General features: G+C 42.8%; 3 protein-coding genes across 4 annotated transcripts; 2 read left to right on the top strand and 1 right to left on the bottom strand.

The window, feature by feature from the left end:
* The first annotated feature begins 101,676 nt into the window (after positions 1-101,676).
* On the top strand, positions 101,677-204,155 carry epha3 (eph receptor A3). 2 transcript variants are annotated; one of them, XM_053439559.1, is made up of 17 exons: positions 101,677-101,890; positions 110,106-110,170; positions 119,464-120,124; positions 156,775-156,930; positions 160,402-160,761; positions 167,841-167,965; positions 173,997-174,159; positions 174,774-174,876; positions 175,436-175,500; positions 176,755-176,880; positions 179,737-179,922; positions 182,792-182,853; positions 185,708-185,917; positions 187,922-188,071; positions 188,741-188,934; positions 194,670-194,825; positions 200,867-204,155. In XM_053439559.1, exons 1-17 carry the CDS (start codon positions 101,797-101,799, stop codon positions 200,970-200,972), a joined length of 2,982 nt encoding a protein of 993 aa, XP_053295534.1. In that variant the 5' UTR covers positions 101,677-101,796; the 3' UTR covers positions 200,973-204,155. The 2 variants fall into 2 exon arrangements, with proteins under 2 accessions (XP_053295534.1, XP_053295535.1); XM_053439560.1 differs by having other exon boundaries at positions 174,771-174,876.
* A 6,798-nt stretch (positions 204,156-210,953) lies between these two features.
* LOC128455482 (SUN domain-containing protein 2) lies at positions 210,954-213,992 on the top strand. Its single transcript, XM_053439153.1, has 11 exons — positions 210,954-211,171; positions 211,260-211,319; positions 211,565-211,624; positions 211,742-211,833; positions 212,315-212,410; positions 212,555-212,647; positions 212,757-212,841; positions 213,034-213,149; positions 213,285-213,458; positions 213,595-213,684; positions 213,876-213,992. The coding sequence occupies exons 1-11, from the start codon at positions 210,988-210,990 to the stop codon at positions 213,990-213,992; spliced, it is 1,167 nt and encodes a 388-aa protein (XP_053295128.1). The 5' UTR covers positions 210,954-210,987.
* A 61,949-nt stretch (positions 213,993-275,941) lies between these two features.
* stx19 (syntaxin 19) lies at positions 275,942-283,216 on the bottom strand. Its single transcript, XM_053440559.1, has 5 exons — positions 282,913-283,216; positions 279,547-279,791; positions 278,591-278,827; positions 277,999-278,211; positions 275,942-277,558 (listed from the first exon to the last, which is right to left on the bottom strand). Exons 2-5 carry the CDS (start codon positions 279,766-279,768, stop codon positions 277,322-277,324), a joined length of 909 nt encoding a protein of 302 aa, XP_053296534.1. The 5' UTR covers positions 279,769-279,791; positions 282,913-283,216; the 3' UTR covers positions 275,942-277,321.
* Positions 283,217-285,868: the final 2,652 nt, after the last annotated feature.

Here is a 285,868-nt window from a genome sequence, read left to right as displayed (position 1 = left end):
CTTTGGAATAGCTTATGGGTGGTGAACCATGGAGGCTTCTCCTCTAATTATCAATCCATGTTTCCCCCCCTCTGCTTACTTTGAGTGTGACTGATTGGAAGTTAGCTTTGCTCTCAGAAGAAGCCTCGTTGCTTATCAAAGATTCTTTTATTAAGCGCCTCATGCCACTGCCATTTTTTCACTCCCTGACAATCTGATGGCTTTACAGAGCCGTTAATGCCAAACTCTGTAAATGTCTACAGCAGTCATTCTATAAGTGGGTCTCTGGGACACCCAAGGGTTTTGTCTGGATTTTCAAGGAGTCCTTGAAGTGGTTGAGTGGCATTTCATTCAAAAGGAGCAATCGTTTCATGTTGGGACTTTCTCTTATTTCACTTTCACCCTAAACCTCCTCCTATAGGATTGAAAGGTCCTTCTTTGATTTACAAGTAATATTCTTATTTACTCACTTTTACTTATATTTATACAAAGTAACGTTAATTTAGACATAAACATATCTATATAAAAATATAGATGTGTATAGGTATATGTATATTGTCAGTGATGGGCACACATGACTTGACCTCATGACAACATGAGGCCAGAAGAGGGCAGACAAGCTACACCACACAGAAAGAAAGACTTTGATCCCTGGCCAAGAAAAAAAAGAGTGGGAAAAAATCCCTTTAATACTATTACGTGAGGAAACTCGTTAATTCCTAAGAGCAATATGAGTGAGCTGATGTTACCGGGCAATTTCTATCTGGCCACGGCCACAAGGAAAAACTGTAAATTTTTCCAAGTTTGAATTGTCCTCCATTAAAGTAATGGGCTTCTAAAAGAGAGACGCGTTAAACTGTTGCCTTTCATAGGCACAAGAGCGCAGGCACAAGTTATTGAAGTGTCAGTAATTTATCGGCTCCCTGACGGTGTCAGAGACGCCTTTAACACAATGCTCTCTACAGTCGGCACTTTTCTGAACAATAAAGGAGAGGATTTATGCACAGGACGAGAATCAATCAATAGGCAATGATATTTCTCCTGCTGACAAAACACGTAAGGAGGAGAATTCAATCAAAGATTGACAGAGTTGTTTTGTCACTTTGCTGGTCTTGCCCTCCAACCCAGCAGTGGTTCATAAACCAGAACACAATAAAAGTGCACTGAAACAACCACGTATAACTCGTAGAGGAGGGAATGAGGTCAACAGAGTTTTTCCGCTGGTGTTAAAGCCACAATTCTTCCACTTTATCTTTTTGCTGAGGAGGGGGATTTCTGCTATGGATTACTGCAGGGTCATTTAATGGGGTTTAAATACTGATGCCCTGAGTGTCCAAACATCATTTCTAATACCCCGAAGAAAGAGACGTTACATCACAGCCTCTCGTCCAGTCGCTTCTTGCCACAAAGCAGTTGTCATTTCCTGAAAAGGTTTAGTTCTACTTTGGACTCCACGATGCTTGTAAAGTAATAACATTTGCATTTTAAGGACATTACACAAAGAGGGAATGAGTTCAACATCATTGTGTTTGATTGTGGAATCAGGTTTGGCCTCATGGCTGCTTGACCTTACCTGACCTTTAAGCCCTGGTTGGGAGTGGGCCTGAGCTCTCATTTTCTGCGTCCATCCCAGATTACCTCTCTATGGCACAGTCTCCTCGTTACACCCCCCCACCCTAATGTCGGAGCTGACATCATTGTTCCGTTTCAACACAAATTGGTTTGGACCGACGAGGCGGCCGTCACAGTTCATATCAGCCCCTCTCTTGGCCTGGCGGTGTATCCTTACACATGCATCATTATCTAGCGTAAACAGTGGAAATGCGAGACCGCCGGGGGAACGGACGCCATTCACGGCAACAAAGCGCGGGCTCAGTGAAAGGATCCTGGGCGGTGACACTCTCGTTTAGCATCAATTAAAGAAAACAACAAGCAGAGCACTTTTATGAAGGCAGCTGGGCTCAATGTGTTTATTTATACCCGAGCAAATATGTATGTTTGACGGAATGCATGCACGCAAGGACGTTTCAATCAGACAAACATGGAGGGAACACAGAGGTAACGAAAAAAAAAAAAAGAAGGTCCCTCACATTGAAATGTACTTGAGTTGAGCTTGCACACAATACCCTCCCCCCCTCGTCTCTCTCTGTTTATCTCTTCACGTCCCCCTGTTTCTCTCTCTCGCACATAGTAGCTCCTCTGTGTCCCTTCTCCAATGCAGTGCGGGGGCCCCCAGTGAGGGCCTTCCCTTGGCTCTTGAACTGAACAGAGAGGATGGTGTTATCTGAGCGCTGCCAGGAGGTTGTCAGCTCGTTTTGGGCCGCGTTGACCGAGTGGCCGCTTTGGCGGATGCGTGTCCGTGCCAGGCTCCCAGTGCCTTCCCTCCGCGGACATCTGCTGAGTTGTGGTAAAGCCGTGGAGCTCGCCTGCGGTTGCATCTTAATCCTTCATCTCTTCGGCTCGAACCATGCCCGGCCGAGCAGACCAGCGGCTCTGCTCCGCCTCGCTTCTATTAATTGCCCTTGCCTGGCTCGCTGTTTGCTTCTGATTACACTCATTAATTTCAATTCCCCAGGAAGCCACCACCGCCGGAGCTGCCTTTAGACCGGCACACACACGTGCAACCACACACAGAAACATGCATGGACAGGAGTACATGCATTTGGACACACACATCCTTGCATTTTATGTATAGTGTGAAATAGCCAATATTTTTTCAATTGATTTGTTTGAGCTGATTCTATCCATTCCGCTGACAAACATAACACCGTCATTATGCTTTAATAGAATACCTACATGTGGGTGTTTCAGCATTTTTCTTTTAATTATCAACCCTCACATTCGTCAGTGTGAATATTTTTTAATACACAGATGCAAACCTCCTTGGTGTTGTCAATAGCCGGCCCTGTGAATGTCATTAGCAGCTGTGGTCTGTGTCTGACTCCACCCGGGCGGGTCGCTCTTTGTAAGGCAGGGGACAAGAAGAAAGATGCTCTGACCCGCTGGTCATAAGTCAGTGTCCTCATCACAGCAGGTGGAGCACATCTGCTAAAGTCCCAACATCTGGGTCGGCAGGGTGGCCTCATAATTATAGCAGTCCCACAGACTTTGTTCAGAATTGATTTGGAAAAAACAAAATCAACGCCAAGCCTAGTTATTATCCTTGACTCAAATTTTCAACCTCATACGCAAACATTTCCACCACCAAGCAAATGGAGCCTAATTAGGTAAAGTTAGGCAGCTTACTGGCAACAATCTGAGATTTAAGAAACCTGTTCTCATAAGCAAACATATAAATCACTGAGTATGTGCAGTGTATTTATCTGCTCTATAAAAGGGAATTTAAAATATTTCAAACAGGAACTTGATCCATGATAACAGATCACGTGGCTCAGAATGTGTGGCTGTCTGCAGGTAATGTTCACAGAATCCTCAGTGCTACCATTAACGTGTAGCTTTTGATCCTTCAAAGTCCAGAGTGACAAACCGAGTGCGGCTCCTCTGCCGCCAGTAAGCCGACCAGAGGAGCGGTAGAACCCTCCCACAATAAGCTGTGTGGCCTCTTGGCTTCTGTCACCCTATCACCTCAGAACCTGGGATTTTCTGGGAAAGCAGGGGCTTGCAGACTGACTCATCAGACAGCTGTACCTTAAATGCCCTCATGGGGGCGTCACAGAGAGAGGTCAGCGCCCGGGTCTGCGATTTGACAGCCAGGCAGCAAATGAAAAGCCCTGAAGCCTGACAACTTCCTTGCCGAGCCCACGTAACCCAATTAGCGAACCAGTCCTCAGTCGGAGAAAATGAAAACATTCCGGACGCGAATTCCCAGGTCGGCTGTATCTGTTATTAAATCCACTCCTTGCTTCACCCTCTGCCGGAGATTTTCGAAGGGGCTGAGTTTAATGGTTCACCGAGGAGTGACTCAGCAACTCAATGTCATGCCAGTGGTTTGCAAAATGCTCTGTACGCTGACAAGCCGGAGTACTTCACATTATTATGTTAACTTTAGGTTATCTTTTTAAAAGGACGTCCAGGTAATGAACACAGATTGCATCATCTCTGGGGGTGTGAAGTGTCTACATCACCCAGCGGGCGGTGCAGGCTGTGGGCTGACGGTGCTGGAGGGTGGAGGCGCAGAGGAGAGTCTGAGAAGGTCATATTGATTGATAACGCACCCTGAGGACTATAGGCTGTGGACCGCAGCCCCCCCAGTGTGTTTGTTCTGGGCTACACATACATACAGAGCAAGACTAGAGACTGTGAAGTCTCCATTTCATACAGGACTCTTTTTGGGGATCTTCCCTCTCTTGATGTTCCTTCTTGCACCTTCTGGGATCGGTTGGTGTCATCACTGCCTTCACCGGTGATCGTAGCAGTTGCCAAAAAAAAGAAAAGTCCGTTATTTCAGGCGCTTTCCCGCACCTGCCTCAAGCAACTTCCTGTACCATGTTTTTTTGTCCATGCTTCTCATGATGAAGCTCTGATTGGATGTTTGATGGATTGACGCTAGTGACGGGAACAAGGGGTAGGAAAGACCCCCCCCTGGTACTCCTGATTGCCAGTCCCCCCCCTGCCTGCCTCCACTGAAACAAATAGCCTGATTTGTTGAAGATACTAGAGTTCATGATGGGTTACAAAGCAGCTTCTGTCCTAAAGCAGAAGTCGATGACTGAAGACAGACTAATTTCTCTCAAAATATTGACACCCTGGCATCAGAAATGCACTCGCAGACACAAAAAGACCACAATTTCCAGCCTTTGAAAGATGAGGATGATGAGGAAAGCATGTAAGGAAGGCTACATTTGCCTATTGAGACCAGGCCCCTTGTGTCTTCTCATCCCCTTGTGGCCTTGTGACAGAGCCAGATAGGCCTCCTCACCACTGACAGCCAAATGTCCTCATCCATCCTCGTCCAAGAGGCCCGCAGGCGTCATCAACCCTGTCTCGATTTCCCTCGACGAAACCCCAAAGCAGAAATCCCTTGCCCCGAGCCCGGCAAAAGCGATGGAGCTAGGAGTATCCCGTGGAGCCTTTGTCAATATGTCATCATCGTCATAGCTGCCAGTTGGCAGCATACACTGTCGAAACCCGCCGCAGATGTGTCAGCAAAATAGCTGCCATTTTATTATCATTTCTTTCCACTGAATATCCACTGCAGTAAACAAACTTCACCAGCGATAGGGGCATAACTCAAGCAGCCCGGCTTTCCGTGCCCGCGACGGGGACGTGTTTGTGATGATGAAGAGACACGTGGGGGAGCGTTTGTTTTGTGCAAGAGGCGACTGTAACAGCAGACGGATGCACTTCCTTCACGCCTGTGCTGACAACACAATTCTATCCTGGTTTGGAAAACAAACCGACCATTGCATAAAGGACGATACACCTTCGATACAAGGTGTATCTGATTTGTAGAATATGATTTGTTATCATTGTGTGGAGGAGCTGCAAGGGGAAGATGTGAGGCTTTGGAAAAGTCTCCTTTGTTTAAATAAAATCTTGAAAGCATTTATGGAAGCCTCTAGTCCGCAGGCTTCTAATGTCACCATCCATCCCTCCACAGAGACCTTTTACGGTCTGTAACAATAGTCCACAACAGGAACATTATGCAGAATTTAACTATATTTATTCATTTCAACTAGAAGGTGCACTGTAAATATGAAGCACTACGCTAAAAGCCAGGAAATTACAGCAATATCAGAGTCATTTGGAGAGCAGAACCATGCACAGTGGGACATTTTTGGGATTCATATCATCAGGCATCAGATGGTAATTGTCTCTAGTGCTTTTACTGAGGGTCGTTGAGAAAGAAACACAAACAAAAAAAGGAGGAGAGGCAATGAACACTGTCTTCTCCCCAAAGAGCAGTGTGTCCTCTCCTGGCAGATTTCAGGAAATTGCAACTTTGCAGATATTGTGATGAAGCTGATGACGAGTCAAAGATGAGAGCAGGACAAGTCCACACATGTTGCCCGTGACCTTCCCTCGGCTGCAATGTAATGCACAGCTAACAGGGCACAAGATGACTCGGAGATTTAATTTCAGGAGCAGCAGCGGTAATGACAAGGATGATGATCTTAAAGGTATTAAATTGGATTTGAACCATTTTAGATATTTTGTTTACATCCCATGAGATGACAATAGATAAAGTTCTCTAACGGCTTTAACTTTCCAACGCTGATTTATACATAGGATTGTGTGTACGTTGATTCTAGCACTTGGGATTATTGGCTGAGAGAGTCAGAGGCATGCGATGTGATGTGTGTGACCTTTGACTGAGGAATGTTTTTCATAGCCAGGTCATCCATCTTCATTTTCTCCCGGTGGTTAGTGCGCGTCCAGCATTAATTCAAACAGCTCGAGGTGTTTGGATAACTCGCCCCGTCGGAGGAGGCACACCCAAGACGTCCGAAATGACGTCCATCAGTCAGATTTGTTTCAATAAGGGATCGGGTTAGCTTCATGTTATCACTTACTGTATATGAACTCTCAGGGGTCACATTCTTCAGCTGCCTAAAGTGTGGAAACAGGCTTTTCAGAAACGATTCGAAGGGATGTGGAGGCACCACAGAAAACACTCACTTACCAGGCAAAATGGAGATGAAGTAGTTACAATTATTTTTGTTCCTTTTAAATGTTTGGCTCATTAGTCAGTAACATTTGCATTTGACAGAAGTGCACTAAGATCGTGAAAACCAGTTGAAAAGATGTCCACTCTAAATAATACAAATTAAAACATCAGTAGCAACTTTGGTGTGTGTTGTTTGAGATTGAAATAAAGTTAAAAAGCAGCTTAGATAAATCGATTACAACCTAATGAGCGGTTTAAGATTCTGCATTATCGAGGCCAATTACAAATAACAAACACTTCAAACTTTGTAGTTGTGATGGATATTACATGCTCTGAGATGCCTCTGTGTTGGTGGAAGAGAGGAACCATTGTCCTCTTTTGGTTTATCTGACACACAACTGTCCTCCTTGCCTTCACCGATCCTGCGACCCGGTCCACCGAAGGCCCAATCCGATCATCATGCTCGAGCAGCAGTCCATTGCTTCCCTCTCAAGGACGCTGATTGACATTTTATACAGCGGCTGCAGTTTAGTGATATTGATGGCAGTCAGTTTAACTGTATGTTCTTTTAATAAGGCGGCTGGCTGATGCCCGGTGCTTTCAAAGTGCTCTTAGAAGAGATTCAGAGGAAAGGAGAGAGTCGCAAAGAGAGGTCAGAGCAGTGGCACCATTTCTCCAGAGCAACAATTACCTCCGCGCAGGAAGTTGTGTTTTCCTTTTGTTTGTCTGTCTGTTTGCTGAATTAGGAAAACGTCTCCTAAAGGACTTACCACAGAACTTGGTGGAAGGATGCATTATGGGTGAAGGAAGATAAGTCCAACACTGTTTACCCATCATGGATGTGAACACCTCACTGAAAGTCAGCATTGAAATCACATCCAATGTGACTGAGCAGGAGGAATATACATTGAAAAACATTGAGCTGATAATTTTTCTGATTAGTTTATGTAGACAGTAAACAATTGAAGCTCCAGCTGCCAGAAAATACTTGAAGAAGCCACTTGTACAAGCCATTTGAGATCGAACAGTTTCTGTCTCCACTGGACAGTATATTACACGTGCATCCCCCAAAACTAGGCCTGTCACATAGAGCCGCAGGTGGATAACCCACCATCCACTGGCCCTGTGTACAGTCTTTTTAATCTATGGAGTCAGGTCAAATGCACAGAACAATACTCATTTCATTGTTAAGGAGCATCAAGGAACAAGCTAATGTGCCATAACACACGCTGTCAATACGACTGTGTTTTGAGTTTTTGGACAAAGTAATGACCTAAAAGAATTTGCAGTGGGTGTGATGAGCTCTCGCGTCCCCAAAAAACAGTGGAGGGCTGTTTCAATTCATAAGACTCGTCATGGCCATCTCCCCAGTCATCCCATTTATAAATGCCATTGAGCATGCACTTAGTCTAGACACTCGACCACACAAGGCGACACTGGTTGCCCCACGGTCCAGACACTGCCATCTGTGTGTGTGTGTGTGTGTGAGAGAGAGAGTGTCTGTTTGTGTGCTGCCGAGTTTGTGTATACCAAGCCACATACACGCAGGGGAAAAGAGATTCATGTGCCACACATGGGCACCACGTGGCGCTGACAGAAAGAGAGAGAGAGACCGTGAGACGAGACCCCCCCCCCCCCCCCCCCCCCCCAAACCTCCCCACCCATGGGTAAAAGGAGTCCATGGCAGACAGTGTCACCCGCCCTGGCTAGCGCTTCAATTAAGACTCTAATGATAGGCTTTCAACCGAGAAGCAACTTATCGTCGCTCCATAATCGCTCAGCGCTAGTTAGTGCTGGCAGAATTGCAGCCATCTGCTGCGCTAAGAACACATTCTGATCATTCTTAATATAGCAGTAATAGTTCATGTACAGTATTTATATTAGGAGACCCCCATTATGTGAAAGTCTGTTTAAACATTTTATATTAATTGGGCACATCTGTGTTACAGGAGCTTGGATCAGCAACACATTTTAATAACCCCCCAAATCCTCTTTTTACTATGTTATTAATATAATCGCAATGTGCTGTGGGTGATAGATGATGCTGGTTATGCATTTCTTTGTCATGTCATACCTTCATAGTTTTTTTAATTTGTGTACTACGCTGTAACTCACTGGATTTAAAAGTCCTAAAAAGTTATTATTATATTATTATAGTTATTTAAGTAACACCTGTGTGGGCACAATCAAATTAGCTAAGTACACATTTCAAAATAAAGTAGTTGCCGCTTGATTCGAAGGACTTGTTTTGAGTGGTGTGCCAAAGCTGGAGCAGAAAGCTCAAAGGAACACATTTAACATACATACTGAAAACAAAACATTGAGAAGGAGTAGGATTCAACAACTTCGTTTTCCGATCCTCTTGCAAATGTGCCCTTACATTGTTGTAAATGTTGTTATATGTTCTATAACGGCTTATCCCATGCGGGTCACGGGGGTTACACCCTGGACAGGTCGTCAGTGTGTTGCAGGTCCAACATACAGAGACAAACAATCACAGTAAGAGGAAGTGAAAGGATCAACTACACTGCAAAGAAATTCATGTGACACAACATGTTGGTGCAACACAACGAGCCGTCAGTCTGCAGTGTCCGTCCACACGTACAGCTGTGTGTGTTTCTTTGTGTGTTTCATCGTAAAGCTGCTTCCCTGGGTTTCCAGTCTAATGTCAGCCAGCTGCTGCTGGTAGCTTCTGCTGGAACCACAGTAAGGTGGTAAATTATCTTCTCATTAAGCAACTGTATTAATGCTGAACGTTTCCTTTAAATTAAACAAGCCATGATCCATTTGTATTATACTCATGTTAAGTTAGTTTGATTGGGCCTTAACTGTGTCCACACACACAAAGAAAAGTGCTTAAAGGGCTGCTAAGTTGTTCTTGAAACTCTTTTTGTCTCAATTGATCAAATCTTCTTCAGGTCCAGATGATGTGATTGGCTGGCACACCTGTCTGTCACTGACCAACCTGCCTGCCTATGCACACACTGTCTGTGCTCTCACTGTGCACGACCTTCAGCCAGGGAGACGTACTCCGCCGAAGCACAGACGACAGCGAGCCGTCAGTGAACGTGTCACTGAAAAGTCGGTTTCTCGCAGTTGTCGGTCAGTGCATGTTCATGTGTTTGGGGGACGTAGCTCTGAGGAGACGGCTGAGGGGAGGGGATGTATTGGTTTCCTGTTTTCACAGTGGAGCCTCCTCCTGCTGCCTGTTCCAGGATCACCAACCCTAGCTTTAATTTAGAATGAAAGGATAATGGATTTGAATGAAGGGACTGTTGTTTGGACTAACGATAAAACACTTAAAGCAAAAATGAAACTGTCCAGATTACAAGACAGATCCTTGGCTTGTTATTCATATTGGCAGGCTCCATATCTGATGGTGACTAAGATCCTATGAGGAAATTAAACATGGCTGTCAATTACACCTACAAATCAAGATATAAATTTAATTTAAGATTTAATTTAATCGAGAGCGGGAAGACGTGCTGCTGTTATGTATCTGAGTCACATGGCGGCTGCATTCATTTCTGCAAACACCATTTACAAAGCTGTGTGTAGTGATGTATTGTTTTCTTAATGTTTTGACTTGTTGACATCAACTAAATGACTAATTTACAACAGCCTGTTTTGGCACTTCCACTGCAGCGTCCTACTTTACTGTGCAGCGAGATTTACTTTCACCGAAATCAATCTGAGGTCAAATGAGGAGCACTTAGGGATTACTTATAGCTCTGGGGCGCAGTCATAGTCTATCTGACGGAAAAGCTGCACCCCGAGAGCTGATGTAATTCTCCTCCACGTTGGGTGCCTCAGATGCCCCGCTGACAGGGGAAGGCTTTGGCACAGCAAAGTGATGAGAGCAGCTTGCCGCCACTGATGTAAATCCTGCCTGTGTTTATTGAGAGTTCCTGATCAAAGGGAGGAGGCTGAGGCTGAGGCAGAGACGCGGAATAAAAAGAAAGTTGCAGAGTTGCACAGCTGAGTCACTGTAGGTGAGGGTCTGGTATGTAATGTGAGGTTAACACTGTTAGTGTGTGTGGGGGGGGGGAGTTGGCTGTAGGGGTCTGATGGCCTGCGTTAAGCTGAGAACAGTATATTTATATGAGGGGGCTTTCACATCTGCGCTGGGAAGCAAAGGGGGGAGAGCGAGTCGGCCACTGAGCAGAAGTTTGGCAGTGCGATCCCAGACTCCCCCCCCCCCCCCCCACCCCCCACCCCCCTCCCGCATGCCCAAATGTCCTTGGTCCTGATAACCCCAAATTGATGATGATACAGAAAGTGCTATACATAGATGCACGTAGTAGAATAGAAAAGCACTGTATAAATACAAACCATTTACCTTGTTTGGTTCAGTTTAATCCCGAAACAAAATAACTGGCCTCGGATGAAGGACCGACAGGCTATATTTAAGTGAGACTAAAAGAGCTGGTCTTGAATCAGATCGGCCTGAGGTAATTCGGACCTGTAGACAAATCGCAGGAAGTTGAGACAGCGTTAAACAATAGGAAGAATAAATAGCAGAGGCCTTACTGGTCGCTCCCGACTCACAGATCTTCACCTCAGAACCACGGGGATGTTCATGTTGGCATTGTTGTTGAGATTAACACTTTTCTTTATTTATCTTATTATTGAAAATGTACCTGGTGACCTACCTTCAAGTTCATCGTGTGGAACAACATCTCAGTGTATTCTCTGCCCCCAGCTGGAGGTAAACAGAGGATGACAAAAAAAAGAAAATGTCTGACAACCTCTACCTGCGGGGCTCTTTAATCATTCATGCTTCATTAACTGGCTATCTGTTATCATTTTGCATCTCTCCTTTGAAGGGGATGAGAAAGGTGGAGGGCTGTGGCAATGATCAATATTTCTGTAGCACAACGGCGGCATTTTGATCAAGCTGAGCTGAGCTGAATGAGATTCAGTACAAAGTGAACTTCTGGACCTGAAAGAGGACAGAATAATTCACAGCTCTCTCTGGTGCTGTAAAATCTCTTTTCATGTGTTTCCCTCTCAAGTATAGATTTTTTCATTTGGTGATGCATCTCCAATCAGCCCCTGCACTCTGTTGTGTAGTTGTTGTGTGTCCAATGCACAGAGCTGAGCATAAACAGGCCCCTGTGTTGCAAACTGTCACAAAAGCCCTGTGCTGCATACATGTCAAATTAAATGCTCCTAAAACCCTGCTAATACACAAATAGACCCACGTGTCTTTATTGGAAATAGCTAATTGCTGAATTTGGAATGCCTAAATGGAACATGGTATTTACAACACCCTTTTCAAATTCTCAATATCGCTATATTTGGAATAATATGATGCATCATGAGTGTGCTGTCTGAATTATACCAGCAGTGACGGCTTTGCCACCCGTAATGCCACTTAGAAACACTAGGGGCAATACAGTTTATTCAGTCTATCACTGAATAAACTGTATTTAACATTTTATTGGGGAAAGCAAACGTCTTTTTATTCAAGCACGTGTCTCAAATAAATGATGTTAAACGAACTGTGTGTTTATGCCTTCTCTCGATCACCGTTCAAATCTCCTCCGACCGCTTTACCACGGATTCAAATTTGCGCTGCTCATGAGCCATGACACACATTAACAATCATCGGTTTCCATGGCTGGCTCTTAACCAATGAATCATGACAGCCAATTGACTCTGTGATCTATCCTGTTCCTCCCGCTAAACCGTGGAGATATGATCAGAGCTGGGGTGCAGATGTGAGGCCGGGAAATGGTGGCAGTTCACTGGAGTTGAATTGTGCCCCGGAGAGGAGGAAGTGTAGTTTCCTTTCTATCAGATGGAAAGATCAGAGGAGACAGATAAATTCACTTATCACATCAGCGGTGATTAGGGGGACAGGACGCGGTTTGCCGATAAGGATCTGCGGGCTCCTTGGAGACTCCGTTCTGTTGTCAAGAAGCTGAAAAGACGCCGTCTCAACACCGTGTCTTCTGTTTGATGTCCTCCGTCTGTTTTTATGACACCTAGGTTAATCCTGATTTTGATCTCGTTTCTCCTGGTTTGTCTGGTCTCACCTCGTTTGTGAAAGGGATCTGTGAACAATCAACATTGTGATGTTTCATCGGGTCTCATTTCATGTCACTGTGAGTCATCTTGTGTTTCACTGAGAGGAGTTCAGAAAAGAAAAGACCAGAACAGCATCCTTCATGTTGGAAATGTGGTCTCATCTCATCTCATATAACTGGATCGACTATGATTTGTAAAAGAATAATTAATTCTGTGGCACATCTCATCTTATTGTCCCTTATTCTCGGTTGCTTTAGTCTTATTCTGTCGTGTTCAGGAGTCTCAGTGTCATCACACATGCTGCATTTTGTTACAATTCTCATTGCCATTTTAATTCATTTACATTCATTTTGCATTCTCTCATATGTTTTCAATCCTTGTTTCATCTTGGTTCATGTTCCCTCCTATGATCTGATCTCATTTCATCTCACCTCTTACCTCACCTTATCTCAATCTCATTCCATTATCTCAACTCATCTCACCGACCTCATCTCATTTCATCACTTTATATCACCGACCTTATCTTATTTCAACACCTCAACTCGTCTCATCATCATATTTCATCATCTGACCTCATTTTATCATTCTCTTCATCTAATCTCACCTCACCCCCATTTCATCTCATCGTATATATCACCCCACCTCACCTCTAACCTCATCTCTCTCTGATAGGATTTGTGTTGTATTTCTTGTGATCATGCTTCCTCTTTCCTTAAACTGCTTGTTCATGATCGGTCACTAGTTCCACGGGTCCAGAAAAACTCAAAGAAACTGAGAGAAAGGAACTATTTTTAAAGATTTTTGCAAACCAATGATTTATTCAGGGTTTATCAACATTTTATTTTCATATGGAGACATTCTGTTAGACTTCAAAAACTTCCATCAAATTGTATCTGAAATACTCGTCTCATTAAAATTCTTCAAAACTTGGACTGGCTCTTTCAGTATACTTATATTCAGTTTTAATGGGTTTGCTCTGTAACATCTAAAATTAAATTATAATGCAAGTAGTTTGAGTCCATGCTTTTCACAATGTAGAACAAGTGACACTGTAACAAAGACAGGTTAACATCACGTCTAGAAAGGGACATGAACAGAGAACGTGTGCGATGCCCAGACGGAGGCTCCCTCTCCCTCTGTCAGACTCACTCATTACTTCTGAAGTCATAATTACCTCCTTCTACCTGATAAGCCCTCGATTTCCCTCCATCATATCCTTCATGTAAATCACCTCCTATTGTCATCGCTACCTGGGGACTAACGTGACAAGCCTCCTCGTTGTCTCTACCACAGTAATTAACATTCTCCTCTGTCCTTCCTTGGACGCACACAGGCACACACTTACACAGACACACACAGACACACACACACACACTAAGAGAGAGAGACTTTATAGAGGTAAAAAAGCTGTTTCTTTTCTTTGAAACTCCATTTCTGTTTTTTGTACAGCTCCTACTTTGCCCCAGCATATTAGCCCAGTTAGATCCCATCACACGCTGCCACAGTACTGCTGACAGCTGATGACACAATGTGAGTTTGTGTTAACATTTCCCTGGATCGGTGGCCTTTTGTGTGTGTTTGAATCTGTGGGTTTTAGATTAATATGTTAGTGTATGTTGTTGCTGTCTGCTGCCAGGGAATTATAATGAAGATAAATTGGTGCTGATTTTCCCAAGTTTAAATTTGTAACCTTATTTCTTTGATTTGCTTTTGGTAGTTCATTGCAAACAGCGTTTTCATGTGCAGGGAGTGAATGTGTTGTATTTGCATTAATCAATCAACCAAACAAAAACAATGACACCAACCAACCAACCAACAATACAGTACAATATTTTGTACATAATGAATCAAAATTAACCAACATTAAACCAAACAACCAACCAACCAACCAACCACCTCACGTATGTTAGACATCTTTAATTGGTGTGCAATGAAATTACCATAATAAAATCAGAGGTGTGTGAAGAATATCTGTATTAAGCTGAAAAAAATATATATCATTATCATTATTATCCATAAGTACTCGTAAAAGAAGTAATAGTAATACACACAGTTATTCACTGAATACTCTTTCTATTCTCGCTGTAACAAACGTGTCAAACACATCATAACCGCATGCATGTGTAAACTGCCCTAAATGAATCCCACAAAACTCTGGGAGTGAACAAGGGTAAATTATAACCTCTGGTTTGCATATTGCTGTGAAGTGTGGCCAGTGGCAAACAGCCTGTGAGTGAGGAGAGCAGAGTGTTGGCCAGGCTCTGCAGAGGGAACAGAAAGAAGGACCTGGTGAAAGTGAGGAGGAGCAGGCAAGGGAAATGTTGCTTTGACAGATTTTCCATTATATTTTGAGACAAGCTACTTCAAACTGAACTACACTGAACTAGGGAAACCTTATCTGCTTGTAATGCTGTGCTGTCTCACAGTGAGCAAGATGCTTTGAAACTGCCCTAAATACATGAGGTGTTAAGTTATTTTTGAAAAGTTTCGCAGGCATCAGACATACACCAGCAGACAAGCAGTCACATTTGTGGGACAGTGATGCTGTGAGTGCAAAACCGACGATGAGCCATATGGTGCTGGGCTGACTGAGTGCTGCAGATGGGGCAACAGGCACAGATGGCACACCTACTGGCAGGTAGGCAAAGACTGACGGTCAAATACAGGGTGTGTGAACACGAGGGAGGCTGGCACTGTTGTGTGAAAAAGACTCATTAGTGCACACTATGAACAGGTATCACAAGCCCAACACTATCAACACAACACACACGTAGCTTTAAATATACAGATTATGGTTAAGAGGCCACCACTATGTTTATCTGGCACGGCCACAATTATTGTGTGATATGCACCAATGCTGTTGCAACAGAAAACTAGAACTGCACCACTGCTGCTGTACAGCTTCTGTCTGGTTTGGATCTGATATGTCTATATGCATCGGTTCAAGTGTAACTGGATTGTAATCACTGTTGTAGAGGTGCATGATGTGGATTTTCTTCACCTTTAAGGGCGCCTCACAAGCCAATTGGGAAGCTAGGGCAACCAATTCTATTATGTGAGGGTGAAACTGGCAACACTTAAACTGCACATTCAATTTAGGTTCAATAAATTGCCCTTGAACAGTGGATTTCAACTGTTTCATTGTTATTAAGCTGAGTCAGCAAGATTGTTTTGGCTCAGACTTGGCCCCGCGCTGTCTCACTACCACAGAGTCATCCACCCGACATATGGCCTGGAAGGATGGCACTTGTTGCCAGATCTGGGCCACTAGTCAACCTTTGGAATACCACATGTCAACCAACGATGTCAAAGGTTCCCCCGAAATGGTTTTGGGCTATTTGGGCCAAATTCAGCATTCACCACACGGCCACTTTAGAGTCACATCTAGAGCAACACATGTTTGCCCATGTTTGTCTTGGGATATTTTGGGCCACATTTGCAATTTTCCATGTTGCCCATTTTTCCCGAGCCTCAGGAAAGGCCAGTACTACATTATTACCTGATGTGGCCCACATCTGTTGGCTTTCTGGCCGATATACAGTATGTCACAGTTTCCCAAAAGCGACATTCATGTTAAGGTAAATGCTTTTGTCCTAGTTCACCAAGTCATATACAAAAATACAGTACATTGAAAACTGGTACATTTCCCATAAATGTAGCTATTGTCTTTTGGGATGATGTTGGGTTTCTTCCCTTGTCTCCCATCTTTGTCTTGATTAGTTAAGATGACTGGTGGTCTTCATCATAGTAGGGCGTGGGATAATCCACCATTGTTCTTATCATTATGAGTTTAACCACATTGAAAGCTGGTGCGTCGTTGCAGACAGTCAGCTTTAACAGTTAGTTCATGGATTTTTCAGGGGGCTTCCATCTGTGTTTGCTTTTCATCCGACTTTTCATCCGACCGAGAGAGGTAAAAAAAACTATGTTTATTTTAAAAGCTGCAAAAGGCTCAGACAGCTTGATCTGATATACACCGTGTTGTTTTTAATGCGTCGTTGTTTCCCTGAAACTTTATAAATGAGGTGGTGACAAACCATAGAGTCACATTAGCAACAATTCTGAGAACCATGCCAGGTTGAAAAATACAGGAATTTCCCTCAATACACTACTGTGTATCTTGTAAGTCATTTCTAATGTGACTCGACAACATTGTAAATGAGGGCCAGGAGTTTAAACAGAGGCTGTGTGAACAACTATAATTTAGCCTTAAACATATCTCTCTCTCTCTTTGCTTATGTTAGCCCAAGCAATTTTGTAGGAAAACACAAATCTGTAGTGAAGATTTGGGAGATAAAATATATCTATTCTGATATATGGAAGACAAATGTTATTGCAGTCAGAAAAGCAGATTTATCTAAAATATATGTTGCCAATGCGCTTCAGCTTCCTATGAGCATAAAATGTAAAAGTGAAAGTTTGGCCTGCAGCTCTCTCAGCCTCTCTCTCAAGATTCATTTTTATTAAATCTTGAATCCTGCAGGTTTGAATGTTTCTGGGTTTTTGTTTGCGAGCAGCTACAACATGAATTTGTCATTCTGCTCTCTCGAAAAACTGATGGAATGAAATGAGCTTTGCCTACTCGAGGGGGTGATTGTGACTGGGTGAGTTGTCGGGGCGTGGGACCTGCAGGAGGCCAACCAGCAGGGGGCGAATGGTCGACGCCGGGCTGTGTCGTAATTAGCCGGAGCCTCGGTGCCACTCGCCTGCGTGTCGGCTGCGTGGATTCGGGCGGCGCTGCCTCGCTAAGTAAGCATTTGCACGCAAACCGGTGTAATTTGATCCACCTCAGTGTCAAGTGCTTCCACCATTTTAAAAATGAAAGAGGAGGAAGTTCTCTCGCGGGCTCTCGGCTGGCTGTTTGATTCAGATTTTATTATCCGTGCTTGGTTCTATAATAAGCGGGAACTGTCCTGTCCGATTAGGCATGCTCAGCGGCGCCCTCCGTCCCCCCCGCCCCGCCCACCTCGCTCCACCCCCGCCGCCCCCCCTCTGACTCCTCACTTGGAGGAGCTCCCAACTATTGTTAGACTCTCTCTCTCTCTCTCTCGCTGTGGCAGCTTGGGTCGGGATCCGGAGGGTTGTTGCCCCCTTGACTTAACCCATTAAATGCCATAGTCTTCCTCAAAATATATTATTTTTAAAAGATATATCTTATCTTTAGTAAAAGTGTATTGTTTTCCACCCTGTTTTGTTTTGTTGTTTACCTTCTAACTTCCTCTGATGGGGTAAAAATAATGACCGGCCCTGGGTTTTTTAAAAGTATTGAAAGTCAAACTCATTTTTAAGGCTTCAGCTGTTACACACTAAAATAATAATAGATCTTCTAAAATATGGATCCCAGCCGTGTCTCCGTGATGGTGAGACACCGGGAAACTTCCTGTTAGTTTGTCCAATAAACATGATGAGTCGGAATGAGGAGGCAGAGATGAAGTCGTGGAATATCCACAGTGATGGAAGGTGTGTTTGTTTTCCAGGCGAGCTGGATTGCCGCTGTGTTGACTCTCGGTCCAGTCAGCAGCTGATCAAACTCCTGTGGACACACTGTCTCCAAATCAGCACTGTGTGTGTGTTTGTGTGTCTGTGTGTGTCTGTGTGTAAAAGTTGAATATTTGCATGCATTTTTTGGGGCTGTAAACAAAGAGAAGCATGAAAATACTGCAGAAGAAAGACTTAGTTCCATCTGTACAATACAACACAATACAACACAAACACAATAGCACGTCACAATGGTTCGCTTGTCAGTGCTGAGCAGTTTTCAACAGACTCGTTAAGTTGATTTTAAAAGCACTGATCGAGCTGCAGCTGCTCACATTGAGCTGCAGCACGTTCACATATCAAATATGCTCTTTTAATGTTTATTATTAATGTTCAGAAATCAGATTTTTTTGTGTTAATTAATTACGTTTTTCTCACCAGGAGACAGAAGTCTGTATCGCCTGAGGCTGCTGGACACATCCTCATACGATCAAACTTATTGCAACCAAAGGCCAAAACGTGTTTTCAAAATAAGACGCCACAGGAAACAGGAAGTTACTTTGTGTTCTGTTTGTTCACGTAGTTTCTGATCACGGCACCAGGAAACTGACCCGGGACCTGTGTTCAGTAAATAAGGACAAACATTCGCATATGCTGTCTGCACATTTCATCGTCTTTTTTTTCCGGGGGGGCGGGTGGGTTATGCAAGGCCCCCTTTCACTGCTAATTCCATCAAAGCTTCGGGAGCAGTTCTAATTGGGCGTCTCTATTTTTGGTTTTCTTCCAGCCCTGTTTTGCTGCCTTTGAGAAAAAGGCAGCGCAGCGAATGTAAAGCTGTGTGATAACAGGGCCATTCGCCACAGCACTGCGTTTGACCCTGCAACCAGCCTCCATGACGGATGTGAGATGATTCCTCGCCCTCCAGCTCAGTGAGACACACTCAGCACAACTCAAATACACTCCTGCAAAAATATCACCCTCACTCACTCACTCACTCACTCACTTCCCTGTGTTCCCCTGTCTTACTCTCTCTCTCTCTCTCTCTCTCTCTCTCTCTCCCCCCCCCCCCTCTCTCTCTCTCTCTCTCTCTCTGTTACTCTACATATTCTCTCCTTTATGCTGTCTATTTAAAGCTGGTGCCATAACCACCCACTACGGCTTTAAGAAGTGGTGACTCACCTAAACAGATCAGACTAGGCATGTGTGTTAGTGTGTGAGTATGAGTGTGCATGTGTGTGTGTATGTGTGTGTGTGTGTGTGTGTGTGTGTTATATAATCTCGGCTTTGGTTCTACTTTCCTCGCGCCGTCACTGTTGGGTGACAAGTGCAGCTGTTTTCAAATGATACCACTTGTCTGTGCGTCAAACCTCTATCTGCTGGATGCACAGATTAAGGCACACACACACACACACACACACATAAAATCTGTGCACTTAGTGTTACTGAGTTATGTGCTATTCTGGGTGCGTCCAGGGGACCTGCAGCTTCTGGGAAAAGCAAATGAACACATTAGCATTTTCTCCACTTTGCTCCGTAATGGGATATATATACGTATACGAGGAGGAGAATGAAGCGTGGCTGGCGGCTGTGTGTCAGAGAGGACTATAGAAACAGTATGGCCACCGCAGATAGAAAACAAACAGGGCAGTACATATGGCGTGTTCTGTATCTGTGACAGCGAGAGCTTCCAGGCAGCCCGGCCGAGCGCTTTTCCACTGCCACGGTTTTGAGTTTCTCCCCCATTTCCCCGTTTCTCTGCATTATTAAATAATCCCTGAATAATTCACCGACTTTCGTATCAAACAAATATTTTTACAACTTGCACCTACAAATAGGTGAAGGAAGAAGTTGCAGTGAAGTGCTGGCGTGTGTTTTATAATCCCGTGTCCTGCTTCATGCGTCCGTGTGGACGAGCGGAGCTGCTGAATGTCCTGAGTCATGTCCTGGTGGACAACTTTCCCTCTCTCCTCGAGCATCACAGAACAACACCAGCTGGTAGCACTGTGTTGTTGAATGTTTCATAGTAGCACACATGCCGATGCATTTCTACAATGTGTATTGTCTCCAGGTGCTTGTGTCTGTTTGTAATACATTTTATAGTCTCCGTCTGGAAGGTTTTCATTCAGAGCTTTTTCCTTTAAATCATGTTTATTTGTTGGACCCCTGCTGTGTGTTGACCAGCTGACGTGATGCATCATCTCCTCTGAACTAGTCTCAGTGACAAAGTGCATGGCTGCTTCTGTGTTACTATGCAAACTCTGCGTGGTGACGGTGTTCAGACGCCGCCCGGGCGATGATAGGCGACGTCTTGATCCGAGTGACGGCGTGATGTCATGGTGGGCGAGGACTGACTCGTGAGCTGACCTGTTAGTCATGCCCTGGTGCACAGTTTAAAGAGGACTCCAGGAAGCCGGGCACATGCGCATGCGCTTCGCACGCACACAAACACACACAGAAACACACACACGCACATAGTTTTGTGGTTTTGCACAAAAAAAGAACACACACACACACACACACACACACACACACACACACACACACACACACACAGCCGCTGAGTGCTTAAGAGGAACGCGGCTGCATCATTTGGTAGTCTGACATGAAACCCTGGTCTCGTGTTTCTATGAGTTGACTTCAGAACAGCAGAATGAGAAATAAAGATTTGATATTCATGGCTCCAATTTAAAGTTTGATTTTTTTTTTATCATATAATCTTTTTTTTTATTCATGACTCTGCTTTTAAAGTGTCTAACCCCCTGTAAAATAAAACATGAAGTTTGCCACAATTACTGGTGTGCACTTAAAATCTTAGGGAAATTGCCTACGATAAAACCCTGAAAACCAATTTTACATAAATTTTACCAACAAATCAAAAAAAAAAAAAATTAGACCTTTAGTCTCTTAGGACATCAACATAGTCATAATCTCTGTGTGGATCCTTTTACATAGTTATACACAGTAACTGCTCTTGGTCAATTATTGGAGAAATTCAGTTATAGTAGAATGGTTTGGGAAAAAGTGACCAATAAAAAAATTATATATAGTAAAAATATTGTTTAATTTAAAATACTTCCTCATGCCTAATAAAAATGTGAACTTATATTAAACTAGGGGATAAGGACTTGCTCATTACTTCTGTTGGGAAAAATACAATTTACTGCAATACTTACATAGTTTCAAAAATTCCTCATGGTCTCACTTCTCTGTAATGCTGTACCTTTGTTTAATGTTGATTATATTTCTTTTTACAATAATTTAAATATAACAGGACAGTATAAGACCAACAGAACATCAGAGGCACTGGTGCAGTTCATTGGACATTTTGAAAACATGAAACAAAAATAAAATTAGGACTTTATTCCCTCAATATCCCTTAGATATGTTTTGTTGCTACATTTGTTTTAAAAATTCTTAGTGACATGTGAAAATTAACTGTTTATTTTTTTACATGGGATACCCCCCCTCTCTTTTTAAGATTTTGCAACTTCTGTAAATGTGCAGCTCGGATGCAAAAACAATGCATGAGAGATCATTAATCACATCCTCTAAATATGCCTGACATAATGCTTAAAGAAATAAACACTAAGTGAAAATAGCTTCACTCATAACAGCGGCTTTTTTTTTCAAACCATGCTGGCCCGATGCCAAATATTTCCAAGCGGAGCTCTGCACGGTCCATTTATTAGAAAGATGCTGGCTCATTATTTAGCAGGACCCCAGCAAAATGCTGGGCAGCTGCAACCGCTCTCTCCTCACATGCAGTAAAGTTTGCTGCCTCATGTGGGGGATCTCTCCCTCTTTTTGAAGCGAGACTTTTTCGTGTCCATAATTTATACATTTACCTTACTTGCTTCTGCGTGCGTCGGCCTCCTGCATTTTTTAAAGGCCGGGTAGTGAGGGATTTTCTGTCATGCTCTCTCGCTCGGTTCTGATCACGCAAGCTGCTGCCATCCCACATACGGGAGCTCTGGCAAGGAAGGAGGCCCAACTCATGCCACTGAGCTGGAACAGAAAACACACACACACGTGCTTCGACACACAGGCGCAGTGTCATGCTAACAAACTAGTCAACACACACACACACACACGAGAGAGGAAGGCCCACTCCCTTCTGCTGAGACTCCAGTCGTGCCATTGCGTGAGTGTTTTTCACACAGGCACACGCCGAACTGAGGCATCCGTGTGTGCCTCAGCAAGCGGAGGGGTGTGGAGTCGTCCTCTCACACCCGTGCATGCGGAAGCAGTCCAGCTCCTCTGCTCCCTGAGGAGGACACATGGCAGACCAAAATAGAGAAGGAGGGAGAGCCCGAGATGAACAGATTAAGGAAACAGAGAGAGAGAGAGAGTTCCTGGATAAAGTTCTCCTGATGATTTATTCTTATTTTTTCTCTCACAACACCAAGTCACATGAAATGAAAAATATACACATACATATGTACAAATTCTGTATAATTTTAGACTTTATAGTTCATGCATTCCAGTATTGGAGCACATGTTTTTATCATTTATATTTCACATGCAGGTTATTTATTCTGAATATAAATTGATAAAGACTGGAAATTATTTAATGTAGAGTTTTTGCTCTCTGAGTTATTTTTAACATCTTGTGTTAAAGTCACAGTTAGGGTTAGGGTTACCCCAACCCTAACCCTAACCCTAACCCTAACCCTAACCCTTTAAACAGATTTATTTAAACAGATTTCTGATGAACAGAAAGATAATAAGCAGCTACTAAACTATTGCAACAGGCTTAAAATACAACATTAAAAACAATAACTTTTTAGTTAAATCAATGTATTTATTTTCTTCAGCAGCCACACCATTTATATTATATTATATTGTCTCTCATGCGCAATATAACATTGTTTAATCATATAATTTATGAATCTAGACCAAATTACATTCAATTATTTTTTAAATAAATTTTACATTTATTTTTACTTCGGTACAAAACTTTTTTTTATTGTTCGTGGGATTCAAACAGAATTTTTCTAAATAACTTAGCTGATCTAAGATGTAGCTTTTCATCACTTCATCACACACATATACTGTTTAGAAAAATAAATAATAAATAATGTACTTTCCAGGAAGTAAAAAGAAATTATATATATATTTTTTGTAGACTCTTAGTATTAAAACCCTGGTTGTTGTCCTTTTGCTAAACTTTAATTCTTATGTATTATCATCCTTATATATATGTTGACTATTGTTCTGTTTCTACTTTATTTTGCACGATAAATAATTTAATAAATACAAAGTATTTAAACTAATTAGAATCAATAAAACCATCTCGATCTCGACTACTCTCAGTAATTAATACATTTTAGAAATAAAATACAGATTGCACGTTTTAGAATACAATTATAAATCGTATTACCCACATTGAACAGCATAGTTTTAAATTTTTTATTTCCGATGAGAAGGTTACATTGTTCATTTGTTTATTTTTACAGTAAAATGCACCAAAACAATTTCCACCAAACTTATATGGGAGATGTGGCCGGAACCGTGGAAAGAAACTAGAGAAATTCAGTGTGGATCCGGTTAAAGAAGAAGACCCAGAATTGTTTAAGTTACTTTCCTAAACATACACATTTTCCCACATTTGTCAGAAATTTATTTTTAAAGTGAAGTTTCAATCTTAGTGTAAAATATCAGACATTATTTATGGCATCAGGATCTATGAGTGTTTACAATTTGGAGCAGATCCACATGATAGTCTGGACCCGGTGGACACACATGTGTGGCCTTGGTGGAGCCGTACTCTCCACTGGGAGTGAGTCTAGTTTCTTACTTTATTTACAATCAGTAAAATGTGATCCTTGTTTCTCTTACACCTATTTTGAAACTTTATATATTTCTGCACCATTCTTCCAAATTATATGGACCATGTATTTAATTAAATTATTATAAAGATTTAACATCGCTGTTGCTACTTATTATTTAATAATTTATTTAGGAAAAAAACGAGCTATATTACGATTTTTTTCTCGATTCATATGTTTTATAAATCATGTTTGATGACACATTTTACCCAGCGTCATTGTTATACCCACATGTAGCATCAGCAGTGCTTCAGATGTATTATCTTAAATGAAAAACAAAGAGATTTAATCACTAATATAACTTGGAATCATATTTTTTCACATTTTAAGTTTTTAAACTGAACAGAAACAGCTTAATTTTTGCTTACTGTCCAAAGAGAGTCCCTGACGCCCCCTCCTCAGCTCTCGGTCTCAGGCTCCCTCTCTCTCCCTCCTCCATGTGCTGTCATCTAGATTCCCTCCCTTACATGTAAATTTAGGTCAGGCCACAGTCTCCTCTCAGGGCTTCGCAGGAAAATGTGGAAATGGATTGTTTCACACCAGTTAATCTTACTGGGAGCGAGGGAGGGAGAAGTGAAAACAACGGGGACTAATGCAGAGGACAAGGACAGGAGGAGTGGGGGGGGGGGGGGGGGGTGGGGGGGGGGGGGCTGAGGAGTTGATGTGAGCACAAAAAGGAGAGAGGAAAAGAAGTGGAGGAGGAAGCACGAGGAGAAAGACGATGGAGGAAAATGGAAGAAGGAGAAGAGGGGTAGAGAAAAACAAGAGGTCAGATGGGCAGAGGAGAAAAGAAAGTAGGAGATGAGAGGAAAGGGGAGGAGAGGAAAGGCTGGCAAGGAGAGAGGGATGCGCAGGAGACGACAGCAGGAAGGAGGAGGAGGGAGGAAGAGAAACTAAAGGAGGAAGAGTTGTGAAAACAGAAGAAGAAAGTATGCCACTCACGTCTCATCTGAGAGCCCTGCCAGCGTCACAACTCTCAGTGCTGGCAGCTCGCATACTAACAGACAGGCCATATGGCTTCATTATGAGACACACACACACAGCACGCAGGAGGACACACATGCCTCAACAAACTCATAACCACACACACACACACATTCGAGGATGATGCATACGTGCACACACGCACACACACTCAGGTGCAGGGGGAAGAGGACGAGTGCGAGGAATGGAGTGAAGGGAGAGAGGAGGAGGAGGAGATGTAATGGCACGTTTGAGTTTTTCCACCTCAGGGGACTCCGAGGGAGAGAGGAGCTGGCCCAGTTACTACAGCTTACATGGACACACACACATATGCACAGTACACACCCAGTCACGCACACCTATTCTGGGAAAACTGGGAGAATATAATCATCATCATCAGATACAGGCAGAGCAAATATTTGGAACCCAGACGTGCAAATCACACAGTCTTTATGTAGATGTAGTAATCCGTCCAGTGGGTGCACGCTCACAAACACACACACACACACACACACACACACACACACACACACACACACACATACACACACACTTGAAGTGGACACCAGGGAGGCCGAGCCTTACAGCTGCGGAGGCGTTGGGGACGGAGGCTCTGGATAGTTTGCAGCCACAGACATATAAAACACTTGACACACATTACAGTCATTAGTGTCAGGATCCAGTGGACGATCCTGGTCATGAGTCCCCAAGGACGGAGCCCGGCGCTCAGCGGGGCCCCTCCCCCCCCCCAGGGGCCACTGGAGGTGTCCTGCAAGTGCTCTCTGTGGACCGTCCGTGTTGGAACAGGGACAATTGGCATGTGTCTCTGCTGACAGGTACAGTCAGATAATGCTTGAGACGTATTATTGCTGAGTTGGCCTTTAATTTAAATCACATAACAGACCCTCGGGACAAATATCAACGGACATAAAAGCAAATAAAATAGGCTAAAACGCAGTAGGCCCATCGATGCTTGTTGCATTCAACACTACCACCATGACCACAGCAGCATCATATATCAGTTAATGACACATTTATGTAACTTTAACCCAATGCCGGCGTCATTGTGTTGGATATTGATTGAAAATATAATTCATGCTGCTGTTGTCGTCTCGTCAGGAAGCTGCTCACTTCCTCTTCAGCAAACACTCCACTGGTTTAATTATTGTCTCTTTCCTGTGTGATAATGAAGCTGGAGGCTGCCGTGAGGAGTTAGACTCAAGTGAAGTAAAACAATAAGTGAAGCTCCACTTGAAGTCCTGTACTTCTCTCCCTCCGACTCCAGCAAACCTTCACTGTGTTAATATTATCTACACAAATTCGTTTGTTCCTCTGTCTGTTTTTTCAGATTTTTCATCCCTACAGACACACGACGTTAATGATCCGTGGTTCTGTGGTGTTTTTTTTTAATAACTCCTTGATTGGTACAAGATGATTTACCACTGCTGTCTGTTATTGCTCTTTTGTAATCAGCACATTATTGTGGAATTAGCAGGAGGACAAAGTGTTTTTAATAGATGTAACAGGGTCCTGCAGAGCAGCGAGCAGACATTTTTTATCGGCTAATGTGGTAAGTATGGATTTTTCTGTGGTTTCCTATTACGGCTCGCAGCAGCTTATTGAATTCAACTCAGCATGTAATCCAGGAATCGCTGACTCCTCTTCATTTCAAATCACTTTGAAACGCACATGACATTCGTAGATACAGAGTCGTGCGTTATTCTAATATAGTGACTTATTTGAATAGCTTGGGAACAGATTGTTATGTTGCTGCTCCCGTGTGAGTTGGACTCGCCCCTGATGCATTAAGTTCAGTGACATTTAAGTCAAAGGTTCCAGAGCAAGTGCACACTAACAAACACACAAACCCTGCCTGAGGTGGAAAGGGATATTCTAGGGACTGTAGATATTTACTTTGCTGGGAGAAAAGTGTAATATAAATATATTCATACAGTCTATCTATGTGAAGCACTCTCTCAATCCCACACTGTCGGGACACTCGTTAGGCAATTTGGGGTTCAGGACACTTTGGCACACGGAATAGGGGAGACTGGGATCGAACCTTCTGGTAAGGGGACGACCGGCTGTACCTCCTCAGCCTGGGCCGCTCTACCTCCTTAGCCACCATCGCCACATGTACATATACCATAGTCCTGGACACAAATATAATGAATTAAGTGACCTTTCTCAAATACGCCCACAACAGTATAAACTTAACAGGCTACATATATAAAAGTATACTATTTATGAATACCTCGTATCCTTTAAGTGCCCCCCCCGTGTCACTTAAATGACTGCTCATGTATAGAAAAGCATGTCACAGCTCGGGTTAGGGTGGAGGTTGGGGTTAGCCAAACACTTGAGTTAAAGTGTAGGCAGAAAGTGTTCCCTGCAATTGTTTAATTTCATTCCCTTGATCCACGCGGCAACAAAAGGTTAACCATTAAAATTGTTTTCACCCAAAAACAGTCGACACTGAACATTTTCTCTAATTGCTCTCCATGTTGACAATGGTGAACGCTTTACGGACCCCCCCGCTCCCATTGTTCGGGTTAATTCATCTGGGCCGAGTTATAGGAGCAGATGAATGGACGCTGATGAAAAGAGAATGGAGCCCTGCAGTCTCAATCACCGGCGGACGGGTGCACGCTCTCATGGTTCGGTTGGAGGGGTGGGGTGGGGTGGGGTGGGGGGGCTGTTTGCCTGTTGCTTGGAGACTGGCCGGATCCAGTCTGGAGGGTCCCGCTGTTTTATTGGACAACACGCTTGACCCAGCGTCGACCTCGAATTGACCCCCGACCCGAGTAGTCACACCTAATCAATGCAGCCAAGCACACGGGAGCCTCGGCAAAGGGCCGGTGCTGCCTACCTGCTGGCAGAGACTCAGGGCGACGGGCGGCACCGCGGATCAATATCATGCAAAGTGACATCTGCAACCATTTAAAAGCACATTCGGTGTAATTACTCTTTGATATGTTGTCATCAACCTGACATTCGGCATCTGAAAAATGTGTTTTATGTGGTTTCGTACTCAGGGAAAGGATTTGGGGGACGGCAAGCTGAACCAAGGAAACCCGTATCTGGAGGGTAGGTAGATATTCCATCACAGAGTGTGCGTGTAAGTATAAAGCCCTATTTATTCTTAACATGTACTTCTAAATGTTACTTATGCTGGAGTGGCACAGAGATTAAAAAAAAATCTGTAAATCAAGAGTCATAGCTTAAAGGTGGATCAGTCTTCCTGTTACTGGACAGCAGAAACTGATCTTTTGAGGTTGTTCTTATGTTGAATAATAAGATGGACATCACGGTGTCCTAACAGCTTCAGCTTGGTCCCCATCTCCCCGTTTTTTTGTGCAAGAAAAACAACAAGTCTCCTCCTTGAGAATGCGGTTGTTAACGCTTTTTAAAAGGCCAAATATAATGCACATGTCTGCTGGGCGCGGTGCAGTGAATCTGAAACCTGCCCCCCCGATCGGGCCTGTCACCAGTCTGTCAGCAGATACAAACCAGTCACTAATCCCACAGATTTCTCCGTCCTGCGTCCCGAACGTGAAGAGAAATAGGACGACACGCCCAGTGATCTCTCAGATTGCTTCAGAGTGGCCAGCTGTCTCTGTCTTCACACCGGCGGGACAGACGGGCTCGCACACACAAGTACACAAACACAAACACACTTCTACACAAAACAATGGAAAACAAACATACTCCTATGCACAAAGCTTTAGAACAGGAATAAATAAGTGTGAATATTAGTTGATTGTCAGTCGTCACAGTTTAAATGAAAATCCCAGGACAACCTAAAGTAAATGTGATAATAGTGAATGGCCCCTGACACTAAAGGCATATTTGAAATATTTCTGCCGGTGAAATATTTAATTAGTCATCAGTCTAAATGGTTTACCCTCTTCTCCTCTGGGGATGTGTTTTGTAAAATCTGTTTTTTAGGGATGAACACATTTTTAAAAGACTGGAGAAAAGAGAGAGGTTTGGTGCCGACATCAGTGAGCTGCTGGTTTGTGTCGTGCTCAGTCCACTGGGACACTGGACACACTCCTGAAATATCAGGGCTTCCTGCAAACTTCTACTTATCTTAATGATTAATGGGGGTTGTTGAGTAATTATGGTTCCATATTTTTCCATCATGTTTTCATGCAAACCAGATATGGCGTGTTTGTTAATTGATATTTAGAATGAAAAAAACAGTTGGAAATGTAAATGAGGTTTTAGTTCTTGCTACGTTTTATTACCACAGCCAAGGAGGTTATGTTTTCACCCCTTTATTTGTTGGTTTGTGTGTTTGTGAGCAAGATTACACAACAACAACTGAATGGATTTCCATGAAACTTTTTGAAATGAATGTAGGATGAGTCTGGAAAGAACCTGTTCAATTTTGGTGCGAATTACAGATCAGGGGGCGGATTCAGGAATTTATTTCACTTTCTTTAATATTGAAATATTAGACTCTTTTTTTCCCGAGAGAATAATTCATGGATCTTCATGAAAAAAAAAATCCAGTGTGAGTGAAATTTGGTGCAGTTTGACTCTGAAGGGCCTTTGTGGAGATATATACGCTCTACTGAGCTCGACTACTTCAATTATTTATCCTTCACCAAAATACGTAAAAGCATTTTCCTACGGTGCCTCACAGAACCATTCACGGGTTCGCTGTCACTAATCACCACAGCTTTCCTCGTGCAGCCGGACGGGACAGCTTAGGTTTCCGGTTATCGTGGCTGGGAAAGCAGAGCGGAGCGCGGAGAGAAGAGAAGAATAGCTGGCGAGGAATCCTCTGGCAGAATCTGTTTTGATAAACACTACATGCATCCATTGTGGAGACGCCAAGTGCTCCTCCATTTTAGACTCCATATGCAATTACAACAGATTTCTGACGGCCTGGTCGACAACCAGCTTGTTTGTGCCTCATCTGTAACAGCTGAGGACAAGATGGAGGTCACTTCCCCTGCAACAAAGGATGCAGCACAGAAACGAGTCATTCAAAAAACAGAAAAAGACATGAAATCTATTTCTCCATAGTTATATAACTGTAAAAAACTCCATGTGATGTGATGAATATGTGATGTAAAGTTTGTTGAAACGTCTTTGCTTCACACTCTGATTAGAGGAAACTGGCGCTTGTTACTTCTCTCCAACATAAAAACGACTGTTTGTGTGGCCCGCCTATTCTTCCCTTTGTTTTCTGTGAGTTGAAACCTTACTGTTGATATCTGTGGGTTGAGCAGGGCTGAGATTGTGGGATTGTTATTTTTCTCCCAGATTTAATTTATCAGCACAAATCATTCCGGCCTATTGGAATAATGAGACGGTTTGTCTTGGCCGAGGCTGTGCAGCCCGACCACCTTGCCAGCGAACCAATCTATTCACCTGACCACAGCACCTCAGCTCGCATAAATCTGCCCGGGCTCTTCTTTTTTATTGCACGCACGTCCATGTATATTTGTATGAATGCATTTCCGCACACTTCCGCGTGGAGAGTGGGTTTGTGACCCAGCCGGGCCGCCGCTGTATTGAGACGTTTCTCCTCCGAGACGGATTGGAGGTTTCCTGATCCGGGGCGTGCCGCGCACATCCATCACAGCGGCAGGGCCAGTTTCCCGGTGATTTAGGATTTACCGAAGCGGCCCCGCTGGCCACTGTACTCTGACCACAGCCATTCCATCAACCCGCCCACCTCCCGGCCTTAATATCATTGCACTGACAGGCAGGAGCTCAGCCCATTGCTCTGGATTGCTCTCTATGGGTGTGTGTGTTTTATCCGAAGAACGGATTATTCTAAAAGTCTGAACTAAGTGGATGTGGGAACCGATATCGGCCAAAATTATATCTGTTCCTGTCTGACTTGGTGAATATGAAGCACTTTAAAAAATATATAAATATTCATTGAAGATTTTCTATATTAAATGTAGTTTCTATATAAAAACAACAATTAAACATGATTAACTGTAACTGTAAGTTTGAACTCTAACTAAACACAATGACATTACTTGAAACTTTAAATTCCTGCTAACTTTGAGAAACTTGAGTGCGGGGAGGAAACCATTTGATGTAACTCCTGTCAAAGTTGGTTCATTTGAAGTAGGAGTGCCGTCACTCCCACATCCTCTCACAAAGTGTTTAAGTTGAGTCTGTTTCAAGTCATATAGGAGTATTGAGAGTAGAGTACAGTCAGAATGTTCTCGGCTCTGGAGTTCTTTTTTTTTTGGAGTGCCGGCTGTCCGTTTACACAAAGCGGATTTTGCATCAGCCAGCTTAGAAGTGAGCATTGCTTTGAAGTGCTCTAATCCTTCCTCTACCTTCAGACAACCTCTCCAGATCCTCGGCAGAGTCACAGTGGCAGCTCAGTGCAGAGGCAGGACCGTCCACACCAACCTCAAGTATATACGGCAGTGCATATGATCCAGAGCACATACACATGAACCTGCTGTATAGTGGCTGAATGTACATGTAATGAAATCTAACCTTGAAGACTTGCAACACACTTAAGACAAGAAGAGTTTCCCTGTGCACAGCATGAGTAAATTATTATTTTGGAAAAATAAGGCAGTAAATAATCATTGGTTCATCTGAAAAAGAAAAAAAAAGATTCCTCCAGACAAACCCAAGTGTCAATATTTTTAAAATAAAAAATATCATTCAGCAAATGTATTGAAAATAATGACATTTTTCGAAATGTGTGTGCATATTTTCCGACTCTAATGATTGAGTATATTCTATCAGCAACTCCTGTAAACCCTAATCAAAATAATTTCTTAGTCGGAATAAGGTCAACAGTCAGAATAGTGGTAACCATGTAAATAGAGTCAGTGTTGTGGTCATTTCAGGGTTCTGTGCTGTAATTGTTCTAAAAATACTTTTATGAGCTGTGGAAAACATTTAACGATGTATGAAATATTTGACACAAGCCGTAATAACCTTTCCAACATGACTCTGGCTCATTTGTGTGGATTTAGTAGTTTATTCTCACTACCTTTCTAGAACCACCAACCTAAGCAGACAAACAGATAATTTCTGTTAGCACACACTGACATATGCATACGAGCGTGTACATTAGGGAATTACCTCACAAACACACACGTGCGACTCGACAGCGGAGCAGCCAGAAACCTCCAGCCCAAGGCCCCGGATTCAGCCTCAGTGAAAGTCCACTGGAGAGGCGGAGACGTCAGAGTGGGTGGCATAACCGAGCTGACAGCCGGCTGTGGGCTGCAGCTCTTCATTCACCACACAGAGATCAGCAATTTTCAATTTCCTCCTTGCCGCACACTGAAGCCCGCACACTACACCCAGAAACCCTTCACCAACAAAGCCTCCTCTTCTTTGACTGAGGAAGATGACTCACAATTGGACCCAGCGATGGATTATCCAATCCGGACCGTTGTTGCTGGTGGGTGGTCTGCCTCTTTTCTGTGCTCCATTCTCGTCGGCCCTGAGTTTTAACCAATCCCCCGCCAGATGGGGTCACCAAACTCTCACCGACAGCACCCCTATTGGCCGGGGTGGATCATGGAGTGGTGAGAGGAGAACAATGAATAACATCAATTATGAAGCTCGTCTGGCCTGTGCTGCGTGTGTGCGTGCGTTCTGGTTGATAGATTTCAATCCAGCTGTTCAGTAATATTGTAGACTCATGAATAACCCACATTCCTCTTTTGTTGTCCTTGCCTGACCACGTATGTGTGTGTGTGTACGCTGGTGCGTGCTCAGTGTCTGCCCGGTGCTGGAAGCAGACGGTGTGTGTTGGCTGCCTCTCTCTCTCTCTCTCCCTGCCTCTCTCCCTCCCTCCCTCCTCCGTGCGCCAGTTCTCCGTCTGAAAGGAATCTCAAGCTTCCAAGGCTCATTTTGTGAACTGCTCATCAAAGCCTCCACTAACGATGCACTGACGATTTGGAAGTCAGTGTCTTTTTTTTTTACTTTGGGAGCGATCTTCTGGTCGGGGCTCTGTGGCTCTCGCTTTTCATTTCATAAAATTATATGTCTGAGCTCCAATGGAAATGAGGCCAATGTTTTTCTGGACAACTCAGCAGGAGGATTTAAATTGACCAGTTTGATTGATTTCCGTTACTGGCCTCCTCTCTCAAACTTTATTTTTTCCACATTTAAACTTATTTCTGTTGCTTTTAATGTCGAATGATATCGTCAGGTATAAAAGAAAAATCGGGCTCACATTCATGGAATGCCTTAAAATATTTGACTCTGTTTGCAGATTTTCAAAGCTTGGACCGACTAAATCCTGAAAGTTGTGGCAACTCATTTTTTTGCATTGACGACACTCAAACTAGCATTTTGCCTTGAGAGAATTAATTGCTTAAAGCGACACAATGCAAGATTCGCTCTCGGCTAAACTCAGGCTCCTAAAAGTGGGATGTATAACTCTTTGTCATGAATGTGAGTTTCTGTCGGAGCCTCCACAGCTGATGGAGAAGAAACTTGAAACCTCAGGAGGCAAAGAACCGACTGACAAGATCTTAACACAAATATGACTTAGGTAACTTTTAGTTGTAGTGACATTGATCTGCAAGTTCTCTGCACTCAGTAAGTAGCCGGTGTGGGTATCAATGTCCAGGCTTAACGTCCCCAGAGGGATATTACATTTTCACCGCTGCAGGTAGAAATACACAAAAAGTTAAAGAAAATACACAAGGTGCCCTTGAAGTGGAGCATACTCGTGATGGTATACTGATGAAATTATGATAATGTTAATAATAATAATAATTATGATAATAGAGTACATGCTGGATAATAATAATAATCTACAGTGATAGCATAGCAATGATAATAACTATAATACTACCAATAACAACAGCATAATAGTAGTAATAATACAGTAGCAGTAATGTAGTGATACAATATGTAATTATGACTCGCATCAAATACACACTACGTAATATAAATACAGACATACACACACCCGTATCATATTGAAATGACATAATATCTATATTGTGTATCCTTCCAGATTAGTGTGTACTATTACTATACTAAACAAGATATATTCAAGTATTCTGGAGAGTTTGGTGCAGAGGAAAAGAGACTGAGAGAGCAGATGAGCAGATTGTCTGTTGCTGAAGTTGCTCTTGAGTCTTTGCCCTGTTTCGTGAAGCGGGTGAGCAGCATTCTCCATGAGTGCCCGGAGTTTTACCAGAATCCTGTCCTCGGTCTACCTCCTCCAGGGTGACTCAGCCTTTCTGATGAGTGTATCGAGTCTGTTGATGTCCTTCATAAGTTTGCGTCCCATTAAAAATGATTTTGAAGCCGTTATTCGAAGGTATAAAAACCTCAACTAAAGTATTCTCTTCAAATCCATGCCCACTCCCAGTTTTTTTTCCATTTTCTCCTTCCTCTGGATGACAAATCCAACAATCCTCTCCAACAGCCGTTATGGTTGTGTTTTCTCTCCCGCGGTGGACTCTGATGATTGGCCAGACAGCCTGTGGAAATCTGGCACATATTCTGTCTTCTTGTTGGTGGTGGTGGTGGTGCGTGGTTCTGGGACAGACACAGCGTAGCATGACACTTTCTGTCCCGGCGAAACGCTGACAACTTCTTAGTCACATTCCCTTAATTGGATGTGATGACATTGTTACTGGGGGGGTAAGGATCCCTGCTGCTGGCAGGGGCACATCGGGGTGATTGCTCTGCCACCAATGACCTCTCATTGAATTAATTTTCTTTCAATAGGAGTTGGCAGAGCCTGCGTGCAGCATCACGTAGCATCCCTGCTTAATTTGGACACAACTGTGACAGTGGGTGGGATAATTTGCTGCTTGCAAACAAAGACAACAACACAAAATGAGCCTGATGCTTACCTTAAATTAATTCAGCTCTGGTGCGACAACATCCCTGGGTACTCATTAATTGGGCTTCTGAGTCGAGGCAGGCCGCTGTGTTGGCAAGTGCACAGTCTCTTCGTCCTGTCGGGTCCAGAACGGCACACGCTGGACAAAATGACTCCTCCGCTTGTTGGTGCCACGATAGCCACTGTCCAAAATGTGGAAGTTTCCTAAATGACTTTAAACTTGAGCAGCAAACGCTACAACTATCAGAAAGTAGGACGAAGTATTTGGGAATAATAATTTTAGGCTGGGGGTCATTTTAGAAGTGAAATATCAGAAGATCAATGTGTGGCCTGAGTTAAAATGAGGAATGTGAAGCCTCCTGTTAAGTTAGACTTTAGTTCAGGTTTCATAAATGAAATAGCGGCTCTTCAGCATCGCACCACATCATAAGTATCAGAACTTGAAAAAGATTACGTAAGGAATCGTTTCTATTCCGAAGAGAGAAGAACTCCAATTTGGAGGAAATTGCCTCTTTTGTGTAGGAGGACATGTTTTTGTTGTGGTTGACTGTGAGTTTATACATCTGTGTGGTCTGTGAGGGGTTTCAAAGTTTCTGAAGAACCAAGGTCCTTGGATCCAGAAGGAGTCAAACTTTGGTGAGCACGGGTTCTCCTTGCTTCTTATTTCCTTACTTTTACTCAATTATTGTGACTTTTCTAAATAAATCACAACTTTATTCTTGTAAAACTCAACTCTTTTCCTCCACGGCCCTGATGCGTAGTCACGATTTTACTTCCTTTCACCTTTGTTTTTCCTCTTCTCAGTAATTTCGGTGAGCCTGACATTAACAACCTTTATAACTGTCTGATATTCATTTGTCGGGGACCTCTGCAACAACTCTGGTCAATAATGTATCAAAAGTAATAACCAATGAGATTTAACATCATACCCAAGTTGGTATTGCTAGATATGCACACATGTGTTTTTCAAATTGTATTTTAACCATAAAATATGATTTATAGTTGAAGTTACATGTTTTGTATATACAGTAGTCTAATATGTGTAGGTAAGACTCTCTGGGCTCCTGTTAAACAAGAAAATTGCCCCAGTAGAAGCTGTGCCATGATTCTTGACGGCCTAATGACTTTAGACAGGAAAAGTATTTCCAGTAAAGGGAGTTCACGCAGGATCACATGGAAAATCAAAACATTGTTGTCTCCCTGGTATAAAGCCCATGTGATCAAATCTTTGTTGGCAGAAAAGGCAGCCCCCTTAAAAAAGGACTTTGTACAGATAATAGCTCCAATAGAGGCCAGGACCCTGTTGCCTGTAACTTTAAGGACCCCCTCGCACCTCGACCCCTCCCTTTAGGTTGCAAATCTCTCTGTGTAGGGCGGGTCTCAGTGAGGATCTTGTGTTTTCCTACAAATAAACTACACTGAAAGAGATATAAGTGTTGTTAACACATAAATGACAATTTGAAGATCCCACAATTTCTTTTCCTTTTCAAATTTGATGCAAACATTCAGTTGGTTTCAAGGGTGACCAACCGTTTCAAAAATCAAAGTTTAAAGATGCTGTGAGCTGACGAGGCACATGTTTGTCTTAATAGTGATCACGACATCTCAAGAACACCCTGAGGGGATTTCTTTAAATCTGGTAGCAGTGTTCAGTTGGACTCATGGAAGAACTGATTTAGAATTTGCAAGGTTGCTGTGAACTAACAAAAAAAAAAATGTGGTTACCTCAAACCAGTTTATTTGAAGAACCCCCCCTCAGGAAAATCCTTTCAAATTTGGCGCAAATGTTCACTTGGACTCAAGGAGTGACTGATTACATGTGGCTGGTCAGAGGTCAAGGTCACGCTGGTCTCACAAATCGACCATGTTTTCGGTAACAAGTTTGCTGTCAGGGAAATTTAGTAGTGTCTTGGACTTCTTTTAGATTTCAGTGATCAAAGGTCATAGTGACCTCATGGTCTGGAAAAAGAAAATGTAGAGTGAAACTGATGAGGCATAAAACCACAGTGAGTTATTTGTTCTATTTTATTTGATTGCTGTAACCCTGATGTTCACATGTATCTCTATTGTGTCTTATTTTATTTTATTTCCTGGCTTTCTCTGCAGACATTGTGTTTGAATAGTAGTCCACAATATCCAGACCCACAATACCCTCGGGTTCTACAGCCACACAAGCTCTACTGATTGACACAATTGTTCTGCATCAAGGTTAATGAAGTGATGTTCTCTCGGCCCCTTTTTACTGCTGCGTTCACTTTAATAAGGTCTCTGAGGGACAGGTTGCAAATTAAAAATGATATTTTCGCACAGATTTGAGTGTGTGGATGCTCTTTTCATTGTACTGGTACAAACGTACAGCAATAAAAACACAACTGTTAGACAAGACAAAGAGCCTGGATGTCTAAATTGTGAAAGAGGCCTCTGTCAGTTACAATCACAGTTAAACTGTCGGTGATAAACCTTCAAACTCTTTCCAGGCGAGTTGAAGAAAAAGCCTTTCACCATTGGATGTGTCTGTCAGACGCAATTTTCTCATTTGCTGTAATAGATGAGGGGAGGATAATAAGGAGGAAGTGAAAGTATCAGGTAAGCAATTAAACCGAAGCGCCCTCTTGTCATCCTCCTCTCATCTCCTTTAGTTCTTCGTCGTCCTCCTCCTCCTCCTCGGCGCTGCTCAGCATTCATTAGGCCCGGCTTCCCCAAACACTGTTTTATCTAGAAGAAACTTTGCTGCGTTGAACTCTTGATCACCCTGATAAACCAGCGGGCTAATTAAACAGAGGCTCATACATTGTGTTCCTGCATGTGTGTCTGCATATATTTATGTGTGTTCGTGGGTGTGTAATCTACGGAGTGTGTCTCTTTATCTCCTCTCCAGTTTCTCCCCTCCAACTCTCTCTCTCTCTCTCTCTCTCTCTCTCTCTCTCTCTCTCTCTCTCTCTCTCTCTCTCTCTCTCTCTCTCTCTCTCCTTGTCAGTCGGGCTCAGGGAAATGATGCTGAATGCTGAATGCTGAAAATATGGCACACGCTGAAAGCAGCATTTAAATCTTGACAGTAGCTGGGATTAGCTAGGTAACGAGGAGGACAGCTTGGGAAAAACAAGCCGGCGAGGTGAACCCGAGGACAGGGAGGCGGAGGAGGAGCCAAACAAGCGCAACGAGAAAAATGGGACAAATTTCAGTTTCATAATTATCCCTAAAACTATCATTATTCTTTCTCAAAAGTTTGACTTTGATATTTTTCCCACTTTTAATGATTGTCCATGCATTTTTTTTCAATGTCCTCCCACCGCAGACCTCAGCTCGAGTGGCTTGAAGTCTTTAAGTCTTGTGGCCTTTTTCTCCTGTGCACCATCATTATCTGTGCAAAAGACACCACAGTGACTTACAAGTAACACTTGAAGGAAACTCTGGCTGTTATGTTCCACTTTCACCCCCCCGTCTTTTTTAATCAGCTCAAATGTGCTGCAGTAAAAGCAAACATGATCCTGGTTGCGTCTTCGCACCCCCCCCCCCCCCCCCCCTCCTCTCGCTATTGCCTTCGGACTGCAGCCAACTAAATCCTAATCCTTTCTCCTGCGAGTCCTCCGCAGACCTTGACTTGATGAACATGTGCTGAACCGACTCGGCGGACTTCATTCTCCCGGTCCGGAGAGAGGATGAGGTGGAGCGCTGAACGTGAGCTGGAGGATGACTGAGAAAGAGAGCTCGGGGAGAGAAACTTTCCAATTAAGCCGCTCTCCAAGAAGGGCACATGGTCCGACATGAACATGTGCACATACAGGGGGAGGAATGCACGTACAGTGTGTGCATTCAGCTCCATGATGGACTTGTGGGTTCTTTGGCTGGGGCGAAAAAAAAAGAATAGAGGAAATAGGAGTTTGCACCATATGCCTGCCTGTCTGTGTTCGCATCGCATATACATAGCTTCATGTTTAATGCATGAGCTATTATGCAATCTCTGTGTCAGGGCCTTACTGTGCGGCTGCATTGCTATGCAGACGGCACAGACGTTTTTTATTTTTCCACTTCGTATTCCAGCCTGTGCATTGACACACGCTGATGTATATATTCCATCATGTCACTCACAGCGGAGACGTAAGCCTCCGCGGTGAGAAAGAAGGACGATCCAACCTCCACTCAGCTGACGTAGGCTTTACTTGCAGGACTGTTTACAAGCCTCTCTGGCTGAAATGGATCCATGTAGGGTAAACAAATTCATTGCATACAACTGTGCGTAGCCATTTGTGTTTCAGACAGATGTTGAATATCCTTAATGTTTTTCAGAAAGAGCTTCATGGCTTTAAAGTCACACACTGGAAACCATAGAGCAGGAAACCCAACTTTGATTCCACATGAGTGGCAGTATGTGATCTCAGTCATCTTCTAGTGTGGCCAAATTTCCAGTTTTGGAAGATTAAACATTTTGACAAAGCTGGTTGTTGAGATATATTTTGAAGCTCCACTGTGAACCCAATGTGAATCACCCTGCACGAAGCCTGCCTGACTTTTTCCTGCTATATAAACCACAACTGTTTCTCCTTGCTAGTGCACGTCTCCACTCAGTCCATTTCATTCACCACTTAGTCTTTGAGTTCGGTTTCACAACAGAATAGTCCTGCCCTCTTGTAGCAGGTTGTCTTCACTTATGGAAAGAATTTGGGGCCTTATCTGCTTGTTATGTTATTCCTCCCACTCCACAGTTTTAATATCTTAACTTTCTATCTCAAGGCAGCGCACTGTTGTTCAGTCTTGAGTGTTTTTGACTCTTATCTCGTTGAGAGTCGGCCAAGTGCAAGAAATGTTCACATCTCTCTCTCTCGCTCTCATTGTCACACGACCTTGAGACTTAGTTCGTGTCCCGTTATAAAACCAAATAATCTTCACTCACTCTCTTCCACATACAACTTATTGCTATACACACATTCCTTGTAAATTGAACAATTGTGTGTGGCACTCCAAGGAGGTTACGTTTCCCCCCCTGTCCACTTATTTGTTGGTTTGTTTGTTTGTTAGTAAGATTTCTCAAAAACTACAGGACCTATTATCATGAAACTTGAAGGAAAGATGCGATATATGTCAGAAAAGAATTTGGAGCAAATGGACCAGGGGACGAATCCAGGAATGTTATTCTCTAGCTTTCTTTAACATTGTGGGATAGTGTGTTTTCTGACATCTTCAGTGGTTTCCCAGGGAGAAGCTAATCTAGTTTAAAAATTTATTCCGTTTTTATTGTACACAAACACCTTTGGGAACATCCATTTTAATGTGTGTGTGAATGACACCTGAGATCTATTCATGTCTGTTTACATCAGCTTATAGTCCTCTGCTATTACATTTTACAGGGCTCTTGCGGCATGTATAGCTGCCGCCAGCTGCCCTCTGGAGTTTTCTTCCTCATTCATATTGAGGTAGCACAACAGCTAATCAGTACATTTCTCAACGTGACCTCAGAGTCCGTGCAGACTGGGATGCGGTGATGGTGGAGGTGGTGGTGGTGGAGGTGGTGGAGGTGGTGCTTGCAGCGATCCTTGATCTCTGTGCTTTAACACCCAGGTTAGGATGGAAGTCACGATGGACTGAGCGCTCTCTGATTCCCGGGGTTGTGAATCCTGGGGTTTTAAATCCAAGATTCTGTGACTGAAGCTGTCGATAGCTGACATTTTGAAATAGAAATATCGTATTTATTTCATCTGACCATTTTCAGGTCAGAATATAAGGCATCTGGCGCTTACACTTTGTAGTACAAATACAAAGACAAGTTGGTATCTGTGTTATATGGAGTAAGTGTAATCGATCACACTTCAGTCCAGACTCAATTGGCAAAGAAAGCTTTCAAATTTTGTATTTTCAGCCTCAGAAACCTTGAAACATTTAATGAGTGGTAAAATCTCTTGAGTGGAAGTTTTCTGTGTGCAACTGTTTTATATGTTAAATACTTTTACTTCTGAAACTGTGTTGCTGCTCCTGGAGAGGGCTTCCCAGTAGAAGGGATATTCTAACTCAATGGGACTCAACTAGGGAAGTAAATGCTAATGTAAATTGGTATTAATTGTCTGTTAGTGAAGGGGTGATATTGACTGGTATCCAGTTTCCCAGTAAAAAGCTGCTCGTGGTTCCATTTATCAGTCTAACCTTACTTGTCAGTGGTGTGTCAGTGCTTTGCTGCTGTCACTTCACTGCCTGTCAGAGCCCAGCCCGCAGAGAGAGCACAGACAAGCCCTCTGAACTCTACCGCTCGCTGGTTCAAACCCTGACACATCAAACACACACCCACACAGACACACACACACACACACATAGACCTTGACAGACTGACAGAGATAGCTGATAGTATACTGACCAGACCATGGAACTGATACACAAGGTCACTTAGTTTTTTATTAGATTCAGTTCACTGAATGATGTAAGCTTTGTTGCTTTTCATGCATTTCTTTTACTTTTCACATGTTGATATGTCGCCGGCTTTACAAATTGTCATTATGGAAAAACACAAGTCAGCTCTTCTGGCCATACTACCACTGTAAAGTCCACAGATCTCCAACTGCAAGCTCAATTTGCTAATTTCCTTCATGCAGGAGCAATTTTAAAGATATAAATCAACGTATTTCACACTGAAGCTAATATCAAAATTGAATTTGATTGCTGAGCTAAGCGCAAAACCCAACGCTGGTTTTTCAGTAGTTTAATTCAACATTTACAAATGGACTCACAACACATAATGTAGATGCGATGTGATGATAAGGAAGAAGTGAAATACATAAAGTTTTAGACTGAGAATTTCCAGTATTATTTCCCTTTAATGCAATTATAGAACATTTTCTCTAGACTCATGCAGAATATGACATTGACCATGGTGGTCCTGTACAGGGACACAGCAAATGCACCGATGCCAAGGCAGTTGAGAGAATAAGGATAACACGGCTGCGTGTGAGGTACATTAGAGGACATTACAGATGTTGGGAGGCGCAGCTGTGAGGCAACAACAACATAATCGACTCAGGAACACCGAGCGCCCCCGTGTTAGCGTGTCCTCTTATCCTTGTGGCTCAGCAGCCGCCTTTGTTGTTGCCACAATGGCGACGAGGTGCTGGCATGTCATTCTTTCACGGTCATTGTTTCTTCACCTTTAGCTCGGCGGCGAGGGAGGAGGTCCCTGAGGAGAAGACGCAGTCGCAGTCGACATCCGCTTCCACTCCCTCGGTTTGTTCCCCCCCCCCCTCTCTCTCGCTCCAAATTTTAAATGACTAATTAATCCTTATTATCACTCACAATTTTTATCAGTTACAGCGTTGTTTACATAACTGTGAGCTCAATATAGAAGCAATTACATTTCATTACATCACATGTCATTTATCCAAAGGGACTTCCAATTAGTGCGCTTAACATCTATGACCACTATAAACCACAGATAAGTCCACACACACACACACACACACTTAATAAATAAATAATTCTTGAGCCGCTCGTCCATTGGAAGAAAGTTTGCCATCTTTAATTTACCTTTTCACACGTGATGGTACCCCCCCCCCCCCTCTCACTCTGTCCTTCAATATATAATTCTCGCTCCTCTCACCCACTTCACCCATGTGGTACTCGTGATATGTCTGAGTCAGGGGACTAGACACGTTCACTCATACCCGCACATGCACACACACACACATACACACACTCTCACTCATTACACTGCAGCAGCTGGAGTCTGAGGCAGTATTAATCTTATTTCTGCTTGTTAATGGGATTATGTCTTTTAATTAAAGGCAAGTGGAGAGCAATTATGAGCAGTCAGAGGATGTGGCACAGTTCACTGTCATGTCATCGATGCTGTATTCAAGGTGCTCTCGCGCAGGTGGACTCGGGTTTGAGGGGATTTGAATGTTTTAGGCATTGAAAATACACCTTAAATCCTTTATATAGATAGAGTACACAACAATTATTCATTAAAATGTCTAAAATTATTAAAAACTACATTATATAGTTGTGTACTTGCTGAATGCAGTATCCGAAATGTTTCCCTATAATATTCAAAGCCAGTCTTGTAATTTAATTATATTCCTGTTACTTTGCTTTACCTGTCTCTGCTTCAACTTCTGTGGCAAACAACTTATGATGAATAAAAAACCCTGCTCGCCGGTCGGCAGTTTCTTCCTTCCATAGTTTGTATTGGTCACTCATAATGGTTTATGATTATTCATTGCCTAAAGCTGCATAACATGAATAAAACTTAATTACGTTACCTCATCTCTGAACATGATTTTCGAGTCAAGTCAGGTAGATTTTCATCTTCGATGGTGGAGCAGACTCCTTATTTGTGTATTTTCTTTCCAGACCGGCGTTGCAAAATGTCAGTTCACAGCTTGACATGTAGCTGGAGCATTATTTAGATGCATTCACATACATTTCCATGCCCCACAGGAGGAATGCCAGTTTCTTACACTGTGTAGGTGTGAAAGAAAATTCAGATACCTCACAGGGGAAGCTCTGTCACATTTCCCCCCCCTCTCCCCTGTTGGTTTTGTATTTGCAAAGTGTAGTCGGGAGCTCCTCAAACAGAGGCCGAGTGGGGATTGTGGAGCAGCTGGATAGACAGGTGTGTGGTTCAACCTGAGGTGAGGGCTATAATAGCGAGCAGGTGAGAGTAGGTGGGCCGGTCTGGAGGAGCAGGAAGTGGATACACAAGGACAAAGTAAACACTGGAGTAAGATACAGCGGAGGAATGAGAGAGCAGGGCTGCTTTGCATAACGTCATCTTTTGAGTCAGACAGAGAAGCAGCAGTTTTATTACTATGTAGTAACATGTAATTCTCCCATCTGGCACATATGATGTGTGCTATGGCCGCCATTTAACGACTAATGCAATGTTGCATCACACCATCAAACACACTTCACGAATAATGACTTGCCCAATGCAGCGAGGAGCTTACCAACTTTAAAACCACACATACAATTTAATTGTTTTCAGAGAATGGCTGAGGCTGTACAGACCAGAGTTGCCACTGTTTTTGTGAATAAAACATTTGTTTGAATGTTTTTTAACGTAATTTTATGAAGAAATATAAAAATACACATACACTTTGTTTACAAATACTAATTAAATCCCTTCCATCCATCCCCAGGTCCAGGCATCTCATCCCCAGAGCGTATCATTGGGAAAGATCCTTGAGTTTCACTTAAGGTAAACAACAAGCCTCTATTGATAATTAATTTCTGCTTAGACTCTTAGATGTCCACTCTATATGAACATCAGCCCATCTTTAGTACTTGTTCCATGTGGTCCTTCAGAAAGTATTCTTAAAATTCATACCATCTTGACCTGTTGACCTCTCAGTAAAGAAAGTGAATCGATAAAATGGAGGAAATGGAAGAGACAATCCTTTCTGGGCATTAGAGAAGAAGTTATCTTTGCCATTGTTGACTAAATCTTACCTTATTCTACAACAAGAACACATCTGAGTATCTTAACACTGAAGGTATAGAGAGCAGAGACATCAGAATGGGTAGAGCGTTTGTAAAGATGCATTAAGAACCCACATGTGTCCTTGCACATGCACAATCACATATAGTATGTAATGTAGGGCATTTTTAATATAAGCATGAGAAGAGGTAGACAAAGAGCAGCGGAGAAAAGAGCCGCCCACCAGTTTTGATGAATATATTACTGCACGACTACAGCTGCTTAGATGCACTTCATGTTTGAATTAAACAGAAAGTCTCAGCAGGATGCCATATGGAGTGGAGACCATTTGCCCTTTTTGCTGTGTTCCACAAAACACAGATTCTATAAGCAAGGTGAGAACCGGCTTCTACGTTCTGTCTCACTGCGTCCAAATCCACTTAGAGCAACCTCAGAACGTGACACCTGAGTGGCATTACAAGCTGCCCTTGTTACAGTGCCACTGATAAGAGGAGAGTTACACCTCTACTTTAATCCCAGCTACCGGCTGAAAGCTCGCTAATGTGTCACTGTAGGACAAGCACCGCTGCACACACAGGTACAGTACGTGGGATCAGGACACACACACACACACAGACACACACACCGAGGCTTCCTCTAGGTTTCAAAGGGCTGAGATCTGACATTATTGGAAAGAAGTGACTTTTCACATTGGTTTTGACAACTATCTGGAGTGTATTTTGGGGGGAAATGCATCACTCAAACGTCAATTCATTTCACTAGCCTGCTCCCTAATGTTAACTCTAGGTTTGAGTAAGTATTGTATTCTTTTAAGTGACTAACCTTGTCAATGGGTTGCAATTTTATCTGGGTCAGAAGGGAAATGATGACGTTTTGTACCAGAGGCTCAAAATGTTTGTGTTTTTAGAAGAATATCGCACACGAGTCGTATCAAAGGAAACATAGCTACACATTTCATAAACATTGTTTATAAATATAACTTATAAAACACCACCACAGTTTGGATGAGCAGGTATTTGACACCACCTACAAATCTAACCATATGAAAAAAACAAATCCTGACATAAATGAGAGATCATCATAATGCGTATGAAACCAGCGCATGGTCCATACTCATGTAGATCATCACAAACATCATGTGTAAGCACAGGCATAGGAGCCATATTTTACTTTATTGAACAATTTATTTCTTATACTGTTTTTCATTCATGAAATTCTCAGGCTATTGGAAATGTGGCATTATTGATAAATTGTGAAAATGGGGCAAAATTTTATAATTGCTAAAGCGTCTAGTAACTGATTTCTGTTTTTTTGTATCTTTCATCCAAAGTTATGCAATCAGCTGTTGAATTAGTTGGACTATTAGCATGTAATGCACCACTCGTGGAAATATTCATCCAAACACTAATTGCAGGTCAATTCTGTTTCCAGTTTACCATTCGAGTGTTTGCATCCCATTATGATTTATCTATTTAGTTGATGAATTCAATTTTGAATGATATAATGAATGAAATCATGTGTTTTTATTTTCAGTTTAAATTCAAACAAATACACACACACACACACACACACACACACACACACACACACACACACACTTATCCATCTCCTCTTACCTCGCTCCTTTAATTACACGTGATTCTGTCTTTATCCTTCTCTGTCTTGCTTCTTCTTTTTTTTCCTTTTTTCCCGGAGAACAAGGAAGCGTTTTGTTCCAATTAGTCCCGGCAGACGAGCTTCCAGCAGCCACCCAGCCAGCCCTCAGGATGATTAAACCCAACACACCTTGTACTCCTCCTTCAACAGATTAACATACAGCGGTGCTCCAGGCAGAAAGAGAGAGAGAGATGGATAAGAGAAAGGTAGACGCAGGAAGGATGCCCAAATGAGGGTAAGAATAATGAAATGAAATGAAATAGCGACAGAGGGGGGGTGCAGAGGTGAGACAGTGATACAAAGGTAGAGAGAACAAAGAAAGGAAAACAGATGTGATTTCAAGGTTGTCTGCTTCATTCCTTTGTTTCTTCACCAAACAGAAAGAATCAATCTGAAACCACAGTTTTCACACAGACCCAATAACACTTATTATCATCATGTGCAATTTGACAAGATGTTGATTCATGTGACACACAATTCATTTAGACTTGGCATAACACTCGAGAAGTGTTTGGGATGATCACACCTTGTTGTAAATGTTTCAGTATTATTCTCGATAAAAGCTTTTATTAGCACTTCAGGACGAGATGAATAGAATTACATTGATGGAAGGTCTGCCTCAGTTTCACAACCTCAACACCAAATACAGCCACAAGAGACAGATGTCAGTAGAGAGAACACCTCCACCAGGGCCCAGGTCTCCTTCAATTCAATCAGGTCTTATAGGGAAGCCAACAAAACAATGCTGATCACAAAAATTCTATCTCCATTGCAGAATAAGGTTTTTATTTTATTTTTTAAGATCCATGCATTATTCGCAGGTAAAATGGTAAACATGTAAAAATAAAAATGGCCCATTTCACAATGTTAAAGAAAGAGATTCCTGGAACCACCCCTTTGTGTGGATCTATGTCAAAAGTTAAAGAGTTCCTTCTGGTCCCATGGCCCATTGTTCCAACATGTTTTGTGTTAATTTACCAAGGTCCAACAGTCCCCTCATAACACCACATTTAAATCTAATAAATCCAGATCTCCACCAAATTGCACACACAATACAAGTCCCTTAAATGTCCTAGATTATGTTTGCCCATCAAGATCCGTGTATTTATTATTCCCTGTAAAAAATGGGTGAAAATATCCACAAAATCTTGCAAATTTAAAGAAAGCTAAAGAAATACCCTGACTGTTCCTGTTTGTCCAGATCTGTAGCTGATCTGAAATTTGTATTGGTTCTTACTTGTCCCTTCAAGTTTATGGAAATCGGTTTAGTAGTTTTTGCATTATCCTAAACAACAAAACAAACCAATAGTCAGGTCCAAAACTTATTTGGCGTAGGTAATTACAAACCCTTATCCCCGGACATTCATCTGTTTCACTTCATTTATTGTATTTTCTCTTAGAGCTGTTAGAACTGTGAGACTTCACATCCTAAAATCATCACTGATTGTGCATATATATATTTTTTTTTTTGATTGATCTCAATTTTTGACTGACGAGCAGAGAGGAGCATTATATATATTTATTCAAAGTTAGATGCTGTTATTTCAGATGATATGCAAATCTACACTGAGGAAGCACGGATAGTTTGCATCATTGATTTTTGTATCACTTCGACTAAACTCAGTCAAATATGAAAAACAAAGTATTCAGTTTAATCCTCTTTCATGCAGATGTTCTGACAATCAACCGGATTAAAAATAGCAGCATTCTGTTAATGTGTGCCGGTTCCGGGAATCTACTTTGGTGCATTCTGGCTCTCTGGAACATTTCAGTGTAACACAGTAGTTATGAATGTTCAACCTGTGCCTTTCCTCTTCTTTGACAAGCCGCGATGCCATCAGAGCAATCGAGTCATTAAAGAGTAATACAGAGCTACGGTTACTATTTTACACAAGAAACGTATTTTCCCCCTTTTTCTTTTGGATTCATTCCCTTTTTTTTCTGTCTACATTTGAAGATTAACCTCCGAGTGGAAGCAAAGTCCTCCCCTTCCTCCGGCTCGCTTTATCTTTTCCACCAGTTCCTCCCGATCTGTCTTAATCTCATTACAGACAACCTGGTTGGTCTCCCCAGATAAACAGCACTATTACCCCACAGTGACCCCCCAGCACTGTTTACCTTGTTAACGGCATGCTCGACCCCAAACACACTCTAATTTCCTATGCTATAGGGCCCATTAATACACAATTTATGTGTCTGTATGTGTGTGTGTGTGCGTGTGTGTATTTCCACGAAGAGGCACTGACGCCACCAATGACGGTGTTTGCTCAGTTGTGCTACATTACCTCCAGAGACGTCTGTGTTTGAAGTAGCAAAGGAGAAAGAAAGTGGTTCTTCCAGGGTTTGATTGGCTGGATGAGCAGGTTGGGAAAGGGAACAAAAGGTATCTCCTTCGTCAGCGCTTCCTCCTGGAGAAGGCTGACATGAATAATTAACTCCTTGTCCTGCTGATGTGGTGCTTATTGGTACAATATACATATGGCGACGCCTGCGAGCTAGTTCTGGCAGGCAACTCGAGCTGCGCTGCGCCAATCACGTGACATACATCATGTGACATACATCATGTGATATACCTCAATCTCCACAACCATCTATAATACACACCCACCTTATCAGGTGGTCTATTTAACCAGAGAGACATTTCCCATCAACCCCTCTTGCTCGCACTGCTGCTGCAGTATGGCTACCTGTTGCTTCAAACCTTCCACCACCCCAGCATCCACCTGTAGGCCCAGCATCCACCTGTAGGCTCCAACGGGGGGTTACAAGTATTTGCTCATCACTCCCATCATTCCTGTGTAATCATATGGGGGAGTGATTAAGTTGGAGCCTAGACGCCAAACACTAAATCTGTTGTAATAAATATATTACATGATCAAACGTGAGTTGTCTGACAGAAATGCATTTGGCTTCAAAACAATAACAGGCAGTCGGAAAAGGGAAACCAAAACCAAAATGGCAAGACAGACAGTGGTTCACGACAACGCAGGCAGATAAACAGGCAGAGACGGGCTGATCCTCAAAGTCGGAGTTCTGGGGGGGGGGTAGCTTTATGTTGACCTCCAACAATCCAAAGACAACCATCTAAGGTTAATTGAAGCCATGATGCGTTACACTGGTGACTGGTTTAGGGTGTTCCCCCGCCTCTCAGGTGAGACTGGTGCCAGCTGCCCTATGACCCTCAAATTACAGCCACTGAATGGATGATGCATATCCTTCACCTCTCCTTCACACAAAAGCACATGAACTACCTTAGTGTGTTTAAAACAGATATTGTATCTGCATTTAAAACCCTTGGTATTGGATTGGAAATAAATGATGTGCATAGCCCATCCCCAATGGCCACACTATCCATACAGGGAAAAATTTCTATTGAAAATTATTCAGTTTGTGAACGTGCTCAAAGTTCATAATCAGTTGTGAATACGAGCTGTGAAGTAACTGGTGGAGCCACCATCTGTGGAGTATTATGGCCACACAAGTAGGAACGGTTAGGGTTAGGGGGTTATGGAATAAACAGACATAAAGTCATCACTAGTATCATAAAGCAAATTGTGTGTGTGTGTGTGTGTGTGTGTCCACGTGTATGAGTGATGACTCACTTCTCAGCTGTGAGGATTGCATGTGTTACCCAGAGCTCTGTGGGGATCTACAGGGATGAGAGCAGCACAGGCCATTATACAAGTATGTGTTAATTAATTCACTGCTCCCCTCCCAAAACATTCATTCACTCTACGGCCATGTTCCCGTCCTGCTGACCTGCACCGTACTGCTCTGGTCCTGGAAGTACACAAACCTCCCGACCTGTATTCATGTCTCTTGACTTGGACAGGATGTACCTGGAGGCGTAGCTGAAGGCTGAAGCCTCTCGGAACCCCACTACAGTCACGTGGATCATGACGAGTCCCTGCACCGTGTCCCTCTGGACTTGTTTCCCCCGTCGCTGCCTTTGTTTCTCTGCTTTCACTTTACATCTACAGCTCTGTTGAAACCTTAACCTACCTTTTTTAACATTTTGAAACATGGCCTTAGCAACACTATTTGTCTTTTTCGAAGCAATATGAATTTTTAATAGGGGTCTCTTGTTAGGCTCATTTGAATAAAACATGACACCAGCAGGATTGTCTCGCTGCGTGAAACTCCCCTCCAGTGCTTGGATGTGGACGTTTTTTCAGCTGTTGATATAAACGGTTTCTCGTCCTGTTGAGAGAGAGAGAGTTGAGAGCAGTCAGGACAAACTTTGAATCATAGTTTGTTCGTGGTTTGTTTCTGTTTGCGAGGAAATTTCAGAAAACAGCCAAATACAGTTTAATACATCAAATGTGAAGTGATAAGGTTTGGATAACCTGACCTTATTACCACCCAAGTGAGCATCGTGTTGCAACACGTGTATGTACATGATGGCCACACCCGTCTCAATTCATAAGGATTGGTGTGTGATGTCATTGAGGAGTCATGCAAAGGTTTTATTAAACAGATGTGCAATCATGACTTGGGACCATGTGGGTGTTCCTTCTCCATACAAGCACCAAAAGTGAGTATTCTCCTATAGTGGAAACTGTAGTTGGATCAGCTAGTTTTATATGAAGACTAATGGCAGAACCTACACAGGGTTTTCTGACTTGAAAGTGCACGATGGTCTGTACCAAGGCTCATGCCCTTGTAGCGGTGTTTACATTTAATGTTAGTTTCCATATCACGTTACATGTTAGAGATAAAGATTTTGTATGGCATAAATACTGCCTGTCATCATAACCTATTTAGGCTGCGTCAACCAATACTCGACAATGATTGGTTTGTAGACAGCATATGTCTGACATCAGCATTTTGTCTGTACCGCTATTGTTTTCGCCAACATTTTTGAATAAAGTGCATGGAAATATCGATAAACTCATTCAAGCACATAGTGTGGTTAAATTTAAATATATATTGCCCGTTTTGGCCCCAAACCCCACATTGGAAACTATGGAGTTGTGGTTATCAGAATCAATATGCATGTGTGTTTATGTGTTTATGTTTCACAGTTAGTACCTTAATCAAATATTTGTTTGCAGGGTGACATTGTGGGTTTTTGTGTGTGTGTGTGTGTGTGTGTGTGTTATTTCCGTCCTCACTATTTTGCCAAATATAAAACACTCCATCAACATTGAATCCCAACACTGTGCCTTTCAATTTTGTCAACAAGCATCAGAGGCTGCATAACTAACGCCCATTAGCACAGTGCTGCTCCTCTGTTTATCTCTGGCCCGTTACTACAGACTCCAGAGATGCACAAGCAGCTTCCGCTCTGCATCCTCGTTTGGGAGAGATCTTCTTCCACGCAGCCCCGTGGATAAGCTGTCATGTCTTTCCGCCATTTACGTCTCAATCCTCTGTGGTCGTCTGTTTCCTGCTTGGTTAAAAAACAGACAACGGTAAAAAACAATCATACACAGACACACATTCAACATAGTTCAAGCTCACTGATGGAGTTGTAAGGTTTTATTAAAAAAATATGCTATAATACAAATTGAATCCGGATCTTTGTTCAGGTCTCCGTCAAATATCATCCTCTGCTGCACCCAACAGTGTCATCAACTGTTGTCGTCCTCTTTTGCCATTATCTCTGTGAAAGTTTTGCATTATTTTAAATTTTGACGTTGAATCATAACTCCTGTCACTGCTCAGTGCTGTACTGATGACATGCGAGTGAGAGCTGTGCTAGTCACAGTGACAGCTTACATAGTCATTTGTAATCAGATTCTTGACATTTAAGAATTGTAGTAGCATAATTATGGATAGAACCTCCCATTACTGCCAATAGATCCCAATGATTTCATAAAAAAAAACACATTGAGGTCCTCCAACAAATTAAGCAAACTTAGAATTCCTGAAGAGCCAAATTCATCTTTTTACTATTTGGTTAAAGATTTTGTTGATCAAACGTACCCACAAGACGAACAACAAGTAAAATGTATGAAGCTGAAATTTATGTTTTGTCTGCAATTTAACAATTTGTCAGAATTGAGCAATCCGACCTGAAACCTCAAATCCAAATTGAGACAGATTTTGGATAAGAACAGAGCCATTTAGCCCATTAGACCCACTGTCAGCTGTTTTAATAAATGGCCAGTCGTATTTTGGACAGATAGGAATGTCTTTGAGTCTTCTCACAAATTTATGCATTTATGCAAGCAGTCCAACCCAAACATAAATGCTCTCCTTGACGACTGCAGTACATGCATATACGCACAATGTGCAGCACATGGTGCGGTGCCTGGGAGGACCACTCTATCAGCATCCATGAGAAGACTGGGCTCTCATCCTGCTCACAACCCAATCTGGCAGCCCTCTCACCATCAGCCCTGCCATCTGCTGGGCTCTCAGCAGCTTGTTTGGAGGTTAATAGCTTCATGATCCCTCTATCAGTCCAGCCCGTCTTCAAATGGCTAATTCTTCCTCTCTGGCAGCGATTAGCCGGGCCTGTGGCACCGCCGCCTCCGTCCCTTTGCGGCATTGACCAGCCCATCAACAAGACAACAATCCCCGGTTGTTACCGGACACGCGGTATCTGTGTGGTATACATTTTCACAAAGTGTGCGGACACAAGTAAATGACACATCTGGAGCTGTTGGAGATCCACCGATACGCCGATTCTCAGAGGTAATGGGGTTTGTAAGAGGCGGATTCTTTTTAAGAGCCAACACATCACACGTGGACAGCTGCTAAATAATGATATTTTTCCACTTGACAGGTAGGTAGAGAGTGATGAAGTTTCAAAGCAAACCTACAGTGCATGCATGATTTTTGTTTTGCTGCATAGATTTGTTTTTCAATACCTAACATTAGTGTGTTTGCCTGTAGAAGCTCAAGGAGAGATAAAGAATCCCCCCATGAAACCACGTGTGAATACCGTAATCTGTCTAGTGCGAGTAAATACAAATTGTCCTTGTGCAAAAGCGCATGTGTTCTCTTTCCACGGGCCTCACAGGCTCCACTATCTCATTTGTTGGACAAGCTCTACACGGCTGCACCAGATTCCTGTGGGGGAACTGGAGGAGATGCTCGGTGTTAATGTGGTAGCTGTGGGGTTTAAAGAGTGCAGACACAGTCAATCTGAAGAGATCAACTTGTGTCAGGGCTGCAGGGACCCCCCCCCCCCCACCCCGCTCCCTGCCACAGTCTGCCAGTTTGACTTCGACTGAACCTTATCCATAACTTGACTGATTTTCTTAGAGAAACCTCCAAACCGCCTGCTAAATTAAGTTTAAGGATCTCTTATTTTTCTCCATGTGACTTCTGCGTGACCCCTATACATTTGCATATTACATCGCTGAGAACTGAATATTAAGCGCTCGAGCGAATTACTGTCTCCCAGTTGATATTCCCTGTGCAGCTTGAGGTAGCGAGCAAACGGGCGGGCGGGCATTTAAAACCGCTTTTGAAGATAATGTGGTTTTTTTCATTTGGCTGATAAGGACGTGTCACGGAATGTTTCATTATTTTGGACACTAAGCATTTTTTTCTTCTCCCCCCTTCTCACTAGCTTACAGAGATGAACAAAAATTAATCCAGCGTCATATTATGGCTGGTTCAGATGAGGAAGGCGGGCGGGGGGGGGGGGGGGGGGGGGGTTCGCTGTGATTGCTGTCGGATCGTCTTTGGGGATCTGCTCCGATTCTGACGACGCTGGCAGACGTCGGAGCTCTCAGGCTCGGGGCCGTGAGATGACATCCTTTCACACCAGTGCTACAGCACTCGCTCGTCTTTTTAGAGGAAGCGCAGCTCTGTGATTTAGCCTCATCCCATAATGCATTGTGCCATGACTTGCTGATTTCCTGTGATCATGCTGTTTTTCTGCGGCGGGGGGGGGGGGTTTGATCCATAAAACGCATTGTTCATATTGCCTGCGTGTCTCCAAGCTCAGATGTCCACCACATGTTTGTTTCAGACCTCAACATTTACCTTTCAGCTCAGAGTCTCAGGTCCAAAAACTGCACTGCACAGTGAAACCTTTTGGAGCTGCACCATGTGAAATTGGGTATCTGGTTTCGGATGATTGCTCCAGTCCATGCATATGCATTATATAAACATGAAAAGGCCCGATAGCTCTAAGGGAAACTATGATCTCTCAACACATTCTAATTAAAGATTCCTCTCTCCACTCATGGCCAAACGGGGCTGCATTCCACTTCCTGACAATCTTATTCTCAATTTACTCTTCAGCCGTCTCTGCTCTTCGGTTCTTGGTGTTTTTCCATCCTGCCACATAAACAGTGATGTCACTGTGTCTGTTGCAAGGGAGGGTATTTCTTTCTCTTCATCTCCTTTCTTTGTGTGGGGGGGTTTTCTCCTCGGTGATAATCAGTGTGTGCGGTGCAGGTTATTTCAGGGCCAAGGATAGTGGGCGCCTCGGGGCACAGTTGAATGGCCGGGTAAGGACACTCCAAGGGTTCCCGCTCCCACCTCATTGTCAGCGGATGCAACGCTGAAATGAATTTGTGAGCTTCCCCCTCCGACAGCCTGGCCAACACTCTGCCAGCGCCTGGCACCAGTCTAGGACTTCCATTGGCTGGGAGCAGACAGACGCACCAACACACACATCAATGCCAGAGATGAGCAATTTGAGGAAGAGAACAGAAGGAGTGTGATAGTAAACAGTGGAGATAGAGTTGGTTCCACGCTCGTTTTAATGTCTCACTAACCCCAACACCAAGTTAACAAGTTCATGACCTCTGACCTACTTTATATTATTCTCATAAAGTTTAAATAATGAAGCCCTTTGATTCCATAGACAATATATATATGATACATGTCATATTTTGCATATGGAGCCAGAGTCTTCGCATTAGTGATCGGGGGACGGACTAGATACATGTACTCGACCTATAGTGAGTTAGTCTCAGCTGTCAATCATTACATTTCACCCCGGAACGAAATTGAAACCAAACTAACTTACTTTAACATCGGTTTGATATCAAACGACAGAAACCTTTTCAGCCACTAGGCGGCAATCAAGATGCTTTGGCTTCCCTTTTTGGGAGCTGTCATGTCGTCCATCTTTATAAACAGTCTATGGTTAAAGGTAGTTAAATGTTTGAGTTCCAAAAGCTCAAATTCTTTTTTAAGAATCTCCCTTAGCAAAGACAGAAATTGAATAAACTGTTCTATTTCCAAATTTTTACTAATAAAAAACGTCCTAAATCCTACCACATTTATGAAAATGCCAGAAATTGGGAGCCCCGTGGTTTAACCCACTGGTCAAACATTTCCTTCTGGTGAAACGAACTTGGTTCCACCCGAGGCCTTTGGCTTTAATCATGTTTTCCAGCCTAAACAAGCCTGGATACACGTTTAAAACCCGAGGCCTCTCCTGCTAATTTCCCTCCAGGAATTAGTCAGTGGTCAACTAATAACGTCTGTCCATCAGAGCATTTTGTCGGTGTTAGCCTTTCCATGATCTCCACTCTCTCTAAACAAAATACACACCCTGAAACTCATCCAGCATGTTCTTTGAGATCACCAGTTATCTTAAAGCCCTCCTAAATATTTAGACAGCATGGGGTTGGGAATGGTTGCATGGCATGTTAATACCTAACAAATGCTGGTCGCAGCTTTGTCATGCAGGGCCCTCGTTTTAAATGAGCCGAGATCAATGTGATTGTTGGAGTCCTGTCCAAACAGGAGGATAAGAGGCAAACAGTGACCCCTCCCAGGCTCATCATTCCTACCACATGGAGCATGTTTGCACAGACCTGCCGTGGCTTCCACCCAGGAATGCATGTCCGATTTCCCTGCATGTCTTTTTACTGCATGTGTCCCGAGCCCACGTACGTTCACCCGGTGATGTGAACCAGAGTCCGGGGGGGGAGAGGGGTCTTCTGTAGATAGCATCTGCTTCGTTAGGGGACCAAAGGAAAGCCATTATGACATGCTGATAAATAACAGGGTATCACATCCAGTAAATGATGATGAAGGGGCCTCATTACCATCCCATGATAACCTTGCTGGTTTGTTTTTGTCTGGTGGCTGCTGAAGTACGATACCAGGTCAGGATTTGCCCTTAAATGGTTTAAATAGACGTCTTCAGGCTAAAACAAATCACAGGGACCCACTCGTGCTGACTCTGTCTCAACTGTACTGAATGAATCTGACAGTTTAAAAAAAAGCAAGACTTAAGTACAGTGGTACAATATATAAATTGACAAATGAGTGTGTGTCCAACCCTGCAGCCGTGTCTCACTTCAGGGGACGTGTCCTTCAGGGGACCCGGTCTGGTCCTCCCATTCCGTTTCCAGCTTGTCCCGTCCTTACAGCTGTCGACAAGCAACAGAGCTACAGACGAAAAAGATCTTCATTTTAATAATAAACTATGAAAAGTTGTTATTTGTTAACATGAGTTGTTTGGTAGAGTTCTGAAAAATTCACAAATATTTCTTCAGATGTTTTGGTCTCGCTTTCTGACGCAATCAGTCTTCAAATGCAGCCTCTGAAAGACTCGGCCCCTGAAATTGAGACACAACGTGCAACAATTGTGTGTACTTACAGCCATCACTGTAAAACAGATGGAGCACTGACCCACATAGCTTTACTCAGCCCCCTCACCCTGCATGTCTCCAGCAAGCACTCGATCAGTGTTTTGAAGTTCACACTTCACCAGCGCTGGTTTCAAGTTAAATTCACACAGATTAAAATGAACTGGTTCACACTGATAGTGGATGAAGTTTAATTTAAACTTTGAGCTTAGACCCGGTGCTTCAAAGCGTCACCTCATCCTTTTTACTGGTGTGGAGGTTCTGAAAGAAACTGTAAAACTGAAGTTGCTAATACTCGACTGCACTTTTCAACTTCTCCAGTTCATCTGTACATGTTCAGTCCTGAATACCATCCAGAATATGAGGGATGACAAATATCCACATCAGCAAAGATACAATTAAACGTCCGTCTCTGCTGAAAATGATGCCCATTACCTGCTTATTGTGTGAGATAATACTGGATTTAGTCTTTCAACAAAATGTATCTGGTATGTAGATGTTTAACTCTGCCATCTTTGTTGGTTTGATTGTTTAGCAGCATTATGCAGAAACTTTTCCATAAAATATTTGGAGGGATATAATTGAATATTGCAGGATATGTGGTGTTTTTAATCATTTTCTGTGATTTCTAAGATAATAATTCATTGACTCATGGTCAGACATGTTTAGAGGACTGATATATATGAGTGAGTACAATTCTGGTGCAGATCCAAATCCAGAATTAATTCATTTAAATGTGATTTCACTAGGGGACTGTTGGGCTTAGACTGAAGTATGCGTTCTATTGAGCAGGGCTGTGATTCAAATCAATATCACAATTATTTCAAACTTGTATCTTGATGATGATCAATGAACGATTATTTGCATGCCCCCAGTTCCCATCACCACCACGGGATCGTTATCTCCCGCCACCGCCACCGCAGCTGCAAAATAAATGTAGCGGAAACCTGACAGTTTGTGAATGCACCCATTGGGGGAAGAAGTAACCAGATTAACTGCCATCGCAAGACTAAGTCGGTCGGACGTTATAAATGTCGGTTTCTGAAACATTTTGGGTTAATTGCCCAGCCCTGAGTTGTTTTACTGTGGTTTTCCAGGCAGGATATTGGCTAAAACACGAACTGAAGTGGAAAACATCTCACTGTGAAGCTCTATGAAAGCTGGTGTTAGGAAAAGTCTGATGTTGCAGCTATCTGTGTGCTGGAGTAAAACAATAAATGTGTTACGTTATGTGTTATGGGATATAACTCGTGTTTTTAGTGTGTAAATGCACAACACTAGCTTTAATAACATTATATCATTTATCTGTAGATAATGCAATTAGCATGATATCACAAATTCAGCCTAAAATACACTTAGTAGCCTTTTTCAAGCAAGTCTCTTAAATAAATTTAAATCTTTGTTTTCACTGATATCACTGAATATATTTTTTCACAAATTGGATTTGCCGACTGCTTCAGACAAATCCAACATCTTTATCAAAATGAACAACATTACATTTATTATACCGTTTATTTCTCTGAGTTCACACTTCATCTGTTCTACCGTAATGCTGGGTGCTGGACTAGAGGTCCTAGCTTCCGAGTGGACAGAGGAGCCATTAAGCTCTGTTCATGGGAAAGCAGCCGAGGTCACAGGCTCTAACTCACCTTGAAATGTCCAAATGGAGACCTCCTGTTTCCAGGGTATCAGTGTCTCACAGCCTTATCCTCATGGAATGTCTCTGTTTGTTATGAGTGAGATGCACTCTAATGTGAGTGTTAATATTGGGAATTAAAAGATCCAAAGCATTTAGTTCTACTTTGTTTCTGTTTATGACTCTGATCTGCGCAACCCTTCACACACACATGCATGTTAACCCTGATGGTTTTGTTCTCTCATAGCACACGAGCACCTTAGAGTGAAACCGATGTTAAGACCAACTTCTCCCTCTGGGATGCTTAAGGTTTCTTCTTATCTTTCTCAGAACTCGCTTCACTTAATCTGTCTCAATTGGTTGTGGATCACCGGGGGTTAGTCTCCAGGTCTCTGAGGTGGAGAGTGTCTGTCTGCTTCTGCTCTGCATGTTTGTGTACATGTGTGTTACATGATATGGGTGAACACTCCTCATAACCTGATGACCTACGGCATGTGGGAGGCAGGGCTTCTTTACGGTCACTGTTTTTTTTATGTGCATCCTTACAATCTAAATCTAAACAATTTAAAAAGGCTTTGTGGTTATTTACAATGAATTGAAGTGGATTCGACTATAAAATAGCAATTATGTTTTTTTCGCTTCTTAAAAACAGCTTTATCTTCTGTATTCTTTCTTTTTGTATTCTTTTTTAAATAAACCATCTTGCATCCTAAAGTTTAAGTCAACGTTATTATTGTTATCCATATTGTATGCGTAGTGGATTCATTACAGGATTAAGAATAGATTGTCCTAAAATGATTTAGCTTTAAGATTTGTCACATTTAACTAGCACATGAAACTTATTGTCACTCACAAACACTTCATTACAAGTAAATATCCTAGATTTGAAATGCTACGATAGACGGACAGAATAATGTACTACTTTAACATTTGTTCCCGTTTATAACAATCCAATTTTTCCTAATATTTTATAAACTGATAGTACATCGTGTATTCTAACTTCTGTAAAAAATCTTAAATATGTGAAGTAACTTGGAAACTAAAGGTTTTTGAGAAAAGTAGCTTTCAGAGTCTGGAGTCCTTTTGCTGAAGCCGCATGTTCAGTTCAGAGTAAAAAACTTTATTACTTCACCTTGAAATTAAGTAGAGTAAAAGTATAACAGAGCAGAAAATGAAAATCCTCAGGTACAAGTACAATTTTCCTGAACTCTGGAATTACATGTTTGTGTTGTTCTCAACAAGATTTGAGAAAATGTAGTTTCTGCTTTTCATCACTGGTCAAGGACCAATGCTATAAAATGAAGTACAAAAGTGTGTGTTCGGAACCTTTTTGTTGAATGAAAGTCACCAAGGTGAGTGCTGATTAGATCATTTGTGAGTTAAGGTCACCTATTGTTTTCCTGTTAGCAGTGACTACCACCACACAAGTCCCTCTATAAAGAGACCTGTTCTGTCCTTTGAGATCCGCCTGTCTCAGAGCGATCAATAATCCAATCTCAGTCTCCTTGTGGGGGGATGAGTGCACATGAGCGTGTGCACGAGTGTGTGTCTGTGTGTGTGTGAGTGTGTGTGTAACCATACACCGCTGATACAAACCACCAATAGGGGGAAATGCTCCTGTCTGACCTCCAGCATGCATCATCTTCTTCCTCCTCTCTTTGTCGCTCCATCATACATGTCGCCATTGGGCTCCTTTGATCTTTCTCTCACCCCCCCCCCCCCACCCCTGCCATCCTTTCATCTTTTCACCTGTCCTCGTGCATCAGAGTGTCTATCTGTCCATCACTCAGTCACAATCAGTCATAATCTGGTTCTCACTCTGGAAAGTCTTTCTCCCACATTCAGTGCTGATTACTGTCAGTGTATCTGTCATCTTCATTGTATGTCACACTGATCGATGGGGCGGGGGGGTCGTGTGTCTGTGTGAGTGTGTTTGTGTGTGTGTGTGTGTGTGTGTGTGTGTGTGTGTGTGTGTGTCACCAGTCATCAGTGGAGCCAACTTGCTGATTTTTGGTCGCTGCATCTAAGAGGGTCAGGTCTGCTCGGTCCCAATCAATGGGTATGGAGCCTAACTGTCTATTCCTTTATTACTTCAAGACACAGCCTCACACACACATACACACATACACACACACACACACACACACACACACACGCACACATACACACACTCATAGCAGCAGATAAATCGAAGCTCACTGATCAGACACTGAACAAGGAGCGAAGAAATGGAAATGACAGGTCACCTCTGCCAAATCCATACACCTTAGGGACTCTGTGTGTGTGTGTGTGTGTGTGTGTGTGTGTGTGTGTGTGGTGTGTGTGTGTGAGTGAGAGCAGTTGAATGGACACCGCTGGCCTCCACACTGGGAGCAGGGGTCTAAAGAGGCTCATCTGCAGACCACCGAATTATTATTACGGCTGCTGGTGCTGTTCAATTCCCTCCTTGAGTGGGCGGCCGTGGACCAGATTAGATACACCACCTGCCTCTGTGTGCCTGTGCGCTTCATTCATCTGCTCACGGACGAGGCCACTTCAAGCACCTCATTTAAATCGGCAGTCACCAATCTGCTGCTTAACAGGGAGACGCGGATTGAGCGGTCACCTGTGCTGCAGCTGCAAACCGGAGGGACGGTGTTTTCTCTTTGTGTGTGCGTGTGTGTTTGTGTGTGTCTGTGCACGGCGGCCAGGTTTTGAGAATCCTTTTAATTAATGGACTCATTACCTTGCAATCTTGCCGTGCCCTTTCGTCTGGGTTGTCTCAGCCTCCTGAGGGAAGCTTAGTGATTCTCCTCTGTAGTGAAGTATCACATCCCTGGAAAACGGGACCCTGGGCTGACCCTGTGTTTGCCAGCTGGGCCGGCGACACACAGTGTAAATGGGGGGAGGGGGGGGGGGGGTGGCGTGTACTACGAATGAGAACAATTGCAGGGATTTGTCGACCTTTATGGAGAGGAGACGGGTTTTAAATTGAAAAAGGAGGGTAAACTGATATTTGTTTAGGGCAAACAGCCTCATATTGAAAAAAAAAGCCTTAGAGAAAACAATTTGATTACAACTTTGACTTACTTTCAGTTTATCAGCTGCGTAAAGATTAAGTATAATGTAGGCTACAGATGAACTCAAATATATATACCTCATATGCTGTGAAATACCGTCAGATTAAAAATGAAAGTTCAATACAGAATTTTGAATGAGGAGATGAAAAAGTATTAAAAATTAGAGTTGGGTGAGGTCGACACAGTTTAAGATGAGCCTAACCTGCATATTTAAATTCCCTCTCTGGTTCGTTGCTAAACCTTCATTCTCTCCAGCATCGACCTGAGTGAGATTCAAATTTTCACTCGCCTCAGGGGGAACATCCAGATGATGACCAGATACTGAATTCTCTGTCGGGGGTGAGAAATTAAGAAGACACACTTCAGCTACTCGTGCCTGCACTATGATCCTTTTGTTTATTCCTAAGTATGTATGACCGCCAGTGAAGTTGCCATCCCAGTCTACTCTTCATCACGATGGTTCTATCCAAACTGTATTACAGCAGATGCTGCACAAATCCTCCCCCCCCCCCCCCCCCCCCCCCCCCCATTCATCTCGTTCTCCGTTTTACGGTCCTCATTAACGACTGGGAACATAACACAACAGTCTCCTTTCCTTGGCTGCACCTTGAGAATAGATATCGCTAATCGAATCAGTGACCAAGCACAGCCTCTGCAGTCGAACACCCACTTAGAACTAGACTCAGGTTTCAGTTGTACAGCGACCGGATGCTCAGGGCAAAGACCTCAAACTCACATGACTGCTCCGGTGCTGAAGCAGGTCGTCGGCTGTTCTCCAACAAGGAGCTCACGTTGTTTCCTCTGAATCCGGACCATCATTTATCTTTATCTAAAATGAATCTGACATATGAATGACAGAGCATTGGATGCATTTGTGAATGCAGGGACGACAACATGGCAATCCCACATGTAGCTTAGTTTCCCCACCTTCAGAACAGCTAACCTCACTAACATGAGAACATCCAGAGCCTTCAGCATTTTAGGATAGATCTTATTGACCTATACGGCATCTTGATACTGAAGAAGTGAAGCCAAAAGAGTCTTGATCGCCAACTGGTGGCTGGCCATCATATATACGCCCATAAGTCCTGTGTCCACCGTATAAACAGATGGGACATGGACCAATCTAAAGAGTTACGTACACACCAAGTTCATTTTCCATCAAGCTAGTTTCTGTCATTTAAGGTAGGTCACATCCCACTGATGTATGTTCACCTGATCATTTCTTAAGATACATTTTGGTTTTAATTACTTATTGGATGCTACCCCGCGGCTCCATCCCCTGATTGCTCCTACGCAGATTAGAAAAGTGTAAGATGACGGCTGTAAATAATTCTATGATGGTTCATATGTGATACATTATGCATATGGAGATGTTTTACAGGCTTTGACACCTAATGACCGGGACCACAGGATGATTCATTAGCGCTCAAGTTAGTTGACCACCTCTCTCAGTTTGTTTTGCTCACTCCATCACCCGGGGACATTTAGCTTTCATCACTCTGCTCCCTCTCATCACCTGGTTTCAATCAGAGTATTGTGGCCTCAAGTACCAATCCTTCTTTCTTCAGTCATGAGAGGACGGGAGCTGCAGCAATTACGTTGGAGTGATGGATCAGGGTAATACCGCACTGGGTGTCTTTATTGTAAAATATCTGTAGTAAGCAGAACAGCTTCTGGAATCAAAACGCATAATAATGTTCAAATACATATGCTCTATGTGCAGATCTCTTACTTCCTGATGCTATCAGGCACACACAGGTGTACCAGTCAATTAGGAGTTCCACACGCACCCTTACTTTTTCCCAAAAAAAGTGTCAGACACTATGGCTAAACTGCTGTTCTATTCATCACCTGTCTAATGGTTGAATATTCAAGGTCCTGCCTTGAGTCCTATGAAACAAATCCAGACCTGCAAAAGTTAAGATCCAAGCCCTCATAAACTAGAATTGCAGGTTGTTCATGAGCAATGGTGGTGAAGAGAACAACTCTTCTGATCCAAGGCTTCTTCACGACATCATCAAGCTAGGTCTATTGTTATTGTTTTGATCGAGAGACCCCTAGTGGCTTAAATTACGCATTGTACATTTTAATTACAAATAAAATCCTACTTGGGCTTTGAGTAGAATATATTGATTTTACAGTTTGTCCTCTGCTTCATTCAAAACTGGCGTTGATTTTCTGAACCATGCTAATATTTACCCCCAAATAAGGCAGCCTATAGATCAGACATTTGTCATATACGTAAGTTGAATTTAAGCTATAGCACTCAAATACTTCTCCGCCTGCATTTTGTTTCCCTCCCAACCAATGAGTTGGTCTGATTGTGCTTCTGCTTGTTTAGCCCACCCACCCTTCAGCAGCACTGTGAACTGGGTGGCTACAAATCCCACAAACCCGAGCTCTAATAGGTTGATGGATAGCTCCCACCTGTCAGCGTGACATTTGTAATGGTCACATCCTTTGTGAGAAAGTGGGAAGGAAGGAATAAATGGAGGCTGAGAAACGGAGAAAGAGAAATGTTGTCTTCGGTTCCCTGTGTCTTCATCTCCACATAGGCTGTTGGGAGCAGCAAGGCAAGGACACAGCATACATGATTCACTTTGAAGAGTGAACAATAGATGCAAATTGCCACCAGTTGTTTGCTTCCTGCGTAAATCTTCCCCTTCTCTTTTTTGTCTCTGTCTGGTTTGGATACAGCTGCATTCCGCTCACATTCCCAAACACAAACCAACTCTCGGCTCAGCTCTACCCTTTATCCCGAAGAGTTTATCATTGCAGTGGAAAAAAAACATTTCGGCAAATTTTTCCACTGCAATTGTTTTTTACAAGTTGCTTACATGGTTTGTTAAAGCTAGGCGAGCTGTTCTTAAGGTGGACCCCTCTGTCATTCACAGGGCTGGGCAGGGCTGTACTGTAATCTTAGCATTAGAGTGTAAAAAAAAGGAGAGTGCACACATCAGAAGAAATGAGGCATCGATAGTGTTTTTTTACTTTAGCACCACCCACTAAACTAAACTACCATACTCCCCTAAACGCACATAAAAAGGCAAAATACCACTTCACTGGCTAAAACATATATGCCATGTGCTGTTCTAATAACATATCCCCAAAAGCCTGTGTGCTTTTCCATAAGTTCACCAACTCTGGCTTTGTTGTGGCACTAGTTTTAACTTTGATTGCTGCATTTTTAGTATTTGCTTGAATTTCAATATCATTTTAATTGGAGGTTATAGTTACGTGGGCAACTTTGTTTGCTTTGTTGCTCCCTGCAGCTGCCAGGGCTCATATGGAGATAAACATTTCAACACCTACGAGAGGCACTACATTTTGGATCTGTGCTGATGGATTCTACAGACTTTGGTGAACCTGTGACTGCTAAGCCCTGAACAACCCTCGTCATCGGCACCCCGCTGCCTCAATGATGTTAAAAAACATTCGTAATGCAACAAACATCTGTTGAGTTAATATTTATAGATTTGATTTTATTCCTCGTATAATTCTTCTGTCTTAATTGTTCTATTTTTAGTAAACTGGAAGTAACAGTAGTGGAGCGCATACCTCCATCAAGGCCCAACAGATCTGCACTAAATTACACATAATCACCAGTCTTCAAAACAGGCATTATTTTATCCATAAATGAATCTATTGAAAATATTGAAAAAGATGACAATGTTAAATATAGGGGCCGCCATGTTTTTCACAAACTGGACAAACTAAACACCTTTTGGGAGGTGAGTTGAGGGGTGTTCATCTGCAAAGTGCAACATCACCACTAGATGTCATAAAATTCTACACACTGAACCTTTAAGGATCCAGCTTCAAGTTCATACAAACATCCACTTCCCATAATGCTCTGGGAAACATAAACAGGAAGTGTGTGTTTCTGTGAGTTAAAGTGAGAACTCCAACTTGAGCCTGTTGTCAGCCGGTGTTTGTTCACATTTTGGCAAAGTGGTACCATGAAGTGTGATAAGTAAACAGTTAGCAGCTCCTGTTAGCATTCCACCATGGATGAAAACACAACTCTCTCTAGATTTCACTGACACTGAAGAAAACTTGGATTTATGATCATTCTCAAGCGAGTTCTCGAGTCACAAGGAGCACCTCGGGGATGTTGTATCCTCGGAAAGAGTTAGACAGGCTGAATCTAAAGATGTTTGTCTCCTGGCTGAATCTTCATATTTTCCTCATTATTAATCTGATTATGCTGTTTTTACATTAATCGTGCCAAATGGACTAAGTGTCTTAATTGCCTCCATTTCCAGCCAGTTAACATATTGAAGTTGGCGTTAAACTCAAATTACCACTTTGCCTGAGTACGGAGCCCTCAGCTCTTTAGCAAAAGTTTGTCATTTCCACTGTGCATTAGTGTCATCAGTTTTAGTGTGACGGTCAGGAGTGCACAATTGTCTTCCCCATTAAATTGTAATATGCAAGAGGAGGCAAAGGCCTTCTGGTTCCCAATTCAATCCACTGGTGCAAATTGTGTTAACATTGTAATAGGTAGATAGATAGATAGATAGATAGATAGATAGATAGATAGATATATTGAAACTCGACCTGTAGGGTTATAGGAAGAAGCTGAAAGAAAAGGTTGCATGTCAAACCAGTCTCTATTAATACACCCCTCTCCTTTCACGTGCTCCTCGAGTACAGCTTGACGAGAGAGAATATTAATTTTCCTTTCGCTGCTGACTGGAGCAGCAGTGGGATGGAAAACAGCTACTTTGTCCTTGTGTAGAGGTGTATTTCTGCTTGCGTTGGCCAAAACCTTTGAAAGTGTGTGCGTCTCTCTCTGTGTGTGTGTGTGTGTGTGTGTGTGTGTGTGTGTGTGTGTGTGTGTGTGTGTGTTTGTGAGAGAGAGAATGCTGACTGAATGACGAGATAGCGAGCGAGGAGGAGAGGGAAGACTGAAGTGGTAATTGATGACTGTTGGTTTGAACAGCTCTTATAAACACAGCATATATTTAGTAAGAGCAATAGAGACGTGAGCAGGGGCGCCGAAAAGGGGGGGTAAAGGAGACGGATTCTAGGGGCCCATGATGGAGGGGGGCCCAGAGAGGCCCCTAATGATGATGAAATTATAATACAGAAAAAATAATGACACTAAGTTATTAACTAACATATAATCACACATGTTTTATTTTCCATGTCCTGGTAACAATTCCTTTATTTGTTTTGGAAGCATCAACCCCTGCAGGGCCCCCCCTTCCCCCCCTCTATTTACGTAAAATGGTTCAGTCCGACTGGATCAGCTGCAGCCGGTAGTGCACCGGCGATTTGTCACAGACAGCGTGCCACAGCGGGCAAAGCGGAGGAGACAGCAGTATGCCTCAAAAATCAGGCAGCCAAAAAAGAAAGGAAAATAAATTAAGAGAGGAGAAGGAGTTGAAGGGTCGACAATATGTCACCCAGTATTTCCAAAAAAAAGGTGGGTTTGTTGTGGTGGAAAGTTATGGATATTAACTTTGTCCCTGTCTGTGGTCTATAAGCTAGCTCACTTTTCTCACCATGTTAGCTCAAGAAAACTCTGGATTTTTACATTTTACTGCTATATTAGTTAAATAATCAATCCAGTCAAACATTTATCAAGCTGTTCTTATTCAATAATAGTTGATCTCCCCTCTGTCAAAATGATGCCTCATTCTGAACAGAGTCAAGTGCACCAGAAGCTGCAGCAGCTGTCTGTCAGCCCCCAACTCCCCCTGCCCCTGAATCAGCCCCAGTGCCCCCACATGAGGAAGGAGGTGAGCAGCTGTGTGTGTTGAAATAATAATAATAATAATAATAATAATAATAATAATAATACATAATATAATACAAAATATAATACATTTTACTACAGTCTCAAAACAATACAAAGATGAAGGTAATTCATTAATTAAAATGAATTAAATAAAAGGCATTTTGAACAATTTTAATGGTTTAAAAAGCATAAACCCTTTTAAAAAATGAAACAGAAGACGTGCAGTAAGAACAGAGGAGAACATCTGTGGTATGTGCAGCAGACTGGGGTGACTGCTCTCAGTCCAATCAGAGAAGTTTACATGTTGGTGACTATGCTATTACAAATAGTTATATTATAGGAAATCCTATATAATTAATGTATGTCATGTACACTCTACAGAGCCAGGTCCAGGACCCTCTTCTGGTTTGTCAGGGAGGGATGTGGAGGAAGTGGAGGAAGAGATGGAAGAGGGTACAGATGACAGTGAGAGTTCAGTAAACTAAAAATGATAAAAAACTATTTGAGGTCCACAATGTCTCAGGAAAGACTTTGCAGTCTTGCCATGCTGTCAATTGAGAGTCAGTTGGCTAGAAAGCTGGACTTCAAAGACCTGATAAGTGATTTTGCACATGAGAAGGCTCGGCGTTGGGCTTTTGGTGAGAAGAGTTGAGCAAGGACCAGTGATTGAAAGGTTGCAAAAGGAAGCTTGACTCAGTCGGCAACGTTATATTATATATATATTTGCCATTCTTTCATATATTAAGTTCTACTTAAATGATGAGAAATCATATATGGCCATTTTGTATTCTGATGGCGTTTTTGTTTTTGCTGAGATTTTTTTCTCTCCACTGATTATAATTGCTATTTTTTCATGGAAGAGTTTATTTCCAATTTAAGAATCAGTGGTGCAACAAATAAATGACTCAAAATTAATTCCATTGTATTCAGAGTGCTCAGTTCTTCCCCTACTGTACATGTCAACTGTCATGCTGTTCTTCTTTCACAAATATGGTAATGATAGTCAAAAATACCATTAAAATGCATAATTGTATGTAAAATAGCATCAAAAAATTTTGCCGCTGTGTTGTGGGCCCTGTAAAGATTCTTTTCATGGGGCCCAAAATCCCTAGCGGCGCCCCTGGACGTGAGGGTGCACAGAGAGCCAGTGTGGGAGCTGGGAGTGGATTCTGGAAATGTTGTGGGAAGTAATGAATACGGGGAGCTTATAAATGCTAAGTGGACGCTATGAAAAAACAAGAAGGAGAAGAAGAAAAAAAGACAGTCCAGTGAAATACAGACACTATGAAATGCACCAGTATGTTGGAAACAGGAAACTGGCTTTCAGACATTCTACGGAGTAAAAAAACATCTGAATGAGCTGATGGAGAATCTCCTGTTGTGTTGTTCATATGTAAAAGGGAAAACTTCAGAGAAAGTCTAGACCCAATTGTGCAGACAATCCTCCAGAAGTGTATCTATGAAAATGGCTTGGATGGGGGGGAAACAGGTATGATATCATTTGATGATCCCTCCATCGATCCATTATCAGTATCGATTCTGAGCATCACAGGGAATCTGGAGCTGATACTTGGCGAAAGGTGGGGAACACCCCGGACCCGTTGCCAGAGCATTAACATACAGAGACAAACAACCATTCACACTCCGACAATAGAGATTCTCCAAATAGCCTGAAGCTGGAGTACCCGGAGAAAACCCACGTAGACATGGGGAGAGCAAACCCCACACAGAAACCCGAGATTCAAACTGGCAACCTTCTCGCTGGGAGGTGACCCCACTCCACCAACCCCAATGTTTACATGCACGGAAATGCAAATGTTGATAAAGCACTTCTCACATTTACTCATCACAATCTGCCTCGTTATCAGAGGTGCTAACCATATAACCACAGTGTTGTAGAGCTGTTGAGCATGACCCAGCACACAGTGTGTGTGTTTGTGTGTTTTTACGACAGGAGGAGAAAGCCTTGGCTTAGCGTTTTTAGCAGTGTTTGTGTGGATGTAGGATACCATGTCCGGGCACAAAGCAAATAGGATTTTCTAGCATCTTCCTTTTGCTGTTTTTTCCCCCGTGTGTCTATTTGTTGTTGTGTGTGTGTGTGTGTGTGTGTTTGTGTGAGAATAAGTGTGTGTGCGCGTGCGTGCATGTTCAGAGAGAGAGAGAGAGAGGTAGAGAGTGAGAGAGGGAGAGAGAGAGGGAGAGAGAGTCCATTCTACATTGTGAGGCTTACTTTCCCACTGTGGTCATCCGGATTGCCAGTTACCACAACCTTGTGAACGACATGCTAGATAAATCCTGTTTGCACGCCCTCACGCACGCAGGCACGCACAAACACACACACACACACACACACACACACACACACACACACACACACATACACGGGAGCACCCTGCGAGCCAAGAGATGTGGGCTAGTGGGTTCAGCCCAACCACAGTGAACTCTAGTTTGTCCAAAACAAATGAACAAGGCCATGCAGGCTCGATCAGACTTACATATTCCTCAAGTGTATCCTCTGTTATCTTTAACCCTTCGGCTAACATCTTTTCTTATTCTGGGCTGCAGAAGTCAGAATAATATCAGACATGACACTGGTGAGAACTTCTTACAGGAACCGAACAGGGCTCCTCTCTACCCCCCCCCAAGACAAGACAACATTAACAATGAATTTACTCTTCTACGTGGCTGTAAGTTCACATGCTGCGCTGGAAATCGGCGCCTCTCGCCTCCCGTGGCTTATTTAAAAAGTAGGATTGATTTATTTTGAGATCGAGAGCTTCTCATATCAGAAAAGACAATTAGCAGGCTCTTGTGTTGTTGCAGCAAACAAAGATCCTCGTCGTTTTAATTTAATGAGCTGGGTCTGCCTCAGGATGAGAATCTCTGCTGGAATTTAATAATGGTTTCCACTCCGTCTCGCTCCGAGGAAAAAAAAAAGAAAAAAGATAGGTCTCCAGACTGGTGTTGTCACAGTGTTAGGTAGCATTCAATGATATTATGGGAAAACAGGCCCAGACAGAGTCATTAGGACGATGTCCACACATGGCTGGGATATTAGATTCATGACAGTGCTAATACTCAGGCTGCATGGGTACGATTTCACTTGAATAATGGATGTTTTGTGTTGAAGGGAGCAGATTGTTGAGGGTTGTGTTTTTTTAAAAACAGATTTCTAGGACACTGAAGTGTTTTGACTGATTCAGTTATTTCCGCAAAGAGCGAGACGCTGACCGTCCTCCCTCGAACAACAACAAAGAATTTAGATAGAAAGGCACGATGCCTCTAACGCTGAGCAGACAGCTCCATTCTCACCGATCTCACAGACCGACACACACACACACACACACATACGCGGAGACACAGAAACAATAGGCGTCTCTACACTCCATTCCGATATCCCTGTTCAGTATGTCCTCATTTGCACAGAACCAAAACGTTAATGGTAATCATACCATTGTTCGCTCTGCTCTCATGGAAAGCCATTCACCCAAACACATGTTGAGACTTAAAGACTGGATTACAAACAGACTTCTGTGTGCGCTCCTGGCCGGGCTGCACAAGAAAAGCAGCCAGTTAGCATTTAAACTGAGAGCTATATAGTAGTGTGGCTCAAATGAAGCATTAGATTAGGGTTAAGCGCTTGAATGGGGGGGACCGGTCCACTCGCTCTGGCCCGGGGCTGCACATACGGGGGCCGCTGCTGAGGCATTAGCATAATTGCTGGACACCGGGGCACAGCAGAAGGTACTGAGAAACCTCCCCCCCATTCCCATTCCAGCTCACCTAATTCACTCTGATTGAGCTGGGAGGACTGGTGCTGAACTCCATGAATGACCCTGGGATGGAGGAGAATAGAATGGATGGGTCTCTTGGTAAGGCAGTTAGAGGGGATACAGAAGTGCAAGGATGAAGAGCAGCAGCGCTGGTTAGACTGGGGGCAGGGAGAGAACACTTGTTTTATTAAGCGCTCGAGAATAATACAAATTATGATTAATTCTTATTTATAAAAATAGTCAATAAAAGGCAGATAGATGGGCAAGTTTGGCAAGAACCAGCATGGCTGCTACTCATAATCATCTTAATAAAGAAGCTTTACAACAAGTCTGACCCCTCTTCAACTATCACAATGCCAGATGGAACCAGAGAAAAAGAGAGAGCTATTTCAACTTACTTATGTGGCTGAGCACAATAGTTCCAAGCATCCTTTCTCTCTCGCCCCCACCCTCCCTCCCTCTATCCTCCTCCTCTCCTCCAGGGACGGGTCCTATTTTGAATTTAATGAAAAAAGTAGATAACGCTACATTGCATTGGACACAAATGGGACCCCAGAGAGTCACAAACCAATTTTGGGTTGGACAATGGTTTAAAACAAAACCAGGGATGTGCACAGTTTTGACGAAATGTGGGCAGGTGGAAGAATAAAAGTGAGAGAGAGAGAGAGAGAGAGAGAGAGAGAGAGAGAGAGAGAGAGAGAGAGAGAGAGAGAGAGAGAGAGAGAGAGAGAGAGAGAGAGAGAGAGAGAGAGCTAATGCCAGACATAAAAGGAGCATTAAAGTATGAAAGACAGAACATAAATGCTTGACAGTGATAATGTTTTTCGATTGGGTTATACTTGGTTAGCAAGGAAAAAATCATCTGTAGAATGGATTTAAAATATTGAAACAAGGGGATCAACCCTGATGTGGAGGGTTTTTCTGTCTCCTCCTGTCTTGTGTAATAAATATGATTCACAACAAGTTGGCTCCAATTGGCTCCTCTGACCAGGTCTTCTCCTGCTTTGTGGTGAATAAGCGGGAGGTTAGCTGTGAAGTGGGATTGGTTTAACACCAGTCCATGGAGCCCTGTTTTGCACAGCGGCAGCCTCAATGGGCACCAGACCCGGGGCCAGTGCCCTCTACACAGCGCCTGTGAGGGTTCCCTGAACCCGGACAAGCGTTTCCCCTCCCATCCGGCACTATTGGTCCCCTCCCCTCGCCTTGGATTCCTATTAAGCCTGTTTACCATGCCACCAGGCCCATTCAAAGCCCAGTCGGCAGGTCTTCCAGGGCCTTACAGAGCCACTGAACTCTCCCTAACCTACTAATCAGACCTCTCCTCCCTTTCAGCCCTCCAACATAAAGCCCCATCTTGACCACCATTTTGTAGGTCAGCCAGTGTGGGCTTTGTGCAGCCCTATAGCACCGCCAGAGAAAGATCCTCCTCCTATTGATGCATCTTGAGCAGCTCCCCGAGCCACCCAGACACCTCCTCCTGCAGATGGAGGCATCCAAAGACATCCAGTTTATTAAGCTGTCACCGCGCATCTAAATCTGTTCCCTGTTGCACTGGTGCAGGCCTTTCCAGAGAGAGAGCGAGAGAGAGAGAGAGCGAGAGAGAGGGAGACAGAGGGGGAGAGAGAGAGAGAGAGAGAGAGAGAGAGAGAGAGAGAGAGAGAGTCTTTGTGTGCCACCAAGGTATAAAGAACTATAAAAAAAATCACACACACTAAAACTAATGCACACACGGGTGAAATGAGATGCAAATCCAGCGATTCACTTGGCAGGATGGGTGTACTTTTTTTGTGAGTGTTTATATGTGTGCATCTTGTGTGCGTGCAGGTACCACTTGTTGTTATTGTGTATTTGTGTGTGTGTGTGTGTGTGTGTGATGGTGTGTGTGTGTGATGTTGTGTGTGTTGGTGCCTAATTCCTGTAGTATGGTCTCAATCTTCCCTGGCATAGCAGGGCCCGTACAGTTGAGCAGCCGTAACACAGTTGTTGGTAGGGGGGCATTGTGCAACAGTGGCAGGGAGAGAAATTACTTAAGGAGCCAGGACAAAGCCTTTGGTTAAACCGGGCCACAGCGAGGGGAGAGGAGCACAAAAACACCCGCAATGTGGGAGATGAGCAACACAGGGCTGCCGAAAAAAGGGGAGAGAGATAGAGAAAGAGAGGCAAAGCAAGGGTAAAGGCTGAACTGCATCCTGGTTAAAGACTTCCAGCTCGCCTCCCCCCCTCTCCTTTAGACAATCAACACCCACAGATTGGATTTGCATGGCTAATGGGAGTTTAGGCCAGTTGTTTGTTGTGAGGGGGCTGACCCATGGATTCCAGAACCTCAGGCCCAGCTGCCCAGCCTATGTCACAGCATTGTAATCCCTGCTCGACTAAATATATTAACATTATTGGCAGAGGAGGATCTTTTCTGCTGGTTGTCAACCGTTGTGCACATGCATTGCTTCCAGTGCATCTCTTGTGCATGTTGATACATTAAATGGCTATTACACTCGTAATTATTGTCAAAATCCTCATTTGATATGATGAAAACCTTCAGGGTTATAACTATAAAATACGTTTTTGGGTGGTTGAATAGATAATTGGGGAGTTATTGCATGGCAGGTTGGATTGATGGAGTGTAATCACTCATTTGGTCAAGTCCATGCCTACTTTCCTTGAGAGAACAGCCTCTCACTAGTGGGAAAAAATTATTTTTTTCTTTCGAGAAACTCTATAACGTGTGAAATTATGAGCTTTTCTCATTCTGTGTAAATGGTAGTGGGATACTCTTTTTTCCCACTTTGCTCTCCCTCACTCCCTGTATTTGGCTAAGGGGTGGAAATTGAAGGCTCAAGTGGTAAATGCTGGTCTTAGGAAGGGAAATGACCACTGAGGCGTTCAACAACCCGCCCTGTTGTTAATGACCACTACCCAGGCTCAGACATCAGCGGTGTCTGACACACATACGCACAAACCCGCACCTGAGGAAAAGAAACAGGAAATGAGGAAATGAGCAAGTGATCCACTCCGACTTCTACTGTAAATTCCCACAAAGATGTAAAGGCTTTTCCAAACTTCACTGTGGACTGGATTTAGGCTTGTGTAATGCGTGAGCAGGTTGTTTAGGACAAACCTTTTCTGTTTGTGTGTGTGTGTGTGAGTGAGAGTGTGTGTGTGTTTGTGTGTAGAGGGGAAGCCCCCTACCTTGGTGAGCAATGAGAAAAACATTTAACTGTTGTGTGTTTTAATATCATTAATGGACATGTTTGTGCAAGTGTTGAAATATGACCCAATTAACAAGTGCTGCAGTTTTGTTTTCATTTCTCCTTGAATTAATCTTATGGAAATCGGAGCCGAGAGTAAGCTGGATATTTCCCATGGCGGGGTTCTATGAAATGGTTTACACATGTCCGCCCTCAGCCCAACGCTGCCCTCTCACGTCGGCGATCCCTCTCCTCCGTCGGCTCCCACTCCTTTCTCATGTGGCCACGTGCTCGGTGCATGGGGTGTCCACCATCGCTGGTCACGGGCTAAACCAACAGTATTGCCTTTCTCCCCCTTGAATGCGTCTATTTGGTCTGGTAATAATTTTAGGGAAGAGGACTGAGGGGAGCCTGTATGAGTGTTACAGGTGGTATTATAACACGAAAACAGGTATAATTGCACTGTGCTTATAGTGCTGGTTAAGTAAACCTACAGTGGGGATCGGGTTGCGCTGCGCGGCCCTCCCCTGTGCATCGCTTAGTGTGTACATGCTGTTTCAGCTGAGATATAGGAGACTGTATGAATGGCTCATAATTATCCGAAAAGGAATTTGTCATACTTCTGTTTGATACAATTGGTTTGTGGTGGTGGACAGTGATTAGCTGCAGGAATTTGCAGCTATATGTTTTTAACAGAAATAAGGTAAGATAATAAGTGCAACACTGCTACAGTACTTAATATTAAAGCTGTAAATCTGCCCCTTTAAGAGCATATAGAGGAGTAAATCTGAGTTTCCCCGTTGTTTCAGTCAGTAAATGGATATGGAAAGCACACAGCATTCAGAGAAACAATAACTGTAATGGCCAATTGTTTGCCATTTTGAAAGATCTATTGCTTCAATGAATCACAGCAGTAGATGGTTAATGTATGAGAAGTGCAAAAGAAGTAGGCAAACAGCCCTGAGCTGCAAATACCAGACACATTAAAGCCTGGAGCCCTTCCAGGGAAATCTTTCAATTACACAGAGTGAATACCACTCCGGTTCGACGACAAGACGGATAACTTGGAGAATGGGCTGTCAAAGAAGTGAACTGTGCTATGGATTTAATTAGAATAACACATCTTGGAGCTCATGGTGGCTCGAAAGGAGGCAGCATCGAAACAGACAGGTGGACAGCAAGTCGATGCTTTGACCACAGGGATGAGCTGGTTCTTCTCAAAAGCCGTGAGATGGAGAGACAAGGAGAAAGGTGGATTTAGTCAAAGTGGTCAAACAGTCAGAGTCTGGGTTACCATTTGAATTGAAGGCCCTCAATACGAAACCAGTGCATCACATCCAAAGTTTCAAATGCAGGTCTGGAGCGAACAGTGATCAGCAGCATTGGTTTTGCTCTTTTCTTTGTTACTTGAACATAGACATTTGGCTTCTTTTTCAATTTGCTGACATACTCGTTTTTCATTGAGTGGCCTCAGAGTCCTGGACCAGCTGCCACTGACCAGACCAAGGCTACATTTCACCAGTTTGGGATGTAATGCTCATTTACCCCTCTACTACAGACTTGGTTGGACAATAAGGGCCGATTTGTCATTGTTTGGTCCTCATCTTCGGGCTGTCAAGTTTAGTCGGAACAAAATTAAAAGGTTTCTTGGATCAGGGTCCTGACCAATGGACCAAAATTCAGTCCGATGAAAATGAACCCTGGTACTGCACCTGAAAACAGTTAAACTGGTGGCAACACAATTCACATAATGAACCTGTTCATTCAATGTCTTAATTCAAACAGAAAAACTTAAACACGTCAAATTGAAAACACACAAACGTCAGACACGTGCACATCTACAAACCAATCTATGTTAAGTACAGGTAAATGCTGCCCACGTAGGTGATGACAACAGGATGAATGGGATACAAATGTCCTTTATGCAAATTGCAGTGTGAAACATAAACTAACCAGATCAAATGTAAACAATGTGACAAAGACATGAACCATGGTTGGAACCGGACAGTGGCACCCTGGGAATTCTCCTAAACCTCTGCACCTCTGATGACGTCATTTTTGTTTGGTTTAAGTCGAGACCTGTCAGCTGTTACTTAATCTTAATATTTTAACCCCTTTTCATTTTCATGTGTGTAATACTTGAATAATAGACCCACTGTCTAGGTAAAGGGTGTGTGTGTGTGTGTGTGTGTGTGTGTGTGTGTGTGTGTGTGTGTGTGTGTGTGTGTGAGTGTGTGTGTGTGAGCCGACAGAACCTGTGAGCACTAAGCTCGGTCAGCTTTGTCCGCGTCCATGATTCGTGTCAAACCTTCCCGTTGTGCGTGCACATTGCCCTAAAGAACGACATTATGCAAATCCATTCACATAGTTGACAGTCAACCCAAAGCGCATGTAGGTGGGTTCCATATGCTTCAGTAAAACCAGACAAAGAGAGGGGCTGGGTGTGTAGGTGAGCGAGAGTGATGAGGGAACAGCGTGAGACAAGCAGCACTACATGGGTTCTCGTGCGTTTCGCTCAGATCTCTGCGAGGCTGGCATTCTTCTGAAACAACACTGCCAAATGTCAAGTGTATTAAATAACCACATCCTTCAATTCCTTGGTAGATCTTTCCAACTGTGATTGTCTGCGCTGGCCTCTCAGTCAGTCTGCTGGTGTCCCTGCCAGGGCCTACAGCATCCACTCCATGAAAGACTTGTCTGTCAGTGCACTCTGAAGCACTCTCTGCCAGACATGTGGTTCTTATTTTGCAGCCAGAGGAGCAGATTAACATAAAAGAGGGTGTGTAACCATTCAAAACCCGGCCCGGGGGCGAGAGGAGGAGAGGCCGCCGCTGGATTACCTCATTGAGGATCCTTTAGAATGCTGTTTACCTTGCAACGTGTGCATCTCAAGCAGGTAGTGCAGTGACAGCCAGCGTAAGAGGGGCAGTGGTATTACCGAACAATCCTCTTTGGCTGATAACTTCACTCAGCATGAGGAGGCATTCCACAACACAGAAACTTTGTATGTCTAGGAATCAAAGAATAACTCATCATACCTTCTGGCAATTCTAAAACTCTCAGTATATTTCATGGTAATCAAGTTATATGTGTGTGTGTGTGTGTGTGTGTGTGTGTGTGTGTGTGTGTGTGTGTGTGTGTGTGTGTGTGTATCGCTGTATCTTAACAGAAAGAGAGATCTTAGAGGCAGTAGTTGACAAAACAATGTAATCCCCAAGGTCTGTTTAGTACTAGTTTGGATTTGCATCTGTTTAACTGACTTTGGGTTCTCTTATGAAGTGCATTTAGGTTGTGTTCAAATCCACTTGTTGCTTGTGTATTGATGGGAAAAAAAACGTGTGCATAGTCCAGATGTGTCTGCACTTTGGTGGATTGCTCTTACAACGGTGCATTTACCTATGAGTAAGAGTGAAGGCTTCTTTGTAGAGGAAACAGTTTTACTTTGTGCACAAGCACAACAATCTGGGTGTGTAACAAGTGTGTGTAGCGCTGTGCTCGACCTATATCTTGGGAATGTGCCTGTTTTAATAACTGTGAAATAATGGACTTCTAAACATCAAGAATGGGGATGTTATCATCCTGTAGCCAGCTAGTTACCCTGATACATTCATAAAAAATATGTAATATAAGTGTGGTAGAAATTGATAGAGCTGTAAAAATTAATCTGTCCTATAAGTGATTTCAATACATTGCAAAATGTTTGTGCTCAAGTGCCTAAGCCCTGCAGCAGCTAGAGACCAGACTTGTGCGATTCTTGTAATTCAGGGGCACAGGAGGAAGTTGTGTGATGTTGTAGTCGAGCCTCTGTCCAGACCAAACACGGGACCTTTAACCTCTTGGTCTGACATACTTCTCTTTTCATTTCAACAGGTTTGAAATGTCACTCTTCACTGACTGGTTGGTGAACCAAAGCAAAGCAAAAGACCCCCCCCTCATAAGAAATTAGCTAACATGAACATAATGTTTCAGACTGAATGAGTGAACTGAAACAAAATGTCAAATTCAATTGTGGACATCCACAAGATCTCAGGCTAAATGGAAGTAGAACTGGGACAAACGTGAAACCATTAAGCACATTCACAGGTGAGAGCCATTTTCCAGCTATTTCCCTCTGTTTGCCCCGCTGACCTGTGCGAGGAGCTACTGGCCACCGAGGTCCAGGTTCGTGTCTACACATATCTAATGTATGTCTGTGGAGGGGATTTAAAACAAAGCAGACATAGTTTACTCAGTGTAGGCTGAGAACCCCCCCCCCCCCCACACACACAGATTTCTGACCATTACAGGGTGTTGAAACATGGATTGGGTCTTTCCTTCCCTCATGCTTCTGTGGAAAATGCAGGTTTACGACTTCCTTTCCTCCACATTCTTTATTACGTTCAATAATTAAACACTTTAGATTCAATTATATAAAAGCCTCAAGTTGATGGTAAAAGGGCTGATGTCTGACATCCCAGTGATTAGGCTGACTAAAGCCATTATCGGACATGGGCTACAGAAAATATCTGGAAAATTGGGTCTGGATATTTTCCGCAGTTTGCGTTTCACACTCGAAGAACCCAGCAGATCACAGAATACAGACGATTAAAGTCAGTTTCTGTGATTCCTCTGTGTGCACACAGCACTGCAGTCTCTATGCAAATGAGGAACTTACAAAGACACAGCATTACTTTTATAGGAACACAGATGCGAACAGCTCTGCAGTCCAAGAGCAAATTAATGGAATGAGGTCCATTTTCTTTACATATTTAGTATCTCTGTTGTTGTAGTTTACATTTTATATAAAAACACCATCATCATGCTCATTTAAGAGTGGTGAATTTTCTGGACATTTTATATAACTGGACTTTTATAGGTGGCTGGCAGGAAAAATTCCTGAAAATGTCGAAGCAATTGACTTGTTCTCCCAGACAGCCCCTCTGGGAAATTTCAGAAAAATGTCTGTAGTTCAGTGCATGTCTAAAAGCAGCTGAATATTGGCTTAATAATAATATATAACACTAAAATTAATTTCATTTAATTAGCCCCTCTCTCTGCTGCACACCTTCAAGGAGTTTCTCCATAACACCACTGACCTCCTGCAGGCTCAAGGGGGAAAAGGCCAGATACAGAGGAGCCCTTTGTCGGAGCAAAATGAACATAGCTTTGTGCAGTTTGATTAAATCATAATCCGGCAGGTAATAAATCTGCACCTTCCCCGTTTCATTACCTCGTGCAGTCATGTTATAAAGCCCTAAATATAGCCTCATTATATATTCCATTTCTACCAGCCATATTCAAAAAAGAAAAAAGAAATGGTTCCTCCTAACGTCAGGTGTATATTTTTCATATCACTGATCACACAAGGGCCGGGGACCCTCTCCTCTCCTCTTCTCCCCTCTCACTTCATCTCCTTGAGTTATAGCCTCCACTCACATCTACCAACTCCAGATAAAAGGGCTCTTTGCCACTGGAATTGGAAATAGATGACAGGACCAAGATGAAGCACTCGGATGAAAGGTTCAATTATTTTGATGATTGGTCTCAGGAAATGTCTGACAATGACTCTCATTTAGTCCCAGTGGCGCTCCGTGGACACTTACTTATTGGGAGCCGAGATGTCATCCTCGTACTCCCGGGCACAAAATAAGCAAAGCCCCCCGGACCCATGTGGCCGGTTTTTCATGAATTCCTTCTGAATTGTCAAGATTTGATTTGCTCATTTGAATTTGTTTCACTGTTAATCCGTCGTTAGCTCAACCAAACACATCCAATTACACAAGGTAAATCTGTAATTAGGACTGTGCATAATGAACTTGACCCCCAGAGGTGGGACAGATGATGTCCTCATCAGAGTCAATGAGCTAATCTATCTCGACAGGGGGGTCAAAGGTCACAGATGAAGCTTAGATAAGAGACGGGCCTAATGCATAACAATGGGGGGATTAAGTGGAAGCCAGTTCCTGACAGGGAGGCGACGCAGCCAATGATGTGTCCAACTGATCGGCCTTTGTTCGGCAAATTGGACCAAACTCTTATTTTGGAGTTTATGTCACAATATTTTCTCATAGCTTAAAGGCTCACTTTTACTTGTTTAGAGCTTCCAACTCTGAACTGACTTATTTGAGAAACAGCTTTTATGTGTTAAACATAGTATAAAGGGAGTGATGCTGTCTAATGATGTCCATGTTTTACAAGTGATTCAGTTAAATAAAATGTAGGTAAAGAGGAATAAAGGTTCTACGCATGACTTTAGGCCCTTGAATGTAAATCTTTTTGTGTATTAGTCCAGACATTACTTTTAATAACGATAACATGAATTGGAATAATATACAAGTCACTCTGTGTTTTGGGTGTTGGGCCCCGGACATCCTCAAAAACAGTTCAATCCAGACTAAAGACGGCAGCAGGTTTATTTATTTTTCTCTCAATTTCATGGTCACATATTTCATTTACAACTACATTAATTTGTTTAATTGTGTTGGGCGGGGGGGGTATTTAACTGAGGCAGAGGTAATTAAATAGAAGTATTATCTGTTTCCCAGTTACAGCCCACATTCATCATTAGACTAAATTAAAATTAAAACTCCACAATGAATTCAGAAACGATTGGGTATATTAAACCGACTCAGTGTCTGTGCTTGTACATGAGTGTGCATGCATGTGTATGAATTGTACAAGACTGTGTGGGTTTTCACATATCGGTGTTAAGTTGCCAGGTATGCACAGTATATATATAATGTCAACTATGGTTAACCTGATCATTCCCATATGTATAAAATATCCCTTCTTATTTAAGAGTTAGTCATAGTGTGCATTTGTGTGTGTGGCTCTATCGCTCCTGGAGATCCTCCCTGGGGGTTTCCCCTGCTAACCTTAACAAAGGTCATCGTGGGGGAGGACAGACACACACCCTGTGTTGACCCCTGGGGGTCAGAGGAGGTCTGTATGATGGAGATAGCCAGAAAGGGTCAGATAATAGATTGACAATAAATGTTCTGTGTGTTATGTGTCCCTCCTGCATACATGCATGAGTCTCCCCATTCAACGTGTTTGCACACTCAGAGCATACATGCAAGCATTTTGTGCATGCATGCGTGTGCTGGTGTGTTTGTGCGGTCTGCTGGCCTGTGTGTGCAGCGCGGGTAATGGTCAGTCCAGCATTAGAAGCCGAGCAGTTTGCCTGCGGCCCGGTGCGTCTGCAGCAGATAGCTGTGTTTGCATCTCCTGTCTCCACACGTCCAATAGTAAATCCTTGTGTCCACAGCCCAAATATGACTTTCTATTTACTCTGTGGATTATATACTACAGATAATTAGAGATAACAGTGTTGCTTAGAGCGCCTGTCAGTGTAGCTTCCACCTGGCCGTCATTCCATTATCTATTCCATTTCAAATGTCAACATTTGCTTTTGGGCGTTAAACAAAAACACCTCGTGAAAAAGCCTTTGCAGATTTGAAAAAGAACAACAGAATTGTCAAGAGATTATTTTTAAGTATTTATTTTCAATTTGAGGGGGGAGTGTTTGTGCTTGAGTCCGTTAATGTGATGCAAATTCAGAAAAAGGAAACTGTTTTACTTGTGCAATACAGATTTGTCTTTGGTTTGACCTGATACATATCGGATATGATGCATAATTTATGATAAATGTATGTGCAGAGTGTCTATAGTGGCAGACAGTGAAGACAGACACACACACACACAGACACACAAACGCACACATGAGGCAAAGTAGAAGACTTGAAATAACAGGGAAAGAAGAAAGTGAAAAAAAGCAGTTTGAAAGGAAGGACTGTGAATTCGAACTGAAAGGGGGTAATTATGGTAAGTGGAGAGAAGAGAGGGGAGGAAATGAAAAGCAGTTGTAGTAAAATAAAGCTAATTTAATTTGATTAAGTTGCTGTTTTCTAAAAACAACAAAAAGACAAACCACTGACATCGCGTTTGAAGGACTGTATGTATTTTTGCGGATACAGAACATAATCCCTTTTTATTTTTTAAGCTTTGTTCAGCTTCTCGATGTCATTCTCAGTCAGTGCTATTATCCAATTAAATTATTTTGGATATTCTAACAAAAATGTTTTCTTCTATATCGAGCGTATGTTTGATTTTGTATCAAATTTCCCATTATGCCCGTCGAAAGACAGAAATCTCCCTCGTCACAAATTATATTTTTTTCTTCCTCTTTTGTTCACATTTTGAAAAGATCCCAACCCTGTGCGCGGGTTTGAATCCTGCATATTTTAGCATCATTTTCTTTTAAGGGATGGAAGTGGAGACGTGTCGTCCATCTTTAGAAATATGACGATATAATATGAGAGTCATCTTTTCCCCCCCGTCCCAATATATTTTTCCTTTCCTAGTACAGAGTCTTTTTTTGATTAAATATCCTCTGTTATGTTCTGTGTTTTTTTTTCATTTTCTCTTTTTCTCCCTCTCCTTCTCAAATACTGTATAATTTCAGAGCAGCGTTGAGTGATGCTCAAGTGACCATTGAGTGGCACGTACCATGTTGATGAAACTTTTCATCATTATTGCAAACATCAATTTTGCCTCTCCTCGGGGGCCTGGTTCCTCTCCGTGTACACCGGGTTTGATGTCCAGCCAGAGCGTCCAAAATTACCCCTTTTGTCTGTGAAACGGATGATGTATCACTTTTAGGGACCATTATTCAAAACAAGAACGATTTAGTCATGCTCTGCGAGTTCCTTGTCGCTCCAGTTGCACTGAATAATGTTTGGTTTTGCCTTTTTGAGCAAGATAAAAAGTGCCCCTCTGATATGGGCATGGATCTGTTGACTTTACGACTAAATCCAATAGACTTCAACAGTATCTATCTGTCGTAAAACATCTTTAAGTAGCTAAACTTTAATAAAGATTTTGTGTCTCAGTGACTTCAACGACAGATACACAAGTCGGACCAGAGGCTGGACTAATGTTGTCCTAATTGCAGCACCGGAGCCCTGAATCATCTCTTCGGCTGTTTTTCAGAACATTTAATCGTGTAGACAGGCAGAGTGAACTAATTATCTGCACGCTGTTTTCCCAGCCAAAGCTGGTAATTTAGCAGCAATTGACCTCCTGCCGTTAGCCGGCAAATGAAAACATGTCGGAAGGGCTGCTAACGAGGGGCCGGAGGACCCCAGGGTTCACCCGGGCCCCGCTCCGCACAGTGGACACAGAACCTCTCACTTCAGCTCCAATTTACCTCTTCACCACCTCCAGGGGAGACATCATCGTCCTCGCACTGTGTAATGACTTAAGCTGCCTGCACAGCAGAGGAGAGGTCTGTTCGGGGAGCAACTCAATACCGTGATTGTCTGGAAAACAGGATGTGCTCCTTTTTAAGTTGGTTCTCCGATGGCACCGGGCGCTGACGCCTCAAGCTGAACCGTGCCTTTAAGACTCCAGACTACTCTTCATTATACAGTAATCCATGTTTTTCCTGGTTGGGATTTAAAATTTATATAAATGTTGATTCATTTAAATTCTTTTTTTACACTTGGCAGCCTGAGAAAGCCGGTGACATCGTCAACAGCTTCATGGGACACACCCCTCCACTGGAACCCAGACTGACTGGATTATTCTTATAGGTCAGCAAGTAGAACATGGCATTGTTCAGTACTTTGTTTCAAAAGGTTTGACTTTTGCGGCTTGTGACCACAAACACCACACCTCATCGTATAGTTTGATAATTAGCCCGTTCAAAATTAAACACCTCAATCAGAGCTTTTTCTGTGACATTATATTTTTACAACATATCACATTTACTGCGTGTTTGCCCACAGGACACTTTAATGGTTTATTATCCTAGGGGCTGTCATTTTTGGCTTCCCTTCTGTTGTAACAACTGCAGATGTAATAAAGCAGAAAATGCAGCAACTTGCAGCGATTAATACTTGACGATAATTTATCCATCGTGTTTTTTTTTTTCCACTACAGGTTCTTAATTGGGTCCGGGAAAAGGGCGACTGTGGCTCAGGAGGTGGAGCAGGTTCTCCTTCAAACTCTGTACCCACCCCACATACTTCCATGCATCCCTTGTGTTTGCATGGCTGTTAAGCAATAAATCGACCAGAGGGCAGCACAGAGTCTGACTAGAACAAAGATGGCGAACGAGGGGGAAGTTGTGACGATGCACCTCTTTAGAAATAGGTTGTGTTACAAACATCGTGTAGTTGCCTGTCGTTTTTTTACCACCTCACGGTCTCTCCTCAAAAGTTCAGCTATTTTATGAACTTTCTTCTTCGTGTGTCGTCCCACTTGAACTATTAGCTAGGCTGCCCCCCCCCCCCCCCCCCCCCCCCCAATTTTCAGTGGTACAATTCCATTTAGTCTGTTTCTTCTTTAACCATAAGCCTTATGTAGTATGGAAAGAAGCCTTATCCATTCCCTTATACTTAACATTGAGTATTTATGAGCCTTAAAGCACTATAAGTGGTCGATAAGACTAGAAAAGAATTTCTATATGCGATATAGCATTTACTATATGTCAAGCTGGTTTAGTTTATTTTGCATGTGAATAGCACACACACCAAGGCAGCACCTGTATTATATAGAGACAGTAAACACGTGAGGTGATTAGTACCATCTTTATAGCAGAGGAGCATTGACACCTTGTTTTCTCAATCTTGTCAACACATTGTCCCTTTTCAATGATGAAAGGTCAATTAACATGTTGTAACACACAAACTCAACACATTGAGGTTGTTATTTTCCAGTTTCTGATCTCTCAGGCAAGTCCCTGTGCTCCCAGTTATCATGACGCAAAGCCCAACAGGAGGGAAGCTGCAGGATCCGGCTTCTACAGTAGCTGCAGACGTGATACAGTAGCAACAGCCAAAGGGAGCTTGCTCATTTTCTAGTGTGACCTGATCGTTTATATTCATAATAAACGTTGTTTAAGTGAGCTTTGAGTGTGCATACTGTATAAGGCCTAATCATTGTATGTTATTACACAATGTAATAGGCAAATCATTAATCAGTCCACTGAAGTTAATTCGATACCCTGACAGGGGCTCAGCCAGGTGAGTCGGTCCGTGGTCCACCGCTGACAAGAGAGAGACGTGGTTGTCTTCCTGAATCCTGCTTTTTTTCATGTGTTCTCCTGGGACGTTTTGAAATGAACTGATTTCGAATGGAGAGAGAGAGAGAGAGAGAGAGAGAGAGAGAGAGAGAGAGAGAGAGAGAGAGAGAGAGAGAGACGCATACACACAGGAATTTAATTTAATTTCCTTTGTGCGGTTGCTTAAGTAAACATTGTTGCTTTATGAAGAGTGAGTAGCTGCACCACCATGATGTGCTAATGTATGTGTGTGTGTGTGTGCGTGTGTGAGGCAGTTCACCGCAGTTAATGGTACAGTTACTGTGACTATATTTTATTAGCTGCAGTTTGTGTTGCCAGTAACTGGCTGAGACCGAGGGCATCTGTCGTCAACATGCTTGGAGCCCGCGAACAATTAAAAAGGCTTCATCGTGAATAACCTTCAGAAATTTCAGAAAGTCTATCATAATGCTTTAATCGTGTTTTACAACAAACCCAAACCTGCTGATACAGTTTAAAATAAATTACCACCAGGTAATAATGATGTTTTGCCAGAATAATAGTGCATATGGGTTTATCCTATTTTCCTGGAAGTCCTAGTTAAACTGCGGTCGAGCTGGAGGCGTTAGTTCTGACTTCAAAACTTGACACCTTACTTTATAGGAGCAGTGTTCAGACAGTAGTTAAATAAAATCCTGATAAAGTGAAAAACTTGATCAAAAACACTTTTGAGTAATAAAGAGATGTCTGTTCTTCATCTTTCAGCCAACAGAGTAATTGTCCTTTTCTAAATCCTACAGCTATTGCAACCTAAAGTCCATCAGCTGCACAGTTCTCACAGTTACTGCAGGTAAATTAAGATTCTTAGCATTCTTACTGTTTCATATTTTCTCCTCATGAACAGTATCATACATTATTCATATGTGGTTCATTCAGTTTGCTACGCAGTATCTTCAGTTACAATGAATGTGCAGGTATAACTTTTTTGGCCACTTGGGGGCAACTGAAAAAAAGCTGTCAACACTATATTTACATATTACCACCATTAAAATGATATAGATATTGAACCCGTGCTTACAGGGAAGCTAACATGCGCCTCATGTACCGAGGCTTGAGTCCCACCTGCAGCGGTGGCAGGTTTGGTTTCTGACCCGGCCCTTTGCTGCAGGTCTCCCCTGCTCTCTCTCCCCCTTTCATACCTAAAACAAATCTTTCCTATCGATAAAAGTCCAAAAGTCCCCAAAAATATATAAAAAAAAACAAACAGCTTATATTACACATCCAGCAGCAACATTAGCTTTCGTTCATTTATGTTTCCACGCAGTTGAACCGGCTCCTTAGCTGCTAAATAGTTGCCACCACATAGTCTCTAACTCGTGTGCTGGGTGGTGCTGAGCAGGGACTGTGCACTGGGATTATAGAGGGGTTTTTTTTCTTAGTGAAAGTCGACACTGAGGAAACTGAGAATGAACTCAAACAATTGTTTAGTGAGTCGTGAGCCGGACAGGTAAAAAGTTTGAGAGAGCTCCAAGTCACCAATAAGCTCCACAAAGCCGAGGGGAGCTGCAGTTCTGAGTGTTAATTCTCTCCAGGCTAATCCCTGCATTTGAGGTTTCATTTGATACTCTGCTATTACAAGTATTGATTACAACCACTTTAAAGAAGACTTTTGAGATAGACCTTACAATGAATTACACTTTGCCGTTTGACAGAAAACCCTCTCAAAGAGGCTTTAACTCCCCCGACAGAGCTTCGACTCCACCACTCCGCCATAATCCTTTAATTACTTCCTCTGTATTGCAACGGTATGGTACAGCATTTTGATGTTACGGCCATTTATTCAATTTATTTTTGGCCCGGCGAGAGGATTGCACACACATGATACTCTAAAGATGATATTATCTCTAAAAACATGCACATTATTTCAGTTTGGACATGGTCGCTGAGCTTGGCGCTGGGTGAACACGAGGAAGCTCTCAGTCCGGATGCTTCTGTACGAGCTCCGGCCAAAACGCCGGCTGAATGTTTCCATGTTCCAGTGAAAACATTGTTTCGTCTGCTTCCCACGAAAAGTCATTGTTCGTCAGAGGCTGTTCGGGGTAAACATTTGCCGAGGAGCAGCTTGTGTACAGTATGGCAGCCCGCTGTAGTAATCAGAGGATGTAGCCGCGTCCCTGTCAACCTGCGGACATGTTCCTTATGCTTGCCCAGCCTCCGTCGCGTTGAGCTGCTGTTCCTGATTAGTTTTGATTGGTTTCATTTGTTCCCCTTGTGTTTAGACATCAATCATTTCCTTCCTTTTTTACTGCGTCTCGGCTGTCTCCCAGCTGCCTGTGTTTCCTCTGCCTGTGTGTGTCTGCGGGTGTATGTGTGTATGTGTGTGTTTGTGTGTGTAAGCCTCGCAGGTGGTACTCTTTAAATCTATAGGTGACGAGAGGGAAACAAACATAATGTAAATGGCCATGAGGTGTGAAGGGGGGGGGGGGGGGGTCTTCGTGATTCCTCTATTCTGGCAGTCTGCCTGTATGTGTTTGTGTAATTGGTTACAGTCAGCGTTTAGTTTAACAGGCTGAACTTTCTAATTAGAATATTGCCAGTAGCCGTACTATCCTGTGCACAGCCAGTTTACAAGTGATGGATGTAACAGTGGTTGTCTGATAGAATGTGGAGACCTCTTGTTAACTTTCTTTAATGATATAACCATTGGGCAGTAATACAATGTCAGTGGGAGAAGATGAGTGGCTCATCCAATGGTAGCATGAGCAATTAAAGTTCAAACTAAATAGATTTTGCCCATATCTCCCTGTAAGGCTCCGGGAGACATGACATTTTGACCCTGCAGGTTTCTCATAGGACCATTACAGCAAATGAATTAAGACCTGTGATGGTGCAACCCGTAAGTGTGACACTGAACCACCCAGTGCTAAAGACATAATGTTATTATTAAAGCAGGTAGTAATGTATAAGAGTATCTTGAGTTTCTGCTCCAACATGATAATAATGACATCTTGGAAAAAAAGACCCCTGTTGGTCAAACTTGCAAGTGCAGGCCTGTTTGTGTTACAGATTTGCGCTGTGATGGTGTGTTTATTCAGACTGATTGGCTGAGTGTTTGTGTGGGGCCGGTGGAGGAGAGCACAGTAACTCAGTATCTTCAGGATCCTTGAGGAACCTCCCGAGCTGTCACTGCCCTGATTCCTGTTGCTCGCTGACATGAAAAAGAACTGCGCTGCCCCGCCTGGACGCTCCGAAGACCGGAGATTTATCGCTTTAGCAAGAAGTGAGATAATCCATCTCAAAGACTTCTGCTATCTCTGCCGGGTATGATTGAGAGGGACGGAGGAGTGTCGGGATTGCAGCTTCTGGCACAACAACAAAACAAAAAAAAAGTTTCCCCGAAAGCCTATGCGAGGATGAGGTGGGGGGTTTGGCCCGGGGAAGCAGAAAGGGAGGGATAGTGTGTCAGAGTGAGATGTCTGACATGCGGTTGAGTTCTCCGACCTGGCAGGGCCCGGGACGGCCTTGGCACTGGAGTGCAGCGAGGGAGGGCCGGAGAGGAAGACAGGAGAGATCATGTGTGGAAAAAGGAGGACAGTGTTGCCCTTCTTCTTCGTCTTAACCAGACAGGTCAATTGAGAGCTTGTATTTTTTGGTAAGTGCAATTACAGTGCTGTTCTTTCTGGAATGGCCCATGTGGTTTTGCCGCTGGCAGACACTCCGCTGTGGATGGACAGACGGATGAGGAGGAGGAGGAGAGGAGAGACAGGAGGACAGTCGAAGTGTAAGCCCGGGTGTGTTGGCAAAGTGAGCAGAATCTAAGTGGTGGAGGAGCGCCCTGGCAGACAGCATGGCACCTCTAATCACATTCAATCAGTCCTGTGTGGAGGCCTCAAGCCAACCTGACTTCCAAACACTCCAGCAGCCTCTCACTTTCCCTCGTGTAGTTCTCCAGGTCAGTCGATTTACCTCCCTGCCTGCCAACCACCCGGTATCCCAAACACCACCAGCTGCACCAGCTGTTCTTTCATTAAAATGTCGCCTAATTGGCTTCGTGACTAATTGTATATTTATGCATCACAAAAGTAGAAAAAACTGTTTTTTGCCGACACAAACTGTTTCTTACACAGGCTACCGATTATTCAGCAGGGAACCTTCACACTAACTGAGAGCCAGGTGGAGCTGTGATGAACAAGTGAATCATCAGAACTCAAGAGTAAGAGAAGAGTGAAGACATAGCAGACCTGAAACTTGGTCAATATTGTGTTTTACAATCATCTAAAATAGAAAAAAATCAAACAATACTCAACTTATTGTAACAAACTGTTGCTTCATTCGGACTTTGATCTGCCTATGTTAGATGTCATACATATATTCATAATATTTAATTTAATATTCCCCACTCATTCACCCTGTAAAGTGCTGCTTCACTTGACTATGTTATATGTTACGATGTTATGTTATATGTTATGTTACATAGCTTGTTATTTTTCTACCCTCTGAACAGTCACCATGTACATTCTGCTCCCCCACTCATACAAATACACTTACTTCACATATATTCATTTATTTAATATTCCCCACTTCTTCACGCTGTAAACTGCTGCTTCATTTGACTTTGATTTGACTATGTTATATGTTTTACATATATTCATATTATTTGAGTTAATATTCCCCCATCCTTCACCCTGTAAACTGCTGCATCTCTTGACTATGTTATATGTTACGATGTGATGTTATATGTTATGTTACATAGTATGTTATTTTTCTATTTTGTAAAGTCGTCTACTGAGTAGATGTTGCCGGCCATGTCACAAGAATTTAACTGCTCCGATGACGCTGTCATTGGTGCATGTGACAATAAACTTTGATTTGATTTGATTTGTAAGTCCACCTGAACTGGAATTCAGGACCTGAAGCTGATACCAATATTAGGGAACATAAGATGTTTTTCAGTTTAACTATAAACCTTATGATACATACTTATAAATAAAATGAAAAGCACAAATATAACCAAATATATAGAGCTTAGCTGTAATAAAGATGATAATCGATTTCTTTGATCAAAAATGTAAACATGCATAAAATATATATTTTATGTAAAATGTAAATCTTTTCCTCATTGTTTACCATTCAAAATACAAGTTTACTTATCAATACACACCATTCGTAGCAGCTGATTTTCATTGGCTAACCAATAAATCGATTGGGCTTTGCTCACGATCAAATCCCATTGGTTAGTTTAACTTGATCCGAAACCTCAATCTTAATACTCACAGTGTTCATGCAGTGTTATTTCCTCCTTAGGATGAATAACTAGCTAGAACTATTGTGGTGTTTTGCAGTCATATCTAAAACCTCTTTTGGTTTGTTTTCCTCAAGATGAAGATATTTGCATCGTAGACGCATCAGATGTAAACAAGCTTTGAGGAGCTCGCCTCAGAAATGACAGGACCATGAAAGACGCTATCTGATGCACTGTGCTCGTCTGTGTGGGTCCGTGGGAAATGGATTAGAGGTCCATCCCGAGCCAACTAACTGTTTTTCACACGGGCAACTTCGGGTAGCGCAGCAGCTCATTCTGCTGTGACAGACGAGCCGAGATGAGAAAAGCGAGTGAGCTTCTTTATTTGTGAACGTCAGCCTCGGTTAGACACTCCACTGACCTGAGATGATCACACAAGAGAGAGAGAGAGAGGGGGACCGCAGTTATGTGCATTGTTGGGCAGATAGTGAAGAGAACGAGCACGTTTGGCTGGAGGCCAGACTCACATGGTGACAGCGACGCTTAAAAATAAATTTGGCTTTTTATTCTACGTTGTGAATCATACTCGTGTCTCTGAAAGCATTTTCACTCGACTGGGCAACGCAAGGTTTTGCCGACCGCACAGAGCGCTGCTGTCTACTGTAAATCAGGGAGGAGGGGGGGGGGTGGTCATGTGGAGGTAAGGGATGGCGTGATGCTGAGCGTGTGCGTGTCAGTGAAATTGTGCCACTGGGCCTGTGTCACAGCGCTTTAGACTGCAGCATGCGTGTGTATGTTGGTTGGATTTGCACACGCAAGCCATGCAACCCTGCCTCAGGCTAATTTGGCATATTGTTTGCTTATGTATACATGATAATTAAAAGCAACGTGTGATGGGATTTGTGTTTCTGCTTGACATTCGCTGCTGCATTTATATATTCATGAAGATAGATAGATAGATAGATAGATAGATAGATAGATGGATAGATGGATAGATGGATAGATAGATAGATAGATTGATGGATAGATAGATAGATAGATAGATAGATAGATAGATGGATAGATGGATAGATAGATAGATAGATAGATAGATAGATAGATAGATAGATAGATAGATGGATAGATAGATAGATAGATGGATAGATAGATAGATAGATAGATTGATGGATAGATGGATAGATGGATAGATAGATAGATAGATAGATAGATAGATAGATAGATAGATAGATAGATAGATGGATAGATGGATAGATGGATAGATAGATAGATAGATAGATGGATAGATAGATGGATAGATAGATAGATAGATTGATTGATGGATAGATGGATAGATGGATAGATAGATAGATAGATAGATAGATAGATAGATAGATAGATGGATACATGGATAGATGGATATATAGATAGATAGATAGATAGATAGATGGATAGATGGATAGATAGATAGATAGATTGATGGATAGATGGATAGATAGATAGATAGATAGATGGATAGATGGATAGATAGATAGATTGATGGATAGATGGATAGATAGATAGATAGATAGATAGATAGATAGATAGATAGACAATACATGTATCGTTCTTAGTCATTTCCCACTGTGGGTGATCTCATTCTTCTTGAGATAGATAGATAGATAGATAGATAGATAGATAGATAGATAGATAGATAAATAGATAGATAGATAGATAGATATACAATACATGCAATGTTCTTAGTCATTTCCCACTGTGGGTGATCTCATTCTTCATGAAACAATAATGAGACAACAGGACAAGAGAAAAGATCCTATTCTCAGTCAGCTATTGAATTCTTATGATCCACACCCACAGTCCGAGTGTTAATATTGATTTCTTCTCTTATAAACTCACGGCAGACTTGAACTCTCTGAACCTCACGTGTACTCGATGCTGACTGCTCACCTGAACAGGCGGCTAATCAACCGCAGATCCACAGAAAAGCAACGCAAAAAATAAAATATCCCCCTAATTGGGCTCAGTTGCTGTAATTTTCGTGTTTGTTTGTGCCTTTTGCAATTAGGAGCGTTTCAGCTGCCGGTTGGACTGTGCAGGGTGTTTTTGAGAATGAGTGCACGCTTCATAATTTGAATCACAGAGTATTTCGCAATCATCCATATATTAGAATGGATCAAACAAAGCCTCTCCTCCGTGGCAGTTCGGATACGAGAGGATAATTCATTCCGGCATTCATCTGTACGAACGGAAAAACCTGATAAGTAGTTAGCTCTCACAAGTGAGGACGGGGAAACTCGTACGATGATTCTTTATGTGGAAATGCTCCTAGCGCCATAGGAGGCTGGTGCCAGGGCTTCTGCTTGTTGATGAATCCCTGTGATGAGATTCAGAAACAGCTGGCTGCTCGGACTAATTTTCTGGGCTGTTGTTTCCTCGATGCTTTCTTCACTCTCACACACACACACACACACACACACACACACACACACACACGGAGAGACGAGGAAGAAGAAGAAAGGAGCATGAGACACGAGAGTCAAGGTGTCAAGGTGAAGTTCATCTCCGATATCTTTCCCCATTACCGAGACACACTGCGCTCCAGATTCCTTCAGTCTATCATAGCAATTACAGCAGTTTCCCACAGTCTCCGGCAAAGGGTCCGTTAGCGGATATGCTAATGATCCCAGGTGCTCCCTCTGTTCTCAGCATGGATCTTTGGTTGCCAGAGAAAGAAAGTTGGAGAGACACACGGAGGTATTGTGACAGCTAAAGACAGACAGAGGACAAGGCACACCTGAAATATCTCTGCATTTTTGCGGTTGACGGGGTGATAGAGCACGAGAGGCTCACACACTGCTCGGGCCCGTGTGCCTGCATGTCGGTGAAAGCATGTTAAGCCCTCTACAGAAAGCGTTTTTAAAGTGCGTGAAAGAGGGCAGGAAGAGCATCAGACGCTCCGCCACATGAAAGACAGGCCCTCTGAGGACCGATGAGGGTTTCACCGCTCAGCGTCTCTGTGTTTAGGGGGGGGGGGGGGATGTCGTGCAAACACACACTCGTCACCGTTGCCGTTTCTCAGCGCTGTGTGTGTGTGTCATAAAGCAAAGCAACATAATGACACGGGCCCATTACACCCAGTATTTAGAGATTAGACTAACACTGTGGTTTCGGGGTCGGAGATGGCTGATGGTAACCATGTGGGCCAGAGGATACACGTACCTCCACTGCGCTGACAAATAATGGGATCATGGAGGCCAACATACCTGATACATGATGAACGGCTGTTGGGTTATTACGGGAACAGGGTTGGTTCCGATGAGCAATGATAGAGTCACTGCATTGGTTTGACCTATTTGTCTCTTGTAACTTAGAATACGGTTTATCTTCTTTTATTGGTATTCAGTACTTTATCAAATTGGTTTAAAGTCCTTAACTGGAAAAGTAAAGCTGATGAGTTTTGCTCCAGGCAGGATGACACTGGACCTTAGACTGTAAATTTAGATGGACAACATGGACGACATGACTGATGCCAGACAAGTGAAGCCAAAGAGTCTTGATTACCCCCTAGTGGCCGGCTGCTGTATAGGTCATAACATGAAAAACACGGTAAAACATCACGACTGACAGCTGAGACTTAGGACTTTGATACTGTGGCTCCATCCCTAAATCTTTACTGCTCAGACTTTGACTCCCAATAACGCAAACGGTGCAAGATTGAAACTTTTCTACCCGGGGTGTTTTGGCTCAACTACTGGATAGTGGGAGGAAGTGAAGACGCGTTAGATGCAGTCTATGCACTGGACAGCTGTGGGGTGTTGTCGTAGCTGTGTAAGTGGACAGAAAAGTGTGAATGCATCCGGACTCGTTGTCGGTTCGAATTCTCATACATGGACGCTTTTTATCCTCGTGTGCAAGTTTATTTGAGGAGCATGCAATGTGAGCATTGTCAGCAATATGTAATCAGTAATGTGACAACCTCCTATTATGAGTAGATGTGATTATCTTCCTCTGAGCAAACATAATCATCCCAAGCTCACGTAATTGTTCACTTGTTCACGTCGGCAGCTCGACATCCTGTTCTTGTAACACTTCACTTGTGAGTCTCTTTTGAGAGTTCGGTTTTCTTACAAGGTCAAGTGAACATGATAAAAGTTTCAATAAAGCTTTTTAATGCTCCATAAGCTCCTTGTAAATACTTGTTTATTACCGCTCGCAAGGCAGCACGCAATATGTTCACAAAGTATGGGGTTTCATACTCTTTGGGCCAGTGGTATCGTTCTGAAGTCTGCAGTTGTTATGAGAGAGACTTCTCTCCACTTGTAACGGACATCTTTTAAACACATTACACATGAAGGAAAGCATTTGGTGACTCGGCAGTTCTCAGTAGTTTAGTCGCCTTGTGGTTGAAAGGTTTGACTAATAAATAGCTGTATTGTAACACTTGTTTCGCTCTGTTTTCCAGTGGGTTTGCAATCTGCATAAAAGGCATCATGGCATACTAGAGAAGGTAGCCACAAAAAACAAACAAAAAAGGCATTCCAATGGGGATCAGCGCACTGACGTTTCAGAGGAAGGTTCGCAGTTGGGATTAAGTCTGTAGATGTGCGACCACGCCCAAAGCTTTGGTTTTCACCAAGCTTGCCAAACATTCGGGCTCCACAGGCGAGACCAGAAGCAGATGACAGAAACACACAAAATCCACTGAAGAGTGGTTTACAATCGCAGACAAAGACGTTACTATTAAGATGTTTGCATTACATCCTGCTCTGTTTCGGCTTCAGCTGAAAACTTGTCAATCTCACAGCAACACACATGTTTTATGTCATCCATCTGCGGAGCACATTAATCCTCATGCTGCTCGGTAGCTTCATACTTTCCTGTCAAAGCCTCGTGTATTTTTCCTTCACAACTAAATCCGCCATATATATAAAAATATATATATACACCTTAATGAAAATGCAATGTGTAGGCAGAGTAGCTGTAATTTAATGAGGAGGTGCTGAAATAATCATATTAATGTAATGTAATTAGTGCATTAGGGAAAAGGCTTCTCAGCGTCACTCAGGGCTCCAGCTGCTCAACTGTCGCTCAGGTAACCTTAACAACAGCCATGATTAATGAAAGAGGAACAGCTCATTTAGCAGCTTTGGCAGAGAGCAGGCAACAAGTGTGTGTGTGTGTGTGTATGTGTGTGTGTGTGTATGTTTGTGCTTTCCGATTCCACAGTGTCTCCCAGTTTGTCGTGTCTTCCTCTCCCCGCAGCACCAGAGGTAAACACACAAGTCTGTCACAGTACACCACACTGTGCGTGGATGGGAATGGTGGGTGAATGTTTGTGCTCACTTGTCTGTGTGTGTTTGTGAAGATGCACGCACTATGTGTGTGTTGCATATGTATGTCGGGCAAAAAAATACATACATATGTGCTTGTGTATCCCTACATATAAATATGTATCTTCAGTCAAAAAAAAAGTGTGGCAACAGTCTAGACAACCCAGATGCACCCAATAGGAATAACAGATCTGCAGAGCCATCGGCCAATTAGATGCTATTATGAAAGCTGTGTGATACTTGCACACTCATGCACACAAACACACACAACTACAGGGCCTGTACTCCATCATCTGTATAATTAAGGTGCTTTTCTCCTGAATATTTTAGTAAAATGTCTCTGCAACAGCGCAGCAACAGACCAAGACTGCTGCTCTGAGTGAAACCATTAGAAAGTGAAGAGACACGCACACACACACAGATCATTCCACTGCCTGATGCCTTTGTGCCATAGAACAAGTAGAACTTTACATTTTGAGCTATAATAAATATATATAAATGCACGTTTCAGACCAAATAATCGATTTAAATGAACAAACCTATCTATATGTTTTGAAACTGACAGATTATGTTTATGCCTGTGCAATGGCAACAGTAGCATTGTGTTCTTAGGTTATCTGTCAATCCCATTCTTTTAAACAGAATATCTCAAGAACTCCTGTCTTCAAATGTGGTGCAAAGGATTAACTGATTGTATCTTGGTGGTCAAAGGACAAGGTGACCTCACAAATCACAGTTTTGGCTTCAGTGACACGGTGTCTTCAGAGGACCTTGAGGAAATGTCTTCAAATTGGGTCCAAATATTCTTTCGAACTCAAAGATGAGCTGATTACATTTTGGTGGTCGAAGATCAAAGGTCAAGGTCACTGTGACCTCACGAACCCTTTTTTTGGCCTCATGAACACGTTATCTGGAGAACGCCACAAGAGGATTCTTTCAAACTCAGAACAAATGTTTAATTAGACTCACGGATAAACTGATTCGATTTGTGTGGTCAGAGCTCCAGGTCAAGGTGGTGTCAATAAACATATTCTCATCTTTCAGAACATGATGTCTCAAATCTGCCTTGTGGGAACTTCTTCAAATTCTGACCATTTGTCACTTGTAATAACTAGACTTTCAGAAGTCAGGTTAATTTCTGCCAAGGTCTTATTTGGCAGACGTTTTAATACCGGAGTCCGTGTGTGTGTGTGTGTGTGTGTGTGTGTGTGTGTGTGTGTGTGCATGAATCTAATCCTTTAGCAGATGGAGGAGGAATAGTATCCAAGACAATACTGGCAGAAGGAACAGCAGATCCTGAGACCGGGTTAGGACACTGTCCCTCAAAGATTGATGATGAGAGTGGATTCTGTGGCTGACGTCTTCCTGTATTAGGACAGCATTCCTTCCCAGAAAACACAATACGTTCATTCACTCTATCTAATTTCCTCCGGCAGCTCTTGGCTGCGGCTCTCGTGTCGCAACACTATGAAATGAGTTGATTATTACAGACAAATTAGTGATCGCGTATTCTGCCTCCAACGATTGTTTACTTCCACTATTAAAACGATGAATCTTTCCAATTCGCACATTCAGAATCATTGCCGATTTCAATTCTGCAGCGAGAGGTGGAAGAGTGAGGGAGTTTCCATCTGCTTGTTTGCATATTTGTGTGTCTCCTTGTGACAAAAACCTCAGTGCCAGCCATCAAGGAGACCAAAAGTTGTTTCCACCCTCTCTAATTACCAGCTCTTATGGTTTAGCCTTGTTTAGTTGTCCTCCGGTAAATAAACCCTCATGTCAGACTGCTTTGTTTCAGGACTTTCCATGGTTTGGGGCCCTGGTGGATGATTGTGTTCCCAGGTAGGACGCTGTGAGACACTGTTTTTAGAGGGATAATCCACAACAGTCGTGTATATATAGTAAAATGTTTATTATACTGGGTTGTTTTTTTTATCACGAACTATAGATGTAACTTTCGTGGTGTAAACACCAGGAAGGTCATGAAGGCTGAGTTCCTCCTGGTCAGTATTTCCCAGGAAAGGATTGTCAGTGATGTGGGAATTTGTTGTGTCTCTCATTTGACTGGTTATCTAGTTTCAATTGGTTGGTATGCATGAACAACAATGGACACCCAGGCAGAATCTGGAAAGAGGAGAACACCGGCAGACATTTCCACCAGTTACCAAACAATCCCTGTATCCCAGTAAAAAATGCCACCTTCCCAAAACAGGACTACTTTGCATATCGTAGAGAAAACAAAAAATCCAACTTTTCAAACGATCATTGTCAGATGAGTTAAAGTATAAATTCTGTAAACCAAAATGTTACACAAACACACAACAGCAATAAAGACAAATGGAAGATTTCCGTTTACTTTTATTTTGTGACTTTAGGTTCTACTGAAACTGATGTATTTTTACTTGAGTAACATTGTCAAGACAGTATTGAAGTATTTTTTGTGTTACTACTTTTATGTAGGGGATTAAAGTATTAAAGTTTCTTGTGCTGGCTTTTGTTCTGCCATGTTGCTTTATTCAGGGGAAACACAACCATCTTGACATTTGACATTATTTTTTAATCAAATTCTATTTATATCCATTGATTTATTCTCATTGTTGTTTCCCCGACAAGCACTTTGTAAAATCGTTAAGAAAAGTGCTGTACAAATATAGTTTATTATTATTATTTCTCATAATGATCATTATTATTATTACAGTGTGCAATAATCCATTTCTTTTGTATTAAAATAAGCCCAACAGGAGTAAACCCAAAACATTTACTCCCATCATGCTTTGCTCTCTCCTCCCGGCCAGCCTCTGCAGCAGCCATGTGATGGAACATGGCCGAGGCTGTGGTGGAAGGAGAGAGAGAGAGAGTGGCAGTGGGAAGGAGGCCCGGCTCGGTCTCACAGGACCCGGTCATGGCAGGACGGTCGGTGGCTCGGTCCTATCAGAGCAGCCTCCCGCTGCCTGGCCTCTCTCTCTGGGTGAGAGGCTCACTTTGCCACATGAACCATAACCCAATTAATCATTGGTGCAAATACAGGATAGAGGGGGGGGCACGTGATTTCTTTGTTTAAACAGACACACTCAACTGGACAGGGACAAGCATAAACATGAGGTAATGTCCAGCTCAGTTTCTCTGCCTGATGCTAAATTATAAACTTTTAGCTGAAATTGGTTTGCAAAAAAACAACTTTCACTGCTTTAAATCTATTTTATTTTCTCACTAAATTCCTGAAAGGAGGGTGATGGTGCAGTTTCTACTAAACGGTACAGAATACAATCTGTTCAATGGTGCAGCTCTTTCAATCGACCCAAATAAATACTGTGACGGGTCAATTTCTGTGAACAAACGGAACAAATGGTGCCGTCTTACAAATACTAGTATTATATGATTCCTCCTGAATGAAAAGAGGACATATTGTGTTGTAGTTTTATTATAAATCATGTGGGTGTAATGTAAATTTGAAATAAATAGTTCAATGACTGTGCCTTGATGAGAACAGAGACCAGGTCTGGGCAGTTTTATCCAGTTTGAGAATCGTCTGCAGCTCAGTAAGAAATAGACGAGGGAAGAGGCTGTGGGAGCAGTGGTGCTGGCACTGGTAAGAAAGCGTCCCTGGTATGATGTTTGGTGTGGGGGGGGATACTGTTACATGCCAGCAGCCTGCTGGCTTCTCCTCCTTCTGTACGCTGTGAGTACGGAGGAATGTGCCGTCTCAGAACCACAGGGAGGAAGAGTGTTCTGACAGTGTGCGGTAAACACACTCAGCCTATGTGCCTGTTTGTTTGTTTGTTGGTGTGTTACTGTGCAAGGGGGGCCAGGCCTTGGCAGCTTCAAAGCGGCTCCCAAGCAACATCTGTGCCGCCGGTTCAGAGCGCTGCGCACAGCCATGTCGGGGACACATCACAGACTCACAATTGCAGCTCTAAATCAATATTTTCCTCCCATCTCACACTGGATTGTTCCACTGGCCGGAGTTCAAGAATGGACAAGCGCTCATTGAGGAGCGGGGGGGAAAACGTTGGAGAGGATAGACGGGAGGGACCCATCGCGTGTTTTTTCCAATTCACCACAATCAGAAACACATTTTTCGGCAATTAGTCTGAAGCAACTTGCAGGTTTATTGACTAAAAACACAGTGACAGTGCCTCTCAGACCAGCATATGAAAACAATTACTACTGATTATGTTTGACTGTCAGAATTAGGTTCCTCAGATGCCACATTATAATCACATTCACTGTGGACGCTTGTAATCACTCACTTCTTTGTTCGACTGTCACTCTCCCCTATTGTACTGGGGGGAAATATTTTAATTTGTGGACACTCTCGTGCAACTTCCAGCTGTTTAGTTTCCCTGTAAAAGTGCATGTGAAGTGTACCATAATTCAAATCAAGATTAAATGATGCGAGTAATCCCGTAATGCCTGTAAATCCATTATATACAAAAATCCTGTCAGTTTCCCGGTTGTTTGCTGAGAGAGCTCCTCGCTGAAACTGAAACCCTCGTGTGTGCAAGCCGGGTGCGTCCAGAGCCAGCAGTCTGTGAATTGATTGTCAGCAGTGGGGCCCTCGGTATTAATCTATTTCAGTGTGTAATAAGTGAATTAGTGGGATGTAGGAGATGATGTATGATGGAGGCTGGCACGTCTAAAACCTGCTGTAAATCCACATGCCACAGCCACTTAATAATGTGGCCAGAGACCTCCTGGCATCATTCTTCACTGTATCCACTGACGACCCGGATCTCATAAATCTCCCCCTGAGTAGGACGCCGGGCTGCGAGTTCGCAGTTAAGTCATTTGTTCTAAAATATGTGCATTAAACGCACTGTAAAAAAACACACACACGTATACAAACCAGTTAATTTTAAAAGGACACTTCCCTCGATGTAATATACTGAGTGTGACAAACGATGAAATAAACTTACTCCTGAAAATGTGGTAGCTTGTGAAACCAGTGGTGTATCCGTGCTTGAGTTTTTTTTTAATGCAGGATTTAATTTGCAGTCTCGACACACTTCCACAAATTTAGGCTTAAGTGTTTCATTCTGTTTTCCTAAAATTGTTCTTCTTAAACAAACAAACAAAAATACACATATATATAGTGAGGCCTATACGTGCTGACAAATTGCATTCAGGAAATTCTAAATTCATTTTTTTTTTTTTTTGGAACCATCCCTTCCAATATGAATAAAGCTGTGTTGTTGGCCTCCGTGTGCGCTGCTGCTGCGTTGTTTAACTTTTCCCATACGTCAGATGCCTTCCCAGCCTCCAGCCTCCAACCCCCCACCACAACAGCTGGCCTCTCAGCGAGGGCCCTGACATTACACTGCCACCCTTTCAGTGTGGATCAAGTATTGTGGTGTCAGGACAGACCCAAATAGACCCAAATATGAGCACATCGCATGTCCATTCACACAGCGGTATATATAACTTTGGCCTTGGGTTTGCAATCATTACAACATGGAAAACAGTATTTCAAAAAAGTTTTCCCCCCCCTCTTTATTTTGTCTGAAGGCCCTGAAGGCTATTCATTGTATCTTGTATGATAATTTAAATGATATTTGACTTAGTTATTCAAATAAAAAAAAAAATAGGCATAAAAATAAGTTTAAAATGACCTCACTCTGGCTTTGATAAAAAAAAAAAAAGGCTTAATATAAAAAAATACTTTTTGTCCTGTGCCTTTTAAAAACTCACCATGAAATAAAACAAACAACTGGCTTCTTTTTGTTCCAAAATAAGGTTATAAACATGTTGTGTTTATAACGTCCCAGCCACAGTCCAAACTCTGCCTTCAAACTGACAGGATCCTGTTGGCTGCTCCAGTTTTTTAGATTTAAAGCAAATGGGCTGCGCTGGTCGTTCCCCAGTCCAAATAAAAACCGAGTCCTTCCTCATGTTTGAACCAAAATCACAGACCAACTTTTTGCCTGTTTTATTAAAAACATCAGGTTCTTGTTGGCCCTTCCACTGCACTGTTTAAAAAAGGGAAATGGGGGAAAAAAGTACATTTGATTTACACTCGCTATGTTGGAATAAAAGGCCTCCAGGTCCTGCCTCCATGTGCTGCACTTCAAATAAAGCCTATAAGTTGACACGCTGTTGTACCAGCAGGTCACATATTTCCTTTTAATAACCAAAACCTATAACTTTATTATTTCACCAACTTCCTGGGAGAGCAAAGCAGAGGGAGACAGTGAGTGGAAAGAGGGGAGGTCAACCTGAGTGAATTATTAGAGTTGTGGGGACACATGGCGTTTCCCATGTTTGTTCCCAGATAGATCTCTGATATTTTTCCTACCCTCCATTACAGTGATTATATATCACAGCTCTTGGATTGACTTCTGGTGTAAAAAAAAAAAATGTGGCTGAGTTGTGTCGTTCACGTCAAGGAGACAGGACTGGAGCTGACCTGTGGTGAACTTGCGCGCCGTGTTTTCCAGACTCTGTAGGACCCAGCGGAAAACTGCTCCAGCCGGAGGGAGACGCGAGCGAGAGAGAGGGAGAAGGGCTGAGTGGGGAGAAGACGCTCTCAGATCAGTCAGTGGCTTCATGGAGTTATGTACCTCTGATCCGCCGCCATGGATTGCAATCCGCGATCACTCCTCTTCTTTTTACCTCTTTTGTTGTCCCGCGTTGCCCCCGCGTTCCCCGTCATCTACCCCCCCAATGAAGGTAAGGGCAACTCTCCGGCTGCGGACATGTGCGTGCTTATGTGACCGTGTGCGTCTGTGTGTGTGTGTGTGTGTGTTTGTGTGCGGGTTTGTGTGAGTGTGTGCGTGCGCTCCCGTGCGCTAAGGCACACGTTGGGTCCAGCGGTGCGCAGACTGTCCAAATTTGAAGTGATAACAATAACAAGATGATCCGGAGCGCACGGAGCAGCGCCGGAGAAGCACCGGGAGCCGGAGTGTGATCCGTGCCAGACAATAACAAGACGGGAAACTTGACAGCAGCTCCAGACGCGCTAGCCTCATTTCGGGATTATGTCTCGAACGCGGGGTTAATAGTTGTTTAAATGGGAAGTGCGCGTTGGCGAAGGAGCCCCCCCCATCCCCGACGCGCACTATGCATTGTTGGAGAGGATGTGAAGATGGACAGAAAGTCCGCTGTCTTCTGTTTCCACGAGAGGTTCGCGCTGATGCGTTTCATCCAACAACCCGTTTGGGGTAGACGCCCCAGTTCCGCTCCCAGTCGCGCCGATTTAAAGGCAATAAATAGAAGATGAGCGCACTCGCATTGTGCGTAAAGACGCGGATGGTTCTTCTTCTTTCTTTTTCTTTTTTTTTATGGTTTTGACCTGAATAAACCCAAAGCGGAAGACTATGCCACATGGGGATCCTGCAATCACACGGTCCTATATTGGAGCTGTGATGATTGTATTTAATATATAAAACAGATTTAAATCCGATGTCTTGTGTAAAAGAATATCTGTCGTGGGGTTGATTTCCATTCCCGTTTTTTTTTCCAGAGCAAGTTTCGCTCACTTGTTTATGTGGAGACCCGGCCGAATGAAGTCCACTCTCAGGACAGGCTCTGCTTCAAACACGTGAAACTGTGCTGGAAACAAGTGAAACATCATCATCCTATAAATTAGGATTGGCTTAACTTTATTCAAAAATACAAAAATAAATAAATAAACAAGTTCCACTTTCTCTCACCCAGTAAACACGTTTCGAGGTGTTTTGTTGCGGGGTCAAAGTGGAGAAAAAATAAAATATGGTAAAATACATTCAAGTGGAAATTTGGCCCCAAGAGACCCACACTGTTGGGTCCATGGGAAATAGACAATATTAACACACCAAGTAATTACAAGTATGTGGGTGTGATCTTCTCTCAAGTAATTAAATGAGTGGAAACAGACAAGAAGAAGACAAACAGACGAGAACACTATGAAGTCATCCTGAGGGGTTGGGGATGAGTTTGAAAAGTTTTGGCCTCGTCACAATAGTTCGGTCCTCATCTGATAGAAACACGTGAACACAAACAAACAATCGATTGTGTTGTTCCCGTGGAGATATATATTTTTCCAATGACCCCTGTTGAGCAAATAAACAAATTGCTTGAACAAGTTTTATTTTTTCATTTGTGAACCTAGGCTGCACTTTCGCCTAAACTTTTAAATGACCTTGGGGAGTCAAAATGAAAATGTTGGTCTTGTCCTGTGAACGAAAAGTTAGGTGGGATGTTGAATTAATCCAAAAAATAAAAATAAAAAAACTTAAAGGCTGTGAGTTTGTGCCATGGAGGGAGCGCGGTCCTGCTGCTCTCTGCTCGTCATGGAGCCAAACATCACTGATTCCCATCTATCGTGTACAAGAGGCATGGATAAACACGTACAAATAATACAAAATAATAAATAAATACCGAATAAGTCAAGGTCAACCAGGTCTGTGCTGCGGGATTCTGTTTCCTTTGCTCCGAGAAACTTTATTTACTTAGTAATAGCCGAGATGTAAGTAGCTTATTGAAATATAAGGCTGACGGACGCAGAGCGGCTTATCAACGCGCTCAGCACTGGGAAATAAACGAGAACACATAAAAAAAATACACAACACTCTCACAAAATATACAACAATCCACTGGTAGAGTGTGTGTGTGTGTGTGTGTGTGTGTGTGTGTGTGTGTAGGCCTGAGTGTGTGTTGGAGAGGCACTCAGTGTGTGACAGAGGGAGAAAGAGGGAGAGAGAAATAGATCCTCGAACCAGTTTGTAAGAATACAAAATAAAAGTGTCAATATTTAATTGTAAAAAAAAACACACACACGATCGCAACAATTCCCATTTATTCCAGCACAAGCATCTGCCAGAGAGTGTCAGTATCGAGCTGCTCCGTCTCGATACACACAAATGTATACACGATCTACAATAAGCACAATCAGCTCCACTTCTCCTTCACAGCTCGAGTTTCACAGTGGTGATGGCGGATGCGTCCTCTTGCTTTGTTATTGGACAGAGAAGCAGTTTTCAATCACAGGACGTGGTCCTAATATTAATTATTGTTCACGAGCAGCAAAGAAAACTTACGTAAAGTTACTATAAGAGTGAAGTAATTACACAGACTAACATTTCTCCCTCTTTGAACAAAGTAAATAAACAGACACTGTAACTTCAAGGTAATTATTGAGTGGAGTAAAATGACAGTGAACGAACTCTGAAAATGGGAAAGTGGCCGATTTTTGATTATCTCCCTTATTGGTTTTATTAAAGTCACCACACACGTGATCTTTTAAGAAAGAATATACATTCACATATATAATTAGATACAGTGATAAAGCTGACAAATCACGGAACCCTTTCTCTCTTCGTCTCTCTCTCTCTTTCCCTCCCTTTACCATATCCACGTCGTTTTTGAAAAGAGGGAGAGAGAGAGAGAGAGAGAATGAGCAGATCAGTCTTCACATAAATTTAGTTTTTGTTGATGAAATGATGAAATGACTCAGAGCTGAGCACAAAGAACGCTTTTGCAAATATTAAACCCTGTGGTTCCAAAAAGTATTCGATAACACACCCGTTGTGTCGTAGTTTATATGAAAGACATACTTATAAATGCACCAAATAGCTGTTTGGTAAATAAAGAAAAAAATAGATTAAAGGAAAACCAACTTCAGCTGTACGACGGGATGATGTCAAATTATTATTATATTATTTTCCTTTCTATTCATAAGGAGACCAGAAGTCTTTATTTCTTAGCCAAACTAGGCTCTGAGCCTCGACCATTAAAAAAAAAATATATATATAGCATTTAGAGTTTGGTTTTCATTAGGTCGCAATAAAACTGTGTAAAACTTCTGGGAAAGTTTGGGACAATATAGAAAATAAATCGCTGCGGAAACCTTCCGGTGATTTATACCAACTCTGGTGATATCATCATCATTTTTTCCGCATACAATCGAAGAAAAAACTAACAAACAGAACTTAGTTGTGAGTCACTTTTTATGTCCTGTGCTGCAGTGTGTCTGTTTGCGTGGTGTGACGCCGGCCCGCTGCGGGGCGTCCGGGAGGCCTCTGGTATTTTTAGCCGGCGGTGGGGAGGCTTGGCCCGGGGAGCCCGGCGCAGCGGTCCCGCTGGGACGAGCGGGCGCTTGTGAGCGATGGCACCTTTCAGAGGTGCTGGAAATGTGCTTACACACGCCCATCTTTAAAATACACCACGTCCCCTGCTCCGTTTCTACATATACTGTGTAGTCACGTGTGTGTCTTCAACCAACACTGAGCTGGGGATGGAGGGATGCCATCCTCAGTTTAACAGCAGGTGGTTTGAGATTCAGAGTCTGATAAAGAGAGGGTTTTGTGTGTGTGTGTGTATACGTGTGTGTTTTGTGTGTGTGTGTGTGTGTGTGTATTTGTCAGTGTTTGGATGTACTGCATGTGTGTAGAGATATAGAATTATAGAGTATCTGTGCAGGAGTGCTGTGTGCTTTTATGTGAGTGTTAAAGTGTTGGTATAGGCTAAGATAAAGAAAGAAGGAAAGAAAGAGAGAGAGAGAGAAAGAAAGAAAGAAAGAAAGAAAGAAAGAAAGAAAGAAAGAGGAATGGGGGCAGAGGGGCTGGGCAGGCAGCAGCAGCAGCAACATCAGACAGAGCGACTCTGCACTTGAATTATTCATAATGGGAGGTGAACACTTCACCCTTTAACACAGACACAAGTCGCCTTCCCTTGCCTGCACTGCGGCCTGCCAACCTTCACATGCACAGAGGCTGCACTGACACAGCCCATCCACCCATCATCACACTCCACATCTCAGAGACGTCCATTCTGTCCCAGCGTCTCTGACATGGACGGCTCCTCCACTAATCCAACATTTTTAATTGTGTCTATAAGGCTGAGGATTACATTTCCGTGCGCATCTGTTGGGAACCCACTTTCTTTTCATCGTGTTTCACTGGGGGTGGGTTGGTAAGTGGCACGGAGTCAGGGGGGTGAAGTAATTAACGTTCCATCAGTTTTAAGTTTGGGCCGAACAGGGACAGTCATTGGACGCCAGCCGTCGCATTACGAGAACGCAGACAGGCAAACAGCCGCCCTGTGGATCCCTGCTCCGATGGTTCATGTTAATATTTCAACACGTGCTTTGCCAAATGATACTGGGTCAGTGTAGCAAGTGACGAGAGGAGAATTAATGCCACACATGGCCGTGGACTCTAACTGCGTTTGGAAGGTGCCCATTGGGCCGGGTGGCCAGTTGGTATACAGTCAAACCAGTTTATTATACAAAATAAAACACACAGGCCTCTCTGGTTGACCATTTATTTTTTCCACCCCCCCCTTTTGTGGGATTGTTTTGTGTATGTGTGTGTGTGTATGTTTGTGCGATAGCGGCCTATAGGTATGTGTTATGTATTGATTCACCTGTTTCTACCTCTATGATGTTTTGCTCCCTCCCAGACAGGCTGACTCAGTTTGCTATTAATACTCCGAGTTCCCGTTTAGAGGCACTCCCTGATGGGGCAGGGACTATATGCTTGGCTGACGCTAGCTTGCTAACTGACTGTGTGTGTGTGTGTGTGTGTGTGTGTGTGTGTGTGTGTGTGTGTGTGTGTGTGTGTGTGAGGGGGAGAGAGAGAGAGCCCGTGAAAAAGAAAACAGCGAATGTGTCTTATTCTGTTCCTGATTCAATGCGCATGTGTGGGAATATGTGCGTGTTTTGATGAGCATCTCAAGAGTGCATGCAGTACAAGTGGGTGTGTGCATAGCATATATGTGTGTGTGTGTTTGTTTGCGTGTGTGTGTGTGTGTAAATGCTTTTCTTTTGAGTGTGGATGTGTGTGCATCATTTCAGAAGATATACGTGTCTCAGTTTTTATTCACACGTCTTGTTTCCTGGTTGGATTGTGTCGTTTTGCAACTGTGCTCAGTCTGAGTATCCATGCATGTCTTTGTGAGCATGCATGTGTGTGTGGGTGCCGACTTCCCCCAGCCAAGTGCAGCTGGAGGGGGCTTTTTTTTTTCCTCCTGCGATATGAGAGCCATCTAATTTTCTGCTCTCAAATTCCCCCGCTCAGCTCAATTTGAGTGGTGGGCTCGGCTCGTTGAGAAATGTAAATTGGAAGCAATGGCCCTGGATGCTGAGCTGCTATTATCTGACATGAACAGATAGCTTCATTAGACTCTAATAGGAATGTGTCTACTGCCACTCAACTGGCTGAGTGGCTTTAGCACGGCTACAGCTCAGGTGAGCCACGATTTAGTCAGCTTTTGGAGCCCGGAATTTGATAATAAGTCTGCGTGTGTGTGTGTGTGTGTGTGTGTGTGTATGTGTGCCTTACTTTCCCAGCTTCCATCCCAGGCAGTTTTTTATTTTTGCCACGCAGGCTGATAGTTATCAGACCCGCCTGAAGAGAGGGATGATTTCCATCTCAACCTTTGTTCTAGTGGGGAACAACAATTAGCTCATGCAGAGAGCAGTGAGATCCCAGCTCTCTGCCAGTGGACTCCATGCTGCTCGTGGGGAGTAACAACTATCTTGACTTAAGCATTTTCCACGGTGCCACACTGGTCTTTCACGACTCCTCTCTTTGACCCTCTTCAGACATGTGTACGCTCCTGCTTACTGAAGCTTTGGATGGGGGAATACAGGGTGAATGGAGATACAGCTGCAGGGCCTTACCGCACCGCTGCTTCCTTTTGCTGTGTGTATGCTTTCCTGGGTGTATGTGTGGGTCTTTTCTTCAATGTGTGTGTGTGTGGGTGTGTGTGTCATGAGCTATGGACTGACTCTCAGCAGTATGAGGACAAAGAGGCTGAGTCAGTCTCAGGTTCTAACGTGAAGAGAGAGACCAGAAAAGTGAAACAACATTGCTCCTCATCAAGTTTATATTAGCTGATTATTTATCCTTGACCTTTTAGTAAGTAATTTATCGTGCGTGCTCATGACAACAACATGTTAATTCATATGCATGTTTTTTTTTGTCATTTGGATGATTTAGATGAGTCACTGAAACACATTTTTACCTCCTTGATGGAGAGGTCATGTTGTTACCCCTGGCCATTAGTTTTTTGGGTTTGTTTGTTTGTTAGAAAGCAAGATTACACAAAAACAATGGAAGTGATTTTCACAAAACTTTTTGGAAGGATGCTCGAGGGAGAAGCTATTAAATTTTGGTACGGATCAAGATAAAGAGACGGATCCAGGAATTTTTTGTATTTCTTTCTTTTAATATTGCAAAAAGGGGCATTTTCCGCATTTTTCACCATTTTCCGTAGGGAATAATTCATGGATCTTGATGAAAACAAAAAACAATCTGGCACATTCAGGGAACTGATATCCACCATAGTGTGAAATCTGGTGCAGCTTGATTGAATTTAAGGGGACTTCTGGGCCTGAGCGGAGGAACACGCTCTGCTGAGTGCCATGCTGGTTAAGGCATGAATCCAGAAAGAGGCTTTGGAAAAAAGCTGTTTCAGAAAGTTTAGTCAGATTTCTTTACTCAATAATAAAAAGTAGACGTATCAAAACAAACATGAATATAACAAAACTTGCAACACATATTTACGGTGGTTGTATTACAAGTTCTCTCTAGGTTAGTTAGTTTCATCCTCCAGTCACTTCTTAATCACACAACAATGCAGTATAAACATTTTCTCACTTTTCTGTTTGTGAAATCTCGCGAGAAAGGATTAAACATAAATAATAAATATTTCGAAATTATTCCCATTACTTAAGTATTCTATTGTGTAACTGGAAGTAAAAGTGTTGTCTGGTATTTGTACTAACCGCTGCAGGAGAAGTGGGGCAATCTATGAGGCATATGGCTGCGTCCATGCACATTCCCCACTCGCGGCCCATCTGTCAGTGTGGCGTGGTCCACACTGACAGGTGTCCTCGATGAAAATCATTCACACCACAGCCGTGTGTATATACTCAGAATAGATGTTGTAGGTTATGTGTTTTTTCCCGTTGCTCGAGGAAGACACTTCATGTCAGAGTCGATTTCCCTGACGTATCACGGGCTGGCAAGAAGGATCTCCTCACGTGTGCACGGAAGTCTCCTGCACTCTCCGTCGTGCACGTGAGACCCCTCGCCTGAGGACGTGGGCAGCGACGGGGCAATTACCAGTGTGGACACTTGAAAGTATAGCACTGATATGACGTTCGCCATATGAAACCCCCTTTTTGTGTGAACCCCCGAAGCCTCGACTCACACGATGCGTCACGCCAGTCCTTGTCTTATTCGGTTCTGTTTCAGATTCCTTGTGTTAGACATGGATTTCCTTCTCCACGGCCTGGTTCCTGCCTAAGAACGAGTGTTCCTGGCAGGACACTCATGTAAAATTGTATTTCCATTCATTATAAACGGATTTAGTTTTTATTTTCACAGTGCCCAATTGAATTTCTGACCACCTCTGAAGCTGGTAGCGTGCGTCCGAGTTTAGATCTGCTGCTGCTTTGCTTCACCTGGTTGCAGTCCAGCTGCATGGGTGTGTGTGTGTGTTTGTGTGTGTGTGTGTTTGGCTACATGTAGCGGGGGTTAAGATTGGTCATAAGTATGAAAAATAAACAGTGAAATAAACACTCCTCCTTGTGGTTTTTGAAATGTTGGCTCCACTTTAGATCAATACCTCCTCAGGATATCTGTGTTGTGGCCAATGTCCGGCTTTGATGCTTCACACAGCAAAACGAGCCCGCAAGCCTTCGCTGTGGGTTAGCATGGGATGTATGGTGTGTGTGTGTGTGTGTGTGTGTGTGTGTGTGTGTGTGTGTGTGTGTGTGTGGGTGGCAGCTGAGTAAACAGAGTCATGATCATCTCTCAAAGTTGGTGCTCCCTCCTGCGGGATTAGATAAGGGCTAATTGGGGGTAACAAGGACTAGACACTTATATGTTCTCTTTGTTTCCCCCCCACCTCTCTCTCTATCTCTCTCTCTCTTCTCTGTCTCTCTCCCTCGCCACAGTCAACCTGTTAGACTCCAAAGCAAGCCAGGGGGAGTTAGGATGGATTTCCTACCCATCGCATGGGGTGAGTATATTTTCCACCCTCTGTGTTTTCCCACTTCATGTTTTAATATGCTCATACATTCGGGAGACAGCTCCACCCTCGCGGAGTGGAGGTGGGCTTCCTCATCCCCACACCACTCCAGGATTTTTTTTTTTTAAACTCTCACCGTGTCAGGACGACCCAACAAGCCAAGTGCAGATTAACCCACTTTTGCTTTAGACATTTCTTTTGTGCATTCTCCATCTCGCAGGTTAAAGGTTAAGCATTTGGAGCTCGCCATATGGTCGACATGCTTAAGGGAAAATGTACTTGTGCGCCTGTTTATTTAAGTGTGTGTGTGTGTGTGTTTAAAGGAAGATTAAGGCATTAACGGATTTTGGGGTCCCAGGCACTAAAGCATCCACATATGAATGTCAATAAGCTTAGCCCCCTTTTTGTTTTTTCAAGTAAACATCACATCAACAACAGAGATGACGTTTTACTGCTGTTGCATCCAAACTTTGTAATTCCATTCGGGTTTCACTTGTTAATCCATTTGTTCTCAACGTGCATCACCTCATTCTGTCTGTCACACGTGTTTGGAACACAGCACTCATCAACTTTTAACATGACCCATTCTCTCATTTAAAAAACGTACAATTACATTCAAAGATTAGTTTTTGTTCGGTGAAATTTCATAAATCTTTTATGAAAAACAGCTTCCATTAAAAACTAAAGCAGGAGCAACATCGTCCCATGCAATTGTGAAAAAAACAAAACAAACTATGCAGCCTCATCTATCAGCGTCTCTCTGCTGGTCCCTCCAGTGGGCTCTCACTCAGTGTTTATTTGTTTAAGTATTTGGACTACTGTGCCTCGGGGCTGGCCCACTGACACACACACACACACACACACACACACACACACACACATACGTTCACACACAGCGCACTTCCTTGTTTTTCCTTTATTAAGTGTTAGAATTACTCCTTGGCAGTGGCTTAAGGTAATCCAGTCATTTGTTCCGTGGAGCTGCCAAACCTCGTTTCCCTCGGCCATGTACAGGACTGGCACCGTCAGGACGCTCAGAGTTTCTTCAATGAGGTTTGAACCACAAATGAAAAAAAAAGAAAATGCTCCATTGGAAAAACTGTGGGGCAAAAACGCGTTTAGTCGAAATAACAATTGCAGGCTACAGGACAACTGCGTGAGGGATTGAAGGGAGAGATTGATGTCGTGCTGATAGATGCGAGGAGGAAAATAAACATCGATATCGGGGACATGATCCAGCACCGGACGGCGGAATGTGTGCCGGAGGTTATGCAGCGAGCTCTGCTTTACTTCAAGTAGTTTGCTTTGAACAAGTTCAGGAGACAAAAGAAGCGTGTGATTGTTCAGTTCATGAAAATGCTGCAGGAATAGAAGCCAATGTCACTGTTGGATGAAAAGAGAGAGAGAGGAAAGGAGAGGACAGGACAGGATCAAAAGGAAGGGGAGACGGAGAGAGCGAGGTAAGAGGGATGGAAAGTGAGTGAGAATAGAGGAGAGAGGGGAGGACAAGAAAGGATGATTGAGAGACACACACACTGAGAGAGAGAGAGATATTGCTGATGATCAAGTCCTCAAGGTGAATCATCTGTAATTACTCACGTCATCCACCGACTGCGCTCCGATAAGCAGCCTGCCCTGGGAGACTGCTGCTCACAAATGATTTCTCATAATGTGGCAGCCCTCTCTCTCACACTCTCACACTCACACACACACACACACACACACACACACACGGTCATTCCCGTTGATGGTGAGGCCGCCGCTATTGGCCTACCGAGACCCGACGTGCTCCGGTCAGAACAAATTAAGAGCTTAGCCTCCCCAGGACGTTCACTCCGGAGCCACCGACCGGCCTGTTGGTGTGTGTGTGTGATCCAGATATACTTTTATCTGTCTGGGAGGCCGGCTGATTGCTGAGCAGTGTCCAGGGGGCTTAGTCCTTCACTAAAGACTAAAGAGTGTTAAAGATTACATTCTTGCTGCTTTGAAAGCATTCTTCAGCAACAAGCCAACACCCCAGACACTGGCTCTGCATACAAAATAGAATTAATGGGCACACGCAAAGTGAAGTCCATTTTTCATATAGGACCCAAGAGGGGATACAACCACATTGCTGTTTTTGCCAGGACTGTTGTGTATTGACGTGTTCCTTCATCAATCATTATTATGTAACATGTGTCAAGATTAAATAGGCTATTGCTAATGTGAGAAGTTTTAAATAGTGATTGGAAAACATTTCCGTTCAATTCTAAACCCCATATTTTCCAACATTTTCAACAGTTTTTTATGCTAAATTAATTAATGCCAATACTTTATAAAGCAAAGGGTTATTCTATTTTTATTTACATTTATTTATTTGAGTCTGACAATGCAGAGAACCATTGTAAAAGGCTGCTGGTACTTTATACACATGGACCGCATGTATAGGATTTCTAGCTGAGGCTAATTTGCGTCCCGTGTAAATCCATGTCCATGTCCCCGTCCCTGTCCCTTGTAAAAAAGGGCCTAATACATTGTTATAATAACATTATAAGTTAAACCAATTGGTAGTGTATGGAATCAATGGGACTGCTCAATTAACATCCCAAGGAAAACTATATACAGAATTTGCTAATTGTAATATTTTACATGTTTAGGTTTTTACTCTCCACAGGATGGTTAAAAGTATTTTCCAAGCTGTGGAACAATGGCACCCACTGAACTTTTGTGTCATGGTAAAGAAGCTTGACATCCATAGAAAAACCCACCAGCGGTCACAGTGTGTGAACTCTGCAGATACAGTCAGGAATAATGAGAAATATTTAATTCACACACACACACACACACACATTCACATCTCGCATTCCAATCCTCAGGTCTGGAAGAGGAGGAGGGGGGCACATGTGTATGTCTCTTTTATTTTTTGGGCTGAGTTCATCTCTTCAGTCGGCCAGCTTTCCTTCTTTCTTCTTTGCTGCTCTAACAGACGGCAACTTCTTTAGTCACCCAAGAGCTCTTAAAGCCTTCGGTGCTGTGCTGCCACCCTGTCTGTGAAATCAGCCTGACCAGCATATTCCCCCCTAACACACACACACATACACACACACACACACACACACACACACACACACACACACACACACATAGAGCGAGAGAAAAGAAAGGTCCATCCACAAGGTTTAGCTGGCCAAGTCGAGGGGCTATAGAGAGGAGGAAGAGGAAGAAGAGGGGGAGGAAATTCAAAGTGTGTTATAGAGGCTTTCTTTCTCGGTAAGACTACTTCTGACTGACGGCAAACACATACACCAGGAAAACATGTCCAACATTAAATAAAATATACCCGTTAGTACAAGAATTATATCCCGATTCATCCATCCATTATCTGTGCCGCTTTTCCTTTGAGTGCTGCGGGGGGAGCTTGAGCTGATCCCTGGTCAGCTCGCCAGCGTATCACAGTAATCCACACTCACTTTCACGTTTCACATCCCAATTGTTCACGATTACGATGAAAATGTAAGATCGCAATATTAATAAAAAAGAACCTAAGCAAATAAACAGATATACTATGGATGTGCTATATGTGTCACATATGGAGCTAATTTGGAGCTCATGGAAAATATATAAAAGATAATGAATTAATGAACAAGCTGGCCAATGGCCTTAAAGACGCATTAAAAAAACATGTGAATTACAGTGCACAGATCCTCCTTCTTCAGAATTGTTTGCATATACTCATCAGGAGGCTCTCACGCTTCCATCGTCCTTCAACGAGTGCTGCTGACGTGTCCTTGAGCAAAGCGTAAACAATGATTAGCGATGGTGGGCGTCTGGGAGGAGTGAGGAAGATGGGGAGGAATGGAGTGTGTGTTCAGGTTTCCCTTTGGTAAGACCGGCTGGTGAAATGTCCTCTGACTGATATGCTGCAGTTGTCGTGTCTGTGACCACCGTGACCTCCGTGGAACCCGAAGCGTATAAGCTGCCGGGCCGCATACTTGTTGTGGACACTCCAGTTTTTTAGCTCCGCCCCTCCTCTCCAGCTGTAAAGCTCTAATGGATACTTGTACACAATATGTTAATTCATATTTTTCATTATGAAGCCCTATTTAGTTATTCCTGTTCCAAAAGGAAACACCAATATTTTTTCACAGATTAATGAGGAGTTTGGTTTAATAGCAAAAAGATATGCCAGATTTTTCATTATAACGTATGAGACGCTTATTATGTCCCTTATTTATTCCAACCTGGAACTTAGTTCCCTATAATTATTGTTATAATGTAGATTTGGCAGTCATTCCTATACATAGCGAATTACTGAAGGAGTGACATCACCAAAATAGACTGCAGTCTGGAAAACAACAATATTAGGCTGTAACAAAAATCCCATCATTGAAATACAGCCATTATTGTCAAACCTTGGAATCGAATGTTCTTCTTAATCTTATTCCCTAAAACACAACCAGTCAAATGCATTGTTAACCTAAACTGGTCCAAGAACTTAACACTCATTGACCTTCATGTCTTTGAAGTGGGCGGACTGGCATGCTGACTCCGTGATTCTGAGACGTGCCTGTTGCAGTTGGTTTTAACGTCCCGGGCGGGTCGAGTTACCACCGTCCATTTTACTGTCCCTTTAGCCGACGCACCTACCTACCGCACAGATCAGAGAAACAAGCTCACACCAAACTGTGCCCCAGCTGTGACCGTCAGGCGGAGGGTTTGGGTGGGGGTGGGGTCAGAGGTTACAAGGTCTGGTGTAGGGTCCCAATGTTGTTATATATCAATTAGAGGGCAAGGAGAGGTGAGTTGCGCCCCCCTGGAGAGAGACAAGGGGGTGGCTGCTCACTTTTGGACCTTCATTTATCCTGGTTGACACACAAACACTTACGGACATTCCCAGTGGGAGTTGACTCTGCTGGTCTCAGATATTTTGCAGAAAGCGGGAAGCAGAGGTCGTAAAAGGTGGCTGTGGATTGTTGTTTTGCTTTTTTGAAGCGTTGTCGTTGAATATAATTGTGTTTTTTCTAGAATCTATCAACATTTTCGCTTTTGTCTGGCAATCTGGATTGCACTCAAGATCTCGTGTCTGTGGTCTGTCATCAAATTCCTTGAAGTGTAGACTCATGGGTACCAGAGACTTTCCAGTTTTCTTCTGGATCTTCAGATAGCAATGGCGGATATAGGATTCTTCTAAATCAGGGGCAATAAAGGGGCCACAACTTAAACAGAGGATTTAGTAAGGGTCACATTTAAGTCTTGTTATAGTGATTATAAGTGTTATAAGAGATAAGTTTGTTTGGCGAAAAATAGACTACTGAAAGGGGCCAATCAGATTTCAGCTGGGGCCAGTGCCCCCCTGACCCTGCCCCTGGATCCGCCCCTGGGAGTTAGGTATTGGTGTAAAGACATTATCCCTTTTTTTCCCCTCATTCTCTTTTCCTCCTTTGCAAGCGAAGGACAGTTAGAAAAAACTATTCTTGCCGAACTAAACCCAGGAAAGTGATTCAAGGCTGGAGGACTTCGTTCTCATGATGTAATGTTCGGGGGATTTGGGTGAGGAGGGTAACTCCATGTAATAGATGCTATCCTCCAGAGTGAGATCCTCACATCCTAGCGGAGGTCTCATTTACTTTGGCTCTGACTTGCTCAAGTCGAGTCATCTTCTCTCCGAAAGAATGGAGCATACTTTAGACACACACCCACACACATACATTCATACACCCGATCACACACACACATGCAGACAAACACACACCTGGGTTTGATTTTGAACCCTGTGTGCGTTTGCACTTGGTCAAATGCAGACCCCTCCCAGAGACAGCTTAAAAGCAGAGACCCATCACTTCTAGTCACTTTAGATTTAGCCCAGTCGGCATCATTATGCTCGACATGAAAGTCCATAAAGGAAAGAGACATTACATCGGCTCACACAGACATCTGCATATAATAGAATACACACAGACATTCGCGCATAAACACACACATACATTGAAAAACAGCAAAGCAAACATACAACATTCTCATAGGGATCGAGAGAGGAAGTGAAACATCTGCTTTATTCACAAACACACACATTCGCTTGCTCAGTGTGAGGCTGTACACCACACATACTTCACACACACTCACACATGAAGGCCTTGCACTTTGAGGCCACTTTTTCAGGGAATAGGCTCGTTTATGCTGTCTTTGCTGAGATACGTCCGTTTCAAACAACTTAACCCTCACTGCCTGCACACGTCTATGAGTTGTTCACGTTAACCACTAGAGGGCAGCGCAGTTTCAAGAGTTTCTGTCAAAAATAAACATCCCGATAGTGGAAAAGGTTGTGAGAATTTGCCTTTGTGTCGCCATTGTTGATAATTCTTCCTTACGCCTTATCTATTGGTTACACTGCCCCCTATGATTTTCCTTTGGTACTGCTCCAGTTCATCTGTTTTGTATTGGTGAGCTTTAAAAGGACGAGCACCAGTACGTTCAGAGGGCTTGGTTTGCGTATACGTATCTAATGATGAGCATGACTGAGTCTTAAGAGGAAACAACTCGGCAAAGTGAAATATCACAATACTTCCCTCAATAAGTGGAGAAGCTCTTGATGTAATGAGACACAGTCGAGACACAACCCAGAGCGACACACGTAAGCCTGCTCCACTTCTACTGATTGATGTTTTAGACGAGGAGGCGGTTCATTTTTGTACAAAGTGCCAGACAACCAAATTTGGGGCACACGGTACTCTATGAATGTTTGGCTTGGGTCAGGGTGAGTGTGGTTCTGCTTAGAAATAGAAAAAAGTTTAATACCTAACTGAGACCAAGATCTTTCCATAACCTTCTTCTACAACTAAAATATGTCAAAATACCACAAATTAAACTGAAACTTTTCGTCACTTTACCGAGAAATTCGTTTCTCATAAATAAAATCCAATCAACATTATATTACAACACATTAATACACGTAGCTGCAAAAACTTAAATGTAAGAGTTGCTATAAAAGCTATCCTTAACGCTGTGACGTCCCAACACAATTTTACACACATTTCAACTTTCTGTGTTGAACATCTTCATCAACATTGAAGTGTCCTATTTTTTAATGTATTTTACACCAAATGTGAACCTTTCTATTACTGTATTTAGTCTTTAACTTTTTTAGCAGGGTGATATGTCCGTGGGTCACATCTGAACAAAAAGGTCACCTCTCTGTTTGTGCTGCTTCCTATCCTGGCAGAACAAATGTTTAATTTTAAGGAAGAATAATAGACTGTTTATGAAGCTGCGGCAGAGTCTAGGATACGTTGTTTTCATTATGCTCAAGTAAGTACATTATCTTATCAGACGTAATGTCAGCAGCACCACTGGAGTCGGTGGGAGATCTTGTCTTGCCTCTCTGTTGTGTCAGATTCTGTCCGCGTACCCTTCTGCATGTCATCACATCATTTTGATATTTACATGTAACGCCGAGCGGTTCTCCACGTCTTAGCCGGAGCGAGGTGAAAATGTCAAGTTCGGCTCCGCCTCTCTATATTTAGCCCCACTCAGCTCTGTCCACTCACCCCTGTTATTGTTAGCCCCACAGAGAGCTTGGACTACACTCCTGATGAATGAGGTGACGCTAAGCAAAGCATGACGGGGGAGACTAAACACCAACGGAATCACTCACCCCTCAAGTTTTCTCTCACTTTGTCTCTCCCTCCTTTCGACTGTTTTCCCCGACTCGCTCTCTTTCGCGCTCTCTATTTCCCCCTCTCGCCCTCCCCCCAGGGGTGTTTCATTAACTTGGCCGTGAGATGAAAAGCAAGTGGCCATCCTTCAGCCTGAGAGCTCCTTGAAACACCGGACGCTCATAGAGGCGCTTTACTCCCACACACACACACACACACACACCCCCCACACACACAGACACACAGACACACACACACACACTGAAACGTGTAATAGAGAACCAAACCTTTCTCAGCTCTTCATTAATTTCTGTGTTCAGGCTGAAAGCACCTGCTGCGTCCGCCCGCTTCGAGCCTCCGAACGCTTCACATGAGCCCCATGTGAATGTATATGTGTACTTGGGTTTATGTTTCCATTAACTCCTGTGTGAAAGCGTTAATTCAGTCTCCACCTCTCCCAAGAAGGTTCTCTTTCTCCCTCTCTCAAGGCCTATACATCCATTCTGACTTCCACCGAGAGAAAATAGAAAGAAAGCGTCCATTTCCACATTTGCGCCCATTTCTTTGTCCTAATGTCATTTTTTAACCACAATGAGCCCAGTGTTTCAGGTGTTTGCCCATTCATCATCGCTCCCGATTCACTGTTGATTTGCCTGGACACAGAAAGCCAAAGCGTATGATCAATGAGTCTTCCCGCTGTGTTGAATTCAAAAGGAATGACCCCAGCTCTCTCTTTTTTTTTTTTCTCCTCTCCTCTCCCATTGCTTTCTCCCAGTGGAGGGAAAATGTAAGATAGACACGAACGCTCCTGGTATACACTCACATCTGTCTATACGTCGTAGTTCCTTTTTTTTTATTTTGTTCCATAGTGGATTGAGCACGTTTCCTTCAGTAGCAGTAGAACTGTGATGCAAATAACCAAGACTGCAGCTTGAGAGTCCTCACTCCTAGAGAAAAACATGTTAGTTGAAAGGGTGAAAAAAAAAAAAGAGACGCTACGAGACTTTGTTAATATTAACAGTAATTAAGCAGCTTCACACAGATTCAGTAGGAGACTTTCACAGAGCCCTAAACTAGAAAATTTGGCTAAGGCAGCAAGTTTGCTTTGAATTAATTGGAGTAATTTATAAGAGATCTCGTAGTGTGCTTTTTCTTTTTCACCCTTAAATGTTTATTAGATGCTTAGTATTCAGCAAGAATGTGAATCTAAATAATTCATATGTAAATGCTTACAGGGTGGATATAACTTTATTTTTCTCTCTGTTATCTTCCCCTCTTTTCCTCATATTCCTCCTTCTCTGACTCCTCATTCCCTCTTTCCTACTCACTCTTCTACTTTTCTGGACTTTCCTTGCTCACCTTTCTATCCGCCCCAAAAACAACTCTTAACCCTATCTACACATTTTTAATTCGCTTCCCCCCCCCCCTCTTCTATTCTTCTTTTGCCTTCACCCTCCTATCATTTCTTCAAATTTTGCTCTAACAACTCTGCCTGCTTCCTTGACAATCCTTTGCTGTGCTACTCCCCGATTTCCCTTTTGATCTCCCCTCTTTATTTCTCTTGTATTTGGTTTTCTCTCTCTCTTTCTCTGTTTCTGTTGCTCCGACTCTCTGTCTCTCTCCTACACCTCTCCCTCTCTCCGACCCTTTCAGTGGGAAGAGATCAGTGGGGTGGACGAGCACTACACTCCGATCAGGACCTTCCAGGTCTGCAACGTGATGGAGTACAGCCAGAACAACTGGCTCCGCACCAACTGGATCCCTCGCCAGTCTGCCCAGAAGATCTACGTGGAGCTGAAGTTCACCCTGAGGGACTGCAACTCCATCCCGCTGGTCCTGGGCACCTGCAAGGAGACCTTCAACCTCCTCTACCTGGAGGCGGACGACGACGAGGGCAGCCACTTCAGGGAGCACCAGTTCACCAAGATCGACACCATCGCCGCTGACGAGAGCTTCACCCAGATGGACCTCGGTGACCGCATCCTCAAGCTCAACACCGAGGTGCGCGAGGTGGGCCCCATGACCAGGAAGGGCTTCTACCTGGCGTTCCAGGACGTGGGCGCCTGCGTAGCTTTGGTTTCGGTGAGGGTTTACTTCAAGATGTGCCCGCGCACCGTGAGGAATCTGGCTTCCTTCCCCGACACTGTGCCCATGGACTCGCAGTCCCTGGTGGAGGTCAAAGGCCTCTGTGTCAATCACTCCAAAGAGGAGGAGCCTCCGCGAATGTACTGCAGCACAGAGGGGGAGTGGCTCGTGCCTATTGGGAAGTGCCTGTGCAACCCGGGTTACGAGGAGCGGAGCAGCACCTGTCAAAGTAAGACTTGTCTTCTTCTAGCCGGTCGTTTCATTACTAGCAGCTCTCCTTGTCTTCTGTTGTCTACCTCTCTGTATGTGTAATACCTCATTTCTGTTTTGCATCTAGATCCACAGACTGCATTTCTGTCCTTATTTATTATACTGTGTGTGATACAATGCAAGGTTCACCAAGGCTGCGCAAGTGTTTGATGTGAAAAGTCTCACACTTCATATCTGTCAGCCGAGGACCTTTGATCTCAAATGTCCAACCTTTTATGCGGCATAAATGTATGTATGAGTATGATTGTGAGTTTATGGGCATATTGTGTGTGTGTGTGTGTTGACTTCAAACGAAGCCAGAAATCCCCAGAGTGATTGCGGATAAGTCCACAGTTGTACGTTTATATTTATCGGTGTTATCTGGGTCTTTGAGTTATAGGTCCCAGTCTTCAGTAGTTCAGCTGTAATCTTCTCAAGTGACACATCATTAGCTCTGGGAAGATCTTAACCAGAGGAGCGAGGATGGGGCAGATAATACAGAAGAAAGGAGCAGGGGCCGGAGTGGATGGTGAATAATGGAATAGTTGTGGCGATGGCTGCGGGTGTTAGCGGAGGCATGAGTGGGTTCGGCGCTGGAGTCTGCAGATACTCAAGTCTCACCCCCAAAGTCTGTTGTTGCCTCGGAGGTATTTGTCTGGAGGTCTTAAGTTTTAAGCCCATCCTGAGTCTTAACTCTCTTTCCATCTGCTGCACGAGCATCACAAAGGCTTTGCGGAGGATTCAAGGTTTCGACAGCTGATTGCTGGAGAGAAATCCAAATGTTGCAAATGATTGAAATCACTGAGGAATGCCCTCTGGTGCTAATTCTTTGGACTCACACACTGCTCTACAAAACACCTCAAACCTTTGCAATTGTCCTTTGACTTTTCTCGTTCCTCTCCAGCAACCTTCATTTCCCCTTTGGGATCAGGCAACCGTTGGGTTCAGAGGTTAAACGTCGTGCCATGTCAGGTTTAAAAACACAGTATAATGGGTTATAAACTTCCTAAAAGTGTATAGACACCTCATGAGGGCTTCACAAGAGCATTTGTTTAACACATTTTCTGTACAGTGGAAGCACACACTTCAGAGCAAAATCAAAATATACCACTAACGTAGTGCATTTGGTATGTTGCATAAAATGACAATAGAGGCATGCGTATTTATATGTTTGCTTACTTCATGCTCTTCTGGTTTGTGTTTGTGTGTGCTCTGTTTGATCGTGTCCGAGCTGCTCCCCGCAGCTTTGGCCGAGGACACGGAAGCCCCAGCTGCATGCGCCATGAAACCCTCACTTTCTCTTTGTTGTGGCAGGATGCTGCGGTGCACTCCGTTCTATATGCGCTCCTCTTTTCTCAGTCTCAGCGAGCTCCACGCTAGAAGGCAAGAAATGAAAGAAGCCAAGACACAGAGTCACAGAGTCCAAAACTACGAGGCATGTCGTTCTGTCTCTCGGTCTAAAGTTACGAGCTGCTCCCAAACGCTTCCGTGTCCATCTACTGTCTCCTCTGCAGAGCCGGGGCCCGGTGTTAATTAAAGATCAAAGTGTGTCCCCCAGGTCAAGCCCCTGCTGTCGGGGCCGAGGGAAGCTCTTTTTCTGGGGCCGTGAACTCCAGACGAGCCTGACTCACTGTCCAGATGTCAGGAGAAACTTAGGGGCAGCTGTGTGTCGAAAACCTGTTATGAGCAAAATGTAAACGGGTTAGGTGAAATATTATATTATAGACAAACCATTGCAACAAGGATTAGGCTACACTACTGCCTTCTAGTTTTAGGCAAAACATCATAAACACCTTCCGTAATCGCCGATCCAGAAAAAGGAATTCTTTCTTTTGACCAGTTTCTCGTTCATGGTATTTGCTGCATGTAAGCAACCAACTACAGAGAAGACAGTCTGCTTCCTGTTTACATTCCCAGTGTGAAGGGTCACATGATTTTAAGGTGCGTTAGTATAGAAAGGGATTTTTATTGATGCAGAGCTAAAAGGCTCAAGTGGACAGACTTCCTTTTAAAATGAAAACTTATTAGTAAAGATGTAACTTAAGATATAACAGTCTCTATTAAAAACTGACACCTCTATAGGGGAGCATAACATCTTTAATCATTAGAATTGTAGTGTCATATGTCCACATTCCATTTCACTATGTTAATCCAAAATACAGTATACAGTACAGGCTTTATCAAATCTGTGATTTCATTGGCCCAATTTTCAAGAAGATCGGTTCTATACTTTTTGTGTAATCCTGCTAAACAAAGGACAAATGCACTATTTTGTTTAATCACATGAATAAAAAATATTACAGCTTCACAGCCCAAATTTTGCCATTACCCCCAAGAATGGGACATTATGTGGACAAATGGCGGACCCCTGTCCCCCGTCCCACCGCCCTCCTCTCGCTTCCTGCCTCTCTGTGAATTGTGTGAATGTTTGGATGTATTTGACAATCTCTTATTAGTTTCAGAGAGGTCTAATGGACTCTAATAAGGTCTTATGTTACCCCGGAATGGGACAGCTGCACCAACAGGCCCCCACAGTCCCCGCGTGCAGCCGCCGGGGGCCCCAGCGCGCAGCTTGCTCTGCAGGCCCTCTGTGTTAACAGATAGATGACTGCATGGGGTTAGGTCACCGTACAGGCAGGCGGCGAGGGAGATGAAAACATATTTACGGCGCTGTACAGGCGGCTGAAACAGATAGAGGCAGGTGTCTAAACCAGGGTTTCTCAAGTGGTTACATGGAGCAGAACCCACACACAGTGAGGCCCAAACCCATCTGGAGAGATATTAACCAGATTCATACGAAAAGACAAGATTTATAATAAGATAAAGCTGTTGTTCTCAGAGCGGCTTCCTTGACTCCCCGGTGTCTTAAATTGTTATTTCACGAAAAATAATCAAATTTGTTTTTAAATTAATCTTAAACGACAAGTTTATTGAAGTGATTAAATGTAGATGCTGTCAGGAAGCAGCAGTAGAGAGTTTGGTGAGAGAGGTGTTTGAATGAGTGTCGTTCGCCCTCAGTCAGAAGTGGATGGAGCACCTTCGAGCACCTATTTTTCATGTTTTGTTTTCTTTGCCGAGAAGTCTTGATGCAACATCTTCCACTTATCTAAGTCTCCGATCTGTGTGTGTGTGTGTGTGTGTGTGTGTGTGTGTGTGTGTGTGTGTGTGTGTGTGTGTGTGTGTGAGAGAGGATATGAGAGAGCATAGGAGCAGTTTCCTATGTTTATACAGACTCCAAAGTGTGTTTAAGGGCTTTAATAGAGTACACTCTAGTATTAGACTGTCATTATCTCGCTGGGTTGTGTATGCGTGTGCCTGTTTGTGTGGTTGTGTGTACAGCAGGAATGTTGTTTTTTCGGTGGCGCCTTCAAACAAGCCCACGAATTCTGTCTGGCTCTGGCAGTGGGTCACCATGTGTGAGCTGCCGTCATAGGAGTGTGTGAGTGAGTGTGTGTGTGGCTGCCATGTATATATGTCATTAAATAGTTCACTCCACCAGAAGTATATTGCTGTGAACACATTTTGATATTCCATCATCCATATCCGAGCAGAGCTTGTCATCGGATCTTTTTTTTTTTCCAGGGACTGGACTCTGGCCTTTTTCAGTTTTTCACACTGCTCGATGTGAATTCGCGTGTCAGTCATCGTCTGGATTACAGTGTGTCTTGTGAGCGGGCTTCGGCCTTTCCACAGAGAATGTGGGGCCAGATCTAATCTCACTAAGCCCGTCTTTCATCTGTCATTAGAACGGACTGCAGCAGGTGAACTAGCTCCTATCTACCATCAGTGTGAAATTCCTGCAACCATAATTTGATCCTAAAACAGCAAACGGATGTCTGTCTGTCGAGCTTCTCTCGCTCTCTCTCTCTCCCTCTCCCTCTCCTTCTCCCTCTCCCTCTCTCGCTCCCTCTCCCTCTCTCGATGTGTGTGTTTTGAGTGTGTGTGTGCGTTTTGCAAATGCAAGCAGCTGTTCTGGTGTACGTTCGGCGAGAGAACCCAGGTTTACATTCCTGCTTGATTTATCAAGACACACAATCCTGGAAGTTGCCAATGCCATAATGTTTATTGAAATTACACACATGTAGTAAATGTGTACACCAATGCTAAGTGTGCTAACAGTGCTAAAAGTATATGAAAACAGAAAATCCCTTTTGAGAATGAAATAAACCTTTTCAATGGTTTGAAGAAAACTCTGATTTTTAATCATTTCTACTCCGATGATGCATGTTTGAAAGAAATGTACTTTTGACGACCACACCGACCTCAGCGCTTCCAAAGAGCTGTCTCCTCTTTCTCCTCCTTGTTTACTTCCTGCACGTCTTCCCTCCTTCTCCGCTCTCTCTCTCCCCGGTGGCTGACGCTCTTGGACGCCGGTTCAAAGCGGGCCGCCCATCTCTTGTCGAATGTTTTATATCACTCTCCACTCTCTCCCTTAAGTGATTTAGCTGCTGCCCTCATGCACAGACATGCTTGGCTCTCGACGCGCTGGACTCACATTATACGTCTTTTTCGTTGAGTTTGTCACGCAAGCCTCCGTCAGGCCGGACCAATCACATCCCGGAGCGCAGCAGGCCGAAGACTAAAAGATCCAGCGTCTAGTTTATAATTAGATTTTATGAAAGGCTCTATTCAGCTTCAACAGTATTCTTATGTCCCCGTAATGTCATTAGGATCGCTCGTTTTGCCAATACCGCTGAATCTCTATCTCTATGTCATCTCATTGTTCTGGTCGGCTCGTCTCCCGCGCTGACGCAAAGTCCGACGGACATCCAACGTGGCTGGTGAAGGAACTGGTCTCAGCATGGAGCTCGCCAGGAGGGTCACACATACTTGTGTGATCAAGCCAAACCAGAGATGAAATGCCAGAGAATATTGAGTTGGATTCACCCCAGAGGACCAGTGTTGCTCTGTTTCCGTCAGATGGGTTACGTAGTCTCTTAGAACCGTTTCAATAAATCCACGATGGCAGCTTAATGTTCACCACAGGGGACTGAAGTGGAAACCGAAGATTTATTAATCCGTTTTTTGTACGTACAATGTTTTCAATGGATCCAAATCATTTTTGTGCATCATAATATGCAACATAAGCCGTTTTCAGCAAAGGATCATACAATGGGGTCTGGAATTGGTCTGAAGCTTTCAGGTGGGGGGGGTGGCACATCATCCAGGAGCTAGGGGATAACTGGACATTGACACCGGCTTCGGGCCATATCACCAAAAGCTCTTGAATCTCCTAGTTTTTCTAAGTTGCCGTGTTTGTTCTTCTTGTCTACGTGTATGGCTCCTCTTTTCATCCTGAGAGAGTTGTATTCTTTAGGTTCATTTCATCAACACTCGCGAGCTGTGAATCCTGAGAAGCTCCAGAATGTCCCCAGTAGCAGACTCGGACATCTGTGTTCTCATGTGTAGCCCCTAGGAATCATTTCAGTAGCTCAACCGGTGTTCACTGGATGTTTGAAAGCAGCTCTACAGTCCAGATAATAACAGAGCCAACAACATTTTGGATTTGTTTCCTTTTTTCAATATGTATTGATCAAAAACCCATACGCGTTTCATCAGCCCTGTGTAGATCCCACAGTTGTGTTGAGGCATTTTCTTTCTTATTTGTTTTCATCCCCTCGTTGTTTTCTGTGTTGGTTGTGTATTGTTTCTGCCAGACTGTTGCGGCTGAGTGCTGTGAAGTCATGGGGCTATTGGCTCCCCTCTGGTCCCTTGGAAGGATTCTGTTTGTTTGTGTTGGCCATTATATAACTGTCCGGCTCTCCACAAGAACATGTCAGTTCTACACAGACGCACAGTGAGATACACACACACACAGAGAAAAAAAACACACACACACAGACAGTACTTCTAATCTAGCAACAAGCAGATAGACACTACATCACTGATTCTGCTCTTGTCCTCTGTTTGTTGCTAAATGTGTTTGCAAGTATTGTTTGTGTTGCTGTGTCTGTGTTTGTGTGTGTGTGTGTGTGTGTGTGTGTGTGTGTGTGTGTGTGTGTGTGTGTGTGTGTGTGTGAATCCTCCGAGGCCATTGTTCCGTGTTCCAGCTGCACCCTGCTACACATCTAGTCGCACACATTCGCGATGCAAAGCCGCACACTACAGAGGAGTGCAACAATGGCCCTGTGACTGGTGAGCACCTTTATGGATTGTTGTCGAGAGCAGGTGTTTCTAATATACGTCCAACACACATTTTCAAAACCAGTCCGAGTGAATCAATCCATGCTGACCTGTGTGAAAGTACGTGTTTGTTTGGGTGAATGAAAGTGCGATACTGTACATGGCTGTGCTCTAGCTCTGGCGTTTCATTGCACCAGTCTCCTCCTCTCTTGTCAGTTCAGCTTAGCGTGGAGGCTTTCTCTGCAGCAGCCCTTTGGCTGTGTGCTGCCTCCTATTTAGTCTTTTTGGATCTGGAAGAGGGGGGCGGGGAGAGGTCGGGAGGAAGGACAGGGCCTGGATTGAATGCTTCACCGAGAAAGGTCTTGATTCATGGTGTCAACACGACAGTATATAAATTCCCCAAATCCAAATGAGTAAAAAACATCTCTCCTAAATGGAATATGGGCAGAAGAACAAAGCTTTTAGGCTGACATTATGACAGAATATTACAATAAAGTTCCAATTGAATAAAACACTCACGTAAAAATAGTATTGCAAGAAAAACACTGTAATTTGATGAGAACATTATATTAGTGCAAGAAGGAGAAAAGAGATTTAACAAGCAGTCAGGACAACCTGTGCACGCCAGAGTTCCTCTCCTTCTGGATCCAAAATCTCGATTACCCATCTCATTGTTTATTGAGAAACTCAAAACCCTTTTGAATATTACACAGATGTAACCAATGACCAACGTTTCCAACATTTCCTTCAAGTTTGTGTGGTTCTTCCTTCAGAGTGGACAGTTTCTTGCACAATCGTTTCAGGGTCATGATACTGGTGAAGCAAAAGACAAAGTTTTCTATTGATTGTGAAACTAATACTGGAATATAATTTAACAAAATGCCCGAACTTCTTCATTCTAACACAGGAGACCATGTGATCTTCTGACTTCCCCCTTCTAAAATCACACTGAGACTAAAATGACAATGTTATTCTCATAATATGACTTAAAGTTACCCTTACCCTTATGCTCTGTTGAGAAGGGATAACTTTTTGGGGAATTTCATCTGACAAGAGACATAACCTCCTCTGTGTCAACTTGCATAAAAAACAACCCTTGTGCATGCAGTAATGTGCAGCATGACTCACACTGTTAAGAGAGCCATCCCCAGTTCATGTATGTGTGTGTGTTGTGGGTGTGTGTTTCCACTGCTGTCTACATTTTTAGCACCTCCAGTGCTGTTTGACTTTTCGAGGATCCTCCGTAACCTTGATGTGCAAAATAAAACGGAGCTAATTAAAACATGCTGAGAAAGCCCACAGCGACTCAAACTGACTGGGAACTCACAACACTGCTGCCGGGAGGGAAGTAAGACGTATGACTGGAGGGAGGGAGGGAGGGAGGGAGAGAGAGAGGGAGGGAGTGAGAGAGAGAGAAATGTTGAGCATAGCAATAATTAAAGACACCAGTCAGCTGTAGTCTGAAGGCAGAAATGAAGTAAGGAAAGTCAGAAATCATCCTGCATATGCCCATATACGGTGTATGTTGTACACACATCTGTTTGTGTGTGTGTGTGTGTGTGTGTGTGTGTGTGTGTGTGTGTGTGTGTGTGTGTGTGTGTGTGTGTGTGTGTTTTATTATGGCTTGCAAGGCCAAAGAGGAGGCCGTAGCCAAGGATGCGGGGAGGGTTTCTTCATTCAGGGTAATATTGCCTGTTTGCTTTTCTCTTTCTGGGCCGTCCACAGCGGGCTGGGGGAGCCGGGTAAGCCTGTCACCCCTTGGCCCGGGTGCTGTTGGGACTTCAAAGCTGTTGGTAACCACAGGCTCAGGAATTCTCCTCAACTTCTCAACACACAAACACACACATACACACACACACACACACACCAACACACACACACACACACACACATTCATGTCTCCATTACTAGTGACTGACTAACATTCAGTTGACAATAAGTTGTCTTAACTCGTGTTACTTTTGTTGAACACGAGTAATTATTAGATCACAAACACAACGACACACACACACATGCACACAGAAAGAAAGATGGATCTTTATTTGTTTAAGAGGCTCTTGACAACTTCACAGTAGTGAGTCTTGTGTGTCTGCCTGTGTGTGTGTGTATGTGTGTGTGTGTGTGTGTGTGTGTGTGTGTGTGTGTATGTACAGATGTGCGTCCATCTGTGCATATCCGCATTCAGCCTACAGGTGTGGCTCATACGGATGAATGATCACTGTGGAACTACTGACGTTACTTGTGTGTGTTTGTGTGTGTTTGTGTGTGTGTGGGTGTGTGTGTGTCTTTGTGTGTGTGTGTGTGTGTGTCTTTGTGTGTGTGTCTGTGTGTGTGTGTGTCAGTGGACAGACAAGGACAGAGGAGGATGGGCTCAGCTGGAAACGTCCTGTTTGACAGACACACTGGATGTTTGGATACACATGTAATGCAACAGGGGAGGGAAACAGAGGAGTGGAACTGGGGAGTCACTCCATCATGCCTGATGGATGAGAGGGAGCAAGCTGGAGAGGGAGCGGAGAGGGACGTGGGCGGGGTGGTGGGGGGGGGGGGGGATGGGGGGACAGGAAGAAAGCAAGCTGTCACAGGGATATGGACCCCTGATGAGTGCTTCTTTGCGCAGAATTCCCGTTTTTTGATTTGTGTTACTTTCAACATCCATGGGTTCCCTCCTCTTTGTTTAAAGCACTGCTCATCTAATTGTTTCCTTCATGCATTACTTCCAAATGCTCCACTGGGTTGACACTTATCTCCATGAACAGATTCTTCATGTGAAAATGCAAAAGCAGTCGGCGAGGGACAGGACGAAAGAGAACGAAAGAGACGGAACACACTGACTGAAATGCATTTCACCGGTTTAATTTGTCGACATTCATATACAGATAGCTTTTGATTGAGATAAGCCAAAACACCAACAAATAGTGTCACTGTTTGTGTTTTGTTTGTGTCACAAACTGGCTCAACATATGTGACAAGGAGGGGAGACGAGTCAGGATTGAAAGTGCTAAATGAAAAGGTTTTATTATAACTTGAACCAGCAAAGCCTGTGAAGGATCCTGGATGAAACTCTCCACAAGGGAAGCCATCCTCAAAAACAATCAGCCTAACAAGTTACAAACCTTGACTGAGACACGCAGAAAACCCAAACCTGAGGTAACAGGTGAACAGGAGCCTCCCCCCTTTACTGATATTAACTACAACCATTAAAACTAGCTAACTAACTTATCCTAGTCTTCGTGCAGTTAATGGTGGGGGGTACTTATGCACGCGAAACCAGTGGTGAGAAGAAGGCCACCAGAGGACTGGCAACCCTCTCCCAACCCTAGAGGTGCTCCCGAGCTAATAGCTCTACCCACCTTCGCCGCCACCTAAAGTGATCACCACGAGTCCCCTAGAGGAACCCGCTACCAAACCTAACAGGGGGTAGAAACTCCTGCTCCAACAGATACCAACATACCCCAGATAGGGCTAAACGCAAAGCCCCAGTCAAATCCAATCACCTTCACCACAAACAGAAATGGACCAAATACCTCTCCTTAATTTCCTACAAGAAATAACCAGCACTGACAACAACCTGACATTTCCCCTCCCAGAACAGTTGATGACTAACCAACGCACAGTCAGCTATGTCCAACAACAAGTAGTGTACACTCCAACAAAGCAAACCAAAAACCATTGTCTGCAAGAGGAGGAAGCACACACCAACCTAAACCGGGCCAATTTACCAGTACAGACCAAATTTAAGCTATTTTAATCCTAATACTGGATCCCGGACGAGCCCCCACTTGTCACAAACTGGCTCAACATATGTGACAAGGAGGGGAGACGAGTCAGGATTGAAAGTGCTAAATGAAAAGGTTTTATTATAACTTGAACAATTATATGTACAAAAAGCATGAGGTGTGGAGAGTAGTGGCATCAGTGGTGAATGTAGTGTATGGATGAGTGAGATGTGTGTGCTCCTGTTGAGTGTACAAGGAAGACGCCAAAAAGAACCAAGAACCTGTAGCGGCGTGGAGCCTAGGAGAGAGAGAGAGACAATGAGACCAGGCTGGCTTATATCACCTTGGGTAGAGGCCTAGCCAGGTGTGAGCACCTTGCCCTAACGACCCTCCCTTTCTGCCAACTCCTGCAGGAAGTAATCAGCTGCATGATGCTAGCAGAAAGGGAGGGGTCGTCACATTTGGAAAAAAGAAACTGTTTTATTGGTGTTTCACATCATAAATCTCCAACTTCTCAGGCGCTTGCATTGTTCTAATGTCCACGGTTGACGCTCACCAGTCACATCCTTCCAAAGATCCCGACCCTTTTAAGAATACCACTATTCATGATATGTCAACCGCTTCCCCGAGATATATGAATGTATTCAGTGTCGGCTTGTTTCACATTTTGAATCCAACACATGAGTGGACATGTTACTGTAAACCCATTGTGTGTGATGTCAGCTCCCCCTTGGTGCTGAAGATGTGGCGGCGGTGCCCTCAGCCGCAACCTCGCTCGCATCTCGCTGCTGCGGCGGCGGCTGTCAAGTGTCTCACTTATCTGAGCGCGTCCTGTAGGCGTGCATGTTGAACCCGTGAGCGGTTGTCAGACGCATCATCTGATTGTACGGCTGCGATGCGCTCGGTGAAGAGAGGCCTCTCGGTGTCTCTTCAGTTTTTTGAAACACCCGAGCGTCACCGCATAAATGTCTGTCTTCCAGCAGCTGTCTGATCTGGGCCGTGTTGCCACATCACAGATGTCAGCGTAAGCACCTCACCGTCCCGACAAACACGGCGCTCTCTTAATGACAGCCGAAGCAAAGGCGGCAGAGTCTCTCTTAACACTTTGGAGAGCGAGGCGCAGCATGCGAATCGGGCGGCAATCCTGCAGTCGAGTCTTAGCCGTGTAGACACTGATGTAATGACAGGTTAGAAGTGCTGCACTCAACCGTCCAAGTGTTTTGTCACCACAGAAGCTCCCAGTCACTCAGACGTCTTCACTTCCTCAGCAGCAGCGGCGGCAGCCTGTCACTGGGACTCGTCTTTCATGTTAAAGGGGACATGTTATGCCCATTTCACCACAGTTGATATGGCTCCTTGGGGTCTTAATGAAATGTCTGTAACATATTTTGGTCAAAATACCACAAGGATCATTTAAAACAGCCCCCTTTTTACCCTGTCTAAAACAGCCCTCCTCAGATTGACCTGTTTTGAGTGCCCCGCCCCCCCTCAGCCCCGGTGAGCCTGGCTGCGAGAGCCCCAGCTCCCCAGCGCAGCCCCGCAGTGGGAGCAGTGGGAGCAGTGGGAGCAGTGGGAGCAGCGGGAGCTTGAGCTGGCGCAGCAGCAGCATCCTTCCACACTGTTGAGTCAATGTTAGAGGTGTCCCGGGGGTCCCTTGTTTATGCGGCCACTTAAATCTCTGACGGGTAGCAGCAGCGAGCTAACGCTAGCCAGGCTCCACTGGCCCGGTTAGCTCGCGAGCTAGCATTAGCTCGCTCATCCAAGGCCATGTAGCGAGACTCCCTACATGGGCATGGTGTAACTATGACGTTTATTTCGGTCATTATCCCATTCAACGCACTCTAGCGTTTCGTTTCTGACATAGAGGAACCACAACAAATCGCGGGAGCTGTTTTTTTCCAGAGTTTTGGGGACGGTAGACATGCCAGATACCCAAATTAACGTGTAGAAGCACCACAAAAGTGGAATTTTCATAATATGTCCCCTTTAAATTATGTGACACTCATCAATACAACAGAACCGAGCCCAAACTGTCAGCCAGCAACTCGACATGCTGAGAGACGGACTTACTGGGAGGAGTGTAGGGTGAAAGTGTTGAGGGTCGCACAGGTTTTTGCTGGAGCCAATCCCAGCTGAGGTTGGGTGAGAGGTGGGGTTCACCCTGGGTTTTAAACCACACATTTACACCGACCAAAGATTTAAAGACCTAATCACGTGTGGAGTGTGGGAGGAAGCCCGGGTACCTGGAAAGATCCCATGCAAACACAAGGAGGACGTGCAAACCAACAGCCACACTGGGATTCCAGCAGGGACCCTCTCTTGCTGTGCGGCACTTTACCACCATGTCCCTGTGTATCTGAAGTCTTTTGATCGTTTGTCTTTGCACTGATTTACATAAAGTTGGTGATTATATGGCACCAGTCTTCATATTGACCCAATAGCCGTCTCCTAACGCAGCCCTGATTGTAAATGAACTCAGTGATAAAGGTTCTATTCCATACCAGCGAACAGACATCAGCAGTTTATCGTCACACTCATCTATTAATTTGTAAATGAATAGACGATGTATTAATCATTTATAATAACCCATATTCATTTCAGCTGCCTGCGAGGAGCCGTGATCAAAACAAATGGCTGTGAACTAACCTGTGCACAGTCGATCAATATAACCCTCAGCTGCTCTGTGTGTGGCTGAATGTGTTTATATTCTGCGGGTTCCTTGTTGACCTTGCAACAGGAGCCGTGGTGTTTTTTATTGTTTGTGTCTTCCATCTTTATCAGGTGTGCAGGAAGTGAGGCATCACATCTCCTCTGGGAGCTGTGTGTGTGTGTGTGTGTGTGTCTGTGTGCATGTGTGTGTGTGTGACAGAGAGAATGAGTGCACCACATAAGTCTGGGAGACATGTCTGTCAATATATACAGGTCATTAGTAAAACCAAAAGAGTTAGCAGAGGGAGGAGAGGAAGACAAAGAGCTTACCACAGCAGAAAGTGCTTCTCACTGACTGACACACACACACACACACACACATTTTGAAATTGATTTTAAATATGCGTTAACTTGCTGAGTGCATTCATTGTGTATGTACTTCATAGTCTTAAAATTTTTTCCAAGACGTCATACATTGAAACATCCGACTTTGTATTTTTATACAATAAGACCATTTCCATAGTCTTTCCATTTCTCCATGACACAGCCGGATGGACTCATCTGCCTGTGAAGAGTGTTTCTCTGCTCTTGACTCAGGATGGAGTGAAATGGATCAAAGGGACCTGAAGACCAAAAGTCTTGCATTTCTCACATTTGACTGAAAGGCTTTGAAAAGGCACCACCTGAGTTTTCAGATCCAGTTTCTATTGAACTATTTAATGCACACCATGAGCAAGCTTACCCAGGTATCCTGTGCCTTCTGACAGTAAAGGGCACTATGTGGCCTTTATACAGTGAGAGTGTAGTGCTGACTTTAAATGTTTTTTGTTTTGGTTGAGAGTCACACAGTCGCCCCGTGCCCTTCTCGTGCACCGTGCTCAGTTAGAAGATGTCACAAAGATCTTCATCTTCAAAACTGAAGAAAAGAAACTGCTCCACTCTGGAGAAGCACTTGCTTCTCCAGGGGGGGTGGGGGGGGGGGGGGGGGGGGGAGGTTAACCTTTGCTCTGAGGTGTTGGTGTTAAATTGATGAAGGGTTTGTTGCAGCAGCTGTACTGGGAAAACCGTGGTGAAAATGAGAGTTCTTTGCGTTACAGGTCAATTTTTGTTGTGACCTTAAAACATGGCCTCAGCTAACAGCATAAGCTTGAGCATGGAGCCTGGAAAAATGATGCTGCCGAGAGAAACATCTGGAAAAAGCTCGGTTGTTAATGGATGCTTGCCTCATTCTTTTCGGTTTTTACTGAGAAGAAGCTTTTGAGGATGAAGCAGAAGTGGTGAAGACGTCTCGTCTGCTGGCAGAACAGAATGGTCGGGTCTCCAGGGCAGATGGCAACGAAGAATGTGCATCTTCCATGAATGCTGCAGAACTGTACACTCTTCAACCGCGAGTAGAAGTTAACAATGGAGTTTAAGTGGAGTTCATTCTTGAGTGAATGCACAGGAAATACAGTAACTGGGGTCAAGTGATTTCTCAGCTGTTAAAGAGTCACGGATGTTATAGACAGCCCTGTCTCTTTCAAACTGATCAATAGACTCAGTCTCCAGGCGTCCCCGACTCCCACCACATCCAAATTCAATAGAGATAAAGGAAACAGTCTTGTTTATTGCTCACTCGATCCATCCCTACCCACGCCCAGGAAGCTGGACGAGTGATGGCGTTTTACCATCAGCAATGGCGGCTGACCAAGGAATGGTGTCAGATGGAATGACGTGCCCTCTGCGGTGTGTATGTGTGGGAATGTGTGCGTCTGCGAGGGAGGAGGGGGTCGGGCTCTAACGTTGTTTATGCATATGAGTGTGTGTCAGTTTGGGTGTGCTGATTAAAGGCGGTCAGGCCTCAGTGCTCAGGCCTTTAGCTGTCCCTGCACGCTGAATGCCAAACACAACAGAGCATGCCCAGAGCAACCAAGCATGGAGGCTGCAACGCTGAAGCACACGGGACAACCTTAAAGGCCTGCAGCTGTGTGTGCGTTTGTGTGCACTTGCGTGTGTGCGAGTGTTTCTTCTCATCTTTGTGTTTGACTTTATGTTTTCCATCGACCGTGTCAGGCAATCTAGATGAAAGCAGTTAATATTTAATGCACTGGCTTTGACTTCGCTGGCTTTAGGTGTGAAGTTGATTTTGTTGCATAAAAACTTTTCACAATAATTGTCAGTGTCAATCTACACCCTTTAAATCATTGGTTTTTTGCTCAGCTACAGTTTCTGCAACTAAAAGGAACCAATCAATCACGTGTAGATGATTATAACTGACGGGCCCCGTCTAAGTCCTGGAACGAAGCAGCAGTGCAGTTGTCATTTCTCAGTACAGTGCCAACGTTGTTTTAGAAGCAAAGAAACTTGTGCCCATCTGAGCCCCCACAAAATGAGGTGTGGTCATTCACATTACCTCATTGTTATTTTAAAGTACAATATTGAGATTCACACTACCGGGCAAATCTGACGTTAGATCAGCAATCAGCCAAGGTGTGAGCACAACATGGTTTTAAAAAAGGATAATGGGAGATGGCTCTCTGACTGGTTTACTGCCCTTTATACACCCACAACACAGACATGATTAATTAAAAGAAGTCTTAGTTCTTGTTAAACGGTTAGTTGATTTGGACACTCAAAATTCAATTACACAATGGGATTAAGACTATGCACTTGGAAAGATACGATAGAGCCCTATATGTTCAGAACATTTAGAAAAGTTGGTATATAAATATGTACTTTTAATGATTGTGAAGAGCTCATATTAATGAATCATTCAAGTATTTTAAATGCATTGCCTTTTGTTTTCGAAGACTACTGTTAAGTTTAAGGCTGGGACAGTGGTTCCTGTAATTAGTGACTTACAGTTGATGAAGTCATGACGAACGCAGGGGAGGATGTTAGATAAGCTGAACCGCCCAGTCCCTTAGCGCTGACTTTAACAACCACTGTTTGTCAACAAGTTGTGTCAAAATGTTTAATGCTGCCCTCATAGGAGCCTCTGTCTGTCTCTGTCTGAGGGTCTCCTCTGGAATTAAGTGTCACTTATACCAGGACAAAGGATCCAACCTTTAAAGGTTGTGGGATATTGCAGAGATGAGCACTGACCTTTCTTACAAATTACACACACTCACATGCCCCCCCAAAAACACCCAGACACACACACACACACACACACACACACACACACACACACACACACACACACAGACACACACACCCACACTCACAAATATGCATGGGGCTCTCCAAGCAGCATGAAGATGAGCCGAGAAAAATGTCAGACAGCAGTGTCCAACAAGATTATTGTACTCATCATCCACGGGTTCCCACCTCCTCTGATTCATTTCCCTTCATCTCTCCCTGTTCAAATGGATGGCACCGAGCATTTGTCAAGGTGAAGACAGCACGGCCCACGCTTGTGATACAACCGACCAATTTTTCCATTTCTTCCGCTCCGCTAGTCTTTTGCGATTAAATGTTCAATTTCAGCACCTGGAGGCGATGCCAAAGTGCAAAGCCTCGAGGAATGTTGGAGAAATCTAACTGATTAATGCAAGACCTCCACACCGACTCCTGCATAATGCCTTGCTGCCCCGGCCGACTTTGTATTGCTGTCGATGCAAACCGCTGATATCTAGATATGTGGGGGCTCATTCAGACCTTTCACTAAAACCTGAATATCAGTTTTTGACCTCTACTTCTGATGGTAATATTTTGTATTCATGATATGATAAGGTCTTTATTTTTATTTAATTGATTGCAGTATAACAGTTTGAGCAGATCATTTTGTTTTTTCGTGTCCTCCGATCTCAACACCAAACCTGCAAGTCTCGTCTATTCCGCTATAAATAATTAATAATTCATCATCAGTATTCAGCACAAATTAGGCCTTTCGTCTGTTGCATAGACTCGATATGAAAAGGGATGACATAACAGGTCCCTAGAAGTGAGGCCAGAAGGACTTTTCAGGGATATTTGGACTTTATTTCTGGATCATGAGGAAGTGGAGGGATGTCATCCATCTTTAAACACACTCTATTGTCCCGTGTGGTTGTGGAAAATACATTAAGTAAATTGACAAAATAATAAAGCAATTTAAATGAATGAAAGTACATTTGTTATTGGTTATTACTAAAAATGACCAATCTCTACTTGATGAAATTACATAAATTAATTAATTGGTGGATCGCAAGTTCCCTGATCGAGAGGCTTCATTCACACCACTCACTCTTGCGTGTGTGTGTGTGGGGGGGGTTGGCGTGTTGGGGGATGACAGCTCTGTGCCAGTGGGGAGTAGAGGTGTGTGGTATTGATGAGATACCACTCTAATGAGCTTTAGCCAATTAATCCATTGATTTACATGTAAATGGCTCCTGAAAGGTGACTGGCTGTGACTGCCATCTGCGTGCACTCAACCATGCTAATGTCCTGCTGAGTGACACATACGCACCCAAGACACATGTGCCTGAGATGTAAGGGTTTAAAGACAGGACGTGTCAGAGAGAGAGAGAGAGAGAGAGAGAGAGAGAGAGAGAGAGAGAGAGAGAGAGAGCGAGAGAGCGAGAGAGAGAGATGATTGCACCGCTTTGCTTTGAGATTAAAATAAGGTGTTAATTACAATGACTACAAGTGGACACACACCTTTTAATAATCGAGCAAACACCAAATCTCCGCATATAAGTGTGTGTTAATTATTTTCTCTGTGCATTTTGTTATATAGTCATTTTGAAGATATTTGTTCCGTTCTATATTGACAGATCTCACTTTATATAGAGCAATGCTATAACTATATGGTATAGATGTACCAATACAGCTACCTGAGCCAGGTCATACAACACTGATATCAGTCATCACTTCCATACAAGGTTAGCAGGATAGAGCTGTTTTAATACATTGTATAAGTTGTTATTTCTCTAAATGCACTGGTGTTGGATTGATAAATACATTCCAGGTGTCGGAGTCAGTATCTTCAAGGGAAGAATTGTATCAGAAAATCTTTATATATTATTATTATTATTAAACCAACAAAATGAGTGCCTTGATTCCAAATCTTAGGGAGTTTGGGTTTTGTCAGTTTGTATTAGTTAAGCATCCAATAGGAGTTGAGTGTCCGGGTCCAAGGGGGGGCTGACGAGCGGCTCAGCGTAGCCCTCTTGAAGTGTGTTCTAGTTTTACAGTAATTAGTCTTTCACTCCATATGAATTCTAAGTTCTCCTCCTGGTGTGGAGATGCCACAGTGAAGAATGCCTCTCTCTGGCTCGTTGGAAAATGGGCTCTGTAAAGTCTTCTCACTTAAAAGAACGCAGCGATGCAGAGTTGTGTGCTTTCAGCCAGCTAACTGAGTGTTAATTACCAGTGTGCTCGGCTTAACTGAGATACCCAGTAAATTGTCCCCAGGTGGGGAAAGAATAGGCTCTATCTTCATTTCTCATAGCTGCAGTTGAGCTAATTATTATGATGGTCTGTGTGTGTGTGTCTGTGTGTGTTTGTGTATGTGTGTGTGGAAGCGAAATGTGCTTGAATAGGGATTTTGTGTGTGTGCGTGTGTGTTTATCGGCCACTTAAGTGTTAGCTTCTGTGCGCGTTTGTGTGCGTGACTCAGTGTTTATATAAAATTTGGATCATATGTCTCCGTGCATGTTCATGCATATCTATCGAAAGCATGTGCACGTGCGAGTGTGCGGCTTCAAAGTGCTTTGTTGGCCTCCCCACTTCGGTTTGTGTGTGTACATGTGTCTTTGTGTGTTTGTACATTCGAGGAGAGCGAGCCTGGAATTGGCGCATGCTAAAACACGCAACATCCAAAGCCAACAGTTCTGTTAAGTGAGATGTGCTGCGTTATAATGATGCCATCTATCACTCCCTTCATCTTTCCATTCCTCGATCCCCCCTCACTCCTTCATCACCGTCTCTGTGGCCTCATTAATTTAGCCTGGACTATTTATGGGCCTGTAAAAACAATAGGGGAAGAGAAGAAGGGTTTTACTGGCACGACAGACCTCATCTTCTCAGTGCATGGGAAAAAAAGATGAGGATGCCTGTTGAGTCAGAGGCAGCACACCACATCACTTTCAGTTAATTGCACTAGATTCTTAACATCTGGTTAACATTGGACAGTGTTTTCATAGATGAAGTATGTTTTTCTTGACATATTAGAGCTCGTCTGTTTGATATTGTAGAACATAAGTGAAAACCAAGTATCTATACATACTGCACTCTCGGAAAGACCAATTTGAAATGGTATACCCATATAAATTGCAATAATTGGAAATTCTAATGTATTGATATAGAAAGAGGTGGCACAGTGGTACAGCGGTTAGCACTCTTGCCTCAAAGCAAGAAGGTTCCCACTTTGGCCTCTGTGTGGAGTTTGCTTGGGTTCTCTCCTGGTACTCCGGCTTCCTCCCACAGTTCAAAGACATCAGATGGAGGTCAAGTTAATTGGAGGCTCTTAATAGACCTTAGTTGTGACTGGTTGTTTGACTCTATATGTTGGCCCCTGTGATTCAAAAGTGTAAGCTGTAAAGAAAACGGATGGATGGTGTAGAACCAGGATGATATCAGGGACTCAAAGTGGAATCTGCAAAACAACCTTGGATAATTTTATGATTGATTTGTCATTTTTGTGTTTTTTATAACCTGAGACTATACCTGTTGATAGTTACATGACAAGTCTGTTGCCAAGCATCAACTGGGACTGTGGCTTTTAGAGTCAAGCTCTCAAGGATTTAAGAAATTCTTAATTCTACTTACTTCACTGTTTTTGTGGGGGTTTCATTGTCATGTTGCTTTATTCAATAAAATATAGTAGCAAGTTCATACGGCTGCTGTGCGTGACCATGCAGGTATTGGTGTCCTTGACCTGTTGCCTGTTGGATTATCCTTCCTGCTACCAAACGTTTGAGGTTCAAGGATTTTTTGACCCCCAAGACTATTGTCAGCCGGTCAACTATTGTAACCTATGGCCGCTGTCAATGAAGAGTATGTAACACACACTATAGGCCGGTCTATATGGGCTTGTAACAGCCTTTGAGGCTTAAATCATGGGGCCGCATGAGGTTGCATGGAGCTCAGGGTCCCCCTCAATGGGAGGCCACGCATACACACATACTGTCCAATGAAAGGCCCGGCTGGTCAGTCTGTATGGGAAGTGGAGTTATAGAATATGAGATACAGTAGTTGGCTTTTTTTGTTTGTGTTTATTAATAATCTGTTGCGATTAATGTGTCATTTCCGGGGAGCTAGATTCATGCTCGAGGAACGCAAACAGGAATCAGGAAAGATCAAGTCCAACATTCATGTGTTTGCTCCCATGCAGTCATCCTATGTCCTGATGCAATGAGAATCCTTGAGCAGGTTTCTTTTTAATGACGGACTGTTCTGGGTGGCTGTTGTTGGTGCGAGTGGGGGGGGGGGGGATCACCCTGCCGCAGAGCGAAATACCATGTGTGCGCCCAGCGGGAGAACATTCCTGCCTGCCCCATGATTTCCTCAGGTCATTCATGCAGTCCTTATCCCCACTGTAATGGCATTGTCCTGGGGCTCAGCCGCGCTGCCAGGCCCCCCACGCTCCAGCCTTTGGCCTCCCTGACAGCACTGCCCCTCAGCTGCCTGTCAGCCACACCGAGCCCAGGGTGGTTGACTGGAGGGAGGGAGGGGTCAGGAGGATGAGGCCACCACTGGGGCGTACGCTGCTCTCAGGTTATGTGGAGACGATGGTAAAAAAAATGATAAAAAATGCTGTTTAAACACCACCTACAGGATTGACTGATCAAAACCAGGCTTCTTACGGGTTCTTGGGTTTATGCTTTATTTTAATGCTCAAGATGAAAAACTGACCCTAAAAACCTGGTGGTGTCGGACAGATGTACCGTAGCTGAACTGAGTTGTTCAAATTGCATATATTTGACAGGAACTATGCTTATGACTACCAGCATGCTTTTTACGCTCCGACTGTTTTTAGCACTGACAGCGCCTTGGCACCGGGAGCTGCCGCGCGTATTTTCGTGGAATTCCTATAATAAAGTGGCAGTCACATAACAAAGCAACACCCCATTCTAGAGTTTTGCACAGCTAAATTGGGACACTGCCACTGTCACTTTACTTTGTTGGTAAGCACACACAGATTATGATGTGTGAGCCGAGCGGGGGGGGGGGGGGGGGGGGGGGGGGGCACAGCGGAGGAAAGGAATTCTGCTGCATTGGCAAAGTGGGACGTATAGAGAGCGAGGGCAGAGGAGGAGGGAGGGCATCTGCCACGACTTATGAATTCAACAAAGACTTCGTGATGGACATCTTTTCTCAGAGCTTCTCCCTCTCGTCTGCAAAAAAAAGAAGGGGTGTTCATCATTATTCAAGGACGGAGCTGATTAAAGGTGATTAGGCCCTGCCCATCCATCACTCTCGCCTTTCAGCCTGTCACTGGCCCCAGTATTAAGGGGCCACGCCAGTGTATAAGTGTCTGTGTGTGTGTGTGTGCGCGTGGGAGAGAAAGACTGTCCTGCCAGCTTTGTGTAGTTTCCAAATATTCTCCATTACCCTAATTGCAAATAATTTCTCAAATAGAAAGAAACAACATACTCAGGCTCCTTAATAACGCTGCTTAATACTGAAATAATACACAAAAGCTTTAAAACCCTGGTCTAAGCTTAAGTGAGCCGTGGCAGCCCATTCTTTACTGGATTCTTTAGTGGCCCTATGATGAATGTCCACGCTCTGCCCTGATGAATGGCGGCAGCGAGAGCCTTTCATCCTCTCGCCATTCCTCATAACATTAAGCCACAATAACGTAAAGCAACGGAAAACAATGGTGTTTTGTTAAGCGGGAGTAAATGAATTGGTTTTGCTGGTGTCCTGTGTGGGGAGTCAGACAGTGAGTCTTTCATCGATCGGTAGACTGTGGGAAAAGAAGAGTTTGAGTAAACCCGAATATTTGATATTTTTTGTGACCCTTGATATTGTTTTTGTTGAATTCAAATTGAACATAGAAAATCTAGTATTTCCACCGAATGTGTTTTTTTCTCAGGCGGAGTAAAACTTGTGAAACAGCATTTAGATCTTAATGGGACACTATAACTCTCGGGTTGTTCAAAATGGGGTGAGGCAGGGGTTTCACTGCAGGTTTTACAGAGTGTTGAGTTCACTTTCACAAGCTGCGGTCAGGGAAGAGGATGGGAAAGACACACACACACACACACTGGTCACAATCTGATTTCAGTGAAAAAACTTCTATTGTGCTTGTGTGTACTATTGTTGACAGACTTATAGCTCAAAGCTCTGGCAAATACACTGCATTCACTGTTGGCACAGCCTTCATGGGTAATGTGGGTTTTCAGTATCTTGCCAAAGACACTGTTGATGGGAATTGAACCACCAACCCTCTGTTGAGTGGATGAAGCAGCCGCCTAAAGCTTTGTATTAGTTTTTGTTAACATGTTTTTCTTTGCTGTCGAAAAAAGATAACTCCATCAGTGAGAGAAACTCTGATGGTCCACACACAGACACACACACACTGCTTTACAAGAGGCAAGAATGATAAGAATAGACAAGGCAATTTGTGAGGTACTTGACAAAACCAGTTTGGGCAAAGTTTGTGTGAGCGGGAGAGCAAGACAGAGCAGAGAGAATCTGCACAGAACATTTGAGCATAAGAACTCCTTCAGGGGAAGACGACGACTGGAATCTAATTTTTTTTAATTTTTTTTATTGTGTTCCCCACTGCGAGGAGCCGGGGCTCCACTGACTCCCACTATAATGGTAGCCTTGCAGGGTGCCACGCTGGAAATACACTTGTGCTGATCCTGCACTTCTTCTCGCAAGTGTCACAACCCCACCACCACAAAATACCTGCTCAGAGAACTGAGAGTTTAGAAAGTCATGACTCCTGAGCACAGGTATCAGATGAAGGCGATGATTGTTACATTTGTGTTATTTTGTATGGATCTGTATGTAACACTGATGTTAAAACCAAGGAAATCTATTTCATTTAATGTCTTTGCATCTTTTTTTATATTATGGTCTGAGGTAGTACTTTTATTTTACAGATTTTGATCCTCACCCTTCTTCTACTGTGAAGTAATATCACTTGAATGATACGTATCTGTGCCACTACAATGCTGACTTCCTCCACGCCCTCCTATAGAGCCTGAATGCTGCTAATTGTTCCACTTATACCACAGAGACATTTACACTGCAGCTCTTCTCTCTACACTAGCTGCTTCAGAGTGTCTTTCATCATAAACAGAGGACATGTATTTCACATTCCGTGCTCTAGTCATTTCTCTTATTCTAAATTGGTCCCTTGTTGTTTCACAGAGCACTAATGGATATCCTCAGCATGGCGGTTTTAATGTGTGTGTGTTCTAAGATTAGTACAGTAGGTTTTGGCTTGAATGGACCCATGTGAATATTATTGATGCTGTGGGGGGGTCATCAGTGATGACTCGTCCCTCCACACGCACACAAACACAGTATGCACATAGCATGTTGTTTACCCACTCAGCGTGACACTGTGTCATGTCTGTAGGCGACACAGTATGCATGTACAACACACATTTAATATGGACACATGCCTGTACTTGTAAAATAAGTGACCTCTTAAATTTAAAAACGTTTCCATGTGAGGAAAATGATTGATGCTAATTAACAATTTGCATAAATAGTTGTTTGACCCCTAGTGTGTGTATATGTGTGTGTGTGTGTGTGTGTGTGTGTGTGTGTGTGTATGACATACACTGCGGCAGCTGAGGATGAGCAGGGAACAGAGGAGCCAGAGGAGAGTTGGGGAGGAGGGGGGTAAGACGAGAGTCTTGATGTGTACTTGGATCGTGCCAGGATGTCTGGCCCTGTCTGTAGTTCACCTGCGCTGGTCTGTCACACACACACACACACACACACACAAACTAACACACACTAACACACAGGTTTACACTTTCAATGTCTTCGCTGGAAGGGTTACATGCAGGACACGCACACAAAACATACACTTCCAAGGGCACAGCATGTACACGTGCATTCTCTCTCTCTCTCTCTCTCTCTCTCTCTCTCTCTCTCTCTCTCTCTCTCTCTCTCTCTCTCTCATGCATAGAAGCTAAACCTCACGGCTTTATTGTGAGGTTTATCTCTCTCCCTCTCTCTTTTGCTCTCTTTCTATCTGGCACACACACATACTCTCTCACTCTCTCACTATCTCACTCGCTCACCCTCTCACTCTCTCTATCTCGCACACACACTCTCTCTCTCTCTTTCCCTCTCTCTCTCTCCCTCTCTCGCGCTCTCTCTCTGACCCAGTAACCGCTCACCCCGGGTTTCTCTCGCTCCCTCTCTTTCTGTGGCTCAGCAGTAACACATGGCGGGACACCCCATGGTGAGGTGTGTCAGTTGAGGAGTGATTTAGTGTTGCTCTGCTCCAACCACTGCTAAGACACCTGCCCTAGGAATCCTGCTGCACACACACAATCATGCATGTACGCACACACACTGATTTGCATGGGAGCACATAGATGCACGCACATGATGGACACACACACGCACACACCCACACACTCACACACAGTAGTTTAGCATTACACTAATTGCGAATAATTTCTCATGCAGAAAGGAAATCTTTCAGGAATCTTGGACACTATCCCAGCATGCATTGAGTTGACAGGAGGAAACCAACCGTAATAGATCTGATGATATTTAGATCCAACCAGCAAGAGAAGAACTGATATTATCAGCCAATAAAGACACAATCAGCCTCACACAAAGCCCAGAACTTTGGGCAAGAGATAACAACACACTGTGAAGGACATGTCAGGTGTGTAGGCAGCCGTACGCACTCCTGTGGGTTAACTAATGGAAACAGGACAATACTTGCCTGGGACCCCATGCTGCGGTGACGTGCTATTTCAGGTGCTCCTATGGGTCAGGGACAAAAGTCTTACGCGGTCGATCAGGTTGGAGGACTTCCAAAGGCAGGGAACTAATATTTCTTCCATGTGTGGACAGAGCAGAGGTGGACTTAAGTTCAAATATGCAGCCAAATAATGTCTCTTCCGTGGACACATACTTCCTTCCCTTTCCATTACAAACTTTAAAATATATTTGATGGATATTGTCTCAAAAACCACAATTTATTATTCACGAAGAGTTATTTTGGGGATAAAAAATATTATTCAGGCCAAGGGATGTCCTCTGATGGAGCTTCCACTCCGGATTTATTTATTTTGTCGTGCTATTTTGTTTACTTGCCGTCACAAAGGAAGTAACAACGGAAGGGGAAGTTGGGAACGTCACTTGGGAACGTAAGCAAGCATCAAATGAGATGGGGATAATTTGAATGCACAACGCTGCAAATGGAAGGGGCTGCAGCGTCGGCATGGAGCCGTGAATGTGATTATTATTTGTTATACGAAACCTTGATCAAATTGCCCCTCCATTTTATCCTCCGCGGCGTACGGGGGGGGGGGGGGCTATTAGCCACCTCGGGCTTCGACGGCACAGAGGAATTCTCCGACCTCAACAAATAGATTGTGACCTTCCCGTCTCTGTCAGAGATTCATGGAGCGATGTTGACTTTCAAGGTGAAAAGTAATGAGATACATGTGAAATATTTGGGTTGCTGGGATTTAATGAGGTGAGGTGACGTCTTGTGTTTTTGCGGAGAGTGGCGAGACACGGTCGGGGAAATGGATAATTTGATGTGCGTTGTAACTTTAGCTGGAGAACGAGTTTTATTTTCAATGACCTGTGTGATTGCACCTTCAACTTTGTGATTACTGCTGTCAACAGCTCTGTTTCCATTGAAACTCATATGTATCATGTACAATTATTTTAATGTAAGAAAAGGCAAATATACCCTCAGTGGATTTGAACTTATCTTCATACAACGGAAAGCAAAACTGGATAATGTTATTTATGGATTATATTTGTGACAGGAATGGAACCATCTATACTGCACCCAGTATTCACTGTGGAAATTAAAGATAGCATGTTTTGATGGGAAATAACAGACATGAAGAATAAATTCAATTTCCGACCATTATCGCAAAGTACTCCCCTAATGCTGAGGCCGAATCAAGACTAGAAATCCTGGATCTTTCTCTTTCTAGATATAAATTTAATCCAAACGTCCCTGTTTCCTCTCAGTATTAAATTCGCCCCTGCATCCATTTTACAGTCTGTTGTGCACGTCCATGTGGGACTAGCCCTGTTGGCAATAAGAAAGCCAGAGTGTCATGTTGTCTGAGGTGAGTGGAGCCCAGGGACTCTTCAGCATATGGCAGCAGCTCCGTTCTAAGGCCTGTGTGCAGGTGTCTGTCAGCATATGCATATGTGTGTGTCCTTCAGACGTCCTCAGGTGCTTCAGCAGTGGAAGTGTTCTTCCCTGGTGGGCTTCACCACAGATCTCTACACAGGCCTCAGCAGCCCGGGGTAGCTGCTCCAACCATATGGACGTCTATTGTTTTCCAGTTAGGGACTGTCGTGTCATTCTGGTTTGTTTTATGGTAAATTTCTTATGTTCGAACACAAATGTATTAACCAGTAATGTTGTAGGTTAATGAAAGTGCAGTGGTTTGCATTTGTGTGCATCAGTGGGATTAAAAAGTGCCTGGCATCATTTTCTTTGTCTAAGTCTTGCTGATTGAGGACATTGAAATGGGTCACCGTCATTGGAGTGTGTGTGTGTGTGTGTGTGTGTGTGTGTGTGTGTGTGTGTGTGTATCTGTGTGTGTGTGTGTCCAGCAGCATTGTAGATGACCTATTTTCTCTTAAAGTAGAGAGTGTGTCCTGTCTGGCACTGGTCAATAAAACTGCTCTGGTGTTGCTTGTCTCTGCAGAGGGACAAGGACTGGGAACACACACACAGACACACAAACACACACACACACACAAACACACACACAAACACACACAAACGCACGCAAACACACACACACACACACACATTATGTTTAAAGATGTTAATAGGATTGGAATAACCAACTAGAGCTTTCATACTGTTTTGCTGTCTCCTCCGTCACCCATCAATCCATCCATCCATCCATCCATCCATCCATCCATCCATTCATTTTAAATAAATCTGCTGATGTGCCATTTTCAACACTGGTAATGTCGTTTATATGAATATGTTGTGGCATCTTAATTGAATGGATTAAAGACATATCATAGGTCTTTCCAGGTTTCGTTTTTGTGAGAGAATGAAGCAAAACAGAGCTCACAATCTTTCTCTGTAGCAACAGGAGGTGACGGCCCTTGAAAATGAAAAAAAGCCGTAACAGACAGTTGTTGTGAATTTCCTTTTAGCACTTGTCTAAATCCCCCACTTGCCAGCTGCAGTGCGGTCAAAGAGATGGAATCCGTTTGGGTTCCACATCCCCTGTTTTTCACCGATCAGCTCAAACATGTCAACACGGTTGCCACTGGCTACTATTGTCACACGGGGGACTGTGGCACAATGGCGCGGCCGGCTAAATCACCGAGAGGACGACAGTTTTTGTGTGACTGTGTGTTTGGTGTACATGGCTGGTTATCAGTGGTTTTCAGTGCGGCACAACAGTCCTGTAAAGAAGGAGGAGAAGCAAATTGGTTTAGAAGACGGTTAGGATGAGCAGCGTGTGTTTCCTGGGAGCGCAGCTGGGGAATGTGCATCTGTGTGTGTGTGTGTGTGTGTGTGTGTGTGTCTGTCTGTGTTTGGGCAACTGAGAGGGCATCAAGAGGTCAGCGTCATCTTCAAATACAACACAATGCCTGCATTTACACACAGATACGCACACAAATGCTTGCGTGATGGGGTTTGTGAAAATGTAAACAGTGGTAGCGGCACTATGTGTGACTGGTCAAAGCAAATAGATTTATTGTTGGTGTGTGCGCGTGCTTGTGTGTGTGTGGGGGGGGGGGAATGTGTGCATCACAGACACACACAAAGACTGTGAGAGAAATAGACAACTCAACACACTAAATGTTCTCATCCTTTTGACTGCAATTCCTTGTTATCTCTCTTTCTGTCGGTCTCTCTCTGTTATCGCCCCCTTACAACACACACATACACACACACACACACACACACACACAAAAACACACACACATGCACACTCCCACAGTTTAGAGTAACAAAGTGATCAATAGGAAACTCGGACTGATACGTAATTGGGACAAATGAACTTGGAATTTTTCACAGGGGTTTGTGTGTGTGTGTGTGTGTGTGTGTGTGTTTGTGTGTGTGTGTGTGTGTGTGTGTGTGTGTGCTGGTGTCTAAGGAGAGCGTGCACCCTGCTTGTCCTGGATTTTCTTACTGACCTGGCTAATCTCTGGAGTGTGGAGGGCGTAGGAAAATGTTATTGCATCCTTGATGGATTCAGCAGGGAGTTGATCCATGCCTCTGTGTGTGTGTGTCGGGGGGGGGGGGGGGGGGCTCGTACTCGGTACTTGCCCTGTGTTTTGCCCCAGTTTATTGTCCTTCACGTTGCAGCAGCTTTGCAGACGCACTATTGTAACTGCCATTTTCCTCTCCCATAGGCACTAACCCTCATCCTGTAAAAATCATTCAAATCCTTCTGGACAGATCTCAGATTTTCATTAGAGACACGCATATAGAAGGTAGATGCTTTATATGCAGTAGTATATGTTGAGAAATGTAATTTAATATCGGCACACATTCGATGTATTCTATAGACTTGTAATCATTTACCCTCGAACTGAAGAGGCCTTTTCTGATCATAAAAGAGAGCAGCATTAAACAAGCAGAGGAAATTAAGTCTTCCGTTGTTTCAATCATCAAGGTTAGACCCATGCATGAAGGCAGATATTTGCAAGTGTAAACATGGGATTCGGGGCAGTCAGCACACTGCGGCTCTGCTGCTTGATGACATAACTTTACATAACTCGACATAATGTGGTTGGATTCTAAACCGACATTTTAGGCAAATCAGTTTTATCATTTCACAGTCCACAAACCAAATAGGTTGCTTTAGGAAAAATGACATGCAGCAAACACACAAACGAGTGTTTCTACTTGTTTTAGGCTACTATTAGTGTACACCTTCCTCCCCTTCCTCCTCCTCTACCTCCCTGTCCTTCCTCCTCTCTTTCACTTGACCTCCTCCTCCTCCTTCAGCTCCCTTCATCTTCCTCAGCTTCCTTTTCATCCTGCCCTTATCCTGCTCATCAGGCTGCTTTATTATGCAAATCAGTGTTGGATCAAATCACTTAATTAAGCTTTACTGGGCCAATTTGTACACGCACGCACACGCACACGCACACACACACACACACACACATACACACACACAAACACACACTCACCCGCACATGCCAACTTTCTTCACATAGAAAGAAGCTGCTGGTGGTTATGCGGTTTAGTGATCAGTATTCAGGCCCAACACACACACACACACACACACACACACACACACAGACACACAAACAGTGCATCTCGGCAGCAGAAGAGTCTCTTTGAGTGCATATAGATAAACAGACTTGAATAGCAGGGTCTCTCCAGGCCGTCAGTCTGCAGTTAGCCTCACAGGATCCACTCTGGCCCTCCGTTGCTCAGCTTGTGAAGCCGAGAGCTCCATTTCTATGGCTGCGGAAAATGCAGCTTATGAGGTCACGGTGGAGATAAAACTGAACACTGGGGTCAGACATTGATCTAGTGGCCCATTTTGAGCTGCTCAGTGGAAGCTCAATGAGCACAGCTGTTATTTCCCCTCGCACAAAGTTTATTCATCCGTTCATTTTAGCGATAAATCTGAACTCGGGTCAAGTTAAAATAAAACAGTGAGCTTGAAATAAAACTTTGATTATCATAGGATCATTATTTTCACATAGAAAAGAGAGAAATAAGTAAAGACATCATATAGATTTGTAAATACAAAGAAATTCCATTTGCACGTGTGTCAGTGAGGAGCTCATTCTGTAAACACTGCAGTCATTCTGCTGAGACTGGAGCCTTTTCTCCTTTATCTTATAACCTTGATCTAGAGAGGGAGTGCGTCCGACCATGTTGCAGCCAGAAGTGATGCTTTTGAGTTGAGTTGAAACTATACAGAAACAGAGATCTCCATCAAATTAACAAAGAAAGCATTGTACTGCTGAATAGCCGGTGTATCCCACCTGGCTCCTTCTTCCAACGCGTGCCGTTCCAGCACACAACTGAAACAACCACAATTTAAACTCATCGGTAATTATTACCCGAGGAGCACCGGGCCTGTTACAGCCCTTTGTTATGTTCTGATTAGCTTTGGCAGCTCTCATCCGAATCGCCTGAGCTGGATTATTTCTAAAGGTTCAGGTTGGACAGTTAATGTGTCACCCAGTTGATGGATACTGGCTCCGGAGGCTCAGGAGACTCGCAGAGGTACGGACCGACGGGCAGGAAAAGAAAAGAAAAGCACATCGTTTGCTGAGTCATGAATAAATTCCCATATGGTCCCGATGTGATTATCATGGCAAATGACGGAATAATTGAACATAAGAGAGATGGAATGCGTAGCAATTTGCCCCAAGACACAGCCTATCAATTTTGATGATTGCTTGCATTTACATTTCTGGCAACAAAAAAAAAATGAGTTCATTTTATCGGGTTAAGACGTATTAGCCTCAACAAATTGATTGTAATTCTGCATAATGAATGTCTGTGTCACTCTGTGTGTAATACGGTCATGATTTAGAGCCGTCACTGTCTCAGCGGCTCTCTCCAGGACACGTGAGCCTGTTATTGTGGATGTTATTTCTTGCAGGATGTTGGAAGGTATTGCAGACACCATTAGGTCTGTTGCTGCTGCAGGGGCGGGTCCACAGGCTGGACCAGGGGGGCACTTGGCCCCGCTGATACCTGATGGGCCCCTGTCCTTTCAGTAGTCGTTAAAGATCAACTTTCAAAATATATTAAATAACAGTAAACAAGGACTGACTTAAATGTGCACCTTACAGAATGAATTGTGCATAGATGGACATATAATTGGCCCCTCAACCCTTGTGGCCCCCTTTATGGCCCCTGATTACAAAAATCCAGAAAATGTTGTATCCAAATTAAATATACATTTTAATTTGAAATAACAAATTTACCACATGAACTGTTGATGTTCATTGTAATAGCAATGTTGGAAATGCAGACATGCTGTGATTCTGAAATATTTCATCATTAGTCAACAAAGTGCCCGCAATATATTTGTAAACAAACATTTTTTATTGGACTGTGTAAATTTCCCACCAAACTGCCGCATGGTTCTGTAAAAGACTTTGACCTTTTTTCAGCTTTCTGTAACTGGTTACTGGTTGGCCTCAGGGGGATTTCATGGCGGGGGGGCGAGATGTTTACTGTTGCCATGTTTCCAGCAACATTACAAGTGGCTCCGGATAAGACCGCTAGCCAAATGCCTGAGCTGTCAAAGTAAATAACTTTTCCATTTCAAAGAGCGCTATACCAATTAAAGGAAAAGAAGGACGGAGCAGCAGAAGGGGAAGGGAAAAAGCCACAGAAAAGAAGTGGAGGAGGGAGGGCAGGATGGAGGGGGAGGCGGAGACGGAGGGGGAGGAGAGAGGGAGTGAAAGTCATTGCAATCTTGTCCGATTTCAAAAGAAAGGAGGCAGAGGTGGTATGGAAACAGGAAATCAATTGTTAGGTCCTTTTGATCCGGCTCTGTTTGTAACACGACTAAACCTTGAAAACATGTGTGCGTGTGTGTGTGTGTGTGTGTGTGTGTGTGTGTGTGTGTGTGTGTGTGTATGTGTGTTTATGTAATGGAGAGAGAACAAGACTGGAGACAGGAGCCTTGAATTAGGCTGACACACAGACAGAGGTCAAGGGCAGAGGTACTTTCCCACTTCCACAATGTGACACCGATCAACTTGCAGGTTAGGGGTGAGGTCAGGGGTCAAGAGGATGCAGGTCGCTTGAGACGTTTTGATGCTGAGTTGAATCTTTTTTTTTTCTGATGATTATAGTATATTCTAATAAAAGCTTGTCTGTGCTTCTGATGAGATTCAGAGTATTTTAGTTTGTAATGGATTTTCGAGTGTAAGGTTCCTTCAAAGTAAAGTTTCCACACACTGTGAGCATGGTTATGTACTTAAAGTATTTGAAATCCTGTGTGTGTGTAACCCGCTACCAAAGCTTTCTAGGCTCCGTTTAAACAACCCTTGTCAACTTGTGAAATATGTTTGCTTTATAATCACACATTTGGACAATACGTCAATTTGCCTTGTTGTCTTAAAGTGCCTTGAAATTGGCTCCCTTATTAAGAACCATATCAAACTCTTATATCACAAAGGTCAGGTCCGCTTTTCCACACATACATTCTGAAACGAGGGGCTGCCTGCCACCAGGAGACCGTCCAGCAGTCATGTTAATTATGGATGAGGGTCTCCTATGACCTAGACTATCGATTGAGCAAATTGCAGCCCCAGTTATTTTGCAACCAACATATCATGTGGCGACTGGAGTTGCATGTGTGCGTATACGTGTGTCTCTGTAATTGTGTAGCGCTGTTTAAAAGTGAATGGAGATATCGTGTGTCAGGCGTCATTGTGTAGAGAGTAGCTAGATATTGTGTTGTGCAACACAAAGGGGTGGAACCATTTCTCAATTCAACGGTTTGGTTCAGAGCTCGATTTATGACAGTTTGTAACACTGATATTTTTTTAATTTTTCTCGTGGGGTTTTTATGCATCTTGAGATAATTACGCGAGCCTAACATTTACCAACGCTGTGATCTTTTGATCATGACCAAAACTGTCATGTGCCACATGCAATTGAACAACAGCAAAATATGATTAGTGTTTAATACTTACCCAATATACAGTTTGATGGAATAATAACTCATGATTAAACTAGAGTTATTGTGTTGTTGTGCATGGTTCCATCGTCCCATAATCACAGTTCGAGATTGTGGACGTTTTGAATGTATTGTTGTGTTTGAGTGTGTCTAAGTTGGCAATTGGCTGTCCGAACCCGACCAAGCATAAGAGAAAATTAACCGAGCCCGACAGGCATTCTTCTTCATTGTATCCAAACCCAACCCGAGTCTGATGTTTTCCGTGATTACAGACAAATACAGTGTAAATAATCCAGTAGACAGCCCGGCCATTGTGACCGAACCCGACCCAAACCAAATCAGTTGAAATACTTTTCCGAACTTGGTCCCTCCGGCTTGACTTTGGAGTTGGGTTTTATGTGTGATTGCCCCCTGGTGGCTGACTCAAGTATGATTATTTTTGTCATTTTAGCTTGATCTTATTACACCGATGAATGTTCACGTGTTCATTCCTTTGAGAAGTTTGGTTTTACTTACTTTTTGATGCTATGAATATATAATATAGGTATAATATTTAAAGCTCTGATCACAAAGGAGTAGTTACAGTGATTTTTCCTCTGGGGAACCTTCATTTGAGTCTCTTCAGCAAATATTAAATTTTCTCCGCCTTTTTCAAAGGCAGTGATGCTCTTGTGAAAACACACGCGTTATTTAATTAATCACACATACACTGTCATCTCAAGAGGTGATATGTTTCCTCTCATGCAGGACACACACAAACACACACACACACACATACTGCTGCTGAATGTCAGTGTTACACATCCCGGTTCTGCTCTAGATGAGGAGTTAACCTCCTGCGAGCCAAATCAGATTTTGCCATCAGCCTCTGTCAGAGCTGCGTTTTATCCTGGCAGACACACAAGCACGAAAAAGGACCTTTATTATCCATTTCCATCTGCTCTTATAAAAATATTTTTAAAGGCTGTGGTCATGGAAATACAACTTATCACCACTTTGTCGTGTGCAAAGCTCGTGCCGTAAGTGCAGCTTTGGTTATTAATTTTCATATTGAATGTTTACGAGATCCACTCGGAGCCTGATAAGTTTCACAGATGTGTTAGGCCCTGAGAAGTACATGTACTTCAGACTTTCAAGGAGAAATATGGCTGTTTGTGTAGTGTTGACTTGTGAGAATCATTCATGCAAGTGTATAAAATGTCCAGTTCGTCCAGCAGGTGCAAATAGGTCCTGCTTAAAGGATAACCCTGGTGAGGTTCTCTCTTTTTTCTTAATACCAACAAATTGATCCAACTAACTAAGTATCCTTGACGGAGCCCAGATAGCAAATGGATGTGGGCCACTTCAGGGGATGACTTCTGGCCGTCTCGTGGCCTGACTAAAATGGATATGAACCTAAAGTGGCCAAGTCGTAAAACTGCTAAATGTGGCCCCAATATCCCCCAAAACAAATGAACACCTTTTTTTTGGCAAAGATGTGATGCTCTATGCAAAGTGTAATCTGGATGTGGACCTAGTGCCCTTTGTGGTAAATGGTGAATAAGGTCCTAAAAGCACAAAACCAATTCGGGGACACCTTTGAGATTGGGGTATTGCTCTGGCTAACTTGTTGCCCCAATCTGGCAAACAGTAGCAGACCCCCAAGTGCCACCATTCCACGCAGTATGTAGGAGGATGATAGTGTGGCAGTGTGACAATCTGGGTCAAATCCGGGCCAAAAGAATGCTGCTATATGGGAACCAAACACTGATTCAGCTCATTCCTCATTATGAACACATCAGTTAGCTTTACAGTTGCATGACAAGTCCCCCTCATTACAATGAAAGGGCGCAATGTAGTCTAATAGTCGTGCATTCTCCATTTCCTCCCCTTCCTGTGAAGAACGTTTGCTAAAAGCTGCAATGCCCAGCTTTTGAAGGAAATTATTTAGCTTTCTTTCAAAATGAAAATACAACCGTAGGCTATTTGTGACCCATTTGCAGTTTGTCTTCGATAGGAAACTAATGGGCTTAGAGCTGAGTGCTTCAGGCAGATACAGGAGGTCCACGCTTTATTATTCACTTTACTATCATTATTAGATAAATCACTTACCTCAATGTTATCCGTTGGTATTGAAAATTCTTGGCAACAAATATACTGTGCCTATACCGTGTATATCTCCATAATTGATTAGTTTCTAGTCCTGAATGAGAGCGATGCCTGGAGTTCCTACAAACTCCTGCTAAAGGGAAACAGATCCAGCTGGAACTGAGCCCAGTGGTTTAACAAATGGCCAATGCATACACTGACAGCATCTTTGCTTGGGGTTATAGAGGTGACCTGTTCTCTGTCAGAGTTATATATGAATGGAGGGATCAGATGAAGACCCACTCAGTCACTGGTATGAGATCAATATAATAAACGCTCCTCTGTTAATCCACATTTCTGTTCTATGCTTTTTCTGCTGACCCAGCGGTTATCTCGCCGCCTCTTTCACCCCATTGGCTGGGGGCGCTGGCTGTCACCTCTAATTTCCTGGTGTGTCCTCCAATCAGGGTGGTCTGTTCTGTGCGTGTCAGCACAGTGTTGTGGTCGTCGTTCCATCAGTGAGATCATACAGGGCTGTTTGAAGCCCGCTTCACATTCTATTACTCTCACACGCACGCTCACGTGCACAATGCGGACCGGAGGAGCTATAGTGGAGTGTTTAGTGCAGCGTGGGGACCTTGGTGTGCCAGTGTCAGTGATGGATAGGGCAGTGGTATCGGCAGTGTTGGCTCGTGCAGGAGTGTGTTGCCCACCACTGGGATCTGTCAGAGCTGTTCTGCTGAGCCCACACATTCTGCTGGGCTGCCGCGTAGCTGCAAGACATCTTTTTTAAATCGTGTGTGAATGAGAGAGAGAGAGAGAGAGAGAGAGAGAGAGAGAGAGAGAGAGAGAGAGAGAGAGAGAGAGAGAGAGAGAGAGAGAGACAGAGAGAGGTTTGATGCAACAGTTTCAGAGTCCTGTACATTTTTATACTGCATTAGGATTAGTGGTCCAGATACTTATAAATATTGACCAATCCACTGAAGTCTGCTTTTGTCAGTTGGAAGCATGTGATTTGAAGTGAAAAATGCCATATTGACTGAATACTGACATTCTGTCACATTTGTAAAATACTGTCTTTGATCCTCAGATCATAGGTATTACCTCATTACCTGATAATTCACGGGATTATACAAAACTGCTGAAGTGATTTCTGAAATATGTATATAAAGATGGACACTGTCTCCACTTTTTCCATTATCCAGAAATGAAGCCAACATATGCAAACGCCACCATCTTGTGTTTTTGTAGACAAACTCTGTGCAGTATTGATCAGGTCCCATCGATACACATGTTTGACCAATTCTCTATCAGTTTAAACTATCAGTTGTGACATTGCACCGTTTTGATAGCATCAAATAACCAAATAAAACCAATCTTACTGGAAATAATACGCAATAAGAACTACTTAAAATGACACCAGTATATCCAACATGTACTTTGACTTTTTAAGTCCCATCAATCAATATGGAGGCAGCAGAGATTATGACCTAGCCTGCAGCCGGCCACCAGGGGGCAAGCGAGACACTTTGGCTTCACTTTTGGGAGCCGTCATGTCGTACATCTTTATACACAGTCAATGGCTGCTCCATTTTGCCTGCATTATAAATAGTGCATCTAGTGCTCGAAACTACAGTTAAAATGACTTCAGCATTATTATAATAGAAAAGGCGGTTATGGATTGAAGTGTTTATTAGAGGAGATTAGATTAGAAGGGATTGAACCTGTGATACAGCAGAAGAAAAAGAGCAGTTGGAACTAAATGGAAAGAGAAATTAATTCAGGAGTGAAAACCATGAAGAAAGTATTTTTTTCTCCTCATCCCCTGCTCCTTGATCTTCCCCCTCGCAGAGACACACAAACACAGACACTTGTGCGATGTATAGGTGGAGTGTCGCCCTGCTCGCACACATTGCAACAGATTTGTGGTGAGTAGGAGTTAAAAGAGCTGCTGAGTGCAGATTTAATACCACAGATATTTAAAGAGAGCAGCCCTTTTATCTGAGGGGACAATTTGCATTATTCATGCTGTGCCTTCTGAGGGATGGAGAGAGAGAGAAATAGAGACAAAGAGATCCCAGAGAATTATTGTTTTTTACCGGCAGTCGATGGATTCTTGTTACACGGACAGCAGATTTACACTCAGGCCTCTTCCTGCGGTCTCTGTGTGTGTGTGTGTGTGTGTGAGAGCGAGTGATTGAAAACCACCCATGTTTCTTCCCTTCCTCGCGCTCGTTGGAGGTGCTGTGAAGAGAGATGCAGCTATTAGGTGGCTGTCGATGTGCTGCTTCAGCGCGATGCTCATGTTTCCGTCTGTGTCCCTTTGTCTCCAGTGTGCAGGGCGGGTTTCTACAAGTCCACGCTCGGGAACATGGAGTGCTCCAAGTGTCCCCCGCACAGCGTCTCCCACCACGAGGGGGCGCTGCACTGCGGCTGCGAGAAGAACTACTTCCGCGCGGAGGGCGACCCCCCCGCCATGGCCTGCACCCGTAAGTATGAGCGTGCATGAGCCTTTGTGTGATCGCATTGTGATTATCGGTGGATGAAACTTTATTGATATATCATCTTTCAAACTTATACAAAGCGTTTCAATTTTTTTTTACAGGTGATTAAACAAAAGAAAAGGAACTTGAGTAAATAGACATTCAGATTTGAACTAACGAATACCAAAGCAATCAATGATAGAAAAAACATTAACAAAAGAAAGTTAAGATGACAAAATATACATAATCTACACAAACATTTTAGTTAAACTAAATAGAATAAGATACATAACCATTATCAAATTCATAAATATAGATAATAAAACCATACAAATATAAGCCACTACACAAAAGCCAGACTAAATAGCTGGGTTTCTAATATATGTTGTAAAATATAAACATTTTCATCCTTTTGAAGGCTGTGCGTTATAAACTAACTAAGTTAAGAAGTGTTAACATTTTAAAATAGCTGTGGGGTGTGCTCTCTTCTTAGTCTCAGTCCCAGTAGCAAGCATTAATGGTACAGTTGTCTAACCTGCTACAAAAGCTTGTGTTATTCTCTCCAGGCTGTGATTGGCTCAACACCTTACAACATGCTGCTGTCAACCTGTCCGATCCCCTCATTAAAGAGCTGCTTAGCTGCTTTCAAATGCTTTTTAAACTCTGTTCTCATAGACACATATGTTTTGTCCTTGTAATTCCTATAACACATCACCTTATTGTGTTGCACAAGAAGCTGCATGACCGTAAAGATACTAGCTTCAGTTTTATTCTGAGGCTTTTGCATCCAGAAGAAAAACATCTTACACTGTATAATCCTGTTGTGCAGGATCTCATTCACAGTTGGTTTCGACACACGTAATACAATTGAAGCCTGTTTTCATGTGAAATAGCTTAATAACAGACAAAGAGGGTTAACATTCCTTATTTATTTGAAGGTCACTGAAGCGATGGCTGCCCGGGAACTCTTTATCACTTTTCCTACTCCCTACACGATTCCCCTTTGTCTCCATCTGATCCAAATGGTTTGCAGATGCAGATGCCTCCTGCAATCCGTCCAAGATGCATCCCCCCCCCCCCCCCCCGTAAAACTATAAATCACTGCAGTCCCTGATGTCAGATTATGGATACATCCGTTACTAAAGGGGCTGGGGAGGAAAAAAGAAGAAGAAAATGTCTCTGACTGTGCGGAGAACAGTCGGAAAAATACAAATCGACGCCCTGAGCCATCGACAGAATGCTAATTAGAAAGACAGTCATGGCAGGTCCCTGTCGTGATAATCTCCGAAGCATCTTGTCGACGAGGCACATTTCCCCTCATTGGGACAGATTGAGCGACGCGCGGGCTGCAAATGAATAGATAAGTTGTTAGAAGATAATGATCATGATTATCTCAGAGGAGGGATTTTCACTGTTCGCGGTGTGACAGAGGTTGTTTAGAGTTGCCTGGAGATTTTGGCAGGAAAAAAAACTATGAGGCCGGGAAAAAGAGAACAGTAAAGTGAGAGAAAAAGAAAAACGCTTTCATCCACGATGTGTTTTCCTGCTGCATGTGTCGCGAGGCGTTCCTTTCACCAGCTGTCTTAACACTGGATAAAGTTCGTCTGCTCCCCGAGAATTCACTTCCAGCAATTAAAACTGCATTAATGCGTCCCCCTCCTTCCCACGGCACCGCCTCCAAATGATCACAAACATTTTCCAAACGTGCCGGCCCGCCCCGCTGATCACCACCATCACCGCGCCTCCCTGGAGACAATCAGTGCTTCTTTCAAAACATAACGTTTCGGTATCTGCAGAGATCTCCGGTGATAAGCAGGAGGCTGGAAATTGTCAATTACCTAAAGTCCCCTTTGTGTGCAAATGGAGATTACGGCTGCGCCCACGTCACACGTTGCTCTCAGCGTCCATTGCGTTATTTTGACAGTTGGAATGAGTTAGTGATCGGCTGCATGGGGACGTGTGCATGCATTTGCAGGGCAGGTAATATCTGATGTGGATTACACAGGTCCTGAAACTTTGATGGGATCGGCGGTGGTGGATGTGTAGTCGAGCCAGACGACTGTCAGGGGGAGATTACCATGAAGGGAAATGCACTCGCTGCTAACAGTTCACAGATTGTGGTTGACATGTGTATTTTCTTAATATTAGATACATAAATAAAATCCATAATTTAATACACGGTTTCTTCTGAAGGGGCTTTCCCCGATGTGTGCCTATCAAAGGAAGGACAAGGAGTCATCCTGTGTGAGGAATAAGCGACAACACGGATCTTGATCTTAACATTATTTTGACTGGAATTCAGATTTTGAGTTAATGGTTGAGAAAGATGTAATGATTACCAGGAGGTGGTTTTTTATCCTGAGTGAGCTTCAGATCAGATGCTTGTTCTGAATCAATCTTATCTTGACAGCAACAGGACGTCAGCTCCTTCTCCTTGATTTGGGAATTTCTGATGTGGCTGAGAGAAAAAAAAGAAATGCCTGTTTTCTTGCGGTTGTTTTGTGATTATACTGTTTTCCTTTTCGCTGTGCCAAACCTTTTTGGGTTCTCACGCAATGAAATATGTCATGTGTGCTTGATTTCAACATTGACCATCAGCAGCACTGAGAGAAATCCGACCTGCATCAGTAGCTGTTTAACATATCCATAAAGATTTTAACGTCCTTTAGAGGCAAGATTGGTGACCGCCACCCTGGTAAAAATTATAAATTGCCTTCTGCATTTATTCTAAAGTAGTCTAAAATTAATATTTGTTCAAATTGAGACTTGTGTGTTATTCCTTTTGATTTCTCTCCGACACAAACACAGTCAATGAATGGGGATGCTGATTTCAAAGGATAGGAGCTGGGCCCGGTTTGGGAGTGAGAGTAAATTCTTGTCAAGTCAAACAAACTAGACAAAGCACTTTATCTCAGCGCACAATTCAGTGAGGGCGTCTCGCTCTCTCTCCCTCCGACTCCTGCTCAACTTCTCAGCCGAGCTATTTGGCAGTTTTGTTTCGTCCTCTATGTAATTACAGTCATAGCTTTGATATAAAAATCTGGAAATATTCAGAGGGATCTGTTAGTAATTTTTACTTTTATATGTCGGTCTGACTTTGACAGAGCCTCTTTTCTTTTCTGGACGAGGATGTCATTTTTCTTACCGATCCAAGAAGAGAGGGAGAACGAGTCATATTTTCTGTTACTGTCCATATACAGACTCATTATCTCAACCCTGATATTACCATAATCAAACCAGGATGACAGGGTTGGGTGTACATTGTGCAGCATTCAGTAGGATACATTTTTCAATGCAAATCTCCAAGTAGGTATACTACTTTTTTATTTTCAAGCGACTGTTATTTCCTCTCTATGGTTCTACTATTCACCCTTCTACCCTCCCATCCAGTACCACTCTCTCCTCCTATGCATCCAATCACCATCCCATTTTCTCGGCCGCCTCTCACCACATGTTTCCCTCTGCTCTCTCCACCAGGTCCTCCTTCAGCTCCTCGCAACGTGATCTCCTCCATCAACGAGACGTCGGTCATCCTGGACTGGAGCTGGCCAGAGGACACCGGTGGCCGCCGGGACGTCACCTTCACTGTTCTCTGCAAACGCTGCCGTGCCGTCGCGGCCAACGGCAGCAACGGCGGCACCATGCGCTGTGAGCCGTGTCGGAGCAACGTTCGATTTCTGCCGAGAGCCGCGGGCCTCCACAACACCACGGTGACGGTGGGCGACCTGCTCGCTCACACCAACTACACATTTGAGATTGAAGCGCAGAACGGGGTTTCACCTTCGGCACCCAAGATGAGGCAGTACGCCGCCGTCACCATCACCACCAACCAAGCTGGTAAGATGGCTAATACTATATGCAATAGAAAGATAAGATAAAATGTATTGATCCCAAACACAAGCAGAGTAGGGAAATTTGTCTTCTGCTTTTGTCCCATCTGGTGAACATCACAGGACACAGAGCAGTGGGCAGCCATGCACAGCGCCCGGGGAGCAGATGTTGGGGGAGTAAGGTGCCTTGTTCAGGGGCACTTAGACAGTGGGGGTAGGGAGAGTGGTCTTTGGAACAGATCCGGGTGTTGTCCTGGCAAGTATGTTGTATTGTCACCGGGAGGAATCGAACCAGCGACCTTCCAGTCCAATGTCCGTAACTTTCTGCCCATAGTCCAATTATTCTGCCACTAGTCTAATCAATACACAAAGAGATTTTAGTAAGTAAACTATTTAAACGGCTCATTTAAGTAAAAAAATTACTCTTATCATACAAACTTTTTCAAAAAACAAGAGTAAAAGGTTTTTATCAAATCTCTTTCATAAGTGGAGCCCCTCATGGCTCATGGTTGGCATCTCACCCCTGAGTCCAGTTGATGACCTCTGATCCATCGCTCTCCCTCCTCCTGTGCCTGGACAATCTCCTGCTTCCTCCCTCACATGTGAAAAGATTATAAAAGACTACTCATGCATGAAAAAAAGATTTTTCTTTCTCCCTCGCTCTCTAATATCTTTTTCATATCGTACGCTGACCTATAGTTTACATGCTCCAAACATGTGCACCCCAAACCATCAGGCCTGGACATTTACAAGCCGATCCCAGGCCACTAATCTCTGGTTTAACAACCGGGGTTGAATGTCTTCCTCCTTCATGCAAAGTAAAAAAATCAAATCTTTTTTTACGGCCACGTTTCATACGAGGATGGGCTTCTGAAACACCCGTCCAACTTTTATACAAATATCTGTCCACACATTCAGTCCTCGAAAGAATCCGAAAGGCGAGAGGGAAGTGGCCATGTGAAATTCCAAGAGTGAAATAAATCTCGCTGCAAAAAGAGAAAGAGCCAAACCTCAGAAATACCTGACTCCAGCAAGGAATTCACCAAAAAGTCCCTCTGTAGCTCATCAGTTCATTCCCTCTCCCTTCATCTGCTCCTACACAGTTTATCTCTGTGTTTGTTATTGTGTGTCGGCAGCTCACCGTTTTCTTCGCTTTACTTCTCAATCATTATCTCTACCTTTGGACTTCTTTTTCCATTTCTCTCTTTGCTTGGACACAGGCCACATTATTTCCACCGGATACTGTCCAAACCCAGACAGCAGCCATTCTCTCTTCATTCGTCTGCACATTTTCTCTGTAGGACTCGATGTTCGAAGGGGGTTTATTGAGCAAAGTGAACAGATGTAGGGTTCACTCCCATGAGTTGTCAACAGCACGGTCAGACTTACACAATCCATCACATCAATGATGATAGGCACATGGCAGGAACGTGTTTCTGGCTCCATATTTGTTCTGATTTGAATGCGATCGTGTGACCCTGACACGTACTTCATTTCCATCCTGCCTCTCTGATTCTAATCAGAGAGAAATCAGTAAAGCATATTCAGAAATCAAGAAAAGCCAAACAGAATTAATCACTCAAACAAAATCCCAGAACCAAACCTAATAAACTGACTATTACAATTTTAAAGAGGTTCAAACTCCATTTTTTATACTTCAAGTTTAGCCTTTTCCTTCTCCATGCACCGTGGAAGGAAGCAAAGTATTGCCAGAATCCTCTACACTACATAACCTCTATATTAAAAGAGAAGTGTTCAGTCCTCAGAATAACTTTACACTCTAAAGGGTGAGCTTAACAAAACTAGTGCAGCTACAAGTGGGAGGAAGAAGTTAAAGTCTCAGCTTTCTCACTTTAACTTTTCTCACTTTTTGCCGTTTTGTCATCAGAACCATTCTCAGACATGAACTCTGGAAAAATGTCCAGAAAAGTGGGTCCTGCCATTTTACGGAGTTTGCCTTTCACACATGAAGACGTGAGATTGTCCGGGTCAGACGAGTTCACAACAACAAGAGAATGTCAGGAACATTCAGGGGAGGGGTTGGGTCTCTAAAGAGCACAGGAGGAAGGAAGTGATGCTTAGATTCAGCTGCTGAACTCATGTGCTTCAGTTTACAGCACATCGACATTAGCCCTTTATTAACAAAAGCTCTCAAATCTCCTCGTCTTTCCATATTGACATCTTCGTCTGTGTCTTCTTCACATCGACACGCCCACTTGCTCACAACACTTTCCTCCCATATGCTCACATGGACTCACTTGGACATTATCTAAAGTTTTTACTCGAGGGGCTTGTCAGAAAAGTTCCAGAAGACGTCGGGAGCAACAGACTTGAAACATTTGCGTCCTCGCACACGGCCTCATGTTGCTCTGATTAAGTGGAGGACGATGAAGGATGCACGCACTTCATCGTACATTTGTCAACCCCGCTAAAGACCAAAGCTGTCATGTGAAGACTATGCAAATTGGGAGAGGTTGCGTGTACACACAAACAGATGTCTGCTGTGTTTACACTGGTGTCACCGATGGGCTGTATCGCAAGTGACAGGGACCAGACATGACCTCTTTAAAGTGACAGGACGAGAACGAGTCGTAAATATAGATGATGTGTGTGTGTGTGTGTGTGGTCATATATATATATATATAAAATGTCACGTGTGAGGCCTCATTTTGTCTTGTGAGTAGAAACGTCAATGTGGATTAAAAGCTAAGTGTTCCACTAAGTTTTCCCAACGTCTGCTGTGAGTTAGAATCATGATCTGTGTGCGATCAGGCACCGTGACTGAATATATGTATTAGACCTGAAGACAGCTTATCAACACCAAGAGGCCTGCGTGTGCTCGGAATATTGCAAACCATCTGTATTGCTTGGATCTCGGCCCTTTCCATATCATAGATCAATCCCACACACGCAATCACACACACGCACACACATTGAAGCACAAGAAAACATTCGAACCCACCTCTGTAACCACACACATTCACAGTCGTCTCTCTGACAAATATCTGGAGCCTGCAGCTGCACACTCTCCATCAGCCCGGAGAGTTTACAAGGTTTAGGTATGTCAGTGTGCGAGCCCCACCCAACGCTGCACATTCTCTCTCTCTCTCTCTCCCTCTCTCTCTCTCGCCCTCACACACTCGCTCACACACACAGGTACCGATGGCAAAGCTTGTAAAAGCTGGATTAAGTATTTCCCCTGGAAGGAGCGCTGTGTCCTGGCACCGCTGTCAAGGTGCTGTCAGATAGCGCTCCTCCACTCTCCTCCTCCAGTCTCCTCCTCCAGTCTCCTCCTCCACCCTCCTCCTCCAGTCTCCTCCTCCACCCTCCTTCACTAGTCTCCTCCTCCACCCTCCTTCTCTAGTCTCCTTCTCCACCCTCCTCCTCCAGTCTCCTCCTCCAGTCTCCTCCTCCACCCTCCTTCTCCAGTCTCCTTCTCCACCCTCCTCCTCCACCCTCCTTCTCCAGTCTCCTCCTCCACCCTCCTTCACTAGTCTCCTTCTCCACCCTCCTCCTCCAGTCTCCTCCTCCAGTCTCCTCCTCCACCCTCCTTCTCCAGTCTCCTTCTCCACCCTCCTCCTCCACCCTCCTTCTCCAGTCTCCTCCTCCACCCTCCTTCACTAGTCTCCTTCTCCACCCTCCTCCTCCAGTCTCCTCCTCCAGTCTCCTCCTCCACCCTCCTTCTCCAGTCTCCTTCTCCACCCTCCTCCTCCACCCTCCTTCTCCAGTCTCCTCCTCCACCCTCCTTCTCCAGTCTCCTTCTCCACCCTCCTCCTCCAGTCTCCTCCTCCAGTCTCCTCCTCCACCCTCCTTCTCCAGTCTCCTTCTCCACCCTCCTCCTCCACCCTCCTTCACTAGTCTCCTCCTCCACCCTCCTTCTCCAGTCTCTTCCTCCACCCTCCTTCTCCAGTCTCCTTCTCCAACCTCCTCCTCTGCCCTCCGCTCTTTGTCATATATATAAACTTCATTACAGGCTCAAGGCCCACATGATAAAAAAAACAATACATACAAACAATACAGTACATACAAATATACAAGGGAAAAGGGCTAAAAAAAAAGGCACTCATGCCAGTGTTCCCAGATCTTGGAAGTGTACTTCACAGAGCTGAGACCAGGGTCTGTCATCAGATCAATTATAAGATTTGTAGAGCGGTCCAGCCGACTCATAAACTTAAAAGTAAGGTTCCTCAGCAAGGCCATGAAGGTGGTTAGACCCATTTTGCAGAACAGCTCGCTTGCTCTAGTACTCCTGGGTTTCTTCAGGAGTATCCTAAGACAGTCATTATAGGCTACTTTCAATTTACGCAAGCTCTCCTTCTTGTAATTCACCCAGAGTGCAGCTGTATAGAGACGGGTGCAGTAGGCTCTAAACAAATTAATCTCTACATCAACTGTACAGTGGTCAGCTGGACACCCCCAGAGTTTGCCCAGAAAGATGAAAGGCAGGAAACTTAATATCCATGTCATCCTTAGTCCTACAGACCATTACCACACTCTTCTTGGCATTATATTCAACATCAAAATCAACCCCATAGTTAGTGTTAACTACGCTGACAAGCAGATAACAGTGTTCTACATGTAAGAGTGTGGTCTAATATCAACAGGCTGAGCTGGAGCCGAACTTGGCAGAGGAGAGTTTGTCGGGAGAAAGCGCAGCCACCATGAATCCCTTCTCTCACCTGCTTTCAGCTGCTTATTGATGTGACTGTCGGGTTTACAGTGACCATGAAGAGACAGAGAGGAGCGTTCGTCTAGTTTCTGCCACCTCGTCAATATTTTATCCCCTGAATCAATAATGTCTTCCCACAATGTCTGGAGGAGGTGATGGTCAATAGCTGTGAAGTCCAAGAATGTGTGCAAAGAAATGTGTAAGATTGGGCGATGGGGGAAAGATGAGTTTTGGCACGTTTTCCATTAGCTAGTCTATATTTCAATCATCATCATAAATGGATCATGTATTAATATAAGATAAAAATTAGTTCCATCCTCAACCTCACTTCCAGTAGTCCACCAGTGTTGTATTGGAGAAATAGATGCGTTCCAACAGCTGCATCAGGCCCCTCACGTCACAGGTGAATGACGCTGAAGGCCAGTTTTTAAAGGGCGTTATGGGCCTGGTTTACTGCATCAGGTTTACAGTCAAACTATGGACAGAGGGAGAGAGAGAGAGAGAGTGACAGCAAGTGAAGCGCCCGCCAATAGACATGCACAGAGAGAGAGAGAGGGGGTGGGGGGTGGGGGCGGAGGCAAGAAGAAGGAACGGGAGGAGGAGAGGGAACTTGAAGCTGCCTCCGAGCGGCCCAGACACAGTAAATCATTACCACCATAAACCACAGAGCCAATAAAAAGCACAGCCTCACCCGGCTATCAGAACCAGAGGGAGAGGAGGAGAAGAGGAGGAGAGGATGAGAGGAGGAGCAGGGGGTATAGAAACAGATTCTCCCCATCTGGATTCATTACAGCAGAAAAAATAACTTCCCGCGGAAACACGCACACGGGTGCATGCACGGAAAAAGTCGCAAAAAAAAAACAAACACGCGCACACGCACAGGCGCACCATGCAGCCATATAATCACAATCAAGAAAGGCTCGAACATTTCAAAGACAAACATGTTTTTTCCTGTGGTCTAATAAAATTAAAAGTCGATGCCTCAGATGCCGGGCTGGCCCCGGAGCTGCCTGGCAATTAGAGAGCAGTAAAAAAGGGAAATGAGAAAGGGAGTGAAGAGCGAGAGACAGAACGGAGGGAGGGGTACCGGGCTTAATGGAGGGAGGGATGTGCTGAATTACCAGATTGGGACCATGTGAACTCCCCGAGGCTAGGCAACGCATGGATGAAGGATTGGCGAGGGAGAGCGCACCAAACCGAAAGGGATGGGGACAGCGGAGAGAGAGAGAGAGGGAGAGAGAGAGAGAGAGAGAGAGAGAGAGAGAGAGAAAGAGAGAAGGAATGGGAGACGCCGTGAAGGGTTTCAAATTGAAAAGAAAGCACTTTTTCAAAATGCAGTGGAACAATGGTCACTACAGTAGCAGACAAACCACTGATCTCTGTGGAGAAATTGCTTCTCAAGGAATAAAATCGTGAACTGTGTGAAAATGACTGAATGTAAATGAATGAATGGGAGCTTCACATTCTCACCAGCTCTACACAGAGCTGAGGTGGTAACCAAGCACAGCCTTGTTTTTCTTTTATTTTGATGAAATTGGCCAGTGCTTCCTGCCAGAGATTACCGCTCAAATTTGACCTGGCAGACTTTAATGTGCTGGTTATTACTGCTTATACTGTATGAGCTTCAGAGAATTTATCTTCGTAAAATGATAGGAAGACAGAATTAATTTATAAATGCTTTATGCTGGAGTTAAAATATGAGTAATCTGGTGCAGGAGGTCATGTCAGGTAAAAATATGATTACTTTCATGTGTTTTTTGAAGAACTCTCAGGAGACAAGTGGATAAATATCAGTATAGAAAAGGAAAAGAGGGAGTGTGGAGGTGACAGTTAAAGGGATAGTCAATTTTACATTTTTCCCTTTAAGACTTTTCTGTTCTATCCTCTGACATTGGTCCAAACCAACTGACCAAAATGTATCTGGGTCAAAAGAGGTGGTCTAAGTCCGGATTAAACTCAACTATTTTTTGTTTAGGACAAGTTAGGACACATGTATATGTCTCACAAAAGTCTTTAGTTTGCTCCCTGGACCTTGGTTTGAACATTCAGGTGTTCAAGCTGGATTCACACATTTCTTTACTCCTGATGAATTGAAGCTGAAGCCTCTGGACCGAGCCCTGGTCTCTGTGCTGCTCAAACAGTGGTGAAGAGCAGATATCTCTGACTCTGTGTGAGTGGATGTAGACTCCAGCCAGTGTTTGCATTAGTGCACATTGTCTCGTCCCGAGCAGCAAACCCCGGCCCACAGACTTTAATATGGCCCCACTGGGCTTCGGCTAAATAAATTAGGCTTACAGGAACCATAGACAATTGCCAGGATGCAACACCGGGGCCTGAACTTCCACTGAACCTCGGTATAAAGGAGCTCACACTCTCCCCCCCCCTCCCCTCTCTCTCTCTCTGTGTCTCTCGTCCAGCTCCATCTCCGGTAACAGTGATCAGAAAGGAAAAGACGTCTCGGAACAGTGTGTCTCTGTCCTGGCAGGAACCAGAACGACCCAACGGCATCATCCTGGACTATGAGATCAAATACTACGAAAAGGTTGGTGCAGAGCATATCGCTGATAAAATGTATATGTGCCTTTGAGCAAAGCAGCATCATAACCTGCACATATAAACGGAATAGTTCAACATGTTTGGATGAGAAGGCTGCACTATGTATCTTGTATATATGAGGCCACTCCCAGCATTTCTTCCACATATAACATTTTAATTAGTGTACTTCAAACTTGTTATGTTTGGACAGAGCAACACTAGCTGTTCTCACCCGTGGATATTTATTAAGTAGAACCAGATACTTTGCTTCAAAGGCCGTGATGCATTTGTTCCTATGAAAATTGCTCAACGGCTGAAAGAGTCTTGGCAGGCTCCGTAAGGTTTCTGGGTCTCGAGCCCATAGCAGGTGCTCGCTGGGGTCCCCTCCCCAGCTGAGCCAGGTGAGAGCGCACACGTCCAAGGTTTCCTCTGGTCGAGCCGTCCCACTTCCTGTCGACCTCCCCACACGTGAATGCGATAAAGTAGTGGAAATCTTTTCATCAAACTCCAGCCAGATTTAAAAGAAAGGGAATATTCTTTATAACTTTAAGATCAGAGGTGCTTTTTTTGTTTTCCATGTGTTTCATGTTCGAAGCCAAAAGTCACACTACAATAACACAAGTTGATACTTTGGATTAGAAAAAATGTTCAACTCTGCTCGAATGTGACCAGTTTGGGCTTTAGTTAAAACGCATTCGGTTGGAAATGGGGTTTCTCACTTTCAGATGCCAGGACATAGTGGTCTGATGCCTCTTTTATGGGTTCACTCTTAAAAAAGGCCACGTTACTTAGTTATTGGGGATCGCTTGACTACGGATAAGTATGTCAGTCTGAGAATGGAATTAATTTAACTAGGGTAATAAAAAATCGTATTTACTCTTTCTTACAAAAGCCCCACATCATAATTTTTTCTATCTGTCCGTTTTTATTTGTGTCCTCCTTTTTCTTATTTCCTTTCCTAATATCCTCCTCTCTCTCCTTGCCTCTCTTATTCCCCCCCCCCTTATAAATCTTTCTGCATCCTTCCCCCTGCCCCTGCCCCTGCCCTCCGTCCCTTTGTTTTTTTTTACCTCGCATCTCCCCTCTGCACCTCTCCCTCTATCTTTCATCCTGTCCTCCTCTCCCCTCGCCTCCTTAATGGAGACAAGTTTTATGGCAGACAGTAAATGCGTCTGTGGGGTCTCTCATTCCTCTGTGAGGGAAATTAGTGCAGAACGAATTACACTGGCTTTCAGCACCAACGCTGTGCTATGGCTGACATTTGATGGTGAAATTAGCCGTGGATGCAAGTTTAATCACACTGGCAGATTCAGTGTGTGTGTCTGTGCGTGTTCGTGTGCGTGTGCGTGTGCGTGCGTGTGCGTGTGTGTGTGTGTGTGGGTGTGTGTGTGTGTGTGTGTGGGTGTGTGTGTGTCCAGGATCACAGTTTGCCTGAATGCCAACAGTGGCCCCTAATCTCTTGATTAGTAGGCCGACAGAAGCTGTTTCCTCTCTAAACTCTGTTCCCTGCTCAGCCATCCTTACCTAAGATGTTAAAACAAGGCCGGGAAACATCGACAGTAGAAGTTAATGGCTGATACCAGGTCAGAACTCACCGCAGGTCTAATTCTCCAGTGTGGTTTACCAGTCGCACGCACACATGCTCACCCATCACGATTGTGTATCAATTCATAGAGTCTCTGTGACAAAACGTCGGGCATTTGTACTGATCTCTGTTAATCACATCACATCTCTCGGGAATTAATGGAGACACACAGAGACAGACACACAAACACACACACACACACACACACACACACACACACACACACACACACACACACACACACACACAAACCAGGTTCCCAGACGATTCTCCACAGCGGCCATACATACCCAGGGATTTTAAAACCCCGGACAAAGGGCTCTTCCATGCAGAAGAATAAACTGGGACAACCAGGGGAGACCCCCGTCCCAACCCAGGGCAGAGGCCTCTTCGTGTGGCAGGCAGAGGGACGCTGTCGGCCTCTGGCATGCCAACGATCAAGGCCATAGGAGGACAAGAGTTTGAGACCACACCATTACTCACTTATGAGACAGAGAGAGCCGTCCATATACACACGCAGGCATAATTGCAAGCACACACGAGCAGGAGGGTGAAACTGTGCACAGAGCGACCAAGATTAAAAGACAGAGCTTTTAGTAAGATGTTCAGATTTGCAGCATCAGCAAGGCTTAGCTTTTCTGTGTTTGCGGTTTTCTCCGTCTGTATTTACACAAGTTTAACACACACATACACAGTGTGTATTATCACGTAATCCAATCGCAATTTACCAATAACTCTAGGTCCTCTTACAGGGGAAGAAGGAATATTTTGCCAACAACCGCACAACATCACTCAATTAAAAGTACTTTCATCGTAGATGGAAAACTCAGTGGACTACTTTTTTTTCCTGCAGATGCATTTCAGTATTCAATAGGAAGCAGGAGTAAGCAGGAGACATTTTAAAAACTGAGAACAATAATATTCTTTAGTTATTTTCAATGCAAATCTGAGTTTTCAGCTAGCCATGCAAACCCAGATGTCTGTGCACATAGTATGTTGCGCTTTGGGAGGCCATGTTATTATGCCTGAAGTATTAAAAAGTTAGCATCATGAATAACATGTCATGGCAGCCATTGTTTGTAAGTTCTTTAAACACAGAAACATTTTCAAAGTTTCCATTGGAAGCAGGAAGTTGGTTTATTATACCACAGAACTCTGAGTGAATGCACATGGAACTAGAATGTCACTCAGCAAAGTGCATACCTCCCCTTATGAAACCACTTTTAAATTTCTATTTAGATTTGCACCAAAGTGCATTCACTCATAATTATCAGGACCTTAAACATGCCTGATTAATTGTCTTCAACAATATCCATGAATTATTCTCTGAGAAATCAACCAAAATGTTAAAAAATCTAAATTTGAAAACGAAAAAAACCTTTATCTGCATCTGAATTGAATTTAGTTCTTTCTTAGGTCATGCCCCAAAATCAGTATTACTATATTTTTGCTATAATTAAGTCCTGTTAATACCACCTCTACATATTATATTTTCCATTCAGCCTTGTAAGTAATGCGTCTCAGCAGTTTTCAATACACAGTTCTGATAATCATGGTATGTTAGTTATAGCACATTTACCCTTTAAGCTGGAGCTGTTAAGAAATACTGATTTGGCTTTTTTAGTTTTTTTCTGGAGGTTGATGGATGTATGTGTCGGGCTGACATTATGCAGATGTCTACTGAAGTTGTGCCTCTGTTAACGATGAGGAGGTTCATGATATCAGTAGCCGGGATGGGACGTGCCAGGAAAACCCACTGCAGCTCTTTTTCTTTTCTAAATGAAAACCCACCTAACCATGTGTTTTGGCTCCGACTCTGCCCACACAGCTCTTTTCCGCCAGCGCATTCCGCCGTGCCACACGGTCATGAAACCAAAGGCCCGAGTGTCTAAACTGTTCGGGCTGTGCACTTCCTACGTGTCCTATATATGGGAATTCTTATTGGGCACGTTTGCTTATATTCCTGGGAATTCCCAACCCCGAAAAGGTTCCTAGAAGAGGAAGAAGAGTAAGAAGAAGAAGAAGAAGAAGAAGAAGAAGAAGAAGAAGAAGAAGAAGAAGAAGAAGAAGAAGAAGAAGAAGAGGAAGAAGAAGAAGAAGAGAGGGGCTTTATCTCTGAAAATCCCAGGGCCAACTGTATGATCTTCTAAAGGTTAAAGGTTGCTATGCAGCCGATAAGGCATTTGAGAGCACTCTGTGGGAATAAACCTGTAGATTGTTTTTGCATGTTTTATCACCTTAATCTAAAAAGCAGAGAGAGAGAGAGAGAGAGAGAGAGAGAGAGAGAGAGAGAGAGAGAGAGGGAGCGCTTTAATTCGGGCTGTTTATTTAGTCTCACATGGAAGGAATGCTGGCTGGAACACTGTATTTACAAGACTTCTGCTGCACATCTCCTGTTTGTGGGTCCGTGTGCGTTTTCATCTGTGACTGTGTGTGAATGTGTGTGTAATACAAGCTATAATTTTCTACAGCCTTGTTTACGTTATCAAAGCAGAACGCAGCGCAGAGGCCATATTAAATTCTAGCCGTGTGCTGGCAAGACACACACGCACACACACACACACAGACACACAATGGGATATTCCACAATCACACGGCTTGTCGGGCTGCAGCGTTCGTAGAGGAGAGGTGTCTGACCCTTGTGTCGCTCTCAGTGTCTGTGTGTCCCCCTCGCACACAAATGCTTGTGCAGTAACACCTGTGTGAGATTTCCAGGGGGCTCGCCCACCGCCCTGTGCGCCGGACTGCAACAAGTCCCCAGCAGATTTATAGTTGCGCTGAAGACTTGTCTCAGGGCAGGTCTGGTGTATCGGTTACCTCCTCACACACATACCAGTTTTAAAAAAGCTTTGTGCGCCATAAAACTCTGATCCACTCCATTAGTGGGCGTGAAGTTGCTCTTGGACGCAGCCTGTGCATGTGTGCATGTCCGTGAGTGTTTATGCCGTAGCCTTTAACAATGAGCGCCTGTTAATAACCGGGGGTCTATAAAACGAGGATTCCACTCTGCCCGGACATGGCACACATCGGCCTTGAATGGTTTTTATGAGCCTTGGCTGTGTTGCAAAACATGTAGCTCATTTTTAGGATTGTTGGAGTCATCCCTAGTAGGTTGCCTGAAAGATTTAGGATCAGCCTTGCCCTATTTTTCCTCCTGTCTGACAGTTGGTTTCATAGCACTGAGCGTAGCATTAATAGGACTGAAGGCCTGGAGGGCACGGCCGGGCCCGGCACATTTAGCAGTGGACAGTTCAAATGGGCTGTGAGGCTCAGACAGGGGAACGTGACATTTGTTGACATTTGTGTTCGAGACATAAATTAGCCTCTAAATGGTTTCATCCCCCTGCAGATTCATCTCACACAGCTCGGCAGTAACAGTGTCACCTCTTTATTTTATTTCATTTCATGCTATTTGATGTGCCAGTGGTGCATTCTGCTACCCAATCCATCACAATGTGAATCTTCTTGGCAGAGATCGGTTGCCTTGATGTATTTTTACCATGTTTTAACTGAATTCAAATATTTTTTTTAATTACGAGTAACATTCCTTTAAGCACATTTCAAAGTTGATTGAAATTGTTCTCCTACAGAAAATGTAAAAACGAAATATTCAAGTATATCATAATATTTTTTTTTTGCAGTATTATGCATAATAATATGTTCATTAGATAAATTGTGTTTAATTCACCAACTAGTGTTTAATTTGCAGTAAATATGCAGGAGCTGATCCAGGGGTGGGGCAGGGGGGCACTTACCCCTGCTGAAATCTGATTGGCCCCTGAAGTGCTTAAACGTTATTTTTTTCATAAATTCATCACTCACTAGTAATACTAATACATATTAGAGATTAAACAATGTGCTTGATAAAGGAACAAACTTCAAAATAAATTCAATGATGCTATAGAGCTAACAGTACATTTTGCTAAGTGGCCTCTTTATGGCCCCTAATTAAAAAAAATCCAAGAACCGCCACTGTAAAAATGTACTTCTCAAGCAGATGATAATGTACAACTATATATATTTAAAATCCCAACAACATGACCTGATTAGATCCTCCTATTTTTCTAACTGAAAGCTCGTTGGGCTACTCGCTCTCCTCTGCATCGACCTGCTGCCCTCTCGTCTGTTCTGCTGCTTTTTCCTCCTTCCACATCTGGAAGCAATGTGCCAAACGCAGACCTGGTGTGTAAATCCTGCTGTTGCTTTATCAGTGGAGATCAGTAGAGAGAGAAGTCATAAAATAAAAAGGGCATAACTCATCAGATTGGGAGAGAGAGCGGCCAAACGGGCTGGTGGTGTTGATGTGTGTAAGTGTGTGCGTGAGTGTGTGTGGGTGTGTTATATTCAATGATTGTCCGAAAATGTGTATTCTAAGAAAACACAAAACAGCTTTTTCACAAATATATGATTCCTCTCTTTGTCCGTCTTGGTCTTTGTCCTTCTTGTCTGACAGGAGGAGCATGAGACCAGCTACACCATCCTCCGTGCACGCGGCTGCAATGTGTCTCTAAACGGGCTGAAGCCCAACACCGCCTACCTGCTGCAGATCCGAGCTCGCACCGCCGCCGGGTACGGAGCCAGCAGCCCCAGCTTCCAGTTCGAGACCAGCCCCGACTGTAAGCTCAGAACACACATACACCGCGGCATGTTGGAAATATGTTGGGTTTGCAGATTAGACGTGAGGCCAGTGCTTGTCCTTTTATATAAAATACCTAATAAAGAATAGTGAGATGCTGTTGCCGTTGTGAAACCACGTGGAGTTTTTGCCCTGCAGTGCGTCACAGGAGAGTCTTTGTGTCCGGTGGTCTAATAACTGTTTCCAAAGATTTTGTTCTCCGATGTAGCAACAACATCGGTGTGATCATTTTTCCATGAAGCTGGCCAAATTGAAATATGTTTGCATTTACTGGCACAAAATATCGGACGTTGTGTCAACATAGTCTAACTTTGACAGCAGTATTGGATCCATAGTGTTTAAACTTCTGAGTTTAATAAACTTCTCATGTGGTCTTTATTGATCGAATGCTGTTACGGGCTTTTACAAAAACCTTCTTAGGATTAGTGTGTCTAAATAAGTGTGTCCAGATCAACTTTAATGTGTTCTTATACTGAAATAAAAAATGATGTCGATGTTTTACCACATATGGTGAGGGTAGATTGTGAGGCAGCTAATATTTGTTAATGGATTAAAGGATTTATTTGCTTTTTTTGCTCTCTGTCTTTCCAGCAGCCTTCTCTATCTCCAGTGAGAACAGTCAGGTGGTTCTGATCGCCATCTCCTCTGCCGTGGCCATCATCCTGCTCACCGTGCTGCTCTACGTCCTCATCGGCAGGTCGGTCCACCACTCGCCTGACTCCAGTCCAAATGTCCTCTCTTCCAATCACAGCATTCGTTCTGCTCTCATCAGCGTTTCATTAAAACTGAGTGTTTATTTGGCTAAAAATACAATTTACATGTTAACACCACATAGAACTGGAGAAATGTAATTTATCCAGTATGTCTAGTGCAGTTCTTGTAAAAACACATTGTGAGAGATGTATTAGGGAGTGTGTTCAGAGGAGAAAACGAAGAATTGTGTGTGTGTGTGTGTGTGTGTGTGTGTGTGTGTGTGTGTGTGTGTGTGTGTGCTTCTGCCTGGGCCTTGCCGTTGTGTGTGGCTGAAGTTGGCAGTCAGTACTGTTCAGAGAGAGTATAAATCCATGGCTCATTATAAGACTTACTGATCCTCTCTTGGCTTATAAGAGCCGGGATTACACACACACACACACACACACACACACACACACACACACACACACACACACGCAGAGTTCTCGCTCCCCTCCAGGCAGGGCCACGTCTTATTGGGATACATGGCACTATTTCTGACCTCTCTCTGTTTGGATTGGCAGGTTTTGTTGCCACAGCAGATCCAAACATCCTGATGAGAAAAGACTGCACTTTGGCAACGGTCACTGTAAGTATTAGTTCTCCCCAGGCCTGCTTCCACCCGTCCCCTCTGCACTCCACCGTTCACCAGGTCAGGGAGCGGAGGTACAGTGTGTGAGTGACGTTCAGGGGAGATGTCTCTCTCTCCGAGCACTTCTCACACCACTACGCCAGCCGCCGGTTGTTTTAGAGCTGATCCTTCCACGCTTGAAGTGGTTCCCCCTCTACCTCGGTTGGTTTGGTCATATGAGAGGACTGCAGTCGGACCGAGACCATATTGAGAAGGAGGTTTCTCGGTCCATTTGCAAACCAATCCGCGAGGCTTCACTCGGAAAGGCAACAAGTTCAGACGGCTCCCGTAGCCAGCTGCAGCCAGTGCTGAGAATTAAGGTTTACATGACCCCTAATTATGAGGTTTACCCCGGAGGAAAGTCATCTCAGCTGATGCACATCTGACCAGGGATGAAAAAGCTTTCACTCATATGATGATGTAAAGTTAGTTTTCAATGTAAAATTTGACCAGAGAGTAAAAGGGCCAAGGAAACAGCTTGATAGTCCGATGTCGGCCAACACAGGTTTTAAAAAATGCTCCACACACTTTTTTACTTGTTCTGCTTTATTTATATGTGAAGTGTTATTTACTGTCTCCCACCTTTAACCTTGACCCAGGCCCACAACTCCCCAGGCACCGCGCAGCATCTGTCCACTCCTTCATGAATAGTTAGGATGGGTCAGAGGCAGGACATAAAAAACTCCACGGGGGGATCATAAAGCACAACTTTATTACTTAAAGAATAGATTCACATGTTTCAAGTCTGTCTATAAACAATACTCACATAGCCACGTTGAGTTCTTTGGTCTGATATGGCCATCTGAGGAGCAGCCAAAGCCGTAGTCTTCTTTGTGAGCATGATCTAATTCTTAAGTTTAGCCAAAGCTAATATAATATAATGTTGGACACGTCACTTGGGTCTTTTTTTATTAGTTACTGTTTGTGTTTGTATCACAGATCGGCTGCGTAGAAACATGTGTGCATTATTAAAAACTGAGATTTACTTAAAGACGTTAAAACTGTTTGACTTGAGAGCTGCTGTTGATCTAACACGTGATTTACTGCATCAACTGCTTCCTGTTAAAATCCCATCGTGATCCAGTCTAAACCAAAACTCACAAATTCAGACTGAGGGAGGATTTTCAAAGTTTCTTTCAAGTGGACGCTTGTTACCAAGAGTTTTTAAATGGTCATTAACCTTCTGCTCTTCTTCTTCTGCTGCTGCTGCAGTGCGTCTGCCGGGTATCAGGACCTACGTGGACCCCCACACGTACGAGGACCCGAGCCAGGCCGTGCACGAGTTCGCCAAAGAGCTGGACGCCTCCTGCATCGCCATAGATAAAGTTGTGGGAGCAGGTGAGGCCTCACTTCATCCTCACCAAAATGCCAAATAGAGTTTATTTAGTTATAACATTGTTATTATAAACATAGTTAAAGATGATTGTCTCAGTGAGTAAAATGAGGACATACATTATTCAGCTCAGGTAAAAAGTAGATCACCAGTTTTCGTGATTCATCATCCAAAGGTTTTTCAGTTCAGGAAACAGTAGCAAAAACTTTTTTTTAAACTGGATTAAAAGAAAATACTTTGCTTCTTCTTTTTCCCTCTCTTACATCAGAACCCTTTTTACCTCCTCACTCTTTCATGCTCTATTTCAATGACACAGACAAACCAAGTGCATGAACACTCAGAAAGAAATGTGTGCATGTAGTATTTCTATATATACTGTGTATATAGACATATATACTGTGTGTATATGTATATATATATATATATATGTTCATGGCAGCAGGCTAGTTTAACTGTAAGACTTACACAACACAGCTGGGAATGAGAAAGATTTTCATGCCCCAGCTTGAAGTCTCTTCTTTCCAGTCCCATACAGTGGAGAGGGAGAGATGGTGATTTGTGAATCTCAATTTCCCTCTTTCCTTCTTTCCTCCCTCATTTTCCTGCCTCTCTCTCGTCTCTTCTTTGCCTGATGCTGTAATCCTAAACTAAATCTAATTATCAGAACAGTAAAGCAAACCTCTCCGCTCCTCTCCTCCCTGATAAGTTGAGCGGGAGTGCAGGGTAATGCATTGTGATTCATGTCGAGCGCTGAGGCAGAATGGATGAGACCAAAGCGCACAGCGCATAACAGCAGGCCAGTCTCCAGAGTCCCTGCAGCTCTCCACTCTGTAAAGCTGTCAGGACGGCTGAGAGTCTAATACCTGAGTCCACACCGGACCCTGCTCCACTCCTCTCTGCATATTTCATCGTCCATATCGGAGACCAATCTATGCTGATCTCTATAGCGTCGGATTGACACAATATGGATATTGGTTTTATTTTAATTAGAAATCCGATATGGAAAGTTCAATGTGGTTCTTTGTGTTGTGCTGTAGATTATATTAATCCCACACTGCTTTTCTGTGGGAATGTTCTATAATTAACATGCATGTCATTGAATCGTTATATTATGTGTACTGTTGCAGGCTAGAAAAGTATTCACAGTACAGATTTAACATTATGGAAAAACTTTAAAGCTTTCAATCATTTCAAATGAATAACTAATGTAATTAAAATATAATTAGTGATCATTTAAAATCTGTTCTTTTCAACGTTCTATTTAAAAAAAGGAATTAAGCCTGAGCCTTTACACACAAGTCCAGAGTGAAGAAGGTTACAATATGATATCAATGCACACAACTCCAAAGCTTTCTTTGCAATTTCACTTCAAACTTTACTAGAGTATTGAAAAAAAACTTTCCATCTCACAAAGTTAAAGAAAGTGAAAAGGAAAAATCCTGCATCAAACTGTGTTAAGTTGTTCCCTGACCCATACCTCATCCTTCCATGAAGTTTGGTGGTCATCTGCACTGTAGTTTGTGTGTAATGCTGCTGACTAACAAGCGCAGGAGAAAACACAACCTCTTTGGTGGAAGTAATAAGTTTACTTTCATCTGTTCTATAACATATCTGTGAAATCAGAGGAACTATAAAGATCAGAATTTGCCTTAATTTGACTCTAAAAACCAACTTAAGATGTTAGATTCCAGCAAAGTGTGTGTGTGGTTAAAATAACAAAATAATGAAATCTTAGACACCAGCAGATATTGAGGAATCTTATCTCATCTAAATGAACAGAAAAGCCTGGGAACATTTTGATGCGGTCACAAGGACAAATTAAAGTTTGTAAGTGAACATTAAAGCTAAAGCCATGATGGAAAGTCTTCAGTGCAAGTAGAGGCCTTCTGTCTGTACATGTGATTTTAACAAAGCTATACAAGCTCATGAACAGTATACACCTCAATATACACTTCTTTTTTCTCCACCCCTGCCCCGGCCTCCATCTGTCTTCTTTAAACATGTTAACCAGACTTTGATCTGCTTGCCAATCGGTGATTTGTGTTAAAAGAGAGAACACATGCGCCACGCTCTCTACACGGGTCAGACTCTCAGATCAAAGTGGGATATCCACCTCCACCAGAAATCAGGAAAGGAGAGAGTGTCCCTAATCAAGCCTCGTTAGACCCAGATCTTCTTTCTCGGAGTGACCACGTATATGGAAAAAAATGAAAGGTGCGTCGGTCCGGCCTTATCCGCCCGTCCAGCGCCGAGGGTCAGGAGAACAGAGCAGGAAGGGACGGGCCTGCTCTCGGTGTTTGGACAGGCTGTAATTATTCTGGATAAGTTCTTCCAGACGCCGTCCCTTCAAGTCCAAGATTTGACCCGTGCTCTCTGATCCAGAGCCGCTGTGGGAAATGATTGTACGTGACGGAGGGAGATCTGCACATGTCTCAGCGCTGACATCACCACGCATGAGCGCGCTCGATGTGCATTTACACTATGGAGTAACACACACAAACGCATACACGCACTCAAACACAAACACACTCGGCTCATCTCCCGCAGTCCGGCCTAATCCCTGTCACCAGCTGCAGAAGGGCTGGCTGGCTTTGAAGTGGCCGGTCTGCCAACAGCGCTGACAGGGCACACACACACACACACACACACACACACACAAGTAGGAGTTGACATAAACACACACATGCTCACACGCTGGTAACAAATCCAGATTGATCAGAGTGAATGTGAGGTCACACTGCTTTTTTTTAAATTGGACATACAAGGAAAGTTGAAAGGTCACTGTGTACCATCAGAACACTGTGGAATTGTGTGGAATCGTTGTATTAACCAGTCCATCCTGTTTGACTCATGGTCTGTAGGGGAGTTCGGCGAGGTGTGCAGTGGTCGCCTGAAGATGCCCAACAAGAAGGAGATCTGTGTGGCCATCAAGACTCTAAAGGGAGGATACACGGACAAGCAGCGGCGGGACTTCCTCGCCGAGGCATCGATCATGGGGCAGTTTGACCACCCCAACATCATCAGGCTGGAGGGGGTGGTGACGCGCAGTAAGTGCACCACACACGACGGGCAGGGGGGAGTGACTTTGCCAAATTGAAGTTATGTAAGTCGCTTACGTTTAAAAAATACATCATCACAAGATAAACTCAAAAATAGGAATAGCATAGAATCGAGTAGAATAGAATAGAGATATGATTTGTATTCCCATTGCATCACAGATCCAACATCTCCAGAGAGACTTTTTTTTTTTTGACCGATTCCGGATTTACAATTGTCTTTGACAAATGGCTGTGAAGCGGCCGACACTCCTGTGAATGAGCGCAGGAGCTTTATTGAGTTGCCACGGTGTAAATCTCCGCAGATCAATGTGCTTTGATCAAAGCCGGTGTCCAAAGCGGGGCGTAAATCCATAAATCCATATCTGCGCCCGGCTCCCCTCTGGGCCTCTTTATAAGACTATCATTAGCACACGGAAGGCCTCTTTAAAAAGAAGTGACTGCAGAAAAAGGGAACTAATGAGTCTGAACTTTGTCGCTGAGGAACGGGCCAGGCCTCCGTCTCTCCCCGCGGCACCGGGCTTGTTAAGTAGCTCTGCCATGTTTTTCTAAAGAGTAGAATTAAATACCTGGAGAACTTCCCTCTCACTTTATTGTCTTTGATTTTTCCTCTTATTTTGTCTCTTATTCATTTGATTCTTTTTTTTGTTCTCCTCCCAAGTGTTTTTCTCGGTTCCTTAATTGCCGCCTGGCTCTGAAATTTGCATTCAGTGACTTATTGCCGTGACTTCTTTGAATCAAAAGCAGCTTCACTAACATAGGATCTCAAAGAGTGCGGTGAAAACAGACACAGACGCATTTTTCAACCTTATATATTTTTTTAAAACTAAGGATTTCTTTCTGTTTCACTTGCTGAAAGCTGAGTGGGGCAAAGCAGACTGATACTTAGGATTCATCAGAGTGAGTCATCACCGACAGACCTGAAAGCTATCGCTGATTCTCAAGGGGCAAAGCTAATCAACGAATTATTGAATTCTTTTGGCAAGAGTTCTTTTTTCTTGAGGGTATTAGATACTTTCTCTTTAATGAATGGTGAAATTGAATCCAGTGAAATAGGCAGCCAGTAGTCGTCAGCTGAGTCATCTCTATCTCTTTGCATTTTGCTTTGTGAAGAAAGTCCATTCAGCCGGAGCCTTGAACACAGTACATCCAGAATGTGAAGTGGTTGTATGTCTGTAAGCCCTCATCCTAGAAACTAATGTCTAATTCATCGAATACCACTCTACCATGTCCAGTCTGTGGGAAATGCTGCAATAACACAACTGTGGCTTTATTTGCTGCTTTTAGACTAATGGGAGAAGCTCGGTGTTCAGTGTTAGTCTACGTGTGTGTGTGTGTGTGTGTGTGTGTGTGTGTGTGTTACATTTAGAGGGATATATGTGCCCGAGTTGCAGCGGTATGAGTGCAGGGCAGAGTTTTAGGGGGACTATTTGGTTCACACACACACACACACACATGCACATACACACACACACACACACACACACACACACACACACACACACACACACACACACACACACTGTGGTGGGGTGATTTATTAAGCTGCTCCTGTTAATTCTTAATAATCCTGAGACTTTCACACCCCATTTACCTTGCTGCTGCTTTTGGCTTTTCCACTGGCTGCATATTTGTAGTTACACCCACACACACACACCAACGCACACACACAAACGCACACACACATGCACACTCTTTCTCTCACGGCCATGCATGCACACAGAACAAATGGGGCTTGGGGGCCTGTATCTTTTCTGCCAGTGTTGGGAACAGAGAAGGGAAGAGGACAGGAGGGAGGGGCCGAGTGTGTGTGTGTTCCCATCTTCAACTATAAAAGCCATTAGAGCCAAACTGTATCTATTACTGTGGTCAAATACTGCAGTTGGGAGAGTGACATATTTTTTACAGCAGTAATACATATATATATATAACATTAACTTTCAGCTATGTGCTGGCACAAATAGGACTTTTTGTCAAACTCAGATTGACTCATAGGGACTTTTTCCACTGTGAGTCTAGTCAGTCACTAGATCTGCATGGACTGCATTACAGATACTGAGTCTAACTTCCATCATTGTTCATAGATATTATTTTCCAGAGAGAGTATTATATTTGTTTCTCTTAACAATCGATTCCAACGCGCTTTCCACTCAGCCCATGTTACTCCTCCAAAATGTCTGTTTCACCAGATGTGTGAAAAAGGGGGTGATGGGGAAAGAAAGGTATAGGGATGATAGAGAAAGGATCTGTTGAGAAGGAAAGAAGGGGGGGGGAGGAGGAGGAGGGCACATTAATCAGAATCAAGTGGAGATGCAGCATATGGCGCTACAGTAACAGTGCAGCAGGGAGAACAAAGCCATCTGGGACACAAACACGTTCTGACACCGATGCTGCTCTTTTAACCACGGCTGATTTAAAGGTTTCTTAAAGAGAGTTTTTCTTCTCTTTCTTTCCTCGGTAGTAAACCGTGAGTCCGCCGCAGTCTGATCAGGTACAGATGATCGCAGGCGGCGTGGATTTACAGCCGGGTCCTCCACAGGAATAAAGATGTCACACTTTGACAGCTGACCTGCCGAGGCCCTAAAACTATGACTAGGATCAGTTCATTTTGCTCTGTGTATGTGTGTGTGTGTGTATGATGGACAGAAAAGAGTTCAACCAGGCCCCTATCAGAGCCTGTGTACATGCACAGCTCTGTATATCTGCTTTAAGTCAAGTTACAGCCCTCCCTGGTTACTCCCCGTGTCGGTGGATAAATCTCAGTGTGGTATGATATTTGAGCACGAGAGTCGTTGCCCTCATTCTGTGAGAAGTACCTCTGATCTGATGTGACCATTAATGGAAATCCTCTTGGTTACAGGTAAACCCGTGATGATTGTCACAGAATACATGGAGAACGGATCCCTGGACAGCTTCCTGAGGGTAAGTACTGACACGGACGAACACTCACGACTGCACCCGAGGAAGAAGTGTGTGTTTTTCATGCATCGTAGAGACACGCAACCAGAGGCAGCTTGATGGGGAACACACACACACTCGGCGGCCGGCTGAGGATTAGGGCCCTCACACCAGGGAGCCGCCTTAAATGCAGGAGGGGGGGGGGGAATGTCATGCACCTGTCAAATGCACAATCTAAAGGCAGCGGTCACACATACGCAAATGCGGGCGAATATCGCGGATCAAGGTTCACCAAAGTTGAACTCCACGTGAAGCCAAGCCGCGGATTTTCTTCGCCACAGGAAGCAAATACTATATAAGCCCCCCCCCGCACACAGATTGGAAGTGAACAGGAGTTGTGCCACTGGTACTCACGTACCCTAATGTTGCGTTGAAATGTCACCGCAGAGCAGGGCAGTCAATCTTTGCTCTTTGTTTTTTTATAAATGACCGATCTGTCTATGAATGAAACCTTGAAAATACATTGTGTCCAGAAAAAGACATTGTGTAAGAGTCTCACCAGGGAAAGATATGAAATAGCTCTTAGTTTAAATGCTGTGTCTGAACATCACCAGATAAATCTTTCCGGGTTCTATTAACTAACAGCTGTGACCCGGTCAGTGAAATAAAAGAAATCCTGCTTCGTGAAAGTTTAGTTTATTGTTTTATTTTACAGGGGCCATGCACAACAGTTGAGCCAGTGTAAGATATACAGGCTACACTGGCCGAGATGGTTATGTTTTCACCCCCGTTTGTTTGTTTGTTTGTAACAAGATTAAAGATTACAGGATTTATTATCACAAAACGTGGTGGAAGGATGCAAACCCATTAGTTCTGTTGGGTCTCTGCATCAGGGGAGAGGTTAAGGATTTTCTTTCTGCTTTCTTTGACATTGCTAGAGGCAATTTTATACATTTTCACTAATTTCTCAGAGAATAACTATTGGATTTAAAAAAAAATCTTTAGAGGACTGATAGTTATGATCCAAAGATAGTTGTGAGATGTGTGATCTAGTGAATGTAATTGTGGTTTCATAAGAGGACAGCTTTGCATTGGCGGAAGTATAGTTTGCAACTGCAGCAGGATAATATGAAAGACAAAACAGTTCAATATAACATTTACCAGCGATCAACTGACGAAATTACATAGAGAACACATGTACAATATACATGACATACTCTCCATGTTAGAAAATAGTTCCATAGGACATGACTGATTTGGCTTGAAATGTGTTAAGTGTAGTTGTTAAATCCAAAATGATTCTCCTAAAACTTCAAACTTTCTTTTTTAATAAATAATGTTCTTGAGATCGGGCTGATTCTGACTGTTTCAGCTTGACTCTCCGTTCAGGGCTTATAATTTTCTAAGGTTTTATGATCTGTCTCCCTGCTTCTCTCTCGGCCATGAGTGAATTGGATTCTAGCCTTGCCTCTGTCTCTTAAACAGGAATAGACCTGGTTCACAGCACTGGCATGAAAGCTCCTGTACCGAGGCCTGTTTTAGCCCTTTTCTTTCCACATGTGTCTTCACGGCATCCACTCACATCCAGGAGGAGTAGCCGTTGATTCTTGACATGCTCCCAGAGGCCTGTACTTTATCACTGAAAATGTGTGCAAACACACTCACGCAAATGCATAGCATATGCACCGCAGCTTACGTCCATGTTCCGAATCTGCAGAGCTTTGTAGTGACTAAGCCAGGTGGTCTGGCCACTAATTGCCCTGGTCGGACTGGGATGGGAGGTGGACCCGGCTGGTTTTCAAAGGAAAACACACTCAACTCACGCTCCTCTCACAAATGACGTGGTACGGCAGCTAATGCAAATGTGAATAGCCTTCCAGACAAAACACTCATCCACATGCTATTTGTCGGATGTGAACCTAGAGAGGAAACTGCCGGAGACATCCAGACATCAGCAGTGCATCACAGAACAAACAGGCTTCCTCGTAAACACTTGGCAGTTTAATCCAGTGTAAACACTCCTGCTCGCCAATGCACACAGGGAGAAAAGTGTTTCAGGTTTATATCCGGTCCAATTTTGTTAATGAATGTTGAATCTTTCCACTTTGAACAATCTAGAATCGGATTTCTCACTACTTTGATTTAGTATCCTATAGAAAGATGAAACATCACTTTATACCTTTGAAATGTAGCTGTTAGTAGCAGTGAAAAACTATATTTAAACTCTGGAGTTTCATGCAACTTATTTCATTAGATTAGAATTCAGGGATACTTTTGCTGAATTCATCATCATCAATAGCTGTTAAACAAAAGTCTATTTCAATATTTTTTTTACATTATGCGAGGACAGTGAGGAGCTGAATGTAATTGACCTCAGACAGTTATAAAATGTTTATTATTCTCTGTCCATAAAGAAGAGTTAAAACCCTAACCTTCACTCCGGAGCAAAAAATCTGTCTTTCATGTGATAATTATCAATATCCAGTCATATGAAGATTTTATCTTGATATAATTTCCGACCATATGGCCTAGCCCTCATACAATAAATATGAAATAACAGAGTGTCATATGAGTAGTGGATGGCAGAAACTGTGGCGATAAAAAAGAAAGAAAAAGATTTGTATTGGTCTGATCCTAATATCCATTCATTACTGTGTCCCTGGCTTTGGGATTTCACAGTTGAGCTGCAGATGAGGTACAGAATGTCAAAGGTTGTTTCTAAAGGTTAATGAAAATGCTCCGGATGGTAATGAAATGCTTAACGTTATGCAAATCCTCAGTAAGGTCACACTCCCTTTGTGTTCTTTACCATGTACACAATCAAAGTCTGGCATTAACAGTGCATGCCTTTCTTCCTTCCTTCCTCTCTCTCCTGAAGAAGCACGATGCCCAGTTTACAGGGATCCAGTTGGTCGGCATGCTGCGCGGCATCGCCTCGGGTATGAAGTACCTGTCGGACATGGGCTACGTTCACCGAGACCTGGCAGCTCGAAACATCCTGGTCAACAGCAACCTGGTGTGTAAAGTGTCCGACTTCGGCCTGTCCCGAGTTCTGGAGGACGACCCGGAGGCTGCGTACACCACCAGGGTGAGCTGGAGCACCAACACAAAGGAAGGACTTAAATAGCAGCATGCTGGGAAACAGGCTTTTCAGGAATAAGTTACTTGAAATGTGTTTATTATATGAAAGGGTTACAAAACAGAAACATCACTTCAAAACTGACTAAATTGTTTTCTCACCATCAAACTTAACTGGAAATCCAAGCAGCACTGTCATTATGTGACTTTGATAATGTGACCACAAACAAACTGCACATTCTCATTTTGAGATTTTGATTATCAGCCATAATGTCGCCTTAGCACAACCTACTAGACTGTGACATGTGTTATGGTCCTGTAGAAGCAAAAGTTACGTTTACCACTGAAGTTTCATAAAGAGTAGGAAAAGATTCCGAAGGTCAAAATAAATTCAAGAGAAAGTGCGCTGGAAGTAACTGGAAAAGGATGTAGTTCTTTCACCCCAAATGTTTTGAGGTCACGGTTTACCTCGTAGCTAGTCGGCCTTGTTCCAGCCTTTAAACTCTTTCAATAGGGATTTCCTGAAATGTGAAAGGAGAAAAATTAATGGGAAATCTACTTCAGGAACCAGAGCCTCTCTGAACGTGGGCGGTCACTGTTACGCTCTATTGTAGACCGGATAAATCCAAGCACACTCACCAGGTCCCTCTGCCATGGGAAAGAGAAATAAAAGTTTATTGCGATAAAACCAACATAAATCCACAAAGTTCGCCCCTCTCTGGACCACTGCACAGAAATGACAACACGCACCAACAGGGAGGCCGTGGAGAGCAGCACTCCAAGCACCGTGTGCCACGAAGGAATGCAGCACATTGATAAGACGTTTTGTGTTTGTGCGGTCAAATGCTTTCTTGACCTGTCCGCCCACGCAACATTAGCATCAGTGCTTCTATTCCAAACTGTTTATTATTGCTCTGCAGAAACAGCCAGAAACATCTTAACACAAACGCCCCAACGACGATCAGCTAGTAATGTGGGATCATTTTTTGGGGAAAAAGGGATAATATCTTGGAAAAGCACAGCAATAAGGTATTGTAATGGGAATATGTAAAAAAAACTATTGTTTTTAAATTTGTTTCACAAAATGAAACACAGCTTGTTTGTGTGCGTGTGTGTGTGTGTGTGTGTATGTGTGTGTGTGTGTGTGTGTGTGTGTGTGTGTGGTCATTTCCATCCCTGGACCCTGTGGTCTAGCCCATGCGTGCAGCCCCTTTAAACAGTGTAATTCACTGGCTGGGAATTGCTTGTCAAATAAACAGTCAGGCCACCATTTGCCTCTCTCCCAGAAATAAATGATCTAGAATCATAAGACAGGATAATAAACCCTGACATGTTACAGTAACTGACACACATGTTACAGTCCTCACATGCTGACAGATTCACTTCCAGCCCTCGGTGAAAACCTTTTCATTATTTTTTACCTAGTTTTGAGGCAGAATTTATAGTTTAGGTTCATTTGTGTGCATTTATGTGCCTGTATGTCCAATGTTAGGTGTGTTCATTCATGTACAATTTAAAAATTCCACATATATATATATATATATATTCAAATTTCACCTCATATCCTCAACACCATACAGGGAATAATAATGTGAGGTTGAGATTCCCATGCTCAGTCCAAACCACAGAGCCCATATGGGTTAACAGATGTGCATGAGACAGAAACATGTGTCTTTATATTTCATTTCACTGGAATGCAGCTATATCCAATATGAGGAACATATCGTCTTAACTTGCAATAAATATGCAATATTCAAACTATCCCATGAATACCACATTTTACCATATGTCTGTTCAGGTCATCTGTTTTCAAGATATTCCTCTGTGATCAGTCGGTCAGGTAGCTGTAGTCTTTCATGGATTTCATGTATTAATGTAAACCTGAACACCCGCTAATATACATGATAATATCAGGTAGCACGACTGAAAGGCTCAGGTTTATTTATTTATTCCATATCTGATAAACTGAAGGACTGTATGACTGATTATTGTTTTCCTTCTCTCCCTCTGTCAGGGAGGTAAGATCCCGATTCGGTGGACGGCCCCAGAGGCCATCGCCTACAGGAAGTTTACGTCGGCCAGTGATGCTTGGAGTTATGGCATCGTGCTCTGGGAGGTGATGTCATACGGAGAGCGGCCGTACTGGGAGATGTCCAATCAGGATGTAAGTACTTCTGAGCTATAATGTTTAGATTAGATGTTTAGTTCATGTACAGAGTTGTGTAAATGGACTTAAAGCTGCAGTTATGCTTCACGATCTGGTCATTCCCTTTACTCACACAAACAGGGAGTTACTGCAGTCCTCTAAATGATACTTATCGCTGCTGAGATAATTTAAGGCTGTCATTGCATGTTAACACATCAGTAGGAATAAAGATATGCATCTCTATCCAGGAGGCACTTGTAAATCTTTCTGCTCCCTCAATAAGGACATACAGTTATCGGTGTCTTGCCCCAAGCTCAATCCATTTTGCCTTTGATGCACCCCCGCCAAGTTATAGAACTGTTTCAAGGTTTGCGAGTAGCCGAAATGATGCAGCACAATGGGGCGCAAAACAGGAAATGAGGTGATATCTGGCAAGTAGTCAGGAGAGCTGAACCAGTAAGGCAGAGGAGGATGAAGTGTAAACTATGTCTCTTTATCTAAACAACACACCAAGCACCACTAAGAGCAAAATGATATGTAGAAAGTTTTGCAGTAAATCTGTCTTTATCTGTAAAAACCTGATGATAAAAGTAGTGATCACAGTAAAAGAGCCATAGATGCCTTTTTTGATCTTAATAAATCTCATCCGTCATTTCTCCCATCTTGTGTTTCCCTCGATACATCAAGGTAATAAAAGCTGTGGATGAGGGTTACCGCCTCCCCCCGCCCATGGACTGTCCCGCCACTCTCTACCAGCTGATGTTGGACTGCTGGCAGAAGGAGAGGAACAACCGGCCGAAGTTTGAACAGATAGTCAGCATCCTGGATAAACTCATCCGCAACCCTGGTAGCCTGAAGATCACGGCCAACACCACGTCCAGGTAAACCTTGAGTTCATTGAGGGGCATTTGTGTCTTGGGCCTTCCGGTGATCGCACAAATGATACAACACATGATTAAACACTAGAGATGCTATGGGTTACTGCAGGTCATAGCACTTCCTGCCCTGTCCTCATAATGCATGGGGATACTAATGACTGTCACAGTTTTAATTTTCAGCAATGGAGCTCAATTCCCCATTATTAATGTAATAGCCAATGAGAAGACAAAAGCTTACGGAGAGAGGATATTAGATTTACGTGTCTTCCTCGCTTGGTGAACTCCTGTTTGCTTTGGGAACGAGGCGGTGCAGGAAATCGACATTAAACATTACCTCCTCGCTTCCTCTCGTTGGAAGGTGAAAATTAGCTCCACTCATCACCCCCCCCCCCCCCTCCTCCCCATCACCTTAAACCATTCCCATAAATATTTCTTCTGCAGTCCGATAACATATTCCTCCCTACCTCTCCCCTCCTTCATTACCCCCACTCGCTGCCTTGGCACTCCTGTCCTTTGTTGGGACAACTATTCTCTCCCAGGGGGCCGCGGGGGAACCAGGGCAGCCCATGTACGGTTGTCACTTCTGAGCAGGGAGGGGGGACAAGGGTTGGGTCTGAGCAGACGACCGTGGTATTATGGAGACGTCAAAGCTCATAACATTGACTAACGATTTCTTAAGAAAGTGAAAATAGGTCCCTTGGAGTTTGCATGTAATTTTCCTGATTGCCTTTTAACACCGAGCGAGCACAGGCTGGTCGACAGAGGCGGCTCTCGTGATTTATGAGAACGGTGTGTGTTTCTGCGTATATGTGTGTGTGTGTGTGTGTGTGTGTGCGGCGGCGGCAGTTGCGCAGCGGGAGCAGCTGCACTCCGCTCCACACACCTCGTTTGTCTCAGGCTGGCAGGGGGGGCCAAACCCCCTCCTCTGCAAAAGCCTCCAGACCAAAGCCTGAGACCGGAGGAGAGCATCTGGAGAGTTAAGGGGTAGGACCTGGTCAGAGTTTAGTGTCCCTGTGTGGATGAAGAGGGACTTGAGTCCATGTGCCGAGGTCGGCCTTCAGAGACTAATTATAGGGCCAACAGGAGTCAAGTCAGGGTTAGAGGCCACCGTCAATACCATAGACTTTACAGGCTGTTTAAAACATATGAGATCACAGGTTATCCTGTTTTCAAGGTGAGGAAGTCCTTCATGTTCAGCAACGAATAACTGCAGCCACAGTGCTTAAATACAGCTATTACACATTATAAATACATGTTGGTTTGCATATAATGTGCATTGGTTCATATTGCACGGCCGCACATAGAGAAGGTTTGGTTGTTTTTGACATAATTAGCTTTTTATCCAGGCAGGTAAAAGGAATAATCAAAATCCTGAATGTGTTGTAGTATATCTATTCTCTGTTTTGTCAAAAGACAGTTTTTTCCAGTAAAGAAGGTCTTCAGTTCATGTTCAGCAGTTAGGGTCAGGTTGGAAATGAGGTTGAGGCTGAAATAAGAGCTAACCAGTTTCCCAGTAAAGGGGCTTTAGACAAAGAAATAAGGGATTGGGGCCGTAGGCCATGGCTGCACATGGAACTGGGCTAAGATCTGTGTTGGTGTATATCTTGGCGTGTGGAGTAAGGTTGGAACAGAAAAAATGGGAAAAGGAGGTTTCAATTGGTGAGAGTAAACCAGCTCAGGGTACTAAAGAGCACAGATAATCATGCAAAGCTATGAGGATATAAAAAGGCACGGAACAGGGTGACATGGTGAGGTATAGGAAACCTGGGAAAGAGACGCAAGGTTGATGCCAAGCATTGAAGATCAAAACTTTGAGTTTAATTACAAGGTCTCTGCAGAGTCTTACAATGTATAAAAAGAGTTTAAAAAAAAAATATGTGCATGTGTTTTAAATATGTTTAAGTAGGTCTTAATTCTGTTCATTTTTAAGAGAAATATTTTGTCGGTATGCATAGTTTGCAATGTCTCTATATGATGTAGTTGTTTCTCAATGATACAGATGGTAGCATGTTGAAATAAGAATCCAGATAAACATGGGACTAGCACCTGAGGCTATAAACACCCTGGTGAGAATCCACAGTACACCTGGCTTAGCTGTGGGAAATGACGCAACGTTATCTAACTGTAGATAACGTTGCGTTTCAAGGGTTATTCGCTACTTGGCTACTTCACTGAAGTAATGCTGGAACTCTTATATTCCTCCGTATCATTCATACTCGACATAGGTCTTAAATAACCCTCATTTCGGTCCTAAAGAGAACTTCAAAATGAACTTGTTGAATCCTGCAGAAACCCAGATTCAGCGAAATAGCACTAATCCATGCATAACATTTCAATTAAAGCTCATTTTGCACAAAATTTAAAACTCTTTAACATCATTGGAGCTCTATAGTGAAACTCATGCTACTCATGTAAATCAAGCTTCCATATTAAGAATCGTGCATTGTTCAGTGGAATCAAATTCAAAATGTCACACTTGAGTAAATTTAGGTTAATAGCTTGGTTCAGACCACCTGAGTAGTATTGATTCAAACTACATCATATTCATCACATCCAGCAGAGGCAGAAGATACCTAATGTGCTGGTATCAGATTTTCAATTAAAAGGCTCGATGTTGGCTCGGGTGTTTCGGGCGAACCTCTCCCATGCAGCGGCGCCCTGGGAACTGGGCTGGTAACAAAGTGAGAATTGAATTCCTCCCACACTGTCCTACCAACATGAATCTGTTACGTGCTCTGCTCCTCATCCACCTCTTCTCCTCCCTCGAGAGCTTTAAAAACAAGAGACTGCACAGGCCTGGTTATTTAGAGGTCAAGCAAATGAAAGATTGAGCAGAAAGAAGGGAAGGGAAACGAAAACGAGAAGGGGGGTATAGACTTTTTTCTTTTTCTGGCGTATTTATACTTCCCCGTGTTCGAGCAGTTGTTTGCTGCGATGCTTTATGGTGTTAGGTCCGTGAGGTTTTATGAAAAAAACACCATCAGACAGATGCCTTCTCTGCTCTTTATTTTCCCCTTCATCACATCCCTCTGTTCCCTCTGAAATCTTCTTGTCTCTTGAGCTGCCGAGAGATGTTGCCGAAAATGTAACAACAAAGGAGACAAAAGAAAATGATAGGGGAGGGGAAACAAGGTCATTTGCAGTTTACCTCTCGGAGGAGAGGAGGAGAGGGGGGGAAGAAAGCAGAGGATGACGGGGGAGAGATCAGAGACGGGAACAGAAGAGGAGAGGATCAATAATCCAGTGACAACTCTGAAGTTAATATTTAGGACTTTTTGGGGATATCTGAATTTGAGTCCAAACTAAATATATCTGTAAACCCTCAGTGACAATCCTCCCAATCAGTAATTTTCTTTACATTTAAGACATAATATACAAAATATGATCAACAATAGACTTTTTTTCTCCTTTCAGTGAGATTTGCACCCTCCCCCTCCCTCCCCACCACCACCATGCAAACTATCCCCACCGTCTAGCTCTCAATTCCCTGCTTTTTCTACAAACCAGTCTCTCCAGGGGGTCCTGGGGGGCCCCAGAATTCTGACAGGCCTCTGATCTGGCAGGAAAAGACTCAATAATTTTAACAACACCCACTCCACCATCTTTTTTTCTCGCTCCCCTTTTATCTTTCCCCTTTTCCCAGCCTCTGTTTGAGATGTCATCTCACTCTTTGTTAGCTCAGTGTGGCGGTGTTTTTGACATTGCTGCTTGATGATTTTCTATCGTAACATCGGTTTGATAGGTTTTCTGCTGTTTTTGATTAAAATACATTGTACTGTATTTTATCAGCACAAAAATAATGTAATTGTTGTCCACAAGTCCAATACAGGACATCAGATCTCCAATCTTACTCCACATGTGAAATAAGATTAACAGTTTTAAAATGAGGGTTACAAAAAGAAGATGCTTATATGCATTTAGCCTATTTGATTAGAATAAATAAAAATACATTTTGATAGATTCTACTACACTTACATATCCCAAAGAGTACTTAAGAGTAAATAAAATAAAATAGAATAAAATAAAAATGCCAAATACCAAATACCAAATTCCCTGAGGATATCCAAAGCCTGGGTAATACTTTTCAGATTTTCTCACACACACACACACACATACACACACAGAAACACACACACACAGAGTGGCTCCAGACCTCCCTGCCAATCCAAATCAAACAGGCGGAGGTGGACTTCCTGGTATTCGAATGAATTTATTTACAAGACTATGAATAGTATTCCCCAAAGGAAAAACGACCCTGTTCTCTGCCCTGTCCGGTCCTGCCTTGTTCACAAAGAGCCATTTCCCTTGTGTGCATGTGTGTGATTGCACATGTGTATGTGTGTATGAGTGTCCCAACGCAGGTGCCTTTGTCTAATCTGCAAGATTGGTGCCTTACCAAAACAAGTGTGCCTTTCCAACCCAGTTTCAAAGGCAACATACAATTTTGGCCATAAACACACAAAGTGTCCGAATCATCATTGTTTGTTTGATGATTGTGTTTTGAGATTGACCCAATGTGCGCTGACCTAGATTTCTATTCCCCACCTCGATGTGGGCAGGTTTCACAGCAGCACAACAAGTATTGTTTGTCTAAAACACAGCCTCAGTCCTGAGACAGCTCTGTCGTCTCCAGCTTCTCCTCCGCTCTCCAGTGCTCTAATATCCCTCTGCCTGAGTCTTTCTTCCTCTCGCCTCCTTCCCCCAATCCTTGGCAAACATCAGTCAGCAGCAGTCAGAGCTGTGCCTGCAGCCTTTCCTTCACCCTCTGCTGTTGACTGAGCACTCTGAAGCCCAACGCAGTGCATTTAATTTGATTTGATCCAATTGAAACCATCAAGTCTAATCAAATCTAATATTGCATTTTGCCGCATGGTACAGTAATGAGATTAGACGGAAACCAATGCAGCTTTTGTTGGTAATGTTTTTCTTGAATATGTTTAAAATATTATTGAGGTTTTGTGTGGTGAGTTGATTCCCCCTGTGCTTAAAGCCCAAAGGCATTGTGCAGGTTTACTGTATAATGCAACAGAAGCGTAATGCCAGTGTGTGTGTGTGTGCGTGTGTGTGGGTGTGTGATACAATACATAAACCCTTCATTAAAGTAGACATGTATTGTGTCTAAGTAATTATGCAGAAATTATGAAGTCACATGCTCACAACTTAGCAATCATATTCAACTCTGTTCCCATTAGTGCAGTATATAGATTTTTAATTGCAATGCAAAGGTGAAACTTCAACCTGGTAACCACTTCAGTCACACTCTGACAAATCTTAAGTCTTATCAAAGCACACCTTGCTATGAGGCAATCTGTTTACTGACAATCCTCTGTTCACTCCTTTGTTCTGCGGTGCTTCTTGTAAATAGTCCTGCAGCTGCTGGTGGAGTCGCTAGTCTTTCATAAAGCCTGTTTCCATCCTGCTGTCCACCTGGAGGCTGTAGACGTTTTATTCTCTTTTGTGTTTGGGGGACAAAGTCAGTGCAAGGTCACTAAACATCAACACTGTGCAATCTGTACATTCTCCTAATTCATAGAGTCCTCTCCCCACGTTGTGTTGCCAGAGAATTTAGCTGCAGCGGCATTAAGATTAGACTCTCAGCTGGGGATCTGCGTAGTGCTAATAGCCTTATGCTCCTGAAACTATGCTATGATCTCCGTTGTCAGTGTTACAGGTCATTACTCAGAGAAATGTGTCTTCGACAACTCATCTATCTTCGTCCTTCTTTTGTCTCGCCTCAGGCCGGCCAACTTGTTGCTGGACAGGAGTAGTGCAGAGGTTCCCTCGATGGAGACCATGAGTGAATGGATGGACGGAATGAGGACCTTACCCTGCAAGGAGGCCTTCTCTGGGGTCAGCTACAGCTCCTGCGACACCCTGGCTAAGACTTCCACAGAGTAAGACAACAACACACGGCGACAGACACACACACACAGGCTTCTCTGCCTATTCATGTCACCCAGTGTTAACAGGGCCCCAGTACCGGTGGCAAGGCCCCAGAATATGAAGAGGCTCTTGGTAAAGAACACACACACACAGACGTCCTCCTTTTTCCTCAGATAGTAAATAAAAAAGCTATAGAGCCATTACTAAAAGTGTCCAGATGATGGTAGAAGGTGAGAGAATGAAAAGAAAGAGAAAGACAGAGATAAATAGAAAAACAAAAAGCAGAAAGAGTGAGAGTGAGAGAGAAACAGAGAGAGAGAGAGAGAGATAATTGAGCGTTCTAGGAGGGGACAATAGAGAACCTATTGAAAGTGGGAATGAGAGTTGAGATTTGACAAGATGAAATACTGGAGAGAAAGAAAGGCCTTTGAAAGAAAAAAGGTAAGGATGGAGCTGTCAAAAGGTTTCTCAGAAATTACTTGAAAGCCAAATCTAGAGAAATCTAATTTTGGGAGCTGCAGGACCTAGATTGTGTTTTCCCCATTGACCTGGATCACACTGACCATATAATAACATCTGGTCAGTCACTGTTCAATCCCCAGGTATGGCCACTTAAAGGTCAGAGACAATATCCACCGACCAGTAGATGTTTCACTAGCACCAACATCTTTGACAAAAACATAAATCAATTGTATTTGTACCAAATCCGAATTTACATTATCACAAGGCACTTTACATATTAGTTCCCACAATGATCAAGCACTGGAAGAAACCTCTGGCAGAACCAGACCCACTGTGATTTCATTCCCTGCAGATAACTTCTGTATCTTTGTGTAGAAAATAATAGCTGGTTGCTATATTAATGTATAAAATCTTGTATAAAACATGTTTTTAAACAGCTAATTTCCACTAGCACCTATCTAAAAAGACAGTACAGAACAGTTACAGTACAGAGACTGATCGGCAAAGTGTCTACGGCCAGTGAATGGAATTTGTTTTCCCTACAACATCTGCTCCTGTTAAGTAAAGCATGGTTGATTTTTTGTCATGGCTGACAGTTCTGGTTTCCTAAACAACCGTTTGGCTTCAGTTTCTGTGTAAATATTGAAGTCATCTGACTTAAAGCACGAGGTGAGTCTTGTTCACTCATCCCTAATGTCAAAATAGAGGAAAGGTACTTCAACAACCTACGATTCATATTTGGTAATTATAAAGACCATTTTGCAGAATAAAAAGTTATAAAGATGCAGAGTATTGGGGGATAGTGAATCAATGTCTCTCAGTAGGAGGCAGATAGCTCCACAGTTAGAGATCTGTCTGGCCCCGCTGACAGGATCATCAGCGTGACAAAAGGTTCTGAGATAGGAGATCAGATTTTGGCCAGGCAGAGTCCTGTGGTGACAGGCTGAAAGGAATTATGATTCCCAAGCAAAGTCATAACAGACTGGGAGATTATAATGATGAACAAACCTCCAGACTTTCAGCTCGAGTGCGGCTGCTTGAAGGAAATCAAGGACAGCAGCAGACTATACTCTACCTGACTCTGTTTATTATAATTTAAGTTTAATTTTTTTCTGTTTCTGCGAGTGGAGAGTGGAGAAATATTCTCTCTTCCCTCTCGCCTCTCTTGCTCTGTTGGCCTGCTGCTGCTTTAACCGATGTGGAATGTGAGCGGGTAAATAATTGGACATTTCTAATTATTGTGATCAAAGCATCCGTTCACTGTGGTGATGGCAGCAGCTGGGCCGGTGGGGACGGGGCGGTCGGTGCTGCAGCTAGCTATTACTGATGTCTATGGCTTACCCAACCTGCAGCCGTTAACAGTGCCGGCTGATAGAAGCAGCCTGAAGTTTGTGTCCTTTTGAATAATGATGAATTGTGGATATGATTTCAGTTCAGAGGACGTGAAGAATAAAGAAGTTGATACTTTCCCACAAGGAAACATTGTAAACTCTGTACTGATTTTTGAATTTATTCTAAGACGGCTGCTATTTGGAAAGTCCTAAATGGTGCCTAATACCAAAGACACCAAAGAGACAGAAAGTGTAGCTTTCTCTGGGGTGAGTGCGTCCTTAATGTGACACATTTTTGGGATTCCAGCAATTAGATGGCGTTAAAATGGATTCTTTCCCAGTTTATTAAAGCTCCACTTCATTAAAGCGTCTCCTCTCACTTTTTTCTGTGAACTTTTCTCATGCAAATGAATCAATTAATATGTGAAATCTATCTTAGATCAACTCCAACTAACTAAAGAAAAAGAAGCTTACACGGCAAGAATAGGTTGTAATCCACATTCGGTATTGACCGAGCACACCACAGATGAACTGCACCGGCGTAACCTTGTACTGTAGTAATCATATCGGTCTACAATGCATTTTCTGTAACTCGATGCTAAATTGGATCACTGCAGTATTAATCCACTGAAGGCTGAAGCCCGGGCACACAAGGCTAGCTCGGCTACAAGGCTAGCAGCCTTGGCGGAGACGACGCATCGCTCAATATGGATTGCTCTATTGATTCGTACAGTCTTAATCTAGTCCTTGATATTCAGCACAAGGCTTGGCAGCGCTCTGACCTCTGAGGAACAGTGATCATACTTGGCTGCAGCGTGCTGACTCATCAGCTGGAGTATTTCAACTCCTTTTTCTGAGACAGGATATGAGACTCAGACGAGGAAAATCCCCTCTTCTCTGGACTGTTTCCTTCACAGGAACAGGGTCAATGCAAAGTTCATTTCAGGTATTTGATTGAGGAAGTGGCAGACTTGACCTTATCTGACAACCACAGCCAAATACTTTACACTACCGCTTTCTACGTTATCCCCCCATTAGATGGTGGTTATCAGTGGTCATCACTCTCATTGTTATGCTTGGGAAGAGTCAAAGTTCACCTACTAGCAGCTCAGATAAGATCCTAATCATTATCACTGTTAAAAACAAGCAGCTTATTACAACCCATCGTTAACCTTTTTTCTCAATGGGCCACCTCAGTTGGCCGTTGTAGTTGTAACAGGAGCAGAAGTGATGTGGCGTTGGTGACGCCGTCTTCAAACAGATGTTTGTTTCCAGTTGACAAATTTTATTCCAAATCACGATTATTCCCTCAACCTATTCAAGTAGTTTTTATGCATAAACCTGTTATGCTCCGGGTTTATTACTGTCGTGATGAAAGTCTGAGCCAACCAGGAGGTGGAGTTAGACACTGCCAACCCACATGTTCATACCCCCGATGGCAACTGATAACGGCCCTTTAATGGGGTGATAAAATGCGAAACAGGTGCTACAGTACAGTGTATATGTTTTCACAGTCTCCAGGCTTTGAGGTCCTTTGTAAATGAAGGTAAACGCATCAACGCTTTCTGCTGCAGACTGCAAAAAAAACAACACTTCAACACCCCACAATCATTTAGTATCCACAGTCTCTCAGCAACTCGACACAGTGACACCGCAAAAGAGGAAAATGGCTCGTGCCCATGTAAAATGGTTTTACGCCACGGTTCACTGTTAACTGAACTGGAGAGAGAGAAAAAAGAGCCGGCAGAGGTGCTGCTGAGGAATGATGGGGATTGTTGAGTCAACAGTGTGACACACTGCAGAGAGAAACTTTCAACTGCTGATCTGTCTCGTGTGACTGTGAGTGTTTGTTTCTCTGGTTCTGATTTATAATCATGCCTCACGTCTGTTTCAAGTTGTAGACGATGATTATGTTGTTGATTTCTTTCTTATTTCATTATCATTGTCTGCTCTTCAGGAGATTTATGTGGGCTTTGCTGACATTAAGTGGACCATGTGATTAAAAAAACTGATTAAATTATAAAACAGAATTTTTAAAAAGATGACAACACAACAGTTTGGACTCTCAACAGTTCTGCTCTAAGCACAGCAGAGATTCATTGTCCTGTGTCGGTCTCCAAATGCCTTTATAATGCTTGAACTGTAGCCAGAGAAGCATTGGCCTCAAGATAAATTGCACTCCACTGCAACTTAACACTGTTTGTCTCCTCAGTTGATGCTGTGGTGGAGCGATGTCTTATTTTTGTTCTTTTCAAATGTCATTGCACTTTTGTTCAGCCTGCACCCCCCCCCCCCCTTTATATTTCCACTCTGTAGTGTTTGAGTGATTCATGATTATTAACCATACGCATAGATCTTAAGCTCTACATTGCTACACCAGTGACATCCAGAATGTACGACCTTTGCAGTAGTAAATTTGTGCTTTTTTTTTAAGACTTTTTTATTCTTATTTATGATAGCTCATGCATTCTGGATTGATTCATGCTGCACTTTGGCTGAGAGTTTTTCTTTTTCGATAAACACGGGACTTTCTGTATATTTTGAGGTCATAAAAGTTCTGCTACCCTGTTCAGAAACACAAGAGTTACTGTCTAATAGCATTTTTGTCATGATTAATGTTTTTCCCCTTCTCTCAATATAACACAAATGTCAGATTTATATGCCTGATTTATAACTATTTATTTTTTATTATATGATAAATGTGCTTCAATGAGCATCCCTGTGATAAAGCATTTGATGGCATCCAGTTCAATGTGTTAATGTTGGCGGGCCTGGCTGTGTCTCAGTAGAGTGGTTCTGACGGAGGTCCACGTCACACCCGCCACTTGCCCAGAATGGGAGCCGTCCATGGGGATCACCACTCTCTAACGCCCAGCTCCTCTCCGCCTCCTCGGCCTCTGGATGGTGGGTGGAGGATGAGGGGCTCTACAGACCCAACGCCTGGGAGCAGTAGCCTACCTCCAGAAGCACGGCTGGGCTTTCACTTGTCTGATCTGTAAAGGGATAGTATCTGTAGTTAATATTCTGTGACAGCTCAATAGCTTTGTTTCCATACCACTGTAAACAGGAAATAAGGTAAAGGACCATTGAATAGGCTCCGACAGACAAAGGAACAATTGGAATATTTGGACATTTTCCGATGCTGTTGTCTTTCTTTCATAATGCTGTTGTTTGTTACAGCTACAAAACACAAAGAAACTAAGAATAAATAAATCAATGATACAGTTGACATTTTAAACACACGAGTTATATCCCTATCCCTTTATATCGTAACACAAAGTGAAGCCAAGTCCGTGATCTTCTGGAGTTTTCTTTGTTGCTGAATTCTTGCAGCTCTGTCTGTTCTGACAAACTAAATCTCCTGCTTGCAAATAATAAAAAGTGATATATTTATTTAACAACACATGAAAAACCTTGATCTGTCTGCTAAGCGTTTGTTGTAGAAATGCCTCAAACTCCAACTGCAACCCCACTGCTTCTACTAATACAATATCATGTATATTAGATGGGCAACAGACATATGAGTTACAATGTGCTTTGACTCTTGTGTTATCAGCAATACTGTGTGTATACATTGCTGGTACTGTGTGTGTGTGTGTTAACTGGCTTGACATTTTGATTCAGCAGACTAACTACTGTGTATTTGTATTTGATAGGTATGATGCATAACACGTGTGACACATCTAAACCTGAGGTCTTTTCTCACACAGAATGCATGAACCTTAACTAATCTCTAAGAGCTTTTAACACTTGACCGGATGCATCTGAATCACACTTTTGTATAAACTCAGGAACTAGTGCTGCTCCTCTCCCCAAACCTAAACCTGCCCTGTCAAAGGAAATGCAGTTCCATGCAGGAAACTAGGTCTTTTCCAGCGAGGCCTCTGCATGCCATAGTTTCCTCCCCTGGCAGAGTCATAATAGCAGCTGTCACTGCAGCCCCACAGGCCCACCGCCCTGTTTGTTAGTGATGGAGAGTGAGACCAACACACACCTCCCTCAGAGATGTGGCAGCCCTGTGGCCTTCAGGGAAATGCAGTCCTTTGTGAATGACAGCTGCATTGGGAAAGTGAAAGGAGCAGCACTGGGGCGCAGGTTATTAAATACCACGTGGGTGTCACCAGCCTCCATCACTAATGCACAATTTGCTCCTTTTTTTTTTCTCCCCAATCTTTCCCTCTTCCTCATCTCTCTCTTTCTCTGTATCTCTCTCTCTCTCTCTCTCTCTCTCTCTCTGTCTCTGTCCTTCACAAAAACAGAGATCTGAAAAAGGTCGGAGTGACAATTGTAGGACCTCAGAAGAATATCGTGAGCAGCCTCAAAGCCCTAGATTCCCACACCAAGGACGGCCCAGTACCTGTTTAATAATAAAGAAAAAAACGACATGTCTTTCCGTCTGTGTTAACAGACTGTGGTTGCTATTCGCACTCTAACACAGTGGCTGCGTATCCAAACCACAAACGGATGGAAGAGGAGGAAAAATGTACGATTCAGGCGAGGGGCTTTGATTGTTTTGTTGAGAGACGATGTCAAGTCCTGACAAGTGGAGCAGGAGGGAGATCAGCTGGTGAAACGGCTGACCCTTCATCCATCTGTCCCTCCATGCCCAAGTTGAGATGCCTTACAGACTAACCAGAGGCTGGGGAGAGCCAAGGAGGGGAGGGAGACCTGGTCAGGGATTCAAACTGGGTCTGGACTTGGATACAGGGCAAGGACTGGACTAACATGGAGGCCCGAGCGCTCCAATATTGGCAAAGCCGGTTAGCATAGCCTTCCCTTTTACGGCTAATAAAGGGATTCAGGCAATGCTCACAGTCTCTTCCCACCAGCCTGTGGAACGAGGCGGTGAAACGTCTGCGAGGCCTCGTGTGGAGGAGCAGTGGTGGACAATAGCAGCTCACCTGGATGTGGACCCTTCCTGGACTAATGAAGCCTGAGGTGTGAGGTGTTGACGTGAACTACCTACATTTACCGTCTCTGTCCATGAGAGAGCTGAGCTGGTATTTACACCAAGACCATAACCCAACCATTTTACTCCGTAGCTCTAACCTATAGCATTTGCATTCAGTTAGAAATGTCACATAAAAGCAATAATGATGATAATCAGATAAATAGTCTCATCGTGGAAGCCATGACTCCGTCACATGTATAACGTAGTGAACGCTGCGCTTCGAAAGGTACAGAGGCCATAACACACTTCACACACAGAGTTTTGATATGTTCAATGTGCTTACGAGCAGATGCTGTACAGTTTTTAGTGCCGTTCCCTCAACCGAATGCCCTTTGTGTGAAATCTCAGGATGTATTCATTCATTTTTGTTTGGTTCTAACAGGGAGAAACAGAGCGAGCGAGAGGAAGCATTGCCAGGAATTGAGATTGTAGGTTAGGAAAGAAGGGAGCTAGAAAAGGTTGAGGCGGAGGAAACAGACTAAGAGAACTTAAACCAGGCCTGTTGCACAGAGGAGAATAAGCCTGATTATGGGTCTGATTCCATCATCCTGATGATCGCGGGGGCATCGAAGATTTGAATGCTATGATCTGAACAGATTATCCCCAGAGACATCGTTTTAATGTCATTGACTGAATCTGAGCCTCCCTGGTTTCGGACTGAGGAGGCCCTCTCCAAGGGAAAACTGGGGAGATAGCAGTTTGGAGTGTGAGCAAAAACCAGCATTAGCCAATGAGAGCAAGCTGAAGCGTTGTGATGCCGGCCTCCATGTTTGTTTATATTCAGAAGTCTGTGAGGTCCCGGAAGCTCCAGAATCACGGGAATCTCCACTCAGAGATTTGTCGAGCGTTCTTGATTAAATGATCAAACATCAGTTACATCTGTCGTTAAGTCTTAGTTCTCTCACGTCAGTTAAGATTTGAAAATCTTCCAGTGTGCAGCAGGCAGTAGATGAAGCAGTGTCATCTCTCCAGGCCTCCGCTTCAGATGCTGCTGTGTTGTGGAAGTGTTTCAAACTAGACGTGAGTTTGTACTCGAGCTTCTTCCTCAGGTTTTAGCGGATTGGCGTCATCAGCCCCACAGAACACCAGGTGTAGAGTCACACTGCTTCTCTGTCGTTTGCTTTGGTCTGAATCACTAACTTATTAACAAAAGCCGCGGGGGAATCTGTCGTTCACATCTCTAATCAGAACTGTGCTGTAAAAAATACTTTGTTCTACTATAAAAATTTGCTCTTAATCCATAAATCCTGGTGTGTTAAATGCAAAAGTAAAATTCCATCTTTTTTTCAAACCCGTGTGGGATCTGTCATTTACTGCTTTGATCGGAAATTTGCTGTAAGAGAAAAGAAAAAAAACTACTTTGTTCTTGTTTAAATTTAGCTCTTAATCCTTAAATCCCGGCGTGTTAAATGCAAAAAGTAGAGTGCCTCCTGTTGCTGTGTTCAGGGTCGGTTCATGGTGGGATCGCCAAGCAAAAAGCTCCAGTTTGTCTTCGTCTTCAACAAAGTCTCGGTGTATTTTCTGTGTTCTCACGAGGACATCGGGGTTTACTGTCACTGCCGTAAACCAACAGCAGCGTGTGGAGATGCCCTGAGACAGATGTAACACTTCCAATAGATTCTTCTCTCATCATACGTCCAGGATTGGGATTTCCTAAGGGCACCTTAGAACTAAAAGGCTGTACAATGAAGTACATGTTTAAAGACGCCTCCTGCTTCAATGTCACCCGGTCAACACACAGCCAGTATTTCTAAACTGGACACTTTGGTACGTTGTGCTGTTGGTCGGGTCATATTTAACCAGGAGGTGTCTTCTTTGGGCCTGTTCCAAGCACTTAGTACACAGTATTTGAGCACTTTCAATGGAAATGTAACTGCCTTGGCTATAGACTTAAGCTTAATAAATGGACCGGGGGGGGTGGGGGTAGAGTCTGGTGCTTTTGGGAAACCCAGCCCTGTTCAGTGTCATCGGTCGCTCCTCTGTTACTCGGTCAACCTGTGGATGCTGCTGTTGCTGCTAAGTGTTCCAATTAGCATGTACATACTGTCCACCATGGTAACGACAGCAGCTAGCACCACAGATCCCACTATTTGTACATGGCCATCCCTCTTTGTAAAAATGTTTGTATGTATAAAAGAATAAATAAAAAAAAGTGGTGCGACATTTTAATTAAAAAAAAAAGAGTCAAAAATCATCTGTATTATATTTTATCGTGTTTTGAGTTATGATTGTCCACTTTTCTTTTCTTTTTCTACAATAAAAAGGCGATTATGATTACGTTATTATTTATTTGTTAACATTATAAAGCGCAATGTGTTTCTTTCTTTCGTAGCATACAGTTAAATTATGTGTCAGCGCTATCTGTGTTTTTTGGTTTTATTTTGACTTACTTATCTGAGAGAGCAATACTGTTATAATGCACCCCTATATCCAGATCCCTCATCTTCTGTCTCAAGACTGACTCGTGTGTCTGTGTGAGAGTTTCCGTGTGCAAATGTAGATGGCCTTTGTCTACTAATGTAAAATGATTTGTAGTGGAAACATTTATATTTTTATAATAAATATTGGCAAAATATTTTCCAAAAAATGGACGATGATCGACCCGCTCCTGTGTTTTTATTCGATGGCTCGAGGACGCCGTGTGGATTTTTTTTGACTTTCCTCCTTTCAAAAGTGTGAGCGTATTCACACATGTGCAAAAGATCACAAGTGGAAGTGGGACGCTCGTAACTCAGATGTCATCTTTTCATTTTACATTCCATAGATCAATCTTTTAGCACATCTTGCTTTCTTCAGAATAAAAGCCACCAATCATCCGGCTGACATATATAGTGTACGGGACAGGTGCTTCAAATCACAGAGTTCACAGGGCAATGAGCCTCGAACAGAGGAGTCCATAGAAAGTTCAGTCCCAGCCAAGAAGTGTCTTTAACTTCAATATTTAAAATAAACAGAAATAGCAAATACAAACGGCATTAAAACTTGTAAAGTAGTCAAATGTATTAGCAAATGTCATCCTCGATATCTCTTATGTCAGTGTGTGAAAAAGAGCAGAATAATTTAATACACTGGACGTGCTACACTTTGTTCACATCTGTTAACAGGCTTCCTGAACCACCTCGGCCTCTGTTTCTAATCCCGTCCACCGTGCACGCTGCCGGCTCCTCACTTCCTCGGCCACATCTAATAAAACGCCTCGTATCTGAGCGTGCACGGTCAGGGCCGATTTGTCGTCTGATTTCAATACGGAGGATCTGCTTTTCCTCTCTGTCTGCTGACTGGGAGGAGATGAGATGTGTCAGACAGAGGGAAGAGTGATGGCCGCTCCGCTCGGCGTTGAAAGGGTCGACACTATCCAGATGTTCCGCAGGCAGATGTGCGTGGAGAGAAAACAGGACGCTGCCCTCCCCGAGTCGGGAAACAATGAGCGCAGTATGCTCGACAACACCACCAATTTGGTCTTCGTTTTTATCTGCAAAAAAAAAAAAAAATCCTCGGGTCCTGATGGGAAAGACAGAGCGAGGGCAGAGGCGGGAAGGCGGGAGTGAAAGCTGAGGGGAGATGAAACCATGCAGAGGAGGTGTGGAAGGCAGGTGTGCTGGATCTACAAAGCCTCTGTCAGTCCTGTCCGAGTAGATAGAAACTTTGTGAACAGTGGCATACGATAATGCAATAACGCAGGGGAGGATTAAGCAGCGCCATTCATCATCCCTGCACTTGGCAGCGGTGCTGAAATGTGCTCCCCCGGCTGCTGCAGATACAGAACGGCCAGTTCCACTTGGAGAGTAATGATAATGAGAAAACAACGTCTTGATGTGCGAAACTCATTCCCCGCTTTGAACAGAAATCTTTTAACCATCGAGCTCGGCAGTGAGACACAGCGCCTTTTACCAGATTTATGACAACACGCGTTTTCTCTGTACAGGCATGAATGAGACAGAACCATCACTGACATTTTTACTACTGTGATTTTCAACCTGAACCTTACCATCATCATCGGCCCCCCCTGCCTGTGTGCTATGGACTGTTTAAAAAGATTGTGGCTGTTCCCCAGATGTGAAGCCCAAACATCTGGATTTCCACCTGGTTGCTGGCTGCAATATAGGTAATAAATCCCACCTCCTCCATGTAAGTGGATGGGACATGTACCAAACAAAAAGTAAAAGTATATGTTATTTTCTAGAGATGTTTTTTGTAATTTTAGGTAGGCTAGTTATTACACTGATGTAGGTTTAATGAGTTATTCAATTCTGTTGATTGACAGCTGAGACTGACTCACGATTGGTCGAATGCGTACGTCCATAAGACCTTGTGACCGCGGCTCCTTCCTCCATCCTCCATCTATTGCCCCTGCTCCAAATTCACAAGATGGCAGCATTCGTACATGGAATATTTTGGTTTCATTTCTGGATAGTCTGTACAAATAAAAAGAAGAACAATTATGTGTCAACCATTCCTTCCATGTGGGTCCATAGTTTGTCTGTTTGAACTTTGGCTAGTGCTTTGTTTGGTTTTCATTTTTAAACATCAGGATATAATGTTGTCATTGTCTCCACCAAAGAAGTGTGAAAAATATGTTCAACTGTTCTTTAAAGAAGCTTTTTACTTTCTTCTGTCTGTATTTTCAAAATCGTGTTGTCACCCCACCGCAGCTGATAGAATTACACCTGATGGTCCAGGGCCCTATAATCCCATCCCCTCCGCCTGGATCTATCTCCTCCCTTTGAAGACTGCTCTGTTGCCACATCACTCCGGCTCCCCTCCCGCTTCCCTCTCGGTTCCTGCTAAAAGCTGGCCTCCAGCTGCGTGCAGCTGCTTTGAAGGGCCGGACGCCATGTTGCAAACTCATAGCGCCCCGTTCAGCCCTGCCTCTGCGGACTGTTGTGGTGGCTGGTATCCTCGTAAGCTCAATTACTGGGTTCATAGTTCACCAATAAATTACCAGGATTTCACGTGTTGATTATCTTTAGTTGAAGAGCGTGTTTATCTGTGTGGAGAGGGAGCCTTTAGGCCATCACTTCTCAAAATAACGTCATGACTTAATGCTGTATCTAGACCCATATATATAAATCAATTTTGTCCTGTATTGTTAAATGTTAGAATATCAAATTTAATCAAAAGGCTGTTAAGTGGGGCGGAATTGCGAGCTCTACATCCAAGCCTCCTTTATCCGGGCTTGGGACCGGCAAAATTATCCAAAAGAGACACTCTGGTAGATGCATCGCGATGTGGACTCTGCATCGATGAAGAGACTGGACTCAATGATCCATGTTTTCCAGTGACAGTGAAGATACATTGACACTTACATCCCGCTCTGTAAGCCAGAACAGTGGCGGCCTTGCGCACGCGCGATTCATTTGCAGTCTGGAGAACGCGGAGTGTGGGTCTCCTCTCTGCTCTGACTGCAGCTGGGACTGCTGCGCAAGGCTACTGGGAGACTGACCGCCTGTGAGTGCGTTGTGACAGCGGAGGGGCTCACGGCAGCACCCGCTGCTCGTTGAGGACAGTCACTGCAGAACGATACGTGCTTTCGGGTCAGTCTCCAAAACACCAGAAAGTCTCCAATATCACCAGAAAAAGTCGCTAGATTTGTCGCTAGTAGCTTTCAACAAAAAAAGTCGCCATGAGGATCTGGAAAGTCCCCAGATTTAGCGACAAAGTCGCCAAGTTGGCAACACTGTAGTCAGGTGTCCTAGGGGGTTGTCTGTGTGTGGGGAAGGGGGAGCGGATGGGGGCGGAGAGCTTCAGGGGCCTATAGATCATCACTTAATATGGTACCTGAAAAATCAGGAGGTAGCATGGAATTTTTTTTCAAGGCAAGCGTGGGAACCCTGTTCTGCCTCCAGTGAGGAGGCGGCGGCGTCGGCGTTAGCTTCACTTCCCTTTGTGATGGAATCGTTTGTCAAAGTGACAGAAGTGGACTGAGCACTCACGGTCCTGGGACCTGTGTATGTATGTGTGCTGTGATGTTAACAGTGCACGTTACTTTGGTAATAACATGACTGAGGAGTCAATGTGTGCTCAGAGAGTTCAAAGCCAACAACTTACACCCCATCTATCTTTGTACATGTATGTGTGTGTTAACTTACTGTGATGAATATGCTGAGGCCCCATGTGTATTATCAAAGTCAATAAAGGATTTATAATTACAATTAAAATCCACAAAAGTGAATCCTCTGTCTGCAACGCTCACAAATAACATCCTCTTATTTTCAGCACTGCCTTGCTTCCTGTCTGATCTAGACATTCAATCTCCAGCTACGTATCCCGCGCAGCACGTGCGATAGTAAACAAAAGATGTTGAGCTATGCAAAACCTAAATCAAATATTTCCCCTGCGTACCCCCTGAACCACTTTGCGTACCCCTGGGGGTACATGTACCCCAGTTTGGGAACCAATGGCCTATTTCAATGGCAAGATAAAAAATAAAAAAACAAGAATCAACAGAAGACAACGGAAGCGTATTGCATTCAAAAAACAGTTTGTTTGAAATAGGAAATACGTGAATGAAATACGCTTCCGTAGAAGAAAGCTCATTTTTAGGCTTTTTTTTCTCACTTTTTTTACGTCCTACAGCCACCATTACCATTATGCAAATTAGGCGATGACGTCATTTAGCGACTTCTAGCGACTTTTAGGACAGCCAATAGCTACTTTCCTTACTGAGGAGTTGGCAACACTGCCTGAGTACTTACTTGATTTAAAAGATGTGACAGTCAAGTCTACATTGTAAATGCTTTTGAGATTATGAGTCTTACGTAGAAGGGCTGTAGTATGCCTACTCTTACTCTGTAAAAGCTTTTGTAAATCAAACTAATGAACCTAAAAGGGAAAACATAAGGCTGGTTCCCCTGTGGTTCCTCAGTACAGCAACCTCACTAGTAAGCTTAGCTTAACAGTATAGATGTATAGAATCAGTCTGGTCATGATCAATGATTTTTCAAAAATGTCTCACCCCAAATGTTCCTATTTAGTAGTATCATTTTTTTTTTTTTTTTAAATGAAAAATCACAAAATAGCTAAAAGTAGATATAAGATTGAATGTTAAAAAATGTATCAAGACTAGACTGGTCATGTCAACTAGTATAGAAGTAATGTCACAGCCTAATGTGAAAATGTATTGGTAGTTAGCTAGCAATGCAAGCTAACTACCAATACCAACTACGAAGATTGCACTGCATGTGCTTGCTAACCATCATTAATGAATCCAAATTCAAAACAAGCTCCCCTAAATGTGGTGAATAACACGGTTTTAGGAAAAGTCAATGAGTGAAATACAGATGGAGATCAAACATTTAGTATTTTAAAAGCAAGGTAAAAATTACCTAAACAATTATAGTGTAAGCTGCTAGCTAGCAAGTTGCAGTTAGCTAGTTAGGAAGATTGCACTGCTTACTAACTAACGTTGATAAACCCAGGTTTACCACACAGTTAAAATACAGCTACTTACATTTTGAGGATAAACTTGCATAAGAAGTTTCACTGTAGATGTCAAGGCTCCTGTGTTGGCTGGAAATGCATGTATTTGACCCTTCTATTGAGATTGCGAGTAATGTTTCTCGGTTATTATTCCCGAAGTCCACCAATCCGAAACTATACTTTTAAAGTCCATATCACCAGGTTTCCTGCATCGAATTCCAACATCAAATATACCAGATAGGATGCCAAGAGCATGTTCTACAACATGGGATCATCCATTTCTATCTACAGTGAAAAGCTGTTCACATGTAAAGGGTTTTTATAAATTCATCTTAATTCTGTGCTCAATAGTTTAATTATATTACTATTTTACACATCGATAACATTTTCCAGGACAACTGTTTCAATTTCAATGTGAGTGTTAACTTTTGCTCAGTTTCCATGACTTTTCCAAACCTGGAAAATGAAAAAATAAATTCCATGTTTTCCATGGTTTCCAGGTACCGTGGGAACCCTGGCCATTTCTCCGTCGCGCTGCCTCCGACTGAAGCCAGCCCCTCCGGCTATTCTTCGGGAAACGCACCCTGTCCCTCGTCCGCGCTGTTATAATCCGGACAGTCGGCTTCTTGTTTGATCTTCTTTAAACTCATCGTAGGTCGCTCTGAGCTCGTAGCGGAATCTGGAGGATAACTTTTTTTTACTTCTGACACCAATGTAACGTCCTCACTTACAGAGGACAAGGAACTTCTTCGAAGTTTAACTACTTTTATTAATCTTTTCACGGACATGTCACTTAAACATAAACCCAGTCCTAACCCAGTTATTATTTTATCACTTTATAATAAAATAATAACTGCACACTCCAAAGCTGAACAAAACGAATTATGCACATTGACATGTACAGTGTGTGCAGGCTTGGTGCGTAAATGTCACCAGACGGAGATTGAGGGAGTTTAAATCATGAAATTCAACCAAGAAAATCAGGTGTAAACAATAATGGAATGTGATGTCGGAAATGGCAACAGAGTTTTTAGTGCTGATGTGACGATCTCAGGGTATTCTGCTGTGACTTTAATCCAGAACACCGGCAGAGTTGTTTTCTCGAACATACTTTTAAGGCCGCCGTCATTTTGCGATCTCCAGCAACTGATCTTATTCATGCACAGACATGCTGGATTCACCTGGTTTGTTGACAAATGGGTCCGACAAATACCATGTGGCTTTGTGTTTGGCGAAAAAGTCACGTGATCGAGACAAGTGTCTTGACAAGCGTAAAGCATAAGACATTTCTGTCACGTAAGTGATGCTACTGGAGTTGTTGCTAATAACTAGACAACCTAGATCAGCAGTCCCCAACCTACAGCTACAGACCGGTTGGATGTCAGACAATAATTCATTAGTCTTATGGGTTAGGGTTATTCTCTCTCTCTCTCTCTCTCTCTCTCTCTCTCTCTCTCTCTCTCTCTCTCTCTCTCTCTCTCTCTCTCTCTCTGACATCACACAAGGGCCTGGTGACATCACATTCCTTTGATAACCTTTTCTTTACAGCAAAGCAGTTCCATTGTGTACTATTCAAAGGAAATTTTAGGCAAGTAAGGAGCAGTAAAGCAATTCATATGCTACACATTTGAAAGGCAAAATTATTTACTTAGGGAACATATCTAGGTAGCAGACCAGCATATACAGTACTGTGCAGTTTAACAGTGTGATAATTCATATCCTGTTTCCCTCTGTCTTTCAGTCATGCGTCGTACGAGTGCACGCCTGAGGTCCGCTGGCTACTACGACACACATAAGGAATATGATGCGTCTGTCAAATATATCCCTAACCCTAACCCTAACTGTGAGAACGCTGTCAAGTACGTAACACTATGTGTGTGTCTCAAGCTTGAATTCAACATTTGTCTATTCCCTAATGCCAATTTCTTCAACTGTGCGTGTGTGTGTGTGTGTGTTGTCAATTTTTAAAGGCTTTTCAAGAAGAGGAGTGCTGCTGAAACAATCAGCTTCATGCCACCCATCCCTGCAAGGTACTTGATGTCTGAGGGCCTGTCCAGCAGGCTGCCCATTGACAATAAAACCAGTACTACCAGCAGTACCCGGACTACCTACACCTACAGAGTTACCAACGGTCCCAGCAAAAAGGATTCAGTTCGTGGATACATGAGAGCAATTAGCAGTGCCTTTTCGATGAGTGAGTGTCACAATTATCCGGCATTGTAAAATATAACACGATATCATAAATTATTGCATAATAATCTGATATATTCAATTTTTTGCAGCATCACTCTCATGGACGGGGGCCGAAGCTAATTCGAGGATGATGCATGTGGGAGATTTAGGTAAGTTGATGGTGGATGTGTTTAGGTTTGGCTTTTGTTTCCTTGATCTTCAAGCTCATACTTGTGCTTGTTTTAATGGCACTGTTAAGTCGATTTGTGTGGGCTGTGTTCACATTGCTGCATGTTCACATGAACAACTATCATTTGACATAAGTTTGTTTTTTCACAATCACTGCATGTCTTGGCTCCAGATGATCAAAACCCAAAAATCTCCTTTTTTCCTTGTCCTAACATGAAAAATCCAGTCAGCAGTCGCATGAAGAAGACATGTGGTCTGCTTTTACTTCTCCTCGTCATATCACTATGTAAGTGGCATTGACATTCTACAAGATTCAAGTTTGCAGGTCATCTGGCAAGGAGACTACTTGCTGTTCTCTCAGACCTTTGGAGCTCTAAGAACTGTGCCCCCTTGTTTTCTCCAGGTGTTTGGTTACTCTTTCCTGTGATGACCCATTTCGTGGGTTTAAAACTGCTACCTCATCAACCCAGCACCCATCTTGATGTTGCTGAGGAGGTAGGACTCAACTGCAGATCACCTACATGTCTCTCACTGTGTATTTGTGTTTATAATTTCTATTTAGCTTCTGAGGAATTCAGATTCTCAAACTATACCCTTGTGTAAATCATGCATTTCTTTATTTACATTTTCCTATATTCTTGAACAATATAGTAGTGCTCTAGTAGAGTAGTCCCTAATCCAGATTTTAGACTCTGACTCTGGGTTGTGCCTTATATCCTTAGTGAAACATAATCCCTGTAACTTCTGTATATTTTTACAAGTACACACCACTGCCAGTACTGACGAATTTTACAACTCTAAACCTAAAACTACAATTTCCTTTGAAAAATTAAAAAAAATTTACTTACATCCATGTGATTTACCCGGAGAGAAATTATACAGGATTTAAGTTCTTGCTGAGAAACTAGTTAAGTTGCAAAAATGTAGCCCCAATGCAGAGACATCTATTCACTCTGACCATATCTTTCTCCCTCAGAACAAGAAGCTGATGAATCTAGAGATGCAGGACTTGATCGGGCTGATATCCAGCCTTCGTGACAGGATCAAAGCGCTGGAGATGAAGAATGCAGAGGTAACCGTGCTGCTAGAGACGTCTGCCAGTGACAGACACACACAGCCATTCATCTTTAGTTCTTGTTTACTTCAAACTTGCTGCTGTGTTTCTTTGACATGGTGTGACTGAAATGTGACTGTAACTTTCTTGTTGCTTTACCAGGGGGTCAAACCACCGGCTCCTTTAGCTACCAACAGTCAACTAACCCCAGCGATCCAACAGGCAATGGAGAAGTGGCTCAGTAACCACATCAAGGTAGATGGAGAGATCCTCTAGATCTAGATCATCTCCAAGACTACTTATCGACTGTAGATGTCACAAATGTCAATACAAATTAATTATGTACCATTTTAATGTCTATCAGGAGCAGGCTGTATTCATTCCTGATGACAAAGGATTTGGACATTCGATAGCTGACAACATGGCTGACTTTGCCCTCGAGGTTCAAGGTCAGGAATATCTCCATGTCACTGTTACTTGTCTTAAGTGAATGATTCTGCATTACAGATTTAGTCATCAGCATCACATATCAGTTATAATTATCACTTCTATAAGCTCAGTATGACCATTCTTGTAACATTCTTGCAGAATGATGACTTAGCATTCACACAAATGACCCATTTTTGTGTTTCTGTTTGCAGGTGCCAGGGTGATCACTTCCAGGTGTTCAGAGACCTATCATGTTAGTAGGGCGTTTGTGACCCTGTTTGGTTTCAAGATTTGGAGTGTCACTGTGGGCCCGCGGACCGCTATTCAGGTATAATGAATGATCAACTCCTGCCCTGTATTCTTTGTATCTTCTGTGGGGCTGGGTGTTGTTCACTGCAAGTCGGTGACTATTAGTTTACTACAAGGAGATATTATTTCCTAATTGCATCTCCTCTCTCCACAGGGTCTGGCACCACTGCTCCCAGGGAGGTGTTGGTCATTCCCTGGTGCCCAGGGAACTCTTGCCATCACTCTCTCTAATCCTGTTAAGATTACACACGTGACAGTGGACCACATAGCCCGCTACATCTCACCCAGTGGCAGCATCAAGTCCGCGCCCAAAGAATTTGAACTCTATGTGAGTGCTCTCAATACTATTAGTTGAAATCCATTATACGAGGCACTGCAGACGTCCTATCCCTGTGTTTAAACCTTGGAGAAAAAAGTGAGTCACATACAATAGTCGCAACTCTAATGTATTATTTCTCTCCCAGGGAATGAGAGACATCTCAGGGAAGAGAACTCTTCTTGGAACGTTCACATACGATCAGAGTGGCGAGTCGACGCAGACGTTTCAGCTGCCTGTAAGTGCAAATTATCAAATCTATACAGACAACGAAACCATTGTTAAGTCTTAAATGTTAGAATGCAGTAAAGTTTATGTCTGTTTGATTCTATCTCTTTATCCCACTCTATCCAACTCACTCATCCCAATTGATATCTGTCTTCTTTGTTTCTCTCCATTCTCTTCTTTTCTCCTGTGCCCTGGTACCAGAACCCAACTGACGACATATATCGTGGTGTGGAAATGCATGTCCTCAGTAACTGGGGACAAGCGGAATATACATGTATTTACCGCTTCCGTGTGCATGGGAAGATCGCCTCCACTTGAATTTGAAAATAAACTGTCTCTCTCTGTATCTTTTTTTTTTCTATTCAAATCAGTTTTGCTATTAAAAATGTTTTTAATTCCCCAAGTTTTTCTTTTGATTCATAAATTCGGTTCAACTTTCTACTTCCACTAATTTGAACTTTCAGTTATACAGTTCTTTTCAAACTATTCAACTTTTTAGAATAAAGAACGAAATGGTGAATAAGGGTAAGGGCTAGGGTATGCTGAGGCTAAGGTTAATCTGAATGGCTACTGGCTTATCAATATATTGTAACGGACTGGGTTTATGTTTAAGTGACATGTCCGTGAAAAGATTAATAAAAGTAGTTAAACTACGAAGAAGTTCCTTGTCCTCTGTAAGTGAGGACGTTACATTGGTGTCAGAAGTAAAAAAAAGTTATCCTCCAGATTCCGCTACGAACTCAGAGCGACCTACGATGAGTTTAAAGAAGATCAAACAAGAAGCCGACTGTCCGGATTATAACAGCGCGGACGAGGGACAGGGTGCGGCCGAACTCAGAGACCGGGTGAGGAAAATGACCCGAAGAATAGCCGGAGGGGCTGGCTTCAGTCGGGGGCAGCGCGACGGAGAAATGGCCAGGGTTCCCACGGTACCTGGAAACCATGGAAAACATGGAATTTATTTTTTCATTTTCCAGGTTTGGAAAAGTCATGGAAACTGAGCAAAAGTTAACACTCACATTGAAATTGAAACAGTTGTCCTGGAAAATGTTATCGATGTGTAAAATAGTAATATAATTAAACTATTGAGCACAGAATTAAGATGAATTTATAAAAACCCTTTACATGTGAACAGCTTTTCACTGTAGATAGAAATGGATGATCCCATGTTGTAGAACATGCTCTTGGCATCCTATCTGGTATATTTGATGTTGGAATTCGATGCAGGAAACCTGATGATATGGACTTTAAAAGTATAGTTTCGGATTGGTGGACTTCGGGAATAATAACCGAGAAACATTACTCGCAATCTCAATAGAAGGGTCAAATACATGAATTTCCAGCCAACACGGGAGTCTTGACATCTACAGTGAAACTTCTTATGCAAGTTCATCCTCAAAATGTAAGTAGCTGTATTTTAACTGTGTGGTAAACCTGAGTTTATCAACGTTAGTTAGTAAGCAGTGCAATCTTCCTAACTAGCTAACTGCAACTTGCTAGCTAGCAGCTTACACTATAATTGTTTAGGTAATTTTTACATTGCTTTTAAAATACTAGAACTATGTTTGATCTCCATCTGTATTTCACTCATTGACTTTTCCTAAAACCGTGTTATTCACCACATTTAGGGGAGCTTGTTTTGAATTTGGATTCATTAATGATGGTTAGCAAGCACATGCAGTGCAATCTTCGTAGTTGGTATTGGTAGTTAGCTTGCATTGCTAGCTAACTACCAATACATTTTCACATTAGGCTGTGACATTACTTCTATACTAGTTGACATGACCAGTCTAGTCTTGAAATTTTTTTTAACATTCAATCTTATATCTACTTTTAGCTATTTTGTGATTTTTCGTTTAAAAAAAAAAAAAAATGATACTACTTAATAGGAACATTTGGGGTGAGACATTTTTGAAAAATCATTGATCATGACCAGACTGATTCTATACATCTATACTGTTAAGCTAAGCTTACTAGTGAGGTTGCTGTACTGAGGAACCACAGGGGAACCAGCCTTGTGTTTTCCCTTTTAGGTTCATTAGTTTGATTTACAAAAGCTTTTACAGAGTAAGAGTAGGCATACTACAGCCCTTCTACGTAAGACTCATAATCTCAAAAGCATTTACAATGTAGACTTGACTGTCACATCTTTTAAATCAAGTAAGTACTCAGGCAGTGTTGCCAACTCCTCAGTAAGGAAAGTAGCTATTGGCTGTCCTAAAAGTCGCTAGAAGTCGCTAAATGACGCCTAATTTGCATAATGGTAATGGTGGCTGTAGGACGTAAAAAAAGTGAGAAAAAAAAGCCTAAATATGTTTGAACTAAAAATGAGCTTTCTTCTACGGAAGCGTATTTCATTCACGTATTTCCTATTTCAAACAAACTGTTTTTTGAATGCAATACGCTTCCGTTGTCTTCTGTTGATTCTTGTTTTTTTATTTTTTATCTTGCCATTGAAATAGGCCATTGGTTCCCAAACTGGGGTACATGTACCCCCAGGGGTACGCAAAGTGGTTCAGGGGGTACGCAGGGGAAATATTTGATTTAGGTTTTGCATAGCTCAACATCTTTTGTTTCCTATCGCACGTGCTGCGCGTTGTACGTAGCTGGAGATTGAATGTCTGAAGGGGTACGCGACTTTAAAAAGTTTGGGATCCACTGCTTTAGAGGAATCAAGTGTTGTATAGATCAGACAGGAAGCAAGGCAGAGCTGAAAATAAGAGGATGTTATTTGTGAGCGTTGCAGACAGAGGATTCACTTTTGTGGATTTTAATTGTAATTATAAATCCTTTATTGACTTTGATAATACACATGGGGCCTCAGCATATACATCACAGTAAGTTAACACACACATACATGTACAAAGATAGATGGGGTGTAAGTTGTTGGCTTTGAACTCTCTGAGCACTCATTGACTCCTCAGTCATGTTATTACTAAAGTAACGTGCACTGTTACCATCACAGCACACATACATACACAGGTCCCAGGACCGCGAGTGCTCAGTCCACTTCTGTCACTTTGACAAACGATTCCATCACAAAGGGAAGTGAAGCTAACGCCGCCGCCGCCTCCTCCTCACCGGAGGCAGAACCACGAGAACAAATCCAGGATTTATCCTCCTACACTGAAACAATTTGTTGGACCAACTACAAATAACTGCTTCAAGTGTTAACCAGCAGTTTTAGTGGATCATTTGAGTGAATCAGATCTAATTCTAATTCTAAATTGAAGTTGAAAATTGTTTTTTCAACGATATTTCCATTCACATCCTTTACTCTTAGCAAATATACGCAACATGCATGCCAGTTATGACAAAAATATTATTTTGTTAGACTCTGGATTTAACAAATCACCGAAGTACAAAATAGGGTAATAAAGAATTATACATAATATGAATTATATAACATCTTAGTCGAAGGTACAAGATTTTATTTTATTCCTTTATTTTAGTAGTTGGTTCACAACTGAGTGTTTGACTAGCTTTCTAACTGTTGAACCCACGTGGGCAAGAGGCAACACTAAACTCTTGCACAGGCACATGAGGCGAAACAAGACCAGACATTATAATATTGTTTTTCTTCCCCAAATTGGACGAGGCTGCTTCCGCTTGGGTGGAAAATCATAAGAAAGGGAAAGCTTATGCTGTAAGATCATTAAAATGCTATAACTCTCCAAAATCCTCTTTAATATGGATTATATAAAACTATAGTCATTAAGTACAGTTGAGTAAATTTCACACACATTATTCCTGGTCACACATGGAGACAAATAAAGTTTTAATGCTTAAAACAACTGGGGGTATTTCATGATATTCAATATGAGCACAATTTAAATTACACAAAAAGTTCTCATTTCAGTCCATTGCCATGAGTCTGGATCCCAGCCCAGAAGTCCATCAGAAGAGCAGAATGGCTGGATTGATACCTGAAGAGACAGAGCTATTACCGCTCTGCCTCATAATGTTAATGGCTGGAGTAAGACTGTGGAGCTGCTGGTCCGGCCGGCTGTCGACACCGTCCTCCGTCCCGGGGAGAATCGATTTTTCCAGGAAGGCTGAGTGATGTGGAGGGACTGCTGCTCCTCTGATGTCAGCACTCTGTCATCTCCCCTTCCCTCTCTCTCTCCATCATTTCTCTCACTCTCTCTCTCTCTCGCTCTCTTCTCATCCTCCTCGTCCTCTTTTTCTCATTTCCCTCTCAGCTCTCTATCTTCTCCTCACCCTTCACCTTTCTGCCCCCTGTCATCCCCTGTTCTGCTTCTCTCACCTTTTCTGGTCTTGTCTCTCTCTCCCTCCGTCGATTCGGCTCTGCTTTTATTGGCATCACATATTCATTAGGATCATTTTATAGTCATTAACAGCTCATTAGTATTAATTCAACAGAAGTTAATAGGCATCTCTTGCTTTATGTCTCCCTCTCTCCTCGTAATGATAACACCACGAGATGATGCTGAACAAGAGCCTGATTTCCACTGCTGTGCCTCCGTTTGCATCATTCACAAGAATGGATGTTACACAGTCGAGTGTGATCATCTTCTTTTATTTGTTTTTCTCACATTCAACTGACAGATGTTTTTTTGCTGAAAGAGGATTAGAGTTTGAGGAAAATTTGGGAATTAGAGAAAGCGGATCAAAAGACCCCCTGTTTTAATCTCTTGGATTTCACAACAAATAATTACGTGAAGGGGATATAAGCAACACACACACACTGATAGGAACAATCACGCACATTTTGGAACGAGAGATCAACATCTTTATTTATCATGTAGAGTTGGTCACGATAAATTGTCTTTACTGATATTCCACTGTCAGACAAACTGGCCCCCTTAAATTCAAACACACTCCAGAGATGCATCAGTGTAATGGTACATGATGATGATATGATATTATCAGCAGGAATTCAGTGAAAATCTTGCAAATTTACATGAAAATAAAAATAATATTCTTGGATCCGCCTCTGTCCGGATCCATCCCAGAATTGAAGAGGTTCTTTTATGGCCCGTGGCCCATTCTTACAAGTTTCCAGGAGATATGTTCTGTATCATTTAATGCTGTGCCTTTGAAGATTTGATTCACACGTGGGACCTAATATATCTTTTCTATAAATTGTGATACAAAATGTTTTGTTCTCCATTTATATATATATAACAAAATATTATAAAACTTCCACCACTCGCTGATAGTCAAAAAAGTTAATATGAATATAATGTATTATTCTTCAACAAATATTTTTTGTTTTGTACAGCTATCATCATCAGCTTCACACATCCTGAAATTAGGTACAGCTTGAATTTCACCTGCAGTATATACTTTATATAAAGTCCATGTATGTTTTTTCCAAAGTTTTTAATAGCTCTTAATATTCTCTACACACATGTTTAACAAGTTCCTTTTATGGTTTTAATCTCACTGGCATCGTTCAGACCAGTCCACACTCTGGATTATTTGATTCATCATCAAATGCATCCTCACATATCATTGTTTTATTATTGTCATTTTACGAATCTGACATTTTTTCCTGATGTGCTCACACACCTTCGCTCACTTTCACAAACTCAAAAGTCACTTTTTATGTTTCATTACTTCCCTCACCCCCCCTCCTCTGTGTCTGTGTCTCACATCCTCTCCGCCTCTCCGTCTTTTCCATCCACATATTAAAGTCATATATCACCGAGATCAAACCCAGTGTGTCAGAGCCAGTGACAAGCAGATTTACTGGTGGGTTTCCTCTGTGTCTGTGAGTTTTATGATTGGGGTCGGGGGCCATGGGCACAGGGATACATTTCTGACAAGGTCCCTCTTTGACTACTGGTGTTTCTAGCAGTTTTCATGCCTTCCCCGCTGATCTTGACCTCCGTGAATTGCAAGGCCACATGTTAATGCCACTTTTGACTTAAACAGCTGAGATCCAGAAGATGTTGCAGCCGGAGCTCCGCAGCTGCTGCAGTGGTTAACGCATCGCCCGTATTTTTTTTTACGGGGGTTACACTGACGTATTTCTGGGGGGAAAAACTCAAAAAAAAGACATTGGATGTAGTCCAACGAACATGGTTAATGACTGGGTGATATATAGTTTGGATGAAATCAAAGTGTACTTCTACTTACTACTGCCTGTATCACTGTTACAGCATGAGCTACATTTCAACATCAGTGTTTCAAGAAAGTCCAACAGAGGATTTTTACCTTTTAGTATCGTATCACTAGATCCTGGTGCAGTGACCTCATGCTCTCCACAGGTATCAACTGATATATCCGTCACATAATTCAATTCATTTTAATACAACTCAGCTCAATTCAATTGTATTCTATTTAATTTAACATTCTTTATTCTTCCCTCAAGGGCCAGTGAGTTTGCCAACAAAAGTAAACATAGACAATTTTATTACCCACAAAACAATCCAAATATGAAAATTCATGAAAGAAAGAAAAACATTTTAATATACAAGGATTTATAGCAACAATATCAAATTCCCCTAAGGCTAATGCAGGAGATAAAAAGTTAATATGTATTTATTTTACAATACTCCGGTGGTGGAGGAAGTACTCAATTATTTTGAAAATTTTGAAACTAATTTATTATTTAAAGACACATAATTGTAAAAATACAAGGTCTACGTTAACTTTCCTACTTAATTAAACATGAGTAAGAACTTGCTTTCAAATATGCTTAAAAAATTTAAACATCATCACTCATCTGGCTGAGCCTTGTTGAAGGAGGCGGGGTCTAATGTTACCTTCTTGCTTTCATTGGATCAGTGGACAAACTCCCCCCGTGTTATTAATTACTTTTAAAAATACAGAAGACTATGGGAACATGTAACACAATGCATTGGAAATAAAGTGGAGTAGAATGTACAGATATTTGCCAGTTTTTTTACTGAGCTAAAAGTGAAAAAACACAAAAATAAAAATTCTAAGTAAGTACAGATACATCAATATTTTTCCTGAATAAGTAATTAAATGTACTTTGTTATGTCCCACCACTGCTGTACAGAAGGGTAACTGGCTCTTTTCTACTTTGTGTATTCAGAAATCCAAAGGCTTTAAAATGTTGTTGGAGGAAACGCAGGACATTTTAAATGCATTCTTGAAAATAGAATTAGCTTATTTGGACATATCTAAAAAAAAAAAATCTCACCCTGAGTTTAAATCTGATACCTAAGTTATAATTTTCTTCTCAAGCTCAAGTCTCCGAGTCGGTTCTGGGAAAATTGCAGCTGGAGCTGCAGCGAGGTTCGGCCCATCCCAGAACAATCATAAGCTAATCCACACACCCGCTGCAGAAGGGCCCAGGCCAGGAACCATGACATAACTGGTGAACACAACACCAGGTCTGTGCCTGCACACATAAATACAGAGTGCTGGGCGAGCGGGACAAAACACAGTGAAGTGACGTGGGCCAAGTTACTGCCGAGGCCATAAGGCGCACACGCGTGGCTGCCTCCACATAGTGCGTGAAGCGAGATTCCTATCTGTGTCACAGTTTCTGACTGTTCCCCACACCCACCCGTCCTCCCACCCACTCTTTGTTCCTCTTTCCTCTCGTGTGTTTCCATGTCAGCGGAGGAGACATGACAAGTTCTTTCCGGCCCTTCTCCCCTCCCGAGTGTTCCAGTTCAGACTCGACCGCAGTCTGTCTGTTAGCCGGCCAACCAGTCAATCAGTCATACCACACTCGTCCTGCAGGAATGTGGAGGACGAGTCCAGCGCCGGGGTTAGGCCTTTCATCGTCAGTCATCTCGTTTTGCAATGCGATCGAAGCCGAAGAGGAGAATATGGGAAAAACACATACGAACGCAGCGGCGCGGTGAACGTGTTGCGTTGAAAAGCCATAAATGTTACATGGTTCACATGTGTGTAATCTGTTTGTACAGTCAAAATGTATAATTTGATTCCTTTGAGCATGGATCATATTCCTATAAAGATCAGAATACTTGCTATGTAGCTATAGCTGATGACTGACTTGTGTGAGGCTGTGTCTCGGGGCTCCGCTGTGATACTCTCCCTCTCATATATACACATAAGGAAAGTTGAGCTATTTATTTTTGTGTTAATTCTGCCTGACATTTACAATTACCGCTGTGTTTGGTTGCAGCGGGGCCTGCTTTAATGGGGCTGTTGATTGTCAAACTTGGTTACGTCTCTTTAGATCTCAGCCCTCCTTTCATGGGGACCTTATTGTTTGTGTGTGCATAAGTGAGCGTGTGCAGAGGAGGGAGGCGCGCATTTGTGTGTTTGTGTGTGTGTGTGTGTGTGTGGAAATCCTGGCTCACACATATGCCTTCATTGCACATTTCATAAACAAGCGTGTAGCGGTGAGCGTGGCAAAGCCTGCTTGTCGTGGATGGGAACTTTCTTCCCAGAGTTCTGCTGCTCATGTGAACATGTGCACCTGTGTTGGACTTTTGCAGGTCCGCTGAGGGCATTCAGGAACCGGATGGAGCTTATTGCTGTACGATGTGAAATGATAAAAACCTTCCCACTTCCGATCATTGTCGTCAGAGGCGAAACGACATTAACAAGCCGGGGCGGCTTTCGGCTGCCTTTACATGCTCTCTGATTCTGACTTCCTCTCCGGTTACAGCCGTCCAAACAGTTCAGGGAAGTGGCTGCTGTGATTCACTAATGACATAAACAGTGAGCAGGGGACAGATAGACGGACAGACAGACTCGTGGGGACTGTCAGACATGTCCTTATTGATTTGGTAAGATGACACTTTGTCCTAATGGAGGCATAATGCTGTTAATACAATAACACAACCTAACGTTTAGGGGCAATAAAAGCCTTTTTGCTTTATTGATCACATGGCTGACTACATATATACTTATATAGTACATGTTCTGAATGTATGGAGAGCATTAATGTCATGAAGTATTAGTAATAGTAATGTGATTGAAAATATAGAAGATAGTGATACTAAATATAACCCCTTAGCCAGGCTATGAAACTGAAGGATACAAACAAATACTGAAATGAAACTATGTTAAAAAATATTGTCTAAAATGCATTGTTGTTTTCTTTTGCATTTACATGTCATCACACTTTTAAATTATAGCGCGTTTACACAAATCACAAAGCAAATAGCTGCAATGAGATTACATTCAACATCAATGCAAAGACATGGTTGGACACAACCATTGCGTAAATCACTTTTTATTTATTTTTTAAATGACCTTTTCTTTGTCTGTTCTTTGTTTGAAAAGTAAATTAATAGGAATTACAGAGTACGTATTACATCATGCTGCTTTAAATCCTGTTTAGTATGTTAGCTTTATAATGAGGTGCATCTTACATACATGCCACTCACATGATATGGAGTGATATGATGTAAGATGTCATCATCCACTTCGTTATGGGGACTTCAGATGTCCAGTGTTGAGAATTCTGATTTAAAAAACATGACATAAAGTGATTTAAAGCCCACCCTTTCTTAAACTTGCAAAATTATCTGAGCACGCATTATTAATTTAACATCACAACTCCTGCATATTGACCATTATGAAACGGGTATGACAGTGAATATGACATCAGATAATCAAATAAAAAGAAGCAAACAATACTATGATGAGTAAAAGTTATAAACAAACAAAATGTGTCAAATGTGAGTTTAAGGCAGGTTATTTTCTGTAGTTTTCAAAGTTACAGATGTTCATTGAACACATCGCCTAAAGCTAATGGAGGATTACCCAGGTGAGTTAACTGCTTGACTTTCAGTTTGATTCATTTGAATTCAGTTAAAAACAGAGTTGAGCTGCATCTCACTTTCTGTTTCAGGAAGTCAGAGCCAAACCAGTCAGGAAGTTGTGTGTGAAGTGAATTTATTGTAACTGATGTTTAAACTCGAGCAGTGCTTGGTCTCAACCTGCCTGTTTGGAAGAGGCCGTGTGTTTGTACTGTGTCAAAGCTCCAGAGCTACTTCAAAATGATTATTTGTCACTAGTGAGTCCTCCTCAAACAGTTCTAAAACTTACAGTCACTTTTGTATTCTTTGTTTGATGGATGTTATGTGCCGAGCTATTTTATAAACAGTCCATGGTGCAGAGTGTAGCTAGACAACTGTGTTCATCCTACCTGGTTTATCTGCAGTGAACATTTTATAGTCTGGGTTTTCATAAAATGAAATTGAATTGACTTTCTTACTGTTCACGTTTGTGGTTAACTTAAGCTGCTGAGCAATCGATATCATTTTCAAACCAAAGTTCCCAACTTTTCAAAATAAAGGCTCAGTGATCCAGCTCACTACGAAGCACTATGGCAACAAAATTAACATTGTGCTTTAACTTTGAAGACAACTTGTTAAAGAGGAAGTGATTGTTTGAATGTTTTGTGTCATGATGGAGATCAGCAGCTCCCATGTGGGGAAATAAAAGATATTAAATCATCAAAATCACCAGGTGGGACAGATGTTATTCCCTGCAGGCTGCCAGTTGCTGACCACTGGTTTACTTTATGTGAGGACGCTGGGAAAATAACACACCACCACGTCGCCAACAGAACGCTGGTCGCCTGTTTATTCAAATTTTGTTAATATTGAACGTATCGCATTTCCATATTGCACCAAAACCAGCACTGCACTTCCCAGGAGAAACGCTCCACATGCCAAGTAGGAAGCCAATTAGACGAATGGTTCACGGTCCACAGACAGACAGACAGACATGTGTGGAGTTCGTTGTTAGATGAGCTGAGGAGCTGTTCTGCCGCCAACTTCTGTCTGTTCATCGAGTCTTGATGCTAATCGCTACATTCCTAGCTGCTGCTTTAGCTCAAGTAAAACTAACAAAGTGATTTGAGTTGACTCACTTCCTGTTGAATCCGATCTGTATGCACTGTGAAATATGAATGTAGAATGTGTTTTATTTTGACAGATGAGACAGTTCATAATGTTTTATTACAGCTATTGTGAGCCTTGTAATGTGAATTCCAGTGTGAAGTGAAAAGAGACATTTGGAAATAACTGCTCTGCACATTTGTCAACCGGCTGGTTTTGTTTAAGGTTGAGCTGTTAGCTTCTTCATCTACTGCTACAACATGTGGATACCCTGGTTTCACCTGGACGCTGATGTGTGGATGTCTGTGCTGTTCAAATGAAGGTAAGAGGCTAATCACATGGATTTTACTGAGTAGAATTATACTTTATTTGCTCTTTTTTTTTTTTTCTCAGTTTATTTAAGAAAGGAGTTCAACTGATGCCTTAAAGTAACAATAACTACTAACCTTTCAAGGTAACTTTAAAGGAGTGACATGTCAACGAGGACACATATCCTTTTATTGTATTAAGTTCATCCCTTTGGTTTTGGTTGTTATTCAATTTATTTCTTTTCACATTTAAGTTGTGAATTGGGTCAAGAGGAACTCTTTATCTTTTAAGGAAATGTGCATTGAGAAATGAAATTGAACAGAATATTTAGCAAATATGTTTTCTTTTTTCTATTTCCATAAATCCTCTCATGTGTCGGGGGGTGGAGGCCTTACTGCCTTCTTCAGTCTAGGGAATCCAGTGATCCAAGAAAGCCTGTATCAAACTAACCTGTAGGTCCTGTGTCCAATATATTTTAGAGATCCTCCGATAATAATATTTAAGATACTAACCTCAGGATTGGTCGCATAGAAAGATACTTATTTCACGTGTGTGTGACAATTTTTTATCACAGACGGTCTGAGTGGAGAAAGACTGAGTTTAAACGTAACCTTATCCTCAATGTGTCGTGCTTCTATTGCATCGCTTTTGCTCAATCAGAAAAAATGATTTGATTCTAGTTTCTGCCCTAGTTCACTTTAAGTAGGTGTTTATTTTTTCACATCAAAGTTGGATCTAAGACCCAGTTGCTCCTATACAGGTGCAAAGATTCTGTATTTTTTCCGTTTTATTCGTACTTCTGGAAATTAAATGTTACAAATTCTACAAGCCTTCAGTATCAGGGTGTATGATGTGTGACTAAACAGAAAAAATGTAGAGCATAAACAAACCACATAGCATACAGACGGCATGGTTTGGATTATTTCAAGGGGGTTGCTGAGAAACAGCCAGAAAAATAGTTCAAGTCCGGGAGCAGGGGAACGGAATGAAAAAAAACGAAAATGCAAGACAAATGTTAGATGTTGACAAAATATTATATTTCAGCTTCGGACCACAACTTGGCAAACCGAGATGCTGTGAACTGGCAGATGAGACAAAGGCAGCCACACTCGCACAGACAGACTCACACAGACACAGGGCACCTTGCCTACTTTCCCCTATAACAGAGGTATGGCTATCAAAGCCCTTGTAATGATGTGATGGTCTGCTAGCGCCCCAGCCTCTTTGGATGGAAAATGTGAGGCGAGATCCTAGTAAAGGTCCAGTTTGATCAAATGCAATCCATACAAACCTCCCAAATCCCCCCCCGCCTCCCTGCTCCCCTGTCTCCCATCTGAGGAGCAAGGTGGAGAGAGCAGGAGGAATACTTTCAGTGTATTAAGCAGCTTCTTCTGGATACTCTGGCCCTCGTCAAAGCTTGTAAGCTCTAAGAGCAGAATACCTAAAGGGATGATCACTTCATCCCACTTGGAAAGTCCTTCTTCCTCCCTCATTCCTTGTCCAGAGAATATGACTGTTCTCAGACTGACATCATGAGATGGAAGAATAGCGTCAGCGTGTGAGGAATGTGGAGGAAGGTGGGCCGTGTGGGTAAAGGTCAAGGATGTAAGGCTGAGCCCTGCACAGTATTTGCTAAGTGGAGGATACTTGCACTTGCTTGACACTTGAAAAACGGCTTTAATAACAACCCCACCACTCTTCAGATAGTAATGAAAAGCTGGCGGCTGTGAGATGATGTATTAAATAAGGAACCCTGTAACACATAGAAGGCATTTAGGCCAAGACGAAGCCACATTGATAAACTGGAAAGTTTGGTCGGCTAATGACTAATAGCTTTGGTCTTTATTTATACGACCAAGATTTCCAGGCTGTAATTTCATGTTGTAGCAGCATTAGTGGAAAACACTGAATTTCAATGTAATGCTAGCGAACGGAGGGACATCCAAGCCGCTAAGAACAGCTCTGAACCGTGAAGCAATGTTTGAAATGTTTCCACACGGGACATCTTTGATCGCTGAATCGCTTTTTTTTTTCTCCATAAAAATCCAGATAACCCAGATAGCGTCCATCTTCACTGACTTACTGATGTGGCTTGCATTAAGATCAAGGGCACTGTCTTAAAATAAAGGAGTAATAATTAAATTTGATAATATATTAATGAAGTAAAACGTTATGAATGTATTTTGTGAAAGCTTCTTATCCACACACTTTATTTGATTATATTAATGAAACTGGAGTCTGAACCATATCATTTCAGTCGGTAATTAAACTGATTCATTAATTTAATATTGAACTTTTTTTATGAAATGTTCTTTGATTTTAAGTCGGCAGACCTGGGTTCCTTTGATTTTGTATGTGCAGTTTGTTTTGGTGCAATTTTTTATTTTTATTTCTTTGAGAACGTTGGGGGTTACAGAATGCTAAGTGAGTCTATTACTGAGAATAAAGGGTCAGTAAGAAGAAGACACTGTGAAATCGCAGAGGTTCCCATTGATGTTGTTTGTCAGCTGCCAATAAACAGAACAAAGAAGATCAATAAGAATATTAGATACATGTTTATTCCCAATTCCCACTTTTCTTTTAAGAACACTCATCAATTCGTTGAACTATCGTTTTATTCCCTTCTCGTTTTCTCAAATTCCCTTTTTCTTTTGTTCTCCAGGCGAGATATCGTGAATCTAGATACATTGTAGATAATGTACATAGTGTCAACATACATGGTACAAGACACACGCACGATATGGTTTCCTACCCTGACACTCTTCACACACTTTGATTGTGGTTCTAATCTAAATAGAACCTCTCACTGGAAACCGGAGCCGGTCCTTTATTTACGCTCGACATATTTCCAACCGTTGCAGTCGTCTCACCTCTGTAGAGCCTGGAAATCTCATCTGACAGCCCGGATCCCTATCTGGGTGAGATCAGGAACTAGTCATCAGAGCCGAGACCATCTGTTTACACGAAGACAAGCCGCAGAGCTCTGACTCAGGGTTACCCAACACCGCCAGACGAGGCAGCTGACTCCCAGCGAAGGAAGGCAGCGGGGTTGCAGCCACGGCGCTTCATAACCGTTCTGATCGGTGATAGTCTAAATAAAAGAACTGGAGTGGTGTGCCCTGGAATGTACCACGTTCAACTGATATACGGAGCTGCCAAACCCAGATCACACTCAGTCAGCATTAGCTTTGTCTTATACAGTGGATATGGAGCAGTCTGGTCAAACGCCTGCTGTAGATCTACTGTCAGTTCTATAATACAGTTGTGTGAGTGTCCATGTATATATCGTGTGTGTGTGTTTATATACTTTTCTGGTTATTTGATCCGTTACAATTTCTACTATTTCTTTAGGAGTACAAGTGCAATGGCCAAAACGGGAGATTAAGAATTTATAGGTTTTTGAAAATCCGTGTATTTCCTTGTGTGTATGTCTTTCTATTGTTGCAGGAGGGTGAGTACTGGACACCCAGTGGGAAAACTCCTCCAGCTATAATATTGCAACCGGTGTTTAACTCAACTGGAAATATCGTCCCAGTCCCAACATTTCTGTCGAGCAGGAAGAGTTATTGTTCTCTTTGTTGTTGGGTCTCACCCAAAAGGTGCTTGAGGAAATTCTGGAAATCCAGTTAAGACAGAGTGAAAGATGTTCTTCGATGGGGATTGTCTAAAATAGCAGTTTTCTTCTTTGTCTTCCGCTGAAGTCTAGACACTGACAATAACTTGGGATCTTTTTCAGCAAGTTGACAAGTTTTGTCTGCTTGGAAAGAATAAATCAAATTTAAAAGCAGGTCACCCAAAATGACAATGCTAAATGGATTGGTCTTTTGTATCTCTACTTATCTCTGATCAGACTTTATTGATCAGTGTGTGAGAGAGAAAAAACCTTTTTCTAATTATCAAGTGACTATTTGAATTACATTATGGTAAATTTAGTCTTTAGTAGTAATTATAAAAAAGAAATAAAAAAATAGAAATTGTATTTTTGAAGAAATATAACATAATAACTACACACTCATTTAAATGGATATATACATTTATAAATAATAACAATTATTGTATGTCCTCTTTAGAGTATTTCAGTTTGTTGATGCAGTCAAAAATATTAGTTGGAAAGTCACAAAATTTAAAAAAGTGTATTTTATTAAAGATGAGGTCTTTGGTGCAGGGGTGACACATTTTAATACACAAAAATAAGACAAACCAAGGCACTGCAGAAATATCAGAATGCCTCTATAAGTGTGGCTAATGCTGCGTCCCTGCAGGGTATCATCTTTAAAATGCATTTTCCACGCTAATAAAAGCTTTTTACATTTTTCCGAAACAAAAGTGCCTCGGTTTATTTTATTTTTGTGAATCTAAACTGACTTGTCTTCGTAGTTGGAGTCAAGTTTGTAATTTATTTATATTTCTGCTCTCCAAATACCAAATGCACCGTGTGCAGTCAGGAGTATCCCAGGGTTTTCTCCCCCCCCACACAAACTTACCTCAAACCAAAGCGGAGCAACTGAAAGTGACGAGTCTGAGATCAGGTTTTCATTTTGATGCACCGGAGTCAACAGCAGGCGCCACAACACAAGGAGCAGGATCTCACAGCCGAATCACATTTCACAAGCAGGTGCACCTTCCAAGTTTTCTGAAATCTGAAAACAACAGAGTTTGGAAACAACCTTCCGTAAACATTCCGTCGTCTCTCAGAGGTCTCACCAGCTTTAGACTTCCCTTTATCACTGGAAAGGAAATCACTGTGTGCACATTTGTAGATCTTGGCCCATTTAGTTAAGTGCAATCACTGGATTAACATGCATGAAAAGTTAACTAAGAACCGGCTTTATCGCTCCAAAATGACCTAAATACTTCCACATCACTAATTTAATGTAAAGAAGTTTTTTCTTTCCGTGAATATCCATCATATGATTTAGTGCAGACGCAGCCTGTCTGAATATAAGACCTTATAATAAACAAATTTCCAGTGGGTCAGCCAACAACAACAGGCATTAGCTAGCAATTGTCCCATTCCCCCAGCTACATTATTCCCATACACTGGGTAATTCCCCCTTTGGCGTAATTGCATGTAAAAGCCATTATCATCTGGGTCCATGCTAATCATATTTTGAGGCTGTGCTCTGGGGTAATTGTTGAACTTTCTGTCAATGTGTGGAGATCGAAATGCAATCCTGGCACTGGCATCGCCGCAGCTGCTTCCCTTTCTCTGGTCTGAAACCCCGGAGCCGCCGCAGATTGCTTTTCACTCTGCTCCGACTACACGGAGCGGAGTTAAGTTCCCTTTAGATGATTCCGAGTTTTACTCTTGTTACCGTACCTTGAGAGCTGGCACTTCACTCGGCGGCATGAAAGACTGACTGGAGCTCAGCCACAGTGGAAAGAGAGAGAGGGATAGATAGATATGGCAGCAGCAGCAGTGGGTCTGAGAGGAGAGTGGGGGGGAGAACAAAGGGAAGGGAGAGCAGGATGGAGAGTTTCATATAAACAGTGTGTGTAGAGACAGCTGTCAGAGAGCAGCGCGCTCTTTGGAAACACTTACAGGCTCATCAGTCAAAAGAGCTGCACCTGCACCAGTGTTTGTGTGGGACTGGGAGAGTGAGATGTCGTGAACACGTGGGAGCATGTGTCGCTGTGGAAGTGTGCGTGTGGGCGCATTAGTGCTCGAGATAAATTACACCTCAGGAAAGGCACTTTTTTTTTGGAATCGCCTGTATTTACATTTCTTTACGCTCAGTTTACATCTGTCACACACGGATTATTGTACTTTAAATTCCCTCCGTCTCGTTTCCACAGCGCTCTCTCTGATCCAGAGGCTGATATCCACTCGTTTATTAAAGGCCCCCCGACTCTGGAACGCTTTGAGGGAACCGGCCAACAGCTGACGTTTACGTGTTAATACTGTAAAGAATAGAAAGTAACTCGAGGAGCTCTGTGTTAACTCTGTAACGTCACTCTTGGCGTGAGTGAGAAAGAGGAAATCAAATGATCACCAACACGTGGCTGGAAAAAGATACAGTAATTATTCTATTTATTTGATTTAATTAATGCTCTTGTTTTATTTTGTTTAGTTTTTTGGACCGAATCAGAGTTGCAGCTGATCTCAGGCCTGAACTGGACACTTGGATGTGAATATAAATTCCATCTCCTAAGTAGGAACTTTCCATCATTTGAATATGTACATACAAAATGTGAACAAATATATTCATAACTGCTAAGACTCATGAAACATTCATCACAGAGATAAGGCGGTAATGATTCTCGCTGATCGCTCGGGGAAAATATATAGCTCCTAATTACTAAGCCATCAAGCATATTGGGCCTCCCGATATATCATGCATAATGTGGGCTTGGATCAAAATCACAGGCAAGTTTTAGCTTTATGTTGCTCTTCCTCTGTTATTGGCCGCCAGGTAGATTGTTTCAAACAGACGCTCCGGGCAGGAAGAAACAAAACGTCCTTGTAGCTGATCTATTTGTCTTAAATTGTTTTGATGAATCGGCAACAAAGCAAACATTCTGAAAATGTCAGCAGCAGCAGCCGTCGTAAAACATTCTCGGTCACATGTCGACATCTATCACGGGGTTTTCACCGTGTTCATGAACTATTAAAGTTCAATCAGACCATAGTAGGGTGAATTAATTATAACATGAGTTGAGTTGTTATTAATGTGTTCATTTGTGTATTTAGCAGTTGTTGTTTCACGCTCAGTCTCATCACGCCTCATCCTGTTTTACATGAGTAATTAGAAAACCCAAAACATGTTTTAGGTTTTGGTATTTCAGCAGTTCTCTACATATTTGCACCAATCTAGCACAGTTTCTAAAAGACCCAGATGTTATTTCAGCAGGTCTGTAACGGAACAGAATGTCCTATATGAATTCATTATGAGTAGAAGTCCTTTTCTAGTATCTCCACAAAACCACAACAACAACAACAAGTGTGATCTATGAAAGAGCTGGAAATGGGGTGAATGGAAAAAACTGTACTGTAAAGCGTGTTGAGTGCTCATCAAGACTAGAACACTTTTCAAAGACCATTACCATATATGTGTGTGTGTTTAAACTTAACCCAACCACATTGTTGTCTCTTTTTTGGTTTGCTTTCATTTATTAATCATATTCATGTATTTGTAATCCCATATTTTATACTCAACTTACTTTGAAGGAAACTCTCCGACTTGAGCCCAGAAAGCTGCTAACCAGCTGCAGTGGCGAGTCTGGTTCCCTTCAGAGCAGCTCGGGCCTGACACTGGCCTGAGGGAGTAGCAGTGTAGCAGTTGCAGTGATGTCGTTATACACAAGCGTTAAATTAGAAGCATAATGTGGTATTTTAATTAAATTCAGAGTAGAAAAGATGGATATCCCAAACAACATTATGCAGTTTATGTGAGGCTGTCCTCCTGTAAAGAACGAGCCCATGTGCCGTCTGTGCGAGCGGCTTCTTTATGGCTCCTAGTTACACTTTATCGTCGGGAGACCTCCTCGCCTCCGAGGTAATTATGATGGAAGCAAAGGAGGAAGTCAGGAGTTGTTGTATAGAGAGCGGCGAGGTCTACGGTAGGGACGAGGGGGGGGGGGGGGGGGGGTTGAAAAGAAACTCCCACACAGAGCGCCACTCTTTATTTCCACCGTGAAACCAGGAGTCGACATTGTTTCTTCTCTACATGACAGATCCACAACCTTAAGTGTTTGTTTATTATTGTAAGCGTGATGGAGAAGGTGCGGTTCTCCGGCTGCTGGTTTGCTCTCATGAGTCGCATGCAACAGCAGAGATCCTAACAATCCTACAGAATATGAGGTTATTTAAAAGCAGGACTTCTCTGTGCACAGTCACACAAACTGCCGGTAGAGATCAGGGGAGTGAGGGAGAGGAGGCAGAACGAGGAGGAGGACTTGAGACAGAAATGAGTCACGTCTTTGGTTTAGTTAACTAAGTTTACTATAACTACTCAGGATCATTAGAAAGACAAGTCATTTGAGTATTCTGAATGAAACTGTGTTGTATTGAGGCTCTAAATCTACTTGTTTAAGCCTAGTTAGGGTGCGTGGGTCGGTTGGTTAGTTATGGTGATGGTACAGTTTGAGTTCACGATCACACATGCATGAATGTGCGAGCGAGGAAGCGAATAACACATTCGGCTTTTTGTGGAGCTAAACTTTGGTGAACTTCAGTCGGTCGCGTTGGAGATTCTCTGGAACCTTTCCTGCCAGACTGTTAGTGAAATGTTTTCTTGAGCCAATGTGATAATACGGCAGGAAATTTGATGTAAAATTCCCCGTGAGCGTTTGTGTCGGTGAAGCTTCCAACACACGACAGAAAAGAAAACTGGAAGAATTCAAATATCTCGGGGTTGAACAGAGCTGCTGACAACGATGTGGACTTGGAACGAGGTCAAGATCCCAGAGCTTTTGGTGATGAGGGCCGACGCCACAACAGCATTTTGTCCGGCCTGTCCGGCGCCACCGCTCCCCTCAGTGTTTTGAAAGTTTCCCATTGTTTTGTTGTGTCTGCAGAGTTTGTCCCGAGATTTTCTTTTGTTCATGTGACAGTAAATTAACTTTGTGCTTCTTGTAAGAACCGCTACCCAATCCCAGAACTCCAGAGTCAACACCTTTAATTTAAGGTCGGGCAAAACGCGGAAAATTCATAAAATTGTAACAACATCCTCGTCTTCTTTTTTACTGAGTCATACGGAGGCCAGTCTGGAAGCGTATGAAAGAGAGTCTACATCACATGAACTGTGCAATCTGCTCCTGATAAAGCGGATTAGCCAGCTTTCAATTAATACCAGAGTTGAACTCCAAACCACTGCAGCCTAATTCCTTCCTCTAAACAGGACCAGGCACTGGATGTGTGTATGCCTTTGTGTGTGTATGTGTGTGTGTCTGAATGTGAGCATGAGTGTGTCTTTTCTGCCCAAGGGTTCATTCCAAGTCTTTCTTTCACTGCCATGAGGGGATTCTTTCGCTAGGGTATAAAAGTCATAATATCCTAAAAGTAGACCCACACAGTCTGCACAATAACCGGGACACACACAAACACACACACACACACACTTTCAAAGGATAGGTTAATCATCACTCGTCTCCAGGAAGCTCCCCGTGCAGAGGTTACATTGCAATCATTGTCTGTTGAAAAGGGAGTGGGAGTGTGGTTCACTGATGAATCCCATGATCTCAGTAGCATTCAGCTCCATGAGATGTGTCCCAGCCGTCTCATCTCACAAACGCAGCACTGACAGACACCGGGCTGAAGTGGAGAGGACGTGATTAATGGCTTTTTGAACGAGAACATCATTCCGACGCGTTCCCTTTCACAAGATCTGACTCGAGTGAATGGAAATGAAGTGAGCAGCATTTGAATGAGGACAGGAAGCTACTGATCGTTCAGAGAAGGATTTGAACTCTAACAGAGCACTTGAGCTACAATATGGAGTGTTTCCTGTTTATGTTTGTACTGTACATATTTTTATGGGTGAGTTTTCCTGTCTTTCAGTTTGAGAGCAGAACTGAAACGCTCCGACTCAAACCCCTGCGCTTGCACTCAAACAGCCGCTGCTTGTTACATTATCTCCACTCCAGCTTTAGCTCTTTCCCTTCTCACTCACACTGCTTCTGCTGTGTATGTGTTTGTATACACATGTTTGTTGTGATGACATAGGCAGGGATTTGAAGGTAGAGCTTAAACCATTTATTTTCGTGTGGTGTCAAATTGTGCTGCTAAACAATGTATTTATTGTTACTTTATTATTATTTCTTTTTGTATATGACTGAACAATCATTTTCACCAAAATCCGATAACTTTAACCCTCTGGTACGATATGTTTTTCAAGTGTTTCCCATTTGGCAACACTGGTCCACATGCTCGGTATGTTATTGTGTGTTTCAGCCACCGCACAACAGCCGTTGTTCACCTTGTCCTTCCACACTAACTGTTTGTGTGATGACTAACATGCACCTCATCAGTGAACACGTTGCTGAAGCAGCAGAGAAGAATGATGATCACTGAAGGACTCGTTCTGGGTCTGTTGTCGTCTGTTCAGGAGAAAGTAAAGTGTGTGTTTGTGTGTGTGTGTGTGTGTGTGTCGCTCGACTCTGGGTCTGGCCCGAGTGATTTGTCCTCTCGCCTCACATGAGGGAATCGAGGGCTGGATTACAGGCCTGTGCAGACCCAGTGTTAATGTTTAATGCGTGCCTAAGGGCTGAGCATGCTTATTACAGACCGGTCAAAGCAACTGTTGCATTTTTTGAAAGTCTGAGCTGTTTATACTGTGCTTCATAATCTAAGCTGCATAACTATAACACACTGTGGTGAAGAGTCGGCCTGCTGGAGTTTCTTACGGGATTTGCGGATCCGTTTAATGTTGCGGTTGTGTACGTGCAGTTGTGCTAGTGCGGTTGTTGTGTATGGGAAGAGTGGAGCTTGCTGGTGGTTACGCACAAATACACAAGCATTCCATATTGAATAACCAGATTAGTAATGAGAAAAATGATAATAGTTGACGTAAAAAGAGGAAAATATATTGTTGCTCACTTGAAGAATGTGCATTAATGAACAAATCGAATAGATATGAAATACATGAACTTATAGAACGGCTGAGCAGTGAGAGAAAATGAACAATGCATGGATTTTCACACTCATTTCATGTTTCAGGGGTTCGAAGTTAGGTTTTTGTGTAATTATACAAAAGTGTAAGATTTGATTCACAATCAGTCTTAGTCATCCCACAAATATACTTTTTCACGTGTGGGCTAGGTTTTACAGCACAAAATGATGTGTCTAGCTAGATCTTAAGTCAATTATGCAAAGAGAAGTCTCCCATCCCCCTGGCCCTTGTATTCTCGCTGGTCATCTGAAAACTGGCCTGGCTTCATGACAGCGGAATTTCGACACAATCATTACAAATTTGTTTTTAAATAGCCTTGCAAAATAATCGTATTGTTGGGAAACAACACATCACTTAGCTGCAGTATAACTTTCTGGGTGAGAATGAGGAGGATGCGTGCAGTCTGGAGGGTGGACCTGCAGATTCAAGGCAGAAAAAGTCACATAAACTTCTTCTGTACTAAGAAAAAGGTAAAGAATACAGAGGATTATACGGCATTTCCATATCTTTTTTTTTCTCAGCAGGCTACTAAGAGCTGGTTTCTAATTCAAAACAAATGGCAAACAAAAAACCTTGGAATATTATAAAAACTGTCCTGTGACTTCAGAACACACTTTTTGGGAGACATCCAAATATAAGAAGTGCTTAGACTGGATCCAGCCTTTCAGTGTAAGTCAGTACATGTTGGTGAATGGATGATCAATGACCTTTCATTGTTTGCAACATTTCACTGTCATTCTCTGTAAATACTGAAAAACACATTTTGTTTTTATGTGGTGCACGAGTTTCCCCCGTCGCATGAAAAGAGCAAAGCATCAATGGGATAAAATTGATGATGTTTGTTTTGAGTGAAGCCGTAAACATGAAGAAAGCTGGAAACATGTCACGCACCCAGCTGTTTGTTTAGTGTGAGCTGTCATTGGCTGATTTCACGTTGTTTCTAAACATGTCACAAATGGCTCAGGTTTGTTATGGGGCAAATCCCTTTTCCCCCGGCTGAATTAATGACTGCCATATGATTAATAGAGGCAATAAATGGTGGACCACCATGACGAGGCTGAAGAGAAGGATATGAACCATATTAAGAACTTGTCATGGTCTTTATCAACCATTCTTGTTGACAATGAAATTACCCATGTTAAATATTTTGCCAGAAGTAGATGGGAAGATCCATGATTTATGGATTTACTGTAAACTGCATTTTTTAATGCTTTGTGGGAAAATTCAAACTTTACTCGTCCGTTGTTTATTGTTATGACCATAGCTTCAAAATAGAGTTTATGGAAAATTAATAGAGGAGGGTTTTCCAAATATTTAATTGTCGTAAACATGCAGTTTGTTTATCTGATATGCACTTTGTAAAAAAGAAACACATGGAACTGTACAGGTAAACAATAATGAGCTTATTTTGAGTTATAGCCAAATACTGCAAGCATCCCAGCATCCACATCCATGTTTCCAAGGTAACCCAACTATGTATCCCATTGAGTGGATTAGCCAACACTATCACTGCAGTCAGTATCATAGGTATTCATAAATGTGCCACTTCTATTGTCCTCCTTCCATCAGCCAATTCCACATCCTGCCTGAGTGAACATGTGAGTGTGTGTGAGATTCCCGAGGTTCTGGGCTTTACATCCACGAATCGGATGGCAGATGGATGATGCTAATTGGCTCTTTGAGAGTCTAAGAGGAGCAAAGTGATGGAGCGGACACACGGTTCTGTCGGCACACATTGTGTTTAATCCCCTCTGCCAAACGAACAGACACACAAACACGCACACATGGTTTAAAACGGCACTGCGATGATGTAGGGATGCAGAATGTCAAGCTAATCCAGGAGGAGTGGGTTTTATCTAAATCCACATATCCCTGTTCTCGTGTGTATTAGCGTCCACAGGGTTCGTTTGTGTGAAAGTCCGACCTTACATAAAACTTTGTTGTAGAAACAACTATGGCACATGTCCATGTCTCCCTGCACTTTTTAGATTTCAGTGCACTGGTACATTTGTTTACTGTATGGTTGGTTTCCATTTGATTATGTTTGTTAAAGGGAAATACATAGATAGTCATATTTGTATTACGTCTATTATTTGTGTTATTAATTAAACACCGGCCAAAAACCTGCAACATGTTAAAAAATACAACAATGTCCAAATGTAGAGTTTTCCAGCCTCTCCACTGCCTTTAATAAGTCCCTGGTTTACACCGAATACACAAACATAATCTCTCATAATATTCAGATTAATCTTTCTGCACCAAACTATAAACAGAGAGAACATTTTCCGAGTTATGAACATTGCTTCCAAGATATTCCAATTCCTTTTGCAGCACTTTTCTATTAGAACAACATGTTTTTTTTTTATCTTTCCAAACAAACAACTGTCTGAGGAAAATAAATGGACGCCAAGTGAATATACCTCCTGACCTGAGAAGAGCCGGAAAAAATGTTCCACCTCCAGCAGTGCAGCTTTGTAGTTGACCTTGACCTCTGACCTTTCTGTAAAAGTGGGTAAGAACGGAATAATTTCTCTACAGGGACCAGTAAAGTGTCATGTTAACATTATGGTCTCCTTTCTTTTGTTTTTCTTGTTTTTCAACCTCAGTCTGCAGAAGTTTCACCAACATTCAGAAACTATCAATGAGGTGAAAGATATAAACAGAGATAGAATCCCAATTTGCATCCTGCAGCTGTTAGATGAGTTTAAATCCAAATGTTATAGTTTAGTCATGTTGTTGTCTGCCACAGAATCTACTTTTCAAAGACTAATCCTGAGAAATACAGATAATTTCATTTGAGTTGATGGATGTGGTCCTCGTATCAGTTAACTGAACCAGAAGCTGTTCTCCTCCCACCCGCTGTCTGTCTAAGATGATGGTGCAAAAAAAAGAGACATGATTCCATTGCGATAAACTTCTCCGATTTCTACATGTCTCCCACATGCCCCTCCGGCACCTCCTGATCCACAGCACCCCATCCCTAAATCACTCCTAAACCCACAGTACATAGGCCTGGAGCTTGTGGGATAGTGAAGCGATGTGAGCCCCTGCTGACCTCCCTGGAACTCCACTGTCCCCTCGTATCGGTAAATCAGGCGCCAGACGATTTCCCAAGGCTGCTTTGACTCTGAAGGTCAGGGACGGGGAGGATGTGACCTGCGGGGTCATAGGCCAGAGGGAAAGTGGTTAAAAGCCCCTGAATCCCACTGAGGGAGAGAGTGGGAGAACGTTGAAGACAGCAGGGAAAGAGTGATGGGGTCTGATATGCATAAGCAAGAAAAAAGCCAGAAAGGCAAGGGTTGAGTGTTTGATGGATTGAGGAATGAACTTGTGAAAACAGCATCCTACTGTGGTTTGGTATGCAGGGAAGGAAACACAAACACACACAAACCGACCCCGATACAGCCTCCAGCCAGCAAATTGGGAATAAAGCCAAGATTAATAGTATTATTTCAGATTATGGCCTGAACTGAGCCCAACACGAATACAGTGTCCTCATTTGCAGCTCGTTTTAAAGTAGCCATTTCAAATTGCTTTAACACGTTCACATCGCATATTTCAGATATCACCCAAATCTTTAATGTCACACTGCCTATTTCGACTAGGTTTTCATGTACAGATGACTCGGCTGCTGCACGCACTTGGTGTTATTTAAGTTAAGCTACTTAACTGAACCTTTCATACCCTGCGATTGAATCTCCCCCGCTGCCAGGAGAGAACCGTTTATCAGAGAATTCCCACCACCCCCGACAAGTCCCCTCCACTGATGGAAACGCTCGGCAGGAACAAGGGAAAGCACGAAAAGTTTCAGGCGTGACCAAGCCTCTTTCTGTTTGATGGACATTAATGCAAAAAGTACAACTTTAAGACTGTGGCTGCAGACTTTGACATCAAATAAGCCTTTTTAATACAGCATTATGAAAAGTGACAGGATTCCATGCTGCATCTGCTGTACGGATTTATCCAGAGGTCATTTTTCGGGGGGGTTGTGAACAGAGTCCTTTATGCATAGACAGTTATAGTTGATTGAAAACCTTCTGTTTGTTTCATTTGTGTTTTTGTCTGAATGAGTTTCAGATACATAAGGTTAATTGTATGTAATGAGTTCAAAATGCTACCAACATAGGGAGCGTGGTGGTCATCACTAAAAATCTCAAGAAACTTTGTACATATACGTTTTTTTTGCAGGTAAGGTATCCTTATAACTATTACAAAGTCTAAACTTTTCTTCAAATAAAACTTTGATAATGATGCTCGATTGCTGATTAACAAAATAAAATAGCTCAAAGAGAATTTGTGTCAGTTGTTCAAACCACTGCGTTTCGTAACAGATGGGAGAGACACAACAGATGATTAAAGTGAAGTTAAACAATGTAATTGGATGACCTTGGTTGTATGAAAGCAACACCTAATGAAAATGCAACACATGCATGCACACGCACACACACACCGCTCATACAGAAGCCACTTCTGGCCCAGGAGTGAAGTGAAAATGGAATTTTCTTCTCATCTGAAGCTTCATTCAAGGTTAGCCAAGTGAGAAAGAGCTGATACCACACGATGTGTTACAGCACAGCCTCACACTTCTGTGTCTCTCAGAGAGGTGGAATATTGACTCCTCCACCTCTCTTTGTTTTGCTGGGTAGTTTTCTACACTGAGGGATCACTATTGTTTCAGGTATTAAGAATCCTGTTTGTGGGAGCTGTGTTGGTATAATTTGTTTATCAAATTCCACAGTACACAGCCTATAGGCTCAGAGTTTTCATAATCACAGAAGGTGATCAAGTGTAACACTCAGGTAAACATGCGAAAAAGCAATTTATGAATCATATTTTCTGAGCTGCAACTCATCACTCAAAGCCATCTGAGATCTGGGAGTGTTGGAGCATCAGCAACTCGCGTAACTACATTTTGCCAGACTGTCCGAGTTGTTGAATTTCACTTGTCATTCTTAAGATCATTGCAACACCACACAAACGCACACTTATATTGTGGCAGTTGGTGCATAATCAGGAAACCCAACATTTCAGAGCATCCTTACTGAAAAGTTGAGCAACTCCGAGCAGCAGCAAAATAACATCTCTGGCTATTAACACAACAAATACACTGTGAATCTCTGCGGTCACAATTTATATCAAGATTCAGAAACTATTGCTTTCTTCACTCATTTGTTCAGCTGAGGCGTTTTTTAATTGATGAACAGAGAGCAGCAATACAGAGAGAGGTCATGAACCTCTGGCATTGATTCAAAGATATAAAATGTGAGAATAACATGATTCTGTTTTTGAACCCTGGAAAATAAATCCCCTGCCTGTGTTCAGGAACACATTATATCAGAGATAGAGATTAGTGCAATCAATGATTTGCTGAAGGGGTTTTATTCGATAGGTTTACAACAATACTCCAGTTCATTAGCTGAAGTCAATGCTGGCCGTCAACTTAAAGCAATTAAATATAAATATATGTAATCTATATTCTGAAAATAATGCTTTGAATGTGAGTAAAACTCAACCTAAGCTACATCAGATATGGCTAAAAATATAAGTTTTACAACCTCGTCTCAAGGCCTTTTGCTATATTTTTGGATATTTATATTAGTGCTCTTGAAATATTGATTGATTGATAAGGTCAAATAAAAAACTCTGTTCTCAGGTGTGAGTATTTCCCATGCCTTTTGTTTTTTTCTCTCTTCATTTCCTCTCATTCACTACGACAGCAATATTTCCAGACAGGCAGCTCAAATGAGTGATCCTATCAATAGACATGTTCCCTCATCAGCACATTTACAGAGGGGTTCCTATGGTAGTGTGTACTTGTGTGTGTACAACAGATGGGCCTCTGCAGGGAGCAAGGTGTGTATGTGCCCATCTCCTGTCACCCCCTCGGGACCCATAAAGCATGTAGAACAAACAGTCTAATTACACACACACACACAGTTTTGCTGCTTCATGTGTCAACTCCATGAAGTCTTATGAATACCTCACGTGTGTACCTGTATACGTACTCCTGGTTTATGGGACATTTTAACTGAATACAATAGATAATTCAGTATTGACCAGACTTTTTAGGTTTCTGCATGTCATTAAAAGGTATTGTTATTTACTTTATATGTTTTTGGTTTCCTCAGTCAAACCTGTCTGACTGAACCAAATTGCACAAATAAACATGTCCGATGATTCCATTGGAAGTCGGTGAATAAATTGAAACAAGATTGAAATTGAATCCTTCCGACAAACAAAGCACCAAACAAACAAATTGACTATATGGCAAAAACACAACCTATTCGGTGGAGGAAACAATGGAAGTTACAAAAGCCATTGTGTCTGCTTCCTCTCTTTGTTGTAACAAATATCCTGCTAACAGAAATGATCCATCAGATCCACGGGGGGGGGGGGGGGGGGGGGGGGGCTGATAGAAGCTGTGTTTATTCAAGCATGATCAGGATTATTCAAACATGTCAGGCCGAGACACCAAGGCCAGGCTGCTGACAAATAAGATAAGCTGGTCAACACTTGTCACTACTTAACTACATGTCACACAAGCTGCATTGCATTTGTGTCTCTGCATTGTGTGTTCCACTCCATGTACGGCAGGTCTACATGTTTCAGTGCATTTGTTAAAGGATTCAATTTAATCCCATCCAATACAGTGGTGTCAGAAAATAAAAGTGAACATGAAGATTCACATAGTTTAAATGTAAACGTTTTTTGGGATCTACAGAGATAGCGTGTGCTCATGTGTGTGTTTCTCAGTGTAGTTTTCTCTATGGGGCCTTTTTTTAAACCACTGTCATGCACCTCCAGTCATCAGATAGAAACTAATCTGTGTAGAGCTGGTGGCTACCTTTTCTTTCCTTTAAAATATTTCTGTGTGTGTGTCTGTGTGTGTGGGCTCGCACATGCAGGAGTGGATATGTGTGTGTTTTCCACAGTGTAAGGTTGAAATGAATGTCTTTGTCAGTGATGAATCTCCTGAATCTGTAAAGCACTGGTGTCCTTGAACTTCAGGGTCTGTCATATGCCGCCGCCGCGTAAGCCAGTGTGTGTGTGTGTGTGTGTGTGTGTGTGTGTGTGTGTGTGTGTGTGTGTGTGTGTGTGTGTGTGTGTGTGTGGTATTACTCATGTTGTAGGGACCTAAATCTGTTTACATTGTCACATTGTTGAGGCTTGTTTTAACGTATTGGTTCGGTTAAGGGAAATAGTAGATACAGTGGAGGTAATAGTAAGTCTCCTGGAAATGAATGTGTATCATTGTGATGACCTCTGAAGGTATGGAGACACAATTACAAATATTTGTGTGTGTGCTGCTTCCCAGAGGTCATTGCATCACTCAGGGAAGTCTCCAATGTTGTTGACCTGAGTGTTCAAGTTGATTCATTACTCTATTTTCTCTATGTGTGGGGTTTGATCTGTGGTAATGCAACACAATACAATAATCAGTAGTGTCACAAAGATATATTTATCTTCTTTATAATAAACTAATATTGTACATTACAAGCTTACACGATTCGTCTTCTTCCTGTACCAAATAACATGTTTGTTAGATCACACATTCAACCATTCCTCTCCGTCGTCTCTCATGACCTTGAATTTGATCTCAATCTAACTGAAGAATTCAGTTAGATTGAGATTGTCTGTTATCTTTTATTATTAATATTGAGTCGCATTTTCAATTTTCCTCCTGCCCCGATCAAACCCAAAACGAATGAACCTCCAGCGATGATAAGAGTGGCTCTGATTCCCCCTCAGCCTGCTCTGTCTAGTGTTTACAGTTCCTGCTTTCCCTAGTTGACTCTGCTAGGGAGGTGTAAGATAAACAGGCGCCCTCTTTGATTACTAGGTCCTTTTAGTTATGGAGGAGACAGGAAAACAAACCTTTTGATAGATACCCATATCCATCGTCATCTGTTTCCTCAGGAGATGGAGGATAATCTGGGTTATCATCCAAACACAAGATGAGTTTTAGAGGAGTGGGTTTATATATTATTTTGGTAGGAAGTGGTGGTGATACGAGGTATATGCAATTCAAAAGAAAATCTGTTTACCAGGAGGTGTTATGAGTGCAAGTGACAAAGGCATCATCCCAGTCTGGTTTACCAGCCACCCTGTGAATGCCAGTTTCATCAATGCAGATCTGGAGCCAGAGATACGGTTGATCGGTTCCCAGCAGTGGTGCATACTTTTAGTTTTTGTGTGTTTAACATTGATCTTCCTGTATGGGTTTAGATGAGCCGTGCATTTCAGTTTCAGGTTAATCAGGGTTACAGAGACTTCGTATTCAATTCTCAAGAGCACAGTATTTCAGTGGTGGTCAGAATGTCCTGCAGAGGATCTCTGGAGAGTCGGGTCCGGACTTTGGAGGCAAAGTGTGCGGCAGAGCTGCATCACACCTTTTGTGTTACCTCACAGACGTAGTGTAAATTAAGGGTTAAATACGAACAATAGCTTTATTAATCTTGAGGATGAAAAATGCTTTTGACTCGGTTTTAACTCAAGTCTTCACGTGAATCTCTTCACCATCAGTCCGCAAAAGAATCTCAGGTTGATTCTATTTCCAACATGGACTATGTGCTATTCACATCTATTTATCACATCTCTTTGTAAGGAGAGTGCTGAGGAAACTTGTTCTATTTATTTAGAGCAGTGTTGAATTTGTCACAAAGTCATCCATCACATCTACTTTACATGGAGGAGATGAAACAGATAAATGAGCTTTTTACTTTCCAGAATGACCTGGATGTTTTTACAGTCACAGCTTTTTCCAGCTCTAGTTCCAATCTAGCATCGTCTTTAGTTGTACAGCAGCATCAACATCATTTCATTTAATGTGTAAATCAATTCCTAAAATGTTTTACTGCCACTTTAGGTAAAATATGAAAACTTCACCGAACATTGCTTTTACCACCGCGATCAAAGGTCTGTCAAATGAAAGTTTTGTTTGATACATCCTCTGGCTTCACAAAAGTATGTTTGTGTGAGTGCATTTTTTTGTGTGCAGGCTTTTTGCCAAGATGCTAGGTGTAAAACCCCAAGAATTGAAACGGCAGACTTATTTCTCCTGAGTTTATTGCTCAGACGGAACATAAATAAATTGTTTTCTCCCGTGTCAAGTCGTAAATTATTGTTCTGTGCAAACGCGTGTGAGGGAGTGTTTCTTTGGTGTGGAGCTGCACGTGGAGGGAAATGATTTACTAACAGTTTGTGTGAGCTAATGGACTGCGGCCAGTAAACACAGTGTTTAAGATGTCCACAAGCTGCAGCCGTGTCTGGAATAAAATGGATTTGTGTTCCTTTCTTGCTTTATTTTTCGCTTTTACACGCTTCCTCCAAACCTCGTTTCTGCCTCTGCTACTTTACAAAAAGAATAAAAAGAAAATAGCACTCAGACTCCGTTGTGCCGCCAAGTTCCTTTCCTGAGCAGCCATTTTGCTTTCTGGATAATTGCTGAGTCCTTTCAGAAGACAAAGCCAGATCCTCTGAGAAAGGTGGTGGTGATGTGAGTGCAGTGCTGTTAAAACAGCAGCGTGTGCGTCAGTCCCACCATGCTTTCATTCCTTTCATGAAAACATCGCTCTGTTCTTCATAGAGCGCCGCGTTGGGATAAAGTCTCAACATTTCCACATTGAACAAGCTGAGTTAAAGCGTCTGTGTGGTGGAGCACTTTGTTTCCACATTGCTTTTTTCATCTTGTTTATCTTAGATTGTTTATTTGTTGTTTACGTTTTATAAAAGTCTTGCTCCATGGTTTCTCGAGGTGATGAGTGATTTCTTCGTCGCTCCCAAACAGCAACTGCGCTGCTCTGCCACTGGTAAGTGTTGTTTGTAGAGCGGCAAAGAAGAATAGATTTCAGGAAGTGTAACGTTGCACAGAGCTTACTAGAAGTGTCAGCGGTTGGGCTGTATTTGAATCTGGAAAGTGGGACCATGTCCAATACTTTAGTTTTGAGGTGTGTTGTGTATTCTTGCATCCTTTAGTTGTGTTCTTTTTCCAGTTGTGACTGTCAAACTTGATAATAGCATCGGTAGCAAGGAAATGGAGTCGTTATCAGGAAGGGGGAAAAAAAATATATAGATCTCTACTTATTTCTATGTTCATCATATCCCACCCGGTCTGGGAATGACTTGGTATCTTCCGGGAGGATCTGGTGGACATGGTGAGAGAGGGAAGGATGTACAGGACGTCCAGCGGGCTGCCACCATCAACCTGACCCAGATAATAAAGAAATTAGCAAATTAATGTTTTCTATTTTGGAAACATATCTCTCATTTTAAACATCTAGGATTTGACTATCAGACTATTTCCAACTTAATGTAAGCATTTCTCCTTCACCCTGAAGTAATTATTCAGAAAAGCTTCGGTTACAGTGATTACAAAAGGGTATTTGAATATAAATGGCAGCCATGAATTTTAAGTCTTTGTATTTGCAAAGACGCATTAGAAGATATGACTGAGGGAAATCTCTCTCTCGTTAATGGTGATAGGCGTTCAGAATCACTGATGGAAGGGATGAAGTTGAATGAGGTTTTGCTAATTAAATAGAGGTATTGTAATTCCCTCTCAGTGGCATTCACTCTGCCTCCATCTCTCTCTCTTTCTCTCTCTCGCTCTCTCTCTCTTTCTCTCTCTCTCTCTCTCCCTTTCTTTCCCAATCTCTCCTTCTTGGTCTCTCTCACACACACACACACACACACATACTGGCATAGTGGTGCATGTGCGGCAGAGCAGGAGGTCTCGGAGGCCTAATCTTGGAGCCAGCAAGGTACAGCCATAAAACTGACAGGCCAACTAATTATCCCAGAAATTACAACATCTTAATGTTGGTGCTCACAGTGTATTGGTGTGTGTGTGTGTGTGTGTGTGTGTGTGTGTGTGTGTGTGTGTGTGTGTGTGTGTGTGTGTGTGTGTGTGTGTGTGTGTGTGTGTGTGTGTGTGTGTGTGTGTGTGTGTGTGTGTGTGTGTGTGTGTGTGTGTGTGTGTGAGTGAGAGAGAGCTGAGGCTTGCGTATTTACTTGTTCTTGGTGTGTGTGCGTGTCATAGAGAGTGTTTATTATGCCGACAGCTGGAGGTGGTCTCCTGCATGCAGAGTAGAGGGGACAGATGTGTGTTGCAGCCCTTTGTTCTGCTTCTACACTGCTTACTCTAACTCAGACCCTGAAAAACAGAGCTGCAGAGAGGTTTAGGAGTCAACTCGACAAACTACTTTTCTTTAATTTAGAATTTGTTCAACATTTTAGTTCTTTTAACCGTTGTTCCACATCTTGACATCCCGTATCCCTCCTCTCCTTCTGTGGGTCGGTCTTCGTTGCACGATGTGCGCCTCGTGTAATCCTCTGTCTCTGTTCTTGACTGATGTCTCGTGATGTTCACATCCGTACCTAATCTCGCTGTTCTGTGATCAGCTGACTGAACCGAAACATTCATCAGTTCATTCTGTCAGGCGACATTTCGGGTGAGACGCACAATCCTCAAATCGAAACCAACACCGATCTCCTATTGCTTTAAACGCGTTTTTAAAATATTCTTGTATAGAAAGCAAAAGAGAAAGAAATCATAGAAGTCACCCTCTCCTTCAGCTTTCAGTGGCAAAGCCTGAGGTGAATGTAATCCCCGGGTTTCTATATGACAGTAGATGGGCAGTGGGATAAGAACTGTGCAAATGCCATCATCGATTCACATCACTGCTAAGGCTCCAGTACCCTGTCAGGAAGCAGACACAGGATTACAAAGGAACAAGAAGGGATTTACCCCCATCTCATTCTGCTCCTGGCAAAATACACCGCAATGACTTGTCAAGCTACCGTGTTACTGAGGTATGGATTATGATAACTACCAAGAAAAGTTGACACATTCACAGATTATCTACGGGCTGTGAATATGGGCAAATGGCATTTTTTAATATCATACATTGAAAACTTAATGCATGGTTAAGGCGGTAAGGAAGTCTCGTCATTTCTTCCGGTAGTGGGGTTGGATGCTCATAGATATTTCTAAAGGTGAGTTTAGACGAAGCTATTTGTGCAGCTTATTGATTTGATATGAGGTCTCTAGTTATTATGGTTTCATCTAAACTTAGCACACGATTTTTGCATTTTTCGAGAATATCTGCAGAAAATAATGCCAAATAATGAGCAGTACCCATTCACTAAGTAGACCAGGCAGGTGGTTAGCTGCACAGAACCATCTGTGAGGGCTTTGTTGGAAACTATTTGGAGAAGGGCAGACACCTTCAAAGACACACTTGGCATGAATGAATTGAATGAACCATCTGTCTGTCATCATTGTCATGGTTGCCAAAGTCAGCCAGATAAGAGCAAACGCATCCTTTCCTTCAAGGAAACCTGCAGTGCTGTTCTTTACTCTTCTTTATGGAGGAATAGAATTCTGATACAATGCTATTCTACAGCAGCATCTATACTAACATCATTAGAGCTGCAATAGTTAAAGGTCCTATGATGAATTTCTCCTCTACTCCTCTATGGACAGAAGCGATGTTTCCACCGTCCCCCGTCCTAAAAACTTCGGTCCAGACATATTGTGTATTTGTTTTTTGGAAGCAGTGAAAAAAAAGCCACGTGTAGCGAGTTCCAACCACACAACAAGAAAACACTGTGACACTGCAGCTCTCTTTAGATTGTTTCTACTGCAACATGATGAAAGAAGGACTGCATCAGACAGTGAGGACAGTTTATAGAAAAGCCAATTTTCTCCCTGATTGTCTTGTTTGCTGTTGTAGGTCATAAAGGGGCAGCAACATTAAAATAAGACTGCTTCCTCTCCAGTTAAAAAGTTCTTGGGGGCTTTAATTACCAACTCGAGACTTTATTGACGTAACAACTTTTCTGTCTCACTCAGCGAGCTTTGTTTTCGATGTTTCAACACCTCCACTCAGGATATTTTTGTGTGTAAATTGAAAATGCACATGTAAATGGGTAGATGGAAACTTGGTGTGTGGTCGTTTTGAGTTCCTCCTCTGACTGAACTCAGAAGTCAACAGACACTCTTGACTTTCTGTTGTTTATCCTCAGTTCCCCTCTTTTCTTATAGTTTTTGAAGGTTTATCAAGTTAATTCATAAAGTTGCAAGATATGTGCAAAAGTCAACTCCAGTTGAAATATGAGTTAAATAATTTTGGTCTTCACATCTGGTTGCACAGTCTCGGTTGAATTAGACTTTAATTAGGTTTTTCTACTTTTTATTGAACTGTGCTGCCTATGAAATTTCAATTGCATTGTCTGAATACATTTAAGTACAATTCAGACACCATTTGTACTGAAATAACTAGTTTTCATAATTTGGAATTTATTCAAAGGATAAAAACTGGCATATAGCTAAGTTTTCCTTCATGGCAGCAAAGATGCAGAGAAGCATTGTGTTGGCTTTCCTACTGAAAATAAAACAAGATGAAAACAGTTCAAAAAACATAAACTTTTATTTTTGTAAAGGCAGCAGGAAGTAACCTTCTAACTGATTCTGAGCAGATGTTCCAATGGTAAGAATTGTATAACATCCCATTCATTTCAATTGTGGAGGCTAGTTAATACAGTAGCTACAGCAAAGATGGTCTCTATTGGCACAGAGAATATGTTATATCAGGTTCTGTGATATGTTCTTGATGCTTGTTATATATTGGTTTAGGTTTTATACTGTGCAAAGACATTGGTATCCAACTATGATATGCTGGTGTGTTCCCAGGTTTTTACGATAAGCATGAGTCATATATCTGTTTAGCTTGTGCTGTTTTTGAAAATGTGTTGCAACAAGGGAACATAAAAGAAATCTTTCTTTCCAACTTTCCACACACATAGTCGCAGTCAGCAAAGCAGCAGCAGGTGTGAGCCCTGCTGTTTTGCTAATGCCTCAAGATCATTAACAGTGTCCCCAATTAGCAGGGGGGGGGAAACTGGAAGCAAAGCCAGGGAGAGTTCATCAAGAATATGAATACTGCATGAGAACCACCGAACAAAGGGTTTCAGGGCACATTTCTTTTGAAAGTCCAATTCATTCCCGTGTTTTTTCCATTTTCGTCTGAAGTAGAACTTCAACTTTCTCTTACCGAACTTCTTTGACTCCAGTAATTTGTAAATGAAAAGATGAGAGCGGAGAATGGAGATAGAAAGACGGAGACCGGGAGGGAAGACGGATGGACACGGGGGTCACAGTGATGGAATGGCAGATTGATTTGGAACGAGTTTGAGGAGGCAGTGCAGGTCGAAGCCACCGACTTTATTACTGCCCCTGACGATTCATCTCATCTGCTGATTAACTACCTTCTCCTTTCAGCGGAGAGAAACCAACAGGAGAGAATGCAAGACGAAAGAAGAGGTTTACAATTACATGGAGGTAGTAGAGAAAATGAATGGGGTGTTAAAGGCAAAGGTATTGTAAAGGCTGATATATAGCTCATGAAAACAAATGTTGCTAGGTTTGTTAGAGATGTTGAACATTTGTCAATATCATAAATTATGATTCACTGTTGTGGATATTGCGTTTAAATTTTTTCAATAGAGCTTAAAATGGTTTTGGACATGTTTGTAGAAGCTGGGTTTTAGCTTCAATACTCAGGATACCCACTTTCTATGGCAGCAATTGTCATCTCCATTATTATCGAATTCCAATTGTGACTCTGGTATTATTTGGAATTTGATACAGATCATGCGTGCAAGTGTAGAATAAGTTAGAAAGGGCGTAACTGTAGGAGTGAATTAGCTTGAATATGCAAAGCTGCACGCAAACAAGCTGGTGTTTTGGCAATTTCAGCAGCTACTGTTTTTTTTATTTATGGGACAAAACAATAAACATAAACGATTTTCGATTGGCGTTTAAATGTAGTGATTGAAGATATCATTTTCACCTTATACATGGTGTAAGTAGCGTACGGTTAGCATTTCATCAACGACATTCAACATTTAGTTTAATGCTAATTAGCCTCAATCTGGTTCAATCGCCTGTGGCTGATGGAATCGTGATGACCTGCATATATTCCACAAATGGAATTGCCAGTTGGAATATTGTAAGTTTGCACCAGTTTTGTCAAACTATATCTCCTGTGACATCTCATATCTATTGTGGACTGAATACAAGAAAGATGACACGATATCCTGTAGTTTACACTGTTCCCTTGATAATTAAAACATTTGATTGGGGTTTAATAAACCTGGATTACAGCTCTACAGCACCCCCTGCTGCCTCTCATCATCACAATTCAGATGCATTGTGGCATGCTCGGAGGCAGTTGCATCTCTAGGCAGAGGTGTGAGATAACTCAAGTGGTACAATGACTTTCTCTTTGTGCTCTGATTGGAGGTTTCAGCCAGGACCATACCGGAGACAGTGAGACATTCAGCGGCTTACAACAACAACAACACGACTAAGGAGAAAGTGCCTGTGTACGCTCGTATAACCAACAAGCAAACCATTGTATATAGATGGACATACAAAGGGAAGGTAAAGGTACATTTGTGCTGTGAAGAACAGTCGGAAAAAAGATAGAGTGGCTTCTCAACATCAAACGTTGACTCATGAAGATGCACTGGGATGAAAAGAGGAGCTGTGCCAAACAGCCACTGATGCGTCAGAGCAACAACAGGTGTATGTGGAGAGCAGCTTTGGTGTGGATATCGAGCTGGAGCAGGTGGAGAGCACAGATGAAAACGCGAGGCCATCCAGCAGATATAAAAGAAAGACCCGAGGGTGGAAATCATTTGAAACAAGAAGTGGACTGGCTGGAAAAACATAATTTTTTGTATTGATCCAGACTTGTGTCTATCACTTTACAGTACAGTCATCCTTTTACCTCATTGTTTGTCTTGCCTTTTTTTTTTTTTTTTACCAATTTCCTGTTCCAAAGAGGCCGTTATTCCTGCCAGGACAGACATCTTGTCTGCAGCAATCACAACTTTCTCACCTCCATTCATCCACTGACAAAGGTTTGTCTGGTTTTTGTGTGTATGAGTAGGAGGTGGTGGGAAAGGGGGGAGCAGGTTGAGTAAATGAATGTGGGAGCAGCTGTTCAAGTGGCAGGCTGCGAATGATGTGTGACTGCATTATGTTCGTCATCATCACAACCATGGAACAGGATGGCTCTGTCTTGAGTTGAGCCCATGTCCATAAGAAGGTGTGTGAAGATGGGAATTACATGTTTCCTCTCTGTGGCATTGCACAGTAAACATGGGAGGTGAACGTACTAGCTGCATGTGGACTGTGGCTGTGAAGTGCTTTGTTCCTGCAAGTAATCATAGATGTGGCTTGAGATTGCTTCACACCTGAGTTTGTCACTTCCTGTAGGTTCGCACATGCAATATGTCTCAAGGTGGATACTTACTGCTAGAATACATACTTGTCGTAGGCCAACACAGTGAAGACTATGAACATATTTGTGCAGTTATTAAAGTCATACACAACCACTGTGGGCTTACTGCAAATGGTGATTATGAAATATGACCATAATTGCTAATTATAGGTGTAATAACAAGTTCTGCCTACTTTGAAAGGATTATAAAAACGTTATGTTTGGAGGTTTCTCCAAGAGCTGCAGATGGTCCAGACAGATCTCAAATTTGAGTTATCAGTCTACCAATACCAAGTTCTAAAGAAAACTCTAAATTAGTTCTCATTTTGGAGCAACAGTTTGCTATGTTGCCTAAAAGTATATAATAATGCTGCTATTATTATGCAGCTATTATAGCTTGTACTCCCTTTACTAATGACATTTAGCACCAAATCTTAATTCAAGGTTCCTGACCAAAGTACCTATAGCAGGCAACCTGTTTCGGACTCTCCCAAAAGTTTAAGGTTCATAGTGTCAAATCATAACTAAGACACAGAGGCAGAATTTGAGTGTGAGCAGGGATTGGTATGTCTGGGGGAGTGGAGCATTTTAATCTAATCAAACACTCTTAGCAGCCAAACAACAGGACTACTACTGACTTGGCTTTGACTGAGGACAAATCTAACTCCTGCTGAGTGATATAATGTCCACTTTGACCACAGAGGCTCTACATGTCCTCTTTATATGTGGGACGGATATCTCTTTCTTTAGCCAGGACTTCTGGAAACGATGTTTAATGAATAACAGTGAAGTTGATGAAGTCTGCTGCACCAGAAATAAATGCATTTCTCAATAGCACCAGTGTATATATCAGATACTGGATGATACATGATGCAGAACTAGAGAAATAAAGATTAACTCATTTTGTTTTGTCTAAAACATTATTCTAGCTGTTTTCTATTCAATTAGAGAGAATATAGATTCACAGATAATATACAGTCTGCAAGGGGTTAATGTGTATTACTGTGAATGTCCCCCCTTTCTGGGAAAATTAAACTAACAAAGAATAAGTTAACGAAATGTCCTCCCCATGTCCTATTAATCAAATACCTCCCCTCCCAGTAGTTCCACATAGATATCCCCCATTTATATTTCTTTGAGAATTAACACACAACACATAATAACAGAATGATTTAATCAAAATATAATACAGGAGGAGGACAGTGTGTTTTTGTTGGTTTACAGTTTTTACCACAGCCACAATATAGCAGTTTAGTGGAGTTAGCCAACCACCTTCAGAGTCAGAGCCTTCTACTGCACAGCATTTAGATTCAATACAAATTTGCTGTGTACTTGTACATAGCATTGTAGCATTTACCTAGAACAGAGTGACAAGAGCGAATTCAAACAGTTGTCTCTTAATATGAAAAGCATGCGTTGCATTTATTTTAATGTCACATCTCGGCTGCCATTATGGCCCTCAGAGGTGCATTTACAGATGAGAGTAATAATCATATTAGTATACAAGGGGGATTGATTGCTACATAGCTCATACCCAAACATCAGACACCTAGGCGCACACAAGCACAAGTCCATTTGGACCTGTTCCCAGTCACAGAGTGGATTAATGGCTCTTGGCTGACGTTCATTGCTGCAGTACCGCGTGTATCTGTGTGCACCCCCCCCCCCCCCCCCCCCACCCCGTCCTGTGTATTTCCATATGGCTGTGCATGTGTGCAAAATGCAAACGGCTCCTTTATGTGATGTATGTATCGGGGATGATAATCCTGCGTTTCACAGAGTAGCGCAGAGAGTAATTTATTGTGTTTGGGTTGTGCACGCCGGGTGCAGTTTTTTCTCTCTGGCACGATCCGAACCAGACAGATGACAGGGTCCCTCTCTCCCAAACTCCAGCAGAGATCTTCTCTTCGTCTATCCTCCCACTTCTCACTCTGCTCCCTTCGCCGAAGCTACTGTTTGTCATAGAGAATTCGGGGTAATGGATCATGTTGTGGCGAGATGACAAAGGGGGTTCAGCGCCGGAGGTTTAAAACAGTCGGCATGTCAAAAGCGTTACTGTCGCAGGGATTTTTCATCATATCGTCCCACACGGGTTGTGGAGAACGCTTCCATGAGCGAGAATGTAGATGTGCGTGTGTGTGTGTCCAATGTGGGTCACAGGATCATGCTGGTAACAAGGACCTTGGGGAGTGGGATCGTTGCACTGGAGTTTGATTGAGAGGTAGACCGGAGCACGGGGCATAAATCATTCACACATCAAACTTCTCATATCGTATATAACTTTTTTATGGGATTTTCCCATGAACTCCTCTGAAGGAAGTTGTTCCGTTATTTAAGGCTGTTATCTTTGTCTCGGTGATCTGCCTTGTATGAATGAAGGGAATGAACAAGCGGGAAAATAAAGATGAAATGGGAATGGGTCCTTACCAGACAATACATGTATTTTACAACTGCAAATAGCATAATAATATGCAAAAAGAATTTGCACCTTCTAATTGTTGACTGGATTGAATGCCATTTATTTTAAGTTTAACTGCAATAGTTGTAATTACTGATTCGTAACAAAAAAAACACTAATTATTTTTCTGTATTTGCTCAAGTAGATGACATTTTAAAATATTGTAGGACTGTAGTGTGTTATCTTTAGTCTCTATAGTTAAAGTCAATTACAGTAGCTGTGAATCCACGGAGGTCATGCTGGATGTTTCTCGTAGGCCTCTGTATTATATCCAAGAATGATATCATAATTAAAATGTTCACGTCAGTCGATATCGATGGTTATCGTGATAAATGTCACATTATTATTTCATACAAGTCCAGACTGATTTTTACACTTGAGTGAAAATTATGGTTTTCAAGAGCCGAGAAAGACAAAAACTTTACAAAATATTTTACAAATCTGAGGCAGATAAGTCATGTGTTCTACCTCCTCCCCCTGCTTGCATTGGTTTCAAGAAATATATCAATACACAGCATATTAAACTTTTGCTATATTTCTATTGAAGAACATTATATTACAATAATAACTGATACTGTTTTATTGTTCACCCGAAGTTTCTAGGGAATAATGACATACATTACAATAAACACAAATTTAACAGATCAGAATAAAAATTATTTTGTTTAGCATTACACTGACATCCGGTGTGATTCTAATGTGGATTTTTTTCCATAAAAAATATCTCTTAAATACTAAAATTACATACACTATACTTACATTTATATTTCTTCTCAATTAAAAAGTTTTATAACTGGTCAAAAGAGTCTCCTACCTCGTTGGTCTATTCTCAGTGGTTGTGCATTAGAGGCTTCAAGTCCCATCACACTTTAATTAACTGGATTTGAAAAACCATTACCATATTAGAAATGACCACATTACAAATTTAGAAATAACTAAATTAACAGTTAATATAAAAGTGAGATACAAGTTTAGCCTGGGAATTTGATGTAAAACGACTGCAAAAAAAACCATTTAATGATAATACACATTTTTCTTTTTTTATGTTTTTAGATATTTGAATCAAATATGCTGTTGACAGCAGAATCTCAATGTTTTACCACATGGTTTTCATAACTGTAAGTAAATACAGATTTGAGTTAAAATCAAGACTCAGAGAAACCTACCTGGATCATTTCATCCTCCATTTTCCAGGCAACACAAAACACAAAGAAAATACTTTGGATAGTATCAGGAGTACTGCAGTGACTGATTCCCCATCTTTAATATGAGGCTGATATTCCTCTCACTCCATTTCATTTTTCCACCCGTCTGACCAACCACCGGCACATTGTTGAAAGCTGTGGAGCCTGCACCTGCCGCGGCTTTGTGCGCCTTATGAAACACATTTGACTTGAATTGATTTGCTGTGACATCTGGACGCAATACGAGCCTTCAAACACATGCTAGTCAACACACTCGGATCGTCATGCATGGACAAGCACGCACAAACCCCTACACACAGATATGGGTTATCGTTCACACGGCTACGCTTTATCGCACACACAAATCTGTACACACGGTTTTGTGAGGACTTTCTATAAAACTCCATTGACTCCGTGGCTCCGCTCTTTATTTGTATTGAAATTAATGATAATATTGACAAATCTACAGTGTTAATAGTGTCAGATTACATTTGATAGAACACAAAATACTTAGTTTATTATAAAAGCAATAGATCAACAGGAAACAAAACACAGAAGAAAGACACATTTAAAAAGTGATACATTAAGATAACACCTCTTTTAACCTTTGCCCTTCAGTCACACCCATATTTCCAACTCAAAAATGATCTCATGTCACCAAAATGTCTCCATTCCTAACGTCTCAATCTCAATTGGTTCTCACAGAAACAGAAGTACACACGCACACACGCACACACACACACACACACACACACACACACACACACACACACACACACAAACGCGCACACACCATAACTTGTGCTATTCAATCCTTGTCATCCTGTTTTAATTTATGGCAAAGAAGGCTGCTCCAGACATTGGTTCCAATTCCCCGTCCCCGCCTCGCCGGTCGGCTCCTGCTGGTGTCTCATCATCCATCAGCGGGGGCTGGAGCTGAAGACGACACCCAACCGGGGCCTAGCGTGACACCGCGGCTGTGTTTCCTGTCAGACACACCTCTGAGATCTCTCTCTCTCTCTCTCTCTCTCTAACCCCACTGCATTTCTGTGCATCATTGCTTTGCTCTTAGCCCCGTTCCCCGTGTGCCTCTTTCTCATCTGGCCTTTCTTTCTTTAGAGACTTCCTCTGTGGTAGCGCTCCCTCTCCCTCTCCCTCCTTCTACCGTCCTTTAATCCCAAACAGCTCTCACGAAAACCTTTCCTGTTTCCTCTAAATCCACCGATCTGAAGCGACATTTTTTTTTAACATAAAGCAGTGATGGCTATTTATAGGGGTTCGGTTCTGGTTAAACATCGACAGCTGGCATCCACTTGAATAGGTATAATGATATCAACAGGACATGGTCCAATCAGAAGACAACCCAGCCATATGTTACTGACTCCATCATCTATAAGAAACAGACCTCACAGGCTCTCCTTCTTGTGGTCAAGGGATAAGTCTACAAGTATCTAAGTATCTAAAATTAAGAGGTTACGATACACATGAGACAACTTAGCTTCCACATGTTAGACATGTCCACATGTAATCAGTCGGAGCATAAGTGAGGCTACATTTAACCAGTTAGACGTTTCTGTTTATGTGCAGAATAAAGATTATCACATTTAACACTTTCAAGCTAAAGTCAACATGGTCAACTTTTCCCCCATATGGACGATCCCCATACATCCGTGTGAATTTCATGCAAGAAAATGTATTTTTCATAAGTTTCTGGCCTCAAGTGAAAAGTATTTCTGTCCATAATGCTCAGAAATTCCCGCCTCTCTGCTGGGAACCCTACTCCTACATCCTGACTTTCTCGGTGTGTGTGTGTAAGGGTGTGTGTAAGGGTGTGTGTATGCTTACGTGTCAGAATGATTATGATTATGATGATGTAGGATGTGTGTGTTTTCCGTGTGGCAGACGACAGACGCTCCGTGTTTCCTGCATTCTCAGCTGTTCAATGCTCGAGAGGCTGAATTAAAACCATCTTTTCTCACCCAGGACAGACACACACACACACACACACAGTCTGACCATATTACCTCTGTCTTTTCCCTTTGAATGCAGGGCAATTGTTAAATCTGTGATAAGAGTGGGGGCTAAGATGTAGGCGTGTAGAAAAGGTGTGAAGACGCCCCTAGCGTTTTGTACCGCGCCGACAAGAGGCAAATCACCATTCATTTATTTTAATTGCTCTCCACCTGTTATGATAATCAGGACTTAGATAGAGAAATTTCCATTTTCAATTAAAAACCCCACTGCTTAGGCATGGGAGTGCATGTGTCTCATCTTACTGTGGAATGGAATTAAAACGATTAAGGCCTTGGTACTGGGTAGTTCACTTTGCTGGATGGTTCCACAAAACAGCAATGATGGAATTTAAAGTGTAATAGTAAAGAAGTGTTTGTGTTGAATTGGATTTATACACAGAACAAAATTGATAAATCATATTTGTAGGTTTTTCTGTACTGGTGTCAGTCTATTTCCAGTTTTTAGGTCATTTCAGATAATCCATGGAACATTATTCTCTGTTTTGTCAAATTTTAATTGAAGATTAAAAATACTTCAGAGTCTTAAAACATGTATAAAGATTTAATTGGATGTTTATTCTTAGTAAACTGGTGCATTTAATATGACGAGATGGAAACAGAGAAAATTGGAAAAAGGAAACAATTGGTTTAATAAAGGGCTGATCCTGACATTACAATAACTAAGCATTTATTAATTACAATGGAACTGTTTTCTGCATAAATTGACAATGCCTGCAATATTCGTTTAAAAAAACCGTTGCCTCGAGGACACTTCAAAAATTCAAGGTGACTTTTATTTTTTGTTGAATTTTCGTTTTCACCATACTTGATATAATGAGTTTGCAAGTGACCCAATTTTGCAAAACAATAGTTGCCTTAATGGAATGATTATGTTGATGCAACTGTAACAGATTGCCCGTGTGCTCTCCACATTAGGCTCTTTGTTCTAGTTCCATGTTTGGCACTGGCCCAGCACCAGCAGATATGCTTCCCTGCTCAGTTTATCAGGTTTTTGTTTGATCCGTGTAGTTGAGATTTTGTTTGGGGGGGAGGTTGCACAGCGGTTCCTGTGAGATACTGTAACCTCTTCTACACCACCCTAAATATAGTCGGTCATATGGATCTTTGCAGAGGCCTGATAGAGCCTCGAAGGGAACACGGGGACCTGTGTGTGGACCAACAGACAATTCTCTCCTTCCTTATTCTCATGATGGGAGTTTAGGAGATCAATCATTATCTTTGGCTGCTGAAAGACCCCCCAGGATAGAGATGGAGGACTGTTTGTGTGTCTGCGACTGTGTGTGTGTCTGCGACTATGTGTGTGTGTGTGTGAGGTCTCATTCTCCCTGTAGAGATCATTAGCAGTGAAGAGCCTCCTAGTCAATACTCCTCGATGCATCGGCCCCTCTAGGCCCCTCTCCGTCTCTGTGTAGTAGAGAGGAAACTAATTCACAGGGTTCCCAAACGTGTGAGACGATAAATTCACCGCAACACCCAGGAAACTGTGAAATGGGTGGACGGCCTTCGGGGGGGTGAATCGAGGCGGTTTTACACCTTCTGATGTGGTATATTCCAAATCGGCGTGGTGTGAACGTTCAGACAGCGCTCGGTTGTATGGCCAGAGGCAGGCAATCTACAGAATCGCAGAGGCTGTGAATAAAAATGAGAAATTTGATAGCCACACTTAAAACTAATGGTTGAGTTTTATCCTAAACAGCATGGAAAATCCTTTGAGCAGCGCTTAGATCACGGGATACACGGCAGGCAGACGGCCGACTAAGCTGGGGTCTGCTCTCCCGATAGCACAGTTGGTTCCTGCATTAGCACTTTACATTGTTGGAACCATGCAGTTGCAATGGGAGGGTTTCTTAAAGCCGTTTTTGAACGATTCCCACAACCATAGTTCCAACTAATATTTGCAAAAAAAAGATATTTTTTTTAAATACATTTATTTGTCCCAAACACATGCACAGGCACACTCATGCAGGTAGGGACATTTAACCTCTGATGTTAACCCATCTGGTGAAGGACACACAGAGCAGTGAGCAGCCATGTACGGCGCCCGGGGAGCAGATGTTGGGGGAGTAAGGTGCCTTGCTCAGGGGCACTAGACAGGGTAGGGTGAATCCTCTTTGATTTTTGGACAGATCAATCCAGGTTCGTCTTTTTGTTGTTTCTCCGTGGAGTCGAACCAGAGACCTTTTCTGCCCATAGTCCAGGTTTCTGCCACTAGTCCATCACCTCTCACGCGGTTCAAACGGCTCTAGAGTTGTGGTTAGAGGCTTCGTTCCTGGTGATCAGTTCATCAGTGGTGATGGAGGATGAGGTCGAGGGACAGCTGCCCGGACACGTCGCTAACATCATCACCGAGCGGACAGGGCGACACGGCGGGTCGGGCCGTGTGGAGTCATTTTACCCTGGAGAGCAGCAGGGAGGTAAAGAGCAATCACTCTGCAGCCACTTCTCAGCACTGGGAAATAAGTGATGACGGCTCCATTTCAATTATCTCACTCAACACCGAATGTTTTTCAGGAAATTACTACTGGCCGACGGGTTTTACTTGTTGAATCAAAATGGTGAGAAAAAAATGAGGGGACCAAAGAAGACGGATCGGTCAGACAGGGATTCCGTGTTCATCAAGATAACGACCCAAAACAGTTCAAATAACCAAATGGAAGCTTATCATAACAGAAAAGCAGCCTTGAGCCCATGGAGTTGGTTTGGGATGGAACAGACGGTGGAAGCAGAGCAAACTGTAAGAGTGATGCATTATGGGAACAGTATTGAGACGAGTGATGTTTCATTTCTCGTCTTGGAAAGACCGTCTTGGGGGCGGTGTGGCCTAGTGATTAGAGTGGGTGCTCTCCAACAAGAAGGTTGCCGGTTCAAACCCCACTCTCTCCCATGTGCCTGCCGAAGTGTCCTTGGCAAGATACTGAACCCCTAAATGGCCCCTCATAAATGTTGAGTGAAGTAATTGTAAGTCGCTTTGGACAAAAGCCTCAGCCTAATGAAATGTAATGTAATGTAACATCACAACCGTTTTCAGCTGCTTGTTGATTTGGATTAAATGTAGAATTTCTTAAGTTATTGATTATCAGTTATTTGCTCTTTGCTTCAACTTACATTTACACTATGTCCATTTCTAAATATATGTAAATTTCATCAACGACTGGGGAGAAACGTGGTCGTCCTCAAACTTTTGACGGCAAAGTGCACGAGGAGTAAACGTACGACGAGCCACGGAGGGAGACAAGGAGGCGAGGAGGGCATGGTAATGACGATATCCATCACTGTGACACACACCGGCACACTTCATGGATCAGAGGCTTTAAGTGCTGAGCTATGGTGGGTTCAACAATAATACACAATACAATACCAACAAGGGAGCTGATTTATTATGGAGCTGACCTGCCCCCATGCTGCTTGTACGAACATAACCTTGAGTGTGTTCACAGTTATGTGTGTGTGTGTGTGTGTTGTGTGTGTGTGTGATCTTTGACTAGAAGCAATAATGAAATCTGATGGCATTTCCTCGCCCAATGTTTTCGGAATGAATGGGACGATATACGGAGGTGTCACTGTACCAGCTTTCACTTTCTCTAAACTAGAGGCTTTGCAGTGTAAACACAACTCGAAGTGTAACACAATCTGTTGTATACTTCTCACGAAAAGTTTCTTACACATGGCTCAGAGTCAAATGTAATGGAGACATTTCTTTCTCAAACTAAACACATATTTATTCCACCGGTCAATTTTTTTTTTTTTTCACTTACTGACTTGTAATTAGGGTCAAGACTGGAAATTCCCTAAATACAGAATTTTTGTTTGCCATTTAAAAAGACTCATTATGAAAAGATTATCAAAGGTTTTTAGTGTCTTAAATGTTTCCCTGCTGCTCAGCCACAGAACACCATCATTGTATGTGCAGGGTAAATTATTTCCACTGAAATTACTCATTTCTATCTTGCAGTTTTGGAAACTTAAATTTGGATGTTCCTTAAATTTACTGTATTGCACATTGCTCTCTACAATTTAATTAAACAACATTAATACAAAATACATATAAATACAAAATACATATAAATACAGATAAAATATAAAAGTGTGTATAGGATGGGGTAAGACAACCACACCCACACGATAACATGTAAATCTACCAATCAACCTGATATATAAACATATTTTTAACTTCATTGGGATGGACCAACTAGATTAATACTCTACTACTACTTTTTTTTTAATAAAATGTTGTTATGTTTTCAGTATTGTTTGTCTTTTAGCAGGATGATGCAAAAAATATTAGAAGGGTGGAGTATGGGCCAAGACAGAACCCATTACATTGTGTTGTGGATCCAGACACAGGAGTAAATCCTGGATTCATCACTTTATGTAACATTGCGTAATTCTGACATTTTCACAATTTCCCAGGGAAATAATCCATGAATGAAAAAGTCAGGCTCATGTCGTGGATTCATATCCCTGAGTGGGAGTAATATTTGCAGCTTGATTGGTTTTAAGTTGACTGTTGGGCTTTGGTATGCTTTCTGCGAGGGCTATTCTTAATAATACTGTTTTTATACAGTGTGTGAAACAAATGACCTCCACCCATTGTGTTTTATTACAGTAGCTTTAATTGGAAGTAGAAGGAACACTGTAAACACACACTGAGTATTGACCCAGCTGCTCTGAGGAGGAAAGGATGGGATAGTTCTTAGTTCCCCGGCTCTTCAGCGCTGTAGTTTTTATATTTTCATGGAGACACTCATAGTAACAGGCAGTGGGAACAATGAACACATGGGTCTCTCATGTGCAACTAAATTTGATGGGAAATGGGAGTTTTTTATTGCCCTTTTAACCATGGATAATAAAATCCAACACACAGCTGAGTTAACTGGGTTTTTACTACATATTAATCTTCAATTCCAACCTCGGTGCAGTAATTTATCATTAACTTGTTATGACATGAAATTCATTCAAAATGTCACAAAATGACTTTACATGGCTGTCGCTTGTAATCTGGATTGTGTTTTTTAAATGATGGAAAATAAAATGTTAACACCATCGTCACTTCTGTTGAGCTGGATTAGCTGAGACGGAACCCAGATAATTATCTTGAGGGGAACATATGATGCTTTTCCTTATTTTCCATCATATATGTCATAATGTTGTCTGTCCTTATTTAAGGTGTCAAAAGTTTCAAAGACTGAGGTCGACATGTGTGAAAACAATCCCTGTGGCAAAAGCTCAGACGTCAGGCAGCTCCGAACCGTCAGTTCCCACAGTTTCTACTCGGAGTGACGAGGTGACGTCAGCTCCTCTCGGGCCGATCGGCTCCAGGCACAGATCACTCTCCCTAAACAGCCTCTTGGAGGAGTAACTAAGTGAAATAATAATCAGGGTATTAAATATGTGTAATGTACTCCAGCATGAAAATTACAGACTGCATGTTAACTCGTCGTATGGCGACAGTGGAACAACATTTTCAGAATTTTGTCCTACCTGACAGATGCTTTTCACTTCAGTCTGTATTTTAGTTCATTTCTCCCAGACAACTTTTAACAGGGACATAAAAATGTTATTTTTGACTCATCTTATGAGTCGGCTTATTCATTCACCCTAACCCCTAACCCTGAGAAAAGTTGTTTTAACGACTAAAGGAACAAGTTTAGGAAACATATTATTTTTGTTCCTCTTTTCCATGACAACTACTGTTGAATATGGGGTGTTATAATGTATATTAATAATATTTAAAAAGTCATACTATAATATTAATCATAATAATAATAATATGATGATGATAATAATACTATAAACAGTAAGTATTGGTAGCTCTTATATAACATATTTAAATTAATTTGGCATTAAAAGCTTTATCATTTGCTTAAAATAACTGTGGGAAACAAGGACTTAAAAAAAATATATAATTAGGTAAAAATGTATTATTATCAGTTAGAAGTTTGTGCTGAATGTAAGCACTGAAAAACTATTATTTTTATTTAGCAGTTGTAGAGAAGGAAATGAATGCCCAGTTGACCAAACCAAAATGTTAATGAATGATTCGATAAATATAATTTTAATCAACAGGACCGAATATTGTAAGAAATATATATATATATATATATATCGATATATACATATGAAGTGTCACAGGTTGGTTGTCCAGTAACAGCGTCCACTGAGTGTAACACTGAAATGTCTGCCTACTCTGTGTGTAACCACTGTGTGAGTCCTGCTGAGCACTGTGTGATGTCATGTTAGTATAAACCCCAATTAATTGTTTGTGTGTGTGTGTGTGTGTGTGTGTGTGTGTGTGAGAGAGAAGCGTCCAGAAGGAATTGATCTATTACTTCTACCTGCCTTTCTCTGTTTGCATGTCATGTCTGCTGCTGACCCTCTTGTCCTCCGACCCTCCACTGTCTCTCCGTTCATTCCGCTCTCTTCTTTTCCCTCTGTCTGTCTGTCTCAACCCATCTTCATCTCTCTGTCAAAGGGTGCCACAGTCTCCAGCTTTGCCTTACGTGACTGGAGCTCATATCAGGGAGAATAATTTATGGCCGCCATGAATAAGAGATGCTGTTGAGTTTCCAATGATTCAGGTCTGATATGGCAACAGTCTGAAATATTTGGACAGGGGAGGATTGAGTGATCAGTGTTCATCGGCCTGTTGTTGGCCAACACATGTCAGTGAAACCAGCTGTCAGGAGGACCCATGGGGCCCGAGCAGGGCAGAGGGGAAGAGAGGAAACGGAACAGTTGAACGGATACGAGGAAAGAAAGAAAGGGAAATACAAAGAAGGTATAACCTTCAATTTAATACACTCAATCATCCCCAAAGTCCCATCAACACAAACTCTTGTTATCACCTCTTGACATGTTTGGTAAGTGGTGCACAGGTGTCCTAGTGAAAGGTTGGTAATGAAACAGTTAAATGAAAGTGTTAACACAATCCTCTGGCTGTTGATGAAGAGCAGATGTTAATGACTAATACCTGATGAGGGCCTGTTCGGCACATTCCTCACACAAACATACACAAATAACTCAGTCCGATAATTTTATAATAATATCTAAGAAAATCATTATAAACCACATTTAAATTCAGGAGATCCTAATGATGGGATGATCCACCATAGTTACATAAATGTACAATGTAATCTAGGGTTACTGGGAATTGAATGGGGGAACTTATCTTTAAATGTACATACCCCAAGAAAGCTAATCATCCTTCAAAAATACAACGGTATGAGTCCAAGATTAAATCAAATTTAATGTTAATATCCTTATCCTCTACAAACATGATTTACATGCACAGTGCCAGGTCTGGTTTTGTGACAACCCTGCTTGCTTTAGCTTTTAATCACGTCATAAAGTTTGTGTTCCTGGTTTATCAAAAGTTGCCGATTAAATACTGATAAAAAATGTCCCAACACCAACGTGGAATGTAAATGTGGCACTAAGTCCCAGTCACAACTGACCAGCAGCAACTCTGATAAATGTCCCCCCCCTCCCCTCGCTGTGGGATCCATGACAAGATGGATGAGACCACTACCTGACCTGACGGCCACTGTGAACAAAAAGACTGACTGACTCCCAAAAGTCCTCAAAAAACCATCATCGGAAGAATGCTGCTCTATTAGAAAACCAGCTGTCCACAAGTCAAAATGTCCGGCGAGTATTTACGAGTGCTATTCGAATCAGAAATTGTAGAAGCACAACTGTGGCAGCTGTGTCATTTTGATGTTATGGGTTCATGTCGGCATATATTTTCCTGCACGGAAATCCGTAGGTATTGGTTTCAGCTGGCACCGGTGGATACCCGGGTAGATGCATGATGGGAAGAGTGGCGTGCGAGCTGAGACGTCCAGAGGAAGGGAGGGAACAATATGAACAGTGTACAGTGACAAGCCCAATCCACAACCACTATAACTCACTTCATGAAATATTGCAACACATTTTACAACGTATTGACTTATTATTCCAGGCTACATGCTACGTACCAATCACAACACGGCTAGGAAAAATACTCTGGGTCTGATGATCGCCGTGTCATCACAGGAATCATAAAACTGAATCTCTTTTAAAAACTTTCAACAGAACAACTTTAAAGATGTTATTTCAGTGTGTTAAACTGCAGCTAACCATGGAGACTAGACTAGCTTGTTGGCTGTAAGGACACAAGGAACTTTTAAATGCTAATCACTGTTCATTAACATACTTATTAAACAATATAGATGCAGATCATTGCAAATGAATATCATAGCAGTTTGTCGTGGTATTTTTATAGATGGCTATTAGCCTTTGCCCCCATTGCTGTAGAGAATGGCAACCCTGTCGAGAAGCTGTGCCTGGTTCACGTAACAGAAAAATGTAATTTGTAAGAAAAGTAATTGCAACAGGATAAATAATGGCTTTGAACTATCCCTTCTTATAATTTGTTCCTGTCTTCATTAAGGATTTTATGTTTTTTTCATAGGCGTTTGTTTGTAAGTTTGCAGGATTACAAGAAAACGACTCAAATGATTTCCCTTACATTTTGCAGAGGAGTGAAACATGGACCCAAGGAACAACCTATTATAACTATATATACACATTTTTCATGGTTCTTGACGATAAAATCTGTTGTGATTATTGGACTGATATTTATGAGCGTGTGCAATTCGAGATCTAAACACAACTCAAGTGATTTTACATGTGGTTTCATAGGAAGACCATTGGTCCTTGGTGGAGGACCCTTCTGAGTGCCATTCTGGTTTATATAGATTATGAGGTTACCACTTAATGTTTTATTTCCATTTCAGGCTTCCTTAAAAACAGTAGAAAATGGAATCAGCAGTGCACTCAGCAAATGTATTTAAATAACTTGATATCATAACAAGGTGACATATATGATACAGTTAATAAGGCATAATATTTACACTGATATTACTCGCATGATCAATTTTGTACATTTATTGCTAGATATAAATTGTTGCCTGTTCTGCTGAATTCAGGAATCCTAATCCTAAAGGGTTGTCATGCAGGGTGCTGTCAGTATCTGGCAGGTCCCCCCGTGCACGGCCCCTTGAGGGCCCCGGAGCCCCTGGCTGTTCAGATCTCACAGTTGATCCCTCTCTCTTGCTTTGTCTCTCACTCAGTCCTCACTCCCACTGCTGCTCTGTGGAGCCTCTAGAAAACCTTGATGTCCTCTCAGCCTCATCACTATTCATTCCTATCTCATTCCCCCAGCTAAGAGAGATGTCAAATAGACCTGAGTGTGTGTGTGTGTGTAGCTATTCTTGTACTTTACACTTTATTAAGACTAAATGGTTCTTTCTTGGATAGCAGGAAGAAGAGAGGAGAAAAACCCACTCTGGTGCGTGTCTCTGTAAAGTGGTTTGTTCACGCTCACGGTTTGGGATTAGTTTTAAAATGAAGCAGTCAAAGTCAATGTGAAGTTAACGTTGAAGTTATTTTAGAGAAGGGGGTTATCGCGGGGTTAACTCCTGTTCTGTCTCTGCACAGTAAATTACCCTCGAAACTTACATTGTGCAGCCGGTGTTTATCCAAATACAGAAGACAGGTTGGAGTATGATGAATGATAACTGCTGTCATAGTGAAGGAGTGGGACACATGTTGTATAGTTACATGGGCTGATATGAACAGAGCCAAATCTTAAACACAGATTCAGGATACGTATAAACTGGGGTAATCTATCAGTGCATTAGAATGAAATATTTTACCAACTTAAAAACACTTATAAGTACTTTCAAATGAAAGTGAATGAGTTGTATGAGCAGAATTAAAAAAAAAATACTTAAAGCAGTACAAGTCAGTGTGTCACCGAATGAAGCCTGTTTTTAAGTTATTAAACTATTTTCCTTTTAAAACCATGTTTAAAGTTATTTTGCACCCATACTTTCAACAATGAGATATTCTGAATATTCTATCAGCGCACTAAATGGCAAAAAAAAAGGAAAAAAGTTCTGTCAATTTAATAGCACATTTAGAGAATGACAAATTGGAGTTAAAAGGTTTGAAATAGACTCTTAAGGTTCTTAAACACAGCTCTATCCTTTAATACCGACACCCTTTCACTCCACTGCTTCTTTTCTTATTTTCCCGCACCACACTAGTCACCTGATCAACAGTCTCCAACAGTCCTCACGAGTATCTGCCGCTCATTTCATCCCCCTGTTCACCGAACGCAGCGGTGCCCGGTAATATCTCCTCTGTCATCTGGTGGAATCCCTCCCTTCTTTCCGGCGCTATGCCTCCGTGCTGAATAGCTATTTAAATGCAGTTCACTTCACATTTATTTGAAATCTCATTAACTGGATATAAAGACCCAAGGAAATGTGTTGTAAATAGAATATCTCGGCCACGTGGGTGAGGAGGGGGGAGTTGAATTTATTCATGATTAGTCTTTTATTTTCTCCCACTTCCATTCCCCGGCGCCGAGTTTAGTGAATGTCTGTTAAAGTGTCAGCAGTCGTTTCCAGGGCGAGCCCCAGTATCTGCTCTGAATACACACTGAACAGACACAAGAGGCCATTTACAGAAGGAGGACAAAAATGGATTGCATTATAAAAAGGGGAAGTAAATGGAATCGCCTCTCAAATGACATTCATTCTGACGAGCGTGGAGGAGAAACTGGCATGGGTTTAAATCCCTATATAGCTGGAAAATTGAAGGAATATTAAATAAAAGTGGATGGAGATGAATTAATTTGGCTCACGAGTTATATCAATGATTTCTGGCTTATTCAGCTCCAAATGACACACACACACACACACACACACACACACACACACACACACACACACACACACACACACACACACACACACACACACACACACACACACACACACATCTTGAGAAAGGGGGCGCTTTATAAACCATTTTTTCCTTCTGTGTCACAGCCCTTCTTCTTGATATATAGTTTGACATATTGGGTATAATTTTGGTTGATTTTTTTTTACAATGATGAAAACCATTACACTGATGTTAGCTTATGTTTTATTCTTTTTATTCTGACAGTCTGGGAGCGATAGCCGGTTCAGATCCTGCGGTTTGAACTTTAACGGCGGCGTTAGCGGATTCAGAAAAAAACGAAATTGGGAAGAATAACTGCAAAAACCATGATAATAAACTTGTACCGTGGAAATAAATGGCAGGGTCCTGTGTCTGGGAAAATAATCACCAGGCGCGCAGTCTGTTAGTCTCGCTCTGTCTCTCATCTCACTGTTTCACCATATACTGTAGATCCCCTGCTCCCTGGAGCCCCATTGCCTTAAAGAGGAGTGGCGATAGATGAATAATTGGCGGAGATTAGGGGAGATTACGCTTCTAAACTGACTTAGTTCACACATGAGACTGATGTAAATGGTCCCAGGTCACGGCCCTATATCTTAACACGCATGTTTGTGTCGTCATTATCGAGCTGCAACGGTTTTGGCTTCACGAATCTAGACGTTCAAGCAAACGCACTTTTACGACGACACTTGCCAAGGGCTGTCAGTTGGAGGTCAAAGGGATGTATGGGCCGAACGAGAGTCTGGCCGGGATTCAGGAGCTCTCTAAAGTCCCTGAGGTGAGTCCTGAACTGGGGCGAAACCACTGTAATCCATAACCCAGTGACACTTATGACTGCTGGCGGCTCAACTCGCTCACCGAAACTGCAGTGCATATTCCCCCTCAGAAAAAAGAAACCCAGAGGTTGGAATCATTTTAATCAATTTTTGTGGGGAGGGTGCTTCATGGTTTGTCTTCAAGCTATTTCTGTTCTGTTTTCTCACTGCTACAATGAGCCACAACTCGTGCAGGAGTTTAAGTGTTGTCTCGTTATCTTATCATAATTTGAACGGCCAATGGGAAAGCTTCCCTGCGTTCCCTCGGGTGTCGTATATGATGAGAACGAGAAGTTGAATGATTCCAGTGACACAGAGAAGAATTAGAACGATAAAGAAAACAGATGGAAGATAAGCACAGACACTTTTAATGTTTGTCTCTTGTATCTGTTGAACATGTGTTAAACTACACTGACATACACATTTTTCAGATTTTTTTAACATCATGGTTTAAACAGACTACTGTGTTGTGCTTTGCTGTTGTTGTTATTACCTCCTCAATGAAACTTAGTGGGGGAGATGTGGTACGGGTCAGTTTAATAATGGTTTGTACAATTGAAACGTACTGGATATATGTTTAAAACATGTAAATCTATCTTTTGGAAGTCAAAATCTAAGTTTAGTCATATAGACTCCCTGGAGTTTTTACGGTTCACACAATTTATCCGAATGTCAGCGGTGCACTTCAGTCTGGCTCGTGGACCGCCGGCAGGACTTTGCACTTTTGATTATGATAGCAGAAATTGTGCTGAATGCACTTACCGCTTCTGCACCGGACCACATAACTGTTTCCCCACGCAGTTATCCAATAGAGCAAATAACATTATGAAGCTTAGGGAGCCATCTAATCAATTTCTGCAGAGTTTGATGACAAGGTAGAGTAGAGCATGGAGTCGGGATCAGATTACTTGTTACCCAGACTAGACTGGACCAACAAAAAAAGAGAAGAACATCAGCCATGTTGGTCTAGCTTCTGAGCTGTTTAGTAAGGTCAAAGGAAGGTCCTGCAAAGAAAAACATATAGTTTATACATTAATTAACTGTGGGAATACTGGACATGCTCAGACTTAACTTTTTTTTTAAAAGATTAAATTGTAAGGCTCCATAAATAAGAGTCCCCAAGTTGATTCATCAATAGTATTGCATAAGGAGACATCTCAAGTACAGCATGCACAAAGCTAAAGGAGAAGTGTGTGTTTGTCTGTGTGTGTGTCTGTGTGTGTTTGCCGTGTGACACTGAACGTGTTTGCCTTCTCGTCACAGAGGGGATTAACCATCAGGGAGGCTCTCCTCTCCCTGAGAGCGGTAGAACAAGGCAGCGTCCTCAGAGACATGTTTCATTCACCCACGTCTCAGTTCATTTTCACCTCTCGTCTGCCCTGAGGTGTGAGTGTCAGCTGTGGCCCTGGATGGGCTCCCCCCCACTGTTCACCTTTTATTGTCGAGCACATGAATCAATACTCGACACTGGAGACCAGAAAGGGGATGCCATTGAGACGGAGGCATAACAGTGCATTGATTGAACACGGGATACAAGCCCCGCGCGAAGCCATTAACAAGTGTAATATTCAAAGCTGGAGTGCAGAACCTGAGGTCAGCTGTTTTCATTCGTTTGTGGAGGAATAATGGGCAGGAAGGCACGTCAGGGGGAAGTGCATGTGTGGGATTAGAACTCTGGGACATCAGCCCCCTCTGCTGGTCGGTTCCCACCTCCTCTAAAGTCTGAGAGGAAACCGATTAATAGTGTAATGTCTTGGTAAAGATCATACTCTCTGTAATAGTAGAATAGAATGTTTATTATCATACTAAAACTGCAATAGTAATGTTTGTTATATACAATATATTGATAATGTAATTTTATAGCAAGCTGGGTCTTAAATTTCCTTAAGGATTAAAAAAGCCTTATCTCATTTTATCTAAATTACAACCAGAGAACTTGTGAATCAGGGATGACTGTGTTCCCTTCAAAAACAAACAACCTCAAGGAATCTGACTTTCAAATCAAATTTGGGGGAATAACCTGATGTCCTGATCACTGGTTCCCTACAGTTGGTAAATATTACAATGATGCAGAGATGTGACGCACTCACATGTTCAGAATCTCTAAGCATCATCTCACGTATCTATTTTCTCCCCTGTAATTTCCAGTGAAAAGCCGAAAACAATACAGACTTCACTCCACTGGTTGGCTCCCATTGAAGGGATGATTGCACGCTCCACTCACCGGCTGCAGCTGCGGCGGCGTGCATCATCTCCACGGAGACTCTCACCAAATCTTCTTCATGTCGCTTTTCGCATCTGTCAATATCACAACATCGTCTGGCAGGGAAATTGAAACTAATTTTCGGGAAAAAGAAGCTGCTTGTTTGAATCTGAGCCAAGTCATTTAAACTGTTATCTGTAAATTAGCCCAAACCTGGGTCTAAAACACAGGATGCTCACTTCCAGGATTTCCAAACAACAGTATTTGATCACTCTTGCTGAGATGATAATGCTGCAAAATACACATGAGCAATGTCGGTGTGTGTGTACCTCACAGGAACAGTATTCAGTCGTCTTGTCTAGTGGCCGTAATGTGTGACAATGAGCCGACACACACCCATGCAACTTCAAACCCTTCCCTTTGTTTTACATTGGTTTCACATGTGTTGAGCATTAACGTCAGCGCTCATTCATCCACCCACATGTCAAAAAAAGATGAAAACATCTTTTAAGTCATTGCAGCAGCTACACACACACACACACACACACGGGTCTATTACCATTCACTCTATCTGCATGGGATCTCCACAGATGGCTCGCACAGATATCACGCGCTGCCCCTTCCCAGAGCTCTTATTACAGAAGTTCATATATTACCTTGACAGAATATTTACGTTTGAACAAGTATCCTTTGATAGGTAATAAATTACAGTCGATGTCTGACATTAAATCAGGGACCGGCCCTACATCTGAAGCACAGTGTTATCTTTTAGAAATAAACTAGAAGGGAACTTGGAGAGCGCATACCTCAGTCAAGGCTAAAGCCCCCATCTCGCCATGTGGAGGAAAATTAAAAAATATATAAATATATATGATAGATCCACGAATTTATCTGGATCCAAACCAAAATTCAATGGGTTCTTTGCTGAGTAATGTCCGACCCCTTCACAAATTTTAATGAAAATCGGTTTAGTGGGTTCTGCATAATCCTGCTCACTAACAATCAAAGAAACGCTGATGAAAACTTCTGAATAAGAGGAGTGAAAAGGTTGAATTTATAGGCATTATAATCTTTAGGTGGAAATCTGAAAAATCTAAAACTTGTAAAAATAAAAGTCAAATGTAGTTTAAAAGAAAATATGAGCTGCAACAGTTTCTAGGGCAGGTGCAGACTTGTTCATGATTTCACTGGGAGGTTACCATGCGGGCCACATGTGGCACAAGGATGCATGTGGAGAGTTTTTTGATCAGCCGAGCAGCATGAAGCTTCACAGCAGGAAGGTTCCCGGCTGAAATGTGTTTGTTTACTCCGGCTTCCTCCCACAGTCCTGAGACATGCAGATTTGGGGTTGGGTTGATTGGAGACTCTAAATCGATCATAGGCGTGAATAGTTGTGTGTGATAGGTTGTTTGTCTCTGTATGTCAAGCCCTTTGATGGTCTGGCAACCTGTCAAGGGTGTTCCCTGCCTAATGTCAGCTGGGACTGGCTCCAGCTCCTCTCCTGACCCTCAAAGGAGAAGCGGTATAAATGATGGATGGATCATAAGCCGAGATAATCATCTGCTGGTTCTAGCTTCATATTTTGCATAAAGGCATGAAGGAATGGTTCGAAAAATCTTTAAAACTCAAACTGTGAAGTAGGAAAACATTTCAAACAAAAGACAATCACGAAAAAATTTGGATTTCCTGTATATGCATTCCACATTGGACAAGAAATATAGATGTTTTTCAAATGTAATAATCGAAGTCACTGCAGCCGTACTTACATGGTTGTTACTCTCCTTCCACTGCTGCTGCCCGTCTCACTGCCCAGTTTCCTTGTGATTTATCTCTCACTGAGGGTCTTGATATCTCTCTGTACAGATTTTGATGGCAGTGATAAAACCAGGCAGTAAAGTAATGTCAGCTCTCTATAACCACAGCTGGTGTTACTCGCAGGAGGGCTGCTTCCATGTTGTTCAGAACATTCGGAGAGAAACTCTTTGCGATCTCCCTCGAGACCGACAGACCCGACAGGAGAAACACGTACAGTAACATGGAACTCTGTCGGCCACTTTCTATGTCGTAAAGTCTCATGTGTCTCAGATGTTCACATTATCGTGGAATCAGACGTGATTGATGGGTTTTGTCAGGAAAGTGGGCAGGAGCACTTATGATGAATATGTGGCTGCTGGACTGAATGTGGGAGCAGTTACTTATCTTATTGGAGCCACAAATCAACCCTGAATTACAGTTATCTCTCCTTATTACCAGCAGAACTCTGTTGCTGCTTTTGGGATAAAGGTCGTCATCCAATGACGGGTGCGATAGCCTCAACTTTCTTTTGTATCCCCAAAATATAAATGTTTCAAAATCCGGAAAAATATTTGGGTGCAAAGTTATTAAAATGAAAAAATGTGATTACATACGTCCAGCTTCTAACAGCCCCCTTATGAAACCACATTCATATCCACTAGATCAAGATTTATATTTGAATCTGATCCATACCGCAAACACTCTACACTAAACACTAAATATCCGTCTTATAAATAAGCCTCTCTTCAGGATTTATTCTCTGAGAAATCAATAAACATATCCCCCTATCTCACAATATTAAAGGAAGTTAAAACATTTTGGATCCACCGAAATTGAATAGGTTCCTCCTGGGGTCATACCGTACCCCTCCGCAAAATGTCAAGGAAATCAGTTATGTCGTTAATGTGTAATCCTGTTCACAATCACACAAAAGCAGATGAAAACACAACCTCCCCGGCAGAGGTCAACGCCTCTCGTTTCAAAGTCATCACATCTGGGAAAAGTGTGGTGAGAGTTGGTAGAGCAGGGAGGAAAAAACATAATGTTATAGGTAAAGTGTGGTTCGGCTTAGAACCGAAACATTGGCCTTCAGGTGAAATAAACAACCTCACATAGTTGAGGCTAAATAAGATCAACCCACAGAGGAACAGCCCTCAGATTGTGCACCTCTTTGAATTTGAAGTAGGTGGTGCTGGCAAAGGCGAAACCAGTCCCGCTAGAGAGAGAGAGAGAGAGAGGGAGAGAGAGAGAGAGAGAGAGATGTAAAAGGAGTGCGGGGGGGACTCTGGCTGACCTGCCCAGGGATCAGATGTCTGGAGGCTTTTGAACTGACCACTGTGCGCTCTCCATGATCCGCTGAGCTTCTAAAGACCAGAAGCTTTTCTCTCAGGTCCGAGGATCGATCCTCGCCCGGCTGTCAGGAGAGCTGGAGACATTTCACTTCATTCTGTTGGACTCAATCTCCACGTCAGACTCTTCCCACTTTCTGTGTTTCTATTCACTATGAGGCATCACTATGAGACCATCGTTTTACCTGTGGCATTGTGTCTGTTTCCCATATGATTCATACAGATCTTAAAAGACGAGGGGGAGGCGCTGGAACAGAATCCAAACCTATTTTTTTTTTTTTAGATGAATAGTTCTTTCTTCTGTTGTTTAATTTTCTTTCTCTCCAAACATCATGGAGCAGACAGGAGAAACAACATGATCGTTATGTAATAGATACAAAACCTACTTTATAGATCCTCTTTGTCTGTGTAGTTTGAACTGAGACTGTTTCTTTTCTCACCGACTGAAGTCACTGAGCAGAAATTCTTGAATTGGGAAATACTGTTCAATTTTAATTCTTAAAACTTGGGGGTAAATTTAAGGCGAGATTTCATGTCACTTCCCTTATTAAATAGTTGTGTTGGAAAATCAGTTCAAATATTAAGTGATAACCTATTTTAACTGGTAATTATCTCAATGAACACTGGATGGCATTGTTGCTGTTCAAGAACCCTGCAATTTTTGCAGCAGCACTTTATAGGGGGGGGGGGACGGAGAGTTTGCTGCATGTGCCGTATCACACGTATTGTTCTTTGATTTACATATAGGGATTTAAATATTTGATATACTTCATTTTCACAAAATGTCATCCCAATCAGAGTGGGACTGATGCAAAGCACATGAAATCAGTAGATGTTTCCAGTCGAGATGGCAGAAGTCATCAGACGCTTCACCTCCCTCCACACTCCAGTCCTCCACCGGGTCGCAGTGATCAGCTCCACACTGACTGATGGTGCTTCATTAGCTGTCAGCTCCTCCTCATGAGGTGAATACATTGACTTAGCATTGCAAAGTTTTTTTTTGCAACTATAAGGTTTACCTGGTTCCTGTTTTCCTCTTTGTGTCAAAGTAAAGTGCGTGTGAAGGGATGGATGACGCGGTTAAAAATGTTATCAAACAAATATTAGTCAATATCGATAATTATCACAATGAATGTCACATTATTATTTCTTTTAAATATTAAGACTGAATTGTCCTCCTGAGGGAAGCTTGTGGTCTCTCTTTTATGAGCACATTTAACATAGAATAATTATTTCTTATACCTCCTCACCTTACCACCACATCACACAATGTGTAGGCAATATACAGCATATATAATCTTTGTCAATATTGGTGAAAATTCTACTGGGATCATTTTTTCATATTGTTTTACTGCCTAGCCCGAAGTACGTGCATGTTTTTAATTCTTAGCCTTAAAAGACGACTTCTCGACGGAGGTGGGTCCTCTCACCATCTGCTGAGAGCGAACACTTCTGTTTACACACTGCTCCCTTCAGGAACATACAGGAGCTGTCTGGCAGATCCTCCCGCAGCAGCAGACAAACCAGCTTTTCCAGTCTGGCTGCGGCGCGCCCAGCTCACCTGTGTTTTGCACCGGACACCAGACGCCGCGGGTCACGAGGAACATCACTGTCACTGCTGATGTGAGGCTGGTTTTCTAAGCTGTGGGCTATAGAGATATAAACATATGACTGCACCTGGTGAAATAAATGACTGATTTATTAAATCTTATTCATTAACCCAGCAGAGGGAAACGAGTGGGAGGATTCTACTCAGCTTTAAGTAAAGAGTAAAGGAGATGATTATATGGAAGTGTGAGTGAGTGTTATAGTGGGAAATACAGGAAACTTCCTCAGGCTAGTGATATATATGGACGCCAATCATTTTTCTCAGTGTAATGTAACTGCTCCGGCATCCATTCCAAAATCATGAGTGGAATATATTTCCTAAAATGTAAGAATTCAAACCGTCCATCTTATTTTATAACTGACTTAAGTGGTTCTCTGCAGATTTCTCTTCATGACAGGATTAGGTTTGATCAAGGCTTGTTATTCAGAGTTTATTTGAATTTTCCACCTCTGTGAAACTGAATAAATAATTCATTTTGTCCACTGAAAATCACCAGACTTGGAAATGCAAATGAGACTAATGACTAATTGTAAAACAAGTCCTCGCTCCGTCAGAATGTGGACCACGAAGAAATCAACACGCGAAACAGAAGCAGAATGTTTACCTCCGCCAAGGTTATGTGTTTGTTGGTTTGTTTGATTTTAAGCAATAGGATTGAATGGATTACCACGAAACTTGGTAGAAGGATGTGGTGTGGATCAGGAAATAACCCATTGACTTCTGTTGAATACTAGGGCAGATCCATGATTTTCACTTTCTGTAACATCAGGAGAAAAAACTAATTGATGGATTCTAATTAGAAAACAATTTTAAGGTGTGAAATTCGGTGCAGCTTGATTGAATTTAAAGGGATTTTGGGGCCTTGGCGGAAGTATGCAGTCTACTGGGAGGCATCATCGTTCTACACTGCATTACATGCTATAGTTTGTGCTGGGAAATGAAAAAAATAACAGTTTATAATAAAGTGCTTATTCCGTAAACAAAAATAACATGCTCATTAACCTACAGCTTCTGTGGCACAAACAAGATGAGAGGCTCTATTCAGGAAATAAGAAAGGTAAAGAATATCCGTCTTGCTGACGCTGCAGTGCCGGCGTCAGTGATCTCCCCTTGTTTGTGACCTCTGTCAGTTGACAGTGAAGGTCTCCAATAAGCAGCAGTGTTGGTGAGCAGCACTCACTGAACTGTCTCTTCCAATAGCGGTCGCTTCACATCCTGTTGAAAGAAACAAGCGCCTCAAATACCAATTCGGGCCCTTCCACCTAATTGTTTTCCACGCTCCGCTGAATCTGTCTTCGCCGCTGCTCTGTTCTAAAACCGCAGCACCATAACCTTCACTTTAATGGTGTTTGAATCCAGCGTTGCTTATTCCCAGCAGGTAAGTGAGACTTTTAAATTGAAAAGAATATATAAATATGTATTTTTCGGGACGGCCATGGAGGTAAAACGGTGTCACAGGCAGCATCTCCAGGGAGGGCAGCAGCAGCAGCACAGCTGTCGGAGCGGGTTCTTCTTCTTGTACCTCGCAGCCAGCTTGAACTTCTCATTAGTAACAACCACGTAGTCCTGCGTCCTCTCCACGTTGGTCTGGATGTGTTCCATGTAGGCCCCTTGCTCCTCCACCAGCATGAAAATGTCCATGAACAGGTCCCTCAGCTCCTTCATGTTGTTCTCCAGACTCAACAGCTCCTGTCAGCGGAGAGGGATTATGGGGATTAATACTGTAGATATCGGGGGGGGGGGACATTAGTCAGACCCTGAAGCTGGGGGCAGAGACAACTGCAGGACTTAAAGTACAGTAGGGAACAGACTCGGATTCAGTTATGGTAACAAACGTGCTTTCACCATATAAGCTATCAATTAGAGTTTTAATCGTTAATTAGTCAGCTACCTTGAGGCATCAATATCTGTATTTGACTTCCATACAGTTTTGTTTTATTGCCTAATGAGTCATAATGATGTTTATAGATAAATCAGAGATTCACTCTGAAGAAAGCAGACTTAACAAATCATATATGATGATGAAAAAAGCCTTTCTGGGTCAATATCATAAACTGTACATAAAGACCACTATCCAGAAGGGAAGCCCAAAAATATCCTGGTCACGAAAGCTGCTGTCCCCCCCTCACCTTGTGTCGCTGTTCGATCTCAGAGAGCTGCGTCCGTGTGATCCTGGCGTCGTTCAGCAGGTTCTCGTTGAAGACCTCCCACTGCCCCGCGGCCACCATCTCGTTCAGCTCCTCCTCCGCCACATCCCGCCCTGAAACCTCCAGCTGCCGGATGATAAAGTCCTTGCAGCGCTCCTGCTTCGTCAGCAGACCTTCGTTATACTGCAGCATTACCTGCACATAATCGTAGCAATTATAGCAAAAAAGAGAGAATATATTAAAGAAAGAGTGGGGGGGGATGAGAAGATATTGAGTCCTTTCCTATTAACATTATTTATACTAGATTCCTTGACCCTCTTAACTCTACCAGCAAAAACATAGACCGCAAAACACATTCACTGCATATTTAAAGATAGGAAAACACTGGTGAGGGGAATTTATCCAACAATTAAGTGCTTCTACCTCACTTCTCGCAATTCTATCATATCACTTTATTTTATAATTTGTATAATTCCAAATGAAAAGAAAGATTTTCTTATGCTTATGCCTAGACAGCTACCACTTAAGCTCCATTTAAAAGCAGTGCTTCAAGTACGCAGGCAACATTGACAACCTGCTGGAATTTGCGGTAGAGTGCTGAGTGCTGGCAGCGTTGGATTCTGGTGGTAACAGCAGAAGGTCCGTGCTGCTCCTCACTCCTTTGGACGTCCTTTGAAAGGGCCTCTAAACGCCGGTGGATCCTCTCGGCCTGGAGCTTGATGTCCCGCGTGATGCCGCTTTCTTTCTTCATCACACTGAAACGACGCATGGTCGCCACCAGGGTCTTCTGCTGCTGGGTGAACTTGAGGATCTGTGTGTCGTCGAGATGAGACAAAACATTCAAGGTTTTGTTTTAATCTACAGAAACTGTGTAACTTTAAAAGCTTTAAGTCATATACAGCTAGAATGACACAAGTAGCACACACTCACAAATATCAGTCCGTAAACATGTTGGATTTTTTCATTAACATTTGAGAAATGTAAATATTGGTAAGGGGCCTGTCTTACAATGTCCCTGGATCCAAACCCAGATCTGGATGTGCAACTAAATTTAAAGGTTTATTCCGTTTTTACCTTTTGTACATTTCATGGAAACCTGTTCCTTGTAATCTTGGTTACAAACCAACCAACAAACAACAGGAAAGGGCTGAAAACATCGGCGGAGGTAATTAATGCTTTTGAGCTGGTTCAGGCGGCCACCTCGAGCTGATCTACTCATGTGACCTGCTTCACTCTCCATTATCCTCCATCACACACGCCCTCCTAATTGTACGATCCAGTTACGCTGCAAAGATTGCCCATCTCTCCCTTGGCTTGTGAATGTCTCTGCTGCCGTGTGTCAGTGTGGCTGCCTGTCCATTCAGTCCCCTCCTCCACCTCACCAGCATTTACCTGCAGGCTCTACCAGGAGGGTTCAAGATATTTGCTGAAGTCAAAGCCAAGTCGCCAAACTCTGTATTTACCCGTTTATCTTTTAATGAAAGAAAACCTTCTTTTTTTTAATGACCAAAAAACAAAGTTTATCTTTACCTCTGTCTCCAGCGTTGTGATCTCATCTCGGATTTGCTGACACTCCGACAAGAAATTCTGGATGATTGGCTCCCCCTCGAACAGCACAGCCTGTGGCACCGTGACCTCGTCCACCATCGAGTCGTCATTATCACCCTCCACTGGGGGAGGGCTGGTGGTCTCACCCGCTGCCCCAGAAAACTCCCGAGCCCTCTGCTGCAGCTCTTCCAGGCGGTCTCTCATTGTGGACTCACCAGGACACCGAGCTGTTTACAGTATGTGCAGAAGACATAGTGATGAAGCATTGTGAACAGAGGATTCTGACATTAAATGACATACAATTGAAAGGGAAGTATCAGCTGATAACTTCAACGTTACAAACAAATGAAAGTTCATACCTCACTTATTACTTTGGAGCATACAGTGATGTAATTGTAAGGTAATATAGATGATTGTGAAAGTTGGCGATTCAATTACAGTCACTGATTCCATTAAGGCTCTTAACCTCCAGGAAATGGATGGGAGTCCGATTTTGTCTCTGCCTGGAAAAGGGGTCCGACATGGGGGTAGGCTGTGTTCTTTAAGCTGGCTATGCTCTCAACACTGGAAAGCCTTCATTCAGGCTTGAGTTGTATTTTTCAGTGACCTTTGCACCACGGATGTAAGAAGAGACGAGCAAGACTGAGCTAATGTTTGCTGTTGATCAGTTGTTCGGTAAACATCACTGAATGTTCAGACTGTGAGCTGCATTTAAACTGGTATGTCCAGTTTTCTACTGAATTGCAAACAAAGTAATGTGGAGGTGTTGGTTTGCTGCTGTTGAAATGTGACGATGCAGTCGGGCTGCATGAAAGAACATCAAAGAACAGTTATGCTTGTTTGGTTATTGCAATTGCACTTTTAAATTTATTGCAATTTTCAAATGTCTTGTTCCTGTCGGCTGGGGCAAATTAGCAATTTGAACCTGCACTGTTAGAAAATGTGTTTTTGTTTCCACTTATCCTTTGAGGGTCGAGAGGGTTGCTGGGGCAAATCCCTACTGACAGTGGGCGAGAGGCAGGGAACACCCTGGACAAATCACCAGCAAATCACAGGGCCAACTTACAGAGGCAAACATTCACTAACATTCCCACCTACAGAGTCTCCAATGGGCCGAACCCCAATCTTAGCCGGGGTACCTAGGAAAACTAGTCCTAACCGGGATTCGAACCAAAAACCTTCTTGATGTAAGGCCGCCGAGAACAAATTCTTTCCCACCCTAATACTCCCAAGTCCAATAACAGCTCCCTTACACTACACTTAGAACATAAATACAGAGAATGTGCAATTTGAAATGGTATCGAAATGATATACATACTCTGCATGTAAAGGGCATATTAATAATGAAAACATAATAAAACAGCTATGTACATATATTGTGTATATATATTGGCGTTAGTGGGATATTTTGGCTTCATTTCTGGATAATGGGAACAAGTGGAGACTTGTCGTTTATCTTTATATACAGTCTGTGGTATTAATATTTTACGACTTACAAGATACTGTATGTTTTTATATCAACAAAGTAGTTTACTTGTGTGAGTATTTGCGTAAATATCACTTTAAATTCAACTGTCCTTATAATCAAAGTGGCAGATCATGCTCTCTGCTGAACCCGCAAATCTATTTTTAACTTGACATGAGAAAAACAACATGAGACCGTTTATCTGCACAATCAGTCAAATTGACTCAAGTTAATTTTCCCATGGGAACTGAGTGGGGCGTGTGTGTTCAGCAACACACTAAACAAAAACACAAGAAGAAGAATAAACAGCAGGCTGCCTCTACTCTAAAACAATGACAAGTAGGAGAAGTAACCTTGATGAACAAATCTGAAAATTAAAAGTCACTAAAGCTTGAGCATGTTTTCACCTCCAGCATGTTGATATCTGCCAAAGTCAAAGTAACAGAGGTGCTGATGATAACACACACGGGAAGCAAACTCAGATTTCCTAAATTCCTTTGACAGATGAGGTGCATTCAACCACAGATTCCCATGCATTCAAGTGGGCATTCCAACATTTTTGAAAGTGCCTTAGCAACACAGGGATTTGGGTTCTGGCTCCAGACCTAATCTTTTGGAAGCACATGACTGTGTGTGTGTTTGTGAGGGGGGGGGAGTGTTTGGCTCCTGAGAAATGGAGCTTTTCAAATCACAGACTATCCTATTTCTGGATAGATTTCAAACAGGAAATACACCATTTTCTCAGCGCACTATTACAAACTTCTCAGAACTCAAATAAATCTGAAGTACCTTTGTTTTCTGGCCTGATCTCCACCCCCCCCCCCCCCCCCCCCCGTCTCTCCCTCTCCCACTCTATACCTGCCCGGCCCAGAAGAGCCGATTAAAAGGAAATTGCTCACAGGATTTGGGAGCACATTCTGTGTTGGGCCTAAGAACCTGCATGGGAGAAAGTGGAGCGTGGTCCTACCATCCATCTGCTCCCTTGTCTGTGTGTTGACATTCTCTCATGTTCATGCAAGTGGAACAGAGGAGTGCCTGAATGTTGTGTTTTATCACAGGTCACACATTTGCACTCTACATGCTGGTCCCTCAATAATAAGTTCTGCTTAAAATATTCCAAAAGTTGTGAATGTTTAACTTCTATCCACTTCTTTAAGTTCAAGGTGTACTTCCTGTTAATAGCAACATATACATCAACAGATTATTTCCCCATTCTGTTGCACATATTGCATCTATACTGTCTACCCATTGCAATTTCAAAACAGGCTTGTTACTTTTCTTGAAATGCATTTGAGAGGAATAAACATTTTTAATATTTTCCCCCTTTCCCAACGTCAAGACAGATTTCAACCTTAATGGATGGGCCAAGAAATGACACATCAAAAAAAATAACATGTGTAATAAATCATTAAAGATGTAACATACGTGGAGAAATAGAAGAATCTGCCCAAATCGCTGATAATGATGACGCAAAGTAACCAAACATTCCCCATCGCTGGCCTTATTGAAATTAAGATAAAGTTAATTCAGTACGTTGTGCACATTACATTCTGGAAAATTGTTCATGCTCACAAAACATTTCTTGTTTTAACCTGTTTTAAGTGCATCGTTTTTTTTATTTGAAGTATGAATGGCTTAAGTTAAATAGTCTAATGTGGTCTGAGTCTCAGTCAGAGATACAGCCGGTAGAAATGGGCTACAGAGGGCTAACGTTTATACTTTGAGTAAATTACCTTAACTTTAGTAAAGAGGTTGAATCTGTACTTTTACTTGAGTTATTTTTAACACAATAAAAGTACTTCTACTCGAGTAAAGAATGTGTGTAGTTTTCCCCCCTCTGGCCTTCAGCAAACATTCAGTTTAAAATGAGTTTAAAATTTTACCTTAATGCTGTTCGTACTCCATCATACGTCTGTCTGATGAGTATTCCCTCTCTTGTAATCCAAAGCGAGCTCACACATTCTTTAATGCCATCACGCCTTCCTCAGATGTTCCCCCCACATCCACCTGGTGCTGCTCAGCTGAGCGTTAAAGGTCTGAGTTCTCTGTAACGGTTGTACCACCAGCTGTGTATCAGTACAGTTAAGACTCTCACAAGCTGGGAAAGTTGTGAGGAAGTCTGGCCGAGTCCGTTGAAAGCACCTCCCCCTCCTTTTGAGAAAAGTCTCGGTATCGGCCAATGGGAAAGGAGCAGACTGAGGCTCCATTTGGTTATCTAAAGAAACGAGAGGTGACGCGATTAGGTAAATGAAGAGGGAGAAACAGAGGGAATTCATAAACCCTACCCTCAGGCCGGAGGGGGAAAAATAGAGCACAGCAAACAGAAGTGTTTTGTGTAAATGCTGAGGCCAAACAACAAGGATTGTGGTTAAGGTGTCAGCTGCAGGGCATTTGGGTTTCTGATCTGCAAAGTGCGTTTCTATGTGTGGCTTTCTGGGGTAAGCCCTCTTGGTCGAGGGGTATTGTACTTCTTAGGCTCCAGTAACTCCACTGAGTACTTTTGACAGATTTCTACTGACATACTCCCCTAAAACCCAGGCGCCTTTTCAACAAGGGAAGGGACGCAGTCACTCTCCGCTGTGCAGCATAACACGCTGTGCAATGCTGTTTGAAGTGTGGCGTCAGAGAGGGAGAGGGGGGACAAGTTTTAAAAATTAAACGATTTTGGTGCACAGGGACAATTGACCCTCAGTCCTTGTGGCGTGTATTTCGGAGGCTGGTCATTGTATGTCTGTCATTCTTCATTAATTGGGGAGAAAACATTCAGAAATTGTAGTGCAGCAGTAGTTTTCGCTCTGTCCGTTTATTAGTTAGCAGGATGCCGCGAACACTACTTGACAGATTATCACAAAACTTTGTGGAAGGATGGTTCGGGTCATGAAAGAATCCATTAAGATTTGGAGCATGATCCAGGAAATGCTCAATCTATGGCAGTGGTGAGGTGCACATGAACAAACATCCCTCTCATATGCAAAACAAAACAGTTACATAGACCAAGAGTGAAAGAAAAGTTCCTGTGTGAGAGGGAATGGCACTTTAAACTGTGATTTGGCCGCCTGCGTGGATGGCAACAACTTTATGGATGATATTGCAAGTGAGCACACGGCAAATGGCATTACCAATAAACAGCTGCAGCTACACAATGCAGGGAAAGAGCATAACACAAGATGCAAGATCTCTTATGTTATGATGAGAAGTGCAAAGACTTTTTTCTGTAAATTATGAAACTGCAGCGGTACACATTAGAAAAAGGTTGGCGGCCACAGTGCCCCAGTAATCGTGACTTATTATTACTGTGGTGACCTATGATGCACTGGAGGGTGTACTTAATGACACTCTGTATTTTAAATTCATCAGGCAGCAGTTTAAAATACATTCTTAAGCGCGATGATCCTTTTTTTTAAAGCAAAACAGGCCCATTTAATCATTGAGCTAAAGTTTGAAAATCACCAAAACTGGAATGATGAGGTTTCGCTTTGACAAATTGCTTTTCAGTGGGCGGTAGAGTGTTGCTTCTGGTAGAAAATACAAATAAAAAATGTAAAGCACATTAACCATATGATGACTATGCAAAAAGCTGTTAGTCAAGTTTATCTGTGTTGTACCAGATGCTGCTCCACGCCTGTAATAATACTGCTGTGGTGTGTTCACTGTGCGTCATCTATCCCTAATGGCACGATATTATGACAACACAGCAAAACCGTTGTCCGCGGGGGCTGGAATTCACCCTCATCAGCATCACGGGAACAAGCTAACTGTCATGTACACGAACCGGTTTCCTGCAGCTGAACACTCATCTATTATTTTCCTTGATTCACAGAGGCCCTGATGATGGAGAATTGGATGAATGAGATTCACTCTCTGTCCCTGTCACCCGCTATTTCTCAGCTTCACAAATCCTGGGTTTTCTTGTGTCAATATTTTTAATTGTTTCTACTCCGTATGTAGAATTTAAATGGGCTCCGATAGAACAACACTGGAAAAGCAATATCAACCTCTTTGCCAAAGTGTCTGCTCCCCAAGGTTGACAGCATCTCACGCAGGCCTCCTTCCTGCCTGTAAACCTGTTGCCTCCATCAAGCACTTCCAATGAACAGCTTCGGGCGTGTTAGGATTGTGTCTACCAGCTTCACTGAAGGAGGTGGAATTCGTAACAGAGAGTGTTGCCTGAGAGGCTCGACTCTGGGAAAAGAAAACTAACAATATGTGAGGAGATTGTTTGCAGTGAATGGTAGAAAGTCCAACACCAGCTGGTAAAAATTGAGTTAAGAGTAACACAGTTAAAGAACCAAATATTTCCTTCCTATGATTCTAAACTTGGGTCTAAGATTGAAACATGAATCCAGTTCAGTGCTAATATATTTTGCCGATCTACCATCCAGTGCATATTTAAATAAGCAACTCTCAATATGTCCTATGAATATAGAGATAATCTGGATGGCTGCAGTATAGGTAATTGACCAATCCTCCTTAAAACGGGAGAAAGTGGAGATGCATCGTGCGTCTTTGGTTTACAGCAGAAGTAAAATAGTGCAAAAATGCATTTAGTTAAGTCAAGTTACATATGTTGTCCTGTATTGGTTAAATATACATATTGCATATAGAGAGAAAGTATCAAAAGTCACATCTCCATGACTTGTAACAAAGTAATTACATTTTAAACTACTATACAACCGATAGACATTAAAATGCAACCAAAAGCGGTCTTCATAGTGTATGACACATGTTTTATAAAGAACATTGTTAGTTTATTTCCCACCTCTGTGCAGAGGAGTAACGTATTGACACATACCAAAGAGAAAAAGTGAGGCCGAGGGCTGAATAGAGATAAACAGTGGC

Source organism: Pleuronectes platessa, chromosome 14 (assembly GCF_947347685.1).
Source record: "Pleuronectes platessa chromosome 14, fPlePla1.1, whole genome shotgun sequence".
In the NCBI taxonomy this organism is placed as follows: Eukaryota; Metazoa; Chordata; class Actinopteri; order Pleuronectiformes; family Pleuronectidae; genus Pleuronectes; species Pleuronectes platessa.
Note: the sequence above shows the minus strand (reverse complement) of the source record. Positions and strands in the feature narration are given on the sequence as shown.

What these genes read in the sequence shown, in the direction of transcription:
- epha3 (XM_053439560.1), top strand. Translation starts at nt 101,797, where the DNA reads ATGGATTGCAATCCGCGATCACTCCTCTTCTTTTTACCTCTTTTGTTG. An exon ending in AGATAAAGTTGTGGGAGCAG is followed by an intron (nt 176,881 to 179,736) that starts GTGAGGCCTCAC and finishes CATGGTCTGTAG; the next exon opens with GGGAGTTCGGCGAGGTGTGC. An exon ending in GGGAGATGTCCAATCAGGAT is followed by an intron (nt 188,072 to 188,740) that starts GTAAGTACTTCT and finishes CGATACATCAAG; the next exon opens with GTAATAAAAGCTGTGGATGA.
- LOC128455482 (XM_053439153.1), top strand. Translation starts at nt 210,988, where the DNA reads ATGCCACCCATCCCTGCAAGGTACTTGATGTCTGAGGGCCTGTCCAGC. An exon ending in ATCTTGATGTTGCTGAGGAG is followed by an intron (nt 211,834 to 212,314) that starts GTAGGACTCAAC and finishes TTTCTCCCTCAG; the next exon opens with AACAAGAAGCTGATGAATCT. An exon ending in GCCCGCGGACCGCTATTCAG is followed by an intron (nt 213,150 to 213,284) that starts GTATAATGAATG and finishes CTCTCTCCACAG; the next exon opens with GGTCTGGCACCACTGCTCCC.
- stx19 (XM_053440559.1), bottom strand. Translation starts at nt 279,768, where the DNA reads ATGAGAGACCGCCTGGAAGAGCTGCAGCAGAGGGCTCGGGAGTTTTCT. An exon ending in TCACAACGCTGGAGACAGAG is followed by an intron (nt 278,828 to 279,546) that starts GTAAAGATAAAC and finishes GACGACACACAG; the next exon opens with ATCCTCAAGTTCACCCAGCA. An exon ending in TCTACCGCAAATTCCAGCAG is followed by an intron (nt 278,212 to 278,590) that starts GTTGTCAATGTT and finishes GATTATGTGCAG; the next exon opens with GTAATGCTGCAGTATAACGA.